The 283,794-nt window shown below is 40.8% G+C and overlaps 25 protein-coding genes, 1 long non-coding RNA gene and 3 other non-coding genes across 52 annotated transcripts; 14 read left to right on the top strand and 15 right to left on the bottom strand.

Moving 5' to 3' along the window:
- The first annotated feature begins 3,839 nt into the window (after positions 1-3,839).
- On the top strand, positions 3,840-4,857 carry LOC6736847. The gene is made up of 2 exons (XM_039293701.2): positions 3,840-4,138; positions 4,195-4,857. The coding sequence occupies exons 1-2, from the start codon at positions 4,079-4,081 to the stop codon at positions 4,810-4,812; spliced, it is 678 nt and encodes a 225-aa protein (XP_039149635.1). The 5' UTR covers positions 3,840-4,078; the 3' UTR covers positions 4,813-4,857.
- Positions 4,858-5,850: 993 nt separating this feature from the next.
- On the top strand, positions 5,851-6,640 carry LOC6736848. The gene is made up of 3 exons (XM_016170891.3): positions 5,851-5,897; positions 5,992-6,144; positions 6,280-6,640. The coding sequence occupies exons 2-3, from the start codon at positions 6,127-6,129 to the stop codon at positions 6,451-6,453; spliced, it is 192 nt and encodes a 63-aa protein (XP_016030496.1). The 5' UTR covers positions 5,851-5,897; positions 5,992-6,126; the 3' UTR covers positions 6,454-6,640.
- A 712-nt stretch (positions 6,641-7,352) lies between these two features.
- Positions 7,353-7,956, bottom strand: LOC6736849. Its single transcript, XM_002083669.4, has 2 exons — positions 7,635-7,956; positions 7,353-7,574 (listed from the first exon to the last, which is right to left on the bottom strand). Exons 1-2 carry the CDS (start codon positions 7,650-7,652, stop codon positions 7,404-7,406), a joined length of 189 nt encoding a protein of 62 aa, XP_002083705.1. The 5' UTR covers positions 7,653-7,956; the 3' UTR covers positions 7,353-7,403.
- A 643-nt stretch (positions 7,957-8,599) lies between these two features.
- LOC27206282 (ubiquitin thioesterase OTU1) lies at positions 8,600-10,168 on the top strand. The gene has a single exon (XM_016170892.3). It carries the CDS (start codon positions 8,875-8,877, stop codon positions 9,928-9,930), a length of 1,056 nt encoding a protein of 351 aa, XP_016030497.2. The 5' UTR covers positions 8,600-8,874; the 3' UTR covers positions 9,931-10,168.
- Positions 10,169-10,246: 78 nt separating this feature from the next.
- Positions 10,247-10,842, bottom strand: LOC6736851 (protein Asterix). The gene is made up of 2 exons (XM_002083671.4): positions 10,584-10,842; positions 10,247-10,518 (listed from the first exon to the last, which is right to left on the bottom strand). The coding sequence occupies exons 1-2, from the start codon at positions 10,737-10,739 to the stop codon at positions 10,348-10,350; spliced, it is 327 nt and encodes a 108-aa protein (XP_002083707.1). The 5' UTR covers positions 10,740-10,842; the 3' UTR covers positions 10,247-10,347.
- Positions 10,843-10,964: 122 nt separating this feature from the next.
- On the top strand, positions 10,965-13,184 carry LOC6736852 (pentatricopeptide repeat-containing protein 1, mitochondrial). The gene is made up of 2 exons (XM_002083672.4): positions 10,965-12,793; positions 12,850-13,184. Exons 1-2 carry the CDS (start codon positions 10,976-10,978, stop codon positions 13,138-13,140), a joined length of 2,109 nt encoding a protein of 702 aa, XP_002083708.2. The 5' UTR covers positions 10,965-10,975; the 3' UTR covers positions 13,141-13,184.
- Positions 13,150-13,932, bottom strand: LOC6736853 (EKC/KEOPS complex subunit Tp53rk). The gene has a single exon (XM_002083673.4). It carries the CDS (start codon positions 13,853-13,855, stop codon positions 13,181-13,183), a length of 675 nt encoding a protein of 224 aa, XP_002083709.1. The 5' UTR covers positions 13,856-13,932; the 3' UTR covers positions 13,150-13,180.
- A 154-nt stretch (positions 13,933-14,086) lies between these two features.
- Positions 14,087-14,965, top strand: LOC27206283 (charged multivesicular body protein 2b-B). Its single transcript, XM_016170893.3, has one exon. It carries the CDS (start codon positions 14,239-14,241, stop codon positions 14,875-14,877), a length of 639 nt encoding a protein of 212 aa, XP_016030498.1. The 5' UTR covers positions 14,087-14,238; the 3' UTR covers positions 14,878-14,965.
- LOC27208441 (dehydrogenase/reductase SDR family member 4) lies at positions 14,933-16,158 on the bottom strand. Of its 2 annotated transcripts, XM_039293269.2 has the most exons (4): positions 15,982-16,134; positions 15,800-15,928; positions 15,334-15,736; positions 14,933-15,271 (listed from the first exon to the last, which is right to left on the bottom strand). In XM_039293269.2, exons 2-4 carry the CDS (start codon positions 15,847-15,849, stop codon positions 14,966-14,968), a joined length of 759 nt encoding a protein of 252 aa, XP_039149203.1. In that variant the 5' UTR covers positions 15,850-15,928; positions 15,982-16,134; the 3' UTR covers positions 14,933-14,965. The 2 variants fall into 2 exon arrangements, with proteins under 2 accessions (XP_039149203.1, XP_016030499.1); XM_016184007.2 differs by having other exon boundaries at positions 15,800-16,158.
- Positions 16,159-16,557: 399 nt separating this feature from the next.
- LOC6736855 (ganglioside-induced differentiation-associated protein 1) lies at positions 16,558-18,795 on the top strand. Of its 2 annotated transcripts, XM_016170894.3 has the most exons (5): positions 16,558-16,917; positions 17,551-17,743; positions 17,799-17,972; positions 18,029-18,487; positions 18,574-18,795. In XM_016170894.3, exons 1-5 carry the CDS (start codon positions 16,795-16,797, stop codon positions 18,585-18,587), a joined length of 963 nt encoding a protein of 320 aa, XP_016030500.1. In that variant the 5' UTR covers positions 16,558-16,794; the 3' UTR covers positions 18,588-18,795. The 2 variants fall into 2 exon arrangements, with proteins under 2 accessions (XP_016030500.1, XP_002083711.1); XM_002083675.4 differs by having other exon boundaries at positions 16,559-16,917; positions 18,029-18,795.
- LOC6739615 (acyl-coenzyme A diphosphatase FITM2) lies at positions 18,545-20,517 on the bottom strand. The gene is made up of 3 exons (XM_016174316.3): positions 20,324-20,517; positions 19,646-20,249; positions 18,545-19,586 (listed from the first exon to the last, which is right to left on the bottom strand). Exons 2-3 carry the CDS (start codon positions 20,175-20,177, stop codon positions 18,847-18,849), a joined length of 1,272 nt encoding a protein of 423 aa, XP_016030501.1. The 5' UTR covers positions 20,178-20,249; positions 20,324-20,517; the 3' UTR covers positions 18,545-18,846.
- A 31-nt stretch (positions 20,518-20,548) lies between these two features.
- Positions 20,549-24,306, top strand: LOC6736857 (alanine--tRNA ligase, mitochondrial). Its single transcript, XM_016170895.3, has 10 exons — positions 20,549-20,813; positions 20,876-21,049; positions 21,110-21,255; positions 21,310-21,513; positions 21,574-21,858; positions 21,914-22,908; positions 22,967-23,123; positions 23,182-23,467; positions 23,530-23,750; positions 23,804-24,306. The coding sequence occupies exons 1-10, from the start codon at positions 20,646-20,648 to the stop codon at positions 24,204-24,206; spliced, it is 3,039 nt and encodes a 1,012-aa protein (XP_016030502.1). The 5' UTR covers positions 20,549-20,645; the 3' UTR covers positions 24,207-24,306.
- On the bottom strand, positions 24,297-26,841 carry LOC6736858 (flap endonuclease GEN). Its single transcript, XM_002083678.3, has 5 exons — positions 26,585-26,841; positions 26,211-26,517; positions 25,856-26,145; positions 25,631-25,798; positions 24,297-25,575 (listed from the first exon to the last, which is right to left on the bottom strand). The coding sequence occupies exons 1-5, from the start codon at positions 26,740-26,742 to the stop codon at positions 24,318-24,320; spliced, it is 2,181 nt and encodes a 726-aa protein (XP_002083714.1). The 5' UTR covers positions 26,743-26,841; the 3' UTR covers positions 24,297-24,317.
- Positions 26,842-27,022: 181 nt separating this feature from the next.
- Positions 27,023-29,232, top strand: LOC6736859 (signal recognition particle 54 kDa protein). The gene is made up of 2 exons (XM_002083679.4): positions 27,023-28,205; positions 28,291-29,232. Exons 1-2 carry the CDS (start codon positions 27,288-27,290, stop codon positions 28,897-28,899), a joined length of 1,527 nt encoding a protein of 508 aa, XP_002083715.1. The 5' UTR covers positions 27,023-27,287; the 3' UTR covers positions 28,900-29,232.
- Positions 29,233-30,268: 1,036 nt separating this feature from the next.
- Positions 30,269-155,808, bottom strand: LOC6736860 (protein alan shepard). 20 transcript variants are annotated; one of them, XM_016170169.3, is made up of 12 exons: positions 155,437-155,808; positions 153,961-154,169; positions 93,786-94,121; positions 75,523-75,558; positions 44,419-44,672; positions 42,501-42,559; positions 41,240-41,331; positions 38,206-38,347; positions 37,715-38,076; positions 37,336-37,518; positions 36,824-36,978; positions 30,269-35,990 (listed from the first exon to the last, which is right to left on the bottom strand). In XM_016170169.3, the coding sequence occupies exons 2-11, from the start codon at positions 154,126-154,128 to the stop codon at positions 36,835-36,837; spliced, it is 1,776 nt and encodes a 591-aa protein (XP_016030515.1). In that variant the 5' UTR covers positions 154,129-154,169; positions 155,437-155,808; the 3' UTR covers positions 30,269-35,990; positions 36,824-36,834. The 20 variants fall into 20 exon arrangements, 19 of the variants coding, with proteins under 19 accessions (XP_016030515.1, XP_039149199.1, XP_016030506.1 ...); XM_039293265.2 differs by having other exon boundaries at positions 36,824-36,999; positions 41,207-41,331; positions 155,437-155,807; XM_016170160.3 differs by lacking the exon at positions 75,523-75,558 and having other exon boundaries at positions 155,437-155,807.
- LOC27208766 lies at positions 86,636-89,131 on the top strand. 2 transcript variants are annotated; one of them, XM_039293271.2, is made up of 2 exons: positions 86,636-86,805; positions 88,668-89,131. In XM_039293271.2, the coding sequence occupies exons 1-2, from the start codon at positions 86,741-86,743 to the stop codon at positions 89,098-89,100; spliced, it is 498 nt and encodes a 165-aa protein (XP_039149205.1). In that variant the 5' UTR covers positions 86,636-86,740; the 3' UTR covers positions 89,101-89,131. The 2 variants fall into 2 exon arrangements, 1 of the variants encoding a protein (XP_039149205.1); XR_006541714.1 differs by lacking the exon at positions 88,668-89,131 and adding an exon at positions 87,480-87,614.
- Positions 112,702-114,805, top strand: LOC6736861. The gene is made up of 2 exons (XM_002083681.4): positions 112,702-112,894; positions 112,943-114,805. The coding sequence occupies exons 1-2, from the start codon at positions 112,803-112,805 to the stop codon at positions 114,681-114,683; spliced, it is 1,833 nt and encodes a 610-aa protein (XP_002083717.1). The 5' UTR covers positions 112,702-112,802; the 3' UTR covers positions 114,684-114,805.
- Positions 155,809-212,370: 56,562 nt separating the features above from the next.
- On the top strand, positions 212,371-212,452 carry Trnas-aga. The gene has a single exon. It is a non-coding gene; the product is annotated as a tRNA-Ser (tRNA).
- Positions 212,453-213,878: 1,426 nt separating this feature from the next.
- On the bottom strand, positions 213,879-216,368 carry LOC120284200 (putative phospholipase B-like lamina ancestor). Its single transcript, XM_039293185.2, has 3 exons — positions 216,109-216,368; positions 215,929-216,045; positions 213,879-215,859 (listed from the first exon to the last, which is right to left on the bottom strand). The coding sequence occupies exons 1-3, from the start codon at positions 216,366-216,368 to the stop codon at positions 214,260-214,262; spliced, it is 1,977 nt and encodes a 658-aa protein (XP_039149119.1). The 3' UTR covers positions 213,879-214,259.
- A 102-nt stretch (positions 216,369-216,470) lies between these two features.
- On the bottom strand, positions 216,471-225,613 carry LOC6736865. 2 transcript variants are annotated; one of them, XM_016170157.3, is made up of 3 exons: positions 224,889-225,613; positions 217,886-217,941; positions 216,471-216,785 (listed from the first exon to the last, which is right to left on the bottom strand). In XM_016170157.3, exon 3 carries the CDS (start codon positions 216,639-216,641, stop codon positions 216,471-216,473), a length of 171 nt encoding a protein of 56 aa, XP_016030517.2. In that variant the 5' UTR covers positions 216,642-216,785; positions 217,886-217,941; positions 224,889-225,613. The 2 variants fall into 2 exon arrangements, 1 of the variants encoding a protein (XP_016030517.2); XR_005543907.1 differs by lacking the exon at positions 224,889-225,613 and adding an exon at positions 221,606-221,831 and having other exon boundaries at positions 216,643-216,785.
- Positions 225,614-226,103: 490 nt separating this feature from the next.
- LOC123327185 lies at positions 226,104-226,926 on the bottom strand. The gene is made up of 3 exons (XR_006541722.1): positions 226,875-226,926; positions 226,628-226,690; positions 226,104-226,575 (listed from the first exon to the last, which is right to left on the bottom strand). It is a non-coding gene; the product is annotated as an uncharacterized LOC123327185 (long non-coding RNA).
- Positions 226,927-226,931: 5 nt separating this feature from the next.
- Trnav-uac lies at positions 226,932-227,004 on the top strand. The gene has a single exon. It is a non-coding gene; the product is annotated as a tRNA-Val (tRNA).
- Positions 227,005-227,236: 232 nt separating this feature from the next.
- On the bottom strand, positions 227,237-227,309 carry Trnav-uac. The gene has a single exon. It is a non-coding gene; the product is annotated as a tRNA-Val (tRNA).
- A 134-nt stretch (positions 227,310-227,443) lies between these two features.
- LOC6736869 (kinesin-like protein KIF3A) lies at positions 227,444-230,003 on the bottom strand. Its single transcript, XM_016170155.3, has one exon. It carries the CDS (start codon positions 229,828-229,830, stop codon positions 227,797-227,799), a length of 2,034 nt encoding a protein of 677 aa, XP_016030518.1. The 5' UTR covers positions 229,831-230,003; the 3' UTR covers positions 227,444-227,796.
- A 769-nt stretch (positions 230,004-230,772) lies between these two features.
- LOC6736870 (cytochrome c1, heme protein, mitochondrial) lies at positions 230,773-233,219 on the top strand. Its single transcript, XM_002083687.4, has 6 exons — positions 230,773-230,987; positions 231,271-231,318; positions 231,445-231,593; positions 231,984-232,116; positions 232,182-232,475; positions 232,579-233,219. Exons 1-6 carry the CDS (start codon positions 230,916-230,918, stop codon positions 232,804-232,806), a joined length of 924 nt encoding a protein of 307 aa, XP_002083723.1. The 5' UTR covers positions 230,773-230,915; the 3' UTR covers positions 232,807-233,219.
- A 130-nt stretch (positions 233,220-233,349) lies between these two features.
- LOC6736871 (ubiquitin-conjugating enzyme E2 variant 1) lies at positions 233,350-236,733 on the bottom strand. The gene is made up of 4 exons (XM_002083688.4): positions 236,583-236,733; positions 235,385-235,527; positions 234,524-234,649; positions 233,350-234,462 (listed from the first exon to the last, which is right to left on the bottom strand). Exons 1-4 carry the CDS (start codon positions 236,608-236,610, stop codon positions 234,322-234,324), a joined length of 438 nt encoding a protein of 145 aa, XP_002083724.1. The 5' UTR covers positions 236,611-236,733; the 3' UTR covers positions 233,350-234,321.
- A 164-nt stretch (positions 236,734-236,897) lies between these two features.
- Positions 236,898-237,830, top strand: LOC6736872 (probable Golgi SNAP receptor complex member 2). Its single transcript, XM_002083689.3, has 2 exons — positions 236,898-237,186; positions 237,255-237,830. Exons 1-2 carry the CDS (start codon positions 237,050-237,052, stop codon positions 237,766-237,768), a joined length of 651 nt encoding a protein of 216 aa, XP_002083725.1. The 5' UTR covers positions 236,898-237,049; the 3' UTR covers positions 237,769-237,830.
- Positions 237,789-238,534, bottom strand: LOC6736873 (probable prefoldin subunit 4). The gene is made up of 2 exons (XM_016170154.3): positions 238,347-238,534; positions 237,789-238,224 (listed from the first exon to the last, which is right to left on the bottom strand). The coding sequence occupies exons 1-2, from the start codon at positions 238,389-238,391 to the stop codon at positions 237,853-237,855; spliced, it is 417 nt and encodes a 138-aa protein (XP_016030519.1). The 5' UTR covers positions 238,392-238,534; the 3' UTR covers positions 237,789-237,852.
- An 11,952-nt stretch (positions 238,535-250,486) lies between these two features.
- LOC6736874 lies at positions 250,487-254,580 on the bottom strand. Its single transcript, XM_002083691.4, has 8 exons — positions 254,044-254,580; positions 253,492-253,769; positions 252,617-252,773; positions 251,414-252,406; positions 251,119-251,356; positions 250,908-251,070; positions 250,748-250,850; positions 250,487-250,686 (listed from the first exon to the last, which is right to left on the bottom strand). Exons 1-8 carry the CDS (start codon positions 254,563-254,565, stop codon positions 250,549-250,551), a joined length of 2,592 nt encoding a protein of 863 aa, XP_002083727.1. The 5' UTR covers positions 254,566-254,580; the 3' UTR covers positions 250,487-250,548.
- Positions 254,581-283,794: the final 29,214 nt, after the last annotated feature.

Below are 283,794 nucleotides of genomic sequence, written 5' to 3' on the forward strand. Positions count from 1 at the left end.
AACTAACAGTTTGCATTTGAGTTTTTGTTCGCAGCCTTTGTGGAAATTTTACAAGTCACGCACTGATTTGGCAATTTGCATGCAGCGACCGCTAGATGGCGTCAGCACGTGCTCCCAGTCGGGGGATTCCCCCTCTTTTTTCCACCCCCCTCCCCCTCTACTCACGCACCCAATCAATATTTGAATTGGTTTCGGTTTACCAACCTTTTTTTTGCTTAATTTTGCCCGATTTTTAATTTAAACTTTTTCTGTAAAATTCTTTCAATGAGCTTTGAATTAATGGCACCGCCCACCCTGCGTATGCGCAATATGCATTTGATATGGAAATGCCAAAGGACTCAGTTCGACTGGCATTTTTGGCCAATTAAATATTTTTCAAATGTGTGTCACTCGATTCGCCCTTCTAATGGCGCAACTTTCCATGCTCGAGTATTAATTTATTGCCAATCTAAATGCGAGGACGAATGCACAGGAAGTCGAATTGAAAGTGGGGTAACTTTTCCTGCATTTTGGCATTTCCATTTGCATTGTAAGTCGCTGGAGATTCTTGGCTGGATTTCAGCTGGAAAAACAGGAGCGCATAGGGGTAAATGCCGTATCACAAATTTGTAGTTCACTCTATAACATAAAACATGATCACTATGATAAATATTTGAAATATTTAAGAATATAACATTTGTTTTTATTTACCCAATTTGCAACGATAGTTTTCTCTTTTAGCGATTTATAGGACTTGATCCTCCCATTAACCCCGCCGCTGTCAATCGGCCATTGAATGCGATAACAGACGCATGAACCTGGATAGCTCCTTGCCCACACATGTATGGGTATTCCCCTTATCCTTCCCTGCACCTACAAACAAACTTTTTCATGCTCCATTGTGTTATAAATATTCATAAAGCGCTCCGCCATTTTTCGTTGCGACCGCCGCAACTAAAGCCTTGATTTCTTGCAGTTTGCTACACCCACACAAATACACACATGTACAATGTTACCAATACCTAGCCAATATGGCTGAAATAGCCCCCTAGCCCTCCGCCATTTTCTAGCCCCCTTTTTTGGGGGTTTGGGTTTTCCTCCCACTGCCCATTTAACCGCAAGCCATGCTTCTAATGCCGCGTTGGCATAAATTTAAAGCAGCAGCTGCGGTTTTTCCACTGCTTTTCCTCTCTCGCCTTTCAGCTGTGGGTGGCTGGGCGGTGGGTGGTGCTTCTAGGATTTGCTCTCTCTTTCAGCGAAGTAAAGAGGAAGAGTATTACAAAAACTAAACCAGGCAAGGCTTTAAAACGGAAAAACCATTTTATACTGCTAATTGATTTTTCAAACACCCATCCCCCCAAAAACGGGACCAGAAAATGAAACCAAACCCCTTTCACGATGTTGCGGCTGCCACTGCTCTTTTGTTTGGCATTCAATTAACGGGAATTTGCATTTTACCTATGGATACATCTTGCCACTATATATATTTGGTACACCTCTTCATGTCGCCCAAGTGGGCGTGGCCAGCGCCAAAGCAAAAGCACAAGATCCCAAGTGCTAAATCAACAAAACAAAAGAACAACGACCGATACAAATTTGTTCGCTGCTGCGCTGCCTTTAATTACAACTTTTAGCATTGATCTTCGGAAGCAATCAACCAAACGCTACTAAACAAATGCGAAAACAAGAAAAAATTCCATCAGTCGAGTGTTTGATGGGGAAATAAACACATAAACCCAGATTCTCCACTCCACGTGGGTGGGTTGTAAACTTTATCGTATGTAATGTAACATTTAAAATATTTATAAAATTTAGATAGAATGTAAGAAATTGCCTAATTATTCAACCAGTAAGCTTTTTTTTAACAATGAGTTGGGCATATATTTCGAGCAACCCTCGCTGAGCTTGCAAATCACTTACACGTTCATCAATAAACAATGAACTTAACCTCCGAGTTATTTATATGTTTATTATTCGCACTACTGCTTAAACCTAGATATCTTAAGCTAGCATTATTTTTAGTATAATTGCTGTGGCTCAAGATGGTCTTAAGTATTTTGTTTTTTAAGTATCGATTGTAGTTGAGGTAATAAAGAAACTGTGTTCTCTAATTAACTATATTTTTAAATATATATATAATATATAAAAGAATTATGCTGCTGTTATTGATTACCCTAACTTTGCTACACTTCCAGCACATTAACTTTTAATCATTTTCCAAGAAACCCTTTTCTAGATTTCAAGTAACCAAGTAATGACCCAAAAAGGTGGAGTTGCTATCGGTGTCACGTAGGATCCACTGATTATTAAACGATGATATAAAGCGGAAACCCCAGACTTTGTCCCGCCCACCGTTTACAGAGATATCTGGAAGGCTGTGGCCTAGACTGTTAATGATATCGCGCTCCTCCCCTGTCCATCAAATTCACGATGTATGGGTGCAATAACAATTATTATCGGGCTGAGCGGCGCAGTTCATAAAACCCGATGGATACCACATGCATACATAAATAATACATGAATGGCAGTAGCGCCCAAGATGACCAGCAATTGCATTTGTGGTTTTTCGGCTGGAGTCGGAGTTTCAAGGTCGCGTTACACACTTAATTTTACATTGGGACTGCATTGTCTGCGTGGTTTGGTGGACAGGGGTTGGGGGGGTGCTATATACCTCGATGAGGAGTGACCGAACCAACCGGTTCTGCAGCAAAATGATCTTGCTGATCTTCTGGTGCAGCAGCAGCAACTTCTTCTTCATTTTGCCTCAATTTGGCAATATGGAAGAAGCAACCACAATATAGCCGGCATGACATTGAATTGTAAATTTCAGACGATAAAAAATAAAAAACGCACAACGCATAAAGTATACGTATGGCGAAGAAAACGATAAAGCAGAGAGGTAAATAAAATGTAAGCCGACATCCGATGCATGTGCATTTTTTCATGGGATGCAAACTTGCATTAGAGATGCGATCGTGATATAGTTCAATTCGATAAAAATGTAAATATATATTTTTTTAATATTTAAGAGATTGTATCTTATACCCAACACATGTTTTACCCACCTGTGAGCACTTAAATTTTCCTTTCATTTTAGTCACCTGCCTTTTTCGATAGTCGCAACACGTGCCGAGTGCGAGTGCAAAAGGTCAGACATATGCAAACAAAGTACGCTTTTTGCGCCATGTTTGCTATCTCTGTTCCCCCCTTATCCATTGTGCACACCCCCTTTAAGCCGCCCAAGCCCCTCCCCCTTAACCCTTTGGTCAACTGGTGGTATTATTGTTGTTGCTGCTGCTTCTTCGTTGTAAAAGACATTGACATTTTTTTTCCTGACCGTTTGCTCAGTTGCTTTTCTCTGTACTTTGTTGTCGTTGTTTAATGGTTTTTATACATATTTTTTAGCCAGCTATTGTTTTTGGTAGCATCGCATTACGTCACTTTCACTGTAGTTTGCGGCTTAAGCCAGCCTTTTGGCTTGTTGTTGCTGTTGCTGTTGTTGGCACTGTTTGCACTTGTTTTTGGTACAAACAAGCAAATTGCAATAAAAACGCTCGAAATTTATGGTCCACTGGCATACATACATTTTGTTTGGTATGATTTATCCGAGACTTTTGTTCGCCTTGCTTTCCGGCGGCACAATTTATGCCCGTTTACATGGTAAACTTTTGCTGTTTTTCCCAGTAGTTACCCGCTCATGCTTTTTGGTTCAAGTTCATCAGTTGGCCACCGAATTCGCAACTGGGATCAGGTTTTATGTTTATCGTCTTGATAGATGCGACGTTAAGTTCGCCAAGTTAGACTCGTATATCAGCAACTAGTTGGTAAACACTCATCACAAAGTTGATTTGAAAATATTTAACACTGTGAGTCTGTTCATTGCGCATACGCCGTGTTAACATGTGGTAGGTACACCCACATTACGCATTCGCACCGTTTGCTCATGGAGCTGGCGCTTTGCTAGATAAGAATCGGGCCGAAACAAAGTCATTAGTCCAGTTAACGTGGCCTGACTAAACAAGCTAATTTCCCAGTTGCCAAATGTCGGCGATTTTCGGTCAGTTATTTTGAATGAGTCCAATCATCCAAGCATTAAACAATGTGGCCTTTGCAAAGTTTAACTTTATTTTTATGTTTAGGAGCTCTTCAAGTTTATAGTGTGAGTAGTTTAAATAAACGAAAATTTTAATAAACATAGTACTACTTCTTAAGCAGATCAGACTGCGGCTTGAGCAGTTTTATGTCAAATCTTTTGTACCAGATGATATATTCGCGGAGTATGACATCGTCGACTATGAGAAAATCAATGTGAACCTCACAGTTCAAGTTCCCTTTCCTGGCAAACTGCTCATGCACATTTTCGTAAGGAAGCTCTCGGATGAAGTGGGTGGTTCGAACCACTTCGATCTGATTCGCATGACGAACATGGATCTCTGCAAGCTCCTCGATTCACTTCGCAATATCACAGTGGAGGAAATACCGGGCGAAAGCCTCTTGCCCTCGACTTTTGTTGTCTCATGTCCTTTGGTTCCCGGCTTCTATTTCGTGGAGGATAGCGTTATTGATTCCAAACTGGTTCCTTTCCGCATTCCTGATGGCAGATACATGGTACTTTTTGAGCTGATACAAGTCTACGAGGAAGTCATGAAGCTGATTTCCTGCAGAATCAAGTTTTCCATTAAGACACCAACTGGATACACGGAACCAACACTATTTAAACATACTAAAGAAAATAAAGCGACTGAGAAGCCAGTGGAGAAAAACGAAGAAGCAAGTACGGAGGTTACTCAGTCGAAAGAGGATAGTTCGGAATTATCAAACGATTACGAATAATGTAATTTTCGTAACTTAAATTATATCAAATATATTATGCATGGAGCCTCTCCCTTTTTTGAATAATTTTTTCACCCAAAAAATAGTTTTTACACATTTTTTGCAAAATTGTACCATCTATCAACAAGTTTCGGGTGCGTAATAAAATTTATTATCTCCCACTATAAATTCGCCGGGATTGAGACATCTCGCACATGTTACAGCCACGCCCATAAAAGTTAATTAAAAAACCCAGGGGCATGGGAAATATATCAAACATGACTTTAAACCGCGCGAGACAAGCCGACGACAAAGACTAAGTCAAAGATATCCATTCAGTCTAATCTTTTAATTTGTTGTCATGGTGAACTTTGTTGTGATATCCATTCGACACGTATTTGTTTAGGAATACAAACTGTGGAATGTTTTCTGGGCTGCGTTGACATTGTGGCGGCATTCTCGAAAGTTCGTTATTTACATATTTAGAGCAGGGCGAATGTTTCCGGTTTTTTTACCTGCAAGATAGTCGTCATAATCATCGATACTTGCACGATGACTGGGCAAAAAACACTTGGCCTCCGTACCAATCATAGGTTGGTTTTTATACCATCGCCCAGCCCAAAATGGTTCCGTCGTTTAGCTTTACTTTTATTGATTTAGTATTCCAGTCTTCAGGCCTGACAGCTGTTCAAAGTGTCAAATATTTATGGATCCTCTGCTCAAGTGATAATTTATTTAATTGGCTTGGATCTTGAACTTCAGATTAACTTACCATTTGGATGGGTGATCGAGGGGCTCTAGATATCTGAATTAGCAATTAAACTGCCTGGCATTACAATTTCCGCCTTCTTCCGGGTTTTGTGTAAACATTACTCCGCTGACCGCATTTGAGGTGACCTTCATTAGTCGTTGTCTTCATTTACCCAGCCTGATTATTATTTAATCAACGATCAACTTCTTCAGTGGCTTAGCGGAGCAAACAAAAGATGCCACCAAAAGCCAAGTAAACAGGGCGGCCTGGTTTGGGTTTTCGGTCTCGCAGCTGAAAAAAATCAAAGCACCTGCCTCAACATGCCACGCCCCTTGGATTGTCTGCTTTTGGCCAGGTTTTTCTGTTTATACTTCTTTTTCGCTTACCGTCTTATTTATGCGAGACTCTTTTGTTTATGTATCGCTCATTTGTCCTCTTCTTCATTGCAGACTGCAGTTTACACATGACATTATCATCGATGGTCACCCAAAAGTTCGGCTATAAAAAGCCCTGCTGCCAGATGGAGCCATGTGCAGTCGATTTTTGGAATAATCAGCGTAATCATCTCCCCAGCAGCAGCAATCATGAAGTACCTAGCTCTGGTGAGTATTTGGATATAACATTTGGATTAAGGATTCTAGTCTTTAAATGATTTCCAATTAAGTACAACATGAAGTTGATTGTCAACATTATCATTGTATTTGTACTAAAAATCTATTGTAATTTACTTTTTTCAGACCCTCTTCGTGTGCCTTATGGCCATCGCTCTCATTTCTGCCGTGCCCGTGGATGAGTCCCTGATCGGCGACAATATCTACCAGCCTGCCTTCGACGATGTCCAGCGTCCCCAGGATCCGCAGGCCATCTTCAAGCTGAAGAAGCTGCTCAAGCTGAAGAAGCTCCTGGGTTAGGAGTAATTAGCAATAGGCTCCGTTCAGATTCTAGTCCAGTCAATTGGGAACCTTGCCTCCCCCACTGCATTCGATTTTCAAACCGTTTTGTTTAGACAATACCCCATAAGCACAAACACACACACAAAAGCACATACATACGAGTAAAGTATACGTAATCGTAACTAAAATAAATGTTATTTTCATACACGTCGGCTTTTCTTATATCACCGAAGCGTCGGGGATGAGATCTCCATGTGTGTCCAAAAAGGAGCTAATGACTGGCAGCGGGTCGGGTTTTTGTTCGCCTAGATCTGAATGGGAAACCCGTTTCGGATCGTTTCTGGGTAGTGAGAGTGTGAAAAGCGAACGGAATCTTCCTTACATGCGTATAAATATTGGCCAATCGCGGTCCTACATAAATGAATCAAATGAGTTCCAATGATGTGCTAATACAAGGGGCCAACTGTGAGATTAATGATCATGCCTGCTTTCATTGATTGGCATGATTAGTTAACTTGATATGCCAGTAATATTATAGCTTAACTAAATATAATATATTAAATATTTCCAAGTATCAGAATTATCTACAAATAAATCACATATTGATGTGACAGCTGGTCACGAAAAATCGGACATTATTGACATCAAGCTTTTCAAATAATATTCGTCACCAATATGGAGTTTCATTTCAACTTACCATAATTTGTAATAATCAGGTTTATTAGAAGCATTAGCCAAACAGAGGCGATTTTATTGTTGTCATTAAAAAATAAAAATGAATTGGAAGTGAAGGTTGAGCCCCTTCAAACAAAAGACTTAAGAAGCGAACTTGAACCTTGCTAAATGCAATAAAAATGAAAACGTACAAGTTTCGTTACCAAATACTTTCTTTAATTTCACTCTTTTTTCTTCTTAAGAACCTAAACACATAGTTAAACTATAAATCCATAAATCGGAGGTTGTGGTGTCTAGCCCAGGAACAGCAGCTTCTTGAGCAGCTTCAGCTTGAGCAGGAAGGATTGGTCGTCCGATGGGTTGACGGACTCACTGCCAGGACCTTCGAAGCCTTCGGGAATGGCCTCCTCGCGGGGAGCAGCACTGGTGACCATGAAGCACACGGCAAGGCAAAGGAAGACGCTCTGTAAAGGAAGGTGTCAGTAAAGTTCCTTGGTATTCCATGTCGATTTTTAGTGACGCACCAGGAGCAAGAACTTCATGTTGATGTGGCTGTGGCTGGGCTGGATGTAAGTAATCGATCGATGGTTTCGCACTGCGCGTTGACAGACCTGCTTGCACTGATCACCAGACCCCGCCGACCCGTCTATTTATATGCCTGTTCAGTTGAGAGTGAGTTGCTCGGCCGGCAGACCGCTCGTCTTTCATAGAAACTAAAACAACGCGGAGCGTCAGCCAAAGATTCACTGATTCACGAGTCGGAGGGCGGGGTGGTGGTAAATCAATCTGTTTGGACTATTAAAAGTGATTTTAGTCCAACACGCATGTGATAACAAAAGCCAGGTTCCCTTTTTCGTAGCCAAGTAGACTGCCTTATTGTGGTGCCATTGTTGGACTTGCGACGCCTTATGTTTGGGCAATTTGTTGACTTGCGGTTTCTCCGGCTTCGCTTCTTTTTGCTAATCGGTGTTTCCTTGGTTCTGGGTTCTATTTGAGTTGGCCATTAGCTGCGAGCGGATTCTCTGCTAAATATTAATTAGCGACTTGACATTGGCCTTAACGTTCAGATCAGCCATTAGCTTTTCGTTCACACCTCCATAATAGGCTAGAGTAGCTGATTTATCCAAAATAGTTATCTTTTTAAGTGTGTATGCTGGCAGACGTTGAATTACCCAATGCGCAAAGTTGATAAGATTTTCAGATTTAAAAATTAAGCAGGCGGTTTGAAAATGCCGACCTGCCAACTTTTCAAAATTACCTGCATTGAGTAAATTAAAAGTCGAATGTAGAGCTAGACCATATGTAAATATTTTATCCAAGCTAAAATCTTTCAAATCGAAGTATTTCTATTATTTTCATTCTTATAATTAAATGTTTTTTACAATTTAATTTAAATTTGTTATCCATAACTATCAAGCAAAATTTACAAAAAAAGAGGAAAATTTAAAAAATAGCGCCATTTTCAAAGTGCTGCCACTCTTATCTAAATCTACACCGATTGCAAGAGAACGAAAATCGATTGGCCTCGTCATCTACATTAGTCACTGCATTAATCGATTATAGTTCTATCTTGAAGTACAAAAAAATACCAACATATATCGAAATTCGATAGCATCGATACGCTGGAACAACACAAAAAATAAAAAAAAAGGAAACAAATTAGTCAAATTACAAAATTATCAGTTATCAAATTACGGACAATAACAAACTCAAAATTAGCAAAATTTCCATCGCACGCCCACACGAAGAGAACAAACGGTTACGATGACGGGATCGTTCAGTGTGAAGCTCAAGTCCAAAAAAGGTCAATTCATTGTCAACGACCTGAACGAGCATACGACGCTGGGGGAGCTGAAAACGAAAATAGTCCAGGCCACCGACATCCAAGCGACGCAGCTGCACGTCCTAGTAGGCTATCCGCCCAAGCCACTGGATCTCTCGCAGCAGCAGGAGCAGCGCGACCTCAAAGCGGTCGGAATCAACAGCGGAGAGACGCTGATTGTGGAGGAGAAGGCTGCCCCTGCGCCCGCCGCTGCTCCTGCTGCCCCTGGGCGTGGCGGCACCACCGTGGAGGATGACGAGGCGCTGGCGCGTCGTCTGCAGGCCGAGGAGGAGGCGCAGCTGCTGCAGGAAACCGCTGGCGGTCCAGTCGCCCAGGCACCAGAGTACCAGCTGCCGGTGGCGCCGACGGAAAGCGGGCCGAATGGCGACTTCAATGGCATACTGCTGAAGAAGGTGGTGCCGGCGGACAATTCGTGCCTCTTCACCAGCATACGATTCGTGCTCAACGGCAAGGTGGACAACGAGGGCAGCGAAATGATGCGGCACATCATTGCGCAGGAGGTGGCCGCCGATCCGCAGAGCTACAACGACGCCGTGCTGGGCAAATCGAATGCCGAGTACTGCGTCTGGATACAGAAGGCGGACTCGTGGGGCGGCGCCATCGAGGTGTCCATACTGTCCAACTACTATGGCATCGAGATCGATGTGGTGGACATACAGAACGCCATTATCAATCGCTTTGGGGAGGACAAGAACTTTGGACTGCGTGTCTTCCTGCTCTTCGATGGCATCCACTACGATCCGCTGTACATGGAGACATCGCCGAGTGCTGCTCCGGCCACCATCTTCCCGGTGGAGGAGCTGGGCGTCTATCAGCAGGCCGAGCAGTTGGCCAACGAGGCGCAGTCCTCCCGGCAATACACCAATGTGGATAAATTCACCCTGCGCTGCATGCAGTGCGATGTTAGGCTGGTCGGCCAGGTGCAGGCCCAGGAGCATGCCAAGCAAACCGGACACAAGAACTTCGGAGAGATTTAATACGTCCTGATCTTCGGCACTGTCTACATTGTGGCTTTCATGCTGTTCGCCTACTACCTGCTCACCACCTAGCCACAATCGCCGTGCGAGGAGTCATCTCATTAGCAGTACTACCTCCACATCACCGCCTATCTAAGTTATTGATTATTGAATTGAGCCCAGCAGCCTGTATGCATGTTAGTCCCCTTTTAATCCCTTTCGGAATGCAATAAAATATACCTTCATCTACACTAGGCAAGTCATGGAGTTGGTACCTATATACCTATAAGGTCAAGTTCCAGAAAGCTATCCTGAGTTCACAAGGAAGCCAACTAAATTCGTAGTACGTACCAACTTTTTTACTGAGCGTCGAAACAAAATGGAGGCTCTCAATTGTTCAATTACATTAAATTTAAAATAGTTATCTTAGGTCCAGTGCTAGGAGGCCCATGGTGGGGTCATGGCAGCGGGATTCTGGAGGTAGGACATCACCACCGCACTGACACTCAACATGAAGGAGGAGAGCACCTGTTTGGCATCGTCGCTGGCCCGGGAACTGGCGAAACTGATGCAGGAGCAGTAGAGCGCAAACCAGGCGCACCACTTGAGCTGTGAGGGTGGTTACATACTGATAAATGCCAAGTCACTTGGTTGTAATCTTTGGGGTGTTATACCTTCATCATCAGTCCACACATGGAGAAAATCATGCCCAGAATGTTCATGTAATCCGGCATCATGTCCTCGTTGGCACCGCCGCTCTGGCCCTGGTTCTTGGGCGCCTTGTAGCGGTTGATCTTCTCTTTGCGGCGCGGATCCACGCTCATGTTCATTTTTAATTTATTTAATTTTCACCAATTTAATCGAAAAACCAGGTCAGATTCCAATGGATGTTTGCGTGGAATGTGAATGCCGTGCAGGCTGCTTACGTTCTTGTTTGACTGACATTTTGGACGCAAGGTGGCAACGCCCTTTCATCAGCTGTTTCTTTATTTACACCGCCGCCGCACGCACGTTTAAAATAGTTTTGTTAATTACATAAAAATCACAGAAAATTGCAACAGAAAACATGGCTCTGCGGTTGCTTAGCCGTTCGATGAGCTGCCACATACGTGGCTTGCAATTAAATGCCACCGGAAGAACGTTAAATAGTTATATCTGTCGGCTGGAGCTTCCGCCTGCATCCTGGTCGTGCTCACAAAATCGCTTGTTGCACGTGAGGATTACAGATCAAGAAGCCGGTTTGCAGACCAAACGAGAGGCCAACCGGAACCAGAATCATTTTCGTGAAGAAGTTCTTGAAGAACTTACCACAGCAGCACCCAGAGAACGCCAGAAGTTTAAGCCAGAAAAGAAACCCAAAGAAAAACCCACCAAAAAGGTGCAGGACTTTGGTGATCCGGACACCTTTGGCGATGCCAAAGTTGCTGCAACAGAAGATCCAGGTGATGTTGAGGAAGAAGAGTTTATTAGCAATTCCACTAGGCGTTCAAAGAAACTAAAAGCCGTGGAATATGCCCGTCAGATCAAGGATCATCTTAAGGCGAACCGCCTAAATGAGGCCATCGCCGTGCTGGAGCAACGGATGCTGAAGGAGGATCGCGCCAAGCCGGACAAGTACATATACAATCTGCTGATCAGCGGCTGTGCCAAGGCGGGCTACACCCGCAAGGCCTTCTTCCTGTACACCAAGATGCGTCAACGTGGTCTTCAAGTCACCGGAGGAACCTACACTTCGCTATTCAACGCCTGCGCCAATGCTCCCTCCGTAAGCGATGGCCTGGCCAAGGCCCAAATCCTGCGGGAAAACATGCTGGAGAAGGGCTACGAACCAAATGTGAAGAACTACAATGCCATGATCAAGGCGTATGGAAGGTGCGGTGATGTGGACACTGCCTACATGCTGGCCGACGAAATGATGGAGCGCCAGCTGGAACTGAATGCAGATACATTCAACTTTCTGCTGCAGGCGTGTGCCAGCAACTCGGAGCACGGTTTCCGGCATGCTCTGCTCACTTGGCACAACATGTTGCAGCGAGGAATCAGTCCGGACTACTACAGCTTCAATGCGATGCTGAGATGTGCAAGGGATTGTGGCTTCGGTGACTTGGATTCCATGCGAGAGGTTCTCGATCAAATTGCGCCATCAGCAGCTAGAAAGAAACCAGTTCTCCAGTTGGAGGAAGGCCAGCAAGATGATTTACCCAGTGTGCAAGCCAACACAACTACGTTGCCTGCCCAAATTGAGGTGGCCACAACAGCGAGCGAGCTGGAACTGCCCAATCTTTTGCTGCCTCAGCCGCATCTGGGCAGTCTGGTGGCCCTGGAGGAGGTGACACGTCCACACGAGCGTTTCTTGCTACTTGGCGGTCTCACTGGCTTTCTGGAGCACATGAAGCAGCACAACATCACACCGGACATCGAAACATTTACCGCGATGCTGGAGGTGATACCGCCCACAAATGCTGCCGAGAAGCAGCTGCTCACATTCGTGCGCAAGATTGGCCTCAAGGCAGACATCGACTTCTTCAACATACTGATCAAAAAGCGTTCCATGCGCTTCGATTACGAGAGTGCCAAGGAAGTGCTCTTCATGATTCGCACGGCGGGTTTGCGGCCGGACATTGTCACCTACGGTGTGCTCGCCCTGGGTTGTCGCACGCAGGAAGAGGCTAGGGAACTGCTGGAACAGATGCAGGTGGCGGGCATTAAGATGAACATGCCCATACTGGGGGCCATGCTGCGGCAGGGCTGTGCTAACAAATCCTTCAGCTACGTCAACGAGATCATTCAGTTGAGTCTGGAGGAGGGCCTCAAGCCAAACGAAGCCTTCCTGCGGCACCTGCACAACTTTCACAGGGGTTGTGCGCGAGCCATTGACGCCAGAGTGAGTTTATAGCTAACTTTCTGCTAGTTAAATCATTAATATTTGTGTATATGCAGCATCCATCAACCAAGACGGCAGCCTTTAAGAAGGGCCACTCTAAATTCTGTGATAAATACCGCCTGTACTACGAGGAGCAGGGACTGGCCGGTCTCAAGCTGGAGGACGCCATTGCCAAGGTGAAGGAGCGCCCGTATGAGCAGTTCAAGCTGCCGCCTGTCGACGGAATGGAACCACTCAAGCACGAGCAGCTCAAGCACAAAACGAAACAGCGAAAGTACATCAAGAAGATCAAGATACACGAGCTGCAGGATGACCCTCCCAAGGAGTCGTTGAAGAGGATAGAATAAGCCATAAAGTTTAACTCCCAATAAAGTTTATTATTATTCGTTAACCAATCATGGTTCGTTTGCGTCCGCGTGCTCGCACCTCCTCGAACTTGGAGAGCACTGCCTGCTCGTCCTTACCGCACGCTGTGCGATAGGCGGCCAGGATGTGCTCGAAGAGATACGGCTGCTCGCTGTGGGTGCTGAGTAGCGCCCGCTCCAGGACGTACAGATCCACACCCTTGTCCTCGGTGGCCTGATTGTAGTGGCTCAAGCCGAAGTCAATGAGGATGACATCGTAGTCGCCACCCTTCGGATTGATGAGGATGTTCGAAGTGGTCAGATCGCCGTGTATTATATGATTGGAGTGCATTTTCCCAATGATTTCACCAATTCGCTTGCAGAACTCCAGCAGACATTTTTTGGCTTCATCCTCCGTCTGAGTGGACACCGTCTCCTGGATGAACTGCTTGGCAGTCTTGGCTGCATCGAAGTATTCCATATACAGCTTGTGCGTGTTGAGGTCCGAGTGGAGGATCTTTGGTGCCAGGATTCCAGCGGCTAGACATCTTCCCGACGCCTTGGCCTCCGCCTTCATGCGCTGTCGCGTGATCTGGGTGTCCAGTTCCGGGTGGCGGTACTTCTTCACGAACCGCTCCTTGATCAGGCAGGCTTCTCCTTTGAAATCGCCCAAATATAGACGTCCTTCGGCGCCTTGTTTCAGGATTTCCAGGGACATTTTTAATTCGCTTGTAAACAAACCGGCGCACTTGATTTAACCAAGGTGGCAACTCCACACAGCAGTAGGGTTGAGAGGGGTTGGGTAAATATACGCATAACTTTTTTTTAAGTTTAGAAAGTAATTATAGACTTTTGCAGAATTTTAAAAACAAACTTTTTTAACCACTTTAAATATATTAAATGGAGATAACCCTAAAAACTTACCATCTACGCCCATGCCTTCATTAGTCATTCCCCCCGAGGCGCGTGCAAACAGCTGTTTGCTGTTTTCGTATTTACTCCTATAGCGCCAATCGAATCTCCGAGTGAATCATCAGGAAAACCCATCACAACATCGTCAGAAGTCTGGAACCTTAGTTTAAGATCGCACAACATCCCAAAATGTTCAACAATATTTTCGGAAAGAACCCCACCGTGAAGGAGCAACAGCGGGAGAATGACCGATCGCTGCGCAAGGCCACCCGGGACATCGAACGGGAGCGCAGGAAGATGGAGGAGGAGGAGCGCAAGCTGGAGCTGGAGATCCGACGGAATGCCGCCGCTGGGAACAACGACGCCTGCAGGATCCTGGCCAAACAGCTGGTGGAGATCAGGAAGCAGAAGTCACGCACCTACGCAGCAGCGGGAAAGATCCAGTCCATTGGCTACCAGAACAAGAACATGGGCGCCAATATCGCCCTGAGCGAAGCCATGGGCACCACGGCCAAGACGATGGGCGAAATGAACAAGGTGATGCGACCGGAGGCCATCGGGGAAACAGTGCGCCAGTTCCAGGCGGCCAACATGAAGATGGAGATGACCGACGAGATGATCAACGACACACTGGACGACATGCTGAACGAGTCCGGCGACGAGGAGGAGTCCAATGCCGTGGTCAACAAGGTGCTCGACGAGATCGGCATCGAGATCTCCGGCAAGATGTCCAGCATCCCGGCCACGGGATCCTCAGACTTTGAGACGAGTGGCAAGCGCACCGAGAAGGACATTGCCGATCAGCTGGCCAAGCTGCGCTCCTCTTAGTCCTTCCCTGTTTTCTATTCTATTTTGTAACTACTGTGAAAAACGCTGTTATCCATAGCCCGTAAGAAATTATATTTATGTACACATCCTACAAACGAGCTGTCATTCCACCGCCGGCCACAATGGACTCTCCGGTAATGTAGCCCGCATCCTCTGAGACCAAGAAGGAGACCACGCCAGCCATCTCCTCGCTGGTGCCCAGACGACCCATGGGTATTTTGCTCAAAGCCGCTTCATTCGCCGACTCATTCTCGTAGAGTGCTTTCGAGAACTTTGTCCTGATGACTCCTGGAGCCAGGCAGTTGACGCGAATGCCCTCGGGCGCCAGATCCTTGGCGGCCGCCTTGGTCAAGCCAATCAGCGCGGTCTTGCTGACGGAATAGGCTCCCAGTAGCTGTGAGATTAAGATAGCGGAGATAAGCATTGAACAACTGAACCGCAGATAAGGCGACTAACCTCAAAGGCATCATAGCCAGCAATGGAGGAGACGAAAACGATGCTGGAGTTCTTTTGCTGGCGCAGGAGAGGCAGTGCCTCCTTGGCCAGCAGATAGGAACTCTTCACGTTCACATCGAAGATCTTGTCCCACACCTTCTCGTCGCACTCCAGGACACCGCCCACAGCAGGATTGGTGGCAGCATTGCTGACCAGAATGTTCAGCTTGCCAAACTTGCTGATGGTCTCCTCGAAGAGCTGCTTGCGATCCTCCGGTTCGCTGACATGGCACTTCAGTCCGTGGACATTCAAGTTCAGTTTGCGCAGCTCCGCCAGAGCAGAGTCCACATTCTTCTGCTTGCGACTGCTGATGACCACTGCGGCGCCATCTTCGGCCAGCCTTTTGGCAATCGCGAAACCAATGCTGGAGGGGATTCACCAGAATTTAGTGGGGGCGATCCTCTCCAGTTTCTATTGAGCTGCTTACCCATCGGTGGAGGCGGTGACCACGGCTACTTTCCCTGCCAAACGCTTCATCGTGCCGGCTGTCGAACTTTGACTACTGCTGGACAAACGTTTGTGGCATTGATTGAGATTAGGGCCAACGAGTTTTGGGCTGTAATTGTTGCTGTTTTGATCGAGACTTGAACTTTGACCACTTCCACTCACAGCGCTGGCACTCAGACGGATCTTGGGCGCCCTGACCACCAGTTGCTTGCTCAGATGTAACATTTCTGAAGTAGGATTTTTGCGAAGGATCTTTAGATTCGTTGCCTAATAATTGATTTTTCCTATTTTAACTACGAATCTCAAAAACTGTTTACTAGTTATCTTCTTCTTTTCAGCGGTTTGCCATTCACAGCGAAGAAAAAAGCTTATTTTCCAGTGGCGCCAAATTTGAAAATATATTAAAGCTATCTCGGCAGTGGCTTAGTAATGAAAACCTGATTAATCTACATAATAACTAATAATTTGGCTAATAATATCATTTTGCTCGAGTCAATATGTTGCATTACTCCATTTAAGGCCACTCAGTCATGGGCAGATAAGAATTCTTGAAAAGAAAATCTTCCCACAGCAAGATAAACGCTGCGTTTCGTAATAATATAAACAAAGATAAATACGCATGACAAACAAACCGCAAAAAGTATGAGAATCGCTTGACATAATGGACTGTTTTCGGATCCGAAACATATATATATGTACATACGAGCCGAAAGTGCAAATTAATAGGCGATCGGAGCGATCCGTACGATCCGTACTTCATTATAGACGCAGTCGTCGGCGGAAGCAGCACGCAAGTGGAGTCTCCGGTTTTCCAAGTCAATCCGGCACGCGCTTACGGCTTTGTTAGTTAGTTACTTTTCGCAACCGTCGGCGGGGCATGTGATACGGAAAAAGGCGCCCATGCTAGTGAAACTAATCAGCAAACTAAAGATACACTAAGCCAAAGAATACCAAGTGAAACACAGATAGAACAAGATGAGCGAGCAGGCCAAGGAAATCGAAGCTCTGCCGCCCACCTTGCAGGACTTCAAGGCTCCCGATCTGCCGGCCAACAAGCCAGTGCTCTTCTTCCATCCGTACAACTTCCATGCGCAAAAAGTTAGTAAGCCGCTTCAATCATGTGATCTTTGAAAAAGTATTTGCCCAACAGATCCAGCCGCTAATGCCGCGAAATTACAAAACAAATCATTGCCAAATGAAATCATCGTTTTATTTACTATTTTTTTTTGTTTTTCGATGTAATGATGGGGTGCCCCGCGTCGAAGGTTTCCACCCACGATCTTCATTAAATCGCTCAGCCACTCGGCTGCAATGGAGCATGACCTGGCGGGTGGCGGGCCGGAAATGTAGTAGGGCTAGCTGTTGGAGTTCTCTAGTTTTCCATTCTGTACAGATGCGACAGCATATTTACCTGGCTGCTCCAGGTGCTAATGAAGCGGATTGAAGCGGAGTGGAAAAACATAATAAACAAACTTATGTGTGGAGGAATCTGCTCCAAGAGAACGTGATACAATAACTGAACCGAAATGATTTCATTTAATGCCAGATCGTGTCTAAAAATATCAGTTTTGGGTAATGAAGCGAGTAATTAGAAGCGGAATATTGCATCTTTGGGTTCATCTTTAGATACATTTAAGCAAATGCATATGTACATATGTGTATACTTAATATCTGAGTTAATAATCTGCTAATATCATAGCTCACTGAAAGTAAAACCCCTTATCATCGCAGGTGCTCATGGTCTTCTACGAGAAGAAGATCGACTTCTTTCCCTATGTGGTGGACCTGTGCAATGGCGAGCAGTACTCCAATTGGTTCCTGAACCTCAATCCCAAGGGCGATGTGCCGGTGCTCCAGGATGGCGCCCTCGTCATTCCCAGCTCGACGCACATCATCAACTATGTGGAGAGCAAATTCCGCGGCGGTAATTCCCAGCTAGCTAGCGCATAGTAACTTGACTTATCAACTTCATCATTCAGATCGATCGCTGAAGCCAGCGCACAACTCCAAGGAGTTCGACCAGATGCTGGTCTTCGAGCAGGCCATGGCCCGCCTTCCGGTGGGCACACTCAGCCTGGGCTCCTTCATACACGACGATCTGAAGCTGGTGCCCAAGGCGCCCTTCATCGGACCCGTGCGCCAGTCCTGCCTGAGTAAGTTACTCCATGTGTGAAATGAAACCTCAACTCAACACTCGTACGCCCCGCAGAAAACAATGAGAAGGTGCTGGACCTGCTGCGCCACTCGGTGGACGAACAGGCGACCAACAAAGCAGCGCTGCAGCACAAGCTGGACATCCAGTTGCGCCGCCACGAGCTGGCCTCCTCGCGCGAGGACTTCCAGAAGGTCCTGGACGCCGTGCGGCACTTTCTGCTCTACGTGGAGCAGGAGCTAACCGCCCAGGCGCCGCGCGTTGAGTGGCTAACCGGCGACGAGCTGAACGTGGCGGATATCTCGCTGGGACTGCTGCTGCATCGACTGTATCAGCTGGGATTCGAGAATCAGTTCTGGACCTTCGGGAAACTGCCGCAGGTGGAGGCGTACTTCCTGCGCTTCCGGCAGCGCGAGTCCTTCCACCGCCTGCAGCCGAGCAACTTTGCCATACTGCGCGAAATGTGGACGCGGACGCCGGGCAACTATAAGCTAGGAGCGGGCGCCGGCTTCCTGGGTATGGCCATGTTCGCCGCCTTCGCGCACAAGTGAGCGGAGCAGCGGGACAGCAGACTTTGTTAACAAATCCTTTTACTGTTAAAGTTGGGCACATATAAACACACGAACATAAGAACGCTTAAAGCTACGCACTGCTGATGAAGGATGCTTGGGGTGTCATGGTAAGAATCCGGCGGTGGAGGAGGATGAGGAGCAGAGCGCGATCCAGTGCCAGCCTCGGCTGCTTGCTTAGTAATATCATCATCGTTTCATATCATCGTTGCTGAATATACAAAAATTTGGTATAAATTCCAATCCGTCACCTAACTATCAATTCCTTCTATGCTTGATGGCTGCTCTCCTCTCTGTTGGCTCAGCTCAGCTCTCCAGCGTCTGCTGCTCGCGATCCCTTTCCCGTTTCTGCTGCTCGGTCATCAGCAAATTGGCCGCTGCACTGGCCGCCTTGGGGCTGGTGAACAGCGGCATTCCCATAAACGTGGGCATCTGCTGATCCCTCGGCACGCCCGTCGTGGCCGCCTTGCCATTCAGGTTGGTCCTCGAACTGCTGGGTCCCGAGCCCGTGGATGCCGCACCCGTGGATAAATGCGAGGGTCGCTTGAAGGGGAAGGTGGGAATCTCGCGCTGATAGCTGAAGCTTCCGTTGCCAGGCGCCTCCGGCAGCAGACCGGGCGTGGGATACCAGAAGCGGTAGGTGAAGTACCAGGTGAGTATGGCAATAATGCCGCTGATCACCTTCTCGATCATGCGGTGATAGTACAGCATGGTGCCCACCAGCATGATGTCCCACAGCAGCTGCAGGGCCGCCATGCCGATGAACAGGGTGCGGATGATGGGCGTCAGGCGTTTGTACAGGAACTGCAGGCTGCGCATTTGCTCCTCGTTCAGCGTCCTCAGCGGATTCGTGCCCGAGTTCTCGGCTGTGCTGCGATTGTGTCGCTCGTTGCGGATGTGCTCCTTGATGGTCTCCCAGCGGATGATGGGACGCGCCTCCTCGATCAGCACCAGGCTGGAGTGGATCAGGATGAAGGCGTGCCCGGATATGTCGAAGCCCTTCCACAGATGACCAGCCTTCAGACAGCTCGATTTGTTCGCATATCCTGGAAGCACACACACGAAAGTAATTATCAAATTCATTATGTGATGATTGTATACCCACCCTTTGTGGTGCAGCGTCCGTAGGAGTTCTCCACGACGTTAAACATCTTGGTCCAGAAGAACCAGAAGAATGTGGCTATGACGATGCGCGGGAAATGGTGTCGCAGCATTCGTTTGTGGTCGCCACACGTAATCGTATAGGCCGAGAGCACCAGGAAGGGCACCACGAAGAGCAGCGTCCAGCCCCAGCCGATCTTCACAAAGTACTGGTTGAATAGGTTGTCCGATCGGGCGAAGTAGGTCTTGGGGAACGGCACAAAGTCCCCGATTACGGAGATCACGAACAGACTGCCCAGATACAATGCCACTTTCAGGTCCGTATTGAAGAATATGGTCTTCTTGCACAAATGGATGACGCCCATGACCAGGATCTCGCGAATGCTGGTGGGTGCGGCCGTGGGCCTCGTTCCACGCGCCTCCGACCTGGTAATGTCGGGTCCTCCTGGCCTGAAATTCATGTTGGAACCGGAGGAGGAGGGACTTCCCGCATTGGCGCCCAAATTGGGCCGCAGCGGACGTCGCTTGGTGGCCATAGCTGGAGCTGTTGCTCGGGTCCAAAGTGTGTCACTTGAAAACTGCGTTGTTTGCTGCCGTTTTTGGTAATGCTGCGAGTGAAAAGCGAAAGTGAAAGCGGAGGAATCGTGCGTGTCAAAGTTCAACGGTTGCTAGACGCGCTTACCTGAGTTGATACAGTGCCAGCGCAGTCACAACAGTTCAACTGCTCAATTTGGTTGCTTTTTGGCCTGGCTTAGAGCACGCACTGTGTTGTTCTCAGTGCTAATTTTTTCAATTCTTATTTTGGCCCAAATGTACGTGTTGCGCCTGTAAAAAATAGAACAGCTGCAGCTGGTGAGCACGCTTCCCGGTGATTGGCAACTCTGATTGGAATTTTTTAAATGAGCGGGCTGCGTGGCGAATGGCAAGCCATGTGATCAGCTGTTCGGACTGAGATTTATCTCGAGCATTTTTAATTGCCGGTGCGGTTTTAATTGAACTGCGGCATGTACAACTCGGCCAAGCAGCTGCAGCGCGTGCTGACAGCGCGCGAGATTCGGAAGACCTTTCTGGATCACTTCACCGTCAATCATGGCCACAAGTTCGTCCGCTCCAGCCCGGTGGTGCCCTTTTGCGATCCCACCGTGGCTTTCGTTAACGCGGGCATGAATCAGGTGAGGTAACAAGCCCATTAAACGCCATTGTTCGCTTGTTTATACGGTGGCCTTCGCTGTAGTTCAAGTCGGTGTTCCTGGGCACAGCAGCGGCGCCCCACAAGCGGGTTGTCAACTCCCAGAAGTGCGTCCGCGTTGGAGGAAAGCACAATGATCTCTCCGTGGTGGGCACGGATGGCTATCATCACACGTTCTTCGAGATGCTGGGCAACTGGTCCTTTGGGGATTACTTCAAGGTGAGTCTAGAGAGCTTACCCTGTATTACTTTTTTCTCAAGAAACAATTTGATTATTCAGCGGGAGGCGTGTGCCATGGCCCTGGAGCTGCTCCGTGGTCCCTACAACATCGATCCAGGTCGCCTATACGTCACATACTTTGCTGGCGACAAGGTGCTGGGCATTCCAGCCGATCTGGAGTGCTTCGAGATCTGGAGGAGCCTGGGGTAAAGCTTGTTACATAACTAAAAGTTGGTTTCTTAAGTAATCCTTCTTTGCAGCTTTCCCGCCTCACGAATACTGCCCTTTGGCTGCGCCGACAACTTCTGGGAAATGGGCGCTACAGGGCCCTGTGGTCCCTGCACCGAAATCCACATAGATCATCGCCCGGATTTGGGCAGCGTGGAGCAGCGAGCCAAGTTGGTGAATGCCGGTCGCTCCGATCTCACAGAGCTGTGGAATCTTGTCTTTATACAGTACAATCGGTGAGGATTTGCCTTTAAGTGGAATGTATGCCTAGCCTAAGGTTCTCTATGCATTTATAGGCATGCCGATGGCAGCATCTCTCAATTGCCCGCTCATCATGTGGACACCGGCATGGGTTTTGAGCGGCTAACGGCCGTGCTTCAGAATAAGTCTTCCAACTACGATACGGACTTGTTCACCCCGATATTTGATGGCATCCAGCAGGCGGCCAAGACTCCGGTTTACAGCGGCAGCTTTCCGGATGGTGGAAATGCAGCAGTACTAGACACCAGCTATAGGATACTAGCCGATCATGCACGCATGGTGACCGCCTGTTTAGCCGACGGCATGCTTCCGGATCAAAAGTAAGCTTGTGCTCATCCCCTACCATTTTCGCATATAATCCAACTTATATTTCAGTCAGAAACTGCGTCGCGTGCTGCGCAAGGCTCTCAGCATCTCGGAGCATGTGTTTGCCCACGACAAATTGCTGACCCAGCTAGTTCCTATTGTGGTGGAGACACTTGGTGAAGCCTATCCAGAGATGGCGGCTAAGCAGCAGGCTGTTATCGACTTGATCTGCCACGAGCAGGAGGTCTACAAGAATCTTAGAGAGAGTTCTTCCAAAGCGTTTGCAGAGGTGCTAATGGAGTTTCCCAATCTGGATGACATCGATCTGATGGAGTGCCCGGGGTTCGTGCCCGCCTATCGAGAGTTCCAGGTGCAGCGCTGCAAGTTTTCCAATAACACCATACCAGGGGACTTCCTTTACAAGCTGACCGATACCTACGGCCTGACCGAGGAGAGTTTCCTCAAGCTGGCTGAATTGGAGAACATGAACTGTGATTTGGAACGCTACAGGGCGGAGGTCAGTCTGGCGAAGATCAAAGCCAAGGGCAACCAAAGGGAGACTGCTGGAGGATCACTGTGCGATCTGGCCACTGAGCAGCGTATTTCCGAAGCTCAGGCGATGCTAACGAAGCGTCTGGCGCCCACCGACAACAGTCACAAGTACGCCTACTCCTTTGACAAGGAGAGCGATTCATACCAGATACCTCCACTAAAGACTCCAGTCCTGGGAATGCTCCTCAACGATGCGGAAGTGTCGCGAACCCAAGGCAGTCGCATACAGCAACCCTCCACCGACCTCATTTCCATTGTGACCGCTGCCAGCAATTTCTACTATGAATCCGGCGGCCAACAATCGGATGGCGGAAAGATCCTTGTGAGCAATCACCAACATCCAGAGCATCCTCATTCACTAGAAGTAATCAGTGTTAAGCATCTCAACGACTGCGTAGTTCACGTCTGCAAGTTATCCAGTCCCACTGACACCTTTCAGCTGGCCATTGGAGATGAGGTGGAGCTGCTGGTGGATGCGCAGCAGAGACAGCTCAACACGTGCCATCACACAGGTGAGATGACTATGTTAGAGTTACTAGACCCGATTACAAATAATCCCTATTATTCTAGCCACCCATCTACTAAACGCCGCCATCCGCTCGCTTTTCAAGAAGGTCACCTACCAGGTCTCCAGTTCTGTGACCAGCGATCAGTGCAAGCTGGAGCTGGGACTCCTGGGCAAGCGCATTCAGAAGAGCGATGTGCAGCTCATCGAGGATCTGATCAAGTGGGTTGTCCTGCTATTAGAAATTTCTATGAATTTAACTTACAACCCTTTGCAATAGCCGCGTTATCTGCTCTGCTGCGCCGGTTGAAGTTCAGTTGCTGAGTGCAGCTGAAGTTCTGGAGCAGAATGACATCACCATGGTGCCCGGCGAGGTTTATCCTGAGCAGGGCTTGCGTCTAGTCAACGTGGAGAGTCCTGAACTGCAGCTCAGCTCCAAGGAACTGTGCTGCGGAACGCATGCAACCAACACTAGTGAGCTTTCCTGCTTCTGCATCGTGAATCTGAAGCAAACCAATCGCGCGAGATTCGCATTTACCGCCGTTGCTGGCCAGGCGGCGGAAAATGTGAGTGCACTTATCTTAGTCTTTAGACTAGTCATTTAATCGCATTGCTCTGTTCCGAATAGGTGCTGAAAACTGCTGCTCTGCTGCGACACCGCGTTGATCTCCTCGAGAAGCAGTTCCAAACTGACAAGCTCACAAACGCTACGGAGGCGGAACTGCAGACGATTAGGCACAACATGTTGCACACGGACATTAAACTGCCATACGCTTTTAAGATGGACACGCTGGAACGCATCACCGAGATGCTGAAAAGGATCAAAGATTCATCGCGCACAACCTTAAAGTAAATTTCACTTATTAAATTTAAGTGCGCACTTCTAAACTCTATATTTTCAGGGAATTTGTGGACGTGGAGATGCGCACGCTGCTGCAGGAGAAGCCGTTGGATACTCATCCCTTCATTCTGCACTACATCACCAGTTCCGCGCTCGTGGAGGAGATTCCTTTGCAACGAGCCACCAAGGTGTGCCAGGATCGGCCCATCCTCGTAATCAGCGTGTGTGATAGCGTGGTCAAGGCGCGCTGTTGTGTACCAGCAAACTGTATCACGGAGAAGTTCAACGCTTCCGCCTGGCTGCAATCCTTTGCCGACACCTTTAACGGACAAATAGCCGCGCCCAAGGGCCAGAATCCGCAGGCCGTGTGCAACATGAAGGGTCGGCGGGTCAGCAATCTGTTCGAGGAACAGTTGGAGCAGGCAATGTCCAAGGCACATGCATACGCTAAGCTTTATCTATAGTTATAAGTTGTAATAAACCCTCCAAAATGTGCTGGCTGTAAGCTTGCCCTTTGAATAATTGCTAATGTGAGGAGCGAATAAATGGCGGAGTTTTAAGGTATCTCAGAATGTTTAATCACTAATCACCACCAGGTCATCCTCCTCCTCCTCTTTGGCGTTATCCTCTTGATCCTGGGGCACCAAGCTGGAGTTCATCAGCTCTTCGAAGACGTCCGCATTATCGGAACTTTGATTGAAGAAGTAACTTATGTTTGCTAAGGGCTTCACTGGCGATGGAATCTTTTCGCTGATGCGATGCTGCATCTTGAATCGCTCCACTGGCGTCCTGGCCAGCTTCTGCAGATCTCCCTTGACCAGCAGATCAAAACTGTCCTCCAAGGAAAACCGTTTACTCTGCGGTAGTTGATCCACTTGGGACAGGTCTCTTTTTGTTTCCACCTTGGGCGATTCGTCCGCATTCCCTAGACTCATCTGCGCCAGACGTAAGCTCAAATCTTCCGCCATGGGTTCGTAATGAAGCTGGTGCCCATCGTGGTTGGTCAGTGCTGGCTTGGCATTCGGATTCGAGATGATGCCTTTGACTATGTCCGACATATCAAACTCTTCGGCATCGCAATCGCTTTCCAGATCGGAGGGCAGGAACTTGGTGATGGGGGTGGAGCATTGCTGACGTTGCGGAGCGGAAGCCTTGACCGGAGTACCTTCCTTCTTGCGCCCTAGGAATTGATGCAGTAATGGCTGGTTCTCTTCAGGCGGAGCCTTTTTCTTTCTGACCACTCGCTTTGGTTTCGAATTCGGTTCGTTTTCCTTGTCCTCTTCTTCGGGTGCGGTTTTCTTCTTTCGGGTGGTTTTCTTGGCGGGCTTCTCCTTCGACTTCAAGAAGGCCGCTACTAAATCAGGATACGCTGTCTCCAGCATGTCCAATGGCTCAATGGTGTAGTAAAGTTCCTCGATCCCCTTGGGATGCTCCGCTTCGTATTCCGCAATCTGATTGTCCGGAATAAGACCCTTGAAAATGCCGCTGGGATCGTGCCAGCGCAATTCTAAGCTGGGCACTCCCTTCACCGTTCGCTTTTTGATAATCTCGAGTGGCTGGATAAGTATCTTCTCCTGCTTCGATTGCTGCACCTGCCAGCGTGTGAGTATGGGAAAGAACTTTTGGAAGCAGTATATTTCGGGCCACTGCAGGAGATGTCCAATCTGTTTGATGAATTTGACAAGATTCGGCTGCCGCCAGTTGAGATTAAGATTGGGAATGGTGTCGGGTTCGCTCAGGAACTCGGCAATAATCTCTTCGTTGGGAAAGTCTGGAGATAGTAGTGCTTTCCGCCTCAAAGTCAACTCGGCCTTTATGGATAATCTTTGTTCTCTAGGGGAAGAGTTTAATAAATAAATTTTTAAATTAGTTTTAGGAAATAACTCACTTCCAGAGACTCTCATCGCAGCCTTTGTGAGTGCGACACACACTGCAGCCACTTTTTGTGTGGCTCTGGGTCTTGCCGATGTGTCCACAATTGCTGCAGATGGATTTGTCGTCCACTCGGATCTCCAAGGCATTGTATTTAGTGGTTTCACCGCGCCAGCTTCTCATTCTGCAGGGATAATAATTATAGCTTATTAACTTATTATCTAACAATATAGTAGACTACCTATCCAAAATCTCAGTCTCCTTGTACTTGTTGAACAGCTTTAGGACGCCATCCTTGCCGATGCCACCTATGCCATCAGGACAATAGTCACAGCCGCAGAGCAGGGCCATCACAATGATCTTCTGTTGGCCAAAGTCCATCCGGGATGTGATCTCCCGCATGTCGTAGATATCCACAGCTCCGCCGGCGGCTGCCTGGGCTCCTTGGGTGGAAACGGAGAAGTTGCGATAGACACGAACGGCTCCATAGGCAAAGCAATCCGAGTCCTGGCTAATGACGCCGTCCACTAACTGCGGATAGGCATTTAATTGGATTTGGTACAGAATTCTTGTGAGGATGTACTTCATATACGTACGCCATGCTTGTTGAGAAAGGCACAGTAGGCCTCGGCCTCGCCGGGACCTTGGACGCACTGGATTCCCATGGAGAGCAGCAGCGTTTCGCACTGCTTGAGGACATGGTTGAACCGGCTGCGTCCCTTGTCGCCTTTGGGCGCCTGACTTTGAGTGCACTCGGGCGAATTCTTCGGCTTCACGCCCCGAAACTGGAGCTCATTCCTCTTGGCTATCACCTGGCTCTTGAGTTTCGGAGCAACTCCCTCCAAAACGAAAACAGGAGTAACTTGTTCCCAAATCAAGTAGCAAGTGCGAAAGAAGAGGTTCCTGGTGGTAAAGCGTAAATAATATTATTTAAAAACAATGTAAGGTATTAAGTATTTTTTAAACCCACTTTAAATGATGCCTTGGATGCACAAAGTAGTCCACAACATTGAGGGATTCGCAAACCCAGCCGGCCAGGTCGATGGCCACTTTCTTTCCACGCAGTTCATTAATGGGCTTGCGTTCACAATGGGGCGTCAAAACACCCCATAATTCCTTTACGCCCATTTAAATAAGCTAAACAGAAACCCCGCGAGAAATCCGCAACAAATTTAAACAATTGCTTCTCTGTCAGAGTTGCCAAGTCAGTTACTTTCTAGCCAATTGCAGTTATGTTCAAAAGCAGTCAAAATCAGTGTGGCAATAATTGGCCATGACAATTTATTAAACAATAATTCATGATGCTATTTTCTGTTAGATTCAATATCAAATATCCAAATTGACACTTATTTGTTTCCTAAACCTACATTTAGTATTTAGCTTTTTTTGACTTTGTCTCTAGCTACATTTGACAGCACTGCGCCTTCCGCCAGTCACTGCGAAGCAAGCTCGATAACCGATAACGGGCTTTGTTTTGACAGCTACACACGCGACCGCTGCGAATGGCCAGTGGTCAGCAGTCTCTTCCTCTTCCACATCGACGTGTCGTGTCAGCCAAAAGAAAGTCGAAATAAAATATTGAATTGAAGCTGCCCCTTTGCGAGTAGGCCCGACAAAATTCAGAAGCTGCCAGTCGTCCGTACACCAACCCACACACAACCACCACCGGCAAGATGGTTCTCGCGGATTTGGGTCGCAAGATAACCACGGCGCTGCACTCGCTCAGCAAGGCGACCGTAATCAATGAGGAGGCACTGAATTCCATGCTTAAGGAGATCTGCGCGGCGCTCCTGGAGGCTGATGTGAATATCCGTCTGGTGAAGCAGCTACGCGAGAATGTGCGTGCCGTCATTGATTTCGATGAGATGGCCGGTGGCCTGAACAAGAGGCGAATGATCCAGTCTGCTGTGTTTAAGGAGCTCGTCAAACTAGTCGATCCCGGCGTGAAACCGTACCAACCCATCAAGGGCAAGGCCAATGTGGTCATGTTTGTGGGTCTGCAGGGCTCCGGCAAGACCACCACCTGTACCAAGCTGGCCTATCACTACCAGAAGCGCAACTGGAAGTCGTGTCTCGTGTGCGCGGATACCTTCCGTGCTGGCGCCTACGATCAGGTCAAGCAGAACGCCACCAAGGCGCGCATTCCGTTCTACGGCAGCTACACGGAAATCGATCCCGTGGTCATTGCCCAGGACGGTGTGGATATGTTCAAGCGTGAGGGTTTCGAGATGATCATTGTGGATACCTCGGGTCGGCACAAGCAGGAGGAATCGCTGTTCGAGGAGATGTTGGCAGTGTCGAATGCCGTCAGTCCCGACAACATAATCTTCGTGATGGACGCCACCATCGGACAGGCTTGCGAGGCTCAAGCGAAAGCTTTCAAAGACAAGGTGGACATCGGTTCGGTGATTATAACCAAGTTGGATGGCCACGCCAAGGGAGGCGGTGCTCTGTCCGCAGTGGCAGCCACACAGTCGCCCATCATCTTCATCGGCACGGGCGAGCACATCGACGATCTGGAGCCCTTCAAGACGAAACCCTTTGTGAGCAAACTGCTTGGAATGGGTGACATCGAAGGACTGTTAGATAAGGTGAGACATGCCACATAGGCCTTAAATCTTACCGCACTACAATACAATTCAAAACACGTACTGAATATATTCCCATTTTTCACAGGTAAACGAGCTGAAGCTGGACGGAAATGATGAGCTGTTAGAAAAGATCAAGCACGGCCACTTCACCATCCGCGACATGTACGAGCAGTTCCAGAACATCATGAAGATGGGCCCCTTCTCGCAGTTCATGAACATGATACCCGGCTTCTCGCAAGACTTTATGACCAAGGGCGGCGAGCAGGAGTCGATGGCGCGCGTCAAGCGCATGATGACGATGATGGACAGTATGTCTGACAACGAACTGGACAATCGCGACGGAGCGAAGCTCTTCAGCAAGCAGCCGAACCGCTGCGTTCGAGTGGCCCAGGGAGCTGGTGTCATGGAGCGCGAGGTCAAGGAACTGATTGCACACTATACGAAATTTTCGGCGGTAGTAAAGAAAATGGGCGGCGTCAAGGGACTGTTCAAGCAGGGCGACATGACCAAGAATGTGAATCCGACACAGATGGCCAAGCTCAACCAGCTGATAGCCAAGACGATCGATCCCCGGATGCTGCAACAGATGGGCGGCGTTGGTGGTATCCAGAACATGATGAGGCAACTGCAGCAGGGAGCGGCGGGCGGTTTGGGTGGCCTGGGGAACCTGATGAGCGGCTTTGGTGGCAAGTGAGCAGGTGGCGTGTAAATTTAACGATTTTTATATGATTTTGTTTTCGCGTAGTTCGTAATTTGTTAGCCATTTGTTTCCATTTGTCCAAGGCCACAAAAATTGATATGCGATGTGGAGGCGAATATAGCGTATATAGCCTATATAGCCCATATAGATGTGCAAACAGTTAACAATTCGGTTTTTGTACGGCTTGGCAGCCACAGTGTCAGTTTTTATAGTTTAAACAGTTTTCTGTACACGAACTAATGGAATTAGCATGCCTATCAGAATACCAGTAAGGCAGTTGAACTAGATATAAACAATAAATAAATAATATATGAACTTGGCTTTAAATTGGTTGTGTTTATTGGGCTAAATCTCGGGCATCGAAGAGCAGTACTGTATCTTCGAAGTCCATGACCTTATCAGTCACCCTGTTGACCTAACACATACAACTAAAACAAAAAACAAGTTGCGAACAGGTGCCCAGAAAACTCGAAAGGACGCCAACGCAGCAAGGAAACCAAAATAAACAAACAGGCTGGCGGGCAAATGTTAATGCTGTTTTTGGGGGAGGGTCTGTGCACACACTCAAATGTATGCCTAGTGGGGGTGTACACTCAGAAAAAAATATGAAAGATATTAATTTTATTTGTCTGAATCATTCATTAAGCGTCAAGGATCATAGTAGATTTCTTTGCAAATATTTTGAAAATTGTTTTGCATTTTTGTTTTTAAGTTCTGACAAAACTTTTTTCTGCGTGTGGTTTTTGGTGGCTGAACTTTTCTGGTGGGGCTGACAGCATCCCTCGATTCTGTCCCGGAAGTTGTGTTTCGTCTGGGATTTTGGGGGTGTCACTTTCTCTCTCCCTTGCGTGCGTGCTGAAAACTCCATAATCCGCCCACGCCGCCTTTTGCAATAACAATGAAATGGCGATTGCCTGCCATAAAAATGTCTATTAAGCTGTCAGGTTCTGACACTCATAAAACCATCAAACAAGTCAAACGAACAGGATAGCAGCAAAATCAGCAGGACGAACCGCTGTCAAAGTTTTCGGCCTCATCCTGGCGGCTTCCCCACGCACACATAGGCCCACATTCTCGCTAGGAGTTTATATGTGTGCCGTGTCCTTTCATATTTCTTGCGCCCCCAACAAAGGACATTATTTATGGGTGGGTGGGATGAAAAGATACAGATACACGCCCCCACACACAGTGGAAATTATTTTACGAGCACAAAGGCTTAGGCAGGATGCCTTGGCATCCTTGGCAGAATAACCCCTCTCCAGAAGGATATTTCCCTAGAATTCCATCCCCAGCGTGAGATTTGCTGAGAAATGAGATTCGAATATTCAACAAACTAAATTCCCAACCCATGAAAAAAAATGCATTTAGTTTTTGTTTTCTTACAGAAAATCAATTTGTCTTTTATTGATTCAGAAAAAGTTCAGTTTCATTTTTTTGTGTTTTTTTTTGGTTTTTGGATGACAGCATTTGCTCTTTAGGTTTTCCTTTTTCTTACCAAAGAGACGTTACGTTTTCCTCATGTTTTTCATTTTGTGTGTTCTTCAACGCTTCAACTCAACGTCCACAGTTAAATCTTTTGCTATGTTCGGTTTTAATGCTTTCTGTAGCTTTCAAGTCGGGGCAGGAATTTCTCAGCCTGCCCTCGCTTAGCTTGATTCTTCCGCTTCCGCTTCCGGTTCGGTTCTATACTGATCTATTCTCATTTCTTTTTTACTTACAATTAGATTTAATTTTTTTTCGTCATTTACTTTCTGTGTTTTTTGTTGTTCAACTAGTCTTAAGCGAAATAAGCACAAAAGCTGCAAAATGTTTTGCTTAAACTAATTTCTCATTTTCAAACTTTTTCATCCTTTTTATTTTGGGGGTTTTTAAACTTTTATCTCTCGATCTCCAATTCAGTTATCCTTCATGAATGATCTTTTGCATTAGAGTTGAGGGCACAAAAAGTACGCGTATAAATTTGAAAGTTGTAGCAAAGATTGCGCTTTTTCACACTTTTCTTGTCATTTTTTTGGTTTTCGAGTTTTGGTTTTTCGTGTTCTTCTTTTTAGCTTTTACTAGAGATTTGAATACAATTCTTTCGCCATATAAAAATGCTTAAAAGCGTCACATTGATGCAAAAAATAATACTTTAAAAAATACACAGAGAGTTGAAAAGGATTCCTCATGCTTTCGATCGATCTTTTCTTCAGTATTCTTTCATTTTTTTCTGGAGGATTACAAAGAGAGATTTAGTTTGGTTTTTCGTCTGATTTAATTTTACCAGTTTGCGCATTTGCTTTGCTTAATTTTTTTGTGGTTTTTGGGTTTTTTTTTTTTTATCATTGTTAATAAGAAAATGAATAAAGTTCTTTAAAAGACTTTGATTTAAAACTTAAAAATAGCAACAAGCGAAATGTACATTACTCTCATTTAAGTATTTCTGTTTCTAAGTTTAATTAGCTGCTTGCATTTTACGCTTACTTAAAGTTAGTTTACGCATTTGTCGTCGTGTTCTCTTCATTTCCCCTTACTCTCCTACTGCATTCCCTCCATTTATTTTCCATTTTCCATTCCATTCCATAACTGTCTTATTTATTTTTTAAATATAATGAGCTTGTTTTCATACCACCATGCCCCATATTCCATATTCCCATCGATTTGCTAGCGTTCATTCCTCTGGCTCTGCGCTCCCACTCGCCTCTATGTGTTTTTCATTTTGTTTTTGGTTTTTTGTTTGTTTTGTTTACATTCATGGTTTCGTCAAAAAAGTTTCAAAAAAATATATATTCATCATTTCCTTAAATTGGCTTAATTAAAAAATGTTTATTTATTTCTCCAGCTCGACACTCACGCTCTGCTCTGCCCGCCCCTAAACAACGACTAAGACGACTAAGTTTGCCTCCTGTTCAGAACACAATCTAATTTAATAAAGTGGGGATCAATTAGGAATTAATTTAGGAATTCGTTATTGGAAACTATTTGGTGTGGGGTGAAAAAGCGTACTGGTAATTCATATAGCAAACATTTTACTACTAAGAAATCACATTGAATGAAAACTAAACGATGAAAAACGCACTTAAAAACAAATTGATTTATTTTTTTTTTAGTTTTTATTGAAATTTTTGTTGTTTTTAGTTTTCAATTTTACGCACTAGACATTTTTTTGTTTGAATTTTAAAAATTACTTCAACACTTGCATCAAATTTAATCGATTCACTTCTCTTGCGAGAGGCTTTCAATCAGGGGCGAGATACCCAAGCAATCTTGAATCTTGTTTGGGGTCTCGACGATTTTAAGACAAATAATAAATTAACTACTTAAAATTAGTTAAAAAACTAAAGTAAAACGCGTTAAAATAAAACAAAATACAGACGCAAAACAAACGAGTTCCCAGTTTGGTTTCTTGTCAAAGTAGATTTAAATACACACACAAAAAGTCAGTATAGCTTTAGATTAGAACACTTCTCGTCGGTTGATTTTTATTGTTTATCCTCGCCAACGTCCTTGCTTTTATCGTCTCGTCTCATCCGTACGCTTATTTTCAGAAATTAAACCTAACCTCAAACTGTGCGACGCGGCATTCTTCAACACTGTCGCTCTAACTACACAAAAACTACAACTGTCTACGTGTGTTGCACTCCAACTAACCAACTAATCTTTCTCCTTTCGCTACCAACTAGAAATCATATGTCCTACTCGACTCCGTCTTTCTTGCTACATTTCTTTTCTCGATCTACGCTACTCGTTTCCGCATCTGCTTTCTTCTTTGCTTGTCAACACTGTACTTAGATTTTCTAAACTTACGCACTAGGCTTTGATCTTAGATACTAGGTTTCTTCTCCTGCTTCTTCGACTCGATTTCATTACCGTTCACTAAAACATAAATTTCATTTTCACTTTCCTAGGGAGGGGGCGACAAGACACGCCCCCAGCTCATCTCGTTTCCTTCGTCGATTTATAAATAACTTAGACCTTAATGCTTTCTCAATTTGCTTAAGTTGCTTTTCCTGCTAACAAATTAAAATCAAAGAAAACTACAGAAAGAAAATTGCACTTTGTGTGAGTTTTTTTTTGGGAGGGTGGAGGTGTATGCGTGTGCGTGGGCGTGTTTGTAGTTGTTTCGAGGAAAACAGGATTGAAAATCTTTCAAAAATATCCTCCCAATGAGTGGTACTTGTATTTGTGATTCTTCTTTAATAGGACAACAAATGCAGGCATCTCGCACGAATTTCTCTTTAAACAATTTCGCTTTTGGAATGTCTTGGAAAATAGATATCTTTTTCGATGCCTGCATTAACTTCAGGAGGTGATTCTAGGTGTATGTGTTACATTTTCTTTTCTTTTTGTTTTTGGGTTTACAATCCTGCATTTGTTGTTATTGTTACAGTTTCAGTTCGTAGTCAGTCTAAAGCAAATAATCGTAATAAGAAAAAAAAAAACATTTGCATTATGTTGTTGTTTTGGTTTTAGGCTTAGGAAGACTTTTGGCGTTGTGTTTCTTACGTTTTTATATATATGTATATATATATAATGTATATATATGTAGATAGTTCAGTTAGGCGACTCGACAGCTCTAAACTCGAAAATCAAATCGTATCAACACATACAAATTTTTATATATCAAAATCAAATCAAAGACTTTGCTCAGGAATGTTGTTTGTGGTGAGAGGGTGTCCTTGCTCAAACGGAGATTCTCAAAAACTTCTCACTTCGCCACACTTTCTCCCACCCACATCGCCCACTTGATGTTTCCCTTGTTTCGCTTATTTTGCTCATCGTGTTTCGTTAATCAATTAACATTCGAAAAAATCACAAATACAATGCTTAGGCTTGATAGGTGCGTCGGTGTTGGTGTCTTGCTGTGTTTGTGTGTCAGTGTGTGTGTGTGTGTGTGTCTCGGAAAAATAAATATGCTAGGCTTTGACAAAGGTTCAATTTCAATTCTAAACTCCGTACTCAACTTCATGTTCAACTCTACTTAAGAGACGCTTACAAGACTAAAGAAATCTTTGCTTATTAACTAAGTTTACTAAACGTAGTTTCTTCTATCTTACTTCATCATTTTGTTTTTTTTGTTTAATTTAACATTAATTTTCTTGGTTTCTGTTATACATTTCTGCTACTGCCTGTGCCAGTTGTTGTTGCTGCTGCTGTTGTTGTTGTTGTTCTTTTCGATCCTAGCTGATCCTTCAAAAAATCGTACATTCTTCGCCAGCCTTCACAAAGCTAAACTACAATTCTACAGTTTCAAATTTTATTTTCTGTTTTCTGTGTTTCGCTACTTTTGTGTGTTGTCTCGGTTTGCTTCGCTATTCCCTTTTAAAAAGTGTTTGCCTCTTGGTTTCCATGCTAATCAAACATCGTTCTTCTCCTGCCTCAACAACTTGTCATATGCAGAAAAAATATACTATATCTAGGTTGTTTTTGTTGGTTTTTACTTTCCTCATTAATATGTCTAAAAAACAGTTAACGTAAAAAACTGTAGACAGCTACAAAAAATTCATTCATTAAATCGACTGATGAGCACAAAAAATATGCTAAAAACTAGTACAAGATTCCCCATTTCTTCTCGGTCTTTGTAAGCTTATGCTTATTCTCCCGTCTTCTGCTTTCTTTTAGATCTCTAGAACTACTAAATCTGTTTTTGCTTACTGCAATTTTCTTACTTTTGTTTTGCTAAGACTTAATACTAGGTTCTTGCCCGTTTCAAAGGCTTTTTCTTCTCATTTTTTTCGTTTGAATTTTTTTTACTTCTTTCTCTGACTGCTTGGATAGCACAAAACGAACGTCAAATGGAGAGAGGGGGAGGGGGAATAGACATTTCTTTTTAGGGTTTGTTTTTTGTTTTTTCTTTTCTTCGGATCTTTGCTTTATACAATTTGCATGTTTGGTTCAAGAAACCAACAAATGGAGAAACAAACCAAAGATCTCCTTTCTTTTTGTGGCTATCTACGCTTTCCTCTGCTTCCGTTCTTTGTGCTGTTCAACACGATTCAACAAAAATACAAAATAAATATTACAAATTAGACAAACAGAACAAAACATAGGTAGAGTCTGAGTTTCATCGTAAAAATCTTCTTTAGCAGGCCACAACAAAGAAAACGTTGCCTCTAAGGTAAAAAAGTTTTGCTTTCTTCTGCGCATCGTTGCGCTTTCTTCGTTCTTCTGGGGGTTTCTTTGTTGCCGCTGCAGTTTGACTTAAGATTTATGCTTTGTTTATATATCGTCATCGAAATGGATTTTGTTTCGTTTTTATTTGCTCTGTTTTTCCTTACGAGTTTTTAACATACATTGCACACACATTTATTTTTGTTTCTGTTTCGGTTTTTTCCATCTTTCATTTCACAAATTTCTGTCTGCTTAGGTTTTGCTAGCTCAAAATTAGCAAAATAGTTTCTTTGTATTTTCCCTTCTATTTTTACATCGCTCTTTCCATCGGTTTCCCGCATGCAGTGGTTTTTTACTTTGCGCTTAACAAAATTAACTTAACTCTAATCTGCGATAGTTTTTTTTTCTCAGCAGATTTCCTCAAGTTCTTACGACCCCCAAGTGAATTTTCTTTGACTTTCCTTTCTCTTCGCATCCTGCAGTTCTTTTTTTGTAAATATTTTCGACTGCTCTTCTCTCGTTTGCCGCTGTTTCTTTTGGCAATGGTTGCCGCACTGCTTTTGCATCTCTGGTTGTTTATTTAGTGTATAACTATTCTCTATTATTTAAGTTAAGTCTTTGCTTTTCTTCACTTTTTTCTCGCGTCCTATGCGCTCGTCTCTTCGGAGACCGGCTTTTCTTTTCGCATTCACCGCCTTATTTATACATTATTTTTCTGCCTCCGCTGTTTTTCCCGGATTTTCCCGGCTTTTCGGGATGGCTTTTCTCTAGATTCTGCATGCTGTGTTTTTGTTTCTTTTGCCGATGTTGTTGCTTCAGCAGTTTCCTCTTCTAGTTGTTGTTCATGTGGTGGTTGTTGTAGACTCCTCTATCCGATCTTCTGCTTTTGATGTTGATTCTCCTCCCTCCTTAGCTTTTCCGCTTCTCCGCTTCCGGCTTTCTCTCACTCTCGTCCAATTTATATAGTACTCAAATGGGGTACTAATATATTATAGCTAAAAGAATTAAAGGTTTATAAGTACACATGAATTTAAAAAATAGTCAACTTTAGGGAAATGGGAGAAGGTAGAGGGAGTGTTTTCAACTTCTGTTAAAGCACAGAAATAAGTTTAAGCAGGGTTACATGCACATGAGCTGAATGAGAAGTAAATGATATTTACCTAGTATGGGTTACCAGTGATTAGACTGTTTAGTAACTATACTATATAAGAAAGAGAGCCATGTTGTTGTATCAAAAAGAAGCCGCAGAAATTTGGTAAGAAAATAAGTAAAATATATTTGTTTAGTATTCAGTGAATTGTTGTAAAAGTAATGAACAGATCTGAAGCAAACAGGCAAGCAACAACAAGCAGAGCACACAAAACACATGAAGCCGATGATTGTCAGTTTAAGTGTTTGTTGTGTTGTTCGAAGGTGCAGTGTTGGTAAGCGTGTTTAAGTGTTGAAAGAAACGATGAAGCCTTGGAGGTCTTAAGGTAAAGCTCAGTAAATGCAAATTAAATGGGGTGAGTTAGATGCTTTTTGTTTAGGGGTGGAAGGGGACTCGAATAATTGAAAGTACGAGAGCTGTAAAAGCGGAAAGCTCACATGCAAGGCAGTGTTGGTAAAAGCAGTTAAGCGAATAAGTTTGAACTTGAACCTTGTTCAACCTTGATCATATTTCAGTAAACATGAGCAATAAGGTTCAAGTAAACAAAATTCAATATAAGGATTTTATTTTGTGGGAAATGTGGCCAGAGATTGAGAAGCAAACGGAAATGTTAATCCTGTAGGACTGTGACAAAGACAGGAACAGAGAGAAGACAGTAGCTGAGAAGACTTCACTCACCTCGCGAAGACCTATTTGGGAGCGGCTTGATGTGGATACTGTGTGTATGCCTCGTCGGGTGATGCAGCTGTGCTAGCCTGTTCGGAATCTGTCATTGGCATTGTTGGTATAATAGTTGGTGGTGGTGCATAATATGGATAAGTTGGACTAATATACTGTAACGATGGAGAAAAGTTCTATAAAATAAACCGAAAATAAAAAAGAAAAATAAATAAAAATACAAATTCGAAAAAAAAATTGCAATACAAAATAAGAGGAAATTAATTGGAGTAAAAGAAAGGAGTAGAAAAAGTACAAATTAGGTCTCAACATTTAATATTTAATATACACAGCCCGCACTGAGAAGATCGTATGGATTGCGGACAATTTTTCTTTCTTTTCAATCCTCAAGGACTCAAGCAGATATACACATGTGTATTCCACTACAGCCATGTGTATATCTGCCTTTAATCAAGGAAATCTGAAAGAAAAAGTCGCGACTTTCGGGAGGAGATCAGAGATCGGTGGCTTACAGAGTTGCCAATCTGCAGGGTGGCCAACTGAGGCATCATTGTTCCGTATGGCACGCCCGTATCGCCGCTAACCATCATCGAGATGCCACGGGGCTGCACCTGGTTAACCGCCTCCGGTTTGTATGAGGTCACTCCCAGCTGAGGGGCAGCTGCCATCTGCATGTACTGTGGAGAATACGAAGTCTAATTGAAATACATTTTAAAAGCTCTTATTAATCCCACATGACACTAGACTGAAGCATGAGTTGAAAACCGCAATAAACATTATAAATCGACCTAAGCAAATGGTAAATAAATAATCGTCCAAAATCGACAGTTTTGAGTCATGCGTTTCAGTCCAGTGTCAAATACCCATAATGGAAGTAAATCCACTACTCACCTGATCATCTACCTGAGTTGTCATCATGTAACCCGGTATCCACTGGGAGCCGGCCACTGGATAGCCACCCACCTGGGGGGCGCTGAAGCGGGAGTAGGGCACTCCGATGGGTGTGCCCACGTTCACGCTGACTCCATTCTGCTGCATTGTGGGGTCGTAGGCCACGGGAATCCCCTCCGCGGAGACGTCGCGCCACGCACGCGCATTCGGATCGGGCGTCTTGAAGAGATTCTTCTTTTTCGGTCCGCCATCGGCAAACTTAACCAGCAGGGGATCTTTGGCACCCGGTATTGTGTTACCATTGAACATTTGAATAATTTGCTCGCACTTCTCGCGACTCTCCATGCGGGCAAAGCCAACGCCTAAGCGGAAAAATACGATATATTATTATTATTATTCGATCATTAAAAAGAACCCGCAAACACGGTTGCCAATTGAATTAATTAGAGGCTCAATAATGGAAACCGTGTTTGCGAACCATATTTACTCACCCTTGGAGTTCATCTGCTGATCACGCAATATTCTGGTCGAAACAACTTGTCCGTATTTCGATAGCATTGCCTCCAGATCAGTTTCTTTGAAGTGGGGCGGCAAATTTGCAATATACAAATTTGTGGGATCCTGTTCCTGTTGCTGTGTGGTTGTTGTATGCAATTGGGTCAGATCAGGGTGGTGTGGTGTTGTTGATTGTTGATTGTGGACGGTCGGGTTGTTGAAATTGAATCGATTTAAATTGGTTTGTTGGATTCGATGATGGATTTCGGTTTGTTTGTTTCGGTTTCACACAAATTAACGTTACACAAAAGCAGTTGGCGTAAGCATGTGTATTTTATTGGTTGTGCGTATGCATTTTGATGTGTGTGGTTTGGTTGTGTGTGTGTTGTGTTTGTGATGTTGTTTCGATTGTGTGTGTTTGTTTAATTTTTATTTTTTATTTCGAGAGAGAGAGGGGAGTAGAGAAATTAAGAACGTAGAGATTTTGTCATTAGTAAATATTCAAGTTGCTTGCCAAAAATGTTTCTGTTGTCAACTCTTTTTGGACTGTTTGTCTGTTGTCAGTGTGTTAGTGTGAGTGTTAAGTGTGCCTGACTCTTGCGAAGGTGTTTGTGTGTGGGTGTGGATGTTATGTAATGCCTCAGACTTATCGGATAATACCTTATTAAAAAGTAGACCTATGAACACGTTACCCCCTCAAAGATGAAGTGTCGTTCTTGCCCTCAAAAATTCTTAAAAGAGATGGTAATCATTGATGGTACCATAGATATGCTACTCTGCGAACTCCACTTTCCGATTAACAAATTCGATTTTTAACCTGCTTTGATCGATTTAGAGATAATTTAAGTGTAAAAAATAAAATTACCATTTAGTATCTATAGTAATACAGCATGATTTGCCATCTCGAATGCTTAACTAAGTTAAATACCTGCTCAGTAATTATGTCTTAGAATTTAATGAGATCTGTTTGATGTTATACTTAGAGTTTAGATTGTATTTGGTTTTTGGTTTGATTTTTGGCCGGCACAGGTTTGTAGCAATTTGCGTACTCAAACAACAAACTTTGTAGTAGGTTGATGTAGTAGAGGTTGGTTATATACTTGGCTGGCTATAACTTCAAAATACGAGTATACAGTTTATACAGTTGAATATACAGATTCAATATATAGAATATCAGATATGAAGAGAGATATACGCTAGTTGTACTGTTTCTATTTTGTGTCAGTGTTCAATTCTAGATTACAATCATTAATGCCTACGCAAATACGTGTTGTCTGTGTTTTGTTTATACAGCAAACTTTCCTTTATGTTGTTGGCTATAATTTTTAATGAGCCTTTAATGCCATCGGATTATAAAGTTGAAAAAAGCTACCGAGAGGGGAGTGAACAAAGTTGCTAAGCTCTTTAAATGAAAAACTTTTTGATTTGTATACAAATTAATATGCTCGGATGAATGGAAATATTTAAATTGATACCGGAATCCAGCATCCGTAAACCGCTGTAAATGGCTGCTAATTATTGATTAGGATTTACCACTTCTATATTGGGTTGTTTACAATTTGATCTATAACTAAAGTCGGGGATAGAAAAGATACAGTTTAAATATAACTATATCTACTTAATTTTCTGATAAATTTCACTAAAAGCTACTTAAATTTAGCGTCTAAAGCCCAATTTCCCATTTACGATTTAAGCTACAATATATCTCAAAAAAATATTTAAAGAAATACCTAACAACTTAAAATACTTCAGTTAATTGTTTCTATATTGGCAAAGAAACGAATAAATTAAATAAAAAAAACACATTATTTGTTTGAAAGCATGATTTTTCTAATATGATTTTTTAAATGCCCGGATTGTATAAAAAAGAAAACTATAATTATATAATGAGTACCCAAATTCTAAGTCTACCTTGATGAATAGGGCCTTAGCTAGATAATGATATTAATCGGGGTTTGTATTGGATATACTGCATTCTATAGTTGGTCAAATACCTTATGGAGAATGTTTTACACTAAACTAAATATACCTGTACTGTGTACTCTTAATGCAATTAATTTACCAAACAAGTCCGCTAAAAAACTTTAATTGTTCTCACTTAATGTCATTATTTTGGGATTCATATTTCAACTGCTAAAGGAAGATCAAAGAGAAGGATTATTTATTTTATGACTTTCAGTTTCATACATATGAACTAACGAATGCCATAAATAAATGCATTTATACCCAATTAAATCGAAAAATATACTAAAAATATGTTTTACGCTATCAATTGAACTACCTCTTTGCAAAGAAAGATAAAAAAAGGAAAAATTGAAATCTAAAAATGTTTTGAGGTTTGCTAGAAATATGTTTTCGTCTATATAGTAGGTTATATAGAGATATTATGTGTGGTTTTTGGTATACGACAAACGGTTATACAAAGAGAGTTTTTGGAACAACACTACGAACTAGAGGTTGGGTTTGGCATAGGGGTTATCGGATTTGGGTTCTAGGGTGGGAAGTTATAAAACAAAGATATGGCAAATACATAAATGCACACCCTGCGGTGTGAGAAGATATATATAAATATATACTTTTGGCGCCTCCTTAGGTTGTAAGTTTGAGAATATGAATATTCTCAGGAAGTGGAAGCCCACTTAATTTGTAACAACGCAAATCAAAATAAGATTTAAGTTCTTATAAGCCTGGATCAAAACATACAATCATCTAAGATGATAATACTTTGTTTTGGCAGCATTTTTTTTTTTTGAGCACGGTTTTAATTAAAAAATAAAAACTAATTTAAGCCTTAACAAAAGGAAAATAATAAAATATGGAGGCAACTGAGGGGTCAGTACACACAATAAACGAAATGCAGGAATGACTAGGGGGCGTGGGATCTTTCGGTTTGGAGTTTGGGGATGGAAACTCTGGGTTTTTCCGGAAGGAGGGGGTGGGGGTGGGGCATTTTGCGGTGTGTGGGGGTGAGTATTACTTGCATGCAAACAAACGTACAATGGCCGGCCTATGAAGCACCCAGATACCCACTTTGGCCATCTGAGCTTGCACGCCCTTCCCCTGCAATCCTTTTACGGCGCACTCGGCGAAGGCTGGCTGCTCGAAGTCGACGAAGCCGTAACCTGCAAAAAAGCATATTTTGTTTTTGTTTTTCGTTGTTGGTTTTGTTTTTGTTTATATTTTTTGTTGTTTGTTTTTGTGTGTTGCGGGTGGGGGGGAATTTTATTTTTATTTTTTTTAATTGCATGTATAAATATATATATAAATATATTTGCAGAAACAGAGCGAGAAAGAGAGCGAGAGGAAAATATGTTTATTTATATTCCAATATTTGGTTGGCACACAAATCGAAAATTGAAATTGAATTCAATCAAGAACCGAAAAAATTGGCGAATTTTCGCATTGGGTCACGTGCAACAAAAACAAAATCGAACAAAAACAAAATATTCGTTCAACAAGAAAAGAGGAGTAGAAGAAAAAAACGGGTGAAAATTAAATTAATAATTAATTTAAATAAACTTAAGCACTAACAAACAGAATCCAAACGCAAGTGGAAAAAGTACTCAATAAAAATATATTTATATCGATACACGCACACACATTTATAGAGAGGCAGTCTTTTGTAGATTTACTATTTTTACAGATTGTTCAGTTATCGGGGTATTTACACATTATCGTTCTCATTATCATTATTAGCATTAGTTAAGTGCATCAGTAGCAGATAGTATTCGTAATAGTAGAGTGAAATGCATGAATGACACGATTGCGAAATGATCAGGAATCAAACGGAAAAACTCAAAAACAGTAGAAGGAAATGAAGTACAAACTGCTAAATGCCAATTTCTTATGTGGAAAATTAAAATTTCAAAGTATAATTTTACATATTGAAACGAAATGAATCTACACACGATAACGAACAAGCAATAAGTTGTGATTACTCAAAAAAAAAAAAAAAAAATAACAGAATGCTGAGTGTTCTTTGAAATGTTTGAGTTGTAAAATCAGTAAGAATTCGATAATATCAAAAAAATGGAAATGCTGATTAAACAAAAGTAAATAAAATGAATTAAAGAATATTTCCAAGAGCACTCAGCGTTTATAAACCAACTAAAAGGTATCTAAAAAATCAATGAAATTTCAGTTTTTGGTTTGTTTATAACATCTTTTCTTGCGTTTCTTTTGGATATCTTTTTTTTTTTTGTTTTTGTTTTTACATAAACACATACTAATAATACTTATACAAAAACACACATAAATAAAATAATGATGAGAATGGTGAAGAAAAAAATACCTTTACATTTGTTTGTTGTTTTATCTAAAATAGCCTTGGTTGATATAATTGTTCCGTATCTGAAAGTTGTAAACAAGAAGAGACACAGGTGGGTTAAATAGCATTCCGCCTCGAATGGACAATGGGAAAAGGTGTTGCATGACAACGATTGCAAAGAGTGGAAAAAGGATAATCAGATTATAAACACATTCATGTCTCTCAGGGTGTCGAAGTGTGCGTGCGCCGGGTGCCACGTGCCACAATGTATTCCATAATTTTTAAGGAGCAGGAGGTTGCTAGTTCGTCCTGATTGGGTCGCGTTTACCTTACCGTAAGCAATTAAAGTGTCATTAAAATGCAATTTTTATGCTCGTGCGCGCTAAAGTAGGCAATGGAAATTTTCACAACCCTTTGGCTATCTTTTCCCCAACTCCTGGAGCGTTACTTTGCTCATTTAAGCCTGGCACAATAATTGACTTAGTCCGTGTGTAATGCCCCTTTGACTGTCGGCTGAAATTAAATCGATATCTTCTTAGTTACACTACTACTAGTGCCCCCTTCTGCTCGCCGACTCATAAATACATAGTCATAATAATATTAAAGCCCCCCGCACCACCACTGGCTCTAATAAGCCGCTTATTTTGATTGCCTGCACAGGAAGAGAAGGAACCACGCGCAGTAAAAAAAAGAAGCAAAATAAATTAACCTTCAATTTAATTACTTGACTTACAACGGGTGGAATTGGAGCCCTGCCTTTTCGTTTGGTTTGCATGTTCCTGTGACGCCGCAAATAAGTTATTTTCGTATGCACACAAGCATTGGCCAACAGTGCGTATGCGTAATACACATATAATAATAATAAGTTTGTTGGTACACCACAAAATGATTTCCTTTCTGGGATACCCAAAAAATAATTTTGATAAAGCGTGCGCACTAATTAGTGGATTTTGTTTAGTTTGCAGAAACTTGGCCTCGTCCATCAAGAAGGTCAGGGGTAGCTGCTGCTTTTTTGGGGGTTACTTTTCGGGCAAAGGATACAAAGGACGCGGGGTGCCTTTATGGAAACGCAGCCGAGCGGAATGGACTGAGGCTAAGCCGCTCATTAGCAGATGGGTGGGGGGTGGTGGTGGAGCGGATGGAAATGGATTTTGGGTTCCGATCCGTCTCAAAAACACACACCACATCATTCTGAGGTTGGGCAAATCAATAGTCAGTCACATACATTTCAAATTAGTTCATTTCGTATGGATGGCATTTCGTATGCCACGATGTGACACCGAAGATACAAACGTATCTGAAAGATACTACTCAGAAAGAAAGGAGCGAATATATTTCAATTTTACAAATGTATTCAGGATCGAAAAACGGATACAAACATCTTGGGGATGGCAGAACATTTCTTTACACAGCCCAAGTCGCCATATCCTTGCATTTTCAAATTAATAGTGGTGGGTACTGCCAGATCCAATCTGAATCTTAAATTTTTCTTTGGCTTTATAAAAGCATCTGGATATTCCACAAGCAAATATCATTATAAACGTTCAATTAAAACAAGATGTAGATGCTGCTAGCTCAAAGGCAACATAATTTCTGCATGGGTTGCTCGAAGGCAAATTTATTTAGCAAATCTACGGCAGGCCAGTAAAAGCCTCGAGCTGCAAAAACAATTAAAATGAATTTGCATAATGGCCTGGCCCAGGGAGCCGGTTGTGCCCAGATATAATGCAATTTAATGTGATATGTGGACCGCTGAGACAAGATACAAAACCGCAGGGCAAGCACAGGCACTGGCACAAATCACTGAGAGGCTTGATTGCATCCATATCGTAGCCTGAATCTGATTTGAATGGCAATCAAAGTGGTTGAATGGGTTGCTGCTTCGTTTTTTTTTTGGGAAGCCCATCCAGATATGTTATGTTGATGTCCTGGCTGTACTCACTGTGCACACATATTAACTAGATCCTTGTCGGTTGTGCCCTGCTGCAGACCGCGAATGTAGAGATTTGTCTTGGACAACTGCTCGCCGCCCTGTTGGTTTTGATTCTGTACCGTGCCGTTGGGACCCATGTTCGTGTTGGTGTTCGTCGTGTTGCTCAGGCTGGTGCTTAGGGTGCCGCTCTGGGAGCCCGTGTTCGAGGAGCTGCTCGAGTTGGTGTTGCTCGGTGAGGCTGCCGTCGGCACTCGCTGACCGTACTGCAAAGAATGAGAACAACAAATTAGTAACTGATTAAACAACAAATATGATCTTATCATTCATATAATTTACTGTATATTCCAAATACATTTCAATTGGTCTTCAAAGTGGTTTGGTATTATCATCAAATATGCATTACAGCACCATTTTAAATGGATACTTGTGCGGAAACACGAACGATAGATGGTCAAAGCACTCCATACATTCGAGCAGCCCACAGCTGTAGGCAATATTAAAATGTATAGAGCAAAAGTATGTCGATAATATTAAGCGATTTGGCTCCCACAATCCATAGATTGAGAGCGGAGTAGCGAACAGTGGAGGCAGTGCAAGTATTTTTATTGAAATTCCAACTGGAATAGCTGCCATTCGAAGTTATTGAATGCTGCTTGGCCCACACAATGGATAGAGATGGCGATAGCCAGCCATAGATAGAGACAGGATAGAGGTGAGGAAGAATGCAGAAAGAGAGCGGTAGTGAGGCAGATGCACGGGAAGAAAGAGACAGCCACATTGGCATGCTGACGACAGGCATGACGATGGCGTTTTTCACTTAAAATGCCACACATGTGCCACAGGGACACGAATAAAGTCGAAGGATGTGGAGCTCGAGCTTTGCATATAAGGCTGCAGGATATTTGGCAGCTGCAGTCGAAGGCGTTGAAAATCTATATAATTTGTATGCAACAAACAATGGCTCCGCACTCACACAAGCGCACACATAAAAAGGTCCAACAAACTTTGCCATTGATACATTTTTGAAAATTTGCCAAAAACATTAGTTTATTCGCACAGCAGCGCAGCAGCAGCACATCAGCGGGAAATGCTAAAATATGCAGCCCACAACAACAACAACTGAACAAAAAACACTTTTCCACTGCAAATTCTCCAAAAATTGCAAACTGAAAATCAAGCGAGGCATTTTTCGTTCGGATTTTTTCCTTTGTTTCAGGCGGGGAATAAAGGTTTTGTGGGCTTTGAAAACTTTTTAGCCGGCCGCAAAATCCATTTGCATGAAAGCCACTGAATTTGGGGGGTTTGGGTTGAAAAGTTCTCGCTAATTGATCCGTGTCATGATGCCGCCTCTCTTAGGGCTAATACTTCCGTCGGTAAAACAATTTGATTTTGAAAAAATGTAAATCCCCAGAGGTGCTAAAAATCAAGTGGAGCTTTACATATAAAACCGAACTTCTAATTTATTTGTTGCCAGTATTAATTTGATTGGGTTTGTTTGGAAATGTAATGCCATTTGAAGGTAAAATAAAGCGAGCAGTTATGTATAGAAAAATTGATAAACGTTTGTACGCTGCTTTTGGTTTTTCTGTTATAAATGTATAAATGTATTTATATTTTTCAATACAAATATTTTTACCAAATTTCAAATGCTGCAGAGACACGGGTCGTATACTTAATTTCCATGAGAACTCTGCTTTATTGGTTGTTCAAATGTACTTCACACATGTTTCTTTCTGTACATTCTTTTTGCCGATTTATATTCAGACGTGAGTGTCACGCGTCGCCAAGCAGGCAACCGACACAAATCATAAAACCCTACTCGTTTGCTATCTCTCTGGGCCAAGTCCAAATAAACTTTGACTCCCAAACTCGTTAAGTTACTGAACAAGGTCTCGCAATCTAGAAGATACATTTTGTACAGTTTTAGCTACGAAATAGCTCCCATTTCTTCTCGCATGCAAAACATAATTAAATAATAAATTCAGCCAGCAGTTTTTGTAGTCAGCAATTGTTTATCTGTCGCTGTGTGTGCGAAAACCCCAAATGAGTGAGTGAGTGTGCGAAAATACTTAAGCCAACACTCATACGCCCTGTGTGCCAATGAACTTTTCTCTCTTCACTTTCTGCTCGCGGCCTCGTCGTCGCTTGTCTGATAATGAAATTATATCGTTCTAATAATTTTATGCGCACAGCAACGACGGACAATCGCAAATTATATACTATATATTATGTACATAATATATGTTTTATGATGGTCTATCCATGTATTCTTATGTGTGTCACGCCAAAGTGAGCAAACGACAACTTGGCTGGCTTTTTATTTTATTCAATTTTTCTGGTCGTCGGCTTAACTTTTTTCTAGTTTTTTGTATTTTTTGTTTATATTTTTTTTTGGCAAAAAAATTGCGTCATTTGCAAAAAATTTCACGCTGCGAAATCTGCGCGGTTTTTCGCTTTTAAATAAGTTATCTTGTCCTTCGCTTTGCCGACTCTTTCGCTAGCTATTATTTTCTACATGTTTCTCATGCTTTCCACATGAGTTTTGTGGCCCACACGTGTCTCCCAGACTTTGGCCAACTGTATTTGAGCAAAAGTTTATGCACATTAGCACGGTAGTTGGGATATGTTAACCTCTTTGCCGCTCCGCTGTTATTTATGCGCATTTAATTTGTTTACTTATTTATTGCATTTGCACGAAGCGGCAGCGAAACAAACTAAAAATACAATTTAATGGCATAAGCTCAACTTTTTGATTGCGATGGGACACAAATGAAATGGAATGGAATGAAATGATATAAAGTGATGTCGTCGTCGATTCCATTCGATGACGATGACGATGGCAGAACACGCAATTGTTAATGGCCTGAACTTATGACTATTCGTTTGTTCTTCTTCCATTTGGTTTTCACTGGAAATGGGTGTTTATGGACTTTTAGAATGGGTCGGGACGTAAGGAAACTATTTTAGTGGGGGAACTTGGAGCTTATATAGCTTATAAATCGATTATGTAGTTAGTCGTCAGCTGGTATTTTGAGTTTTATGCTCCAGAATGTTAAGAGGTTTAAGATAGAGATATAGCACTCAAAAACTTGACAAGTTTAGATAGAGATATAGCACTCAAAAACTTGACAAGTTTCATTTTCAGTTAATACTGCCTCTACGATTTCAAACACAACTTCATCTCCATGCTAACATCTCCATTAAGAAGCCATCAACAATTATTAGCCACAATAAAGCCGAAAAACATTCCGAGAAACTGAAACCGAAAGATCTTTGGAGATCCGCTTGAAAGAGTCACGTGCCAGAAGTGTGAAATACCAAATGGACTTTTGTTTGATTTATGATGTCTCCACGACATGAGCGCCACCCATAAAATATATTATTCACTTAAGCCGAACGCAGTCTTCTCTTGGCTTTCTTCGAATGGGGTCCCCCTCCGAGCCCCTACCCCACCAACTGGAGCCTTGACTAATAAATCAAAATGCAAAGACCAAAGACGCATACGAAATGCGGAGTGCACTCATTTTCAGTCACTAAATCAGTTGCCGCATAAATCCACTCCGTCATGATTAGTGACAGATATTATTTGTCCAAGTGCTTGCCAGCCTGTCAAAATTGGTTAGCATATGTAGGTTGAAATCTAGCCAAAAACCAAAGAACCAAAGACCCAGCGCCCAGAAGTAGAGCTCAACTGGCCATTGACCCAATGTGAAATTGTGGGGAATTATGGGGAGTCAAATTAGAGCTGGCTGCGTGTCCGCTTACAACTCGAGGCGATTGTATTGCCTGAGCGGATTTCACTTTTCGGAGAAAACCCCTTTGGGATGAGGGTTGCAAAACTCATCAAATCAAGGCAGCCAAATCCGGCTTTTTCTCTGATTGGGGAGGGTTTTTGCTGCTCGTCGCTGCTCCTTGCGGAAAGCCACATAAAAAATGCCTCTCACGTGACTTATATAAATTAAATGCGTTTCGGTCTCCCACTGTGGAACTGTGGAAGCTGGCATGAAAATGATAGACGGATAGATGGATTCATTTGCCGCTGGAAAGGAAATGTTAGGCGTCAGATAACAGTCAGCAGAAACCGCCCAGAAAAATCCTGGGTGGGGTGGCATGAGATTTTCTCCCCCGCTCCCCAATAATCGACGCAAGTCATGCCAGGGGTTTGTGGAGGTTAAGAGGGCAGCTTTTGCCTCTGCAAATATTTGACATGCCAATGGCAAAGAATTTCGAATTATCTGCAGGTGGAATTTTACTCGGAAAAAAGAATTTATGAAATATCCTAGTTCCACCATCAAAAAACGAAAGAATAAAAAAAAACCGCTTTATCAGCAATAATTCCATTTTGACAAAGAATTTCAATTTCAAATTGTAGGCAGCACTTTTTTCTAGCAGGTCAACGACATATTCTTTGTTCTTTTGTTTGAGCAGACTGAAAAAAAAAGTTTATTAGTCCCGACCTTCAAAGCAAAATAAAGTTGGGCTGAAAAGAGTTGCCAGCAAACTTTTATAATCATCGTGATAAGGTTGTAATGGCTTGAATCTAATCAATGAAATTTATGAGTTTCTTCCAAGAAATCGTATGCAGTTTCTAGTGACCTCATAAATACAAACTCAAGTTCACGTTTATAAATACATGTTTTTGGCGCAGTTTCTTAAAATATTTATATTAAAATATATATAATATGTATATTTAATAATGCATGTGGGTAAATACATCGCGCACAGCATATAAAAACAACTTTTAAATCGAAAAATAAGAAATAAATGCAATTTCTTTTTGTTATTTTTTGTCATTGCAACCAATTTTTTTTTTATTGAATCCTAGTTATTGCCACTTTGTTGAGTTTTAAATTGACACTATATGGACAAGTGGCTGTTTTCCTTTCTGGTTTTCCTCGGTTTTTTGTTCAATTCGTTTTGCCAACATTGCGAGTTTATTGGCTGACACAAATTTGCATTGTTTTCACTTTGTTTTATTTTTAAAATAAATTTCGCTTTGTTTTGCGTTTTATTTGAATAATATATATAAATAGCGAGATGGGGAAAATTGTTGACAAATTTTGCATTTCACTGCGGTCTTGTTAAGCCTTTTTCTAGATGAAATGTATGTATGGATATAAATATTAATTTGCATAATTTTGGATACCTAATCAAAGGGAAACTCTCAGAACCTCTGATTGTGACCCCAAAAAGGGAGTAAAGAACGGATTGGAATGCCATGAGAGCAAAGACTTTAATCAAGCGGAAAGGTTTCTGTGTTTGTTCTACGTGATTCGGAAAAGGTTGAGCAGGTTTTCTACTTTTATTTTTCCTTTTTGGTGCGGTATTATCTTAAATTGGAAGTCGCAATGAGCACGTGCTTTACTTGAAGGAAAGAGAAGAGGCGATGGAACTCAAAGATAAATTTTATAAGCAGTTGTAGGAGATGTATCTTATTTCGGTTGAAGACCTTTACAAGCTGGTTATTTATGTGTACTTTACTTTTATTATTACAAAACGATCAATTTTAAATTGTAATCCTCTTGTATGTTATTATTATATATGTATTGGCAATTCAAATATTTTTCAATCATTACTATATCAGCAAATAAAATTGGTACATACGCCCCTTTTGAAACCATAATCACAATGATAATAAAAGCCACAAATGTTGACTACGCTTGTGTACACTGGAAATATGCTGCCCTACGTCCGTCCCCCTCGATTATACCCCATTTTCACTATCCAAGTTAACCGCAAACATTTTGTTGCACACACACACACACACAGGGAGGAAAAAAAGCAGACGGGAAAAGTATCTGGCAGATAGCAAAAGTCATGTCTGAGTTTTGATATTGAAATGGGCCGGCCGAGGGAAAATGTGTATGTAACCCGACAATGGGTCGCAGTTTAAATTTCATGTCAACGCCAGATACTCTCGAATAGCTCGAGATACAGATACGACAGATATACATACAGTACACGGATGCAGTAGTCGGTTGGATCCCTCGAGTGGGTGGCAGGCAATGCGGGGCCTACGCAAATATGCGGAATATATGTATATATGAGGAGCAGACGACGGGACCCAGACTTTCAACTCAGCAGCAGCCACTTGGCGACAGTCGCACAATAAAATGCAATAAATTTATTGAATTAAAGCAGATAACTCAATTGAGTGGACAGGCCAGTCCAAGAAGCTGGGGAGAAAACGGACAATGCATCTTGGCATTTAGGGGGAAAAGAACCCAGAAGCGATGAGTCAAGAACCCGAAGATGGGAAAATGCGTTTCTTACATGAAAGAATTTCAAAGCAGAAAAATAATCACAGTAAATGGAGGTGAATGATCATTATTCATGATTTACAACCACTTAACAACTGAAAGGTAAACATTTAAGCATACATTCAAGTTGTATACAGCTAAGATATAAAGTAATCTTATATTAATTCAAGTTCCAATGTTCTAAGGGTATTTCCAATCTGACGACTTTCCATTTCTATCACATGCGTGATTAGGGCCATTAAATCATAACCCATTGACCAAATGGGCAACAGACGATAAGAAAGGCCATATCGATTGCGAGCTAAAACCGAAATGGAAAATGCGTCATCAAAAGCGCTGTTTTAATATTCATAATCAGACAGAACCAGTTGTTTCTCAACTATTCGCACTGATTGCCATTGCTTCAGCCAACTGACAAAGATAACACGCCATTCTGATAAACATTTATCGATACGAAAGGTGAAAGAGGGACGACCTATTCAAAAGGAGAGAGAGAGCATGATAGGTTGGAGAGGGACAGGACGGTGGTACAACAATAAATTTATCGCCGAAATGGAACAGTAAAAGCATTTTAGCGCGATTAGTCCAACAAGGGGCAACAAAATGGTATATATATGTTATATATATGCGTGTATATACATAGTATATGGAACTTGGCCAGACAGATTGGTAGGGAAAGTGAAGGGGGTTTTAGTGGGGTTAAGAGACCCGCTCGTCTGCTCTTTGGGGCCGAAGGTCTCCAGGTCTCCAAAGCGATTGTCTGTTGGCATAATAAATTTTAGCATTAATTGAGTGTATGATTGAGCCAGAGTTCTTGTTGTTGCTCCTTGTGTAGGTGGAATGGACAGCAGCAAGTAAATAAGATTTTAATTGAAGCTTTTAGCAGGAAATGGAATATTAATGGAAGCTGCTGATGAATTCTGCAGCTGTTGCAGCCACTTCTTCTCCAATTCCCCCCAAAGGCTTATGCAAAAATTAAGGGGGGACCATAAAAAGTATCTCCTGTACTCATCCTCCATCAATGATGAAACTGCAAATTGCTAATCTAAAGCCAAAGTTCATCAAGTCTGCCTGCCAAGTGCATTTGACATTTGCATGTTGCTGCTGCGACAAAAACTTGTAAAGTTAGTTATCCATAGGCCCACTGAGTTGCTGCAAAGTGGAGCCTGGGCACATCACCGGTATTTCCAGGTGTAATACCACCTGATTGGACAGGGGGGGCCATCTCTCATAATTGCTCCTGTCAATTTTGTATACCAAACTCATTTCTGCAGAAAGGTTAAAGCTTGATTGGCATCTGGCCAAAAGCAAAATGGCAGTCTCAATGAAGATTGAAGCCTGGAGAAAGGGAAATGGGAGGCTAATGCCAGGTGGACTACGAACGGCATAATGCGATCAAATTAGTTGGGCATGTCAATCAAATGCTAATTCAATTCAAAGTATACGGCTGATTAAAGTGAGTCGTGTTGAATCTTCAGGGATGGGATAAAATGTCGAATGATATTCCAGTCTTGTAAAAGAATGCTATTTGGTCATTGAGTCAAGAAAATACAACTTTAAAGATTTTAAAATAAATGTAAGATAAATTATATGATATATGTTTGTTGGGTTGTTATTACATGATATATGGCGCGTGATATTTATTAACGTTGCCACATTAGCAACGACCACTAATCACAGAGAACGAGACGGAAACTTATTTCTGCACTTGGGTGAAAAATAATTTATGTGACAACGTGCAGAAACTCGGGGGTTAGTGAGTGGGTGCCAAAAAAGAATAAAATAGAGGGGTAGGGAGGGAATGTGGCCAGCAATAGCGATTGCAAATAATAAATCAAATAAAGCTGTTGAACGTGATCGGAAGCCGCAGTTAAAGAATGGTCAAGTGGGTTTCGGACACCCAGAGCGGGAAGTACGGATAGCATGTATGTATATGTATCTCCCCCTTTTAGCGGTGTCTGCCAATTAAACACAAATATGCTGCATTTAAATTGAATTAAGCCCGAGGCGATACGATGAGAAATAGCAACAAATACTCGCTTCAGTTTTGCCCCTCACTCTTTAACAGTTTTAACTGCACAGAGAAAAATGCCACGGACTGCATAAGCCGAGTTTCAGAAACCCAAACCTGACACCCGACACATAAAAAATTCCAGTTATTCAGACTCGGAGATCCGGAAAATCTTTAAAACATTTCAAAAAGTTTTTTAATATTTAATAAGAAGAGTATATAACAAGTTATGATTAAGACAAGAACCTTAAGATTAGTTAGGATCAGTGATATTTTTTCCTATGTACAGAAGAATACCTACTGTTTTTTTCCCATTCCATATTACACCTCTCTTCCCATAAATAATGAATGAATCAAGTCTCGACGAATGCGTGTGTAGCGGAAGTAACACTTAACTCAAACACGAGCACGAGTCTGTGTTCCAAAAGATGGATGAGTGTGATGATGCCCGGGGGTTATTGGGAGGTAAAGCCCTCCACAAGCACACACGCACACACACGGGCGTGTCAATCACACACACGGCCATAGAAACACGGACAATGACAGCCCGAAAAGTGACAAAGACAACACGTTTCGTGCTGCAAAAAGTTACAGTGGCCTCTTAAAAACCCATGGCCATCTCACTCGCACACATTCGCCGAGACTTGTCTTTCTCTATGCGGGTATTTAAATTTAATTTGCAAGCTGACAAAAAAGAAAGCAAAGCGGTTTCTTGACATCTCCCCCTTAAGTAAGTCTCCGTCTCTTTCGGTTCGCCTCCGTCTGTCTCTTTCTGTGACAGACAGGAAGTGCAGAAGTGTGTGTCCCTCCACCCCCTCCCTAAGAACCCTCAGCGCAGCACACAGCTTTTCCATATATGGCTACAAAAAGGAAAACTTAGCTGAAAGCAAGTCAAGTCAAGCACAAAACCTAAAATTGTGCTGGCTGTCGCTCTGCGTCCGTCTCTTTCTCCCCAACTATCCCCCTCTCTTTCGCTAAGTGGTTTTTTGGTCAGGCTACTAACGTTTTAAGGGGGTCGTCGAAATGAGAGATATAGTGTCGCACCAAGAGGATGGTAAAGGGGATAGTGAAGTGACAGGCTTTGTTTCTCCATTTAGTGCAAATTAGGAGGGACAACAACATTTACTAAGGTGAAAAGCCCCCTCCAACAGATTTTCAACCTAATTGAACTGTTCAATGGGGACTGGGAAAATCAAAGGGGGGTGGCCAGATGGGGGTTGTACAAAGGACAATGAGCAGACAAAAAGGGTAGCGCGAGGTACTGAAGCGAGGAAAATGAAGTAGGCGGCTTTAGTTCAATAGGCTTTACACATTTTTTGCATACGAAAACAAGATTGCTTCTAAAAGTAGTAAACCTTGCAACCCTTTTGAATAAATTAAACTAAGTTCTTTTATACCTTTTCTTGGAAAAATATACTTAATATATAATTTTTTGAAAATATACCTTATTGAAGTGCATTTAAATTTTCCTGACAACTTGAACTTCAACAAAACTGACACACACACACAATCCATTAACAATTGGCCAGATGTGAAACGACTTCATTTCCATTATCATCAACGTTTTAGCTCGACCATTTTACCTGGCCACTCTACAAAATCAACACAGAAAGCCAGAAAACTGGAAAACCAGAGCACAGGTTGCAACTGTTCTTGTTGTTGGCGTTGCTGTTTTGGCCAGCGATTAATGGAGGAAAGTACACAAAATGTTTTATCACTCATACGCCACATGTGCCGGCGAGGAACAGAGATAGGGCGAGTTTCAGAGCGAGACAAATGTGTCCCCAGTGCAAACAAAACGCCTACGTTAATTACACTGGCCAGCAAAAGCGGCGGAATAAACGAACTTTAACAACTACAGCAAACTGAAGCCTCTGGCTGCGTGTGTTTGTGTTTTTGTGTGAATTGAAAATGACTCATTTATAAAAGCAAACGAAGTAAAATCGAAACACACACAAAACACAAAAAAACAAAAACCATAAAAAGCACCTGACAACACTTTTGTGGCCAAGACAAAAGCGAACCACTAAAATTCAATCATCTTTGCAAGAAGCTGTAAAATGCGGCGGAAGGAAGAAGAGGAAATCCGGAAAGAGAAAGGTATAATGGCTGAAAAAGGACAGAAATATTTACAGATGTAGAAATAAGTATCTAGCCTACATAGGTAACTTGAGATACTTTAAGGCCTGAGATACTTTTACTAAATTATGCTAAACGGCCGACTTTATATAGATATCATTATTGAGAGAAGAAAAACCCTACCCGAAACCCACTTTAAAACATTGTTAGTATAACAAGAGTTTCGATAAAATGCGTCACCTCCAAATGACTGTCATTGAACAACTAACACGCCCCAGGTAAATTTATCTTTAAATGTTTGCAAGAAATTATCATAATCGTAGCTCGCTCAAAGCCCAAAGGGAAAAGTCTCGCGGTCTCAGAGTCCCAGTAGGCACTCTCAATCTGATTATAAACGCCCTACTCATTCCTCGACGTTGACTCACTTTTTAGAAAAAGTTGCCACAGCAGTCACGTCACTTCATCGGCCATATACATAAATACTACATTCACATATAGTATCTATCGCTCTTGTTTTGTCAAACAGTTGACATAATGTTTTCTGTACTTTTTTCCACAAACTGATAAGGAACAATTTTTTTTACCCTATTTCTGTTTGTGGAGAATTTGTGTTATCGCCGGGGGCTGACTAAACTCGATATTGTTATCGGGGGAGGAAAATGAGCTGAGGAAAAAATGCCACCCCTGCCGCCCGCTTTCCACCACTTCAAATATATAATTCTTTGTAAATTCCAGAAATCCACCTTCATGCGTTTGAAGTTTATTAGATTTATAAAATGGTTTCCGTTTGCATTGAGAGTTACATATTTTTCAAAAAGGGGAAAAACACAATTTCAGCTTTATCGCAGCAAATGTCAAGTGACTTTCCAATGAAAAGGAAACTTTAAACTCAATGGTCATTCGAGACTTCTCGTGATGGAAAAACACGGAGAGCCTTTCGTGACGCAAGGGAAACTTAAATATGATATTTTATCTAAATGGACTTTCATTTTAATGTAAACTATTGTGTTTCAACGAAGGGCAGAGTTCAGAATAATCTAAATGGCCAGCAAACCATACAAAATTTATGCTATCAATGAAATAAAATGGTCAAATTTTGCCATTTTCTTATTGTTTAATATATGTATGTATTTTTTATTGTTATGCCCCAAGCTTGTTTGTCTGTGCTTTATTTCCAAATATTTTATGCGTTTTGTACACATTATTTGTTCATTTTTTACGCTTTTCGAGCGTCTATTTTTATTTACATTTTCTTTTGCATTATTCTGTTATTATTGTTGCGTTTTATTCCGTTGGATTTGCATTTTTGAGCACGTACAAAGTTCGCACCAACGCTCAAACACACAAGACAGCCAAAAAAAAAATACGCTTAGCAACCCCCGCGAAATAAAACGTGGAAAAAGTAGCAACTTGACTAACAAATTGTTCTGTCCGATTCTGCTCCTTTTTTCCTTTGAGCCAGGAAGTCAACACCGCGCGATAAGTGCAAAGCAAAGCGAATACAAATGGGTGGAGGGGGCGGATAAAGGGCAGGGAGGGGAGGGAATATGTAAATCCTGAAATTGCCAACAAACCATAAAAAATGCTGCGGCCAAAAAGACATAAAACAGATGAGCCAGGCGAAAGCGAAGGAAACCCCCGAAAATTCTTAAAAGATGAAGATGAGCAAGTTGCAAAGTGGCACTGAGAAAAATTCTTATGATTTTACAAAATTATTTCCTGTTAAATAAACAAATAAACACATCATTTTCAAAATACGTATTTTCGGATTGGTTATGATTTAATTACTATTTTTAATCCGTTTAATATTCTACGTTTGAATTCATTTCAGTGTAAGTCTAAGTGGGTGGCGGGGTGGTGGGGTCACCAGAGAGGATGCTTCAGCTGTTTAAGGACATGTGCCGAGGTGAGAGTTCACAGTTCTCCGCTCACGTTCAGCATCTTCGCTTCTTTTATTCCCTCTTATTTGCTTCTCTGCTTATTTTTTTACAACTTTTACTTTGTTACAGAAATAAAACAAAGAACAAAGTGAGGTTTTCGGGGGTGTTGGGTGGCGAAATAATCCCCTAAGGCCCTGGGCCAGGTTAACGATGTTGTCTGCTCGCCTTGTTTTTGGGGCGTGGGCGGTGAAGAGAGAGGAAAAGGATATATAGCGAGGAGGAGGGGCAGGAAGGAAAAGAAGAAGCAGGAGGGTGCAATGACTGCAACTTGTTCGCAGAGAAAGTTCCTTGAAGCTGTTAAGAAATTTCATTGTTGCCCATTTTCAAGGGTTGTTTTCATGTCTCACATTGCCTTCTTTATTCTCCTCTTCCTTTTCGGCGAGACAAAGGACGAGGCGGAACCAGCGAGAAGGGGTGCCAGCACACAACAAGCGAGAGCCACCAAAAAATGCCAAAAATAAAGTTGCCCTCTTTATCGCACAACCAAACACTACCACTATTGCAATCACCCGAAATAAAGGCTTAACCTTGGACTTCACAAGCTCAACCGGCGCTTCGACCTTAAGGCGTGGCAAAAGGGGCGGCGGCGGCATACGGGGAGAGGGGCCGGGTCGGCAGACTTAATCAGTCGTTGCCTCGTCGCTTTCATATCGGAATGTATTCCTTGAATGGGACAAAATTACACTGTAAAAACAACTAGTTTTAAATTTCAAAAATCGGGGAAATTTTTTAAAAATCGAACGATGTTCTGCTGTGACTTATAAGAGAGTTTAAACTAAATTATTCTTCGAAAGACTTCATTAAATTGTCAATGTAAAAAATCCATCATAGAGGATTAGACAATTTTTACCTAATTGTTAATTTACGAAACCGTTATAATTTAATTTTTTGCTGTGCAAAAATGAAGTGTGTGGAGCGATTGTAGCGTATACAATCGTGCATGGCACTACCAGCTCATACTCATACAGATACAGCAATGATTCAATGACTAATTCAAAGGCAGCGCTACTTTATTTGATAAGCGCTAACTAGTTGCAGAAAAAATCGAGAAAAAGGCTGTTGCAAAATGTCATATGTTTTATAATGAGAAACATAGTTTTGTAGTTTGACTTCAAAGTTTACTTATATCATCAAATTTGTAAATAAAAAATAAAATCAAAATCCAATTCATTTTTTCACAATAGAGATCAACAGAATCGATTGCCGGGTAATTAAAATTGAAAGAGATCACAAGTTCCGGTGCGAACCATATTTTTTCTCAGTTATTAAATACGTCACAATGAAAACTCAACAAAAACAAACAGAAATTCAGACGAGTAATTCCCAAATGGAAAGGGAAATCAGCTGACTCTTTTTTCCATTTCGTTGAATGAACTCTATCTTGACGTTTGGCATTTGTCACCAGAGAACTGCAGCCCGCCACTCGCACTCTACGTCCACCCGATAAACACTCGGTACTCTAGGCACCCCGTTTTTTTTGACACCCTACTTGCGGCAACACAAAATACTCGAGTGTTTTACCGACGTTGTGTTTTTGTTACGAGTAAAAAAACCACCCGAGGCCTGCTGCGCAAGAGCCGTTTGGGTGAGTGGACGCACAGTCAACGATCGGCCGCACGTCATTTTTTGTATGCGGGCTGCAGTTCTCTGGTCATTTTTTGTACGCCTAAAATTTGTATGGGTGGAAGCGTGACGGGTATAAGAAATGAAGGGTAAAAGGGAATACCCAAGAAAAATTTCGTGCTCACGTCTTTGATGGACTCAATGGGTGCCACCCGTTTCGAATCATTCCGTTATTAATTTTTCACACGTCGCTACCTGAATACTCTAATGACAAATATTCTTATATAAAGTTATTTTTGAAATGAATTTTGTGACATTATGACTATAATCTATATTTAAATAATAATAACGTTAATAATATATATAATATATAATAATATATAATATAATATATATATATATATATATATATATATATATTATATTAATAATATATAATATAATAAAATATAATATAATATATATAATTATAATAATATATAATAATAAGATGAAGGGCATATTTTACAAAGTATTCGACAAAGTCTAGAGCCACGCCGAAAGAATAGTGTGTAAACGTATGGAGTGTAAAACGCATGGAGTTACGCATCTTGTCTGTGACTCGACTACCAACGAGACCACTCGAGTATTTTTGGAAACACCCGAGTATTTTTGGAAACACCCATGTGTTTAACGGTATACCCACAAGTGTTTTTGTCACTCATCCCTTTTTAGGCAGTGTGTGATCGGCACCCGCGACGCAAGGCACCGTATTGATTCGGGTGCGCGCACAACGGGGTGTCTTGTCTGCATGTTCAGATTTATACTGTGTGTTTGTAAGTACCCGCGATGTGCGTGGCGGGTAGCACCCGCACACAAAATTGTAGGGTGTGAGTCGAGTGGTAAAAAAGTGCCACCCTTGCAGTTCTCTGTTTGTCACTTCATTTGGTTTTTTATGGATTTTTGAGCAAACAAAAAAAAATGGTATAAAAGCGGCTAACCTTTAATCGTTGGCGAATAAATTCTACAAAAAATCTTGACACACACGCAAAAAGCTTATTTAATTATACACGCCACAAAGAGAGAGAGAGAGAGAGAGAAAAATGGAAAGAAAACCAAAAAATTGTATTTTAATTTTGAAATGTTCGAACAAACAAACAGACATTGAACTTTATGGCGAATTTGGTCAGTGTGTGTGGGCGCTTTATATTTCTTTCTAGTCTTTTGTTATTAATTTGAGTATGTGTCTAATTTAATATTATTTTGCCAGGGGGCATTTGATTTTATTTACTTTTTGCTGTCGGCTTCTTTTGCTGCTTCTTCTGCTTCTTCCTTTTCTTCTGCTTCTTTACTCTTTTCTAGGCACACGCACACTGGCACGCCGGCAAAAACACACACGCACACACACTGGTGTGTTTACAAACTTTTGCGACGTTTTCAAGTGCGACGTCGGCAGCGACGTTGGCTTTAACTATTTCGTTCTCCGCTTCCTCTCGCTGTTCGTTGGACTTTTTTGCCAACGCTTTAATAACTTTCTATTGCTATTTTTATATCTTTTTGAAGCACACGCACACAATAACACACGTACGTGCCGCTCTCTTTCTGGTTATAATTTAACAATTTTGCTATAATTTATATTTTTTCTTGTTTCGTTTTGTTAGTCAGCTTTAAGCTTACGCACACACACAATCACTTGGCGACACACACGTAAAACGAACGATGCAAAAGAGACGGTAACTACAGTTATAGTTGCTGTTGTTGTTGCGAGAGCAGCTGATCTCAAAACGACGGGAGGAAGTAAGTGGGAGGAGAGAGTAGTGCCTCTTTTTTACTGGAGAAATGGACAAACTCTGGGAACTGCGAACTGCGAACTAACCGAGGCAAAAATTGAGAAGCGAGCTGAAAGCGGAATTCAAACAACGCAGCGCCGACGGCGAAGCTAGCAGAGGCAGCGCCGCACAAGGCATGCGCACAGAGAGTAAGAGAGAGCGCGGCTAATGAATGAATGAACGAGGCGGAATGCGGGAAGAGCGCAGAGAGCGGCAATGGCAAAATAGTTGTAGAAAAGCGCCGGCAAGCGGAACTCCACACTCTTTCTCACTCTCTCTTTCCACCCACACCCCTAGTTCACTAGAAAAAGAAAATTCGTATGCGGCGGGGGTGTATTTTTCACCAAAAAGAGAGTGTGTGCAAAACGCTAGAGAGAGAGAGAGAGAAAGAACTGACGTCAGTTCTGCCATCGTCGACGCCGCTGCCGGCGTTGCAAAGCGCCACCACCCAAAAAAACGCGAGAAGAAGCAGAAGAAACACACACAAAAATTCGCACAGTGGAGCAGAAATCAAGCTTGTGGCAAATATATTACTTCATTCATCATTCGACGGGCGCGTTTGGCTCTCTCACTTGTTTTGCCAATTTTGGTACTCACAAATTTTTTCTCATTTACAAAGTTTGCAAAAAAAAACTTAGGTACAGTAAAATGATTGTAATTAGAGACGTTAAAATAAGATTACCTAAAGTGCCAATTTCACAAAGGTACATATTTACATTGATCGCTCATTTTACATAACAAATATTAAGAAAGGCATACAAAATACAACCAAACTTTATAAAAACCATATTTTTATGACCCACTTTACTGATTATTCACAGTGGATATAAGTAGTTTTTAACAAGTGGTTTTCTTTTGCCTTTTTGGCACCGTGAGAAAAAAATTGAGCACTGCGGCTGTCTGGCATCCACTGTCTTCTATTAGCCCGGTCCCGAATTTTCCACCACCCCCCAACACAAAAGTCACCAGGTCGTCAATTTCTGTCTCCCTCTCATATTTTGGCGGCTTTTGGGCCGAATTTTGTTTGTTTGCTCGTAAAAATAAATCATCAGCCGTGGAGGAAACACAAGCGATGAGTGAAAAACTATTAAATTGGCACCATCGCACCACGAAAAACATTAAAAAAAAATATTATTATGACCACCTGTCTGCCTTGAATCACTCATTTTCCACAATTTATTATAAAGCCACAGCTTGAGAGTGGTCCAAAAAGACAAATAAAAATGGTAAAAATGAATGTCGAGTTGAAGGAATCCCCTTGTTCGCCTTAAACTTTTGGCTAACCCACTTTTTATAATAGTGAACAATTTAACATTGCTCACGAAGTTTTAGACAAAAACCTGTTTATAGAGGGGATGTTCGTTCATAGTGGAATTGCCCATAACTCACCGCGAATGAATCTTTGACTTTTTGAGAATGCTTCTACTGATTGATTGACAATTACTTAATTGATAAATTGGAAAAGAACACAGAGGAGGAATTCCCATTGAGGTAATTGCAAGTGACCGGATCTATTGTGTTCTAGGAAAAATGTAGATGCCATATTTATGTTTATATAAATAACATTTATGAAAGATTTCTGAGTTTGGTTTTAAATCCTATGCCATATTTCTCAAAATTCATAAAGCATTACCCAATTCACCTCCATCCGTGAATCATCAATGTAATATTTCGTCTTTTCATTCAAATTTACAATATGAACGTCTAACAAAGCATCAAATCAGGCAAAAAGCATTCGATAAAGATATGCAAAAGACGCCAATGAAACAAAAGAAACGAGTTAAAGAAAGCAATTTCAATGGAGAATAGCAATTTTATGGCTTACATTTTATTCGCGTTAAGGAGGGGGAGTGCGAATATCAGCTGATAAAAAGCAAAATGCGTTGGCAAAAAAGAAAATCGTGTATGTGGGTTAAGAAGATTGGGAGAGGGGCGAAGGGATTCGTGGAAGATGAGGGAACAACCATGATAATAGCAAAACAAACGAAACAGAGAGAGAAACAATATTATAGAACGAGAAGGCGATAGCCGGGGGGAATTTTCAATTGAAAACGAACGCGTATAAATGCGCCCATATGGAAAAGGCACCCACACACTCATCCGTGTGTGTGTGTTGAGGAAAATTGCGACTTTGCCTGCCTTTTTATCGGCTTGCGGCATCTCCCCTCCTACTCTTCCGCCCCTCCTGCATTTTCATGCTGGTTGCTCTACGTCTCGCAGTCGACGTCAACGTCAACGTACATAGAAGCAGCGGGGTGTGAATGCGGCAAAAAAATACACTCATATGGGATAGGTACGCACAGCTGCGGGCACAATAATAGAATAGCAGATTACATGACACGAGTGTCAAAAATAGGAGGCAATCAACGTGATTTATGCAAGGTATGTAACTTGTGAATAACCATTATTATTCGCGTTAACGTTGTTAATAACTAATACATTTTCGGCAATATTCTTTGTTTAGAGTACTATTGTGATGACCGCAATTGTTAATATTAAATACATTATCAACGGCGTCGCGATTACAGTAATAGCAGCGACGCCGGCAGAGGCATCCTCCCTCTATATCTATCTCCTTCTAGCCAGTGACGCAGGCAGCATCTTCTGTGCTGCTTCTTCTTCTTCTAGTTCTAATAGCATTTACTGTTTGTTCAACTGTTATGCGAGTTGGACTTTGTTGTGTTTTTTCTGCCTTTTTTTGTTGTTATCGGACTGTTGCTCTCGTGCGTTTCTAGTTTTCCATGGGTCCAACTTTTACTGCCATCCTTTACCTCCCGTTCTCCGTTTACCATCACCGATTCCCCTTGCCATTTACATTGACATTGCTATTCTCTTATTTTATCGCATCTTGTTTGATTATACACTGTAATAAATTGATAGTTCAAGCAAAGTTATTATATGTATGTATGCATACATTTTCAGAACAAAACGTTAGTTGTGTGATTTCGTAGCAATTGTAAATTTATTTGTAGATTTTTTTGGCCGATGAATCAATTCTTCTCAGTGTATTTCTTATGGGGTGCATTTACTGCTTCTGCCTCGTTTCATTCCATTTTCATTAACATTCGTTTGCGGGTCGTCAAGAAATTAAATGCTCATTATTTGGCCTTTTTCTCAGCCATTCTTATTGTTTCCTCCTCGCATTTATGGTTTATTCATCATACACGTTCGTTTTTCTTATCAGTCCAACTACTTTTGGGCTCTCTCTTACTGACTCCCCTTTCTTTCATTCCCTATTTTCTTGCCAGCGACGTCGACATCTGCGCTGGCAGCGACGTTGGCCATGACAGAGACGTCAGCAGCATCAACGAGCCACCACTTTGCGGCACTTTGTCGCTGACTGACCGATTGACCATCGAAAACGGACTAAACACTAAGCCCCAAACAGCCCACATCCACTCAAATCACCACCCCTCGTTCCACAGAATCCACAACACCCACTAACACGCACTAAAACACGCAAATAGCGGTGGTAAAAATAATGGTACATTCATATAAACAAGTTACAATCATTGGCCGTTATAAAGCTAAATTAGTCGTCTTTTGGCATGTGGAAACAATATGTTGATTAAAAAGGATCTCCAATGCAAATGTCTCTTTGAGTATTTTTCAAGATAAATACCCGCACCACGAACAATGGAATCAGTGATATATGGGTATATCACATAAACATATGGTTTAAAATGCATATAAACTATTATCGATATTTCTGATATGCATACGGGAACATTATGGCAGCACATAAGGTTTTTAGTGGAACTGATCCCAAAACGATTAGTTTCTATCCTGACTTCAGAATTGTAAGACAGCCGAATATAATTTTAGGTTTTTAGTGACTAGCACTATTAACGTGACCTCCGCTGTGTTGGGCAAACATTTTTATTGCATGTCGCCTGTCAATCGCTGGCAATTGTTGTTGTCAACGCCGCAGCAGCAGCGCAAAAATAATCGCAGCAGGAAATAAATATAAATGTGTATCGAAATAAATAAGTAAACATGTGCGAAAAAAAAATTGGAGTTCGGGATGGGGCATCGAGGATGGGAAAAGAGAGACCGTGTGTGTAGGCTGGTGGAAGTGCACGATAAAAGCTTTAACGTTAATGACCAAGCTCGTATTTGCGAAGCCATATTTATCAGCACCCACTCTTCTTTTTCCCCATCAATTGGGGGTTCTCTACCATTCACTGTGGGGCAGATGGAACAAATATGAATCAAATATTCTCAGTTATTGTAAGAAAAACATTTGGCGGAAATTCCAAATAATTTATAATTTATTATACATTCAAGAACGTTAATACATTTCTTCGTTTTCCAAATTAGCGAATTCTGAATTTCTTGCTGCCGATCCTAGAATTTTTTAGATCAATTTTTGAATTAATTTGCATGGGTTTTGAAAAATGGTCTACAACTGATGGTCCATTGGGACCAATATCTAAATGAAGCCCAAACATCTAGAGATTTTTCACTCTTGATCAAAAGACGTCATTGTTATTACCAATTGTCTAAAAATAAACATTTTCTCTTGCGCCAAGGGAAATCGGTTAATTTTAACACATTAAATGGAAAAAGTTACTAAGTAAATGTGAGCAACAAGTTAGTTTTTGGTGGGCGTCTCTTATCGATTATGGATTTCTGTTTGCGTTCGGTTTATTTTTAGGAAATGTGTGATAAGAGCGAACTTTAGATAAACATGCTGAGGGTAAACAGATTTACCGCCATTAATGGGAAATTACGGAGCAAATTGTAGGCGTTGACAATGAGAAGATAAAATGCGAAAAAGGGTTGGCAGAATCATGAAATAAAGTTGAGTTCTCAGCCTTGACTTCAGTTCAGCTGACTTTGTGAACTTTGAATTTGCCAGGACAATCCTGCGGTAATACTTGGCCATTAAGCAGGCAATCCGAAGGGCTTTTCCAGCCGGCTTTTCACAAAAGCCCCCGCCCTTCTCCACCAACCTCACATCTCTCGCAAAAGCACTAAGCCACCTTAAGACGGAGCCGAGCAGGAATGTATCCATCATAATCTCATTATCCCGACTCTAGGCGAACATTTTCCAGCGTAAAAAATGGGGAGCAACCTTGCTTGGCAAGTCACGGCAAAATATGCAAAGCAGAAAATTCGGCATAGCTGAAATGAGAACAGTGGCGTACTTCTCAGTTTTAAAGCAAGCCATCCATCCACAAATTCCATTTCATAATCCCTCTTAGAATCTCCTTGGTACCACGCCCCAAAATGTCAGACGGGGGCTGGTGCGTGGTGTGTGTGTGTGTGTGCTAGTGATGTTCAAGTGCAAAATGTGAATAAAATACCGGAATTGCTAAGAAATAAGCGGAATTGCATTAAGTGCATCCGCTGCAGTGTGGGAAAACCCCACAAAAGGGGGGCTAAAAGCCACTGAAATGTGAGGAAATCTGGGGATTTAAGCTGGTTGGTGTGGCCAGCCATTTCAAGGTTATGCAGGAGATGGAAATTAGTTTAGTTATGCAGTGATGGCAGAGGATTTGCACTGCAAGGTTAGAATAACGAAGAAGAAAGCAGCGCTTAGTCTTTTCTAGAAATCAATGAATTTGACTAAAATATTATTTTTAGACCTCAGGATAGCTTTAAGTGCACTTTGCTCCCACTTTTGACTAACTTCACCACGATTGCGAGGTCATTGTTTCTCGCAGCTGCCCATGTGTTTGTGACATCCTGTTGGATGCGTGTGCGTGTGTGTGTGTTTTGTGTCTCTGTGTGCGTGTTGTCCATTTTAATGACAAACATAACCATGAAAACATGAGCATTAATGGACAGCCATCCATAATGGACATTAACTGCTGGACGGAGTGTGGAGGGGGTCCAACAATTGGTTGACATTTGAAGTCATGTCTCGGACTAAATTAGACAGCCGACCCCCGAAAACCCCGCACTTACTGCACAACCCACCCATCCGCCATGGATTCTATGTAATCGGTAATATATAATTTCAATGTATGAGCGAAATTGGTCAACTGAGCCGAGGATTTGTCCGAGTCTCGAGCTGTGGGCATGCATAAAATTGATATCTTAATGGTTGGGATGGGTGTTCCAACGAAAGCATTCAATGTTCAGGTTAATTTGGTGCGTGCTCAACCCACCGTTAAGGGAGTTATCTTTGGGGGAATGGGTTCCCAACTGCAGATGAATCCTAATGGAGTGAGAGCAGTTGGTGGACGGAAGTCAACACAATGGGCTACAGAACATTGGAACGGAGCGTTTATCCTCAAAATTGCACTTATTATGCATGAATCGATAAGATTTCATTAAAAGTACTTTACTTCTATATACTTTTAATCCCTAAAATCCATTTCAAATGAATATGTTCAATGGAAATACTGCTATCACTCCACACACGATATTAAAATCCGCTCTAACTAATTCAATCAAGAAACGCTTTTATCTACTCAAACGACACCCAGGAAAAATGTAAAAAAAAAATCCCTAGAAATACCATTAAATCGAGCTCACATCGACTTCAAAGCTCATTAAAACGATTCTCCAGCGGACAGAAAGGGAGAGAACGAGCGGAAAAGCGGGAAGCCAACTGCCCCCAAAAGAATCATAAATCATTGCTGAAATTTTCATAAATTTAATGAACATTAAGTGCGCCCCAAGGCTTGAGGGTGTGTGTGTGTGGAACGCGGGGGCAATCGTTACATGACTTCCACTGGACACCAGGACTACCAGGACACCAAAGGAGGAAGCGAGAGGCAAGAAAGGAACCGAAATGGCAGTCATCAGTCAAGCGTAATTCAATGTAAAGCGATATACCGATTTCCACACCCACTTCTCTCACATGCGATTTTTACAGTACAGGAAAAACATCTTGTTATCAAATGCTTAAAACCTATGATTTGGATGCCTAAGGAAAATATTTCTTCTAAATACGTATTGGTTGTTTTCTATACTTTAAACCACTATAAATACTCCAAATGACTATGCTTTTTTCTGCGTGTAGTGGGGCCACCGCTGTGCCAGTGTGTGTGTAACTTGAGGCTAGGTGTGGGTGTTCATTGATCGGGGGATGGTGAAAAGCGCGGCGGTCAGGTCTGCTATGGAGCCCAGTTTCGGTTGACAGCAAATCTGAATTTGATCACTGGGCAAACATTAAAAGCGCAACACAAGCAGCAGCGGCAGAGGAGGGAAAAAGTGATTTATGAACATCCGTTGGGTGACCGAAAGACCCGATACTAGACACCCCCATACATATATGAACCACACATAGCACCACGAATATCCACACCACCCCATCTGCGAATATTTCTCAGCCACCCACGTGATTTCGCTAATGCCATTCTTCATGTGCCTCACCCACACACACACATTTTCACTATGGCATTCGGTGTGCGGGTCGATTTACAAAAAAATTGCATTCTACTCAGCTTAAATTTCACTACAATTACGAAAATAAAACATGAAACAATGTCTGGGGGGAATATCTTAAAGTTAAGATAGCTATTTAGTATATCAGTTAAACAAGTTGTTACTACATTAGTCAAGGAAAACTATTCTCTTTGATATTATAACCAGTTTCATTATAGATAAACCAATGAAGAATCTAAAAATCTTTTATAAAACACAATGAAAGCTATCGGTTTGAATTGAAGCTATAATTTTGATATACAGGTATTTATTTATAGAATGCCAAAAAGTGTAAAAACTTTGCCAATTCAGATCTAAACCAAAAATCCAATAAAAACGAAGAGTGCTGGTGTGTGGGCTGTCTTTTAAAATTATTGACATTAGCCGCTGTACCGCCTGTTGTTATCCCAACTTTTCTAATTTCTAAACAAGCCTCAGAGCAACAAAAGCGTCGACAAGGAACAAAAAATAAAAGTTTATCAACGCGTAAATTGGCCATGTCCATGAGGAAACATGGTTGAGTGGCTAAAAAGGGGGGGCGGGGTGTTGGCTTTATAGCGCGGGCTTTGGCCTTTTGACTAACGGGAATGCCACTTAACGAATCACACAGTATTAGGCGCCTTCCGCCCACTTTTCTTCGCTTTCCCAGCTACCCCCCGCTGTCACTTGGCTTTCATCTTCCCGACTGGCTTGTTCGTTTTTCTCGTCCTGCCATTTTTCGAGCTTTCCTCCCCATTTCCTTGCCAATTTTTTGCTGCCTTTTTCGGGTTAAACTCTCGACAGGCGACGTTTTTTTTTCCTTCGACTTGTTAAAAGTGTCAATTTTCGCTTTACCAGCGTGCGTGGTGGGGCTGAGGGGGCGGATGGGGATTTTTGGATGGAAAACTGTTGGGTGGTGGGGCGTAAACTGTTTGTTTATGCTCACATGTCGTGGGTTGGAGGTTCTGGGACATGTCGCGGCTTATTGTGTTACACAGGAGCTGCTACTCCGGCTGCTGCTCCTGCTCCTCTTCTCGGAGTCCTTCCACTGATCCTGCCAGCCGAGCCCGCCTCGTCTCCTGCTGACAGCCTCCACCAAATTGCCAATTAAAATGTGCGACAAGTGGGTGGGAAACACCGAGCAGAAGCATTTTTCCACCCATTCTCGTCTCGACTCGACTTTTTTCTCTTTTTTTTTTTGTGTTAGTTAACTTTGAGCCGATTATAGCCGTGTGGCAGCGTGGCCTAAGTGCAGGGCAAACAAAGTGATTTGAGCTTTGTCTGCCCCCTTTTTTCCAGTGGGCGGGGCTTTAACTTTTGGCTTTCCTAAAGGGAAGCGAGAGAGGGAGAGAGTAGGAGTGCGTCCCCTCTATAGTTAAAGGATACAAATCCTCGTTGAATAATTAAACAGCAAATTGCAGCAGGACAAAAGGGAGCAAGTGGCGGCGGCCTATCCCCAACTGGGCTTTTTTTTAAACCCCCAACTTACCTCTTTCTTGGCGTTCTTTTTTCTTGTTTACCTCATAAAAATTCTTTTGAAACTTACCTGCAAAAAATAGAGAGAGAGAACAGAATAAGTAAAAGGTGAGCCGATTGGTGATAACAATTGTTTGGAAACAAAGGGATCATATTGAAGGGCCTGTGACATTATTATCACTGGAATCCCCCGAGTTCCAAATCCTTTCAACACACCCAAATCAAGTAAGCTCTAAGTGACAAGTTTTAACCAAGTTTTTAAATCGAATTGAACTTTGAGCGCCGTCTTCTGACAGACTTACCCTTGTTAGTCAACAAATTATTGGCTTTTTTTAATGTGATTTCACAGAAACTTTCAGGTGAGTGGCATTAATTGTCATTAAAGTAGAAAAGCATTCCATGGAACTGAAAAACACTTTTCCAAAAATGGTTTTATTGGTGTGAAAGCAATCCGTACAGATTGCTTATTGTATTTCCAGACATGAATATCGATTCCCTCTTTAATCTACACCCACACTTTTCCATATCACTTTCAATCCATCCATCTATTGGATAACAATCTTTTTGACTTTGCTCTAACGTAATTGGCATCTTTCAAGAAATCGTATTCGGTTCATTTATAACACTCGTACTCCATGAGAAAAATCCAACAATTTGTCAAAAAAAAATGATAGTATCCCTCAAAAAATCTTCGGAACACAAAAATCCCAAAACAAAAACCACAAACAAAGGCTTTTCGCAGTGGGGTGAACAACTTGCTCCAATTTCGCATCCAAAAACAACAAAAAAAGAGCAAGAAACGTGTAAACTTCGTTGAAGTTCCCTATTCCACTCAGATAGAAATGCAAATATTGATGGATAGGCTGTGCCACTGGCAGCAGCAGGTCGCAAATTCATGGACAGAGATTGATGATTGATAGTGTCGCACATAAATATTAACAATTCATGGCGCACACAAGCTGCCAAAAAAAAAAAAACCAAAAACAAAAACAGATCAGAAAACCCCAAAAACTTTTGGCCAAAAGCCTAGGAAAAGAAGAGGAGCGCCAAGCAAACAAGAGACTAGCAAAATAAACGAATCCCACGCAAAAGTCATGGAATATTAATGAAGCCCAACAACTCGGAAACTTTTACGGTCAACGTGTTGAGACCCCTTGAAAGGTGCAACACAACGGAGATTTCAATCCCCAAATTCTGTGCGGTTGCATAAATGAAATCACTGCGACAATGGATGGTGCAAGAGGCGGGTTGCTGAGGTGCTGGTCACTCTTCAGGTGCACAAAAAACGCAACGTTGCATGCAATGCAGGGCCTAAAAAGTGTTGAAAAGAACTCCAGAAATAAGTCACAATGGGATTTCCAACATAACAAATTTGAAGAGGAAATCATATTTGTTTCTCACTTTACCCTAGCATTTTTGTAACTTTGTTTTAGGAATTTTTTAATGGAAGAAGTTCCTAAAACCTTCAACATAACAAGGATTTGCAAGTCTTTTACCTAGATATAATTTTTTACTTAAATATAATAATATTTGCTGAATTTTAGTTATATCTTTAGTATACTACATTTTACTTTTACAGAATTTTCTATTGCAAAAACCTACCGATTCTTCACCTTTTTTTGGGATTATTTCCAGTTTCTTTTTCATTTGCATTTCAGTCACGTTTGACATTCATATTTGTTTGGGAATTATGTTTTGTTGCACACCCGGAGCAGAAAACCAGGAGGGAGCTGATTTTGGGGGCCTGGAGGTGGAAAGAATTCCGGGAAGGATTGCGTGTGCCATGGGTATTACCATTGTTGCTGCTGTTGTCGCTGCAGTTTCTCGTTTAACTTTGTTGACACTTCGTTTGATGAAGTGCGCTCTGTGCTCCGCTGCCAATTCTCTTGGCACCCCAAACCCCCAACCCAAGCCCTCACCCACTATGTCCCACCCCCCTTATTTTCCCCGGGCTTTTCCCCCTTTCGGTCCCCGGAACTGGCATAATTGAATATGTCTTCATTTCACGTTTCTTGAGTTTCCTCGACTATTTTCCATCTGCGTTCAGCTTGTTTTGAATTTCCCCGGCTACGGAAGAGAGAAAAGCTGCCATCGATTGGGGAATTGAGAAAATTGAAAACGAGACGCATGATTGGGGGGCGGGAGGGGCTCAAGTATAAACGCGTTTGGCAGCTGATTGTGAACTATAATGATAATTGAAGTGGAATGAAAAATACAGCAGAAGCGGGTTAAAAAGCATCAAAAGCAGACACAACGTCTTGAGAAATATGAAAATTTTCACACCCCAATGCAAAATGTCGTCGGTGGAAAGACTAAGGAAATTGCAAGTGGAGTTGATCAAAATTGATATGTGACGGAATTATAAAGGAAAGCTGCACCTGGCTTATAAGATATTTCTGAGAAGAGAAAGATGTGGCGTTGAAGGCAAAGGGATTTTCAGGCTAAAGAATTTTCTTTCAAAACTCACAATTCAATTGAACACCAGCTAAACGCAGTTGCCATATATTTATAAAATTTAATACATTTGTAATTTAAGAAACTCGCAAAACAACTTCAACCACTTACCGCACTTCAAAAAAACAATAAAACTCCAGACATTAAACTTCAATTTGGCTTGCAACACTGAAAATGTTACAAATACTAACAAAAAGGATGTCCTGCCGGCAAGAAGAAGGAGAAGACAGAACCGGAAGTAGTAGAAGAAATTGGGGAGAAAGGAGTGCAGGAAGAGCTTGCATTTTATGCATTAATTCAAAAATCGTGTTCAGTTGAGAGAGCAAACCGCAGTAAGTCCTCATTCTCCATTCCACCTCGAGCCGTTTCCCCCACTTCTGCCACTTTATCCCCACCAAAAAACCCGCAGGACACAAGGAGAACCCTCAGAAAAAGTTGGCAACTCTGTCTGGGGTTGCCTCACATGTGTTGTTTTGCAAGTGTGCGAGTGGAAATGCAACCAAGCGTGGTCTAAAGTTCCTTAGGCCGCCTCTTTCTCACCAAATTTTCCATTCCCCCTTTCCCACTGTTTTTTGTAGCTCCCTTACCTCTAGGCTGTTTTTACACCTGGCGCAAAACTTGAAGAACTTCCGAAAAACTTGAACTTTAAGTTGAGGAGTTAAAAAAAAACAAGGAAATTTGAAAAAATTAATAGAAGACAGAGTCTGAAGAATGGGTGGGAAGAAGTGGCAAGTTTGTGTGAAGAATAGCATGAAAAAAGTTTATCCAAAGCACGCAACTTGAATATTATGTGCAAAAATATTTGCGACGAATTAAAAAGTAAAGGAAGATTGCCAAAAAAAAAGGAGAGAAAATGGGAAATAGGAGGAGAAACTTTGAGGACTTTGAAGATAGAGTGAGATACAAGAGGAGTGCACATTCCAGCACGTATGCCAAGCAATTATCCTACAGGAATTTCTTAATTTTTCCGTTGGGTTTTCATACCAAGAGGAAAAAGAAAAAAATAAGGCTGGCGAACTAGAAGAAGCGGAACCGGAAATAAGAGGAACGCCGCAGACTAGGCAAATTATTCGTAGAAAAACTAAAATTTGAAAAATAAATTTAACTAAAATAGCATACAAAGCTATGATGGCACAAAAGGGTTATAAAAAATTTAAGTTAAGGCGAGAAGACTTTGAACATCACCCTCCGTGAATATTGGTAAATATTTCGTATAAAAGTTTTTTAATATTTTAATTTTTATGATTATAAACTAAAACACAAATTTTTACGTTCTCAGTAGATTAAATCGATTTATAACTACTTTTCATATTAAATTTAGCTTTTTTCCGATTTTCAAGGTTTAAAAGAAATATGCTCCCAAAAAGTTTTCCCCAACGAGAGGGTACCAAAATATGTTTTGGCAACACAGCTAATGTCAGACAGAAAACGAGCAAAACGCCAAAAGAAGGCGGCAGCAGGACATGGATTCGAAAAGGAGGCGGAACTGCACAGGAATCCAGAAGTGACAGACTGGAGGTTCAGGACTTCGCGACGTGTCAGCAGCTTTTTTTTGCCATGTCCTTGCTCCTGGCTCCTATTTTTTCACTGTTATTTTCGCTGTAGCTGGTGTTCCAGAGTTTTTGCTGTAAATATCATTAAGTCCGCGTACGTGCCAAATGGCAGTTTAATTATGGCAAGGAGTCGGCACCGAAACCATTCCAAAAAACCCAAGTAAACTCAGGAGGAAAGACTCCATTACCGCGAAGTTTGGGTGGCATTTTGCAATTAAAATAGATATAACATTAAAACAGGCAGCTTTTTCGTTTTTCCTATGCCAAGAAAAAAAACTATCAAAAAAGAACAATAAAAAAGTAGAAATTTTCATTTGGCTGCGTTTTAATGAGCAGCAGATGGGAAAGAGGGGACGTGCGGGGCAGGTTGTTACGAGGCATAGGTGTGAATTATTAGAGCCAAAGTTAATGAAGCTGTGAAGTGAAGCGATAGATGGGAAAGAGGCAGAGATGAAAAAAGAAATTTAAAAGAAAAGCTCCTGTTTGACAAGCTGATTAGAATAAAAAAAAGAGCCACTTACGGAAGTTTGAAGAATATAGGAAGAAAAATAAGAAGGATTACTTGCTATAAGTTTGCAATATAATTTAAAAGCTGTAAGTCCAACAATTTTTCAAAAACCGAACATTTTCAAGCTGCGGTAAAAAATTATTTTTACGTACTCATACACCGAAAAGAGTACTTGAAATTGCTTAAATGAATGGTGTAATTTTCCAAATTAGTGAAGAATAGAGAGCTTTTCGGCTTTCTTAACTTTTCTGTTCGTTTTTTCCAATTTCCACATAAATTATTATCATTCTTCCTCTGACTTCACGTGCAGTCCCCATTCTCATTTGCTCCTATGTTGAAGTTGAAGTGTTTCCATTGCAGTTTTCCCTTGACATTTCAAGGGCTCTCCTGGTGCATTTGGAAAAAGTTTTTCCCGGCACACACACCGCCGCCCACTTTTCTTTTTCTCACCATTGCACTTTTGCAGGCAAACTCCTTGCAACTATTATTATCAACTATTATTTTGTCTAGTTAACTGTTCGAAAAAGAGGAGCTTGATGTTGCCACACTTTGGGGCAGGAACTTCAGCACCTTCCCCTCTCACCCGGCAGCCAGTATCCCCGGGACACAAACACACACTTGAAATACCCCCCATTTTCCCCCTTACGACTGTTGCCCAATTTGCGTAAACATTTATTACGCACTCCAAGGGAAACTTTTCTCGAATAATTTTCTCTCAGCTATTCTGGTAAGCTTTTGCGGGGAGTTTAGCCATGCGGGGATGGTGTATGTTAAAAGGGGGCAGGTCTAACTGCTGGTGGGCGTGGCCATTATCCTGTGCATAATTTTATGATGATAATTAATTTCATGTTTGCCACTGCAGCAAAATGAGTCCTGCGGCTAATCGGTCCGCAATTGTACAATGGCTATGAAAATGGCTTCGAAACTATTCACTTGCTTTCCCTCACTGAATTCATAACATATTTTAATGGGATAAATAGGATTTCGCTGATGAATATACTAATAATTTTATTTGAAAATCCCCTAAAATTAAAGTAACTTAAAAATCGATCGCCTTTGCTAAGCAATTTCAAGGAGAAGGGGAGCTGCTTTCAGTGCACAGCCATTTTCTTACCCATTTTGCGGTTACAACTTGTAGGGTTTTCGTCTTTTGATTTCAGCTGTCGCCATCGCCACCAAATTTGCCGCCGCCCCAACCCTTTTTGTCTTGCAAATTGAACCCCCAAAAAAGTTTCTTCAAGATCTCCCTTAGTTATTTGCCGGTTTTCTTCGGGTCTTCTATCTAATAGCCCTCGGTACTTTAACCACTTCAATCTACGATTTATTCTCCAAGTCGAGTTTGCTGCTCGCCATTTTTGCATTTCCCTGCTGTTTTCTTCTGCAGCCACACCCACTTTGCGCCCACTTTTTCATGCATCGAGTTTTATCGCTCAATGCTCATTATTCGCTGTTGTTGTTTTTGCCAACTATTTTCGAAGTAATTCCGTGAGTTTTGTTGTTCGATTTTACTTGCCTCCAACACAAAGTTTCCCCAGGCAATTTTTCCGCCTTTGGGCGTTGGTTTTTTGCTGACTAGGGTTAGTTCTTGATTTTCTTCGGATTTTCTTATTTTTGCCCCTTTGCCCAAATTTTTTTCTTTTATTGTTATTGTATTGGCCGCAACTGTTGCCACAATTTGAACTTTGTTTGTTGTGGCTTTCACTCCTGATTCCCTTTTCTTTGATTGGAAATATTTTGCGCTTATTTGCATGTTTTGGGACAAGAAGGATTTAACGAAAGGGAATCGCGAGAAATATTTATATAATTTCAATGATTTTTTTGTACTTTTTGATGACCGTTAACTTTTAAGGCCACAAGTTAGGGGTTGCATAAAAAAGGGCATGAAAAACATCTAATGAAAAGAAGGTAAATACAAAGTCTCGAGCCCTTAAAAAAAGGATTTTTAAAAAGCTGGCAAACAATCGTTATTTGATATGGAATGTGTTTTTATGAATTTTAGATATAATTTTTATAACTTCCGATACTTGTCTTATAAAAAAATATTATTTGCCACCTCTTTGTTTGATTCTGTATTTGCTATTTGCTTACGTATAAAATCTTACCCAATAATAGTCCACAGGTTGGCTTAGAAAACTTACCTAAAAAGAAAAGAAATATACAAATATTATTATCACTGGCGTAAATTTACGTAAATATTTATAAGCTTTAGCACAACTTGACTTTCTCGAGAATTCTTAAAGCCAATAAGCGCTTGCTGTGAATGTAAATAGAATAAACATAAATCACTTTCAATCACCATAGTGAAAATAAATATTATCCAAACAAGGTAAATCAATTTAATCTCTCGATTGAGTCTGACCGGCTTTTACCTCCAATAACCCCCTTTTTTCACCCATTTTTAACCCACTCTTGAATGCCTGGGGGTGTGCAAACAATTTGTACCCTTCACCTGTGCGAAAACAGCTGGTACAAGTAGCACCGAGAATGAGGCACTCGGGGACTAGAGCTCACTTTTTCACATCCCACACATGTTTGGCTAACATATGGCAGAAGAAAGCAGCTCGGGATGCTTTAAATTACATCAAAGATTTACTTGTGGAAGAAAGAAAAAATCCAGGCAAGAGACACGCCAAGGAAAAGTCCTTCGAAGGAGTGTCTGTGCAAGATGAAAAATAAATAACAATCACACAAAAATCAATATTGACAATGGAAGGATGGGCGGGGTGAGGCGATTCAATGGCCGTCTGGCTGCTAAAAAAAAAACCAAGAACAAAAACCAAACAAGTAGGCGTGGCACTTGGGCCATATGTTGCCCCGTTGCTAAACTTACCCGGAAAATATATTAATAAAAGATGGCAAAAAGCAACACTACACAACTTTTTTAATCAAGTGTCAACTGAAATCGAAAATTCGCACTTTACACTTTTTCTTATTTTTTTTTTTGGTTGCAGGCAGCCAGCCTGATGACAAGTTTATTTGTTATTTGGCCGATTTCCTGAACAGCTGTTGCACACCCTCACACAGATACTCGCGCACACACACACAAACGAACGCACACATACAGCGATGGAACGTGGTGAATATGGTTTTTGTTGCCTGGTTTTTAGCGCACGCACATTCAGCTCGAAACGATGTCGGATGCTGACTGAGAGCCAAGTTGGCAAAAAGTGTCCGAGACCAACCGACCGCCATGATTGAAAGCCGGCTGTGTGGCAGCAAAAAGTTCTCCTGGGAGTGGGTGGTCATGTATATATATATATATATTTGTACATATATACCACATAGGGTGGTCCTTTGGTGGCTGGGGGATAGGAAACTGGACACAACCTGTTGAGCAACAAGGACGAGAAACGAGACGGGACGAGCAGAGTCGAGTCGAGTCGAAATCGAATGGAGATGGCAATGACAATGTCATTGAAAAGGACTTTGCCTCTGCATTCGACCATGAAAGAAGGGTGGTTTTGGGGTTAACAAAAAAGGAGGGGCGGACGCAGCTCCCTAAAAAAGATGGAGCTTCCGAGGCCCACGCCCAAAGGAATCCAATAGAATGGCCCGGAGAGCTTGGTTAAGCAACGAAATGAGTGGCGCAGACAATGCCAACTGTCATCGGGATATCAATTCGATTTTTTTTACTTAGTTCTCTGTTTTCGAACGGATATGAAGCTGACAGTCAATTAATAAACGTTCGACACTTGGCCGCCAGAGGGCGTTAGCCATGGTCTTCGGTGCCTTTCACTTTCTTCTACTTTCTCCACGTTCTTTGTGTGCGGTTTTTTCGCTGCGTGGGTGGCATTTGCGTCAGAGTTTCCTCGTAATTAACATTCTGTAAAAAGTTTTCGCTGTACCCCGCATTTTTCTTAGGAAAAGCTGAAAATGGCTTTGGGGAGCAGCTGTTTTGGGGTTAACAGGTGCCTGACTTCATTGAAATATTTAATGCGGAATATACTTAAATAACAATGAATTGCTTTTAATATTTGCTTTTTGTGCTAGACATAATATATGATGGATTGAAAATAACTGGAAAAAATTTTAGGAAAGATTTAACACTTAAAAAAGGATTGGATTACAAGATTGATGAGAATGTTGGAAGAACTGCAAGTCGTTTGTAGGGTGTTTCCTTATTCATTGTGCTTTTTTTTTTTTATTATTTTTAGCCTGTAAGCTGTACTATTTTCCATCTAAAACGCATCCATCACATCCGGCTTAGTCACTAACAGCTGCCCTCATAAACGAGTCGCACATTTGTCACACATTTTAATCTAATTAGGGCTCCCCTTGGAACTCGCCACCACCCCAATTTCCCTGCCAAAAACATGCAAATCAAACAAAAAGTTGCCAAATTTCTCTGTTACTCTCGCCTCGCAATTCCACTCCCTAAACAGTCGTTATCATTAGCTAACAACACGACAAAAGGCAACAAAAAAGAACTATTCCCAAAACATATGTCAAATAATAAAATAAAAACCAATCAGCAACAGCTGCAGGGCATTAACAAAGTGAGAAAGAGACGAGCGGACTACGAGAAGAAAGAGACGGAAGGAACAGAGACAAATGCACAAATTAGTTGGGCCAAATGAGCAAAATCAAATTCGCATTGCTAGCCACAAGAAATGTTCCACAGGATATAAAAGGGACATCAAAATGGGATGGGAAAAGTATGGGAAATCGGAGTAGGGGGACATTAAGAGCAGTCAACAAATGAATCTTCAAGCCACAAAAGCATACCATAAAATTTTATTTCTGGTGATGATCCTGAAAAACTTGTTTCCATTAAACCAAAATACTGTGGTATTAAGTTATAGTTAGGTAATAACATAAAACGTATGCTGCAAAAAAGAAACATCGCACTTTGAATTCTGCGGCGACCCCGAATGAAATATTTTATTTTTTAGAAATATTTCAAGTTCTATATTCTGTTTTATTTCAACAAGATTCCCTCTCTTTCTTCGTGCACTCGCTAGGTTCAAATGCTAAAGAATTTTTCGCTTCCGGCTGAAGGCAGAGAAGCGTGGCGAACATTTTTGCACCGAGCGTTTGTTCTTCGAAATGTCAAGGATACAACAATTACGGTAGCAGCAACAACCACAGGGGCAGTAATCAAGGAAGCCAAGAGGAAGTGGAAGAAGCAGAAGCGGATCCGGCAACGGTGGCAAGGACAAAACGGCAACGCTGTCGCCGCCATCGAGAGAATGCTGTAATTAATTATTGTGGCGCACACATTGCGGCATGGTCGAGCATACAAAATGGCTACTTTGTTGACAATTCTTAAGGGGTGTTGAGATGATTGTAAGGGGCGGAAAGTCCTAGCTCTGGGGGATTTAGGTGCTTTGCTACGTAGCAAGCTAGTTTACTGTACAACTAAAGATCGATTGCGACATGCCGAACACAAATGATTGCACTTTATTGCGAACCGGAAATGCAGCTGATAAGTGTGCTACACAATTTGTTGGTTCGGGGATTCCCCCGATTCTATTCACGTATTATTTGTATTATATACTTCTCGGCATTTTTAAAACTGTTTTAAAACCTCCAGAGATCCAATGCAAATTCGATTATATAATGTTTCACGAAAAACGCTTTCGGAATAGCTACCAAAAAATAGTCAGTCAGAATTAATTCACCGTATCACTCGAGTTCATGGGGGTCACATTATGCCGTGCACACGCTGCCCAATATATTACCCTTCACGAAATCTATTGCGGAATGTTTTATTATATTCCTTTCGCTGCCGTTGTTGATCTTCTATTTATAAATGACAAACGCAGAAATTTTCCCTGCATGGCGCCAAATGCCATCAATCAAACCAACAACAAAATACACGGCATTACGACACAAAACAAAATTCCCCCCAAAAAAATGTAAGGTAGACGGCAAAAAATGCAAATACCCAAAAACAGACGACAAATGACAAAAAGGGGAAGGCGAAATGAAAAAAAAAACGAAGGGCAACGAATTCCATGGCGACTGAAGACTGACAAGGAGTTTCAGACCAGAACTTCTTCACTAAGCTCGGGGATTCCAGGACCTTTGGAGTTACATGTGCACACATACACATAACTGGCAGTCTGTAAATTAAAAGCGTTTAAAATGCGTGCTGCATACTTTTTGGGGCTGTCTGGCAGACGAGGGATGTCACTAAAGTTTGTTGCTCCCACGGCTAACAACTTTCTGCAACATGTGTGTGTAGGAAACTTTGGTCCTCAAAGCGCTGGTCTTCTTCTTTGTTTTAGCGACAAGAAAAATAATATATATCTATATATATATGTACGTGTATGAGAATAAGACGAGCAACAGCAATCTGACAGGCAAATGCGTCTCTCATTAAGCCAGACACACTTACACACAAGCAGCTTAAGATGTCAGTCGGGAAACAGTTGGTCCTGGTCCAGGAACAAGGATAAAAAAAAAAAATACCAGTGCCAGGACCAAAGCGGCAAGTTCAGGACCACAATCAGGACCAAGCTGGCGCGTCGAGTTAATTGAATTCTGCGTAGTTTAAGTTATACGACACAGTCATAAACTTGGCCTCATATGCGTAAAACTCAAAGTTTTTGCTCGGTTATTTATGCGGTGCGTGCACGCACTTTATGAGAGCTCCGTTTTTGGGGGTTAAGGTTTGGGGGAATGGGAGGCCATGGCTTTTAGTGTCATCTATGGAACCAAAAATGCTCGTGCCGCGTCACTTAAAGTGCTTTATTATATAGCCAGAAACATGAAAGATAACTTGGACGAATGGGGGAAATTGGGCAATGAGAATGCACGGAGCAGAGCTGGCAATGCAATATTTCGTATATTTATGTGGAAACTTGTTCAATGCAGTCACACTTAAAATGGAATCTATGATACTTAATAAAGTTGAATCCTTAGTAATAATTTTGTTGAATTAAAATAATATTCCGTATCCTTTTATTTTTAAAGGCGCTAGTAAATAAGATATCTTATATCTCAACTCTGCCCACACTTCACAGTTTTGTGAGCAGCTCAAAGGAAAATAAATATATATTAAAAAAGATACGTATATGAAACTTTGAAAGTATTTTGCTGTGCAAGTGAAGTTCGTCTGTGGATTTTTCCATGTCTTGTTGTAGTTTGTTATGACTGCATATGACTTACAGACACCACGTAAACACACACTGCCACACACACAACACACACACACACGCGCATCCATACGAAGCACTTCCGTTACAAGCTACCCTTAGTCAGCTTCCTCGCTTTCGCCTACTCTTCTCCACTTTCCCCGCGCTTTTCCACGGACTTTGACAGGGACAGCCCACGACTTAATAACACTTTAAATTACTTTCATTTCCGTTTTTGTTATTCCAAGCGCGTCACTATGGCAGCTGGAGAAGCTGGTGGGCGGCAGGCTGCCCCTTTTCCACCCTGCCACACCCCCTCCACCCCACCTTTTAAGTGCACCCCTCTTTGGCTCTCAAGGCGTTTGCTTATTCTTAATTAAGTTGCCGCACTAGAAAGCCACAACAGCAGAGAAGACACTCCAATAAAGGCGAATAAGTGAAGAATAACTACAGCGGTCGGTCGATAATTAGTTTTTTGCCATCTTAGACCTTTTCAAGTAGCAAGATGATTTGAAAGAACAAGGGGGAGATATAATACTCTATATTGTTGCATTGTTAAAATCGGTCCTCAATGGATCACAAACCAACGGAACAATTATTGTTAGATATAACTTTCTAATCCGATATAACCCACTTATTTCAAATAAAATATTTTGCAGTGTAATGAACTCTGTAGTTTGCAAATACCTAGAAAATGTTAAGTTCCAACTCGAATGGAAGCAATGAAAGTGGTGGGCTTTAATTGAATTAATATTGTAATTCCTAATTAAATTACGACTAATATCGGTTAAAATTAAATTCTCTCTTCGCTTTATATCTAAGAGATTTCCTCTGCCAACTTCTCTTTAGTTATAAAAAAAATGACGCCTGCGCTGCAGGCGAAAAATTCCGCCCCAACGACGTCGACAGCGCCGTTGGCGTCGACTGCAGCAGCGCCATGTTGTCCGTCTCACTCCCACGGCCCCAACTATTGCCATCTCCCTTTAGCGTGGGAGTCTGAGCAATTCGTTGTTGGTTTTTGGAGCTGAGCGTACAAGAAATTTCGAGGTTAACACGCCGGCAATTAATTTGTGCATCCATTGCAGTCGAAATTCAATTTACGCAGCCATAAAAAACAGAGAAACCCCAAAGAAGCGTGCGAGCGGGAAGGAGCGGGGCGAGAGAGGGATGGGGATAGGCGGCGATTGGCAGATTGCATTTTAAATCCGCTTAACGGACTTTGCCTGGGAGTAATAGGCGGAAACGGAAGTGGAAGTGGGAGCGCAGAGAGCCAGATGAAAAGTGCGGGAGGCATACTTCAATGTTGGTCAGCCAATTAAAAAATATGAACGCACCAACAAGATTAAAAGCGAAATGGAGGAAAACCCCACGGATCTTTATGGAGGTTCTGGTTAAAAGGAACTCAGTCAGGAATGCACTGTAAAAAATGTAATAAACAAAAAACAATCTCACGGAAAAACTACTTGGGAATTGTAATTGCACGGCAGCTCTTGAACTACCAAACGGGTATTGTACAATTTTATACTTTTGCCAGTGCCTTAAACTTGTTCCAGCCACAAAGTTCTCTCGTTCCAGTGGACACGCCACAAGTTTTCACTGTACCGAAACTGACCCCAACTGAGCTGACCCCAACGAGTAACGGGAACTGTGGGGCACGGGCAGCATTTCTGGAAATAGTAGAAGCAGCGACATAAATAGATTTAAGCGCCGCAGGGATTTGTATTCCTTATTGGAATTTTTTTTTCTTTTTTCCAGCAGCAAAGTTTAGAATTACCCCAACGTAATTGAAAAGTTTGCCGGCAATATATGTTAAGGGGGTTACAGACAGTATAGCAGTAGTGTCCCTTCGACTACCACATATATTTATGGGCAGCCAACATGGGGGATTTGAAACGGGCAATATATGTACGGCAGGACATACATAAATAGTTTTAGTTTTATATTTGAGCATACATTGCCAGAGCAATTGTCTAAATGCAATGTTAAAGTTTGCAGTTGACAAAACAGGAAGTGGTCGCCGGAGGATTGAAAAGAAGGGGGGCTGGCTTCAATGGTTAGTGATGGGTTTGCAAACCAAAGTTTCCTTGATGATAGATAGGAGGTTTATAGTTTATGGTTTCTCAAGTTTGGTTCAAGTCGAATTTGCATGACAACTACTGACCAGGCGATGTGGGAATTGCTTCTACAGACAATTCAGATTTGTAGTTTAAGCTACAAATAGAAACAAATAACTTACGGCGCCATATCAAGTTTCAGTTGAGAAAGCATTTAGGTGTTTCAAAATGATAAAAACATAATCACAAAAAGTGTGTTGAATAATATCCTAAGATAGGCACTTATACTAGAAGTTTATACATTAGATTGCTTTAATCAATGTGAAGCACATGCCCTTCGCAATCTGCAATTTGTATAGGCGTTTAGACAATACTGGGCATAGAAAATTAAACAAAACAGCTGGAATGAAACAATTATTCAACTGCAAGTGCAGCAGAATGCACACACAAATATCGTCATCCTTGGCCCAAAACAATTCACACAGGAGCAAAAGGGGGCGGAAGGACAAAGGAGAGGCGTTGCCACCACAGCCTGACAAACAAAATAATTTGATGTAAATGCTAACTAAACACATATACACATGAACAAACAAACAATTTAAACGCACACACACACAAACACGAATATCTACAGCATTTCGGTCGAGTAAAACTTTAGTTTTGGCTATTTGCTTAGCCCCCCACAAAATTCCCCATTTCATGTCCTTCATCCTTTGGGCCCATCGCTTGCAGCTGTTAAGTTTGATTTATGCCATTTTGCTGGGCCTAAAACAATGAGTGGGCGTGGCAGGCAGGCGGCGAACGAGCAGGGTTGCCATGCAACACTTTAATTGCCCAAATGACTGTTTATTGATTTATGTGAAAAATGTAGATTAATGCCATTAGTAGCAGTTCTCCTCTCTCTCACCCTCTTCCAATCGCTGTTCAAAAGCCCCTGCTTCTTTTTAATTGAATGAATGGAAATTATATTTGGCTAGTAAAATTCTAAAACTAGTATTTGTATTTAAACTCGTTCATATGTGAATTTATGCCAGAATGCGAAATGCACACACATGTGTGTATTTATGAAGAGCCACTGCGAAATGGGACTCGATGTCTGCTTAATTATGGCAAGTTTTTACATAAATATTTACACCTGCCTGCCTGCGTGCTTCAATGGGTTGAGTGCCACCCACTTAAGTACTCAGCGGTTTGATTAATTAGTTTGGCAATTAAAATAAATTAGCAAATAAATTTCAGCTCGCTCAAAGAGTAATTAAAAAAGCGGATTTCAATCATTGGAAATGGTTCAGTTACATTTGCATCCATCAACTGCAAAATCTCTCCATCGCTGGGGAATCGCACTAATCGACTTGTATTGCGATTTATTACGAAATAAATTTTAACAGTATTTTTAAATTTCCTGCTTTCTTTTTTTTTTTTTTTTTGGTTTTGCTGTAAATAAATTTTGTTTGGCCCCAAAGTTTTTGATAAATCACTGCAACGGAAAGTTTGTCCCAAACTGCAGCGGGAAAATTGTGCCCTCAAGGGCCACGCCCCACTGGCCACGGGGGAACCCCACAGCCCTAAAATCCGAAATAAAAAAAGTTTATTTCGAACTGCATTCGTCCAAGGCAAGTTTGAAAGCTGCTAAATTGCACAGTGGTTGGAAGTTATCGGAAACTACGAACTTGAAAGCAACTACTACATGTATTTTCGCTCTCTTGCTAATTAATTTTTTATGGATTTATAATTAATCTGGAGATATTGAAAATTTAATAATTATAGCACCGTTTTCTAATACAATTTGTCACACTGCAACTTAAACTGAAATCTGGCATATAACAAACTAGCAACAACTTTAGGGACTCCCCACCCACCCACACACACACAGAGTATCCTAGAGGGGGGATTCACACAGACAATGGCTGAGCGCACGTAGCAAATGCAAACTGACTCCCCCGCTCCAACCCCTCCCCCCTTTTTAGCTGTAACCACCAACTCCCCAGCCCACAAGGCCACCCGTCGAACTAACACTCAACTAAGCAGATTTGTGATGGCGCGTCGCATGAATAATTTGCCAAATTAATAAATAATCACGGATTTTCTGGTTTGTTAGCTTTCCTTTTTTTTTTTTTGTTTCGTAAATCCGGTAGTAGTCCCACGGCCACGCCCCCCATCGCACTGGCGCCCTAATTCAAATGCTAAGCGCCATGAATTTTGCTCCCCAATGAGCACAAATTGGTTTCGCTCGCATCTCATCTTTTGTTTTTTGCCATTTTTTGTGTGACGGCCATGGCCATGCGAAATATTGTGAATGTCGAATATTGACTACCTCCGCGCTGTCCGTTGCCATGGAATATTAAGTGGCTCGATGGGATGGGAAACATTTTGATCAGCCACGCATAAAGTTCTGCCACATCTAATGGATTGTCTGATATTTCCATTTGCCCCCTCGTGCCGCTGGGGAAAAAGCACTGGATGAAGCATTTCACTTCTATGCCACTTGGTAATCGAATTGAATTTACATGCGAGATTTTTTTTTTTGGTTCGGTTTTGGTTTGCTGCGCTGCGCTGCAAACAATTGCAAATTAAATATAAATTTGGGTTTCCCGTGGGGCAACGTGGTAACGTAGAAATGTTCTCTTGGTCAGAATCCATTTTGGTTGAGTTCAGTTCATTATTGAAATTGTCGATTTTTTTAAATATATAATTTATTTATTCCATTAATATTGCTGTACTGGATAATTAAGATTTTCAACAATCGTTTGAATATTATTTAAGGTGTATATATTTTGTTAACTATTGAAGAGAACTACATATTTGTGTTTTAAAAACTTCATATCGATGTATGAACAACCTCAATAATTTACCAAAGTACACATTTTCTACAGAAAATAAAATGGCAAATGCTCACCACACCACTTGATTCGGATTAATTTCGGGCCATTTTGCTGGCATTTCAGCACTCTCAGTGCTTCATTTCGATGACTGCAATTAAAATGGCAATTAAGAAAATTCTACTTCCGCAACAGAAGCTTTCCACTCCCACACACACACACACACACACACACACACATAGAGAGAATCACTCAAATTACCCATACGCATTGTAGGACACTCACAAACACTCTACCATATTAACGGAAATTAATTTCAGTGTTTCATCCGCTCGCATTTTCTTCTTTTTATTTTCTTTTTCTGCCGTACTTTTACTCATGTGCTCGTTTTCCTTTGCCGCCTTTCTTTACTTTTTGTTTCTATAACAATGCTCTTCGCCGAGCATAGTTTTTTTCCTTTGTTTTTGTATAATTCCCGCTCTCCGTTTGCAGCTGATGTTCATTTCCCTGTGAATGCACAGCGTGCGGATGAATGGGAATGGAAATGGGGGAGTGGAAATGGAAATATGGAAAACTCTGGGCCAAAGTCAAAGTGAAAGGAGATGAGGAACAGCAGGCATTCAATGAGTTTTTGCTCCTTTTCCTGCATTCAAGGCATCATCATATGCCTGAATGACTGACTGACTGAGTAAATGAATGAATGATGGAATGAATGCGTGATTGAGGGCCTCTAAATGGAAGCGTACCAGTTCTCTCTGATTGACGGGCCAAAGGAAATGCTTAAAAATGCATATGATAATTTGTAATTGTTTTTAATTTTCCCCATCCTTGGACTCCTCGAAATTGTTTCCACGAAAAATCCATTGTATAATTATCGAGTTTATTGCTGTTATGGCTTCGTGCCCATAAACTCCACATTTACCCCCTATTGTTTTTGATTCCTCAACGAGCCTCATTCAATTATTCATTTAATTCTTTGGAAGCGGCCATTACACGACTGAAACTTCAACTTCAGTGCAATCAACTCGACAGTTCGTCAATCGTTCTAAAGTAAACCAAAGCAAGTTAGGGGGTTTATATGCCATTATTTGTAAGAAATTTGCCGTTACGCTAAGGAATTATCGTTATTTGATTTTTAAAGAATTTAAAGGCATTGTTAGTCTGTTTTCAAGTTATTGGTTTTCAGTTTCAAAGAGCCATATTAAAAAAGGCTTTTAAGGGCCATCGTTTGATTCCACATGACAACCGCACTTTCGGAAACCTGTCAAAGGCTAAACAATACACCATCATTATGGGGTTCCCCCGTTTTCAAGCCGAATTCCACCCCAGTTTCACCAAATTCTCCCCCGCGCCTTTTCACAACGAGCAATGTTCATGTCTGAAAATGCAAATTGCAGACAATCAATGACCACAGGCAACAAAGGGCCAGCCAGGTGAGTGGTTGTGGGTTGACCCTCTTGAATGTCCTGGCAACCGATTGCCCACTACCATCTACGGCACACACCTTTCCCATGGACAGCCCCACCCAATCAGGTGTTGAGCTAGTGTAATTTATGCCTGGTCTGCTTCAATTGTTTGTTGGATCCAAGCATATCGGACCGTCTGGCAAATTAAAGTCCTTGGAATCCTTGTGAGTGGAAACTGGAATTCCGAGAGACTGGCAAATAATTAATGCTCTACACAATGTGCAAGATGGGGCGATATTTGGGGCGAGGAGATAGGAGAACGGTTTAGACACGCTCTTGGCACTTTGCGGTTGCACTTGATTCGCTTGCGTAATGCAACAAAGATGCATCTAACTTAATTAGCAACCAAATGGCAAGAAGGCGACCTCCGCCCTCTGAAATCGGATTTCTTGGCCATTGCTCTGGGGTTTCTTTGGTTTTTCGGACTACCCACTCGCTCTCGCTCCCTTTGTGGCATGTTTTTAAGTCCCGTGCCTGACAGATATTTTCCGACACACAAAACAGAATGGGAAAAGCAATTAGCAAATAAAGGGAAATTCAAATGAACTAGTCGAGGCCTGACCTTGATAATCCCCAGCTCAGATTTTCGTAAGCACCACATCAAGTATTTAAAAAGGTCAACGATTTTTTTTATCCCACAGCCAGCGAAGTTTTCACTGCTGCAGTTTAAAAATCCCCCTCGGAAAAGCTTAAAAACTGCACAACGAAGAGGAAAAACTTTTGCAATAACTCTTTGGGTGGAGGGAAAATTGTTGCTCGCTGGTCTGAAAATCTGCGAGCAGCCATAAAATATTGTTGTTACACGGGGTTTTCCCCGCTTTCCACCCCGGGTATAAAAACAAAATTAACGCAATGCATCGATGTCCGAGAAAGTCCGGCGGGTGGGAAGGGTCAGGAAAGGGCGTGAAAACCGCGTAATAATAAAATATGATACGAAAACCTTGTAAAGCGACTTTCAGACAATTTATAACGGTCAGCTGCAGTCGAAGGAGGAAGAAAAGCTGGGGTTTTGGACCCCTGTTCCGTTTGGATTTCCATTAAAGTGTAGGGAGTTGGCAAAAATAAAGGGGGAAAACCAACACAAAGTAATAGTCTGATATTGGATTTGCCAAAGCCAATAGCATAACATGTTCGGAATAATTGAAGGAAACTTTGTGTTAAGGATACTTTCAAACTGGCACATAGAATGGATTATAACATTTGGAAATGGGATTAAGTTAGTAAAATAATAATTTGTCTTTGATATGCAAATGTATCAAGATATAACTACTAGTCTTATTTCTTTAAGAAGGCATATTTCTTCAAACTCAAATGAATTTTATACTGTCTAAAAACTATCACATTCGCTAATTGATAAAATGTGTGCGCAAGTGCTTGTCACATTTAATTACACACATTTAATTGCACGTAACTCGGTCATTAATTAAATTGCATCTTAATTGAAATATCCATACCATTAAAAATTTAAATAATTAATTTCGATATAAAAATACGTACATTTATCGGTTCGTACGCCTTCCAACCGCAAAAGAATCGCCCGCCACTCGAATGCATTGCAATCAAATTTATTGCTACCGAAATACAAGAAAAAAAAAAAGTTGTTCCGTGCGAACAATTGAAGAGGAAAAGGCAAGGGAATCCTGCGGATGCAGTGCAGCAACAGGAAGAGCAAAGTGGATAATATTACACACCCAAACTGGACGAGTACGGTATTGGTTGGTTGGCGTGGGTGGAAAGCGACTAAGCATTTTTGGGGTCACCGGAAAAACGCCCCCACTGCATCCGCATCTGTGGCTTCCATTTCAATTTTTTCCCTCTTTTTTTTCCAGCCGCTTTTTCTTTTTTATTGAAATATTACCTTCGAGTCGGCTGCACTTTGAACTTCCCACCCACGCAGAAGACTGCTGCAAAATGTCAAGTGTCAGCGCGAATGTTGGCCAGTTTTTGTGGGCCGCCGCCAAATGTCAGGATGCGTGGCACGTGCGGCAATTGCCGCAGTTGCTCCACCCAGCAGCAACATCACCACCAGCGGCTGGAACTGAAAAAGCAGCAGTGGCTTGTCACTTGCAGTTAAGTTCCATAATTTGCCAGACCAAGCCAACAACTCGGAGCCCAATGCCCCATTGCATTAGCCACAGGCAGCTGTTGTGGCAGCTGCTGCCATTCCAGGGAGACCGCAGCTTTAAGGATGCACAGAACACTTGGTTCTATGCTATTGCAACGAGCTCGCAACAGTTTCATTTTAAATGCCCATTAAAATAAATGGTAATTTGTGAGTGGCTGATATCAGTATCTAATTATCAAGCACGTTTAATTATATCTAACTGCTTCAAAAGTTACTCGCTCAGGTGTCTAAAAGTACGCAATGAAAAGTTATGACGTTTTGGTATTTCTATTTAGCACTCTGTTTGTGATTTTAATTGCTTAAGGGGCATTTAATTTAAGTGACATGAATTAACTATAAATATCTTTAGTGGAAAGATAGGTTTTATTTCCATCTCTCCCACGCTTGCCTCGCTTCCTTTTAGTTTGTTTTGCTGGGTGGGATCGAAGCCTCATGTTTTTGGTCACTTGGTTAAGGCCTGTCCAGGCGGAGACGGTTGTTGTGGCCTTCGTCCCCCTTGTTTTTGGCCAGCCAGCCAGGCAGGCAACCAGCCGGCCATCGGGGCGTATGCGTGATCTGGGCGGTATCCTTTGTCCTGTTCTCGCCGTAGTTTCGTTGCCTGTTTATTTGCATTGTTCGCAGGACACTGTCGCTGTGTCCTTGTGCTGGTAATGTTGGCGTGTGGCACTTGTGCACTTTGTCACTTTTGTTTTAACGCTTACGCTTTATTGAGTTAATCGCTTTATGTCCGGCATTTCTCTCCGCTGTTTGCCTTTCTGCACTTTTGCCAGCTCAGCACTTTTAATTAATCCAGCAGCCCGAGATAGTTTCTCCTGCTTTTCCCGCTTTTTCCCGCTTTTCCAACTTTTCCTGCTTTTCCCTACCTGCATTGCTATTACAGCTGCTTCCCTCGCTGGTTTAATCGCTACGCCTTTTCGTTATTTGTCCCCTTTTTGGTAAATAAAGTTTAATGTGTTTTCATTGATTACATCAGTGCGTATGTACGCCTCCATTTTCCTCTCTCTCTGTGGTCATTATATAAATATACGCGTGTACCCCAATAAAGCTCTCTTTTTTCCCCTTTGGCCAGCTGGAATTTTGATTGAGCATGTTTGTTGATTTATGTGCGCCAGTTGTGGAATTTATATGCGGTCATTGTGAAGTCCGGTAGAAAAAACAATAAAGGCAGCGAGAGTAACGAAATTAAATAAATGTGTAACTCGCACAAATGGTATGATAAACATTTCATTTAAGATGCCAAAACGAAATGTTAATTTTATATTAAATATGTGAGATAAATGCTTTTAAAAATATTAAAGCGCTGCTTTTGCGGATGATATGCATTAAACGTTTTATCACAGATTGAAGGGGTTGAATGCTCGATTTCAGGAGTTAATTGAAAACGATTTGTGTGAAATGAGCATAAACTCAGATTCAGATTACAGATATAAAACGGGTTGTATTGTATTGAATGAATTTATAATGCTTATGAATTTATAGTTGTGATATGTTTGAAAAGCATTTAAAAAGTACTTTGGATTGCATATATCATATTGCAGCATAAAGTGAGCAACTATAATTTGAAGGGCACAAGTCTCTGACCATTTCAGCATAACTCAATTTATATTCAAATGCAAACTGTGAAGTTTAAGCCAGTACTTTCAATTCTATTCTTCCATTACCCCGTTTATCCCTTTATGCGGCTTGAACAAATTCGCATTTCTATTGAAAATTTCATAACTCTCGTTTGCCAGCTTTGCATGCCAAAACGAGAGTTGATGATATATTATGTTGCATTTAGTTGCGACACATTTGCATAACACTCATACGACCCGTGAGCCAAGCCAGTGATGATGGGCAGCGCAAGGAGCAGGCGGATGATAGCGCGGCATGGCTGTGGAATATGTAAATAATATTTCAACAATAATTGCTTTTGAAGCCAAAGTGCCCAGAGACGCGTCCAACTGTCTTGATGTTCGGGCAAAACAACCCATCGCACAAAACCACCTACACAAATTGAATTTTCTCGTGAGAGGAGGAGGATGCCCTGTGCAGCCAACTCGATTCCACTGCTGCTGGCAGCTAAAAATAATTAAAATTTAAAACGGAATAAAATGCACAAGAATAACATTTACATTTATGCGTTTCTGTCTTCTGCTTTTCTTGCGCTCAACGGAACACAATTCAAATTCAACAAGTTGGGGCAAAACGGAAGGAAAGCGGCAAAACGCTCTCAAGTGTGCAGATCTCAAAGGAGCCAACTGAATATACATGGACTAGTTTAAAATTAAACTAATGTTTATAGTTATTGCAAAACTAACCAGCTGCCCAAGAGAGCGGAACCAGGGGAGATATCGTGTCCTCAGAACGGAAATGTAACTGAACATTGAATAGCAATGAAGAAAGCTTGCATTCGCAGCGATTGTAATCACGTCTTCTCTGGATTTTCCTCTTATTTCCATCCTTTAGTTATGACAAAATGCTCAAGAAACGGCCAGGAGGAAGGACATCTGCTTGTGCTGGCCCAGTTGATGGTTATAATCTTATGTATTCTCGGGCCAAACGCATTTCCACTCAATAACTACCGACTTGAATAGGGCCCGAAGACAATTGGAATTGGAATCTGCATTATAATGGGGCAAATATAGGCTTAGACTAGACTAAATTGTATTTCCAAATACATATAATAATGCTCGTCTTTGATAAATAAGTAAAATGGTAGCAGGAACATGTCAGTAAGTTGATTAGACTTTTGGGCACAAAGAGGATCATAAGCAAGCCGAGTTTTCTTGGATCTACTAACTTTTGCCTAGCAGCAATCACAAGCAAAGCTAATTATAATTAAAGCAGTTTCTCCCACTTTTAATCCAAACATTTGGCTAGCAAAACAATTTGGGCAAACACAGCAAGCGACACCGTCGGGCTAATGACACTCAAATCAAAAGCGATAATCTACGGCCCCCCCGGCAGGAAAACCTTTCATAAAATACAGGAGCGTGGAAAAAGAGGAAAACGAAATAAGTAGCCGCACTTTATATTTATGAGCAACATTCGCATGCAGCTTTAATGGCCATCGAACTGAAACTGGAACTGGACAACAGGAGGCGACTACCACTACGAGGACTACGATGACGATGACGCCCACAAAAAATACATTTCCTTCTTGGATTATTTAACTGCCATTGACGACGTTGAATGAATGAATGAATGGCTGACAGGAGGATGGAGCCGAAAAGAGCGAAGCGAAGCAAATAGAAATAAAAGTGGGTTGGCAGGAGTGGTGTGGCCCGCAGGCCACGAAAACCGAGGAAAATGCAAGCATTTTTCCGAGGAAAACTACCTGAAGGGGTGGCGCGAGTTCGTTCGTTCGTTGTGTGACTGGTTATTTATTTGCTCGTTTATTTTCAGCACTTTTTCGGCGCATTTATTAGAAGTTGTTCTGCCTTCGGGCCAAAAAAAAAAAGGGGGGATGCCAGCAAAATAAAAGAGGAACCAAGAAAAACTCCTTGAAAGGCTGCGAATTTTTCTTCAGCCGCTTTGCCCTCGAATTGAAAATCATTTGTAAATCAAATTGAAAACGCTGCCAAAGAGATAGCTATGCACATAACAAGCTGTGACGACGGGGTTGGTTGCTAAATTTGTCAGCAGCAGCAAGCGAACATCATTCGTCATGATGGAGCCCACAGTCGATTCAATCGTTCTGGGTTTTTGGGCAGGGGCATGGATTATATTTGCACAGCAGTGAACTTTTGAGCCCAAGTGGAGTGGCGGCAAGTGGAGGACGAAAAAAGCTGGGAAATGAGTAGAAGCTAGATAATGCTGATTAAGTCGTTGGTTGGCACACAGGCGGCAGTTTCGACTTGTCAACTCGAATCCACGAAAATTCTTAATTGTTCGTTATTAATGATGCTGCTGTTACTGCGCCTGTTGTCTGACTCTCAAATTGAAAATGGCTCGACTTTGATGAATGTCCGAGTGTGAAAAACCACAAACGGGCTAATTGATTGCCAAAGGACTTGACTGGGACTGTAGGTTCTATTTTTCTTCAGCATAGGACACAAATCAAAACGAGGGCCAGGCAAATTAATGCCAGCTGGCAAGTCGAGGGCATGACAATCGTAGGCAGTGTCCGTTCTTGGTGGAACGAGAAGACACTAATGGAGGCACGCTCTTTAGCTAGAGTGAATGAGAATCGCAGAGGAAGGACCTGCAGCTGTGAGTAGAATTGAAAAGAAAAATATGAATCGCAGCAAAATACCTCTTAACTCGGAAAATGTGAATCGCAGCGAGGCAGCACAAACAGTTTGAATGGGAAAACAGTGAGTGCCATAAATAAATTGCTGCTTCAGCAGTTTTCAATAAATGACAAGCCACTTCTTCCCCGACTATCGGTTGTCAAACTGAGGAACTACACTTGACAATCAATAAGTTGAACAAGAAGGAGTCGGAGCAGCGAGTTAATAAAGGTAGTTCTGGGAAGTGTAAAAACACTTGAGTTCCATTTGCCTCCTGATGGACGCACATAAATTTTCGATTATGCGCACCATTAGACATGAATTGAAGAATTCATCAAAGTGGATTTTTCGGCCCATTTTACGTGAGCGAAATTTTGCTGGTACTCCAATCTTGCCATTTGTTAATGGGTTTTGTTGGAATGAGGACTCGATTAAAAGGAAGAGTTTGTTGTAAGAAATGTAGAATTGTTTATGTAAATAACATGTAACATCAAGGGGCTTAAAATCCTTAAAGTTGTCGAAGAGTATGCAATGTTTTTATGAAATATTTAAGCATACTTTTCACACTAACTATCAAATATATATTACTGATGCAATTGAGTACTCACCGTGGTTGTGGCCGGTGTGGTGGCCGTGTGCGGCGTATAGGCGGCATACGCCGGCTGCGGCAGCGGCGCCGTATAGCGGTAGGCTGCCTGCTGGGCGACAGCAGCGGCGGCTGCGGCAGCGGCCGGGGCATAACCCTGCGGGGTCCAGCTGGCGGCACCGCGATAAGGAGCACCGGCGGCCAGGGCGGCGCCAGCGGCAGCGGCTGCGGGACTTGTCATGGCCGGTGGCCGCTGTGGGAGGGCGCCCTTGAGTGCGACGGCTGAGGCGGTGAGCGGGGCGCCGGGGAAGGCGCTGCGCGATGTTAGAGGTGCGGCGGCGGCGCTAGACGAGCTCCCCTGAAAAAGTAACACATTTTTATAATTTATTGACAAATATTTTATCATACAATTAATTATTTTTAAAAACTTTGAAATGCTACCATCTTTATAAAAATTTTTATAGTGCTATCGAAGGGAATAGGTTTTCCACTCTGTGGTTTAGTTTCAGCATAAATAATCTGGTGTGCACGGGGTTTTTGTTTTGGCGTAAATAGAAACCGCAGAACGCCAGCTGCGGCTCTGCTGCAAAGCTTTTGTTTACCGCTAGAAAAACCGCCATGACATCCGTTCTAATGCACACATGGCAGGTAGGCAGGCAGTGCACATGAATCATGGGCAGGGAGATTTTGTTTTATTGAGTGCCAGTTGCGCACTCATTGCAAAACGATAATAGAAAGTCGAGCTGGAAGATATATATAGTCTATGCAAGGTATACTCTGTAATATTTTATAATTTTACAAGTCAGCAAAACTGAATAAGCTGATCTTATCTTACCAAAATCACTACAGTTTGGCAACCACTTTAAAATTCTCAATCAAGTCCACAAAGGTTTTCACATAAAGAAATAACAGGATATCTTTATAGAAACACGCCTGCCATAAATAATGCCCACCCAACTCCCACTTCTGTGGAATGGAGCCGAAGCACATGAGCAGTGGGCGGCGGGCGGTGGGCGTGGACAGATGCAACAGTCGCCGGGTGTCCTTGCTGCCGGGTCGCTTCCTGTGTGAGTGAGTGTTGTGTGCTCCAGTTTTGCATTGCAAATGCATTTGTTGCTTTGGGCCATTTTTTTGCGCACTCATTCCCTCACCGGTTCTTTGGGGTCACTTGGCATAAACACAAATAAACCCGCCTCTGTGGTTCACATATAAAAATTTATGTGCCACTGAAATATACAAGGCGAAAAATGTGATGTTTTTGGGGATTCTCGATGTCGTTTTGTCGAATCTTTCGTGGCACAAACAAAACGAAAAGAAAATCCCCTCCCCCACGAAAAAAAAAATGGCGAAAACAAACGCAACGAAACCGGAAACAAACGAGCTCCGCCATTTTTATTTTCGGCATGATCGAGGTAGGAAGGAACTCATGTGTGTATGTCCTGGTTTCTAAAAGGATTCAACTGAAGCCTTGCGTGCTGTCGCTGATTTTCCAATTGCAAAATATGGCAAATATTTGATTTTCAGTTTGTTTTTCACCCTATTTTTCCGCATGCTCCTCTCACTTAGTACACGTTTTTCGTATTTTTCGTTTTTTTTTTTTTAAGGCGGCTTCACGTTTTCAGTTAATTTTCGTGGGCACGCAATTCGAATGCGGTTTTCGCGGGGAACGAAGGCTGAGCTGTGGGTGCCTGTAATTTGGCAGTTAAATGGCAGAGAACGAGTAATAATGGTTTGCCATTCGAATTGGAGTGGTGGACGTGTGTGTTTGCCAAGTGGAAAAAATGGGGTAAAAGCGTAGGGCAGAGAAAATATGCATTGAAAAATGGAGGGAGGCGTGACAGCATTTTGACATAAACTTCAGGCCGAAGAATTGGGTTTTTCAAACCAGGCTACATTAAGGTGAGAAGGCAATATGAACGAGTTGATTACTAAGCTCTGAACTAATAAAATTAAAACCACTCACTGAAAGTTAATCACTCCTAGGAGACGAATTCTTTAAACCAAACATGTTCTTGCCAAAATCAAATAAATGGCTTAGCTATAAATATTAGCAATAATATTAAATAAATATTATTTTTTCAGCTCCCAAATTTCATGGCTTTATACAAGCGAACTTAAATACCATTTTTGTCAGCAAAATCATCTGAAAAGTAGGCTTCAGAAATTCTGTGCAAATTGCCAACACATAGGCTGAATGGTACCTTTTTGTGGCTCCATAGATTTTCCTTAAAAGTTGACTCCAAATCCATTCCAGCTAACACATTCTCCCATTTATTGCGATTTCGCCGTAGAACATGACAGCCAAAAAACACCACCATTGCCGTTCAACACATCAATTGCCTTCGGTGGGTCATAAAATGGAATAGCCAAACATTTTAAGCGCACAAATGCTATAAATTTAAGCCGCTAAATTAGACACGTTTGGCACATCGAACCCAATCCCCACCCTCAGCACACACACACACACGTACACACCTCAGCAAAATAGCCACCAACTTTACGGCCACCGAAAATAATCATAAAGGTAATTATTTTATCGTTCGTTCAAATTCGCTTAATTTTAACGTTGACTGCAACGACGTCTGGCGGCTGGAAAAATTTCTTTACACAGGTGTATGTATATAGATGTATATAAAAGGTAAAGCGGAAAGCTAATGGAAAATATGAAGCCTAGGAGGTGGCTGGCCTACATGCTCCACTCTTAATGGGCAGCTGTGGCTGTTTTTTGGCGAGGAAGGGGGACGAGAATAGAAACGAGGACGTGATTAATTACCAAATTGGGAGCCATTATCGCGTGCACTTCGAGGGTGTTTGTGAAGTTTTTCCGACTCACGCACACACACAGATACACTGGGAATATTTTTGGAACTTCAATAATAAACTATATAACTAGCATAAGTGTATATGCTTAAAAATAATATGTTTAAACATTTTTAAGACTTAAAAACTGGCATTCTTATGAACAATCATAGAGAACTAAATGCGTTGCTTACTTTTACACACCTAAAAAATGAATGTAAGCTTAGAGTTTTGTTGTACATAGTGTTAAGTAATATCTTCAAATTACAAAATGGTGTTGACTTTGAATTGCTAAAGTTTCTTCTCATATTCTACAATTTCCAATTATTTTAAGTGCACGAAAGACTCTCCTTGCTAGTAACTTGGTCGTGTCCCAAACATTTCTGTTGACGCTTTTGTTCTATATTCTATTACCCCGAAAACTGCTCACTGCCATTGGTGTTCGCTTAATTTTTATGCAAAAAACGTTTCGTTTGGGGTCCTTTCGACCGTTATCCGGCGGTAGTCCTTCCTGGGGGCAAAATCAAGCGCAAAATATTAATGATAATAATTTATTACCAACTGACAGGTGGAGAGGCAGGAGGCACGCCAATGGGCGGGGTGGCATGGTGTCTTTTGGGGTTTTCCGCTTTTTCCAAGTTGCTACATGGGACGGGTATCCTCTGATAAACGCTTTGTGATTAGCGGTCGTTGTTGTTGTTGTAACTTCGTGGCTACGACGACGAGCCTTTGTCATTTTTATTGTCATTTTTCGAAAATTTATGCGCAAATTCGATTTTGCTGCGGGCCAATGGAAGTACGTGAGTTGGTATAATGTGAACCCAAAAAAAAAAGGGGAGTGAGTTAAGCTCTGAATTCCTAGAAACTTTAAGGACAGAACATTTAAATAGGATTAAATGCGAGGTATTTATTGAGTTTTAATTGAAATTCTGCGAAAATGGAAGTCAGCAAAGTAATGTGTATGCATGCGTAAATCAACTGAGTATACTAGCCACTTTGAACATGTTTTAAACTATAATCCCTTTTTTAAACAGTTTGGAAAACAATTCCACCCTTTAATACACCATTCAAAACGTTTTCAAATTACTTAATGCAAAAACTAGTTGAATAGCAGATGGAAGATATATGAAAAACTGGCACACGACTCACTTGCCATGCAAAGGCACCAAAAAACGACGAAGGTGGAAAAGCATAAAACAAAAAATATTTGCATTTTCCTCAAGAAATGTTTGCACACACACTCATAGACAGACACACACACACAAACATAGCTGTCTCTTTGTATAATTCATATTTTCCAACCACTTATTGTTTAAACTAAATAAAGCAAAAACTTTTTCCATAATTAAAACCGACGGCAGTGGCGTAGGCAGCAACAACAATGTCCCAGGGGAGGGGAGGCATGGAATTTTCCCAGGGGGTTGCAAAAAGAGGGGCGAAGGGTGTGGGGGCGTCGTGGGTAGGCGCAAGAGCGGAAAACAAAAGGATTTTTCTTCATTTTGTTGCTGCCTTTCAGGCGCAAAATTTTCGCTTATTTTTTCCGGACTTTTGCCTATTTTAATTCTATGCGGTAAATTAAATTTTCGTATTGTCCCATGTCCACCCCCCACCCCACTCGCCCCCTATTTTCACCATTTTCCGCATAAAAATTCACGAGTGAAAGCGCTTTAGGGTTGAGGACTGGGCGTGGCAATGGGCGGAATATATAGACAAGGATACGAACGACTCGAGGGCTAAAAATAGTCAGCCGGCAGAAGAAAAGCTGCAGCTAAAAATGAAAATGAGGAGGCGCAGTGCAAAACTGCCTTCATGTGTATGAGTGCATATGATATGCAACTTTTCCTGCCTATTTTGCATATTTTTCTATAAAAAAAAAGGGAAAGCATCTTTTATTTCGAAATTATTTTATTTATACTTTTTTTTGCGGAAGAGTTGGGAATGAATATGCATAGCTTGCAAATGAAACAAAAAATTTGTTTGGCAGAGTAGACGAATCTGTTGCTATTTGTTGCTTTGAAAATGTTATGCAAACATTTTGCAAATTGAAAAGCGATATTTATATAAATTTTGGGTGTATAAAAATTTGTTAATTTAGTCTTAATCACAGTTGCAATCTTATAAAAATATCGAATTAAATCAGTTGAGTGTGACATTTTGTATTGGGAAATTTAGAACAAGATTATACTGATTTAAAAATCAATGTCATAATTCATTTTACAAATAGCGGCATAAACCAGGCTTTTACTCAACTAAAACGACTATAAAGCAGGCAAATCAAAATTTCTACGATTGCCATTATGCAAAATGATAAAAAGGTACTGGGGAATACGCTCCCAGGGGATCCAGATTACCATTTGGATGGATAAACGGATGTATGGATGACCAGGGGGAGGCAATCCATCTTGGGGCGTTTATTTTATGAGCATGTGGCAAGTGAGGCATAAAAGTGGAAGAGGCCAGGTACTGAGTAGCACCAAAGCGAGCACAACCCACCAATTCACTCGGCGAAGCGTGCAAGTTTTATGTTAACATCATAAACGATAATATATTACATTGCTCGACAACATTAGGCGGAGATCCCAAAAAAAAAAAAAGGAAAAGCGGTGCAAAGCTCATGCAGTGAGGGAAAACCCCGGCAGGATATTTCCTTTTGCCCCCGCCTGTGCGATAATCAATTTAAAATTTTCCACGCCTTTCACGTTGCCAACAAATTTTCATTAAATGTAACAACCAGCAGCGCAAAAGGAAAAAAAGAATGTCTTAAGCAGCAAGAAATCCAATAAAATGAACGAGTTGAAATGCCGTCGAAGGGGTTGGGAAATTTGGTGGAAAGGCTTAGCTGCCACTGATTTGAACACATTTTTCTTGCGCTTATTTCTTATATACTTTTTTTTTTCTGGCCCAGCAAAAACAATTGCAGACGACGGCAACAAAAGAACGAAGCAACATAAAAAATGACATTTACGACAAAATTACATTTCCAGCAGTCAAAACGAGGCGAAAAGGGGGGTTCACTCTTTTGGCCGAAAACTCGGGGTGTTAGGTGAGGAAAATACGTCTAAGCCTTTAACGCCTTTGGGGCGCACCAGCAGTCAAAACAACAAAACAATGCGGAAAAATCGAGGGGAAAATGAAGAAACTTTTGCACTAAGTGATTTTGTACGGCGTGGAAAGAAAACTTAGGAAACAGATGTTTTCCGGGTTATTTATGCTTATATTTTATTTGTATCGCACAAAACTCAACAAGATGCCATTAGGCCTGGATTTACCCTTCAAAAGAAACTAAAGGGTTTCCAAAAAATACAAATCAGAAATAGAAAGAAAATGCTATTTATAAATATGTTATTTTGCCAAAAAATTGTTTAACAAATTGAATTGCATATTGCAATATATTTCAGATAAGTGAAATTTAATTTTCTTTCATCAGAAATCGTACACAGATTTCCATGCCATATAATATGTATGTATGGCCAAATGCAATTTGGTAATTTAACCTTTCGCTGCCCAAATGGAAAATGCTCTTTTTTCGACAATGGAAAATTATTTCGAAATATTCACGTGCCGAGTTACGCCGATTTCCCTGGGCATCCTGCAAACTGTTATTTATTTTAGGCCCAGCCGTAAAATTACATTTCACTTGTAGTTTTCCTGCCACCAACTGGACGTGGGCCAACTTTTGTTAATAAATTCAAATGCAACTGGCAAATGCAGGAGCGGAATGAAGCGGCGGAAGCGGCGAACTTATGCCGGCCAGGCACGACTCATTTAAGCCATCATTTAAGCCCCCTTTTCAGCGGTCACGTAAGCATCATAAATTCCCGTGCCACCCACCCTTCGCCAAACTTTATGCTACCGAAATTGTAATTTTAGTTTTAATGAAAATTTTTAACACTCCGCGACTGCTGCTGCCGCTGCATTTATATTTAGTGAGTATTTTTATTGAATTTTTAATGCGCACGCGGCACATTACCAGCGCAATGGCCAACTAGCAGGCTATGTAATTTTATATAGACTATCCCACCCCGTTTCGTTGGAAACAATTAAGAGCGAACAAATTATGAAGTAAATTTATCAGCAGCCAAACCAATTAAAGTTTTTACCATCCGGAATTAAAAACCAAACAACAATAACGACAACGGACCATATAAAATTAATTATTCCTTATTTCATTTGTCTTCGAAACGGCTTTTGTTTCGCCTTTGCTTTCTCGCCGGGTTTTCTTTTTGCTTTTTCTGTTGTGGGTGGGAAATGAAAATCTTTAAGCGGCTTTATGGTAACAAGGATCCTGTCGCTCGGGTAATCCTCCTTTGGGCCCGGCCAATAAATCTTCGCTCTCCAAACTCCCACGTTGAGTGGAAGGCCCCAGCTGCAGATTTTCCATCCATCCTTGCAACTACTCCACAGCAACAGCAACAACATTGTGTTTTATTTTTATTTGTCTTGTTTGGTCGTTTGTCTAGCGGTTTCCCGTCTCTGTCATACAGAGCTCAACGCTAAAACCGCAGACAGGGGGCTAGTGGGCGTGGCAGCGGTTGAGTTAGCCCCACCACCCACCGCCCACTTGCAAAACGCAAAATTTAATTATAATTTTCGGCTGTGCCTTTTCCATTTCGAGTGGCAACTGGAAAATTATTTTCTCAAGTGTGTGCGAAGCTGCAAGGCCTGTGAAAATTAGCCCATTTAGGATGTGTAATTGCCACGAGAGGTTGGCAGCGGTTTTCCCTGTTGGAAATTCCATAAATATCAAATTGCCAGTTTCGAAATTATTTCGTAGGCAATTTTAAGAACGAACAATACATAAAACATATAAGTGGGTTATTTACCTTAAATGTAATACACAATTGCGACTTAAGCTTTTACTGCGAACTTCTTAACACCTGTATTTTTTTCTTAAGGCATCTAATTCTGAAATACCCTTAATTCCTGGTAACCGTGTTATTTTTGCCCTTTTTTCTAGAATTCCAAACACGTTTGGCGGATGTAATTTCATTTCGTCAAAATAGAAAAACCCACCAGCAGCACAAGGGAAAAGTAAACAAATGGTTTCCGCTTAATGTAAACAAATCGATGATGGCAAACAATTGATGGAAAAAATCCAGAAGACACCCCATCCGCTCATTAAATCGGATATGACTTGCGTTTTGCGGCGGGTGGTTCCGATTATGATACGCATCACAAAAGCCAAACAAGAATCGCATTTCAAAGCAGACTGAGTTCCTTGAAGAAGATTGTCCACTTTTCAGTTTTTGTTTGTTTTTTTTTCCTCTAATCTCACGGTCTGGTTGGTTTTTCCGTGGAAAAATCTGTTTTCATCTATTCAAGTTTGGCGCTCGGCGCTTCGTCGTTAGCGTGTAATTAAAGGAAAAACGCAAAGGAAAAGCCCTAAACTCGCTACTTGACCACAGAAAAGTCTGCAATTGAATCGTGCAACTCTTTGGCTCAGAATTTTCAGCTTTTCTCCAGGCTTTTCCTTTGCCTCAATGTTGTTTTAATTAAAAATAATCGAGTTTCCCATCGTCGTCGTCGTCGTCTTGCTCTGTTTTTTGTTTTGGAGTTTGTGCAAATTGCAACAAAATGAGTTGACAAAAACTTTTCTCGCAAGGCCAAAAAGTGTTTGCCATTTTGCAACATGTCTGCACACAGTATCTGTGTGTGGCTGCAAGCGTGTGTGTGTGTGTGTGTGTGTGCATCTGTGTATTGGTGAGTGTGAACAAAATGAAAATGTCATTGCACATAAAGGCAGGATGGAGCATACGTGACTCGCATTGCCGGAAATTAAGTGGTGTCCCAACACGTCCAAAGCGCACGAAGACGGAAAAAGCCACAGACAGGCGGGCCGAACCGGGTTAAAGAGCTCAAAGAAGCTGGGTTCGGAAAAATCGAATTTTTGAAATTTAAAAGCTGGAATCGTTTGCCCATTTTTTGCCCATTTTTGCCCACCAATTAGTTTTTTTTGCCCACGTCCAGTTTTTGAGATATAAATTTTCGAACAAGTTCGAAAATTTTCGAAGATCAAAAATTTCACTTTTTTCAAAATTTTTTTTTTTTAATCGCAATAACTTCGTTTGCCCACGTTTGCCCACCCTTTAGAATTTTGAAATTTTCGAAAATTTTCGAAGATCAAAAATTTCACTTTTTTCAATTTTTTTTTTTTAAATCGCAATAACATCGTTTGCCCACGTTTGCCCACCCTTTAGAATTTTGAAAAAATTTATACTTCAGAAAATATAAGACATTCAAGTTTACCTCGGTCTACTTCGCAAAACCTTTAAAATGAGTTTATTTCGTTTGCCCACTCTTAAAAATAAAAAATTTCGATTGCCCACCTCTTAAAACTAAATAATTTCGATTGCCCATCCTTTAAAAATAGTTTATTTCGTTTGCCCACCCTTTAAAATTACATTTTAACGTTTGCCCACCCTTCGAAATTAGTTTTTTTCGTTTGCCCACTCTTAAAAATAAAAAATTTCGATTGCCCACCTCTTAAAACTAAATAATTTCGATTGCCCATCCTTTAAAAATAGTTTATTTCGTTTGCCCACCCTTTAAAATTACATTTTAACGTTTGCCCACCCTTCGAAATTAGTTTTTTTCGTTTGCCCACTCTTAAAAATAAAAAATTTCGATTGCCCACCTCTTAAAACTAAATAATTTCGATTGCCCATCCTTTAAAAATAGTTTATTTCGTTTGCCCACCCTTTAAAATTACATTTTAACGTTTGCCCACCCTTCGAAATTAGTTTTTTTCGTTTGCCCACTCTTAAAAATAAAAAATTTCGATTGCCCACCTCTTAAAACTAAATAATTTCGATTGCCCATCCTTTAAAAATAGTTTATTTCGTTTGCCCACCCTTTAAAATTACATTTTAACGTTTGCCCACCCTTCGAAATTAGTTTTTTTCGTTTGCCCACTCTTAAAAATAAAAAATTTCGATTGCCCACCTCTTAAAACTAAATAATTTCGATTGCCCATCCTTTAAAAATAGTTTATTTCGTTTGCCCACCCTTTAAAATTACATTTTAACGTTTGCCCACCCTTCGAAATTAGTTTTTTTCGTTTGCCCACTCTTAAAAATAAAAAATTTCGATTGCCCACCTCTTAAAACTAAATAATTTCGATTGCCCATCCTTTAAAAATAGTTTATTTCGTTTGCCCACCCTTTAAAATTACATTTTAACGTTTGCCCACCCTTCGAAATTAGTTTTTTTCGTTTGCCCACTCTTAAAAATAAAAAATTTCGATTGCCCACCTCTTAAAACTAAATAATTTCGATTGCCCATCCTTTAAAAATAGTTTATTTCGTTTGCCCACCCTTTAAAATTACATTTTAACGTTTGCCCACCCTTCGAAATTAGTTTTTTTCGTTTGCCCACTCTTAAAAATAAAAAATTTCGATTGCCCACCTCTTAAAACTAAATAATTTCGATTGCCCATCCTTTAAAAATAGTTTATTTCGTTTGCCCACCCTTTAAAATTACATTTTAACGTTTGCCCACCCTTCGAAATTAGTTTTTTTCGTTTGCCCACTCTTAAAAATAAAAAATTTCGATTGCCCACCTCTTAAAACTAAATAATTTCGATTGCCCATCCTTTAAAAATAGTTTATTTCGTTTGCCCACCCTTTAAAATTACATTTTAACGTTTGCCCACCCTTCGAAATTAGTTTTTTTCGTTTGCCCACTCTTAAAAATAAAAAATTTCGATTGCCCACCTCTTAAAACTAAATAATTTCGATTGCCCATCCTTTAAAAATAGTTTATTTCGTTTGCCCACCTCTTTAAAATAAATATTTTCAGTTAAAAACGTTTGCCCTCCCCTTAAAAATGTTTTTTTTCGATTTTCCACCTATAAAACCAAATTTGTACATATGTACACATATATGTATGTAAATAAATATATATAATAAATATGTATATATGTACAAAAAACTATATTTATATGTATGTTCATCAACACTTGCATGAAATTTATCAATGATTAAGAAAATTTTATAAAATGTAAGCGAATGATTAACAATATATAAATATTAAAGAAAAAACCATGTAACGGGTTTCGATCTCCGTATGTATGTTCATCATAATCATATAAGTGCTTCTGTCCGCCGATCCTTAAAGTTATTACATACATATGTAAAAATTTGGTTTTATAGGTGGAAAATCGAAAAAAAACATTTTTAAGGGGAGGGCAAACGTTTTTAACTGAAAATATTTATTTTAAAGAGGTGGGCAAACGAAATAAACTATTTTTAAAGGATGGGCAAACGAAATTATTTAGTTTTAAGAGGTGGGCAATCGAAATTTTTTATTTTTAAGAGTGGGCAAACGAAAAAAACTAATTTCGAAGGGTGGGCAAACGTTAAAATGTAATTTTAAAGGGTGGGCAAACGAAATAAACTATTTTTAAAGGATGGGCAATCGAAATTATTTAGTTTTAAGAGGTGGGCAATCGAAATTTTTTATTTTTAAGAGTGGGCAAACGAAAAAAACTAATTTCGAAGGGTGGGCAAACGAAAAAATTTAATTTTAAAGGGTGGGCAAACGAAATAAACTATTTTTAAAGGATGGGCAATCGAAATTATTTAGTTTTAAGAGGTGGGCAATCGAAATTTTTTATTTTTAAGAGTGGGCAAACGAAAAAAACTAATTTCGAAGGGTGGGCAAACGTTAAAATGTAATTTTAAAGGGTGGGCAAACGAAATAAACTAATTTTAAAGGTTGGGCAAACGAAATTATTTAGTTTTAAGAGGTGGGCAATCGAAATTTTTTATTTTTAAGAGTGGGCAAACGAAATAAACTCATTTTAAAGGTTTTGCGAAGTAGACCGAGGTAAACTTGAATGTCTTATATTTTCTGAAGTATAAATTTTTTCAAAATTCTAAAGGGTGGGCAAACGTGGGCAAACGATGTTATTGCGATTTAAAAAAAAAAAATTGAAAAAAGTGAAATTTTTGATCTTCGAAAATTTTCGAAAATTTCAAAATTCTAAAGGGTGGGCAAACGTGGGCAAACGAAGTTATTGCGATTAAAAAAAAAAAATTTTGAAAAAAGTGAAATTTTTGATCTTCGAAAATTTTCGAACTTGTTCGAAAATTCATATCTCAAAAACTGGACGTGGGCAAAAAAAACTAATTGGTGGGCAAACATGGGCAAAAAATGGGCAAACGATTCCAGCTTTTAAATTTCAAAAATTCGATTTTTCCGAACCCAGCTTCTTTGAGCTGGGTTAAAGGAGGAGGCTCAAGGCCCAGCGAGGGGTTAACGGAGTGCCGAGAGGGGTTAAGAGTGGCAGCCGTGTTGCAGTTGAGCTGTGGCAACGTATATTGGCGCATCCCAGCCAGCCAGGATGACAATCAAAGCCGCACAATGTCGCTTGTTTGTCAATAGCCATGAACATTTTTCCTCAAACAACTCGGGGGAAATTTCTTACGGCTGGAGATCGAAATAAATGAATGGGAAAACTGGGTGGGGAAAATATTGATAAATTCAATACTTTTAAAGATTCAGAATTAATATTATTATAATATATTATATATTTTACCAGCTTTAAGCTGGTTTTAAAGGTAAAATCTCTTGTGCACGCCCCAATTAAATCGCTTCAGTCAAAATGCGGCTGTCAAAGTCAGCAAAGTGTTTAGCACTCATTTGAAAATGTAAACCAAAGGCAGTGCCCCTCGCTTTTTCGCACTCTAAAAACACTGGGGTTTCATCAGCTTTTGTTGCTGTTGGCTGAACTGTCATGTTGCCGGCGTTTGACATGTTGCTGCCACGCCATCGTCAAGAGCGAACTTTTCCATGATTTTTCCACCGCATTTTGTTTTTCATTTGGGCCGCGGCAATTAGCAAATAACTCACATAATGTCCACGAATCGAGGCAACCAGGTCCTGACCATGGTAACGATGGGAGTTTGGGTGATGATCCCCCGTTGAAATGATGCCATGATGTTGCTGCTGTTGCTGGTTATGTCCCTGTGCAAATTGATTGTGATTGCAGGGCTGATGCCTTTGCTGTTGCTGGTGATTCTGATGCTGATTGTTGGCTGCAACTGCCATGGCACCGAAACTCCCATTGGCCAACTCAAGTGCATCCTCCTGCAAATCGGTCGTCATGCCATGCAAATTGAAATGCCATCGCAGCAATGACAAACGTTGCAGCCGTTCATGAATGTCGCTGAAGTCAAACCGGGAGGCAGATGTATGTGGCATCGGTGGATCCATGTATATATAGCTTTCTATATTAATTATATATTTGTCAAACACTCTCGCGATGTCTAGTCTTCGAACTCAAATCAGACACTGACAAAGCCCAAGGAGTCCAGACTATACAGAACTTAAGTTCTTCGAAAACAAATGAAACTGAAAACTCCAACTGAAGGCCAGCGAAATCTGAGCAATTGAATAACAATCAAGAAACATACAAACGTACATTGTATACCGAGCTGGTACGCGGAAAAACTTTATCATCAAATATACATAGGTATGTATACATAGACGTCGCCACGAAGTACTATTTTCTAAACACTGGTTTTAATTGCTCAAATTACTTACCTGCCTAGTGTTCTATTTTTTAATGGTTTTTAATATTTGCAAAGTTGATTGCATTTCACTTTCTTTAAAAGTACAAATATTATCATTTAACTGGCAACTTCCTTATGTTTATCTTGGCTAAAGCTAAATATTTTTAGTCCACCTAAAATTCGTTTTCAAATTTAAAGAACCAAATCCGCCTTGCATCTTCATCAAAATTATAATACAATTTTGTTATGGTATTAAAATGTTTATGGAAGGCAGAGGCAGGAATAAAAATAAGAACATATCCCAGACCCGTAAACCTTTTTTGTAACCGAAGAATAATAAAAGAGCAGAATAAATAAATAAAATGTTGGCAATTATTTAGGCTTTTAACATGTCAGCCACGTGGCAGCCACAAAACGGAAACGGAAGCAGAGACCCCCCCACACACACATATACACAAACGAACCACTTACTCACACAAGTACAAAACGAATTGAATTTTGATTTGGGTTTCAGTCCAAGAATAAACGTTACATATGTTTCGAATGAGCAATGTGTTGGGAAAGGAAATGTGATCGGAGTGAAAAATCTATTTAATTGAAGAAAAGACCATTTCCCAATTTCATTGTAATGAGTACAATTTTAGATAAAAATAGAAAGGAAACATCGTTGAGGCAAAACGTCAAGATAAATCTAATCAAATCAAAGTCAATTGCAAAGCTCAATCGAATGCTATTTGTTTAAGGTTTCAATTATCCCGACAGACAATCAATCCCCCCTCCTTCCACAAAAAAGCATACAACTAATTTGCCAAATTTAACAAAAGCCCAGAGACGACGACAGCGAATGCTGCGCAAACAAAGTTAATTACAATAATGAAGCTAATTTAGACCAAAAAGGGCAAAAAGGAAAACCACAAATTAGGCCAAGAATAACGGGCAAAGGACTTTTTGCACGTGGAGTGGCTGTGGGGTTTTCGGGATGAAACTTATCTCAATCTGAGACGCATTTTTCAGCGTACTCTGCTCTTTGTCAACTTGCTTTTGCGGTTTTTAATACCCCCCCATGCCAACCATCTTGAGGTCAACTAAAAATACTTTTTGGCTTTTATAATTTATGGCACGGTTGGCGATCCACCAACCCCTATTTTTTGTTTTTCCAACCCAACCCACTAACCACTTTATATTTAATTAGTGCGTGCGGCGGTTTCAACCTCTTTCGGTGCGTGAGAACTCGCGAAAAAGTTATTAACTGCCACTAATTATACATTTCTCAAGTGATACGCATTTATATTCATGCATTTCCCTTTTTTTTTATATGTACGAAGTATATATACTTTCTTCGCCGCTGGTCCTGCTGGGTCCTTGCCATAAAAAGCTTTCCTGGTAATTAATGCTACATTTTTCTCCTCGTTTCGTTTTGGTACGCGACTCTTTGGCGCTCTCGTCTTAATTACACTGGATTATAAATATTAAAAACGGAAGCAGTTGCCAGTAATCAGGACATCGAGCAGCAGCTAAAAGCAAGTGCCAGCCATTTTGTGCTGCACTGTGAGAGAGAATTTGAGAAATGGCTGCTTAATGAGACCCACGAAAGGGGTAAAGGAAAAAATTCGGATATCAGGTTGAACTAATCAGAAAGCGAAGGAAGATGTATATATAAGAAATGAACAAATTCCCAGGACAAACAATTAATTAGTAATTGAAAGGGAGTGTATATCCTTTTTAGTAAAGCAAATAGAAAATTGGGACTTTTATATTATTATGCATTCCACCTATTTCACACATATAAACGGAAAATACTTATATTATAAAAATGTCTTTCTCTAAACTCAACAAAAAAAAAAAACCATCACACACTTTACGTTCCATATGTAATATTAAAACGGCTGTACCGTGATCAAGTTACAAATATATGACAACAGCTGTTGATGTCAGGTTTCTACAAACATCAAAATCTCATGTTGCCAAGAACAATTTCAATCTGTGAAAAAGAAAGGAGCTGAAATCCATTTGGCAACAGCTGCTTATAGCACATAGAGGACTGAAAAGTATACAACCTTCGAGGAACTCACATAATAAGAGGCATCAGCGTTGTAAAGTGTGTCATAAAATCAGGTCTAAAACTAACGAATCATATTAAATAGGCATTTTAAGCAGCAGACAATGCTGAACAATGCGTCGTATACGCAATATTGAGTGTCACCCCAGGCATTCTTTCAAGCCGTTTTCGCCACTTAAATCGGCCAGATGACGATGATAATAATGCAACCAGAAGCACCACAGAAAAAAAAACCATAGAATTCTCCTGTACTTAAGAACATGTATGGCCGAGGAACTCGACATATGCCAAGCCAAGGCAGCTGGGTAAAAATAAGTGGAGGTGGAATTCCAACAGGAAGGGAATTCCAGCCATGCCCACCACTTCACATAGAGTTCGACCGACTCAACTTTGACATTTCTCTCTCTCACTCGGACTGCCTCGAATTTTCCCGCACTGCTTTTTCCCCATTTTCCCCCAGCCCCATTCCACCCACGGTCATTTTCCTGGCACACACAATGGTATGTCCACGGCATGTGGCAGTCAGATGTGTGGGCGTGGCGTTCAACTTGTTTTTGCCGCAAAATGATTTATGACAATGCATTGAAAAGTTCGTTCTAGGCTGTCAACAAGGGAGGGGAAATGTCAATAAGGGAACCAGGCGATAGAATTGTAAGAAGGCAAGTCCTTAGAAGCACAATAGTACACAGACAAAAATATAAATATTTCATAAAGATACCATAGAGATTCTTGGGCTGGGCTCTTGGGCTCTTATCAACACATTTCGTGTGATGAAACTGTACTAAACTTTAATACTGAATTAAATTGCAAAGGCTATTTTTTTTTAAGTGTAAGTCTATGCTTTTCAATCTATTAAATTGATAGCCATCTCTGCTTCCCAGCTAACCGTTTTTATCTGATTTTCAATTTGCAGCTAGAAACTGTTTAAGGCCTTAAATGTAGAAGCAAAATGTCAGGATAGCAGGCAGCCAAATGCCAATAAGTTGTCATGTTCCGACGACAGCTGCAGCATCTCGCACATCCTGGCGCATCCTGCTCCTGCCGCATCCACCCATATCCCCACCCCCATATATATCCTTCCCTTTTGCCAGGGGCCACTTACACTTACACGTTCGTCGGGAATGGCCAAAGACTGCGGGCTCCGTCTTACGGACTACATTCACACACATTATTCAGGGATGCAGTGGGTGAATGGGCTGGTCTAGGACGTTTCTTGCTGGAAAAGGAGTCCTGTCCTGACGCCTGAGCACGTCCCTCATATGCCACAAGAAGCTGCACACGCTGACACATTAATGTCCGCAGCGGTACATCCTGTCGCACCTGTCCTTGCCCACCTGTATATTCTCCGGCTGGAAAACCCTCAAAACTATCCCACCATTTCCGCTGCCATCGCTGCCATTGTCGTATTTGTCTTATGAACTGTCAAACTGACATTCATTGACGCTTGACGTGTAATAAACGAAACGAAATGAAATGAAATGGTCGAGATGGCGTGGGTTAAAGAAGTATGATGGGCGTTCCTCATCGGAAATATCATTTTTCAACCCATTTTATGCTTGTCGACGTTTCTTACTTCCACTATGATTTTATTTATTATAGAAAGTTAATTTAAAGTGGGGTAATATTTTTACAATTTTTTAAAAAACGAATTTAAGGCACAGAAACAGTAAGAAACATATTTAAAAATAGCTAGCAAAGTAGTTTTTGGCACTCCGTTTAAGGTAATTGTGAAATATAACTCAATCAACGGAAGTGAAATTCCATTAGCAAAAACCATTCAAAATTCCAAGAATTCTGGCAACCACCGAAAACCGCCACGACTAACAAAGCATTTGGAAATTTTTCGGGATGAAAGGCGGTCGAAAATGTGGATCAAGAGGCGGAGAGAGAGATACGGTAAACGACGGAAAGCAGATTCAGGTGGATGGCCATGGCAGAAGTCGAAACGAATTTCTGCACAATGCAAACATAATGAGTTTGGGGAAATGCAAATAATTCGCAATGGAAATCATTATTGAGCACTGAACCAGACGACAGCCGGAGCGCTTAGAAAATGGGCAAATAGTAGAGGTTGGGCTCCGATCCCCACTGGTCATCATGGTGGCGGGTCCACACAGGACAGGAGGAGTTGAAGTTTTTCCCGTTCACTTCGGCTGCATTGCCAAGAATTTCCCCACGGGGAATTCGGTGCAGCACCGAAAATGGAAAGAAAATGTTCAAGACCAGTTGTGCAGTGCACAGAAATAAATTATCACTATAAATTGCACTTTTAAATTGTGTCATTTGAGTAGAGCGTTCATTATCTAATAAAATTTGTATCATCTCTGGCTTCATATTCTACCTAAATTATTTAAAATATTTATGAACCACTGATATTTTTCTCCCAGTGCATTCATAGGCAGTAATGGGCGACGGCAGCTCATTGAGTGGGTGAGAGCCCGGCGATAATCGTTAAGCGATTTCGCTTCCTTTTCGTTTGTTTAATGAAGTGTTTAAAATTTACGATTCGAGCTAAATTTATTGCACTCCGAGCAGATATCGAAAGAAGGAAGTCCGTCCACGCGGCATCACCACTACTCGAAAAATGAAAAATCTCAGAGGGGAAGATGGCAAAATAAAAGGAAGAAAGGAATCCCCTTTGATGGCTGCTCGGGGAAACAATCTTACATGTGCTCCAAAAGGGGGAGTATGGGGTGAAATGGAATCCTTGCTGATTGGATGACACGAAATAAAAACGTTGCACACAACGAGATTGTTAATAGCACTGTACTCTGACTCTGTCTTCTATACACTTTTACCCCAAAAACCTCTCGTTTGGTAAGCCAATTACGTGGATACCACACAGGGAGCAAAAACAAAAGGACAATAAAGGACTCGCTCGTAAATGCCATCAAAGCAGCTTAGCTAAGCACAGTGACTCCTTCGTCGACGAGTTGGTTCCCCAGTTGATGATGCTGATACCTCCACTGCTACGTTACGTATACGCCGCGTTGCTTTTCAATAAACCGCACGGACAAACCGCAAAAATAGCAGCGGAAAATAAACCAAACTCGATGGCAGCACAACACAAATTCTTTGCATACTTTTCCGAGCCCACTCAAGTGGCAAGCCAACGAGCGACAGCACTTGATGAGCTTTCCAATTACATTTAGCCGTGTTGCCTGTAACTGTCTCTTCCGTTGGCCGGATAAGGAATTAACTGCCGGCCTCGTAAAAGCCGAAAGCAAAAATGGCCCTCAACTGATTTCCACTGCTGACTTGGCGTGTGCACAATAAAAATTATCATAAGTTTGCTATCCCATGTGGGAGAGCCGCCTAGTCCATCCAGCAACTGCAAACGCAATTTGTGTAATGAAAGTCGAGAGGTTTTACCGATGTGGTTTTGTCTGGGCTCTAAGAACAGATCAAATCTTTCAGCGGGTTAGTCAATTGATTAAAGGAGCGGCTAATGAAACGTGGGTTAAGTAATTAGTAGGGAATATTCAAGAAGTACAGCTTGTAAAAATTCTTATAATCAAGTCAACCGGATCCATCTTTCAGATGCTTGTCAGGGGTTTAGAAAACCCGCTTTCCTCAGTAGCTGCCATCGATCGGAAACACTCGATTGGGACTTACTAAATTATTTGTTGTACAACAAAAGTTTTTGCTATTTCAAAATCTTCGTGAAATGGCCAACCGTATGAAAGGAGGAGCTTGCTGTCCTTCAAGATGTCAGCCCGCCTGTCCTCCCTGTCCACCTGGTCCGCCCTGCGATGCACCGTAAGTTGAATACCATTCTTATTTTCAATTTCTATAATCCGTTTATAGCCTGGTGCGACTGGATAAACTGTGGCCGGAGCCCTACAATCCCTGCTCCTTCAAGAATTGCCTGATCTTTGGCGGTCACGATGAGCCCTATATTCGACCCTTCGATCCTAAGGGTTGTACACGAATGCGCCGCAATGATATCGACCGATCGCTGGGCTATCCCATAGGCGTAGTGTCTGGAACGACTGCTGTAAAGTCGGGCATTCCGAATCAGGAGAGCGTCCGGTTTGCTTCAAATCTTAAGGCATTTGCTCATTCCTATTACACGCGGCGCGATGAATGGAAACCGGACACGATCGACATGGTGGTGAACGAGGGTCAGGTTTTGTTTAACGATTCCGAGAACATGGACCCTCCGAATGCATCAGATTCGCCGGATATCTACGATGAAAATGAGCAGAAGGTGACGCGCCACTTTAAGATCAACGATATTGAGTTTGCCATGGAGTTGGAGGCGCCCTTTGAGGTCTATGGCTACGATAACGTCATACGCAATCTTCGGAGAATCTTAAGAGCCTTCTTCAAAAAGGCCAAATACGGGGTGTTCTTCACGCCGAATTGGTATCTGCTGATTTGGAAGGAGAAGGGTGTTTGGATGGTACTCGATTTGAATGGCAGGGACAAAACCACCATGAAGCCGAACAATGAAGAGGGGTATCCCCTGCTCTTAGGCCTCAAGTCCTTCGATAATGTCGTTTGGCTGATTAAAAAGGAGAGCTATCTTGACAAGAATGCTAAGTTTTCAATTAGAGAAATCCTCGTTGTTCGTTTGGCCACTCCTGGAAGTACTGGTCAAAGTTGGGAGCGAGAACATGGCATGCGGATGAGCCAGTTCGATGTGATTGCCTCCGATTATGCCTATGTCAAGTCCAATCTCCATCTCACCCTAAACTCAAAGGATGCGCTAAGGAATCGTAGCGCTCTACCTGTGGCTGTGGCCACCGCATTGGCATCCAAGATCGATCATCCAGCCACTTGGGATCAGAAAATGTACGACAAGGTCATGTGCTATGGCGCTAATATGTGCAAAAATTGCTGGGAACCCTGTACGGATCTCAGTAAACCCATGGATCTCGACGATTTTCCACGACAGATTCGCTTGGGTCAGTTTGTGGCCGAGATCATGCTCACTCCAAATGTTTACGAGGGCTGGTGGAAGTGTGTGCCGATGTACAAGTTCAACGATTTCCATCTAATGTTGGAGAAGGCTCTCGATCAAAACGATTACATAATCTTCCAGATCAACAATCAGATGTATTCGCTGTGGAAGAAGTCGGACTTTATCTACCTAATGGATCCGTATCGCCACAATATAGTGGGTCGCATTTTGGAGGAGGGCGAGGATCCGAAAAGTGCCACGGTTCGCATGTTCGGTAATATGGATCGTCTGTTGAGTGTTTTTCATCAGATCCTACTGGAATCGAATCGATCTGCTATATTCCATATACATACGCTCCGGATCAGAAATATTACGGAATGTCCGCCGGGCACAGCTCCTGCCTTACTGCCTCCAGATGAGGATGTGGAGGTTAGATCGCTCAATGAGAACATCCGTTTCGATGAGAACTACGACAAGTGCTTGCAAGAGCTGGGTGAGATCAGCGATTTCGAGGAGGATCTCGTCTCCGAGATCGAACCCATTATTGAGGTCAGTTCCTCGGAGGAGATGGTCGAGGAGGAGGAAGGTGGTGGCGGTGGTGAGGTCGAAGGAGGCGAGGGAGAGGACGACGATGAAGATTAACCTGGGCCTGATGGATATTTTCTCTATTGGACGAATTATTGTAGTTTTTTAACGCCTCCACATATGAAATTGTTTACAGTATTTACACTTTGGACAATGAATTAAAAAATTTGAAGTGCATATATTATAAGTTGTTTATTTTATATCCTTTCTGGACTTCTGCAAGTCCCTTTTCAGTAGCATCAATTTGTCACTTACTGCTTTTCTACATCCAACTTTGTCCCGACATGTTATCCTTTCCGCAGGACTTTCCTACCACCATTTCTAACAAGTGCGACAAGAGGACAATGTGTTCGAGAAAAGCAGAAAAAACGAGATGTTGCGAGGGCGCGCGTAAAACATTTTGAATTAAATGTCACGTTGTCGGTGTAAAGTCGCTTGTTCAGCGACACAATGACAACAGGAGGATATCTGGCTAAAATAGTCGCAGGACGCGTGGCTCCTTGAAGCGTTTGGCATCTCTATGTTATTGCCACCGCTCGACAAGCGATGGGCGGTGCGAGTGGGCGTGGTCCGTGTGTGTCATTAAAAACAGAGCAGGTAAAGTGTGGGAAAAAAAATTGTGATGCCGGCGGCGGCCTGCTGAGAAGCCTTACCATTTTCCCATTTACCCGAGGATTCCGTAGGAATAAAAAAAAACATCGTAGAACAGAACACACTCTGGGGCATCAGTCACTTAGACAGCAGGTTACCTGTGCCACCGGATCGCTTCTTCTTCTTCTGCATCCCATCTCACCTGTGCTTATTTGCATGGCTGACAACAGCTACATTGTTGTTGCACCCGTAGACATTTCTGTCTGTATTTTGCATTCGAGAGCTGGATTCTCGCTGCTACCCAGCGACAACATTTCACAAAAGTCGACAGCGCGAAATTAATGGAAATTTAAAAATTGCATTTTTCGACATCCGGCGGCAGGACGAAAAAGAAAAGGACACGGAACTGACATTGTGGTCTCGCCTGTCGTTGAGAGATAATAGAGACGACGGGCGGAGTGAAATGGTTTTCAAGTTGACCATTGCCACTTTTCAGCTGGCTTAAAATGCTGCTTTTACCTTTAACCGTTTCATTATTAATTAATTAAGTATTCGGCTTACCTGCAACGACAAAAAAGAGAAGAGAATTTAAAGTTAGCTCTGGTTTTATTATGCACATTTCATATATTTATTATAATAAATTGCATTCACTCAAATACAATTAAAATTTCATCAACTGAACAATTAAAGTGCATAAAACACACACTTTTTGCGCCACATCCTTTATGGGCTGTTTGAGTTTTTTGCGCTGTTTGCTGATTGCATTAATTTTTAATTTTGCGTGTAAATATCGTTCGTTCCACTGCTGGAAAACTGTTGGTGCAATTAATTTGTAGTCTCACGTGTGCCACGCCCCCTGCTCAACTGTGGTAATTAAACTACTGCGACTGCCACGCCCCCGCCGCCCACATGGCGTCATATGCCAACGACAGCCGGACGACAAACTATGCAAAACAAAGCCCTGAAACCTCGAAAGAAAAGCGGAAAAAAATAAAAACAAAGTTGGCACTGGACACACACACAGGACAGTTGTGGGAAAATTGTGTGGGGGCTTGTCGCAATTTTCCTGCTAAGTGCACATGATAAATTAATGATTGAAGGCGGCCCGTGTGTGTTTGCCGGCAAATCGAAGGTAGACGGGGCACCTATGACAAAGTGATTAATTGTCAGACGGTGCAGAGAAGTGGGTGGGGGGAGAAAATCAGGGGCGTTGTGTAACTAGAGCAGGCACACATATCCATCGAACCATCACAGGTAATTTGTGCAATTTTTGACGTGGCAGGTCCCAAGAAACCTGGCCATGTAAATAAACCTCGGTCCTAACACCCCGCCACCTTTAGCTGTTATGTGATACCCCCACTTCGGATTTCCCCAATTCGGCTTCGGCTGTCACAAAGTCAAAGCACACGTCATTAAGGCGCACAGTTGAGAACTTCTGTTTAATTGATTGGGCAACTTATGTACAATCTTGTAGATAAACAGCACTTGTGGGCTGGCCCACCAAAATTCATACTAAATATAACGTATACACAATTGCCGTAAAAATGCGGTTTGAGTTAAATATGTTATTTAATAGAGCATCCACTTCTTAAAGCCAAGAAAATTAAGGATACTCCTAAAATCAATATTAAAATGTTCATTATTCGCAACTTTTTTCGTATGTATTTAAAAAAAAAACTGGACAAATTTTACATATTTAGTTCAACACAAAAACCAGGACCACAAACAAATTTACATTAACTGACAACGACAGTAACTATGTGTAAACCATGGATACATGCAAATAATTCCCACTGCAAATGCAACAACTTTGACAGCAACCAACGGCAACAGAACCACAAACTTTGCGATTTTGCAACCGAATCAATGTGCAACCGGAAAAGTTGCAGGCCAAAAACTTGGAAACCCTTTTACCCTAACCGAAGGGCATTCGAAAATAAATAAAGTTTGATTTAACAATGAAATATTATATTATATATAAAAAATTTAAATAGTTCTATGACATTGAATACTTTATATAAATAATTTTGAAGAAGAGCATAATACTATCTCTAAGTGCATTAAAGCAATCAAAATAAAAACCATTTAACACATTTAAATATATCGATTTGAACAAGTGAAAACCATAGCCTCATGCTCCATTAGGCAGCAATGTTGCCTGAGGCAGAAATGCGTTTTAAATATATTGCATTTTTATGCAATAAATTCTAGTTTGGTTGAAATTAAAGTCGAATCAAATCGTTGTTATTAAAAGTTTTTGCACTCGGAAGAAAAAAAATGTAGAAAATCCAGCTAATATGCAAATGTTTGCTTTAACCTGCAGGCGGGCATAAAACAAATATCCCAAAGAGTTTCATACTATAGATAAAACAAAACATAGCCGAGAATAAAAAAGGAGTAGAAAACAAAGCAGGAATAATAACGAGTTTTATGGGAAGGATTTACATATATGTGTGGTTGGTGTTTGCATGTGGAAGGATATAGCTCCCACAACAACAACTGCAATTGCAGCTAAAAGAAAACTCTGTTTCATGTTTTTTTTTTGAGCCACCACTTCACTTGCAACAATAACAAGGAAACCGTCAGACGATTGTCCTTTGGCCATGGCATCATCATCCTTTCGAGTCCTTTGGCATGTTGGCCATAGGATCCTGGCCGCAAAAAAGCAGTCCCACAATCCACTGTCCCTGCACAGTCAACGGTATTTGCATGTAATTAAATTTTCCACTCGGCAACTGCAAACTGCAGCTGCTTTCTCCTATTTGCACAGAACTGAATAAAAAGTGAAGCTTAGTTTGTTGGTGGGACGCTGCTGATTCCACTCCCTCATGCACGAGTTTTTCCCCTGTGTTTCCAACTTTTTTTTTGGATCAGAAGGTGACCTCATCATGTTGGCCAGAAGTTCTGCCATTAAGTTTGTAATGGCCTCAAAGTGATGCCAAAATGAGCAAGAATGGTCATCGAAACTGCACGTGAAGAATACAAATGTGTGAGTTGCATTGAAACTTTTGTAAAAGAATTGAGCAGGAAAATGTCATAAAAATAAAAATATAAAAGCAGCCAATTAGATAATTGAACATATATCTAGACTTAAAATAAATCAAAGACTAAAGTTTTATATTGGGCAAATGAAACACAATATATTATAATACTACGAATACTCCTTGTCATCTCTAATATATTCTCAACTCTTTTCCCGATTCGCATCTTCATTTCTATGTGAGCTCATTGCCAATGAAGTTTTTCCCTCTAACCTTTGACCCTCAATCGTGCGAAATACAATTTTCAATTATCGAGAGATCTGTGCAATTTCCCTGCCACCCCACAAACAAATGCAAATCAATTTCCCGGCAAGGAGCCAGCCAGGCAATCAACTCGCCAGCAAAAGGAGACCAACCAGCGAAACAATGCCAGCAAAAACGGCCAATAAAAATAAGCCAAAAATATAAACAACAATTGGCTAGAGGCAACCGCAACAGCAGAACAACACAAACATTCCACATGCGAATCAAATGTGGGCGTGGCAGCCAGCAGGGGCTGGCCAGGAGCTAGATTGAAGCACAGTAAACATTTGGCCATTTTGGCGAATGAACTTTTTATGAGGCCAAGCGCAAAACAGAAAAAGTGGCAGTGTGGCAGAAGCCAACAGCTGAAAGCTTATCCCTGCTGAACAATTTTTTGGCCACACCAATTTAATGCTGCTGGCTCAGCGGTGGGCGGCAAAATACCGAAATGAGCTGAATCGAATTCAATTCCAGCGAAACACTCGACATAAAGCAAAAATTTCTATTAAACCAAATGGTTGCAAGCGCATAATAAAAGTCAAAGAAATGGAAAACAATGGTGCAAAATATGGGTTGCCAAACCAATGGGTAACTACCCTAATTTTCTTAGGAAAAGATGGAAGTAGATATTTGGATTAAGTAGTACTGTACCACCTGAAAGTTAGTTCGTATAATCAACAAAGTTAGCTTAATTCTCATAGAGTATAAAACTAGGATACTCGAGAATTTGATCGCTGAGTGGCAGCTGGCTCCTCACCAACACAGACAAATACTAAATAAATGTACTGCAGGCCACAAAAATAAACAACTACGCTCACAGATACACACGCACACATTCTCGCGGGCAAAACGCACTTAATGAATAAGGTGTAGAAAGAAATGTAAACAGATACTTAACCTCCAGCGAAAGAAAGGCTACAAACGAAATAAAAATCAACAGAAGTGCGATTAGGGGTGTGTGCGTGTGTATCTGTGTGTGAATATATATGTATGTATGAAAACAGCAAAGTAAAGCCAAATGAAATAAAGGAAAATGTAAGCAAATAATAAAAGGAAAACAGCTAAGCGCTTTTCCTTCCCCGCCAGCAGTCCAAAAACCCCAAAGACCAACCTCGGAAACCACTTGGACATGAAAACGAACTAAAGGTGTGTGTGTTTATCTATGTATGTATGTGTGCGGTGTGCGTATATGCGCACCTTAATGAGAGTGTCTGTGTGGGGTTTCCAACATATAATTAAGTGTCTGGCAAGCGCAACAAAGTCACGTAATTCTATTTAAGATTATTTAATAAAAAGCACACGACGAGAACAGTTAATTAACATTTTCACTCGGCTTTCATTTGCATTTGTCTTGCTCCTATTCACTCAAAACGTAATACGTGGCGTATGAGTAATGTCCAAAAGTAGCAAATCCTTAACATTGCTATAAGCCACATAAGAAATTTCATTAAATACTTCTCAACAGCAAAGAAGGTAATAGAAGCAAGTCCGAGTAATTTCTAATTTAGAAAATCTACAACGAGGCGTATGCGTAATATTCACACACATTACTGGACAATTTGAACTTCATATAGGCTTTTAATAAATCTAGTCGATCATATAATATTAATATTTAATGGCTTGCGTGTATCGAACGAATAAATTCTTGCCGCATGAATAAACATCGTATTTACTTAATATTTTGTCTTTTATCCAGGTCATATATCAAATGAACCTCTAATCCAGAACGGAACTCTGAAATTGAATTTCAAACTGTTGTAATATCATTCGCATTCCTATCAATGTCGCATCTTTTCCGCCTATGATTTATGCTTGCATAAAAAATTAAATATAATTCCTTTATGCCCATTTCCTGGCGGGCAATTACACGAAGGGAAAAAAACAACCGAAAACAAATGAGAAATATGCAAATTTTCGAAAGCTACCATAAAAAGGTAGATAGGACTCACGAAAAATTCGTTTTTGTTTCACCGCAAAATGGCAAATGGCAATTTATGTGCATAAATGTATAGAGGCATAAAAAATTCTGCAAAATTTTAATGATGTTCGCTGAAATATTTAATGTATGGGGCACTTAAAAAGCCACCAAAAAATAGCGAATAAAAGTAAATGAAATTCCGTGATGTTAAAAATATTGTAAATATTTCATAGACCAAACAGAGGGGATACTTTGCTTATGGATAAAATATTTACAAATAATTATGGCTGCTAACCATATTTGGGCTTAAAACAAAATGAACACAAAGTGCAAAGATTTTAATTAATTCAAATGGTGGGGAAAAAGTGTGAAATTCCCACTTGCATGCAAATGGCGATATAAATGGGCGTGGCTGGCATTTCAAGAATGTCAATGCTAGACACTGTGTGTTGAAGCCAAAACAATGCCAAATGGGCCAACAAGTCGGGCCAATTCCACTCGGCGGCTCAAGTCAACCGTCAAGCGGACAAGTTGGCCAAAAACTTGACCAACTTGGATGGGCGCTCCAGCCCAGTGGGCGGGGCCAAATCGTCTGTAACAACCTGCAGTCAGTTCGAATCCATCAAGGTAACAACCGCACAACCCCATCCATCCATCCATCCAACCATCTCCTCCCCTCCCACTCTGTTTGATTGGTTTATGTGTTTGATTGGCAATTTCTAAAAATAAAACAAAATTCTCTATAATACAAAAAAGTATTGCTTGTGTGTATTGGTCTGTCTGTTTGCCACTTGATTGCGGTTTTAGACTTTTCCACTTGTTAAGTCTCATTCCGCAGACGAGTTTTGCTTGGTCTAGTCGACTCGACTCGACTCGAGTCGAATGGAGTGGAGTGGAGCGGCGTGAATAGCGGCGACTGACGTTCAAGTTGCAGTTGCCTCCTCTTCAGGCTTTAATTTAGAACGCTGAGCGTTGAACGCGGCCCCAAAGGCGCAAGTGGCACGCAGTCGAAGTAAATACAAGAAATGGGTCGAATGGCTAGTGCTCTGTGATTCGGAGAAAGAAGGCAAACACACAAAACAAACTCATTGCTGAAGGGCTAAGAAAGATGGCAAATTTAAATTGAATATTTATAAATATAAAATATTATAAGAATTTAGAATTTTATCTAAACTAATATACCCCCGTGATCCATTGCCTCGTGCGAGGCATACAAAGAAGGGAATGAAACACAGATAGACGGCGCTCGATAGGCAACCAGACAGATAGAAAGAGAAAGAGACAGCGACCAGGCATGGGTGCAGGTTTTCAGGGGGTTTGTGGGTTTTTTTTTTCACTGTGGTCTTAAAGGGGGCGAGCAGGGCAAGGAAAGACGGTGCAGGCAATGAGCGTATAAAACAAATTGCATATCGCTGCAGAGGAACCTCTCAGTAACAGAGACAACAAGAGCAGCAAAAACAACCTGCAATAAAATAAATGAAAATGCGCTTGGAAAAAGCATTTCAAGTGCATTTCAGAGGGGGGAAGGGGCTGGAAAATCAGAGGGAGCAAAAAGTGGGGGAAAGCGACGCATTAAAGCACGGGCAGACTTAAAACCCAGACCCCCAGACCCAGACGGTTGTCTATTTAAACAGTCTGCAAGTGGTGGGTGGGCCAAAAACGTGCTGGCGAGGGGGGGAAGGGGGGGGCTTTGGTGAGGGAGATGGGAGATATGGTCGTAATAGATGGATAGCCTGGGCCCAAAACCAGAATCGACCGAAAAGCCAGCGAGGCATGCAATTGTTTTAGGCCTTAAATAACTGTATTTTCCGTTCTGTTCAGTTCCGTTCGTTCCCTTGGCCATTTTCGGTCGTTTGGCGCTAAGTGGGGGGAGGTCCCCATAACTCCAAACTCCCTCCCATATTTACCCCCCTTAAACTGTTGGAGTGAAAGGGAGACAGACACTAGGCACAAAATTGCACATGCAAAATGTTATGGCATGTAATTGATGTCATTGTATCATTGCATGGAATGCATCGAAGACATGGCATATGGATATATAGATACGGACATTGATCGTGCCCGTGATTTATGGTTCGTTAACTTTCACCCCATCCCTGCAGAGCGACCGCCCACAAAAGGCGAATACAAAAAGGCATAATGAACATTTACCATGTGGTATAAGGTGACAATGGAATAAGTGGCCCTCGATGTTCGGTTGGCTGCCTGGCGATTATAACGGAAATTGATGGCGGTTATTATGGTCATAATTGCGCTGGACTAAAGTGAAAATTCGGGGAGATCCGTGGGTGGCTGGTAACAGCATCAATTTTTCATCTCAGCGGGGGCAGTAGTTGTTTAAAGTCACGTTGGACAGCATTAAAGAATAAATCATAACTGAACTCTTAATAACATCGAAAAATGAAGTTTAATCACTTGCTAATAGATTGTAGTAAGCGAAATATATACATAAACTTCAAAGATGTAGCTAACAACAATTAGCATATGAAGTTTGCATGTGTGATAAGTTTGTAAAGAGCTGTCAATATTTATGTTGCAGTTGTTAAACATTTACAACATTTTTTTACACTCTTCTAAATATTACAATCATCGTTTTAATGCCAGACATACATATTTTTAATGCATTTCGTAAAAACCTTCCTCAGTTTCAACTTCCAATCATCCAAACTTCACTTCAATTCCATTTGGACAAATGGCAAACTTTGTGGAAATGGATCCAAATGAATCACGCGTATGGAATGTGAAATCAATTAAATGGAAATCAGCTGCAAAAAAAAATGGAAAAAGAAGGAGGAGTTGGTCAGAGGGAGAGATATGTATCTACGTACAGATAGATAGATTGAGAGAGCAGCGATAAAAAACCAGACAATGACAATCTCCCGAAAGGGGAAAGAGGCGTCTGTGGATGCGGACAAAGAAAAGTCCGTGAGCAGGTGCATTGACTGTCAAGCTCTAAACGCATTTTCCCCCCTCCGCACCGCTCCGCGCCGTGGAAAACCCCTTTGGGCCAACACAGCTCGGCGTTAACTGGCTTTGGCTTTGGCGCTGCTGGCTTAGCCATTCCATTCAGAGAACGAGGCGAGGCTAAGCGGATGCATTAGACTATGTTGGATGTTGGACAACGGCAAACGGAACAACGCCAAAGGAAAAGCAAAAAAAAAAAAAGGCTGAAGAAAACAGGAAAAAAGCTTCGCAGAAAAGTGAAAATTCACAGAGGGGGAAAACGTAGAGAACTGGTTGCGAATGGGCGAAGAAAATCGCGGGGGGCAGAACATCTTCCAATGACGCGAAGCAAAGACGTTTCTAACGGTTCAACAACATTGAAGTTGGGTCGCGAACCAAGATATATACTAGTAGGTATTGGAATGCGCTATAGCCTCCATCCATCTACCATTCTTTGTCACACCGTTTCCTCACTTTTGCTTGAGCATGTTCTCCTCTATACCCGCCTCAAAACACGATTCCCTAACAATGGCCATTAGCAATCTGCAGACTGTTGCAGTTGTACCATCAGCAGCAACTTTGTTGCTATTTCACTGCTTGTTGCTGTATTCCAATAGACAGTCAGTCCATCCAAGCGTATAGGCGACAAAAACTTGCTGCCGTAGTCATCGAAATTGCAGACGTCTGATGTTCGGCGTTTGTCGTCGCACAACGGGGCGTATGAGTGTGCTGATTAGTAGGAAAGTAGATAGTGTTTGCAACAGGCAACGAAATATAGGTGCTTATGTCACACACAAGGAACACAATACAATAGACAGCAAGTTCACAAAAATATATATCTGTCAATATTAAAAAAGGATACACTTTTTATAAATTATTGTAACCTTTAAAGGTTTGAAGCACTCTATGCGCTCTATGCGCCTTCGTTTGCGCATCAGAAATTTGCGAAATTATTTTTGCGGTCGTTGCCTTTGTCAACTCATCAGCATCAGTCTTTTGCTTTTCCCTACGACCAACTAACTTCCAGCATTCGTTAGTCAAAAATTTTCCCAACTTCGGCTAGTTAACAATTTTCCCTTCCCGCCGTTTACCCGTTCCAATACTCCGCCAATTTGGTTACACAGAAGAGGCTTTTGTACAATATTCAACATGTAATTTATTTTAATTAACCAACTTGACAAAGACAAACAGCGAAGATGAAGTCAGAGGGAGATAGAGTCATCAAGGAGGGCTGGAAATGAAATTTCATTTATTCATAATTCAATTAAAAATTTAGCAAACATTAAATTAACAACTTGATTAGCGCAATTCACGAGATATTTAATGGGATTAGGCAGGCAGAATTTCATTTTAGTCAGAACGTACAGTAATTGCCATCAAAATAGAAGCACCCGCAGGAGCCGCAGCAGCTGGGAAAGTGATAAAGTAAAGGGAGGGCGGCGGAAAAGCGGCAGAATCAACAGCAGCAGCGACAGACAAATTATGAAGCTGGCAATAAACTTCCGCTCAAAATTAGCGCAACTTCCTGGCAAGCCCCAAAAAGAGTACCCCTGCGCCCCTTCTCCGGCCACGCCCACAACGCCCCCGCCAAAAAGACGCTGGCTGAAATGCAAAGGCAACGAGTAGGCGAATGGCGATGACGCTGACAGCGGCGATAATGATGATGGGAAATGGGACGGGTGGCGGCAATAGAATGGCAGGGGGTGGAGGGGTGGCGTTTGGTGTCGCGTTGGTGTTGGCACGTCCTCAAACTGTTGCAGTGATTCTGCAGTCGCGAAATGGGAAAAGCATTATCGCGATATTGTGATAGCGCTCTACACTCAGAATAAAAATTAGTTTGGAGGAAATGCTTACTCTTTAGAAATGTCACATAAATAATTTTCATTATAAAGCTGCCATTTGAAATTAGTATTAATTTTTTCTAACAGTATTACAATGAAAAGTTTTAAGACTTTTTTTAACTCTTGAAAAATGTTAACATTTTTAAAATCAAGAAAAATTCAAACTCGTGAGACCTTTTTGTAGTGTACCTCAATTAGTCATAAAAAGTTTATTAATAGCGCATGAATAATAGCTAAATAGACTCTGCTACTTATTCAATTCACTTGTGCAGCGTGTGGTTTTCATCTATTAACCAGTGCGAAACCCCAGTATTAATAACTTTTACTTTCGGCTTACAAAATTGACATTCCCTTTCCCAAAATATTTACCTTTTTGAACTTTTACTTTTGTTTTTCAGTCGCAGAGCGTTGACTCAACTTGCTGGGGAGTGGCCACCAAAAAAGTGTTCTGCTTGCTTTTGGCGTGTATTTAGCTTGCTTCGCTCCTCTTTTATTTTTGGGAAAGGTGGCAATCCTGGCAGACAAGCGCAGACATGCACACACACACAGAATCACACAAACACAACTTGGAACTTGCACGTAAAAGGAAGCTTTCTTTCTTAAATTCCTTATATTTTAATCAACAAATTCGATTTGTTGGAAGTAATTACACTATATAACAAATATTTAACATTTAAGCATTATGAAAAAGCCGGAAAATGGGAAAATGCCAGTGCAAACACAGCAACAACACGCGACGCAAGTACAAACAAATGTGGCGGCTGAAAAAATCGATAAATTTGTCGGAGGCGCTGGCGTCGACGTCGCCGCTGGCTGAGCAGCAGGGGCGTCGTCAAAGGGGGGTTGTTTTGGTCGAAAAGGGATGTGCAATTGGGCGGAGGGGGTTGGGTATTTCAGCCAGACATTGCCGGTTGCCATTCATTATTACTGCCGTTGTTGTTGTTGCTGCATTTGAATCAAAGTTCAAAGTTGCCAAAGTTCAATTCACTTTTTACCCTCTCTATATATCCGTGCTTGCTGGCAAATGATTTTCTCTTAACAAATTATTTAGATTTTTGTGCACTGTCAAAAGTTTTTGGCTTTTTTTGCGCGCCCGTTGGAGTTTGTTGTTGTATGTTTGTTTGTTGGCTCTTCACTTTGACTGTTTGCTGCTCTTCCCGTGGCTGGTTTTGTGTGTTTTTTGGGGAATTTCTCCAATTTCAATTCGTTTTCGTCTCGTCGGGCCGAGCAACGAAGTTCAACTAATTGCCGAACGTGCTCTAGACTCTGAATCTGAAACTGAAGTCGAGCCTCTGCCGGCGTCGCAGTCGCTCTCTGGGCAGCGCTGCGTTGCATGCGAGTCGAGACTTGTGCTTTTATTACCCAGTACCCGGCGGGTTACAGGGTATCAGTGTTACTTTTGTAGTTTCTGAGATATAGAACTGATAAGTTTATAAAAGTTACTTGAAGTAAGACTTTTATAAGCTCCAATTTTTTTTATTTAAATCTTTAAACTCTATACCAGACTCGAAAATATCCTTAAAGGATGTTGTTATATAAATTATTAGAATTAATTGAAAGAAATATATCAAATATTATACTATTTTTCGCTAACGGGTATATTGTAGTCGTAATTTTGCAATGTTAGTGTGTCTGTCGGTGTTTTTTTTACTGTTATCGTTTGGCGCTCTCTCACATGCAACTCCAGTGGAGCCAAAGGTGCAATGGTGGGGGGAATAGTGGCGAAAAGAGGGAGGCAGACCAGCAGGTTTCCCTTGGCTAGACAAAAGCAGATGTTGTGCACAGAGAATAATTTCCAACGTATTGGAGGTTGAATAGTTGATTACTAAGATTTTAATGTTTAAACAGGAGCGCATTTTGGAGTTTTGGAAATAATCGATACAATTTTGTATGATTTATAATTAAGAGAGAAGATTGATCTTTAAATCTTCAATTTAAAATTCCCACTATTTTTCTTAGTGTAAAGTTGCCGGGCAAGTTGCACTGCGCTCTTGTGTTTTGTCTGTCTCTCCTGTCTGTCCGTCTCTTTCTGTCTGTTTCTTCGGTCTCTTTCTATTGCCGGTTCGTTGCAAATATTTTGCCGGCCGCTCCTCAGTCGCTGCTACTGCTTCTGTCGCAGTCGACGTCGGCGTCAACTGCAACTGAGAATTGAGAATGCGACTGTTATTCTGTGGAGCGTTGCTTTTGTTGTTGCTGCTTTTATTATTCCAACTACTGCTGTTAGTCATTTTCTGTTCTACCGAATTTATTGTTGTTGTGACTGGAAACAGGAAAGTTTGTACAAGAAAAAAGGTTATATTCCTAGAAGAGCCTATATGGTAACGGTATTGCGGTCTAAGAAAATCTACCAGATATCAGTTAATTTTGTTGGTTTTATGCTTAAGCAATTTTAGACATTTTGTGGTATTATGGATTTCCTGTTAACATGTTCTATTCACTCTAATAATATCATGTGGTAAAATTACATGCTCTACGTGGTAAAGCAGTAACTTCGGAAATATTATTTTTTTAGATGTTAATCAATTTAAGCTCCCCCAATTTCACACGACATTAAGGAGCCCAATAAAAACCAGTCCTAGCCCATAAAAATAAACTTCCATAAAATTCGCATAAAAATAATAAAGCTTTTGCCACATAACTCCCTAATTTATGCGAATGCCCCTCTCTCAGAAGGTGTCAACTTTATGATATAATCCCAGCCAACATGAAGCTAATCCCCAAGAAACCTAAACTTCATTTACAACTGGTACAAACCAATTTTATTGTAGGCAAAACCGAAAAACTTTTTGGTCAGATCGCCAATTATTAACAACTTGCCAAGAATCACCCTTGTTAAGAAAACCACAATGGCCAAAAAAAAGTAAGCGAACGAAATCGAGAAATTTTTGTTTGGGGCAATAAAAATCTTGTACAGAAATGGAGGGGGATGACTTCAACTTATATCGAGAAAAGTTTCGAGTTCTCCTTTTTGGGCAAGTTCAAAAGGGAATTTGTCGGCATTTCAAGAGTTGCGGTTTAATTGCAGCCCGGGAAAACTTTTCATGGAAGCAGTGGTGGTGAAAATTCTGTTGGCAGTTGCAGTTGCAAGTTGCTTGAGTGGCAAGCTTGGTGCATTATTAATTAACCATGAAAATGACACCAAATGGAAGCCCACTAGCTATCTCTTTCTCAAAAAGATTTTCACATGTCAACAGCAGCAGGCGGCAAAAGGAAATCTCTTGTCTGCAGAAGAGAACTCTCAACTTAAAGCCGCAAACTTTTCCAAAAGTCTTTGCTAGAACACAAATATAAAAAAAAAGAAGGCAAAAATTAATGCGCGTGTAAACGCAGACAGAAACAAGAGGGAAATGGTCTTATAGGAAAAGCTGAAAAAGTTTCAACAAAAGAACTAATGCCAAAGGACAAAAGCCCCAACGAAACTGAAACCAAACAAAAATGTTGCTAACGAGTAGATAAAATAAATACAACATAAGAAAACAAAAAACAAGAAATCAGTGGCAAAAACAATAGGAACAATAAGCCGAAATCACCAGAATTGGAAAAGAAAAAATTGAATCTTTTCAAGGATCCGAGTCTTAAATTCTCTTCCATTGCGACTGTGAAAAATTTTCACGGATTCGGTGTTAATTTGGTTGTGCAATTACTGTCTTGTCATTTTGTTTTGATTTTTTTTATTCAACCAATCTAACTTATTGGCCAACTTAACTTGTTATTGGTTTGTGGTCAAATTTTGCAACGTGGCGAAAAATATTAAACAGATTTAATGGCCTTTTTTGGAATTAAACTGACCACCATATAGAATGTTGGCATTGGTTTTCTATAAGGCAACTGCTTTTATATATTTTTGGAGACAAATATAAACATATGGGCACCCAACTAATAATAATAATAATAAAAAATTATATGTATTATGAAAAATGATCAGAAACCAATATAATAAGTTTTTCTACCGATCATACTGTGCTTATAATATATTTTACAAATTTGTAAAAAAAATTGGGCGCTTAAAAATATATATTTTCGAAATGAATTTCAAAGATTTAGTAGTGCCCCGTAGAAAGAGTAGAATCTCTGGGTAAAAAACTAGCAAATAATCTGCAATAATACGTCACAGCAGGCTCATCGGCAATCGTAGAAAGAGACGGGCGATGTGGAGTAGATAGAGACGGAAGCGTGGGAGTGGGGCCAAAGGCAAGCAACTTTTGCAGTTGGCTCTGCCGCTTTTTAGCCAAATGCCAGCGAAGGCCGTTCGACTGACAAAAGTACCGTATAGCGAGCCAAAGGCTCCCCAAAGAGCAAGTGAGAGGGCGACAAAGTGCGAGAGAGAGGGACAGAGTTTCAAGCATCCTCCAATGACCAAAGATAGGTTAGCGTTTTTTTTGTTTTGTCTATATCTTATGGCTAAAACCTGACTGCAAAACATGGCAAAAAGAAACAAAACTAAAACGGAATGTTGCTTGACAAGTCAGCAAAGTCACATGATGGTGCCAGGGGGCTGTGCGGAGGGGCTTGGGGGCCCAGTGGGCGGGGGGTGGCAGGCGATATTTGCAAGAGGAGCATCGGAAGACTTAGCCAACCATGTCGGAAGCTCCCTAGTTCTATTGCCTTTCAGTGTATCTTTTGAAAAGTCTGGATTCCTCTGTTTGGTAGATTATCGCTTGCTGTTTTTCTATTCGTTTTTTCGTTTAAATATTTTATTATTTTTATGCGATTTGAATAAAACAGATGCATTTATAGAAAGTACTAGTCCTAGTAACCACAATGTTCTCAAGTTTGCAAGTAAAACTACTTGGTTTTTTGAATCTTAAATATTTGCCAGCTTTTTAAACTAACACTTTAGTTTTCCCTAAACACAATTCTAAAAGATTTTCGTTAAAAAGGGGAATGCAAATTTTATGGTCAGCGCAGTAGCTATTTCCCCCTTAGGCAAACCTAGTAAACGGATATTGGATGGAAGCCCCGAACCTTTTGCTCACTATATACTATAGTGTATATCCCATATATGATGCAAATCAGCAAAGCTTTAAGTTGGTGGGTTTGCGGTGGAATTCCGGCAAAGAGCCCTCATTTCGGAAATATATGTACGTGCGGAGGGAATGGGCGATAGGGGACGCAGAAAGCGACCCCTAAGCATTTGCCGGGCCTCTTTAGATAGGTGCCCCAATCGGGCTCCCCTCGTAAACCTAGACCCATCCGCCCATTCCCAACAACCGCTTGACAAGTAGCTTACAGCCAACGAAACGGCGCGTTTTATAAGCTAACCTCTACAAGTGCCCCACCCACTTTCAGCCCACGCCCCCATATATAGTGCCATCATCAAGGTTACACACTTACACTGCGATACGCACATATGCGGCCTGTAACACTAACACACACGCACAAGAGGCTTTGTTATTACGTCCGGAGGAGGTCTCGCTTTTTTTTTATGCCTCCTACAGCTCTTAACCGTCAGCCAGTGGCTTAGTCAGCGGGGAGCCATTCGAAAAGGTGAGAAAATATATGTGTATCGCAGAAAAAAGTTTAACAAAGTTTAGGTGCACAAACTTCAAAATTGTTGGGGCATTCGGCTTATAAAGTTTGCTAAAGAAGAAAAAAATTAACTCTAAGTATGTGGGGATATCGTTGCGAGATTTTAAAGAGCTTTAAGCGTGCTTGCCAAAGCAATAAACTTAAAAGAAAACTTAAAGAAATTTTTAAGCAATTAAGGTTATATTATAAGGTATTCAGAAAAAGTAGGATCCTTGTAGTGTTCCCCTTTTGGAACCCACACCACTGGTTAGCCGCAAGCACCATTTCGATCATTACGCATGTAAAGAATCCTTGCACATACGCACCCCAACACACATACACACACACGGGGCTAGAGTACACACACCTGAGGACATGTAAATATGTTTGGCTACTGTGCGTAGCCAAGGTATAAACTCATTTCGTGCAATTTCACCTTTCTCTAATTTTCGTGTTCGCCGGCATTTTAGTGGCTAGGCAGGTGGAGGAGGTGGCGGGGACATGGAAGGATGTGGCACGTGAAAGGATGAGGGTTTTCGGGGGAAAAGACCGCACGGCAAATAGCCCAAAATGGTGACATTGTTGTTTAAGACTGAAGGCATGGAAGGCAACGCCGCATCTAAATCATGGGCCCAGCACAACCAGCATCATCAGAAAGAAAGGAGTTACCTCCCGCCTAGTTTGCCACAAACCCTACCCCCGCCCCCTCCCCCTTGACACGCTGCCACTGTGAGTGGCTATTGAAAAATATCCACAAGCTAAGGCAAAAATCTCACTTGCAGTCATGGATTTAGCACACGACAAAATCCCTTTGAGCACAGGCCAAAAATGTGACGTTCTCTAGTTATTTGAAGTCGCATTTCGGAATACCGTATAGTGAAAGGGTTTAAATTTATAGCTGACAGCCAAAACTAATAAATTTTATTAAAGAATTAGCAGAATATCTTTCATTATTAAATTATGGCTTATGTGAGATAGATTTCTGTGTCATTTCATTATGCAAATTTTTGAGCAGCTTAAGATTAACACAAACAATAAATAATAATAATCATACTTCTAAGAGCAGTTGTGGTTTAGTTCTTAGATACATTTTTTTCTAAATTAATGGCTTTTAGTTGGACAATTTAATTAAGATCGATATCTACAGACATCTCAAGCTGCATAGCTGTGTATAATAAATATAAACATTTTCTATAAACAACTACAAACTCGCATCCATAATCCTACCAAAAACTATGCAAGCCTTAAATGAGAAAAAACTATAAGTCTGACTAGGTGTGGGCCATCCCTCGAGCACTAACTAGTTGCCCCTAATAAATGGATTTTTGCCTCTGGCCCAAAGGATGTACACATGTTCTGGTCTTCCAGGGACCAAAAGGCAGCCAAAGGAAACCTTAACATGATTAATGTTGTCGAGTGCGGTCTGGTTGGGTGGGTTGGCAAGTTGGTATAAACCTGGCCTGATGTATTTTCATGGCTTGCATTAAAAATACATGAAATTACTTGCAGGCAATCGAAGAAGAAGGACTACACACGTCCATCTCAACAAGTTTCAATCGATTTTGCCCCCAACGCGTGCGTATTGTGTGTGTATGTTGGGCGATGGGAAAAATTATGAGCAAATTCAAGCGTAGCGGAAAAATCTCTGTCGAAAAATCTAAGAGCCCGAAACCAAAACCGAGCTCGAGCCCTTGGTGTTGGCCATTAAAAATCCAAACATGCCATTGAGACAGAATGCGTGTCTGTCGGCTGTGTACATGTGTGCATGGAAGTATCCTGCTGAGCCAGCCGTCGGATTCGAAAAGCCGGAGGAGGCACTCTGGGGCATCCTCTCCGGCTCCGGTTACGGCCATTGGATGTTGAATGTTGGGCTTTTGGCCACGGCGGAGAAGGTGCGTGTCAGCTCCAATGGGGCTTCGGTTTCGGCCAGGCAATTAGCCTTGACAAATGTGCGGCCGGCAGTTTGGTTTAATGGATAATGTACCTGGACATGGTATGCGAGCGATGGCCACGATGCCGAAACGGAGCGATCGCACCAAAAACAAATGTGAATTTACTGGCCGAGACAGCAACCGCAGCAGAAACCATAGTGTTGTAAAAGTACATTTTAAGCCTTAAATGTGCATCCGACAGGTTGGAAAATTATTGTTATTCTTTTGGGGCTACGAGAAAAATTTTAAATTTATACCAATAATTTTTTGCACTTTATAAAAGTTTGATTATACGTGAATTACTTAACTTATTCGAGGTTTTTTTCAGAATGGATCTTTTTGTATAGTTTGACTTACCTAAAACGAGAGAAAATAGGGAAAATATTAGTTAATATAGTTAGTAGCGATAATTATGTAACTAATATAAATGGTAAACCTTTTCATGGCTGTGTAGCTACTTAAGCACCTGATAAGCCAGAAGTCTCAATAAAAACACCATCATTTGCTCTCGGGTATATATTTAAATACCATCAAGTAGGCCAAACAAATATTCCCATTCCCCAGAAATAATTTATCTGCAAGTGCCAACCGCAAGTTGAATGATATTTACGCATAAAAAGAAAATAAAAATCAAGCGAATCAGCAACAATTTTGCATCATAAGCGATGACATTAAAAGAGCGCACAGGGTGAGTAAAGGAAAAAAAAAATAGCCTGTCAAGAGTTTTTATGCCAGCGACAGGCGTGGAAGAAATGAACTCAAGGCGCGAGATTCATTAAACTTTCATGGCCAGAAGCGAAGGCAGAGAACCCATCTGGTTAGTGGATATCTTATCCAGGACGAGAAAAGGATTTGGGCGAGGGCTGCATGTGGAGCGTATGGAAAGCAGCAAAGTTTATGTGGCCAAATGGAAAGCAACTGCCAATTGGCATATAACTCAACAACTGAATGCCACGCACAGCGACAGCCGCAAAAAGATACACAACTTCCAGAAGATACAAATTCCCGGGCAAAGCAGCAGATACATACATACACATAGAGGCCGGCAGTTTTATGACTTGACTGGCGCCCAGTTTCTTTAGCATTGAGCATTTTACGAGCTCAAAGGGACAGAGGGTTGAACTTGCCCTGGGAAACTCTCCTTTGGAGCTTGTTACCAAGTTTTCTTCGGGAAAATGCCGGAGTGCACAAACTTCTTCTTGCAAATGAGAGGTGGAGCATCCGTTTTAATTGATGTGACCAAGCCCAAAAGTATGCAAAAGGCTCTTCCTCCAACTGGATTCTTTGGACGTGAGCAGCAAACGGAAGTTCTCGAAATTATTAAAATGTCAAACCAATTTCTCTTGCTCAAAAGTGGTTTTATTCCCTAATAAACTGATTGGAAGAGAGAAGGGCATTGCAATCAATATAATTTGCTCTGATTGGCTGTGTAAAGTTGTAACGATTGAATCTATTTGCAACTCAATTAGAATTTCAATATTTGCGGTTATTTTGTGCACAAGAATATAAATATTTGAGGAAATGGTAATATCTGCAACCTCAAGAAACAATAGTTACTTGTTATTATTTTTGAATAATAGCATAGTTATTAGTGTGTAAAATATTATTATAGCTATCGAATTAAATTCGCTTTTACCAAGGATGTGGATCAACACAAAAACATATTTATTAGATGACACACACAACCGATTGAAGATTTGAGACACCATTTAAACCATTTGAGCGTACTCCACAGACTGACCACCACAAAGGCGAGAACAACAATTGCAGTTTTATATAAATATTTGTAAAATCCCCTTGACAATTTCCATTTCCATTTCAATTCCAATTCCATTAGCCTCCTGCTGCTATTGACACATCGCAGTCCAGCTAGCCAAGTTGTGAAGCTGTGAACTCTTTGCGACACATGGAGAAAAATCAACACAGCTGATGATGGGATGGGATAGCTGGGATTCGGAGGTCCTGCCAGCAAATAACGGAAGTGCTGATAAAAGGAGTCACAAAGGCAGCCAGGATGTGGCAGCAAATGTTTCCGCTACACAATGGACGAAATGCGATCTAAATGACCAGGTGTTTTTTCTTTTTTTTCTTTTTGGTGTGACCATGATTATCACACCCATTTATAATCAGATTGGGGGACGACGACAAACTCATCAAGTTTTAATATTATTGACAGACAATGGTCTTCAGTTCTTTTCGGATAACATCCCCTTCTTTCTATTCTTCCCTCGGATTTTATAGTGCTGTCTATATACCTTATCGCAAATGACATAAAAACTTGGGCCAAAGTTTATGCACTTCTTGCACTTTGATGATGATGATGTGCAGGATGTGTCTCGTCCCCGCTACCTCGACTCTCTACCTCCTGAAATTATTCAATCGAATGACTGTTTGTTCTGGTTCTTTCTCTACTTTTTTTCTGGTTTTACTTTGTGTGACCAGGTTACAACAAACAGACAACGAGCAGGCAGGAAAACCCCGAGCAGAATAGAAACCAAACCAGAACGCCTCATACATACACCATCCCATCTCGCTTCTGTACAAACATTGTCAAAGTACAAAAAAAAAAAATGAGGGGAGGGGAAAAATCTGAAATTACACACACTGTTCGGATGGAGGGGGTGAAAGTGGGGGCAACTGGTGTTTGTCTTTCGTGTTGGGGGAACAAAAAAATATATAGCAAGGCAAAGGCAAAGGCAAATGCATTGGCTCGGAACTGACAACTCGGTTAAGCTAACAATATTTGAATAGTAAAACCCAAGGATAATGCATGAGTTGGTCAGGTTACCCTGACAAATCTGGCTAATGGCAGGTGCGGGAAGGGGGGGAGGGGCAGAGTGCAAGGGGGCGTGGCCCTGCAGCACTGCAATTATTATTGACATGCCCCCAAGCTGCCGTCCTTTCTGCTGTCTGTTTGCATAAAGTTTGAGGTACACAAAATTCTTGAATTTCACACACAATTCGAAGATCAACAGAAGTTAAGGCCAACAACTTTTGTCAGATATCGATGAGGTGGAGGTGGCAAAAAGTTATACATGTATATGTATAGAATTATAACCTATGGGTCAACTAATCGATTGAGCAAACTGCAGTATCAAGTGCGGCTTATAAATAAATTTTCATTGAAAATGCAAAAACTTGATCCATATGTGCTTTTATTCTTTGAGTCTGATTTCAAGTATTTTTACCCAAAAATATATAAATCCTCTGGGTTTTTATACCCTCGAAATGGAGCAACCCAGCTCAGTTGTCAGCTCAATTCTTCATCTACGCAGACCTCATGACAAAAACATAAATTTCCTGAGAATTTTCTATCAGTCAGATGCGCATGTATAATGCATAAGGATCCATCATCAACAGATTGCAGCAAAGTGCGAGGAGTCAAGTGAAAAATTCCAATGAAACGACCGAAATTTATTTACAGCACGAGAACAGTGCGCAAAATGTGAGTGGCAAAATCCAAAAGCGGACTGAATTCGAGTGAGAACAACAAAGCAATAAAGTCAACGAAATTTGATGACGATTTAATAATTCAGAAATTTGTTCATCACAAACAGACAGCAGCTGTAATTGATGAGGCCAAAACCAAAAAAAAAAAATATAAAAAAAATAAAAACCAGACGGAATAATATCGTAAAATATAAAATGCAAATAAAAATTGGTTTACATATAATATATCCTTCTATATGTATGCTCATTCGCCCGATAAACAACGCCGGATGTTCAATATTAAATCGTCATTGCGCATTAAAAATTAATGTTTATTTAAAAAGGCACAAAGTCCGGGCCGCAATCGGCTTGACAAATTCGAGAACGCAAGACACCGAGAACAACTGTCAATCAGATGAAAATAAATGAAAAAGAAAACAAAGAGAAAAAAAGGGGGTAAAATAAGATGAAAATAAATGAAAAAGAAAACAAAGAAAAAAACAGGGTTAAAATAAACAGCAAAAACTGGCCAAAATGAAAATAAAAGAGCGAGCAAGTGAAAACCGCGGCTCTTGAAGTTAAGCAGCTTTCGGCAGGTGAAGGAAGTGAAATTCAGGTCGGAATTGTAATGCCATTAGCTTTACGGCTGCAAAAGGTCAGCGGTTAATGGTTAATGATTTCGAAAAAAAAGGGGAAATAAATGTAAAAAAAGGTAGCTGATCAATTAAAAAACACTGAATCGATGAACCTTTTGGGTTTCGTTTAATTTGTTTGACCCTTGAATATAGGGAAAGTTTCCCGGCTTTCCTTTGTGCTGTTGCATTAATTTACTTTGTATACATTTCATTAACAACTAAAGCGAAAATTATCTTAAAAGGAGGAGTAAATTCTGCTGAGAAGTGGATTTTATCCATAAGCAAGATTTTTTTGCTGCCAGCTCTTATTTAAATGAAAAGTAAATTTACAAAACGTGCGCAAAATGGCGAAAATGGTGGGGCCAATGCAAAGGGTTAGAACAAAAACTCGCGTACAACAGAATATGTATATTTTTTTAACTTGACACAACGCACAATTTCGCGGGATATTTTTTATTTTTTTTGTACATCCCCCATCTTTTTGGCACCCCACTCAATTTTCTTGTCTCCTTGGGTTTTTATTTTTTTTGCCTGGCTTTGCTTATGTGCGCACAAAAGCGCGCTTCATTATTTTCGTTTCCGTTGCTCTTCTGTGACACGCACACACACCAGTGCATTACACACACACACACATAAATAGGAGTACGCACACACATAAGCGAGAGCTTTGTAGGCTTTTCTCATTTTGCTTGTTCGCATGTAATTTAGTGTAAATTACTTTGAGTAGAAGCCCTCGCAATTTCATTCAACACACACACACTGAAACCCACGCATAGACATCCCCATTTGTTCAAAGAATACGCACACACATACGCATAAAGGACCCTACACTCACATACACACATGTCTGGAAGCCGTCGTCTGGTAGTATAATTTTTAATTGTATTTGCCTGACGTGTTATAAACGATATGAATTTATGCTACACCTTAAGTCTCACCCCAATTTTCATTTCCCCTCGTTGCTTTCACAACCTAGAATTGGCGTGAAAGCAAAATGGTTTTCTTTGTCCCCTTGGTAAAATGTCCTTTTTGTGTGCTTAAGAAAGCTATTTGGAAAGATACTTGCTATATAGAAAAGAAATAATATTTCTCACGTTTTATTTTGTGGTAATAAATACTAATTAGATTCGGATATTCATCAAAGTTATAATTCGCCATTAAAAAACTAAAAGACAACAAAAATGTTTGAATGTGAACTTTCGAATCCTCGTAAGTAGCGAGCAAATTTTCACCATTACCGCAACTTTAACTGCGTTAAAAGCTTTTCCTTGAGCTCATCTGCATAATTTAGGCAACAATAAAAGGACCGGAAAAACAACAAAAGCCCGAAACAAACATCTGCGCCACATGGACGAAAACTAACGACGAAAACACAAGCAAAAAGATGAAAATAGAAATGAAACAAATCTCTCAAATAATCCATTAATGCGTCTAATCCCGGGAAATTTCCCATGCACAGTCGACAGTAGTAGTAGTCGCTTTTTCTCTGCCTCTTTTATTCAGTAAGGTATAAAAAAAGTATTAAGCACATGTATTCCAGTTATGGGTTAATAACCCCTGCCCCGGTAGTTCGTTATGCAGTTGAAGGCGGGCACTTAATATTACTAGCCGAGCACTCGATGCAGCTGCTGCCCCGAAAAAGGATGCGCCGGAAGGGGAAACAGGGGTTAAACAGGCTGCTGCTGCTGCTGCAGCAATGGCGGCATCAAGCAAAATGGCGGCAGCCACTCACACACACACACACACATACACAGGAGCACACATGTAGAGGAGAATGGCGGACATATGCATTGCATGCATATTAATAACACTAAAAACTTGCCACGTCTGTTCTCCCATTCCTCCTTCACACCCCGTCCCACATCACATCACACGTACGTAGACAGAAGGACAGTTGAGTTTAAGTGTGTGAGTACGAGTGTGTGTGAGAATTGAATTGCTTCAAGTGCCCTTAAATTGCCCTCATTATATAGACAAACACGCACACACAGTGAGAGATAAAGTGTTGCTACAGCTGCGCTTTTGCAAAATGGCCACACCCACATATTCGCCTCGTTCCCCTTTCCTTAATCCCCCAAATGTCCCCCTTTAGGGGGCTGCATCCACCCCACCCCCTTTTATCGCCACCACTGCAGAGCACTCACACATGCCACTTTTCATTTCCGGCTTTGGATTTTTCACTCGCCAGAGTTGCCTGGCTCTTCCTAAACACAGCATCATCACAAGCTGCATTAGCAGAAAAGCAGTAGCAGCAGGAAAATCTGGAAAAATGCGGGGTGTGGGGATGGGAAAATGCAGTACAGAGCTGAACAGCAGCCACTCATCCATCTACTTATGCCTTATATTTTATCTGCTTGCACTTCTTTGCTTGACTTCTACTCAGCTTTTGCTTAGCTCTCTTCGATTTACATTAAGCATACGCCCTGTATGACGCATGCTGAACCTTGCATTACAAAAGTATTTTTAATTGGCAAATTGTTACATATTAAAAACAATTCTTAAATAATTTAATGATTTCTTAAAAACTGCCTTTGTTTATAAATCAATATAAATATGCTTATAATTAATTGCTGAAGAACAAATTAGCGTATGAATTGGAAAAGGCTACTACAAATAAAAAAGGAGGTTGGAATATGTGTCGTTGATTTCAGAGAATAAGCAATTATGTAGATTTAATTTCTGTTCCGTTTTCTAATTATTTTTTGGCAAATTAAAATCAACAGCAGCAACAGCAGAAAATGGGTAAAAGAGCCAAAGGCATCCTCGGCATCCTTGATGCTTCTCGACTGCAATTTTCGGGTTTTAATTTGGCTTGGAATGCGGTCAGCTCGGAAAGCCTCAGTTGCATGCACATTTATAATTTTTAATTATTCCAATGAAATTCCTGGCCCGCAAAAAGCAACCGAAAATTGCGACGACAGACAGACTGGGAAAGGTCCTTCGGCAATCTCGCCTTCCATCCTTCTCCATTTTTTTTTTTTTGTATTTTTTGGAATGGGAATTCTAATAAAAATAGCTTAGCGTCTTCGAGCAAAATGTCGACACTCTGGATAGGATCGGATAATGTGCAGTCAACTCAGACAGGACAAGCCGCAATGTGAAGTTGCCCGCACGAAAATTCAAACACAAAAGTTCAATTTAACGTAAATACTTTTCAAGTGGGCGAGGGGAGAACGAAGGGTAAGCCAGCTGCCAAAGTAGCTGGCATCTCCAGCCATCAATAGATAGTCCTCTTTTCTCGGTAAACCGAACCAAAAGTTCGAGTGGGAAATGCCAATGGGAAATGCCACCATTGAGGAAAAAACTACTTAAGGACACGACGTCGAGACAGGAAACGAGCCTCAGATCTTCGCAGTCAGGGAATGTCGAATATGAAATGTGGCCAGATGATACCGACGCCGCCGCCACCGCCACCGCCACCGCCGCCGCAGGAAGGAGTTAGCCATTCAAACTATTCCGAATTCCGAAAGGGAGCAGCTGCAGCGGCAAGTGCATCTGGAGAAATATGAGATGTACAAAATGAAATAGAGCAATTGCAGGGAACTGCCAGGGAAAATAGTCGAAGGAAATACTGGCTGGCTTGTTCAGAAATATTCAAGTTATGTGACAAGAGTGGAGAGCAACAAATGGATAAGCACTCGTGGCAAAACTTATATGCCTTGAGTGCTAAATTATTAAAGAATTGTTTAGGCAACACATCCATCACAAATTTTGTTATAAAATTTGGTGCTATCTACAAAATTCCTAATTCATATAACCCACATTGACCTATACAACACTATAACATACTCAACTATTTCCCTTATCCATTTTCATTCTTATAGGCATGAACTTTTCTTTGAGATTTACAAAAGAAACCCCTTCGAAAGAAGTTAACACTGGCAAAATTATTACATTATCGAACTTCTTTCAAGAAGATATTTCAAGCCACTTCGATGCCCCTAAGTCCACCGCCTTTTTCCATTTACATATCGAAAGCTGCAACATATCTACGAATGCCAACGGACTCGTTTGCCATTGTCATTGTAACTTCCCCGAATTTCCATGCCCCCCACTCACCGATAAATGTGGGCGTTGGGTGTGTGTAGGGTGTGGGCGTGGCTGAGACAGACAAAGCACATTTCCGTCAAACACAATAAGTCGATAAAAAGAAAGGGTAAAGAAACGAAAACAGAAAATAGCTAAAAAGACGCAAACGGAAAAACTATTTTCCAATTTTCCAAAATGTAGATAAAAACACACATACACGCTGAGATGTGTGTGTGTGTGGGATGGGGCGGAAGGGGCGTGGCAAGAGGTGAAGGTTCAAAGCTGCACAAACAGAGATATGCAAAAATTGGTAATGGCAGCGAGCTGAGGCAGCAAAAGTTGCGCCAAAAAAGAACTTTACACACGGCGCTGAAGAAGAAGAAGAAGCTGCTGCTGGAGAAAAAAAAATGAAGATAAAGAAGATTGTAAAGGGGGCGAAAAGGGGCGGGGTTCGAAGGAGCAGCAAAACACGAAGATGAATTATTAGAAACGTATGCAAAATGCTGCATATGCATTAGGGGCTTCTTTTTTTTGCGTCTGTGTGCGCACCACGCGAATAAATCAAAAATGTTGCAAAAATGTTGAAATTTTGTGGGATGTGGGAAAATGTTGCAAGGTGTGGTAGCTACTATACAATGCTACGCGGAAATTGGTAGTATACACTTGTCTGCTATTCACGACTATTACAAGTAGCTTTTAAATTTTCTTTAAATCATAGAATTCAGTTTAGAAATATTATATTAAAATATATATATAATAAACACTTTAAAAAAGTACAACAAACTTTTCATGTTTTTTTGTTTTCTTTTTGGTACAGTAATACGTACGGCTATTCGAATTTCAGTATGCAATTTTCCTAATGACTTCATCCGCAAGTCCTTCAAACAAATATACAAAGAGTTCTGGGTGTTTTCCCAGATTTTCACTCCTTTTTTTTTGTTGTACAACGATAACATTGTAGATATATACATAAAAGGGGGGAAATGTGTGCGTGCAGTGGTGGAAAATTCGGCGTTTTTCGCCGCCCACAACTCACCGCCCTTTGCAGCACGTCATTCGTTTTTACTGGGCACGTATTCTCCAAAGACTTGGCGTCCCAGCTGCACATTTTGGCTATGTTTTTAATATGCTAAGCACTTTTTTATGCATTTTACAACACTATCGAATGTGCCAGTCCGCAGCTGCAATGCTGTCCTTCGCTTTGGCTTCTATCTATGTATGAATGCATGTGTATGTGTGTATGTGGGATGCAGTCACATTGACAGTCAATGCAGTGCGACAAGTCACAAATGTGCATATCAATGGATGTGTCAAAAACGTTGCCGAGAGTTAATAATACATTTCGCATTCCTCGAAGAAGCTGCAGCCACATCGGAGGGATCTGCAAAATGTTGTGGACGAGGAGGGACGAAATCCACTCCGACTAACTCCACTTCACATTCGCCAATCGCTAAGTGCATGTCAAATAACCGGGGGTTACGGAGGGGGAGAGTGGAGCCGGGTTTACTATGTGACTGACTGCATCCTGATTATGACACAGACACGATATATATTTGGTCCTGAAGTTTGACATTCCAAGCTGCCATTGGCTTAGCTCGCTTGGATGCGAATGGAAAGTAACTTCGTTTTTAGCTGAAAGCCCTGTTTGGCTGAAAAGCTTAAACAGAGATAGTAGCTATATAAGTTGAAAAAACTCTTAAACCCTTGAGTAGTATTAGCACTGCTTGTTTAAATACAGTTTGTTATTATTATGACTTTCTTTAAAAGGAAAGTTAACCATTCCCAGATATGATCAAACTTGCCATAAATTCGTTCTCCACAAACTTACCCTTTTAAGCAACCCCAAAGCTAATCAAAAATAATACTATATGATTTGATGTGAGGGCAACCACACTATATCACTATATCACATCTCTTACAAAGAAATCTTCGTAATGCAACTCAGCAATAAGCTAAGTAACTGCCATCCTGTGGCAAGAGAATCGAAACGAAGACATGGCAAGTAATGAGCGTTCTGCAGTGCTTCAAGCAAGGGTCAAACCATATATATATATATATATTGCACACAAGCGGGGGATCCCACTTCTCACACAACCCTTAAACGCTCCCTCAATTTTCCCTGCTTTGGAGCTAAAAACGATTTATGCCGAGCACGTTTCATGCGAAAGTCGTCGGCACGTTACACTCCAGCAAAAGATGGGAGTACAGTCAAACTTCGCTAGCTTAAACTTTTATAAATTTAATTTCGTATAAGTTGTGTGAGTTGGAGAAGGGTAACGTTATAGAAAAGCCGGATCCTTTAAGAAAGTCAACATAATTTTGAACTAAAACGGAAAAAGCGTAACTATAAGTTTCACATTCAGGGTATTGTGTTTGGGCATTACAAATATCTTCTGTGGTAACCAACACTGGTTCAATCTTCGCATTTCAATAGAAATCTTCAATTTAACAAGCTGGCTGTACAGTTCAACTGTTTGTGGCCAACACTGGCTAACAGTGTTGTTGAACGCCGAAAGCAATAATGGCAAACTTCCGTTTAGCTGCAAAGGCTTGCAACAAAACACAACGGAAAAACAGGAACGAGCACACGAAAATGGAACGCAACAAAGGGAAGCACTTAGCGGTTTACGTTGGCGGTTGGATTGGTTAACAGAACCGAGAGATAGCCATGTGGAAGGAGGTGGTTAGAAGGGAACTGGAGGGCATGGAGCTGGTACGAGAACCACCAACAGTGGTTATGGTCGGACGACGATGACGACGATTTGGCCAAAAGCGAGGCGACACAAGGATCCGGATTATGCAGCTTTGCGCACACACGTGTGCCGAACGTGACAATTTTCGGACAAAGCTAATGATGCTGCGAACTTGCAATTTGTTTAGGAGCAAGAAGATGTTGTAGTGATGGGGATATGGGGGAATATCAGAGCTAAACACATATTTGAGTTGAAGACAGGTTAATACTCTGTGTTGACTTATCCAGTCATTAGTTTAACGAAGAAAGGTTGTAAACTTTTGCAAGTTTGATTTTAAATTTGCAGCCTTAACTCTGAAATACCTTAAGAGTTAACAGAACACAGTTTTACAGGGTATGCTACATTCCATGCACACGAGACTTTACATTTCCCTAAGCTGTAGAAGTCATTATACCGGGATTACCTGCATATTCCCAACATACATACATGGCCATTCAAAGTTACCTACTGACAAAATGTAGGTACTATATTTTAGCAACAAAAATGCACGAAATATTAGTCACAAATGTCAAAGTTCATGGCCCTTCCAAGCTCGACAAAAAGAACTGAAACTTTTTAATAAAAACATTGATTGAAACAAGTAGCGACGAAGGAAAAAACAAAGTGAGGAATCTGTTTGACGAGCAACCGAAAAGAAAACAAAACTGAACACTGATTATGAGAAACCAGGCAGGGAAAATGGGGGCGGGGTCACAGGGCGTGGCTTTGGCCGGAGCGTGTAATAAATTAATGAAAAGTTGATGAAGCCGGGACGACAAAGGCGTTGTCGGGACGAAAGCGGAGAAAAAAATCGAAAAATATTTTCTCGCTCATCAAACAATTCAAAGCAGAGAAAAGGGAGCGAAGCACAAACTTTTTTCATTAACAATACGAAATCGAGAAAAAGTCAGGCGACAAAAGTTGATGATGATGGCACATATATAGAATTCTTGTTGGCCTTCAGTTTATTTCATTTTTTTCGGGTTCTTGTTTTTCATGATTTCCCAACACACACATAAGCATTGAAAGAGAGATGGCGAGAGGCAGACCAAGTGTTGAAAGTTGTTTTAATGTTAATGACATTTCATTACGCGACAACGGGGGTGAGATATCCTGTTGACAAATTGCTCAACATATTTTATGCCACAGCAACCCCCCCTCATGGGCCACCACATAAACACCCTTCTAATGGACACCCATGGACAATGCAGTGGTGCTGCTATAGTCATTTCATCATCCCGTTGCCTGTGCCAAATTAAATAAATAAATAAAGCATCAAGCATACGCACTGTGGTACAGTAGATAAATTTAACACACCCCATCCATATTTCTTTTCGTCAGTGCGTATGTAACTGTACGTGTGTGCGTGTATATATGTGTGTGTGTACATTTCTCTAGAGCATCTACTTGAAGACCGAAGAGGAAGCAGAAACAGAAGACGAAGGCGCCCCGAGAATGCCTCTTGATGTGCTATTTTTACAAATTTTAGGTTAAAATACTTTGGCCAAGTGGCTCTGGCAGCAGCACAAGCATGTGTCAGGACACACTCACACAAGCGCACAAGCCAGCATCAGCCTACGAACACACACTCGCAAAGATATGTATATACATATATATAGCTTTAAGGACGAAAGAGGAGCCGCATCTGCGAGGCGTTGTAGCGTAACGAATCTCAAAAGGCTGCCACTGCTGCTTGATGCCAAAAATAAAGCGAGAAATGAAAACGTGGCAAAAGTCAAAGAATTGTTAGTGCACACCCTGGGAAATCTATTTAAGACTTCAATTTTCCTAGTTTCTCAGCCGTAGCATACATTTAGTTGCGCGCTCTAATGCAAAAAACTTTATGTTGTCCCTAATTCGTTATGAATTTAAGAGGTAACTATTAAATGCATTCCTTAATTGGCTCCTTTTCGAATGTATAACTTTATAATCATTTTAGATTAAATTGTACTTTGTGAAAGCTTTACATTAATTAAGCAAAATGGCTCAACCAATGTTACCAACGCAAAAGCGTCAATTGAATAAGTGCCCAAAACTTTGCCAGTACGAAAACAAAATTTTCTCAATTGGATTAAAACGTATACAATTTGATCTAAAGTTGGGCAAATTGATTGGATTAAATTACACAGCTTGTAATTTATTTCGACAGACATTGATGCTCGTATGAGTGATTAGTAAATTAGACGAATTGCATTTAAGTGCAAGACCACAGAAAATCTTGAATGCAAAGTGAATTGAAATGCATATGATTAATAAAATCGATTCAGACTGTTGAAGGTGGTGAATAATTGAGGTAAATTGGATGTTTAGCCATCAAAGGACACATTTTCCCTCTGCCTTTTCAAAATCTAAATTTATTTTTCATTAACTCACTGCACACACACACACGCTGAGCAGTGAAATTCTGCCATTTTCTGGTCCCGAAACATATTCAACTTTGACATTTAACCTCCCTCTTTCGAAACCCACTCCGCATTTTGCAGAGAACTGTGCTTCATTGACTCAACTTGATTAGTTGTTGCGCCAGTTGTCGTTGTACAGTGTACACATACACACATAGTACCGAACATTTTGTACAAAATAATTACAGAGCATGAAATTGAATTGAATGAAATGCCATTTCATGGAATTACCCGGAAACTTTTTTCCTTCCTTCACTGGCTCGTAAAGTTTCCAATTTTTTTTTAACCCCAGTTTTCTCTATATTTATTTTGTAATGTCGTATGTGAGTGAGCACACGGGACAATTTCAACCTTTTTTTTCCCATGGTTTTTCCTTCAGTTTGTAAAAACATTAATTAAATGCTCAGTCAGTGGCATTCAACTGGGCAAACTGTGAGCAGAGCACATTGAATCAGTTAAAAATTTGAAGCGCACTACAAATATAAAATATATGGAGCACATTAAGTTTGTGGGTAAAAATCATTTATGAATACTGTTTGCAGCAACCAAAACCAAAAAAAAATTGTAATACGGATTCAGATAACCAAAGGGTCGGCCAAAAAAAACTCAAACGAAAATGGTTTATGTTAAATTTGCTGGAAAACTCAAACAAACACTTTGGTGGCAAGCGGAGGAGGGTCAAAAGCAAATTGCAAATGATGAAACTTTGCCCATCATAAACGCCATTTTATGTTATCCAATATGGCGTCGCTTTCTGCCCTTTTTTTCCTCGGCCATAAAATTTTCACTTTTTAGTTTTGGGGGCCGAAAAGTTTTTGCCCCCCATCAAGGGGCGTAGCAGATCGAGAAAGACAGAGAATGAGCTCGGCTAATCGCACATATTTCCACATCAATAACAATTACGAAAAGGACCAAGGACCAAGGTCCAAACAAAAACTCATCTCATTTGGTATGCAAGAGTACGGAATATTTTCACCAAAAAAGATTTTCCACACGATTTGCCGGCGGATGGAATTTAAAATTCCAGAAGTTAAAGCAGAACAGCACACTTAACCTCGTCAGCAGCCGCAATTTGGGTTAGTTGCAAATGTATGTCAGTTGCTAATTAGCTGCACTTCACTGGACCCCGTCGCATATAGAAAATAATAATGCATATTCATAGGCGCGCCTTCTATGTGGCGATGTCACGCATACGCCACGTGAAACGCCACCACTCAAAGGTCCTTGAAAGCGGCAGCAGCAGCAACAGTCAAAGCAACATGCAGCTCATGAGTGAATTTTCCCGCGGTGGGCGTGGCCATCTGCCCACTTAGCACGGCAGCAGAAAAATGAAAGTATTATTACAGTGCTAGCCATTAAGATCGGATAAGTTGCTCGAAAGTGATCCATAAATGCTGAATTTACATGCCAATACTGCTATTCGAATTTGCATAATACAAAACTGTATTATAGTTTGTTAAAGATTTTATACAAAGATTCACTGAAGATTTAGTAATTTACCTGAGAATGTTAAGCATTCTACAAGCAATTACGTTGAAAGGAAAGCAGAAATTGCAGATACAAAATGTTTAAGAAAATCACATATTTTAACTGAAGGATTTTCCCTTTGGTTTCCTCCTTTTTGTACTTAGTATTGTGTCTGCCGGGCATTTTGCCAATTCATTTTCACTTCGAGTAAAATTAATTAGGAATCAACAAAATGAGCGGAGAAAGAAAAGGCACCGAGCTCAGACAGTGCCTTACATAAATCTCGTTCGCCTGAGCCCTAAAAGTACAAGGAAAAAATGGCAAAACCCAAGAGGGAGCTAAAGAAGGAAGACTCAAAAAAAAAAAATGAAATATAAATAGAAATAATAAGAGAAAAACATTTTTCACTCTTGGCAATGGACAATGAGGAGAGACCAAGTTGCTCGCCCCTTCAAACAACAATGAAAATGAATGAATAATATGGCAAGATTTTTCAGTTGCATTTTTTCCCGCTGCTGAGGTTGCTTTCCTTTGGATTTTCTTTACTCTCCATGGTTATTTGTAATTGAAAACATTTTTGTGGCTTTATGAGTGCTCGTACAGCCCTCGCAAAACCCCTCATCCGTCGGAACAAACAAACACACTGGCTAATAATCATTATTATTTCAGATTTATTTGCGGTCATTGGGCTTGATTTTCGTTGTAATTATTGAAAATGTGCTGGCCAAGGCAGTTTTCCACTTTGCTACCCTCTTGAGCCCAAAATGGTTTGTCCATTTGCTTGTGGGGATTTTTAATGAAATTTTCCTTGTTCTACACACGAACAATGAGTGTCATTATCATTCCAGTTCGTCAGTCAGGCAGTCAGTCAGTCAGTCAGTGAGTGAGCAAAGTCAGTTAGTCAAATATTTGTATAATTTGTCTTTATTGTCATTGACATTAGGCACATTTGTTGCCTCGATTATCTGGGCATTCTTTAAGTGGACAAACAGCTGACGCTGCTAATGGCAGCGGGCGGAAAAGGGGGTCTTGAAGTGGCTCTGTGGTTTCGTTGGTGGGTGGTTGTGGTGGTTTCCAGAGGCTGGTGGTTACCCGCCTCAGACTTTTGCTATTTTCCCCAAGATTAGGTCTTCCGTTAGTGTCTCTATTTAAGCGGTAGCTGTATAATTTCCAAGTATGCAAATTATTTTTTATGTCTGTTAAAGCTCAACAATCTATACATTATACATGTACCAACCTTTAGGGAAATATTTAAATATAAGGTGCTTTTTTTCGGTGTCATAAAAAGTTAAACAAAAACTCATTTCCCTTTTCAAACTTCTTCAACCTGAACCACTCATGCGATTCCTGGATTACCCCAAAACAAAGCCTGCTCAAAATTCTTTTCAACTTGAAAATATAAGCTTTTTTTGCTAGTACAAATTAATTCCACTCCTCAGCAGAGGATAATAAATGGTAATGAGAAACCAACTGGTACGCGACACGCAGCCAGGAACAGGATAATCATCGGGCAAGATAAGCAAATTGACGGCGGCCATGGAGCATTGAAGATACCAGCGCAAGTCCGCGGCCCCACACAGCGTAATTATTTCAATATTTAATGACTGTAAAAAATCAAAAGGAGCCTATGCTAATGACACACTCGCAAAAAAAAGTTTGAGCTAAATTTTAGCTTAGTTTAAATATTTAAACGAATTTCTTTTAAATGCTCAAACTCAACTTTATCAAGAGGTATATTCCCGTATTTTACGAATTGTATAATTTAAATTAAATTTGCAGAGAGTGGGAAATTCCCAGGATTTTTTGTGAAGGACCTCGGACCCCCCAAGGACACTCACCACGGGCACAGGTATCACGCAGTAGACGCAGGGATGCCCACCAACAGCAGCGGCGGCGGTCGCGGTCGGCAGTCCGTAGGCGGCGCACAGATGGTGATCCGTCTTAAATATCTTTGTTGGCGGCGGCTGGGCAATCAGCGACGAGGAGGTGCTGGAGCACGTGTACAGCGTCGTGGTGGTGCTGGTGGTGTTGCTGCTGCTGTTGCAGGTGTTGCTGTTGCAGGTACTGCTGCTGCTGCTGCTGCCGCTGCTGCTGTTGCTGCTGCTGTTGATGTTGCTGCTGTCGCTGTTGTTGCTGCTGCTGCTGCTGTTGCTGCTGCTTGTTCTGCTTGTGGTTTTGCTAGCCTTTGCTGCGACTGTTGTCCCGGCAACACTTGTTGTTGCTGCCGCTGCGGCTTCCTGTGGTGGTGGTGTTGTTGTTGTTGCTGGTGGCGTTGGCGGCGGTGGTGGTGGTGGTTGCTGCTGGCTCAAGGAGCTGGCCTTAGGATATTTAGCGGCTGACGGTGTTGCTCCTGCGGATGTTGCTTCCTTCGGTGTTGCTGCTTGTGCTGCTGCTACTGTTGCTGCTCCTGCCGCCGCTGCTGATGCTGCTGCTGTTGCTGCTGCTGCTGCTGTTGATGTTGTGGCTACGGATGTTGTTGTTGTCTGGACAACTGTTGCCACCAATTGGCTGACAGCTGCTGCCTTAAATTCGCCGGACTTTTGCTCCTGCTCCTGCTGTGGGTCCTGTTGGCTGAAATTGGCTAGCTTCGATGTTGCTGCGGGCAATGGCGAGGTTTTTCTCTTGATTGACGCAATTTTAATGGCTAATGGTGAGCAGGTTTGATTGTAAATTGATTTCCTGGGCTTGCGTCGATTGTTTTCCCCTTATTATTTGCGACCATATGAGCCTTTGTTTTGCAGTTTTCCTATTGATTTCTTATGAAGAACATTGACTAGTTTGCTATGCGATTTTTTTATATTGGCTAAACACTGAACACTTATTTAAGTTGAAATTTTATTTACTTGACTTGCAGTTACTTAAGCACACACATCGATAGACACAATTTATTTTCGTTTTTTTTTTATTCAAGCTAAGCTTTTTCAACTAATTTTTTGTTTTCTTTTTTAATGGCAATTTGCTAAATCTTTTTCACTCACAATTAAGCTAGGGTTTATGTGTTTACTTTTAGGCTAGAGTCACAAATTTAATTTGGTTTTTTATTTCAACTTTATTGTCTCTATTTATCGCTTAGAGTGTTTCATATATTTCTTATTAAAATAATACTGTAGATCTTTGCTTTGGTGTTCACTTCGAAGATTCCGTTAATATTTAGTTAATTACTTTCTTGCTTTCAGAGTTTTTAACCCTTTGTAGTTGTGCTTTCTTCTGACTTTAATTAGAGTTCTTAGTTGGCTAAGATTCGTAGGAATTTTCGCTGACAATTGTTGCGCTGAGAGACTGGAATCCTTGGACTACTTTGAGTAGTGAGTTCTTGAGCAGAATATTTGGTGTAAACTTTTCGATTTTCACGCCTTGTAAATAATACTGAACATCACTTGCACTTTACACTTCGCGGCTCTCTCAGTGGCTAATATGTATAAATATATTTGTAAATCATGGACAGAATGAACTGACTTCGACGCAGATTACGTATACGCACGGAAAATGGAAATATAAATATACGTATGTATATATTTAATGCAGAATCTTGCGGTATGGCGTTTAAAAACTTTTCTATTTCGAAAAAACACAAAATGGCGAGCTTGCACTGTGTTGAAAGGATGTGTTTGCAGGACTCCTTCGTGGACTGCTCGCTTGGCTATTTGTTAATTGTAGGATTTGGTTTGGGCTTGAATTTGATATTCGATTAGGACTTCGATTCGGTTTTGGCTTCAGACTTGGCTGTTGGTTGTCTCCGGCAATCTCAGTGTGCTTGGGGCTCTGTGGTCGCTTTCCGCTTTTGTGGTGCGCAAAATGAGGAAAAGGCGTTTGTAACTGAACTTGACAATCGTCGAATGGATTCTGAATTTCTCATTGAGTAAGGTTTTTGAGTAAGGCCTCAGCTCAGCCTGGCAGATTCGTTTCGGCTTCCCAGCTTCGGTTTTCCCACTTCGTGTGCTCGAATGCATTGGGGAGCCGGCAAAATTGTTTTCCAGCAACAGGATCCACAAGCCGACGCAGGCGCAGGACCCAAAGGCGTTTCGTATGCCATTCAGCACTGCAATTTCAGTCGGAGTTGGAGCACCATATATCCCCACCATCGCCGTCTGGTCAGCAGCAGCTTCCTCAATTGAAATGCATCCCAGCCTATATGGTCGCAATTACCTTAACAACTTCGGCCTGCTCTCGCAATTGTCAACATTGAATTTAATCACAAATTACTACGTGACCAAGCTCACAAAACTTTTTATAAGAAATATAAATATTTTGTGTTGCACAAACTTTTTAGCGCACAAACTCAAACACGGTTAAGTTTTTTTCGGCTACGAAACTCAAATAGAAAATGCCAAAGCGAAAAATATACGTTGGCATGGGGGCGGCGAGGGAAAACAAATTATTCAGGTAAAATCCAAAACTGGGGTAGGAAAAGCAAATCAAAGGAGTGTAAATGATATTTCCTTTTGGACTGCAGGAAAGTATTTAATTTCCTAATTACTGAAGTGGGAAATAAGAACTTAGACTGACAAGTTGGAGAACGCCGAAGGGAAATATTTCGTTTTCTGTAGCTTCTAGTTTATCAAACGGATTAGTTTAAATGACAGTTGGAAAATGGGAATGCAACAGATTCAACTTTGAAAAAGCTGAAAATATGTAAATAATGCATAAAATGGGAATTTCAATCAGAATTATAAAAAGAAAAATCCTAAAGCTGGAAAGGGCTTTGTTTCTTATTGCGAAAGCGTAGTTTTCCCAGATTCTGACATCCTCTTGCACTTGCAGTTTTAGCTACAGTAAAAATCATAAGGAAATGATTTTGTTTGCCCACTCAAACTTTTTGAAAATTTAATATCCAAAACTCTCTCCAAACTTGACATTTACAATTTTTAGCCATAAAAACGCGCCCATTTCCATCACAAAGTGCGGTCCAAAGTAATTTTAAATATATATATCTTCCCTTAACTCCATAAACTTTAGCAACTTGGCCGTTTCCTCTTTTATTTATTTACTTTCCTTTCTTCATTTTCCTGTGTAGGACACAAAATACGAAATATAATTTTCATTCCAGCCACAATAACTGACGTCGACTGAGGCGCTGACTAAGCGCGAATGTTTACAATTTTTGCCGCATTTTCGCCACCCTCAACAACAAGTTTTTCTTTTTCCCCGGAATTTTTATTTTCATGTGGTCCGCCAGAGTGTTGTTGTTGTTGCCGTGAGTTGAAAGCTGTTTAAATGAAAGAACGTTCCCGTGAAAAAAGCCAAAGCAACGCCTGTTGGCCATTAGAGGATGCCAAATAGATGTTGCCTACAAAGCGAGCACACCTGGAGGGATTGCAAGGAGTCTGGTGAGGGGTGGTGAGGGTAGTGGAGGGATTGGGGATTGGATTGGGCTACCTAAAAACGCAGCAAACGAGCAACATCAGCCCCAGATTCGTACCACACCCATCTCTTAGTATTATGCCGCAGAAGCTTTGAATAGTTTATTATATGGCATACATATATACAACATATACACCAAGAGAAATTGGAATAAGCAGGTTAGTAAATATATTATCTCGTAGATATAATAGATTACTAGATTTGTTCCTTTATTCTAATATTTCATTGATAGATAAGATCGTAGATAAAGATCCTTTAAAATATATATCCATATAGTTTGCTGTGCATCCATATAACACGCAGGTAAACCGGATTTCGTCAGTTGAGGAAGGACGAAGGGTACCACTTACAAATGTTGCCTTTGTGCGATTTCCATTTCATGCTTTACATTTTTTACATTTTTTTTGTGCGTTGCTGATGCTTAGAAAGCAAATGCATAAATTATGATGGAAATTACACAATGCACAAAACATTACACCCCCTTAAAACGTGTAATACCATTGAAATTAGCAAAAAGGAAATCCAGCTAAAATGCTCCTTTCTTTGCTGGCCAGTTTCTGTGTTTGTGTGCATACTGATTTATCCAGGTATGAGGATAATGGGGCACTATTGGCCCGATTCTCTCATCGAGATTAGACTGCCTGCACTGCAACTGTCAGCAAATTGATGGGGAAAATGGTTAGAAGAAATCCATATCATTGCCAGGCCGTGGCAGCCGCATCAGCGAGAGCAATTTTCCACTCAAATGCGTATTCGTTCCCTCTGCTACCACGATTCCCCCAGTTTTCCCTGATTTTCCACCCATTTTCGTCCCGCATTTCCCGGATTCAAAGGACGCTGCGTATGACACATGTCGATTGCAGTGGCGCCCCCTATCGGCCGCAAGGCAAAAATGGCGCCTTCTATGTGGAAAGAAGCATCAGAATCAAAAATCATCAGCCTGAGTCCGATTTGAATGAGCGATTGAGTGAGTGACTGTGTGACTGACTGAATGACTGACTGGCGAGAGTGCGACCGAGTGAGCCGTTTGATTGCTTGATTGATGCACGGAGCTATTGATTGATTGATGCCTTTGTTGATCCCTGATTGCTTAAATGTTTGCCCAACACTTTTTATGCCAGGCTATTTCGAATTGCTTTGGAGTTTCATAGTTTAATAGTGACTTTCTACGATTTAAGACGTAAATCATTTTCCCAAAACTGTATACTTCAGGAAAATAATAGAAGATATAGTTGACCAATAAATTACAATCTAATAACTTACGTTTGAATAGTTCTGGGATCTCGGAATTTGCGGCGGCAATTGCTGGGCGTTCGATGGCCCCCTCATGTTACCGCCTCCACCTCCCCCGCCGCCCTGCTGCTGGTGTGGCGGTCCGCCCATCTGTTGCTGTTGCTGAGGGGGCGGGGCTGGGCTGTATCGTGGGTGCATTGTTCCTAGTTTCTTAATAGCACACTTGAATTGACTTGCGACTGAAAAAAGGGGAGTAAATGAGATAAGACAGATTAGAAAGGGTGAGTCATAATTACAAATATTCTATAATCTTAAGACTTTGCTGATATTAACATTTGCTTTAGTTTTGCTTTACTCGACCGCATTTTTATACAGATAATTAACTGGTCAACCTGCGTTATGACAGTTTGTTTGTAGTTATTTAATTTAATTTTCTTCTCCTTTTTAGCTTTTTGACCAATGTATTAATAAAAAATGATTATATTTGAATGTATAAAATGAGGTCAGTATTTTTTATACTAATTAAAGTTTTCTTTTATTTTTCTACTACTTTTTTTTACAGCCCAACCCGTTTGCTCTGACTGCCGCACGGCAACACTGTTCTGTGCACTTTTCTTTCTCTCTCCCTCTCTCTATTTATAATGCTCTTTTATAGCATTCTGTGTCACATCTAGCTTATTTTGCCGTGTTTATAATTTGTTATTAATATTTCACTAGCAACTTTGTTGATTATTATTAGCACCACCCGTCTTTTATTGTTGTTGTACTTGCAACAGAGCATTCAGCGAGTTATTTTAGCACTGTATCTGTCTCTTTCCCGCGCGGCAGTTGCAACATTTGCATTTTGGCATTAAAAATAGCACACAGCACAGGCCAGCCAATTTTTTTTTGGTTTGCAAATTTATTTATATGCCGCCAGACAGCCACAAACACACACGGGCCACAATAATTTATTGATATGCAGGGGGAAATTATTCAATTGCAAATTGTTTTTACGCTATTGCTTTTTATCAATTGCACTTGTTGTTGTTGCTGTTTTTTGTTATTGCTTATTTAAGGACAATGACAGCAAAATAGAGAACGAGAGCGCAGTGCACAAGAGAAAGAGAGCAGAGAGCGAGAGAGAAGAGCGGGTGGAAAGAGCACCGGCAAACAACAAGTGAGCAAAGCAAAAGGTGAAAAATAAATTTGCACTGCGATAAGATTTAAATAATTATTGCTCTCTCTCTCTCTCTCTCTCTTTGGACTTTTTCGTTTTCCCAGTTGTATTATTGTTTTTCGTATGCTGTGCTGTGCCGTTCTTATTTTTGTATTTTTATGCCATTGCTTTATGTATTTTTTATCGAGTGCATTGCTCTAAAACAACAACATTCGCTTTCAATTAGCTGAGAGCCGCAAATTTGTTGCTTTTGCCATTGTTACGTCTGTTTTGCGGGGCTTCCAAAGGTTGTTTTTCCTCTTGTTCGATTTGCTTTTGGTTTTTAGCTTTGCCTAAATGTTGCTTACTTATTGAAATTTCGTTTTATTGCTGGTTTGTCAGCTGCTGATTGCTCTTCTTCTTGCTTCTTGTTGCACGTTCTGTTTTTTTATGCACACAAACACACGCACACACAGTCGCACAAACACAACACACACACACAATCGCACGCCCACGCACACTTTTTGCACTTGAAAGTAATTCGATTCGTTTTCGTTTCGATTTTTCGCCCTTTTACTTCGTTATTTGTTTGTTGTTCCGTCACGCGCTTTAATTTATATATTTATGCAAAATATTACAACGACAAAATATAAGTTTGCGCAGCCGAAAAAAACGAAGAAAGCGCAACGCGACAGCAATCGGCAATGGTATGAGCTTCTTCTTCTTCCTTTTCTGCCGGTAATGCTCTCTTCGCTCTCTCGCTTAATTTACAGCAATCTACAGTGGCGGAAAATAGTCTAGGTGCGACCCTTAATAATCAATATTTTATTTTACTTTATGCTATTTTAATATTGTGTAAAAAAATCATTTTCAGCAGGGAGTAGCATTATAATAAAGTTCTTAATATTTAAGCACAATAACATTGACCTCGGGTTAGATATGTGGCCATGTGGCAAATACATTCTGTGTACATACCCTTTTTTCCGCTACTGTATATATTCTTACTCTTCAATTGGTATTCTCTTAGAAAAATTCTCTTCTTATTTCCTCTTATTAGCTTGCGCCCTGATGTTTAATGAAACTCTTACGGTATTCTACTTTATTATACTATTTTATAACAATTTTATTTATTTTGTGTATTCTGTTTATTTTTTTATTTTGTGGAATAAAGTTCAAGATTATTAATTTTAAAAATATAAAAAACATTGTAAATATCCGATATATGTATTGTATTATCCCATTTAACCAATAATGTTACCTTTTTAAAAACCTATTTTCCGTGCAAACTTTAAATACCTTTCCTTTTCGAATTTGATGCACATGGTTGTCAATTTTTCCAATCCCATTATTTCAGTTCATTACGCAAATGTAGCAAAATAAAAAGAATATAATAAAAACGAGGGGACCAAAAACTGTAAAGCCAGCAAAAGCATATAGTGTGTTATTTTGAAATATTTAAATAAAATTAATATTCTCAACAAGTGCGTCGCATAAAAGGGCGACGCACACCACACGTCCTTCCGCCCACTTTGCACCACCTACCACCCACCGCCCCTCAGCTTTTGGCACATAACAAAGGACTAAGGGACTAAACAAATGATGCATGATGACGACAACGAAAAATAAGGAGATAGGGGGTTAAAACTGAAAAAATCGAAATGAGAGCGACTCCCACGCATTGTAGACACTGCCACGCCCACCGCCCAGATAAAGCCCAACCACTCAGACAGCAGCGGGCGAAAAAATAAGAACATATATACTTTTACTGCGTTTTCATTTTAAAAATATATATTTTGTTTCTATGCAGCTTGATATGTACATTTCAATGGCTAACAACTTTTTTTAATTTTTAAGATTTTATATCTTATTACTTGACTCGCGACTGTAACATCTACAAGCATAAATACATATATGAAGTCAGTCTGTAAGCAATGTTCTGCCACTCCCACCGCCCCCATAAGCCTACAAACAATAAATTTGCAATAGCAACGACAAAATTTGAAGAATGGGCCAGGACCAACCAACAAGAAGCAGAAACAGGAGCAGACAGAAAGGACAATACTCGAAATGAAATTGGATGGGACAAAAAAAAAATGTTAATACAACAAAACATGCAAGGAATTTAAATTTATCTTAAATATGCAAATTTAATGACACTATCGAGATATGCAAATTTCCCAAAGCAGCAGCAGCAGAAAAACAATATACAACCAAAATGGAGCAAGAAATCAACGAATTTTAAAACAGTGAAATAATAAATATGTATACCTAATAATGTTGACATGCAAAATTAAAAAAAATATTTCTTATAATAGTAAATAAAACTTAAGCTGTATAAAACAAGAAGTGTTTCTCCCTGTAATAATTAAGTATAACCTTTAAATGAAATATTTAAGACAACAATCGAGCAACTACTGTACCTGAAAAATGGGCCAAGAAATCAAAAAACGCCAATAAATCGAAAGATGGGGCAGATAGTAAAAAAAGACAGGATCTCACGCACAGTGGGCTGAAACACTTTCGCCTAAAACGCATGAAAAATAACATATTGGGGGAACGGGAAAATGGCATGCAAGATGGATGGGTTTGGGGGGGAGGAAAGTTGCGGGGGGCGGGGCAACAGCCTCTCTGCGGCCAAAATGACGACGCGTTGGTATTTTCATTAAGTTTGGCACCATTTTCCTTTTGTTGCCCACTCCAAAAGCCATTTTTTCCTACACTGCCTGCTGCCCTTTTTTATACATATTTTTTTAGATTGCAGTGGAAGGAAAACTATTGATATTTAGTATATTTAATATATTTTTATTTAGTAACTTTAAATGTCAGAAAATAGTAAATTAATAAGGTAACTAAACACTCTTTCAGTTTTATTGTTTCTTTTTTGAAGTAAGAACATCAATTTATTTGGTTTAGTTATGAAAATATAATCATGATGCAAAAAACTTATTTTTTATAAATGTTAGATTGATCCATACAATGTAGTTAGATTTTTGCGCAGTGTAGAGTTTCTTGGCCACCGCTTGAAGCGAAAAAATTCTTGTCGCGCAACAGCAGCAAAAAGGAGGCAGAGCCAGAAGTAAGGGCTTTCGGGAGGAGTGAGCTAGAGGGGGGGTGGTGGGGGCAACGCTGCTACGTGACCGTAAGCAATTTGCAGTGTGGGCGAAAAGGCCGGAAAAGCCGTGAGTGAGGGGGTGGAAAAGCTAGAGGAGGCGGTTGGGGTGCAGTGGGCACTCCTCGCTGCGTAATCGCATCAAGAAAGTGAAATGTCAGCTGTTTCCATCATCTTGGCGCTGCGCCTCTGTCGGCATGTGACTGCCAGGAATTCAAGCTAGTTAAAAAATAAAAAAAAATATTAGAAGCATGCGATCTAAGGGTCTGCAGGGCAGGAACTACAACCACTAGTTTCCCAATGGAATGCGTTGTATAGGTCACTGCGTAAGGACCAAAAAAAAAACAGAAAAAAACAATAGGGAAAACTACAGAACCAGAGCAAGTGAAGTGTAGGAAACGCTTTTGTTGGCGCGTGATCTAAGGATAATTTATGACTCGCCCAAGGAGAGAAATGTGCGCAGGCAGAGGCAGCGGTTGTCACAGGACACGACTGACTTTGAGATAAGGAGTGCTCAAGGCGAGCTCGAGAATTTAAATTCAATCAAACTGCAGTCGGTAATTGCTCGGCCATGAATGGGAAGCATCTCAGTTCAAGGTTTTCCAACGCAGGAGGTGGGAAAATATATAGGGAAAATACAAGGTTATAATAGAAATATGGATTTATCATAATATAAGCTATTATACCATTAGTTATTAAACAATATCAACAAAAGTTAAATTCCCGAAAACAAGATTTTCCCATCCCCATTCCCAAATTAAACGCCTCTATCGATGTCCTTCGCTTTGGTTTTCCATACCACATTAATATGTGCACAAATACACATCAAAGGATACCCCCATATCTGCAATATATTACGTTCATAATCCATTTTCGCCCGAGCAGACATTGAATGTCATTGGTGAAATTAATTTATATAAAATGACATAGATTTAATATGCGAATGAAGGAAGAATATTGATGTTGGCTACCCCACTTCCCTCCCTGTGCTCCACATTTCCGCGTAATTACCTCGATATGTGTGTGTGTGTATCCAATGGAAAAGCGGGAAAGCCATGGTGGAGCAAAGCCAAAATGGCGGCGTCGCCGGCACATCATCATTATCGCCATCATCGTCGCCAAGACATCGTTAAATTAAATCTATTGTCGACGCATTCAATGTGCATATAAATCATTTATGGTCTTTCAGCCAAATGCAACAGTCGAAGGGCGCAAATGTAGACATTACAACAATTTATTATTTAATTATCTATGCCGCAAAATTTTCACTCAAAGGCCGCAAACTCAGAGCTCAAGCCATCCGAAAACCACAGTACAGACATTAAAGTGCACCGCCCACATACACACATGGCCACAGTGAAAACCCCCTTTGAACAAAAGAGCCAAAACGCAGACAACTGGGTCTTGAGCATTTCATAAAATTTGATTACAGTGAATGCGTAAAGTTTACGACCAAGTGAAGGGAATTAACTGAAAGTGGCAAGGCGCTCAAACGCACACACATGTGGCGGCATCTGCGGCTTTCCTTTCCTTTCCTTTCCTTAACTCTATATCAGGGGAATACCACGCCCACTTTTCCGGCCCCAATGCCGCAGCCTCTCGTCGGTCCCCGGAAAATCCATTAGGCGGCAAATGAAAATGGTTCTTTGGCATCGTATCTGCCGATCATAATTTTGTTGTTAAAGCTGCAAATGTTGATTATGATTAGGAATTTTGCAAAAATACTCACAAATATTTATGGTTATGCGGATAGGAGGGAAACATTAGTTGTAATTTTTGTTGATTATGTATTTTATAAAAAATGTGTGTTTTTTTCTGGTTTGGCCTTTTCTTAAAGGTTTAATAGTTCTTGCAGACTGATTGATAGCTTAACAAAAAAAACTTCCTAAAAGTGTTCTTTTTCATACTTGCCGTTTTTGGTCTACAAATTGTTTTTTAGCTCCTTGAAGACCAACTTCATTAGTGGATGCTGCCAGACTCCTGTCCAAAGTTGGGAAAAATCACAGCATTTTGGGTGAGTGATTGATCTGCAAAATGTGTGGGCCAAAAGATACTCAACTGGCTTAAAGGGAAAGACTTATACACTAACTTTAAACTTCATTAAGCTACGAGGAAGTATTTGCCTGTTAAATAAAAGAAAATTGAAATTTGTGGCACCTGTGACTATTATCATTAATATATTGTTGTTATCAGGTAAAATTTACAATATTTCGTATCATTGGCTTCACTTTACTCCATATACATATTAAAGAAATTAATAACAACTTAACTAAACCGCCACCTAAGCTTACTACTGATGTACATAAATGGCATTAAATTAAAGTTCTGCCTTTCGTTTGCGGAATCTGCAATTTTTAAGTACTTAATGCGCTAGTTCGCCCCAAAATCGGCTTATTGTTTTTAGCATAATTCTGTTGTTGTTCCCCAATTGGAGCTGTCAAAATGTTGATAACTCTGTTACAGTTTTTGGTTTTGGCCAAAATCCCATTGGACAGGAAAAAAAGAGGGGAGTAGGGAATTTCCCACGCAGCGGCGGCAAGCTGTCGCATTTTGACAATCTAATCTGCTTTGGTATTAATCCTTTTTGCCACAATGCTGGGCAAACAATCTCCCCTTCATCTCCCCAGTTACTTTTTCCCGGATTTCTTCCCCCTTCGCATTTGTAGGCAATATTTGCGGTCGTAGTTCTATTATCTCTCAAGTCCGAGGCCGCAATGACTCCAAATTGCCGGGCTGTAGACCCCGCAAAATGTTTCAGCTGGGGAACCACAACCCTCTGCATAAACCCAAAAACCACACCCCCCATTTTCCGGGGGCGCTAACGAGCTTTAAACCGCGTAAACATCTGTGCGAACAGAAAACAGATTCGGACTCACATTTTCCGCTCGCAATCGGTAAAGGAAAATGCCTTTTCCTTGTTGGCTGGTAAAACCCTTTTCAGGACATCACTTCACTTCCGAAAAAAAGGACAAATTTATCCTGGGCGGTGCTCGTATTTTATTTTCTTTCTTGGCCTAAAATTAAATTATCCTAGAACAGTGACTGGGAACCAGCGATTGCCTACTGGCTGATTCGATTAGAGCTAATTTGATTGGGAATTCGTTTGAGTAGATCTTGAATATGAGCTAGATGACTTTTGTACACAGAAAAAATAGTAAATCACTTAAGTAATGTATTTATTTACAAAATAATTGACTCATGAAATTATTATTAAAGGATTGTAGCTTTGGAAACCATTTTTCAACACTATAACACGCATTAAGATTGGTTTCATCCTTTTTAACTATTTTCGTATATAAATGGCTAAATCTATTGATATTTATATTGTTCTATGTGGATCTAAATCCAATCCGGTTTGCTTTCACCCTAATCGGGTTATTAATAAGCATTCATTAGCCGGCGGGCAGGGCAATAAATAAAATGCCATTTATTATGTACAAACGATTGCATTTCCACCCAAAACAATCACTTGATTTATTAAATTTATCAAACAAAAAATGGCTATACAGGAATATATATCACTGGCCACTTGAAGCCAAGCATTTCGGGGGCTGTTCTTGTATATACATATATATATATATATTTAAAAAGGGCCTAACTGCGTTTATCATGCGCCACAGGACATTGCCCACAGTCACCTGGAAGGAGGCAAGAAACTAACTCCGGTCCCGGATTCTTCATGGAACCCCAGCTCTCCAGCATTCCGAGTGTTTCGCTTGGCTGGGCAGCAAATGTTCCATGCGCCAAAAACGCTCCGAATAATGAAAACCAAAGGCAAAAAAAGCCAAGGAAGTTCTGGATTGAAAAAGAAAGGACGAAGTTACAGGCCTCGATGTACTCAATAAATAATGGCACTTTAAAGCGGTGGTGTCTTTCGTGCTACCCACTTTATTTACAGCTGTCTCTGGCAATTTCATTCTGACCTCAAAGCTCCCATACATATATATATATAGTCCTTGTTAGTCGGTGCTAAGTATTTTTGACAGGACATTCGTGTAATTTAAAGCTGCCCTTCCCTTGGCCATTTTAGTTGTCAGCTTTGTTAGTAGGGGGGACTTGTTAGTATGCTCCAGTGACAAAGCAGTTTTGTTCTGTAGTTAACGTAATTAAAGATTACAAGTTAAACGAAACCTCGGCTTAGATGGGTATAAAAACTTGTAGTTTGCTGGACTAATTAAAGGCGATGTCCTGACGTTAATACATCCTTACATTCCGGAGACAAAGGAAACTAAAATGCTGCTGCAAAATTACCACGCATAAGCCACAGCATGAAATTATGGTTGAAAATTGAAAAGAACTAACTAGCCCGAAATTGGTTTAACTAAAAATTTAAGATTTTATTTGCGAACACACTTGCCACGAATTCAAGAAATTTCTCCGCCACAAAACATTTGCGAAAGTTTCATTTGCAAACGTTTGCCAAAATGCGAATTTCAATTTCCCACCCATTTCCCACACCAAACAGATCGCAAAATGTTGCGAAAATTAATATTGCCTCGTGCCCCGCCCACCAGTCGACATAAATTCTTCGCATTTGAACCATAAATAAAATTCCAAAAATACCGAAAACTGCCGTTGACCCATTTAAGGATGCCCCTTTTTGTGGGGCGGGCAACCCATCTAATTACAAACGTTTTGCTGCGGGGGGAGGTGGGTGAAAATAAATGGCATGTGTTGACCTTATGCCTATGACCCCCAAATAGATTATGCCAGATGATATGAAATCTGTAGACCAGCCAACTAAACGGAATCCTTTGCAAAATGAAACGAACTCAACTGAACCGAACTGAGTTGAGCGGAACAGAAAATGTGCAACACGCGATGAGCATAAATTGCAATTCCAATTTCCGGTTTCTGTTTCAAATGTCGCACGTTTCGCCCACGCCCCCTGGCCCCCGCCCATCAATTTGGACGCTCCTCTGCCTACAGCCACGCCCACGCCGCTTCCTTCAACCCACACACCAACACACACACACACACACAGCTGCCGCACAGTGCAGCGTTGCACAATATTGTTGCAATTCATTTAATATATACGTTGCTCGTAGGTTACTGTGCAATTTTTTCGGGTCTCGTAACAAATGTGTGACATTCTCTTAAGTAGCAAAAGGTTCTATTTGTTTGAAACGCAATCAAAATCAGCAAAAAAATATGTTGCCTTTTGCAACATAACTATGTTTCGATAAGAAGTTATTCGCTACTTAAAAAATAGTTATGGATTATGGTTATAGTTATATTTTGAATCGAATTTAATTCCTTCGAAATGCATTGCTCATTTTTCTAAGTGCCATGTTGCTGATGTCGCTGCTGCAATTGTAGTTCATATATATTTAACCGCCTAAATACTGTTTGGCAGTTGGTGCGATTGTTGTTTGTGTTGCTTGTGCTGTTTGTGTTGTTTGTGTTGCTGCTGTGCAGTTGTTATCGGCAGCAACCAAATGGCGGAAAATGCAGCAGCAGCAGCAGCAGCAGCAGAATGAAAATGAAATGAAATTGACGTCAACATTTTGTTTCTTGTGTTAGTGAGCACCGCGCCCACTTTCCCAACGCCCATCCTCAATGAGGGCATTACAAGCTGCTTTTGTTGTTGCTGCGACTGCTACAAATGGTTATCGAACAACAACAGCGGCAGCAGCAGCAGCAGCAACAACAAATTGTTGCAGTTTTTGGCTGAATTACAACGAACATTGAAAGAGCATTTTGTAAGTCGCTCCATCTACGGGTTTGCCCACATTTTCCCCCATTCCCTCGTTGCATTATTTATACGTAGTTCGCTTTTCCTCTGCCCTGTTTAATATTTCATCATTAATGTTTTCCCTTCGCATTGCTAATTGCCATGCAGCTTGTGTGTGTGTGTGTGCTAATGTGCTGATAAGTACTACAAGTAAGCCACCCTTCTTCACCTCTTTTTTCTAGGGTATCTTGTAATAACTAGGAAAACATTTGCCAACCAAGAATGCTGTTGCATGCTTTTAGCTGAATTCATTAAATATGATTTATTTGCCATGATTATTGCGCCTTTCTAACAAATATCTTGAGATATCTTTTAAGAAGAATTTAAGTATTGTTTACACTCCATTCATTTTTGTTTTCGATATTAAATTCTTCGACAACGAGTATTTTTTACCCACTTCAAGATTCAGATCACGCTTTAAAACTCATCCAGAACGGATCTGGTTAAGTAATTGTATCATTTATCTTTCATCTCGCTCTCCCTTGATAATGCTCAGCCAAAAATTTACACATTCTGTCCAGCGGAAAATAGGAAAAAATCCATTCACATCCACGCTGCATGTAGCACCCATTTTCTAAGGATTCCTTTCTAAGCGTATTCAACTTATTTGATGTGCTGCGCATGATTAATCTTCAAAAAAGTGTCCACAAGTCAACCAGCAGCGAAAGAGATGGCGAGTGTGGCGTATGTGGGTTGCGAAAGAGATAGATGGATGGTGGCGAATGTAAGCATGCCAAGGCGACCAAAAACGAAAAATGTCCTTTTCGCTTCATGTGTATGTATGTGCGCATATATGTTGACTGAAAAATGATTAAAAACTTAACTTGCAAAAGAAGTTTCATTCCGAGCAGCAACAAAAACACCACCACCCACACCATTTCTCCCGAATTTACCCTGTTTTGCGGGTAATCCTTTAATGCAGCAAACGCGTATGTCACAGCAGCTGCAACTATTTCTCATCACAGCAGACGCAGACGACAAGGGGCGGACACATGCCCATATACTCGTACATGGATCCCTGTGCCCCTGTCCCTCGTCAACCGAAAACCCGAAATTCCGCCCACCTTGGATGTCTGCCGCCCCCTTTTGTGCTCCCTGAATGACATTTTTGCCTGATTTTCCAGCTACTTTTGGCTGCAAATATTTTTGCTCGCACGTCTTTCATTTTACTCTATTCAATTACCCTGACTAAGGGTTCAACATTTCGGTAAAGGAAGTAAAAATATTTATACTAAATAGTTTATTAAATAGTTTAAGCTGCTGCTTATTAGATAATGTTAAGCCATAAACTTTAAAAATACTTTTAAGTTGAAAATATACATAAAGATCTTTTATATCAAACCCAAGAAACGAATGAAAAGTAATTTTTTTAGAACAACGAACTAGTATTAAATAAAAATTAGAAATAAAACAGTGTAGATAATAGCCCAACATGGAATCTTTTTTGTTTTGCTGATACCTAAATCCCGAAAAACATTTTTGCAAGTTTTTCGCACTCCTTACCATGCTCTTGATCTTCTTACTTCTGCCCCTTGTCAAACGCCACCCCATCGCCCCTTCCTGTCTGCAATGCATTTTACCAAAGATTTTGACATGGCATAATAAATTGTGTTGGCGCAAAAAGGCGGAGAAGAGCAGAAGACACCTGTACAAACACCCATGCACACGGGGCGTATGGAAAATCTACTTATGCGCCTCGAGCTATGCAAAACTTTAAAAGTGTTTAGTGGATTTTCTTTCGCACTTTTGCTCTATCCTTTCTTTTTGCGCCGCCTTTGTTGTTTTGGCCATTCGCGCGCCACAATTTTCCGCAACATTAATTGCTTGTCATTGTCAACATCCCCAATGTGCCGTGCCCCTTTGCCCCCTTGTAGCCAGTTCAGCCTAATGCCGCCTCGAGATACGAAACGCTCATAAACTTTTGCACGCGTAAATTGTAAAATTTTCATTGCATACTTTCGTGCGTCACTCGAAGGACAGAGATGGCATGATGCACAGAAGAGAGATAGCGAGTGCCGAATGCTGGCGACGCACAGAATTTTACACTAAAAAATATTTTATTAAATCAAAATTAAATATATCATACACTCATAGTTAATTTTAGTTCTTATAGTTAACATTTTAATTTAAACAAAATTAGGAAAATGATTTTTTAACATCAAGTTTTACTTATTTTTTTCCGCGTGTAATTTGCCCCAAATCTTTTCTCCGCCTTGCCCCCAAAAGAGTGCGTTGGGTTTTTCGCTATTAACATTTTTGCCTTCCGGGGCCAATTGCAAATTAACGTGTGAAATTTGAGGGGGGAAATTGTCCGGGAAGGGAAAATGCGATGAAGATGAGGAAAACTGCGCTCGCGGCGGCTGAGCAGCTGAAGCTTCTGCATAAGTTTGACCAGAAACTTTTCGCCTAGATGTTTATGTGCTCGTGGAGTACTTATTGAGATGGCTTTAATTAAAGCCAAGTCGGGTGAAAGTTCCGGGCAAAGTTAATTAGGGGCCAGCGCATTTCGCAATGGGAATCTTAAGCGGAAATATTCATCTGAATTGTCTAGACTGCTGAAGTGTAAGCGTAATTAGGTTCAACGAATTTTTCGGGCCCAAGCATGAGCTGAAATGAATTCGAATCAGAATATTAACATTTCATGGGAATGGAAAAAATATTATTATATACCTATTATTATATCACCTTTATTCATTGCAATCCATTGTAATTGATTGGTATTTTCGCCTACCTAAGCATAAATACTTGTTTAAACTGCTAATTACTCCGTATATAGGTTTGATAGAGTCTGACCAGACCTTTCCTGATCATCCCCACACCGCTTAGCCCCATTTCCCTGCCCACCTGCCCAATCCTTCAATCCTCTGGAGGCATTGCAATCCTCACGCTTTATAAACAACTCATTTCTCGGCACGTCGGCATATTAAATGATTGCTAAGCGCAAAAGGCAAAAAGCAGAAAAACCATTTGCAATTCATAAGCCCAAAGCGAGGGGGCTAAACGAGAGATTCCCAATCCATGACGAAGTTTTGCCCGGGCTGCAATGAATAGAGGGGGAGGAAAAATCGGAGGTTGGGGGCCAAGGGAAAATTGCAGACAACGCGCGACTATTAATAAAAATATGCGAACAATGCTGAAGCGTAGAGGAAAGGGGCGTGAAGCGGGGGCGGGGTGAAAACGGAACGGAAACCGCCTCCTACATTGATTTCAATATGGCGGCGCGCACACACACACACACAGAAGCCCACGCAAACACACACATACACAATGAATGACGAACGTCGCTGAAATGAATGAAAAAGCAAAACAAAAACTTTAAATCCTTTAGTTAAACAAAAGGAGACCGCACCACACAATGCCCATGAGTGCACTGAAAATGAAATTCCTGTAAGATGCTCAATACTTTAGAAAACTCTATTTGAAATATAAAAATCTTTCGGTCAAATAACGAATTCTTTTATTGTGTATATTAAGAGAATAGATTTTCAAAGCTCTAGATGTTTCTGCGGCATCACTGATATACAAATTCCTTCGAGTAATAAAATCCAATACTTGGATCCGGAATAGAGGAGATCCTAAATCAAGACTTTCTGCAGTGTATGTGGAATGGGGCGACTTGTTTTGTTTGGGGAGTTTGGGGGCTGCCAGCCAAGGACTACACACTGAAATCAGCATATCCTGCCGGCTGCGGCTCTGGTCTGAACATTTATATTGTTTACGCGATGGATTAGTGGCGACTAAACGTGGCATATTGGCAACGAGACTACAACCGATGATGATGAAGGACGACGCCGGATGGATGAATGGATTGGAATGGAAGCCTTGGCAGGACTATAAAACAAAGCTGACCGCATTTCTCTAAGCGATTAAATGCCAGCGGAACCAACTTTAAATAATGTCTTGGGGGTTTCAACTCCCAATGAGCAGTATCTGTGCTGATGAAATTCCATTTGGAAGGCAGTGGCAGTTTCATTTTACTCGGCTCTTATCATTTTATTCCTTTTTTCAGCTTTAACTTTCGCATGTTCAACTAACTGCCCCTTCCACCAAAAACGATTTTTTGGTACGTGACCTTTGGACTAAATTCTAGCAGCAAACTGTCGTCATCGTCGTTGACTGAAACCCAATATGTTTGAAATGAAATTGTAACAATGAACCCAGATATACAAACACACAAACACCCACCCACAGTAAATGGGGGAAGCCCACGCACACATCCATAGATAAGAACATCCCACATGGCCTAAGGATTCAAGCCAAAAAACAATGTTCCATCTGACATATCTCAAGTGTTTCCTCATTCTCATACCAAGCTCTGAATAATTTTCCACATTTTTTTCTGGCGTCAGGAATCTTTGCTCATTATTATTGGCAGTCGAACTTTGAGATGAAACTAGAACAAAATCGAGAGAAATATATAGGAAAATCAAGAACATTTGACAAAAGTCATGGAAGAAGACTCAGCGTAAAAAAGGAGAGCGTTTTCAGTACAAGCGCTTTCAACTTTGTAATTAAACACCCAATTATAATTAAGAAGGTTTAACACAGAGAAAATAGCGAAAACTTTGTCCATAAACAAAAGCCAGCAAATTCTATTAATGTGCTCAATTTGTGATGAAATCAAGTCTGAAGCCTTCAAGAGGCTCATAAAATTGTCGATGGGCTTCTCAAGGGTTGTAAGGGGTTAAAAAAGGGGCTGGCCTTAGCGAGTTGAAGTACTTTTACTCACCAGTCTAATTTGGCGGTAATAAAGTTTTCGTAACTATTGATTTCACAGACCCAAGAGCGTTGTCTAATTAGCCAGAAAAGAAGATTTTCGGGGTGGCAAGAGTCGTAAAAGAGCAGAGGATTTTAACGAAGTACTGCCGTAAACTAACGAAAGTAATAATAATACTAATTAATTTTCAAAATAAGTTCATTTATATGGCAGAGCTGAAAGATATTCGAAGTAAGTTTTAACAACTTCTAAAGAAAATGCTGCATTTAAAAGCTTACCCATATTTCGAAGGATATTACCCATACGCACTGTATAACGTGACAATCAGCCAAAACTTTCCCTAATAAATTTCATTAAACTACCGAGAAATTACAACAAAAGATTGCAAAACGCAAGCCGGAAATTTATTATATTTAACAAACATCTTTACTGGCCAAACGGCGTAAATAAATTTCGCTTCGAAAGGAAAATTGCTGAAAGCAGCGAGTAGCGCGAAAATTTATTATGCCTCGAAAATTCATTCGATGCTGCGCCAATGCAGCAAATATTCTTTACCATCGGCGTTGTTCTTGTAAATGCAGCTGAGCCACAAACAACAATAAGGCGAAAACCCCAAAAAATGCGGCAATAAAATTGTATTTATTACATTTCTTGAACTTTGCCACATGAAAAATTCAAAAGCACAAAAAGAACGAGCTGCACACACACACATATGTACGCGGTACTTACTGAAATATTTTTCAATCAAATGCAGTAAATAAAACAAAGGGAAAAGTAATAGAACCAGACTCCAACAGCAGTTGTAATTGGTAATTGAAACTTGTGAAGTAAAATTGGCGTTTAATTTGGAAAGGTTGGTGGCAGAAGGTAATGGACGGGGTTGCCCATTTCTGCGCTCTGCAACTCGTCATTTTAATTGAGGCCACAGTGCCGAGTGCCATTAAAAGTCGCTGCTGTTGCTTCCTGCTGATGTAGCTGCTGCCACTGCTTCCTCAACCAAAAAGCACTTAAAAGATTGCATTTAAAAAACTAAAAACGAAACCAAAACCAAACACGAGACGAGACGAGACGCAACCAAACCAAAGGCGGAGCACTTTGCCGGCCCCACCGAAAAACCCGCCATCGTCCAAAACTAACTAACTTTTTCAGCTGCCAGCCTAAAGTGGCTCCTGCCACGCCCACGCGGCCCACGCTTGTTGTCATACGCCCTAATGGATAACGTTATCAACGCCGCCAACGCGAGACGAGCGTTTAGAGGGGGGGTCCCCAAATCGGCAGAATGGGAGCACGACTGCACTGGCAGAAAATCTAGCACACTTTTTATCAATTTTATCAAATTTATAAATAGCTTTATTTATGATTTATTTATATTGTATTTATAAGCTTTTTAAAATGCAACACTTTTTAGATATTTTGTCCAATATGCCCAAAAAGCCAATTAACATTTTTTTATATTTAAAAAACAAATTAATTTACTTGACATATTTTAATAGAAGGTGCTCAACTTATAGTTTCCTATACGTTTAATTTTGCCCAGTATTTTTTCCTGTTTTTCGCTCCAAAAAATAAACAAATTAATAATATGAAAATATTGTCGAGTTTATTAACTCTATTGAAATAATTTTGAGCTAGGGAAATAAAATGTAGTTTTCCCGCCGTGTGAAAAACAGCGACCGCGCTGAACAAAAAGCGGAAAAGCAAAGCGGGAAAACCGGGCTGTTGGATGATCCCCAATGAATGGGCCCTGGCCAGAGCCCTGTTAACCAAGTTAAAATTCAATTTTGAACACTCGGCTGCGTGCACAAAAACCGACAAAGTAAACAAATTGCGGTTACCAACACATGAGAGCCGCTCTCAAATATTTTTTATTCTTCTCGTTTTTCCTGACGGAAGCAATGACAAATTCTGGACAAAAAGAGGAAAGAAATGAAAATAGAGCAAAATTCGGGAATGGGCACGAAGGAAATAACAAACCCGATTCGTGGCCTGTGAAATATTAAATTAATACGTATGTAACCCGATAGGCGAGCGTTGGGCCTTCATCTGTGATTTGAAAAGTGGGCGGAAAAGCGAGCGGAAAATGTGGGGGAAAAGCGTTGCGGGGTTCACCAAACATTCGACGTTCGTTGCTTTGAAATTCAAAAGTTAAATATTTAGCAAGCGCAAATAGCAAAAAGCAGGCGGCGTTGCCTGCGGGAAAGTGTTGTGGGGGCAGAATTTCCAAATTAGAAACAGACTTTGCCTGGCCAAATATTTGAGCATATTTCGGCCTGCCAAGAAACTGCACTGACAGTTTAAGTTTTGGATTTTTGAACTCTGTTTTTTTCATTTATTGGTGGAGTTGTCGGTGGTTGAGAGCTCGGCAAACAGCAGGAAAATGCCTCGGAAGGTGTCTTTGGTTTCACGTCTCCCACTCGGAAATGAAATGTATAATATAATTATGAATTGGTCGAGGAAACTTGTAAAGTTCGGTAAACACTGAAACTACAGGCAAATATATTTGAGGGCTGCACCAAAGGAGTTCCAAGTTTTATTGGAATATCAAAGAGAGTCAGCACTAAAGGGTATCTGAAGATTAGCAAATACATTTAGTACTTGCGTTTAATACCCTAAATTAAAATCCAATAAATACATTTGAAGCATCGCCTCAAACGTTTTAGTTAAGCAAATACAATAAATAAAGCAAATACCATTTTATTGGATTTAGAAAAATGTTTGTGATTTAACGAAATAAAAGTGGAATTACCTAGAAATTGTCGTGAATTGACACTTGAAGTAAAATTTCACGCCATCACACTTTTTGGACAAAACTAGGCCAATGCCTAAGAAAATAATCAAAATGAGAGAATGGGATGTGCCTTACATACCCTTCGGGATGTTTTTCATATCTTAAGTGCAATATCGTGTCTCAGTTTCAATCACAATTGCTATCAAAGCAAAGTTCTGTTGGCACCGCAATAAGGCGAAACTATGCCTTCAGGAGGATATCAAAGAGGAAGTAGATTGCTGGGTGGTGCGGGGGGCATGGGCATGGGCTAAAATTGTATTTTGCACAATCAACTGAGATGGGAAAACAGAAACGTCAAGCGTCAGGACTTATCCTTGGAATCGGAATCGGAATGGAAATCCGTAATACCCATACCAATTCTATGCCCATTGCCACTCCACCACGTTCGTCTCCGTCTCAATTTGCGTGCCATGGCATTTGACTTGAGCCGGAAACGGAAGTGTAATGCAAACAAACAGCGCTGGTAGGTGGAATGTGGCACGGTGTGTGCTGCATGGTGAATGGTGAACAAGGCCCGAAGCGATGAGAGTTGCTTGATTTATTGAGCCACGATTGATGCCACAAGTGCCTGCGTTTCACTGTTCTGGCAAATCACTCGCATTGAAGTGCCCACCAAAGCAATCCATACCACATCCACAACCCTTGACCACTTGACCCATGTGCGTGTAGGTGCAGAGAGAAAATATTCAGAACTGTATACAACTTTTCACTTTTTCTAGCATGTTTTGTATTCAACGGATATTGGAAGCATTTTTTCTTAGTGTAGCCCAGTAAGTGCGCTTGGACTTGGTGAAGCTGATAAGCGCCTTTAGCTCTACGGCAATTTGATAAGAATTAAAGGCCAGCAGTCAGAGCAATGGCAACGACAAGGAGTCGGACCAGAAGCAGCTTTGTTGTCTAGATCCCTGACATATGAAAGAGCTCGTTGGAAAAAAAGCAGGCAAAACGAAAAGAGTGGAGGAAAAGTTCACTGCACAATTGTAAATCACTGGAAAAGTAAACTCCATCACGGGCTTAGCCTTCCCTGAATCTCCCACTCCAGTAAGCAGCAAACTTCTTATGCAATTTAGCCGAGATTCACTCATCCCCATTCACTTTCACATAATTTCATCATTGTGAAATCCTTTTAAGGGTTCTTAAGTTGCTGGAGGCAACGATCAGGTTGCTGCCACCCCTTCCAGTGGGTGGTTTTCCTCATTTGTTGAGTCCTTTGACTCTGATCAATTAGTGAAATTATTCGGAGATTGGAAATAGAAAATATTTAGTTTTTAGTTCAAATATAACAATTACCAAACAACTTATATTAATGGAAAAAATATGTTTCGCTAAATTGAAGCACATTGATAAATATTGCTGAATTTGCATACAGAATTTACCTCTTAGTAAAATCTTACTGACAGGACCATCTCATGTTATACAATCTCTACTCTTTGTTTGCCCAAAACCTCTATTTCCATCCATAAAGCCAAGAGAAGATTTGCGCCCGGCAAAAAACCAAACGTGAAAAATAGAAACGTAAACCGAATGGTAAGAAAAAAAAATAGTAAACCAAGTAAAAAAGACCGTAAAAAGAGCAGAGGGATGGCCAGGACAAAGCTATTGAACGGGGTATTTGGGTCGCTAGGTAACAGCGGCGAGAACAAATGTCTATAAAACAAAGTTATCAACGGCAGCTACGGCCAAACTAGGAAACAACAAAAATTGAAATGGCAAAAAAAGGAAAAATAACCCCGAAACCAGAACCGAAGAAACAACAAGTACAACAGAGAGCTGAAAAATGAAAATAGCGAAAATAAAACTGAAGATACATGGCACAAGGCTAAAACGACTGCAATTCAAGTCCTCGAGTGTGCTCGAGTGTGTGTGTATGAGTGTGTGTTGGCCAGTGGGCGATTTTCAGTGTGTGAGTGGTATTCAACTAACGAAGCTTTAGCCGCATCGAATGGCAAAAATGTTTGCGGCACGAGAAATGGCCAAGAAAAACGCCAGCAACGGAGGATAATAAACGAAAAACGAGTTCGGGTATTAATTATTGGTTTCAGCTTGCTTCGGTTTTGTGGCAAAGACAGAAAATTAAAAAGAACATACACTACGATTGAACAAATGGCCAAGAATGGTAATTTAGCCTAGGTACGCTTTTCTGGAACAAGCCCATGTTTATGGATATATTTAATGAGCCTTTGAAGGATTATCTCATATTTATGATCACTGAAAGCAAAAAAGGAGCAGCTATTAAGAGATTTTCCTTTCAAGCTTAGTTCTGTTATATATATTTTATAAGTACTTCATTTAAATAAACATACTAAGCATTAAACAATTAAGATATGGCTTGCGCTCTTCAAAGGTGAACAACCATTTTTTGATGTTTTCAAAATTCAAAAGCACAATTTGCAAGTCCCTCGCCAGGATTTAAAAAAAAAAACAAGTAGAATGGATGAATGAAAATCTGCCGAAAGAAAGGACTGGCAAAAGGCAAAGTTGAGGAGGCAGAGGAGCGTTCACAGATTTGAAGTTACGCGCTTGTAGTGAAATTCAAAACTTATTAAAACACAAAAGCGCACAACAAAAGGATACCAGCTAGAAATGGCGGCATGTCCTGCCCATGTCGCAGTCCACTCCCCCTTACCCCATTCGTTCCCTCTCTTTCCCTCTCTCCCTGCGGCTGTCTCTTTCGCTCAGCAGCAGGCGTCGCCAACGCTTGTTGAATAATTTTTGGTCGCCTTTTGTGTGTTTTATGCCTTAGCCCGTTCCCTCGCCCCTCCAGCCCCCTATCCTTCTATATCCTCCAATGCAATTGTTGTCAGCTGCACTTAGAGACCGACTGTTGCCTCCAGAAAGCCCACTACCCTGCTCGCCAATTCCCTTCTAAAGCATTTGAATAAAAAGAAAATTTTCGCCTTTTAGTTTTAATTATGGCCAAAGTTTTGCGTTGGCCTGTTAAATGTGTTAGGCGGGAGCAGGCGCAGCTAAAAATAATTATGAATGGCAGGCTGAAATTAAAATAATAGAAGAAAACTTGCATTGAGGAATGGCAGAGGGATTTGGGTTGCTTCTATTACAGGCAAGCACTAGAAATATTTCTGGAAATATAAATATTATAACTAAGAAAATAAATAGTTATAGTTAATATTATTTATAACATAAAGTTTGCATAATAACTTCCTTAAGTCCCCTAAACATTTAATTCGGACCCATTATCTCTGGCCGTCTGAAATATTATTCATACGCCATGTGGCCACAATTGTTAGTGGGCCCCCCAAAAAATACGTAAGAACTCCAGGGCACAGATCTTCTTCTTTAGCCGGGCCATCAAAATTTATATTTTAATTAAAAAACTGTGTGCTCAACATCCTTGGCCAGTTGGAGCGAACTGGACACGCATGGCTTTAATTGCTCATCGTTCTTTTTTATAATACGCCTCGGGGCATATATAGCCAGAATCTGTGGGGGAGGGCAGCAGCTGTCACAAGTTGACATCATACTCTGTGAACAACGAGAACCGCAAAGACAAGAAATGGCCATGATGGAGATGGTCGGATGGGGGTGGTCGTAACAGGCTCGGTCGGCTGGTAGATGGCTGATACACAAACCGCACGCGACTGAAGGCTAACCGAAATTCAGAGTCCCACTGAGCCATGGGTACACTAAGAAGTACTAGTTTATAATTACAGTTTCGTTACTATAAAGTATTTACTATAAAGTCAAACTATTGAAAACTCTAAGGGCGAACTGTTTAAAAACTAGCCTTCAGGGGAACTTGAAAACTTCCCATTTAATTAGTTTAAAAATTCTTAAAACCCTTATAATTACTTTCGAATGTCAGCATAATTTTCCTCTCTGCAGACATAGAGGCAGTCAGAAAAGGCGACACATTCAAGGCTTCGGAATCGGTTTCTGCTTGGCTTGCAACGCTAACAAAACCAACAAAACCAGCAATTGCGCCAACAACAGAAACAACACCAGGAGCCAGAGGAACAAGCAACTCTGACATTGACAATTCACAAGAACATGGCATCAGTCCGTCTATATCCGTATATCCTTGCACCCCTTATCCTTGCCCCAGGATCCCTCTGTCGTCGTGCGTGTATGTATGTGATAATTAAATTTTCCAGTTTTACTTCCGTAGTGCCTTTGGTCCTGCTCCTCTGGCTGGCAACTAGTTCTTCTATTTTTTTTTTTTTTGGGATCCTTTACCCAAAATTTTTTCGGATTGCTTGCGGTCTGGCTCCAGTTGATTCGGCTGACTTTTGTCTGATGCCTGGCTGTTGGACAGCGATTCCTCACTTGATTTGGCCCCAATGAACTCGATGAACTGGCCTGAAACCGAAAGTGCCAAAATGGTCATTGATGAACGTTTCCGTTATTGGTCGAGGAAATTGTATTTCCCATCTGAGCTCAATGCCAGCTGCCATCGACGATGCTTAGCGCCCTGGTCAACCGATTGGAATTGGATGAGCTTAAGGGGAGAGCAGCATATACCATACAGTGGAGACAGTCGACTCGACTGTCCGGGCTTAATGCGATTTGTCGCAAATGGTAAGGGGTTAAAAGGGTTGCCAATAGAGTCCGATAAAGTCCATGTCCGAGCTTTGCGGCCACTGTGGGTGGATGGTGAATCGAAGTAGTTTTAGCTGGAAGTCGTTGTCAGTTAGGGGAAGTGGTTTTTATTGGGACATGCTGAAAGGTCATGAAATATAGAACCCGTTTTGAGTAACTTCTGTTGATACACGCAAAGCATAAAATGCCTTTGAAACAAAAATACTTTGTCCTCTGATTTTCAAGGAGCTTAAGTAAATAAGCCCTAAAAATTATGACAACTAATGTAATTACAGGATTAGAAGACTATTTTAAAGAAATATCCCATATCCCTTTCTTTAAGTTAGAACCCTTTTCACTCTCAAGATCAGCTTTAATATTATGTAAGCCCACTCAAGTGTTTGCTCTGGAAGGCAAATGTATTATCCGCATGTCCTTGATGAAATTACCAAAACGTGTTAAACTTTGAAATGCGCCACAGTATCCTTCACTTCAGTTCACAGGCCCCAAACTCTGGTCCTTTCTATTGGCGCCGAATTGTTTGCCAAACAAAAAAAAAGCAGGAAAATAAAGTAGCGAAGGAACCGCCGAAAAAGAGAGAGCAGAGAGCAGCGGACATTTTGTAAATATTTTTCATGTGTACTTTAGTGGTGAAAGTAGGAGGAAAAGCGGCTAAAGGGAAGCCGCATGGCAACAGAATTTTCCCGCACAAAACATATTTTTAGTTGTGCGCGTATGTATGTCACCATTTGCATCCTTATGCTTACATATATCCTTGCGAACGGCAAATATTTTCCAAAAGCGGCGCCTCTGTTGGCGTTAGTTTTTCCATTGGGCTTTTACTCTTTCATAATTATGTCCCGGAGCCGTAAGTAGTTATATTTTATTAACGAAATTTTGAATTGCCCTACAATATATTTATATATAATATATTTTTGTTTGGATTCTTGAATAATAAATGAAATGAAATTATTAATATTTTCTTTTTGTAATATTTGATATGCGATTTTTTTTTGTAGATTACATAAATGATTATATGCATTGTTATTGTTTGATTTGTCCTGATTTTTTTATTAATCCATGTACGAAATTTAAGAGAATTTCAGACTTCGTTAGCAAAAAGTATACATTTTTTCGTAGCAATGTTGCTTTTGGTTGTTTAAGCAAATATGGCCGCGCTGACCCGCAGCTTTTGGCTCATTTGGAGGTCCTGGCCAGCATAAATAACGAATGGCTTGGATGGACAGGATCTAGGATCTCTTACCCTTAGCCCAAAATCTGCGATTTGGCAAGCAACTGCTGGTAACATGGCCCATCGTTCGTTCAATCATTCATGCAGTCATTCAAACATTGACGCCAGCTGCTCGGCTTTCAAAAACCGTCGAGCGAAACAAATGTGTTTGTTTTTCATTTTCTAGTCCCTCTGACATTTTGCTGTGTATTTTGTTTTTCTTCTATTTTTTTTTTTGGTGCTGCCAAATCTTTTGCTCACAGTAAGGCTTTTTTAAGTAGTTTTTAATAATGCGCCACACACGCGGAAAAGGACAAAAGGGATAAGCCAAGCGGCGAGCCAAAAGGACACAACCCATCGATGTGGGCAGGATCAACAAATTACGTTTCACCGAGCGAACCAAAAAAATAAAAAATACTCAAGGAGCAGCCCAAAACATCTGTTGCCATCGAAAGGATGATGCTGAAAAATAGCAGTCAGTTAAAGGCTTGCGGGAGAAGTTAAGAGTCAGGAAAAAAGGTAGAAAAAATAACCGGGAAATAAGAGCAAGCCAGCATAAATAGGGCTTAGATAATCATATATGTACGCTGCAAGCTTCTTAGCTCCTCCATCCCCCTACACATTCCCTCCCACAAAAAGCTAACCAAAGATAATCGTGGAGTGTTCTTTTCTTATCTCTGCTTTAGCGGCCCTTAACAGAAATTGAATTTAAATGGTTGTCAGCAACAGAAATTAGTTTTGCTTTTCCAGAAATAAGATGAAAAAAATTCGAAATAAATACAGGGCAAAATAGGGGAGAGTATAAAGAAAAGTGCAGGCCATTCCCAGGGAATTATGAAACCAAATAGCGGCGAATAAAAAATACCTACAGTTCGTGGGGGCCAACAGGCTCTAATTAAAAGATGACACTCGAAGATCCAAGATGAGAATGATTCAAGGCATGGCAAATAATTAGCTGACATCAGCAGAAGTGCAGATTATCCAGGTTGGACTCTTGAATTGTAAAAACGAAATATAAAGAAAATATCTGAAGAGGCAGAAGAAAAACTACATTTCGTTTTTTCTCTGTTCTTTCTAGTTTCTGCCATAATTCCCTTAGAATTGCAATCCCTGTATCTCTGAAATTTAAGCCTTTCTTTCGCAGAATCTGGCGAGGCTTGCCACATCTTTAAATTCATTTATTTAAATATTCGGCTTACTTCCTCTTCCTCTCAGCTTTCCGCCAACCTCTTTGTCAAGCCTCTCGAAAAGGAACCCAAAAAAAAAATAAATAAAAACGAAATAAATATAAAGGAAGCCAACCGCAACAAAGTAAAGTCTACTTTAAAACACTTTTCAGTGCATGAAACTGACAAAGAGACAGAAGGCTGGCGAGCTTTTCGGGGGGAAAATGGTGGCACGACCAGTGGCACTATCAAGACCCAAAGGAGCTGGGGGAAAATTGGGGGCTCAACCAAGGGGATGGGGATGGGGATGGGGTTGGGGATTGGCAGCCACAGCAACAGCACAGAGAAAGAGGAACAACAGGGAAGAACAATGATAATGATGATGGGCATGCTGAGGGCTGCTGATGAGTGAATAATGCGGCACACGTTGAGTGCCGGCTAACATATGAGCATCATATATTTTGACAAAAGCCGAGCAGACACAGACCGTGCAGCAGTGCTGTCAGTTTTTCAGTTCAAAAATTAACCCATTAAGAGATCAAACAGTTCATAATTATTATACATAAGTTATAAGGAGTTTAAATTTATATCTATAAGATGCAGCTCTGTAGGTACTTTCATATCATATTCAAAAATGAGAGCTTATATTTTTGAATATTTTTTAAAAATAAATCCAAATTATTAAATAAATAAACGATTATTAATTTAAAATTTTCCAGTAAAATAGCCAAACTGACAGCTCCTGCTTGCATTTGACATGCACGTGAGATGGGGATGCGGTGGAGGACATGAAACCAGGACAGCCCAAAAGTACTCAAATGTTCATGTGTCTTTGTCGCAGCTGGTGGCTGTCACAGCAAACAGTAAGTGAGAGGACCGAGGACCCCGCTACCTGGGCCAACATAAACATAAATAAATTTATAATAAGGGTTGCCGGGCTTATTAAATTTGTGCCCCAACATGCCCCACGTCACGTCGATGGTCCGTGTTTTTTGCCGGGCACTTTAACTCTATGCAAATATTTTTACTACCATTATTATTTCCTTTGTACTCCGCCCACACATTTGTGTTAATTTTTTATTTTAATTTTTAACGCCTCACTAGTGGCCATGACACGATTGTAACATACGTGTTTTGTTTGTACACGATATGAACACCAAAAACAGGAGTGGCTATATGACACAAAAAAGTGGCTGTTCATATGCACTGAGTGCCACAGGTGCACGCACGCACACACTTTTTGGGGGCAACTGCAGTGCGACACAAGAGCAAATGAATTTTGCCACACAAATAAAGAGAGATGTTGAGCAAATAAATACATACATACGTATTTAAATATATATGCAAATAATGAAAAGCAAGCGGCACCATCAAATTATGAAAGCATTGAAGTTGATTTAAAATTGCCGATAGCGATGGCTATGAATGGGCAAATAAAATAAAGCGCCCTGAAAAGTGTGCTACATATTTTGTGCTAATAAAAATTTAAATTTCACTTTGTAGTTGTGTGGGTTTATGAACTGTTGCGTTGATTTGAATGCTCCTCCTTTGAATGCCATTCCTCCTTGGCACTCGCACACACATACAGACAAAGACACCTCATCAGTGTGCCATTAGAGTTTCTTTTCTTCGTTAATGATTTCACAGAGAGCTTGGCGTTGTTTCTGCTTATTCTCCACTGAGAATATTGGCTTAAAGTTACGCAAAACTGACGTCCTCTTTGTAAAAAATATTAGTCATTTAAACTTAAAATATCTTAAGTTATTTAAGTACGTTTTAATATTGTAAAATGTAAAGGAAAATTCCATAAAGGAATTCCTGTTACCTGACATCATCAATGGATGATGACCCACCCAATAAGAACGTATTGATTTGCTTACCAATATATTTTTTCCCCAGTTCGACCGCTTTTTTCTCGCTTTGATGGCGCAACCTGAGCAATGGCAAATGAAATGCAAATTAGTAGTTGGAGCCGAGAGCGCAAGATTGTACTTAGCGCGGCGCCAGAGTCATAAACTCGAAATGAACTCATTAGAGGTGTGTGTGCTGAATCACTTTGAATAATTGAGTTCCGTCGGAGTTCGAGTTCGAGCTCCAGCTTGAGTCCTCCGTTTGAGGCTAGGCAGCCAAGGCTGATCCGATGGATAGCCACATCTCTGGCCACCTCGTTTCAGCATTTTTCAATTGTCAAAGCCAGCGTGCAGCAGGAGCTGCATCAGGATCGGAATCATCAGCAGCATAGTCATCAACCATGTGCAATCCGCATGCCTTGAGGGCGACTTCCGACACACTTATTTCTTGCCGCCCTGCAAAGCGTGTGTGTGTGAGTGTGTGGGGGTGGGTGGGCGTGGTCCCTGTCCATGTGAATGGGTCGCCCACATATACACTTTCAATAGCACTTTCCATTGACACCAAAAAAGAAAAGTGTGGAAGAAAGCAAGCAATGCTGGCGAGAGTGAAGCGAAATGTTAACATTTTGCTCCTCGTCCTCCTCCTCCTCCTGCTCCTCCTCCACCCGTAGACGGCTGCATGTGTGAGTTAACAGCAATTTGTAACGATAATTGTGTGTATTTTTCAGTGACAATAACGTTGAATGCTGATGAGTTTGCCAGCGACCAGCATCCTATGGTATGCTATGGAATGGACGCTCCAAACGAGTCCATAGATGACAGCCAGATATGCAGGATAGCAGGATAGTGCTGCCAATTCATCTTGCTGCCAAGAAAACGGAACTTTTTCAACGGATTTTGCAACGCGCAATGGACAAAAGTGTACCATTAAAATGAAATATATTATTTGTTTTTTATATTAACCTGAATAGACTGAAAAAAATACTATAAAATTGACCACAATCAAGGAAATTATTTGTACTAATTTTTATACTAATTATTTATAATTTCCTGTCTATTGTTAAGCATTTCAAAAAGTTATTTTTTTGGGAACTCCAGTATGGTTTATTACAGCCAACTCAGATCCAGCCAGCCAGGACCACCATTCAGCCCCCTTTTTGGCCTTTTTCAAAGTCTCCGTAAGTGCTGGCCTAAACGGCAAACATTTTCAGTGCTGAGTGCTGCGCTTTTGGGCCCACGGGGCGGATGGAGGAAAAGTCTGAGCGAAGAGAAGCCAAGCGAATGCGGAGTCATTGTCAAGTGTGTCAAGTGTCGGGCAAACACCAATTTGAGGCAAAAAGAAATCAACTCAAAAAAAGGAAGAGAACGAAGCGAGCAAAAAGTGGGCAGCAACCTTGCCCGAAACGGAAAATGGAACATTTCTGCCACGTCGCCAGGCAATTAAATTCAATTTGTCATTCACTTCAAGTTGACTTTGCTCATAATTGAATTCATTTGATTGGCCGACCCTCTTCCGTGCCCCTTCCCCTTGGCGTATTGTTATACCTCTAACTGCATGCAATTGTTCATGACAATTAATAAATGTTGTGCATAATTAATTTATGTGACGCTTCTGGGCAAACAAAAGGACATCGCCTATTGACATACGCGTCACAGAAGGTTTTCTATTGTGCGGCGGTTTGTATTTGTCTAATATGTCCCGTAATTTACGAACAGTAATTAAACTGAATTATTTAAATTATGCACCTGGGGGAGAACAAAACGTTTATGTGATCATCCGAAAGAATTACTAGAAAATAATAATAAATGACGTGCGCCATATAGATAATGCAAATTGTTTGAAAACTATTAAACTGATTGAATTTTTTGTATGGAATGTGGTTGTGCAAAGAGCTTTAGAAATTGCCACAAAAAAATTAATCACTACAAAAAATAAATATATATTTTAATAGAAAGTAGCTTGTAGTAAACATAAAATGAACTAGGCATTTGATTGATTTTTATCAAATTAGATAAAATCTCACTTAATGATTATTTAATTGGTTTCAATATTACCTCATCAAATTTTTTATAATTTTATAACAAGCTAAGTGGTTTATTTACCAAATAAATTTAGTGGGCCATAACGTTAAATGATTTTGTATATTTTAAATTTTTCGAAAAAGTTATCCTTTCTGCAAGGATGTGCGACCTAAACCTCATATTTCGTTGGGTTCACCAAAGCTGTTCTACCTTTGTTTATTTTTAAAACCCTGACCAGCGCATGGAAGTCCCAGCATTTGAATAGTTTTCCCTTTTAAGCCTTTCGGGCATTTTTAAATACAGGACCACAATCAGTGGAGAAGGCCTCACCAGCTAGTAAAAAACCCATACCGCAACTGAAATCCTAACAACTTTTTATGATGCTGAAACATGAGACGCGTGTACGTAGTTTGTATTTAGTAAAAGGATTTCACCATACACATCACACACTCACTGGATTTTTCTACGCTTTTCCTGCTATGCAAACACAGACGGGTCGCTCCGCATGAAACACGAACACGTATTTTGTATAACGGTATTTATAACATGTTTACTCAATAACAAAACACTTGAGCTTCTAACCCAAATACCCATAAACAAGTAAGCCACACTCTCACACACACGTTGTGAGCTTTAACCGAACCTGAGTTTTTGGATGCGGGATTCGCTTCCTGCAGATTGGATTGGATTTCCACAAATTTAAAGGACATGTTTTTATGACAAGCTATGGCAGGATAGAAACGGGTTTAAATCAGGTTAGCTCTAGGATATTAAATATTTATATTTTTGAAACAAGAAGACATTTTAATACAAAGATTATTGTCGGCAAACCATACTATTAATCCCAACATTGTGAGAATTATTTAACTGAAACTGAGCATCCGGAATTTGCCTGTAAATGGTTGGTTGGCAACTTTGTTGAACCAATGGAACGTAAGAGGTGCTGAAAATGGCGGAGTGAAATTTTAAGGAGTAGGAGGAGACAGAGGTGAGTGCATACCATAAACAGGAGTCAAATAAATCAACGTCGTCATCATCATCATCATCATCATTGTCGTCATCAGCAGTCCCCACACGCGGCCATCCAACAACAAAGTAGCAGACGACGTACACACACACACACACACGAACCATCAAGGATACTCGCACACGCACACTTAGAAGAACATACACAGACACGGAAATCTCCAGCAGGGCAAACCATAAAGCAGCCAGCGAAATATAAATGCAATAAAATATTTTTAATGGCTCGTAAATGTAAAAATTACGCAAAATAAAAAGAAAAAAACTCGCAGTACAACAAACACGCCAGCAGAAATATGTAAAACGTACAATTTGAGCAAAAATATTGTGGGGAATGGAACACACATATGAATGAATGGAGCGCAAATTGTCGCAGGATATGCGAAAGTATTTGCTATTTTGGGGAGGTGCAAAATTGTAATACGATTGGGTAAATTTTACAAATTAGTTAGCATAATAGTTGACGCAACAATGCAAACGCCGCAGGGGTCGAAATTTGCCTAATTGAAAGCAGCTCAAATGATGGTCAACAGTGGCAGCAACAATAGTTCTATGGCAACAACAGCAATAACAACAACAAAAAGTACAACAATAATCGCTGTAGCAATAGCAACTAACTAACTAACCAACAATAACAACTCAAAGAAGAAGTATGCATATTGCAAGCTGTGCACAAACATTGTAAAGGCAATTACGGCAAATGCCAAAGTGACAAGCCGAAAGCCAAACTAAAACTGCAACAAAAGTGGTCGAAATGATGGCCAGCAGGAGTGGCTAAAGGGTGGATTAGGATAAAAACTTTTGGCCACAACGAAAACTTCACTGTTTTCTAACGATGGTGGGCGGAAAAATGCCGAGTCTTAAGGTTTTACTCAAAAATAATCATGTAAAAATTTAAGCAGAAAATTTAAACTTTTATTGCGAGCTATTTAGATAGAATCTTTACCTAAATAAATATTTATTAAAAATAGAAAATTATTCCCAGCATGGAAACCAAACAGGACCTTACATCCTTCAAAGGGTATTTTTTGGTACAACCAGTCGAAAAAAACTTCAAACAATATCCTGTTCGAGCGCAGCAGACTGGCATGTGTATGTGTATTAGTTGTTGATAAAATTAAACTGCATTGTTGAAAATCACAGCAAAATGGCGATAGAGATAATAAAAACAAAAGAGATCCAGCAGGAAAAAGGATGCAAACTTGTGTGTGCTATGCTCTTGCGGTCGAGCATTTAAATATTTAAAAATATTTATTGCTGAAAAATGCTGAAATATTTATGGGCCCAGCTATGCACAAGATGTACCCAAAAGCACACAAAGTGGACATAAAGGGCAATTTTGTCCATCCATTTGGTATTTGTTAAAACAAAGCCCCGAGGACAAAGACATAGACTCAGACACAGACACAGCCATATGCAGTCGCCTGCAGTGGATATGTTCTGTGCTATATATATTCTTTTATTTTTGAGGTGGGTTCATAGGTGGCTAGCATATGGTCATATGGTAGGCGGCATGCGTAGACAGAGGACAGGAATTTTAAATATGCAGATCAGGCAAAAGGTTTTTCGGAGACGATGCCAGGCAAAAGGTTAAGACAAACAGCTCGGCACCGGGCTTACAGGACATGTCCTGGGGGAGGAATGCCCTGCTAATGCCCAACGATTGTCTCTCTAAGCCCAGCACAGACATAAATACTAACTAGCGCCCCGAGGTTCCTGTCAGTCCACGTCGAAGGCTCCAAACGAGGATGGTAACAGCAAAAATTTGCACATTATTAGCATTAGGGTACACATTTTGTTTTTATTTTTCGGTATTTCCAGTTTATTTTATTCCATTCTGTTTATTTGATTTCATTCTCGTTTCCCTTCTGGCTGGCAATTGGCATTGTCGGGTCTGCATTTGCATTGAGTTGGGTGCAAATCCGTAACAAATCTTCGAAATTGTTTTACTGACTCTCTACAGCATTGAAATTCATTTGATGGGCAAAATCTTTTACTGATTTTTATGCATATGCAGGACGAGAAAAGCGTAGAAGGGTGATCCCATCTGATGTGATGGCCAAGATGTGTGTGTGTGTGGCCAAGAGGAATTTTCTTTTTAGTTCGTATTGAATTAAATGTTGCTAGGGGGAAATAGAAGTTATACCAGCTTACAAAATTCTTCAATTGAATGCGATTTCCAGTCAAATTGCTACCAAACACAACTCAATTGAATGATTTGTAAACTAAATATTCGATAAATGTTTATTCGAATCAATTTTGCAATTCGATTACTTGTTTAATCATTCAATTGGCTTCAAAATTGTGTTGCTTGGAATACTTAAATATTTACCAACAATTGTTGAATTTGTACTAATTAAAAAAAAGTAATATAAAAGAAACCAAAACCAAATGGATAATAGACAAACAATGAAAAGGATTCCTTTGGAGTTCCGCCTTAAAATTCAATACAAGTATGAAGTCCAAATCGGATCTGTATCAAAGGGTCACATAGCCGAGACAAGTGAAGTAACTTTATATATTTGATTTGAACAGTTTATGTGCTGCACTCGGCCTGAGTATGGGTATCTGGGATTATATAAATACGCACGAAATGCTCCGCCCACATCCATTTCGAATTACAGAGAGTCGGCGTCTCAGGCTGACCCAAAGCCAATTGCCTTTTGCAGTGACTAAGATTTATTTGCATTTCCGTCTGAATGCATTTCTGTTTTATTTCTATAGACCAATTTGGCTATTGCTTTTTGCAGACACGCACATGACTGCACTCACACATACACGTACGTCGTGGAGGAACATGTTTCGCTTTTGGCAACCGACTCGTCCTGCGTAGTCGTAAATGGTCATTCTACTGAACCTACTCGCATTACTTATAATGCAGCATTTACTGTCTGATTTCTTTCTTTCCCATTAACAAACTCAATTTGCGAGCCATTTTCTGGCCGGCGTCAAGGATAATGGTTCAGGGATAACGCTTTATCGGTCCTTGTCTCTGGGGCTCCTGACCAATGCAACACGTTCCATCTGATACTGCACTGAGGTAAAATGAAATTAAGGACTCTTTATTCTAAATCCAATTACCCATTGAAATAAAACTAAGCTTATAAAGCAAAGAAATATATATTTAAAACATATTAGTACGTTTATTTGTATACCATCTCTGTGTTTGTTTATTGGTTTAAACTTCATGATTGCTTTGTATTATTTCAGTGCACTTTTAACTCTCAGTGTTTTGGAATTTGGTGTCCTGCGCTAACAATGTTCCATTTTGCTGGCAAGTGGAAGGATCCTGCTCCTAGTTCTGTGTCCTATGCAGAGCAGCAATTTAAAAATCGCTTACGGGCACGCCACTGCCATAAAATCAGGCATCAGCATCATCATCATCTCGTGGCATCGTCATCATCTTCATGAGGTGCACGGATCCTGAACATTCGCTTCGTGCCTTTTCCTGCGTTTTGCCTCCTTTTGTTTTTTTCAGCTTTTTTTTCCTACGGCTTTTGTGTTTTTCTTTTCTTTTTTTTTCTTGTTGCAAAATGTTGAGTACGTGACAGATTTGTTATAATTAACATGATTGACGAGCCAACGACGCCCAGACAAAAACCCAATAGCCACAGCATCTACCTTGCCAAAAATTCAAAAGATGGTTATCTGGGAAAAAAGTTGGTAAAGGTGTCTCGTTGAGTTTGTCAGTTTGGGCTTTGGAGTTCTGTTGGCAGAGTTGGCAAAGTGCATAAATTTCAATGTTAACAAACATTTCCATCGCATCCAGTCGCAGCGCATACGCTTCGATTGAAATCTAAATTGCATTGCAAGCCACTCCCCCTGCCGCCCCCGATTCCCTCACGCACACACACACTGGCACACACTAGCCCAGTTTAGGGGCTACAAATTCAACTGTAAAAATTGCTGCAGTTAAATACTGCACTTGATAACAACTACAAATGTCCGACGTGTTAGACGCCGAAGCTAACAAGCAGCGCAGCAGTCGTGGAAAGCGGTGGAAAATGGGTGGAAAATGGGTGGAAAGTGGGTGGGGGAAATCGGGGAGCGAAGCGATGGTGAACAAAAACAAACAGGATATGGGCGGTCTGCGATATGTGCGTGTGGGTGTTTTCGGTCGCTGTTGTTTGTGTCTGTGTTTGTGTCTGTGCTTGTGCTTGTGCAGGACATACATTACATTACACTGCAGTTTTTGCAACTGTAAAAGGAACTACTGCCATCGGCAGCAGCGCAAGGAATGACAGTAGTGGTAGTGCTACTAGCAACTGCAGTTGCACCAGACCTATATATAAAGATTTATATTCGTGCCACATCCCGGAAGCGAGATGCTCTTGTCAAAATTTAAGGCACACAAATCATTTAAACAAACAATTCAGCAGCTTAAATTAATTAAATTTTAAATGTCTGATGAAAGCAAAATATAGTGGGTAAATAGAAGAAATATGGAACATGGAAGTATTATTTTTACATCGGATTTCCATAGAAACTATTGCTTCTATTATTATTATATAGAAAAGTTATTAAAATCCTTCTAAAAGAATGTCATAGTTATCAAAGGTATCCTAAAGTAGTTATCTTTAAATGCCTATAAGGTTTCCAAAGTTCTTAGCCATTCGCTTATGTCCTTCGTTGTTCAAAAACTCAATGCTATTTTACCGAAAGGGTGTTATTACAATTGCCAGCGACTCATTGGCCAACTTCAGGCCAAAAGAGCTGCTGCTACCCCCTTGGTCCTTCACCGCTCCCCCAGCGCGTTTATTCAAAAGGATATTGCTGGGGCTGCCAATTGGCCGCCTCAGTCGACGGCGCTGCCCTTTAACACAATTCCCAACTGGAGTTGGTGTTGCACTTGCTGCCGCTGTCATTTACAAGTGCAGCGGCAACAACAACCGCAGGCATCATGAAAGAGCATTGTAACCGCAAAACGGAGATCAGAATTGCATATGCAAAAATGTAACTGAAATTCGTAAAATGCCATTCGAGGCGAGGCGGGCCAGTTTCGAAGTCAGCGGCAGGATCCGGAGTTCCAGTCCGAGTGGCGTGGAGTCCTGCACTCCGATGCGGGTATCCTGGTATCCTGGCCATGCCATCGGCCAATCGTATAAAAAGTGCATGAAATATGTTTACGGTTATGTGTTGGCGTTTATGTTACGCCAACGTTTTTTGAGAAAGTGCACTGAGGGAAATATATTACAGCCAGAAATATACGCATTCTAATGTATTTAGAAGCTGTGTGAGTTGGATAATTTCTAAGAATGCCATGTGTATAGTGAATCCAAAATTTCAATCTATAGGTAATGTACATATGATATATGTATGATTTTCCTGTGTGCAGTGATAGCTTCAAGCTCAGAGCTATAGCATTTCCTGTCCTCCACACAGAAGGTCAATAAAAGGTCATTGAGAAGGTTATAACAGCCAGCAAGTATGTGTGGGAGATTTCGAGTGTGTGTGTGTGTGTGTGCGTGGGTGTGAGAGGATTCGCTCATGCGTGAGTATGTGTGAGTGGGCAGTGGAATGCTTCTGTGTGGGTGTAGGCACAACCTGGCCAAGAGTCAATAGGTAATCCAAATTTGCAGATTTTTTTTTTGGCAAGAGCTTTTTGGGTCGAAAAAAAGTGCTGGCTTTGCCGTGCCAAATACCAAAAGTTAACAGATTAGAATGAAGTGTGAAATGAAGGATAAAAATGAAGCGAACGGACTTCCTTTTAATTTTTGGAAATTTCCAACTTTTGCCGAGTGCCGCTGCAACTTTTCTGGCAACTTATCATTTCTCATTTTACACCTTTTAATTGCCCCAACTGCCAGCTGACGACGGGTAGTTCATTAGTACAATTATCTATGGGTCTACAGTTGAGTTTTTGACTCTACTATCAAATGGCAAACACTCAAAGTTGTGGTGCTGAAATAAAAGAAATCCTCTTACCGAGCATGGCAATGGAATTTCCGAATTTCCAGCAGCGTATCGTATAAATCAGCTTAGAAAACTTTCATCGTATATCAACACACTAATTATGGTAATTTTATAATTTTCTAAAAATCCACCCTCGCCAGAGAAATAAAAAGCGAGAGGAAGCAGAAGGCGAAACCACAAGCTAAAGTCAGGGCCCAAAACTCGGATCCCTGGAGGCGTTTACTGTTGATGTTTAATAAGCCAAGGCTCTTCCCATCCCACACACACACACACACAAGCACTAAAGTATTTTTTGGCCCTAGGAGCCTGAGACTGGCTGCAGGAAAACAAGTTCTTTTCATGAAATTTGAACATAAATTCCAATGAACGAAACAAAACCAAAGTGCAAAGCTGCCCACACACTCCGCCCACTCACACCCCTTTGATTTTCCGTCTAGTTTTCTGTGGGCCAGTGCCCCTCGCATGCAGTTTAGTGTTACTAGGCCCCCGGGGGGAAAACGGCATCGGGAAAGCCGGGCCGAGAAAACTGCCCAGTCGCAGTCGCCGCTCAGTGGCAGTAAGAAAACGCCATTTCCCCAGCCGAAAGCGGCGAACTATAAAATAAAGTAAATTAGTTGTTCGGTTGATCGAAGTTGTAATACCTTATACACATGTATTGGCATTTGGGTTAAACATTATACAGTATGCCTAAAAGTATGCAATGAAAAAGTATTTCGCAATATTGAGGCATTCCTTCCGGAATATAAAGTAATATAAAGGCTGCACTAATCTGGCTAATACACCTTGAAACCTAATAAAGCCGCGGTATAAGCAGAAAACGAATGCCAGGACCTTAGCCCAAGAAGGGCGTGGGGACCATAAAGTTTTCCACCGGGCCAAAAAGGGTAGGAAAGTGGTGGGCGTAGGACATGGGAAGGACGACCACTGGCAAATCAACTTTGCAACTTGAGACTGTTGCAGTCTATTAAAATTACGCCGACGGGCAAGTGGGCAAGGGCTATATGGGTGTGTGTGTGGGTGGGCGTGGCGTCTCTGTGTGTGTGTGTATGGGCGGCAAAAGGGGGCGTGTCAAGCGCAAGCACAGCAATGGGCGCTAAATTAAAGGCAACTGCAACTGCGGCGGCATGGCGGTAGTTCCTGCCGCTCCTGCTTCTTTATCATCTCGTTACACCCCTCCCCCTCCACTTCCCTATCGCTTTCCCTCTGATACTATGTTTTCTTGTTCTTCTTCTTGTGCTTCATCTGGTTGTACTTCTTCTTCTTCCACCACGAGCGCCTCATGCAGAGCTATGTTTCCGGCCGCCGCTGGCAGTTAGCAAACGTTCCAAGTCGCAGCCAACTTTTGCAATTAGAGATGGCAACGGGAAATGGCTTTCCCAGCAGCGAAAAGCAATGTAAAAGAAATGAGATAACAAAAATTGGTAACACAAGATATCACCTAGCTGTTGACCAAGCAATATCTATATGATCCTTGCTAATATTATTTTTAAATAACATATTTAGCTAAGAATACAAATTAGCAAGATCGACTAAAGCCAAGAAAAGACCCAATTTTTAAAGAGCCTTTATTAGCTTTGTTTATAATTAACATCATAAAAACTCTTTCGAGTGCCCAGATCTTATATCTTTGTTGATCTCGTCACGCGACCACCGCTTTTGGAATATCCTGGCCCCCATACCATGCATCCTGCCAGGACTCTCGGTTACGCTTGGGCTGGCCCTTACTTCTGCTACGGCTTCTGTTTCGCTTTTATTCGGGAAGTGGCAAAAAGGAAGCGATGGGGCTGGGCAATGGAGGGGGGGATGGGCCGCCTTGCATCGTAAATTTAAGACTATGCAGCTACTTGAAACTTTCGCAAGGCGTTGCCATGTAGTTTATGGCTGGACCTAACTGGTTGCTGTTGATGTTGCCGCTGATGTTGTAGGTGGGCCGTCATTTTCATATCTTATGGCGGTAGTTACAATACCAAAGCGCCAAAATGAGTGGGTCGCTGTGGGGCTTGTTGCGGCCACTTTTGCATATTTTCATTGCCCGGCGAACGAGCACTGATTGAGCAATTTCTGAACCGCTCACGATAATGCTGTTGCCCCCATCCCCACCTATAACTGAACTATAGTATATCGCCATGGGGGATATCCGTGTGGCGCCGTCATCAACTTTATTACGATTATTGACGGATTTTTTTTTTTGGCCAACATCATCAGCATCGAGTGTAGCATATCTCATCTTTGGCTATCACTTTGTGGCGCATTGTTCAAACTTAAAATTGATAGTTTTATGGCTCTTGCCCCCATTTCGGGCTTAATGAGCGGTACTTGCCGTGTTTGTAGTGCCCGTAAAGTACGGCAGAGATTGTTGCCCGAAACGAGGAAAAGAAAACCCCGGACATGAAAAGCTATGTAAATATTTGCCCCGATTGCAGTGGCTGAAAACAAGAAGGACGATGCGATACGTTGCATGGCTTCATTAAGCATTTATTGAGAAAAACTAAGATGCAAAACTGGAGAGCTGATAGGAATGTTTAAAGTATTCATTAGTTTCTAAAGAGAAAAATCGATTTGCTCATTTCCATTCTTTATTTTCTGGCTGAACAGACAATGGGGGAAAGTGGCAAATTATTTTCACACCCTAATTAAGCAGACCATCATCCCCCCCTGGAGGAGCATTTCCCCCCGTTTTGAAAGTTGATGGAGTGACACATGCCGCCAGCTTATTTCGTTTGCTGTTGTCGCACTCAAAGTTTGACAAACAAAATTAATAAGTTTCATTTATACCTTTTGCGGCGAGCGGAGCGGGAAATGAGTTAATACCTGGGCCTCACTAATTTGAGGCCTGAGTGACTGAATGATATATATGCTAATTTGCCGACTTGATGGCTGGCTGCTTAATTAATATGCATGCGGAAAGTTGGCCATGGAATGTCGTAATAAGGAGAAATAGATCTTTAATGCAATTACCAGGGCCAAAGTTTTTGATCATCGTTCTGTGTGTGTTGGAGGGCCAAGTTTTGTTTGATTTTTAATGAATACTTGAGGCAACTCAACGTGACTCGTTACCCCAGCATCTCTACTCATCGCATCTCTTGCCGCAAAAGTTAAATGTACTTAAACTTATTTGTTGTCGACTTTCCTGTGGTCTCCGAGGAGCCAAATGATTTGTATGACCAACTTTTTGGTTGCCTGCTTGATTGCTCGGTCGGGGAGCTTAATAAGTTTGACACAGAGTTGAGTTTTGGGGACTGCGTGCTAGTGACTATAACTGTATTTAGTTTGCATATCTGTTTGTCTTGGCCAAGTATAAATCTAGTTTTAATTGACTTGATCAAATGGAGGCGCAACTTTCAAGTCACTGCGCTGGGTAAACACAATGTTTAGTTCATGGGTTTAGGTATACTATTTCAAATATTAAACTTTAAATCAAGTATTGCGAATATGTAACAGTGTACTTGTGGGGATTAAACCAAATCGAGTTCCATTTCTGTCCAGAGCTAATTAATTTCTTACTTCCATTCAGTGTTGGCATTTGCGACCCCGCACACGAACCTCTCATTCTCAGACAATAGATGCACTTAGGGGCGTGAGGAAAAAGAATCTCGGCAGCCAACTCAAAAGCTTGTAAAACAACAGAAAATAGTTGGTCTTCTCCACTCTCTTTTTAACACTTTGTAGTGCATTTTTTCGGAACATTAACTGCTGTCTGTTGCCATTATCCCTAACTAGCAACCGATAGACTCACACACTTCTTCTGCTCTCTGTCTTTTTACCCTGAGCAAATGGCAACTAAAGTGGCAGCCGTTTTTGAGGCGGGAAGAAAAGGAGCACAGCGATGCACAGAGAAAAATAACGCGGTACTCCACTTACAATTATATTGTCCTAATACCTTATTATCCTTGCTATAGAAATATGATAGCTTTCTTGAAACTGTATAAGTAGTACTACTGTGCTATAGTATATAGATTTCTCGATATTTAAATTTAATATGATAACATCTATTTTTCTCTGTGCATCCAGCTAGAGCACTCAAGTATTCACACGAAAAGGGCAAGCCGAGGAAGAAATTGCTTTCCCCTTGTTTGCCCCTCTTGCTTAGCATTTCTCGGTAGTCTTTCAAATGTTAAATGATGCAGTTACAACAAATTACGCAGGAATGTTGAAAGGGGAGGGGTGAGGCTAGAGCATCTGGCGGATTTAAGTGGGGGGCTATGCCAAATGTGGGGCAGGAGGGCTGGCAACCAAGGTATGCACTTGGAGATTGCAGATAGAGATGGCAGCGTGACAGGAGACAGATATGGCCATCCCTTCTACCTCTAATTGCAGTTTGAGTGGGTTGTGCCAGAGATTTTGGTGAGGTGTTCTTTGGGGTGGCCAAATATTAAGCGGTCTTTTGAATAGTTGGCAAACTCTCTGCCTCTGTGTGTGTGTGTGTGTGGGCCAAAATGAAGTTGTTTGCCGTTTCAATTTTGCTGGCGAGAGCGGGAGGCGCGAAGAGCTCTTTCAATATCCGTTGTCGTTGGATGTTGACGCGCAATTAGGAAATGTCAGCAAGTAGGAGTGGCAACTGGAAGAATGGGGCGGCCAAAGGGGCGTGGCAGGTGCACAGACTTGTCGCGAGGCTTACTGCAAACATAAACCGGAGAAATGACTGCACATAAAGTTGCTTTAATTGAGTTTTATGCTTTCAATTTCGGCGCTATTATGGCGCCCAACGTGGAAAACGACGGCCACACACACACATACAGACAACGAGACTCGCACACAGAGACAATGCACACACACGTACTCATAAAGAGAGCGACATCTCCACATGACAAGCACAAAAACCCATAAAACTCATCTGTCAAACACTGAAACGCCGCCTATCAACATTCATGTTCACTAATCCCTCGCATATATGCGCAAACGGATATATCCTTGATAGTGTGCGAGTGTGTGTGGGATGTCCTTCTGTGTGTAAGTGCTCGTCCGTGTGAGCTGCCATTATCAAGGTTTTTTGTTTGACTGACTGGAAGAGCAGAGGCAGCGAAACGGGGAGTGTGCAAAAAGGATTAAGAGCAACGAAATGCGTCGCTCGACAGAAGGTAAAAGCTCCAAAAGAACGAAGTGAAGCCATGGCGGCAGTCAAAAATCATATATGTATGCTTCGCTCCTGGAAAGATAATCTATCAAATGGTATTAGTCTGGGAATAACTTGAGTTAATGGAACTTGGACAATGTACTGCGGAAAAGTGGGAACATGTTTTCTAAAGTAAATGATCAGAAAAAAATATTAAAAAAATATAGTTCTGGTAAAATATAATCTTAAGTATAGTTCTGCAAAGTAAGCAAGAAAATATGTATTTCAAAAATGTCTCTAACAATTTCAAGTGTGGTTTTTCCACTAGCTTAGCCCCATAAACCAAAACAGATTTGTATCCCCTCGCAAATAACTCTCCAGATATTTCACCAATAGCCATATATCTGCTGCCAATAAGACAAATGACCTTCGACTACGACGATGGCCATATATCCACACCTCCATTAAGACTTTCATTTCCAGGCAACTTTTGGTTATGCGCAAAGTCATCTATTTATGGATTTGACCAAAACTTTAACGAATTCACGCATTCCACGCCGGAATAACAATACTACCCATTCTCAGGAAAAATTCGTCCTTAGTCGAAGCTTCATTAAGTTGCTTTCACCGCAGAACACACAAAGGTGGTTGGGTTTAGTTGGGTGGTTAGGAAAATGTCATGACATATTTAATTAGACGCTTGTCGGCTGTATTAATTGATGGATTATGCATACAGCCATTCAGTACGAACATATATGTGAGAGCCGGCAATCTAATTTCGTTGTTTGTCCTGGCGGACAATTCCTTTATGGTGGCCATTGATGCAGGTTTTTGCCTGTTTTCAGCTGCTTGGCTAACCAGCGACAGCAACAACGACACAACTACGTTTTGGTCATAATCTTGTTGTTGACATTTTGTGCCCACACACAGACACATGGAGCTGTCACTACCGTCGCCTGTCCCCCCGAAAACCCAGCTCCACTTCTCTGTGACACCCACAATATGCAGCCAGGACCAAAGGCTCAGCACACAGACGTAAAAATTAGGAGAGGTATGGCGAAATGGGGACACGGCAACGCTTTTGGGTCTCATGTGTGCCTTACTAGCGGTGGAAATGAACTGTGTCACGAAGGGGAAAATGTATACAAATATTAATCGGTGAAATAAAGCCAGGCGTGACTATTTTTGGGCAACTTATCTTAGTTTTTTAGGAGCTCTTAAAATGTAAATCTTCAAAGGGTTACAAAACATTTGAGAATAGTAAGTAGGGCTTCTAAAACTCAATCTTCAAACTATAGTTTAAAAGTTAATTTCCTATAAAATCCTTGCCAGTGAATCAAGGTCTTAATTATATTTGTTGAATAACCAAATGTGTAATCTTTACCACTTAAATTGTCATCTCCAACTACAGCGTCATTAAGTTTCCTTCTGCACAATTTTCATCCAAGCAAAGAAATTTGACAAACAGAAACACCACAAAACCAATGTACCTGCCCCTCGCTTCACCATTTTTCAGCCACATGACCACATACAGCATATCGTTCTAGCTCAGACATTTTTGGCCACACTTTGCCGGTGTAGACGAAAATTTTAATGCATTTGCCATGATTTGGCGCATAATAAATTATAACCATGTTCATGTGCATGTGCGTGTGGTTGCCATAGAGTTGCTACAAACCGAGGGGTTCCACTATTTATATGGGGAGAAACACCTGACGGATTTAAGTTTTATCATGAGCTCAACTGCCGTTGACTGACTGTCTTGTCTGCCTGTCTGTCTGTCTGTTTGCCTGTTTGCCTACCTGGCCACAATCCTACCCATTTTGCAGGCATCTTTTGAGTTCGTCTTGGCTGAAATAGTTTTGTTTGTGAGCTCTGCATGGGTATGCGTGTATGTTAATGTTTTAAGTCTTTAAGCTCTTAATGCTTTACATTCTTTGCCGTGGCTGTCACACCTGAGACACATACACACATACATTTGCTGGGATTTATATTACATTTTTTGGGCACAATTGCATTATGTCGTTTTAAGCTATACAGACAGCCAGAGAGTTTTCCAGATTGAATAAACTTTGTAAAGTGCTGATGAAAGGTGAGTCCCTAAAGGGGGGCGGAGGAAAATTTGCATAAAGCTCTGGCTTGGTAAAGTGTAGAAATTGCCGACACTGGAATGCACTTTTACACGATCATAATTTGCGGTAACAAAAAACTTTGTTAAATGACTGAAATTTCCCTTTTTTATGAAATTACACAATTATGCTGCCCGATATTAATATTAATAAATCGTAAATGAAAGTTATGAAAATGTTAATAAATTCCGTAACCTTACATGACAAATTCCGGACATAATTTATGTTAAAAGGGTCAAACAAAGAGAAAGCAGACAGCACATTAGCCGAACCAAAAAAATAAAAAAAAATGCAAAGGACATCGTTTTGACCAGTTGGAGTTATCTGGTCCCTGCATTCGGCCACTGTAATTAATCACAATTTGCGGATACACAAATTGTCGCAGTAAAAGTCACATTTCTTCCACAAGAAAGCGAAAAAAAATCAACGAGCGGGGCAATGAGACAACAAATAAAGCCCAGCCACCGAAAATGGGGCCAGAGTAAAGTCAGGCTAAAAGAAATCAAATAAAAAAGGGAAAATAGAAGGGCGGGGCGGGGGTTTCCCTCAAAAAAAGAAAAGCATAAAGAACTGGCTGCACTTCCGCTGCAGAGTTTCCGGTTCTGGCCATGGCTGCTGCTTGAAACTTCTTCGTGGTGGCGCAGTCAAATAAATTGCGCTCTCAAATGGAAATGCAACCCAGACTCAACTATTTGTCTCACTAAAAATGGCGAGACCATTTGCCCGGCTCCCCCTTCCCCAGAACATCCCCATCGAACATCCTGCCACCGTCCTCCATCATGGCCTCGTCATGTCCGAAGGGCAGTGAGAAATCTCAAAAGGATGTCGTTGGCATTGTTTGCCTTTGACTGCGCACTTTCTGGTGCCATCCTTCGTCTTAACAAAAGTCAATGGCAATTAAGCAGCCGTCGCGTTTTTCAGCTGACGCAGTGCCATCCGAACTGAAAGCCAAATCCGAAGCCAAACCCACATTGATGGCCAAAAGTTTGTCGCTAAGATGGCGCTGGCAACAAGGATTCAGCTAGGAACCAGGCCAAAATTACAATGAGTGGGCCCACCAGACGTATGAGTTATGTTTGAAAAATGTCGGCGAATGCCTTGCCAATTTAGTGGGCCTTAAAATATTTCAATCAATGAGTGGGCACACCAGACGTATGAGTAATTTGGTGGAATATCTGAAAAGGGCACGCCAATTTACGCAAAAATAATCAAAATAATAGCATGTTAAAAGTCAAAGGGAAGTTAAAGCGTGTTAAATTCTTAACAATATAATATTTCGGTAAGAAGCTTTTAATACTCAACTTCTTCCCTGTAACCATTTAATTGCTCACAGATACAGAAACTCCTAAAGTGCCCATTCTACTTTTACTAGATAAAGCCAATCCCGTCCAGACTCCCTGGAACAAACCCATTTCAATTTTAAATGACAAAGTTATGGAATGCCCCTGCCCAAGATTCTAATAAGAGAGTTTTGGAGCAACAGACAGCTAAATGTTTCCCTTGAAACCGGATGTGTGCACAAAGTGTGCTAGTGTGTGTGTGCATTGCGGTTGCATTTTAAACAATGAATATTGCACATGTATCTGTGCGGGTGTGTGGTGTGTCTGTGTTGGTGGGCTTCCTTTAACCTTTTTATGACTGACCCAGCCAAAAACCGCTGGGAAAAAAAGGGAGGCGAAAGTCCGACCATTGCACGAAAAATTAGAATTGCTAATGTTTGCGGTAAAAATGCTGCTCCCCTCGTATGTGTCAGTTTGTGAGGGTGTGTGCGTGCCACCCTATGTGTGTGTGTGTGTGTGTCGCGATGTTTGTGTTGGTCAGTTTAGTTTTGACTCGGCTTGCAGAAGCATGAAATTAATTTAAATTTTGCGCACTTGGCTAATTTCTTCTGGCCTGAAATGGAACAAAAAAAAAAACATAGAGGGGGAACTGGCTGCCCCCGCCAAAAAGGGGAGCACAGATCCCATATTGCCGGGGAAATGGGTACTGGGTAAAAACGGCGACTCTTTCCGAGATAATAGTTTTAATAGTCCCTTGAGCGGCCTTAAAAATGTATGCGCCGCGTTATGAGCAAAGAAACGCTGCGATAACTGAAAACTGGGAGCCCTGAGGGGCTTTGTCCTGCAGAGGGGATTTTATTTTCATTTCTCTTTTTTGTTAATTTTTTTTTGCTTTTTCTGGGGGCGGCATTGGACCCTTGGACCATTGGGCCCAGGCCTTTATGCTTCGTTTGTATGCAAAATCGTTTTACATTTTCGCTTCATTTCATCTCACCTCGCGCTATTTCGTAACGGGCAGTTTCTTTGGGGGATTGCGGTCCTTGGTGGGCGAGAGTGGTTCCATTGAGTGTAATCTATGATTAGCCGGCAACGTAACGAAAGGTAAGCGCCAGTCTCCAAGGGTTGCAAGTTCGTATTGGTATTTTATGTTAATTCCAGCGCATAATGCTGGCAACATTTTTGGGATTTTATAATGGTTATATTATGGAGTTTGCTTTCGTTGAGTAACATAACGAGCCCTTACTATTCAATAAAAGGTGAGCAAATATAATATTATTATACAAATAAATGTATATTAGGCTATGAGACTTTTTATTTACAAAACATGCATTCAAACAATTAACCAATCTACAGAAACATATACATACAAACATAAAAAATGATGATTTAAAAAGTGCTGATATGTTCCCCCATAAAATCAACCATTAAAATCGAATGGCAGAGGGAAAATATTTGACAGGGAAATGCTCCACGTCCACTGAACCTGTGGGACGTCCCCCCAAAATCGGCCAAGTCAAACAACACTTCCAATTAATCAAAACCCATAACATCGCACAGTGCCTGCAATTCGTATGCAAACATGCATTTCACATGGGGATACATTCCGGTCCCAACTAACCCGGCTGCTAACTGCTGAAGGGGAATGGGTATTCGATGGCTGTTTCTGGGGGGTGGAGGAGGGTGGCAGAGAAGGGCTGCGACGACGATGGCAACGCATTAAGTATGCGTTTTAATTAACTTTTGATGGCTGGACCCGAGTTTTCGTCCTGGGGTACACAGCAGGCGGCAGATGGCGACACTGAGCAACAGGACAGCCCCGAAAAACTTTTTGATGCCAACAAGAAACTGAACAAAAAAAAATCTTCTCTCTGCGTGTGTTATTAAATATTAATGCTGTTTTGAGAGGCCAAAAGCCGGCAAAAGAGTTACTCTCTTTCTCTCTTGTTTCTGTGATTTTTTGCAGATTTAGCGGCTCGCCAAGTGGATCCTAAATCCACTACGCATGTCCTTAGAGAGCGTGAATTCTTTCGAGATGGTTCTCCGGAAGAGATAGGGAAGGTTTGTCGGCGTCTGCGCTTTGTGAAAAGCCGGGGAAAGTCTCCGACTGAGAATGTCACTACGCCAAAGGCTCAACAACTGAATTTGGTATACACACACATTCGGGGAAATCGTGGGTGTAGGGCGTCCGGAATGGAAAAAGGGAAAAGTCTGGGTGGAGTTACTATTGTGTGTGGGTGGCGCTGCATTCCCAAACAGCTGTTGCCGCTCACTCGCTAGCTCACGCTCTGTCTCTCTCTCTCTCTGCATTTGTCTCTTTCTCTGTGACGTCAAGTGCGGCTACCGTAATTAGCCAAGACAGAATCAAGATTATTGTTATCAGGTTCGTTGTTATCTCCCACTGACCGCTTGCTGGGCGGCAATTATCGTTATTCAAGCAGCCCATTAATAAGCCAGCCACAATATTGGTCTATTCATTGGCCAAAATCGCGGCATCCAAAAGTCGAAATCCCTGCCAGTCAAACTACATATGAATATATATTTGGATGTTCTGGATAGTACATAAATGTAGGCGGCACGCCATTAGTGGGCTTTCAATTAAATGCGCTTGCCCTCGCATAAATCACGCATACGCCACGTGGCACAGCAGCCTTCGATTGCGATTGGGATTGGATTGGATTGGAACGGAATGAATTGGCGTGGTTGGGTCTTGGGGACTCAAGTGGAGCCAGTGCGGGCTGAGTGGAAAGTCGGTGGTGCTCTATTAATTTTACCACTGTCACTTGCCACGGCTGCTCTTGTATTAATGGACCTCAAAAGCAATTCGAGATGAACTATTACAAATGTCTGGGAAGGAATAGAGGAGCAGAAGTACGGAGCACACTGGAAACGGGTGCCACTGAATTCTTAGTCAATATAGTTTTGCAGATTTATAATCCGCTTAAATCATTAGAATTATAACTAAATTCATTTCGATTCTTGGTTAAAAAACAGTCTAAAGCACACATTTAATTAACGAGCTTCAACCAAGGGAAAACACTTATAAAAACAGCTAAATGCAGCTATCTTCCTTCGTTTGACACATTTGAGCAAACAAAATTAAATCAAAATTGCCCCCTAAACACTCATCCGCCCCGTGGCTCATAAAGCGTTGCTAAAACCCAAAGCAAAACGACATCAAATATGCCAGCTCCAAATGGGCAGATGAAGCTGCAGTCGAATCTGTGTATATAACTGGTTTCTATGGATCCAGATTGCATCTGGAGAGCGGGACGAATGGCGACAGGGACAGATAGACGGCTGGATGGATGGATGCGAATGATTTATGCACAAACTCTAATTAAACTGTTGACTCAGGCAAATGAAACATGCGGTGATGTGTTATTAACACCAAAAGCACTTAAAATGTTTAAATAGCAATTTTCCCAGAGAGCAGTCCGTTCATCCGCCCGACCAATTTATGCACCCATAATTACAATGGCCACATACGAAAGAAGATGGAGCATACGAACTGAATGACATGTGCAATAGAAGGCAGACATGGATTGGTCGCATGAATTATCTAAGGCCGTAAAGTGGGATTTGCCAGGTCTTAAGCTCTGTTTAATTAAACGATTTTAATTTGCCGATAATGGCGTGAGGAAATTTAAAATTTCCCATTCTCGTCTGGCGTAAAAGTCGGTTGTAAAGAGGTGGTAAACTTTGCGTATTACGTATACGTCATGTTGTAATGAAACCCCAGCATGAAAAACCCCCTCTTACTCGCCTTTCTGTTTCACCCTGTCCTTCAGATTCGCATCGCATATAACCTCTCATTCCCTTTGCCCATCAACATTATCATCATCATCATCAGCCTTCCATTTGTCCATCCATCCTCCTTGGCTGCTCTGATTATATTGAATGGAGCGCAAATTGCGAACAGGCTGAAGTCGGCAAAGCCATTGCAGCCATACAACTTATTCATGAAAAACGGAATGAAATTAATTGCAAATATGAAAACTTTATTAAGCGAATTTATAGCTGCACAGAGCGAAGCAGATTTCCAGCTCGACTTTAACCGAACTGAATTGGTTCGCTGTCCCAAGGTTTTTGTCCATCAAATTCTGAGAACTCCCCATAAAAACCCGGCCAAGACATAAAACCGAAAGTAAATTCAGCTTTATGATTAAAACTAATCATTTCGGTCAGCCCGACATTACCGAATAAAAGGGGTTGAAACCAAACTGGCGTCATGAAAATATAAAAATTACAAATTATATTGTTGCTTGCTCAGGATTTTCATGACCGTGAAGATAACGCTTTAATGGAAACCTGAAAGAAGATTATGGACTGGGGGAAAGTAAAAGATGAAAATGAGTTTTGCCTGAGTTGTCATTTTCTAAGTCGATATAATTGGTCAAAATTTAAAGCTGATAAAGATCATTTATAGACTTGATCACCAAACAAATTTTATCGTAAATTTAATCTAATTTAAACTGGGTCCGCTTTAAATGGCTGACAAATTAGACACATTTTTTTGGCAATTAAGCCAAAAATAATCAGTTGAAGCGCCACATCTTATCCATCGTAAAAGTTTGCTGCGCAAGAAAACAATCTGTAAGACAGATAACGCCGAGAAGATATGTAAGTGGGATTTTGTGGGTGGCATTCTTCTTTGGCCCAATTCCCAAAAGCCACGAAGTGAGATGGCCAAGTTGCTAGTTGACTTCTGTTGACCTTAATTACACCCCAAATGCATGCGACATGCAGCAGCAGCAGCAGCAACAGCAGCTAGTGTTGTTTTGTAGAATCGGGGACATCATGGGACATCGGGGTCAGTCAGTCAGTTGGCGCTATGACATGCGAAAAATGCAGTTAATTAGCTATGAAGGACCCAGCCACCCCAAAAGCCAGCCAAATAGAGCGAAAAATAAAACGCGAACAGAAAGGAATGTCATCCCGCAGCAGCAAAGGCAACATCAATATAAAACGGAAAATTTATGTGCTTTCAATTCAATTGCAGTTTTCGTCATCGATTGAGGCATTTCGCAACCTCCCTGCTGGCTCGTTTGAAATATGCCAAAAACACTCGCACACACACAATGGGGGCCATAAAAATTCACTCAATGGCAATTAAGCCTGACTATCGCCAAACAAAACCGTAGCAAATCAACCGGAGTCCGAGCCAAGCCATCGGCCAGGAAAAGCCTCCAAAACCGCCCCGAAAAAACCCCGAAAGCCCCCGAAAAACCCCAAAAACTGATAGCTGCAAACCGTTGATGACAACGTCGACATCGCGGCATTATGACTTTTGGCCTTAAGCCAGGGATATTGGAGCGGCGGTAACTGAAACCGAGGCTAACCAGCAAAAATCAGCCAAGCAGTCAGTTTAGTTTAGTTTGGTTCAGATCTTTCTATCCTTTCTTTTTTTTTTTTTTGAGTGGGGTGGTGCAGCAAATGTGGCATAATGAAGCAAACCAGTTGCAATAAGAGGGCCAAAAAACATAACCAAAAATGGCCAAGCCATTGAAGCAACCCATTCCGCAAAATACAATCGAAAAAAATTAATTTACCAAAAGCTTTCAAATTTCTTACCTATGAATATGTGGTATATCTGTTAAAGCTTCACCTACTAATTCATAATAATAAAAAAACTAACTGTTGATAGTTGATTAATCATACATATATGCTTACCAAGCTATCAAACTAATACTAGATTTATTATATTTGAAATTTTTAATAATAGTTTTAGTTTTTGAGTTTGGGAACATCCTTCGAGCTAAATTCTATCAAATATTGCCGCCTGCAGTTGCTGTGAGCCAAAAGACATTCAAGGTGAGCTGAGCGCAGGTTGACTAGCTGGCTGGCTTTCAGGATGGCAGGCAGCTGCTTGGCACTGGCCAATTGGCCGTGGTCACGCCAAATGGCCAACTGGCGAACTGGCGAACTGGCAAACTGGAGGAGCTGCAGCTGGAGCTGCCCACACAAATACAGAGCAGACCCAGACGAGAACGCTCTTTGAGGTGGCCACATGGTCAGCGTTGGTTTAAAACGATAAAATATCGCAAATCTATGAAGTGGCCTGGCCTGGCTTCCCAAAATGCTTCGCAGTTCCCTCCTCTTTGGGGTACCTTTGAAAATAAAATTGAAAAAAATTGCACTGACGCCATAAATCAAATGGTTATGTGTCAAAGCATCATCATAGTGTGTGGCTGCTTAGTTCGTTTGAAAGGAGTGGGTTAGCTGAATTGTGGGAGTGGCTGACAGTGTGTGAAAGGGGGTTCTTAAATTGTTGATTTATCGAAGAGCCAGCCAAAAGGCAGAGGGTATTAAAGTCTAATTTGGAAAGTCAAAGACCCGAATGTCAGCTTTCTGTTTTGAATACGACACAAGTTTCTACATAGGAGATTAGTTCTATTCATAATCTAAGCACACAAAACTGTTATACGCAAGCTGAACTAGGAAATGTATTATTTTATACATAGAATCCTTTTAGTTTCCATTTCTGCAGACAAGACATCTGAAATTGTAAGAAACTAATTTGAATAGCCAACAATTTCCACTTGAAATCCGGCATTCGGAATAGTAAAATTCCATGCTCTATAGTTGGATTTCTGCAACTGAATTTATCAATTTGCTGCCTTGATTTCAGTATAAATTTTGCATAAATAGTATTTCCACATTTTCATAATTGATAATTGCAAGTGATTTACATTTCCTGCAAGTGAATTAAGCCAAACGAGCTGGACACACATGGAAAGTGTTTAAATATGCAAAGAGTAAAAAGTTTTCCCCAGAGCAGCCAACTTGTTGCACTTAAACAGGAAAAAGGAGTGAGTGAAAAATTTGTTATGTGCATATATGAAAATTGTTCCATCAGCAGTAAACTGTTCAAAAAGAGAAGGGGAGGCGAAAAAATGCATTCAGTATTGTCGGAAATAAATGCAAATTAAATGGCCAATAGTAAAAATGCGATATAATCGTCGTGTCACCAAAGAAATTGAACTGAACTTTTCGCCTTAACTCTCTTTCTCTTTCGCTGGAGGACCATTAAAATTGCTGAGAAAGGAAAAACATTTATTAGCTACATTAAGAGACACAAGGCAACTACTTATGGGCACTCAGGACAAGTTTTAACTAAAACTCGAACAATGCGCCCGTTAAGTGACCTCTTTATGCGCCGTAACTGTAAACGTAATCTCAGCCAATTGTGATAACAACAATCAGCTACAGCTACCCAGCCAAGTGGACCATAAAAAAGTAACCAGCAGCGCTGGCTGAGAGGCTCTTAAAAAGCAGTCGGGGAAAACAGCGAAAGCGAAGCGAACGGGCCGAGAAGAAAGGAACATTTCAAATGAAGCGCATTGCATTTATCCAGTTCGCTCGACGAGATGCTTAAAGGATTACAATTGCAGCGAACGGGACACAGAACGAGAGGCGAAGATGAGCTGACTTACGCACAAAGGACGAGAGCAAGGAAAACTTTGCCCCGGGTCCTGGGAAAGCTTTGCGCCCAAAAACGGCGAGTCCTTACACAGGGAAAAAAGTCACGTCTAAAATGTAAAATAGAGTATTTATTAGCAGAAATTAACTCAAGCTTTAATAATGATAACTTTAACTTAAAAGAAAAGCAAATTAACAAGTCTAGACTCATTTTTTGCCAGTGAACACTTAAAAGTAAAAGGCAACGTAGCTGCGTGAAAAGCCAAAATAGAAATGAAATTAGCTAAAGAATACATTTGCTGCTTCAATTAGCCATTGCTGGCATTGTCTGCTCATAATTCCCAGCTCGTATCGTAACTAATCAAAAAGTGACAGGAGGAGAACACACTGGCAATGCCCGACCATGGAAACCGACTGACGACAAGTGACAACCACATGGCATTGACCAGGCCCAGCAGTTGGCCCAAACCGCCGTCACTAATTTGCTAACATTTAACAGCAATGGCAGCTACACACACACACACAGCGAAAGCGGTGGCAACGTGGAACAACAATTGCTGGAGCCAGGCGAAATGCATCAACATTGCAGTCGGCTCAAATTGTAATGCAGCTGATGAATTAGCAGCTTCCTGCCCCCAAAAACTTGGTAGAAGGGGCGGGGGGAGCCCCCAATCTGGGTGAACGGAGACAGGAGCCGGGTTCTGGAATGAGCAGCAAATATGCAACAATTATGGATGCAATATGAGCTAGCGAATTGTTGTAATTAGGCAAAGGTTTCAATGCGCAGCGCAAAATCATGCACATTGCGTATACGCCATGTATGTCGGCTAATTAAGTTTAAAATTCGAGTAAAAATGATTGGCTAATGGGAGCAGCACTTTTGGGTCGGTAACTAATTAAAATCAGTTTAAAATTGGTAAAACTATGATGCGTATTAGGTTCTAATTAGATTGCTTTACATAAAAGATTAACTATCATTTTCAAAGGATTTTTTTAAGACCAAGCTTTTTTATTCGCACATTTAAATAACATGATTTTTACTCGATTAAAGACTAAAAATCCTGCTGTTTGCGATGGAAAATGAAAGATAAATATTTGCTATATGCACAGCAGGAATAACTGTGACAATTCCCATAGAATCCAACTCTAATTAACCACAATCCAATCCAATGCACTCCATTTCAGTGCCATCGCGTCCAGCAGTAACCCCAGATAACCAGACCAATATTTCACATCAACTGCTCATTTTGTGCACTTTCCAATTGGATCATGTCTCCGCAGCAAATGAATTCGGATGCTGTTCGTACCACAGAGCGAATGCTTTATAAATTTGCATAATTTTATTTTACATGCATTGAATTGAATGCAGGCAGGCAATGTGACAAAAGCAGCAAGTAGAGAGCATCGGCAAAAATCAACAAATGGAACAAAGATAAAATTTCGAATTCGGGACGACCTTCGGTTTTTGGCCCACAACGTGTTAGGTTTTATTAAGCAGGAGCAAATTTCCGGACCGACATTTCCCAGTCAGGGACAAACACGAAAATTGTGTTTCTAAAATAATTGCAAATTGATCAACATTCCGGCCAAGTTCAGCGGTTCGAATCAAATTGAAAATCGCATGTGATGTGAGAACACAAAACTTGTCACAGTCGGTTAATGCAAGGGCGAATATTTAGCATAATTGATTTTTGGTTGTGTGCAACTGAATTATGGGGCACAATTCAACGCCTATGCAACAATGTGGCCAGGGAACATTAAAGAAAACACTTGCACACAAAAGTCAACAGCATAAACAAGGCTCGAAAAAGTGGAGAATGCCGGCAAAGGGGGTTAAATCTCAAGCGCACTTAGCACTTTTAAGGGAAAAGTGGTAAAATGCATGGACGAAATTGAGAGGGGGGTTAGAAGGACCTTTAGGAAGTCCTTAAATTTAAATTTCAATTGTGTAAGCTCTTTTATTTTGATCATTTAAGATTCTATGTTAGTTGTTAACTTAATTTACAATGAATGCATAAATCTGTGGCATAAGTCCCCTTTTTAAAATTCCTAAAAAATATAATTGATATTATTACATTAAAAATATTGTGGACTACGCCCATGGACCACAGAAAGTTAAATACACTTACTTCAAAGCGCCAAAAGCAACAAAAGGACCAAAGAGTTGAGCCAAAAAGTGTGGCCAAGTCACACACACTTAGTTAGACGCACACTTAGACAGCCTCACTAACTCGCACACACACACACGCACTGAGAGGCAACAAGGGAAACCACTTAAAAGTAAAGGCAAAAGCCATCCATGTAAATTTCTTTAACTTTTCTCCTTTTCCCATTTCAGACACTTCTTTTTTTGTTCGCCCATCATATTTATTTAACATATTTCGCACTGAATGAGTGTTTTTGTGTGTGTGTGTTTGTTAGGCACGCCCCTAAATTAAATGCCGCCCCGTGTCCTTGTGTACATTTCATGCAATTGGATTACATGGCACTGCTTTCCATTTTTCTTTATGCTCTCCTCGTAGACTTCTCGTTGTGTTTCTTTTTTGTGCCTGGCCTTTTGTACAATTTCATTATTTCGTTTTGTGAGAGAAGGAAAATGCTTTTCCACTGGATTTTCTCCTCGTTAGAGTGCGAAATTCGTTGTAACTTTGCCTGCACGAGGATTTTGACACTTTGGTAGGGATATGGGTGGTTTTAACTAGAGTGGATGTAACTAATTTAGTTATGGTAATAAGGAAAAATGAATGTATTATTAAGTATTTAAGTCTTAAAGCAAATATCTCACTACTTAACTCTCAATCATGCTCATAAATAATAGAAAAAAAGGTCTAATTTTTTTTTAATTACCATTTAATGGTTTTATTTATTAATCAATTATTAAATGATTTATTAAAAAAATGCCCTACCATGGCATTTTCTGTGCAACCCTTAGCTAATTATTTATTTAGTGCAATTATGCAACGCTGTTGAGTGGAGAAAATGGGGAAATGTCAACTCAGCACAATTAATGCTTGAGTGAGCCCATTAGGTTTTTCCAGGCGGTGAGGAAAATTTCAAATAATAATTGAACAGAATAACGATACAATTGCGGTGACCGCTTTGTTTGCTTTTTCATCGTTCTGGCCAATTTTCTCCTTATTCGCATTCTTCATTCAAAAATGTAATTAAAAGCGGGCAAAAATGAAACTTCTCCCTCTATCTCGTTAAATAAAAACTTTATTAGATAATTTATGACATTTCGCGCCGCGGGTAAAACTATGCAAGCGTCCAGATGAGGGGACTGCGGTTCGGTTGGGTGGTCTTGTTGGCCCCAGTCAAGATGCTGGAACATCCTTCGTGTCCTTATCTGCTCTCAAAAAAATTCAATTAAATGCTCAAGTGCCAAGCACGCACTCAGAGGCGCACTGATGTCACCGCAAACACATTCATTGTGCCTGTGTGAGTGCGCTTCCTTTTTGGCACCAAGGACACGGCCCATCCGCCCCAAAAAACCGGCTACCCATAATGCTGCTTAAGGTTAAGGAATTTAATTACCTTGTGGTTTGCTCGCATAACTTTCGCAAAAAAGAGAGTGAGCCGAAAAGTAGCAGAAAATTCTGGCCTATTTTCATTGCATTATCCACACACACACACCGACACATTGACACCTGGCCCTCATTTATCCCTCAACGCCTCTCATCCGGCTTAAGAAAATTTACATTTTGTGTGGGCCAGAAATATTTATTTCCATGCCAGTCGGCTGAAATGTACCAACTTTGGACGTCCAATAAATCTTGGCACATTTTTGTATAGCATACTTTTGGATTTAGATTCTAAAAGAGAGTGAAAAATCAAATCTACTAATAGTAATTATCTTATTTATGCCCAGATTAAGAACTCATTAGTCTAACTCTTTCGAGTTAAAGTCTTTTTTTTCGCCTTTGGCAATCGCTCAAAAGGTTGTTTGCAAATGTAACCAAGGCAAGGCGAACCACCAACGCGCCTTTGCAGGAAGTTTTCCTGTGGCTTTTTCCCCGAATTTTCCCCTCCCCCCTTCTGGGCTTGTCAAATTGGTTGATAACAATTGGAAGCTGGAGCTGGAGCTTCGGCAGAAACCACCGAGCCAAGTCAACCAAATAAACCATTCAAAATCAAACTAACTAAGTTGGTAAGTGGGGAAGGAAGGGCACGTGCCAAAAGTGCCAAAGTCGTTTGCCTGAAGATGCTGCTCGAAAAGCACAGTTAGCGCTAAAAGAATTTCCCGCCAACTATTGCATGTCAAACATTTGCATCCTGCAGGATGACGATCCCAGAACGTATGGCAGAATGTTCAAACTTTGTTTCGTTAGTTTCGATGTGGTATAAATCCTTGAGCTTTCAACTTTGTTGCACTGTACAAAATTACATGCACCAAAAAAAAAAAGTTGTTAATAACAATTCAGGGTGAAAAAAACGGACAAGTTGAGAGCTAGAAAAAAACAACAACGAAAGGGGAGAACAAAATTTGAGTTTGTTGTGAAAAATGCGCTACAAGCTAAGCTCATTTATCACAATGATGAAGTTGCCAAAAGTGAGGGAGTTGGTCGCCAGGATAACGATGGATATAGGGATGAGTATGGCATTGGGGCCATGTCATGCTTTTACTTTAATCATAAACCGGGGCACAGGCACTTCAAAAATGTAAAATAAGTCGCCCAGTCAATGTATTGTTCGCCGGTTGGGATAACCAACCCCTGAACTTTGACCCCCCCGCACATGCCGTTCGATTTGATTGCAGTTCTCAACTTCAGCTCCGTTGATGACTTTGTTTTTGTCAACGTCATGACTGTCATGCAGAACGTGTTCCAGTTCATGATCCACTCCACTCGTGTTGTGTAACAGATTTGGCCTCTTCGAGGCGATATTTATTGTTTTCCAACTCGTAATACTTCGAGTGGAGCGGAAGAGCTCGGTTAAGATTGCTGCCAGCTGCTTATTGCCATTAAAGGCGGTGTGTTTGAGTTATGGCTTTGATGTGTGACTAAAGGAGCTTGACTGCAACTCAAAACCCACAGTGATGCACTTAAAAATAATCGACATACATATATAAGATAAAAATATGTACAAAGGAGAATCGAAAGCAAGCTACTAAATTCAACTATAGAGTTATATATTATTAAAATATTTCCATTTGAAAAATATGTGTATAAATTGGCAGTCTGATAAGCCACGGATATGACCGGATTTGATATGACAGAATTCTAAAATGATAAACAATTTCGATGATATATTTATCTTATCCTACTGACGCGAATTTGAAGGCCACTAAAGGCTTATGCATAAATTAATATTTGACCTCAATTTATATGACCAAGGATTCAATGCTGCCTCTAAAAAGCCAGTCATCGACTGTTTTGACATTTTCGAATATTCAAATAAGTGAAAAACAATCCATTAATCGAGAGCAATTAGAGTCTGCGGCAAATGTCACTTTGATGACCTCTGAACCGAAACCGCTCCACGACCATTTGGTCATATTAATCCGCATCCGGATGGCGCCAGCCGACAAGAAGAAACAGAGAACACACAAAAAACCGCTCCACATTTCAATTTGATGACCCGATGACCTCGCTCCGGTGGGCGTGGTCCGGTGGGCGTAGCTGTATGTGGTCATTGTTTGAAGGGTTAAAGGCCTTAAAGTCAACAGTCAAGGCCTTATCACTTAGGAGGGGAAGGCCGCAGTATTTTAAAGGACACAGCTTGCTTTTGTGTGTGCTAAGCTTTACAAATTCGTTATTAAGATGTTTAACCCAAAAAACCGCCACAAATGTGTGGTTAGCACAGCAAGCTAAGCAAGCTGAGTCAAAATATAAAAAATGGTCCCAAATAAATGAGCAAATAAATAACCAGTTGCCTCAGTCAGACTGCTCGCAGGATATCTGGTGACTCCAAGTATGAAGGTGCGGTTAGCTTTGCCCCCCAGGCATTTTTTGTTGTCTGGTGCGTGATAAGCACTCGGGAATCTCGCTGCTGGACAAGCACTTTAAGCTATGAATGGAGACCCTTACACAGATACACACGCACACCAATGTCCTGGGTAGCACATATCCCCAAAAACAAGTTTCATCAAATGAGACTTACAAGTCACAAAAAATTGAATGTTGATGCAAAGGAAATCAGTGTTTTCCATCACCTTTGTGTGATGGAATTGATATTCTTAAGCTGCCATTAAAATTTAGTTCCGTTTAATTTTTACTAGACAAAAAAACAATTCTTACAAAAGGCTAAACCATTTTATTTCATCCCGTGATGCATTTTCTTTTTGAACTTTAAATTATATTATAATTTCAGCATTTTCTGATCATTCTATACACTTTCTTTTAGCCATCTGCGACCAACCTACCCAGCGAAAGTTGGATATTTTCACAAATGTTTCCACTTCCACGCAAACATAATTTAATCAAATATATACACGCCCACACAGGTGGAAATACTGGCGGCACATATGTTACGCATACGCAGCGTTGAACACTTAAAAATGCTGGTCACTGGCCGTACGCAATTGCGTGGCTAAACCATAAATCACAATGCTTGTACAGTGCCAACACCTGCCAACTGAACTGGAGTTTAAAACGGGTGAAATCGATGGGTAGGCTACATACATATATAGATTTTAGCCATCGGCGGTGCAGCCCTTGAGCAAATGCACTAATTTCCACCTTTGGCATGCAAATTGATATATCAACTGAAAACTATCTGCGGGAGGACACTGTTTGATGTTGTTTGCCTTCAGCGGCGTCATTAGCATCAAAGTAAATTTACGTTTATAAATTAGCCCAAGGGCGAAACGAACCGAATGGCGGCCATAATTCAGCTAAATCATATGACAGGGACAATAAGTGATATGATATGGAGGTGGAAATTGCAGGCGAGGAATTCAGGGAAGACCTGAATGTATGCAAAATACTTCGCCGTAATTCCCTCACCCTCGCTGCACTAAAACAAATTTTGTAGCCTGATTTACTTAAGAAAATTTAATAGAATTTGTTGTATACTAGAACGTTGGGGTTAATACGTCAAATATAAGAAGCTATTCAAACAGAGGAATATTTATACAAAAAAACCTACTTTACGTATACAAACTGAACTCAAGCATAATATCTTGCACGCAATAATTCCAACTAAAATTCTATTATAAACCTGTTCTATATTTGGAAGTCAAGTGGAAAAGATAGGCGCAACATTAAGTGGATTGAATAAATTTGTGAAGATAATAAAAAACTTATATGTATAAATTAATAGCGAGATATTGTTTACTTAAAATGGCATTATATACAAGTTTTTAACTACCTTTTCGCGAACACCTTTCATCAAGCAGTCGTGGCCGAGCGGTTAAGGCGTCTGACTAGAAATCAGATTCCCTCTGGGAGCGTAGGTTCGAATCCTACCGACTGCGATCGTTAAATCATTTTTTTTTTATTTGAGTTTGCTTTTTAGTGTTATTAAAGTTTATTTTTTCTGTTTTTTAAAAAATGTATTCTTCATAGAGATTTTTTCGTGTGCATCCAGCTAGTTTGTTCGTTGGCACAACTTATGCAAATTGCTATTCCTTGGCTTGGTCTTTGTCAAGCTAAGAAGTTGCATACCAGCAACTTGCTGCAGCTCATAGTTTCCCCCTTAGATGGACTACATAATATATATGTATATAGCTGGCATATATATAGGAAAATTGCATGTTTCACTGCAATGAAAACAAATCGCAAAATTACCATAATCAAAGCATAAAAGGGATTTCTGTTTTATTCTCAGACACCCGCACAGCATCCTCCTCCACTCTTAGCCTGTTGCCAGCTCAGAGTTTCCGACCAAGACAAAAGAAACGAACCTCTTTTCCTCTTTTCGGTGCTTTCTTTTTGTTTTTCGAAACTTGTCGACCAAGTTTGCTCAACGAAATATTTTAAAGTAATTGGCCTCGTTTGTTGGCTGCCCTGGATGCGAGCTGCGAGGGCAAATTGAATTTCGAAATAGATCTATTTGAGTTTGGTAATTGGTGCGGGGCTCCTCTTCGAATTGTTTTTGACAACTTGCAGCTCGTACTTTATTGTGGTCCTTCATCCTCGCGCTGCGAAGAATTGGAGTGTAATTGAGACAAAGGGCCGAAAGAAAGTTAAAGACACGCAGAATATTATATGGTTTTTGAGACAGAACTCATGAGTTTTTAAAATATTTTTCTAAATTATTTGTTATTTAAATTTAAAAGTTAAAGCAACCTGATTAATTAACTTTAACTTTGATAGCAAAAAGGAGTTTAAGCGAACTGACCAATTAAAAGTTGGCAAAGGGGTGTGGCCAAAACTGATTGGCAAGTCGACGAGGGCCAATAGGAAGGGACCCAATGGAAGGAGCTGCAAAAGGAGGAGTTAGCTTAGGCTGGCCAATTAGAGCAGTTCAATGGGGAGGAGCTATAAAATTAAAATGAATAATGCATGTTTATAAATACTTGTGTTAATTATACCTGGTAGTGTTACTTTTACATAGATCAATATAAATATAATTAGGTATTGAATATTTACCTTTTAATACTATTTTTTTGTGATTAATGAATATAAAATATTTAAATGCTTGCTGTATATTCAAAGGGTTAGCATTAGGCAGTATCATATTAATTTAATTAGATGAAACATTTACCAATTCTATTTCAAAAGCTCTCAGCAAAGCTTTTGGCTTAAATAGTTCTCGATTGGTTTTTGCCTTAGCTAAGCACAAACTTGTCAAAAATTACAAAAATTAGATTAGTAATTTACACGAAGTCTAATAAATAATGCAAATGTATTCCAAAATCATTATTGACCTTTGCAGTAATGGAATTCAAACACAGCCTGTTGTTTTTCATGGTTTTGAGTTTTTATTTTCTTTACAATTTGTTTATAGTTACTAAAATACAAAAATTTGTTGCTAAAAAATATGTTTCCAATTTCGTTGCTAATTTACAAAAGACCTACGGAAAATAAAAAGCTGTACAGCTGGAAGACAACAATCGATTGGACACGCATACATACATAAGTACAGTAGACACTAGAAGACTATGGACGTAAGATATGTACCAACTAGGAACACACAAATTATACGAGACAAGACAGGACACTAATTACCAAATCTAGGACAATTATTGCTTTCCAGTTTTCAAAATGGATGGAGGTGGGTTTTGGGTACAAATTCGATTGGGTTCTACGGGTTAAAAGAAGAAGCCTGCTCCTCAGCGCCTACCACGCCCACTTGGGCGAGACCTTGTCAAAGTTCCACTCATCAGGATGCCCCTCATGGCCACCGCCCTCCTCCACGGGACTCATCTCTGACCACTTGAAGGGTCCGCTGCCGATCTTTCGCATGGCAATGGCCCTCATATCATTTCGCACAGATCGCCGTTCCGTGATGAGTTCCATTTCCGCCAGACTATCCGCATCTTCGATGCTCACACTAAGTCGTTCGTCGCCCATGGAGGCGGCGGGTGGAACCCCACCATCCTTGCCATCATCCTCCAGAGTCCTGGGCTGAGTATGTTGGAATCTCAGAAAGACTGGACCCGCAAAGGCATGGAAGTCGCTGATGCCCAGTCGGGCATTGTAGGAGAACAATTTCAGATCTATGTTGCCATAGGCAATCGACTCCTGGCTGCCCAGCAGATCGCCACGGAATCCATGAGTGCGCAGATACTTATCCACCGACGCCAGACTGGTCAGCTCCTCCTCATCGGCCGCCGTCAGCTGTTGATCCTCGCTGTAGTTGACGCCGCTCAATTCCAGGACATTTTTGAAATACGGCACTCCATTGGCCAGCCAGGACGTGTTGCCGGGCACCAGGAATCCCTGAGTAACATCCTTCTTGGTCATCATGCCCGGCAGCTGCTCGGCAATCCAAACCATATCCCTTAGCTGATCGTGCCTCTGCTGGATGGCTGTCCTATCCTTTTCGTTCACCACCACTGGAGCATCGTCATGCTTGTCATCGCCTTCAAGGACATTGTATAGATTATCCTGCACCTTCATCTTGTTCAGATCAACGGTGATCCACTGCTTGGCTCCCGTAAATGGATGCCTCGACATGGCACTGGCCCAAGTCTGACGATTCTGGGATATCCGATTGGCGGCCATGACACGAGCCACCAAGGGCACCATCTTCTTGGGATCCACCGTCTTCCACAGCTGCAGATTCTCGTTCTTGATGCCCACTCCTCCGACGATTGCATGCAGATGACGACCTTTGATGGTGTAGAAGTCATCGGTGGATCCGAGAATGCCAGGATAACCGGTGAAAGTGATATCCACACCGGGCACCGTGTTACTCCGCAGTTTCGGCGAGAAGTGATAGTGAAACTTGTACCGCTTCTGGATTCTCAACATGGAGGAGTAACTTCCAGCCGTGCTGTGACCGAAGAGCAACTGAAGTACCTGCGGCGACTCCTCCTCCTGGACGATCTTCGTCAGCATGGTGGCACTCGGCAGGAAGAAGTTCTTTGGCTGATCCGTTCCGGGTTCCTCAGTATGTTCCGTACTATTCTGCAGCTCATAGTTCTCGTAGTAGATCTTGAGATCCTGAATATCGGCAGCGGCGTTCATCAGCAGAAAATCGGAAAATGGTATCTCCTCCTCCAAGTCGGATCTTGCCCGGGATGCTCCTCGCTTGTAGCCAGTTTCCAGGCCCTCCAGCTGGGTGATGAACAGATGCAGCTGATGCCAGTAGTGATCATTCTCAGCCTTTTCAGTCTGCCTCTTCAGGCGATGGTAGTTGGTGGTCAAAAGTTCCCTGAGCCAACCGCAGAATTTCTGGGTGCTTTCATCACGCTCGCAAGAAGAGGAAATGGTACTACAAATTGTGAAAAAAAGATATATTAATAATCAAAAAAAATCCAAGATAAATATAGAGCTATCTTACTTGGACCACTGATTGTAGATGTTCCTCCAGGTCAGCGAGCCCTCCAGCATTCCGGCGGCATAGGCCTGCACCCAATCCGGATAAGTTCTTTGCGTCTCCACTTCGATTTGGGCCCATCTACAGATTAACAATGATATATTAGAATCATGGCTAGCAATATGTTATGTGGTTAACACCCACCCATTCTCATAAACCGAATCCTTGTAGCAAATCCTGCCAACACCCGTGGGAATGTTGACCAGATCGTTCTGCTGCTTCCAGTTTTCAATCTGGAAGCCCACCTGCTTGGTCCACAGAGCGGTGGCACAGTAGGTGCCATCGTACTCCGGCCTCTCCATATATCCGATGAAGAAGGCTCCGATGACCAAGAGACCAGCACCGATCAGGATGTAGGTCCCTATCCGCGTTTTTTGCCACGATGCACCAACGACTTTTAACATTGTGCCGGCCGTCGTGAAGCTGCTACGATGCAAAAATGGAAAATCCTCTCGAGAAACGATCCTAGAATCAGTGTTCCACCAGTCAGATTCCAATTGCAGGACTTATCCCAGATAATTGTGATCGGCACGAGCGGCGTAGGAGTGTCCAAGACGGTGGGCAATCAGGTGGCCAGTGTGCAGGTGGTTCTGTGGATGGATGGTGAGGGTGCTTGAGGAGCAGGAGGTGCTGATCTCGGTGGCCACGCTGTTGAGCGCCTTGGCCGATTGGTTCATGGGTGGTGCGCTGCTTTCAAGCAGAGATTCCAACGGTTTCCAGGTGGTTATATTCGTGCTAACTATTGACTTTAAATGGCTGCGGTGGTTTGGCGATGCGTTTATTGGAGCTTGGCTATGTCTTTTGAGGTTCAATTTGTATCCCTGGAAAAGTACAACCATAATTAATATGTTTGAAAATACGCAAAACTTGATCATAATGCAGAGACTATGACGTCTTGATGGAATATTTATACATGACCATATAACATCCATTCATCGATGTAAATATTTACTAAACAAACAAATCCAATGATTTGTGTTTATTACTACACACTCATTAAATATTATAAACCGTACCGGAATCTTCCCAAATTCCGCCCTTGAACCATTTCCAATATTTACGCACTTTCCCTGATCTGATCCCATAATCCCGAGTGTTTATCTCACACTTTCGCTACATTTGGCGAAGGAAATTCCTTCTTTTTTGCACAGAGAGCGAGAGAGCGGTAAACAAATTTAAGCATTTGTAAAACTAATAAATTATTTTTATGGCTCGAATAGTACTCGAGTGGCCGAATTGCTATATGGCTAAAACAGCAGCTGGGCCAATGGTAAGAGTGTGCGAACAAAGATAAGCAGGTGCCTCTACAGATCTTGCAGAAAAATCTACATAATAAAATAATCCACAAGAGCGCAATGGAAACAGCGGAAAACTTTCAATCAGTTAGTTAGCCTGTCTTGGGGTCTGTCCTTAGTTAATTAATAAACAACATTATGATTACAAAAAGGCAAATTGCTTTGCCGTCTATAAATATTACAATTTCAAAGCCAATGCCAAGCATATTCAAGATATTGCTTAATCCATAATGTAAATTGGAAATTCTGATCGGAAATTCCAAATTAAACCTGTACTATTATACTATCTGGCGTAAACAATACGCATTTGTGTACATTGGACACGTGGGGCAAACATTCCAAACCATCAGTATCAGTACGAGTACTATAGTAGAATTTTGTTTTCCTTGCAAATTTTTGAGCAATTCTGAATGGTATTAACATCAATCAGTCGGCACGCTGATACAATTAAAATTCTATATTGAATCCCATTTTGTTTTCCCTGATTGTTCCTAAATGTATCGCAAAATGCTTGGGAATTTTGGATATACGAAAGCGCAAATATTTAGATGGATATTTGGCAATAATTTACGACTAATTTGATGATTATAACAGATGTAAAATCGTGTAATAACCATAAGTCTTACCTTTTGTTTCCCGGGTCCAGGAAGCAGCAATATCACAAGTCAACCCATTTGAAGAACTGCAAAAAATGAAAGGAAACAAATTCGTTAGTCTTTAATCCAAACATTTGCTCAGACATTCGGTCATCAACGCATTATTAATTCGTATCTTTGTTTATTTATCCAAATGGTCGCAAGTCTCGTGATTTGTCTGATTTCTGCCGACATATAGTAAGGAGTCTGGAGTGTCTTTGTTTACTTTGGATTATAATGGACATCGCTGGGCAGGCGCACGCGCTTATTATTTATTATTTGTCACAAAATGTTGATCATGGCAATTACTGGATATGCGATATGATATACGATCGCCAATTGGCTGGTGGCCTTTTTTATGGAAGTATGGAAGGTTCGTTATCTAGTTCTCAGAAATCTAATATATGGGGTTCACATCGATCTATCAATAGCTATTTTCATATTCTAATAATCTTTTTCCTAATTATTCATAGTATAATAGTCTTAATTGCGATTAATAAGCTTAAGACATGGGATTTTTTATGACGAAACACTTAATTATTATGACATATGGCATATAACTAGAACTTATGGCATTGAGCAGCTATAATAATGTATTTCTCAGTAACAATTTTAGTTCCAAGTACTGTAACGTAGGTCATTTAACTGAAATGCCTGGCAACTGAGCTATTTTTGTAAAACAACTTTAATTGCCTGGTAACTGCAACTTGCGCACCTTTTCTTTAAAGCTTATTCAAATAGCACCTTTTATCAGAAATAGTGAAATATTCAAGCGAATCATTCTAAATCACCTGTTTGGAGGGCTATTAATGCTTTCGGCTGTGTGACTAACCAGTGAGCTATAAGCAATTATTTAAAGGCCCAGTGTAAACATTCGTATTGCAAATTCGAAAAAATATCACAAGTACGAACGGAAATTCTTTCATTTCACTCATTTTCATTTCAGTTCGCTGTGCAAATAAACAGCAATCAAGATTTAAGGAAAAGAGTCAGCCTCAACACATCAATCGATGCCATCAGTATGAATGAAATAGGTTTATATTTTTAAACATATTAAAGGTAATCCGTAACAGAACTTAATTGACTTGCCCTCATGGAAGGCTGCAACCCACAACCAGGCTGTCAATATCATGGGTATACTATATAGTTGAGTATACTATATAGACAGATCCAACTGAAAAGTTCGAAGTAAACCTCAACTGACGCATTAGCGCCATGGCAGGAAAGCTAAATGCAAACTTGGGAGCATAAAAGTGGCGAAAGGTTGTGATGAGATCGCACTGACGTCTTTGCGGCTCATTTAACTACTTAACTCGATTAACGCTATTATCATTATCGCTGTGCAAACACAGTTGTTTTGTTTTCCATATCCATATGTATCCATATAAATCCTCACTGTGCGCTACCGAGCTAAGTAGTGCCATTGTTTTCATAGCCCTGACAAAATTATCATATGCACTTATACAACTTATACTTATATATGTATGTACAACCATTTTGTCAGTTGATCAATCAAAACTTAGTCGGCGTAAATAGTTTACACATGTGTTCAACTTTCGCTGTCGCCAAGTGAAGAATATTGATAAGATTGTCAGCATATTTATTAGTTCAATATTTAGATATGCGTGTCTAGCTTTTGGCATATTAAGAACGTAAGTTCAATCAACGGAATTCCATATAGTTTGCTCAGATAAGATAACACTTAGTCTAGCCGCGATTAAATTTTCCGTACAATCGAGGAAATTTACTGGGGGAAAATAAAGTAAGTATCTTGCTAATTTCTTTGTTCAACAATAAATAGCACATCATTTTTGGGAATTTATGAACTAGAAAACACCCACATTTTCTCTAAAAACTTTTCCATAATTCCATAATTCCCGCGTATATTTACTTGTTTTCACGATTATTAATGATTTTCCATTGGGAACGGAAACTTTTGATGGCTGCCAATAATTTCTATTGTTCATCCATTTAAAATATATATATGCGCACTAAGGAAACACTTGAATATAACCCACATTCTTGGTATATATTTTATTATGTCTACACTGCTCAATTCCATAAAATATGCATAATCTTTCTTTAAAATTCCGAACGCCACATGTGGCATTAAGTGGAATAGAGGCTTGTCGATCACCGAACGTGCCACGTGTGTTATTCCGGAAATAATGCCATCATTAGCGTATTGGATAACCAATTCAATTCAATTCACTCCCCTACGATTGTGGGAATCACTGAATGAATTCGCACGGATCGCCAACGCAGCAAAATCATGGCTTTTGGATTCAGGTAACGCGAAAACTGCTAACTTGGCCGATGCCACGCGCCGCCATCCAGTTGACAACGCCACAGATTTTGATGAGCCCCATCACGGAGTCTAAAGTCTGGAGTGAGTGCCGTGTAAACTGATGCCGGGACAACTAAGTTGGGAGTCAGCAGAGCAAGTGCAGCCGTTTTGTAAAGCCAGACAGCGCCGCACTGCGAGGGCATACACTGAGCACAATTAAGCTATAATATAATATAGTATTGCATCAAGATTATAATATCTTGCTGACACATTTAGATTTTACTTTAATACTACAAACTACAAACTTTGTATTCTATCAATAACCAAAAGCAAACCCTTTAAAAATATATCTTTTGACATACTTAATATGATATATTTAATATCAATATATCTTAGTTCATTCGTTTTTATCCATTTATTTTTCCCGCAATGCAGATACATTATCTTTTGTTGGAACTGCACATTTTCGGACCGGAGCCCTGTCCAGTGTTTAGACTAGTGACAGACAGACAAAACCCCAAGCGCCGCGTCGCGACGTCTGGACTGGCGAATCTGGCGATTCTGGGGGATCTGGGGATCAGAACAGTCGGAATTTCTATGGTCCGCACGTGGACGAGACAGGTTATGCAGTTTGGAGAAGGGGGCTGAATTTATGGGGGATCGTCTGAACGTGAGGAGTAAGTTGTAACAAGCCAAAGGCGTAGAATTGCATCAGATACTGCCGTGTCCACTCATCTCAGCTGATCCGATCCAACACGCTCCAATCGAATGATAATCGAGATGCTAACAACCCATCCAGCTGATTGCAAACTGAGTTGTGAATGATGCGTTCAGTTCGCTGATTTAATCAGATTATAGAATATGGCAACAATTTGATTAGCTAGGGGCTTGTGCGGGAAATTCTGAATTAGTGAATGCTAATGAAATCGGCGTACAATATTGTGTTCATAATCTGCGATCGCTTTGAATTCGTGAATAATCGGGCATATTCAAAGCAATTTCATTGTCCCCAAATGAATCTATTTTCACATTGAGTTCCCAGGGGAAGGTGATCTATCGAACTCATGATATAAGTAAGTGATATAACTTGAATGTTACTTTTGAAAGGTTTACCTTTATATAAGAACATCATTATAAGACTGTACAGTATTAAATACTTTTTAGGAAATTGATTTTGGATTTGCTCTGCTTTTTTAAGAGTTGTGATGCACTTTATTCAATTTTTCTTTTCAAAAAAAGTATTCGCTATTAAGTCGCAATTACATTGAATGTCAATGGCACAGCAAGCTAACTGTTACATATACACATTTTTAAGACCTTTCAAAAACTAATCAGTTCACAAAATTCTGATGCAACCGAAACCGGTTATTTTGAAGAATCCCACGGTTGATAAGTTCGTTTACCCCTTTCGATAAGTCACTTACCAAAATCTAATTCGCTTATAAATTAACTGCAATTAACTGGAAATTCGATGGGACTGCGACTTAATTTGTATTAAGATTGTTTGTTTTCCACGTTAACCGGAAAAATCTGCACCAAATAAGTATCTCGAAGATACAGCGGAGTCTCCTTTGCGTCAATCTCTTAGCCCGATCGCCCCGTTTCTGTTTGGATCGTGCGAATGCGAATGCCTTGACGTTGCCACCGAAACTGTCGGCGCTTTTTCGGCACTCGGCTTTTCGACTTTCGTCTTCTCTCGGGTTTTTCTAGCCACGCCGACGATGGCGGGAAAATCGTGTGAAATTTTCATACCCGCTAGCTGAAAAGTTCACGGGTATGTGGTAAATTTTCCCACTTGGTAATTTGGAAAAATTATCTTAGCTATCTTAATCAAATATCTTAGTTATGCATATATTTTTGGTATGCGATATATAGATTTCACATTTTTCTCTGAATATTAATTGTTGGCATATATCAGCTGTTTTTTAAAATAAAGAACATAAATGCTTATGTTTGGAAATTCCCCAATAATATTGAAAATAAAATTCAGAACTTTCGATTTATGGCAAAACATTAAAATAAGAATTGGGACAATCTTAAAACTGGGTATCTTATAGTTGGGAAAATACTTTTATTTTCGTGCTAGGTCTTTCAGAATCAAAAGTTCTATTGAACTTGGCCGCCATTTTCGAGGAAGGGGTTCGGTTCGCTTGGGTTTTCCTCGGATTGGCAGGTGCTACATATGCGGCATATAGACAGCCAGTCAGTCAGTCAGTTATCTCTGCCTAAGAAGTGAAAACTCGTAGGTTGGTCAGCGCGAGGTCTTGGGTTAATTACGCAAGGTTCTTTGGTCAGATTTATTTATGGCCACTATGCCTGATTTATTTGCGCATTTTGCACTTGTCCATGCAAACGGCTAACTGACAGGCAATCGTGTTTCCGCTTGGCTACAGTTTTACAATTGAAATTGACATTTAATTGAGCCGCATTGCAGTGCGCAATTGAAAATGGTTTTCCCATGAAAATTGTGGGGCACTCAGCTTCCTCCCAATGCTTTCTAGTGCATTTCACTTTCTTTGCTCAGCAAATTGATAAGAGTCTCATTTTTGGGGTCAATCAACAACAAAAATTCTTGGCGACTTGTTCTCAATTGAAATGAATTGAAATGGCGACATGTTAGCTTGAGCATAAATCACACATACATATATATATTCACATTTCTAGAGCGCAAATCGAATGGCGGGGATAACCTTGATTAGTCTTTATCTCTTTGGGTTTTCCTAAGCCATTTCATTGACAATTGTCGGTCAATATCAAAGCTAAAAGTGATCTGTTCAAAAGGGAGGATTCTCTACAGTCTCTAGATGGCCTGCTTAAACATTCCCTTTATTCATCATACTGGTTCATTGCTCTGCGCCTTCCTGTTCTTCTTCTTGGATCGTCTGCATTCCTTTAAGCTTATATACAGTAGAAATTCTATAGCTTTAACTGCTAAGCTAAATCATATTTCAGCTAATTAGTTAATAGTTCTTAAAGAAGTCACTTGTATAATTTATATTGAATGCAATTTCTATTAAAACTATATTTTTGAGCACTAATCTATTGCGTTCAGTTAGAGGTAGCGAATCTCTACTGTACGCCCAGCCAGTAAGGACAAGAACCTCAAGGATTTTGACCTCATTTGTCTGGGGCTGTGGGAACACGAGAATGTGAGCAGGAGCTGCCGCTCCGCCTGGCCACTTCTCGGAAAGACCTGCCCCCCTCTTGTTTAATAGTTTTTATTGCCTTTATTTGTTTGCTCAGACTGAAGAGACTTCGAAGAACATTCATTGAAATGAGCCGCGCATGCGCAGTGGAACAGGGGCAAAAAAAAAACTTGTTGCTAGGCGGTAAAATTACCCCTTTGTTCCCCGTCGATCGTTTTTATTTTTTTTTGAGGTAACTTGAGAAGTTGTGTCTTGGTTTTTTTATATATTATTTTTTTGTGTAGCTTGTATTCTAGGCCATTGGCTTTTGAGGTTGAACTCTTACTTTTGTTCAAGCGAACAGAATCGTACTCGTTGGCAAGGTTCTCATTTTGTAGAGGTTTAACTTTTTCTTAAATTTTACTTGGCGGCCAAACCGAACTGCTCAGGTGTGTAGCTCGAACTAAACCGCCACTGATTTTGATATGTTTGTGGTCCTCGCATCCTCACATGCCGTGCAAAAAAACAGAAGCGTTATCTACTGGAGATAATGGTGATGTTTCAGCGGAAAAGACACTAAAACGGTCGGATAATCTACGTAAATACGTCAAGTACGATGTATTTTTGGATGCCCTATGTCTTAATTGTTATATGACATGTTTATTTGGCAAACCTCCGCTTGAAGTTCAGTGAGTATCTGTTTACTGGGTCCTCACCCATGTCAACCGCCTGCCCGACACTCATGTGATCTGTTACGATTCAGATACAGATATCTGAAATATATATGTGGAAGTTGTTATTTAACGGCTGACTCAGCTTCGGGCTAAAGTCTAGCCGATTACCGATAGCGGAGTCATTCACGGAACTTAATCAGTGCTCCCGAAGAGGCGACAAGTGCTAAAAATAAGCGGCACCATTGGTATTTCCCCTCTGAACTTTGATAAGAGCATGCGGAATATACAAATAATATCGCAAAAAGTTCGCATATTGCTAATAAAACTCATATGTAGGAATTAAAGCTTTAGTGGAAAACTGTATAGTGCCGAAAACAACTCACACAAATAGCACATTTTAGTGTGAAAAACATGAAAATATTTTTAACAAATGTGATACAATTATACATAAAAATATATTTATACACGCTTTAAATGGCTCACACAACCTATTTTTAAAATCAATGAGTTCAAACTATGAGTTCTTTGAACTTATACTCGGAATAAATTAGTTTATATAGGAAAATTACTTATAAATGGAAAACCCAATTTCACTCAAGGGACAGTCACCCCTATTCCGACTCGTCGTCTATCGAACCCCGATCCCCAGATAATCCTTATAAATATGTCTATCTATCAACCCAATGATGGGAAAAAACGTCCCCAGACAATCGCAATATGTTGACCCTATTTTTGTCGGTAAACAGATATTGCGACGCGTTCCTGATTTTTGCGATGGCATTTCGAGGTCAATAAATGATACAATGGCAGTGTTTTCACTAACAGTTAACGCTTAACACTCGAGTTCAGTACTCTTCTACCGATTCGGTTTCGGAATGAGATCGAGATTGAGAGCGAGGACAACTTACCGGAAAATTGAAATGGCTCGTGACTCAGGCGAATTCCGCGCCGACAAATAAGAGAAATTCGCAGGGGGGTTTTAGTTTCAAGATGACACTATTCGTTGGATCGCTGCTAAATTCAGCCACTGCGAACACGATTTTAACACGATTTTGCTATATAGTCACACAACGCTCTCGTGTTAATTATCCATGAAGGGCTACATTGAAAAGGCGCAGGGTTGGGTGTGTATAACTTTTTCCGGATTACACTCTCTATGCGATTGGTTTGATTGGCGGCGATTGGGAACCAAACACACTTTTATTTCGATGCAAAAACTTGTCACTTCAGATCATCGAAATGTTTGATATGGTTATTGTTGCTATGCGGCGTGTTGGAAATATCAGCGGCAAGTAACTAATTATACAGCGTGGTCGAGTATATGTAATGTGTGCTGCTTGAGTGTATTTTTTATTGGCGGAGAGTTTGTTAGAACGCGAGAACGTGGCGTTTATAAATGTTTAAATAATTTTTTGTAATTTAATTGAGCGTCGGACGATACTCTCTGTTTCTTGCACGCGGTACGTATGTATTTTTAGCGTCGGCAATTGCACATCCAAGTGAAATTGAACAGATAACAACGAACTGAAAACTCGAGTTCAACACGCAAACACAGATCACAGGGAATTAAAGCGATTTTCCTTCCGTTTCGACTATGCGCAGCGGACAGACTGATATTGCGGACCCGAAGCCGAAGAGTTTTACGATCGCTCGGTTCGGTCTGTCCGCAGAAAGTGCGAGAGCAACCACTCAACTACACTGCACTACAAAGCAGTGATTTGTTTTGAGTATGGTCTTGAAAAAAAAAGATTGTATTCTAGGCTACAGAGCACTCATACATGTATGTTGAGCAAGGTCTTTAATATAAAATATAACCTTTATAAAAAGCTTTGTGAATCTTGTTTATTTTTTACAGACATATATAATAAATAAAATTGAATACCTATATATACATACATACGTATTATACAGTGTGCAGAAGTCCTATTAAAAATTGTATACCAAAAAAATCATTTTCTATCGAATTTAGTTGAATCAAATTTAAGTTACACCTCTACATGTGAACATTATTAAATAACCAAATATATGATAAGAAGAATAATGCCTTGTAAAGAGTAATGTTTCTAGATGATTTTTTTTACCATCATAATATTTTTATTTTTAAGTAGTTTTTCGTATGTTTACATATGTACGATATTTATTATTCAAGTGCATTTTGCTAGAATAAATGTATTTAAAAAAGTCGTAATAAAATCGATTGTTTCTTATAAGGATCGTGGTTCCCATTTCCTTGTAGCTTGGTGTTTCGGTTATTTGTTTCCACTCAATTGGCTGCCAGTGAGTGAGTAGCATTACCTTGCTCTCTTTGATTTTTCACTCCGATATTTTTCTTTCACCTGGCAACGCAATTCTCTTGTTCACTTGGCAGATTGGTTTCATGTGAATATATGTAAATTTAACAGTTATTCGTGACGTCTTACTGCGATACCGCTGTCGAGTGGAGCTCCGCCCCCCAATTCGCAACTAGCTGCAGCTAAGTGGGCAAACAAAACGTGCGGCGATAAGAGCGAACTGATAAGGCGGAAATGCTTTCAGGCAGATTCATTTGGGTAGCCTAAAATCTAGGCTGCGACAGGCGTAGAAATTCGCACAAAGCTAAATAAATAGTGGATAAAAGTACAGTTTGCTTTCCTTATCGCAGGCTTACCTGCCCAAACAATCGCATCCCCTGCAGGTGGGATGGATGAGTAATCCGGTATCGAAATAACACCTGAACGGAAGACATTCAGCGAAACGAACAAACGAACATCAAAAAAAGAAGAAAGGACTATTAAATTATGACATTCTTATTTATCGTTCGACTTAAACCTTTCACATTCTTGGGTTTATTTTAATTTTAAATTATCAACAACCCAGATTTTAAAATTCCTTAAGATCAAATTTTTTCACTTTACCTTAGAACCTTTTTAAGCGTTGTTTTCTCTTTGAGATTTGTCAAACGAATGGCATCTGGTTCCATAGTGTAGCGGTTATCACGTCTGCTTTACACGCAGAAGGTCTCCGGTTCGATCCCGGATGGAACCAGGAGGAAATAACTTTTTTCATTTCTTTTGATTTTTTTAAATGTTTAAAAAGTGGATCTTCAAGAAACAAAAGTATGTAATATAATTCTTTCGTTCATGGCATACACAAAAATCTGCTGTTTTTACTTAATTATATTTTTCTATTTTGAGATATTAAAAAATATTTAAATATTATTTCAGCCGTAATAAAAATTAATAAACATATAATGAAAAAAATTATCTTTTTCTCTACGTGGTTCCATCCGGGATCGAACCGGAGACCTTCTGCGTGTAAAGCAGACGTGATAACCGCTACACTATGGAACCAGTTGTGCGTAGCTCGGCCAAATTTCAGTTTTGTTCAGCAAGCGCTGAAAACTTATAGCATACTTGTATGCTGATAAAAAATAAAAACAAAATAAGCATAATTCCTCTAACTAAGAAAGATAAAATATTTACGTGTGAGTATCATATTTTTATTTAAAAGCCAAGAGCACAAAATAGCTATATATTTGTGCCTAATCGGGTAAAATCTTGTTACTACTTAGTTGTAAGTATTATAAAATAAGTATAAGTTAGAAAGTAAAATTACAAACACAGTTGTAAATATATTGCACCGTTGTTCAACCTAAAAAGTATGTCCTAAGCAATAAATCAACAAAAACTAAGGTCTAACAAAAGGGAAATTCGCTGAGCAAATGAATCTGAGGCTGTAGAAAATCAGGATTAGCAGGAGCAGAAACCAAAACTGGACGCGCAGACCGCCGAGGACGTGCAGCTGGACTAGCAGTCGATTGTCCATCCAACACTCGCTTCAATATCGCCTGGCAGTCGTGGGTCTGGGCACACCCGAGGTTCGCGGCCTGGCGGATTTGGAGCGCATTGGATTGGACACCCCATCGGTGTTGTAGCTGAGATAAACATGTGAGAGATCGAGGAAATCGGGCTCCCTGCCACTCGTCTTGTGCGCCGAGATGTGCTTCCTCATGTTGTTACCCGTGTAGGCCACACACTTCAGCTGCCACTCGCCGATGTCCTCGTTCCAGTGCGTATACTGATTAATCATCGATTGGTACTCCTTGGGCACGTAGGAATTTAATACCAGCTCGCATAAAGCGAGTTCCCTCGATAGGCTCCTGATATTCTCGTAGATGCCCTCCTTTTCGCGCTGGTGTTCCTGCTGCTGATCCGCCAGCTCCGATTTCACGCCCATCAGCATCTGCATCACCCGGTGTATCTTCTTGGTAATGCCAGTGCTGGCATCTTGAAGCGTGGAGTAACGCTCCTCAATGTCAATCCTTTCGGTGGCCTTTTGCTGCAGCGTTTGCTTGAGCGCCTCCTCGGACTTTTCATGTTGCTCCAGCTCCGCAATGGATTGCTCCAGCAGCAGCTCTTGCGTCTGCGCTTTCTCCAGCAGATTCTCCCCTCCAACGAGAATTTTACCCTCCAGTGAGACTAGTTTATTGCGAAGTGTTTCCTGCTCCGTCTTAGCATGCTCGATTTCCTTCTGATGCTCGTTTTTGCGCTTGGCCAGTTCCTCTTTTTCGGCATCGGTTTTCTCGCGCTTCTTCTTGGGCTTTTTCTCCACTGCCTGGATAGTTGATGACTCCAATTCGATCTCCAGTGGTGCCTCCAGCTCGTCATCTGCTGTATCCTCCTCCTCTTCGGAGCTCGGTGGCTCCTCCTCCAAGCCGTCGCCCTCCTCCAATTGCTTGCGAAGTCGGGCAATCTCCTCCTGAAAGTGACGAAGCAAAGCATCCTTGGGTTCCTCATTGATGTGCATGCGATTCTGGATATTCTTAGCACGACTAGCATAGCGCAGGGTGGATATAGTTTCCATATAGTTGCTATCCGCTGGACTAATGGTGGCACACATCACGGTCTTGGAGTTACCACCGAGGGAGTCCTGCAGAAGTCGAGTTAGCTTCGAGTTCCTATACGGTATGTGTGTGCTCTTTCCATCCACCAACGCACTGATCACATTTCCCAGCACCGATAGCGAAAGATTGATCTTGGTGGCTTCTTTAAGCCTCTGTCCACTGGCCTGGGTCTTCGACTGCCTTTCGGAGCCGGCGAGATCCACCAGCTGTAGTTTACCCATTCTCACGTGCTGGACATCTCCTTCGCCCAGCTCACTTCTCTCCACAGTAATGGAGAAAATGGCATGGGAGCGGGAGCTCTCCTGGTTCATTTTGGTGGCTCCCACGGCACGATTTTTGTTACCCAAACGCATGATGTTCTCCAGATCATCGGCATTGTGCACCACATAGCCACTGAGATCCTTAACAAAGACGCCGATGTCCGGTCGCTCCTTGACCTCCAGACTCTTGCCCACATCCTTGCCCAGTAGATCCCGCACCTCTTCGTTATAGATCTCCATGTAGCTGACGCGCACCAGGAACTTCTGGTTCTCCTTGGCCTTAGCAATGTGCCCAAAGATGTGCGCAAATGCATTCGGAATGATGCCCTTTGTTTGCGGCGAATCCGGATTCCCCGACATGGTATACGTCTTGCCGGTGCCCGTTTGTCCGTAGGCCAGGATGGTGCCATTATAGCCCTCCAGCACCTTGTCCACAATCGGACGAGCGGTGTCCACATAGAGATCCATCTGATTGGAGCCCCCATCGAATACATTGTCGAAGTAGTACGTTTTCGGCGGCTCATTGGCGGTGGCATTCGGTTTCATCACCGTAATGGCCCGGTTGATCTTATCCACCGAAATCGCACTTAGCGCACCCGCGGACAACTCATTTTTGTCCATGGGTCGCGTTCGCACCACCACACGCACATTCTCGATTTCGTCATCCAGCTGGGCCGTTGTTCCCGCATTTCCCTCCTCCTGCGGCATGACGATCTGCGTCCTGGCTTTATTCCTCGTCTAGTAAGAGCTATTAACCACTTTTTGCGCTGACCGCACTTAGTGGAAATCAATAAAGAGGGTTTCTTCTCGCATTTGTTTATGCGTTGCTAGGTTTTTTTTGTTGGCGAATGATTAACGGGTGCTCAGCTGTTATCGATAAGTGGGGGTGTGCGAAAAACTGGCGAGAGGGATGCCAGACCAGCGGAAAATGTATTCATCGGTTAAGCAGTATAATTTTATAAATATAATTATTTATATAATAAAGAATAATAATATATATAAAAATAATTAGCAAAAATAAAACGAAAAAAATATAATATGGATCTGTGTCAGGATAACCAATCGAGGGAAATTTTTGTGTACTGCGATATTTGCATTCGTTTCTACTTTTTGATAAGTCTTTTTCAAGGCTTTTAAGAACTTTGTAGATCTTGCGAAAAAAGTTTCACCAATAAAAATTGAAATTTCTTTTGTGATAACATGATACATGATACATGAAAAATTGCATAACAGCACCCAAAATTCTGCTAAGTAAGTTAGCTGTTTTTACAGCTGTTCTGTCAACTTATCTAATGAAATCATCAAGTGGTTTCTAAAAAATATAAATATCCAACTTAATGTCAACAAGTAGTTCCAATTAGAATAGTATATTGAGTATCTTGAATCAACAAGTAGGAAATCCGTAAATTCGAAGATATAATTTTCTTTATTAAAGGAAAAAACAAAACTTAAAGCAATTAAGGTATACTTTTTAACAAATATTTTTTACAAAAAAAATAAATAAAAATGTATATTATTAATGTATTGAATTGTAATTAGTACACTAAATAAAAAAAAAATAATAAAAAATAAAATTAAAATATCTGTTTAAAAATACCAAAATATCGCCCCCGCCGATTCGGATTCGCTGGCAAACGAGCGAGTTGCCCACCACCACCACCTCCGCGAGAGAGCAGCGAAGAAGAGGAAGACTTTGTGGCAGTGGAACTGAAAGATTGATTCGATTGGCGATTGGCTGCCCGCAGAGTTTCCTTAACCGACCAGACGACGCAGAAATTAAAACTCCGGCCACCATGGCAGCGACATTGCGAAGATTCCATGGCTTGAGATTGCTGAAATCCGCGCCAGCACTCAGCCTGCAGCAGGTAAAGATCGTGAACGGCGGCTGCAAGTTTTTCTACAGCCACCGCAGCACCTTGAAGGAGTCGTGTATCCGATGGAGAAAAACATGAAATAATACCACGTCCGGTCATAAAAAGCAAGGACCAATGGTGCACACTGGGTGGCATTGTGAGTGGTATCCGCATTTCCAATGGGATTAAACGAACTCGAATGCGAACCGAACAACCCAATTATGTAACTCCGTGCAAAAATTCGTACTCTCCTTGGCCGAACGTCCGAACTAAATGACATCCCTTCTACTTGCAGGCGAAGAACCTCTCCTCCGCCGGCAGCTGGGCCAGTGGCAACAAGAAGGTAAGTCTGCGAGTCAGGAATCCCACATATTCCCCACTTCGCATTTCATAATACCCGACCGGACCTAACCTCAAAACGCGTTTGCTTCTCGGTGACTGTGTGTGCGTGTGTGTGCATCACCAACAGCTGATCGGAGCCTTGGGAGCGATCACCGGCGGAGTGGGCGCCCTCATCTACGCCCTGGAGCAGTCCGTGCAGGCCTCCGGCGGCGAGGTGCACTCCCCCGCGCAACTCTGGAACCACAAGGGCCTCTTCGACGCTTTGGACCACCAGAGGTAATCAATAAGGGCGGCATTTTCCCGGCTAAACTGAGAAGTGGAGGAGCTAACTAAGTGCATTTCTAGTGAATTGGGTTAGATTGTTGTCAAATTTTGAACAGTGTAGTTCTGCAAAAGGTGTTCTTCATTAATTTGAGAGATGTGGAAAGATTTTGTTTCAAGTATTTAAACTTTCCAATACAGATATCATATTCAATTTTCCGGCAAATCTTCTGTAATCTTTAAAAACTGATAACAACTATAGATTAACAATACTTTGCTTATAAAGGCTAAGCAGAACAGCAACTAACAGAATATTATTAATTGTTAAATGGAGATATTAGTTATTGCTTGTGACTAAAGAATGTTTTATTGTATCTGTAACATCATCTCATTTCCTACTTTCAGCGTTCGTCGCGGCTACGAGGTGTACAAGCAGGTGTGCTCCGCCTGCCACTCGATGCAATACATTGCCTACCGCAATCTGGTTGGTGTCACCCACACCGAAGCCGAGGCCAAGGCTGAAGCCGAGCAGATCACGGTGGGTAACGGAATGGATTAATAGATCTAGATGGTTCCTAATTGATTTGGATGTGTCCGTTACAGGTCAAGGACGGTCCTGATGACACCGGCAACTATTACACTCGTCCTGGCAAGCTGTCCGACTACTTCCCGTCGCCGTATCCCAACGAGGAGGCGGCCCGTGCTGCCAACAACGGTGCTTATCCTCCGGATCTGAGCTACATCGTGTCGGCCCGCAAGGGCGGAGAGGATTACATCTTCTCGCTGCTCACGGGCTACCATGATGCCCCTGCCGGAGTGGTGCTGCGCGAGGGCCAGTACTTCAACCCGTACTTCCCGGGCGGCGCCATTTCCATGGCCCAGGTGTTGTACAACGAGGTGGGTGGCTGATCATTAGATTTCAAGATCAAGAAGAAACTAATGATTTGAAATCGATGTAAGAGAACACAATTGCAATCTTTAATGATTCTTCCCTTTCCAGGTCATTGAGTACGAGGACGGCACACCGCCGACGCAGAGCCAGCTGGCCAAGGACGTGGCCACTTTCCTGAAGTGGACCTCCGAGCCGGAGCACGACGACCGCAAGCAGCTGCTGATCAAGGTGATCGGCATCCTCGGCTTCCTGACCGTCATCTCGTATTACATTAAGCGGCACAAGTGGTCGTCGCTCAAGTCGCGGAAGATCGTGTTCGTGCCCAAGGAGAAGTAGAATGTTTGAATTTGATTTTGATGGTGTGAAGAAATGCAGTGTTATCGCGGCTTTACCGACTAATAAAGATAAATCAATTTTAAGCAAAAACCAAACCACACACAAAGTGAACGAGCATCCGCAGCCACCAAGTCAATGTTCTCTCCGCTGAAAAAATATAAACACAAAAACTATACCAATTTGCGAGAGCCAACCAAATTCAAATAAAACTAAATAGCTAAATCTAAAACATCCTTGGTATGCCAGTACCAAACGAAGATCGGATCGGAAGATTCAATGAGCGGGGGATTGAGGCTACAAAGACTACAGGAGCCTAGCGAAATGATTGATGGATAATGTGACATTGATTGTGTATAGAATCGATAAATCAATTATGTATTGAAAACAATAAACAATTGACAAATAAACGGAAATGATAGTTGGGAAATCATTTCTAGGCGGCGAATGCATCAGTTTTCAATTTAAAAAGTAACTTTATTTTGTTGCCCATGTTTTGTTTATAACTTTTGAACCAATCCCACTTGGATAGATGGAAACAATACGTTTTATTGGATTAATTGTTTTATTTAGAAGCTTAAATTAAAGTATTATTTTAATCATCGTTCATCGTTCTGTCCGCGCGATTTGCTCATCGGCTTAGTGTGTGTGTGTTTCTATATATATATATATCTATAATTTCCACAATTCAATGATTATAAATCGCGTCCCTCGTCCCAAGCGATTCGGGAGGAAGATATTGAAAGAATAGAATATAAAATCAACTACAAAATCGCTTCTTCAATGGTAAAAAAAAACGTTCGTACTGGCGCCGTCTACAAAAATGCTGTTCGACGTTGGTTTTATTTAAATTAATATATATTTTGCTTTATGTATATAATTAATAAATTTTTAGTTTAGGCAAAAAACAATAATTACGCTCGGATCTCACGCTGTGATCCTAAATAATCGTTATCATTTTTATGCATTACATTTCTGTTCGATTAATTTACGAATTTTTCGGTTTGAAGTGTTGAATCTGAATCTCTCAGGCATTTAACTTGTTTCTCATGCTGCTGTTTTATTTCTTATTCAAGAAGTTCTCATATTTTCGTTTCGTTTTGTTTGGGACTGAAGTAGAAAGTAGTAAGAAGCAAAGTAACCAAACACGATGACATAGTTCATGACGGAAGGGACGACGACGACCTCTTCATAGTGACGCTCCTATCGCATTTTTCGCTGCTGTTCCCTTTACTTATAGTATAGCTTGCATTTGGTTGTTGTTCTTGCCACAATAACCGCACTCGATCTTTATTACGTTCATTAATAAGCATCCGCTGCCGCCGATGGCAACTCGGCGGAGCAGCCGCCACACAATCTCTTGTTAATTCCACGCACGTGTGGCCACCTCTTGGTCTTGGACTTTTGGACTGATGGTGGTTGGTTATCCGGCTCTCAATGGGTGTGGATGCTGCTCCCGCTCGCGTTGCAGTCGATGCTGTTGCAGCTGCTGCTGGTGTTGCTAACGGATGTTGTCGACTAAAAACAGCTACCTTCTGGCGGCTGTGCCAGCTTCAGGTTCTCTTTCATGGTCATAATCCTACGGATTTCCTGCAGCATCGTTTTTATATTGTACTCGCGACTCCATCTGGCCAACATCTGAACTGATCTATGATCAACCTGTTGCAAATGCAAATATATGTAGTCATTGTTTATGCCACATTCGATTGCTTGCACTTACCACGCCATTGTTCTGATTAATGCAGTTAATGTTTACTTTAGTTATAAACCGGAGCGTTGGTGGCTCATCCGGATAGCGTTCGCCGCACTCGATCTTTAGTGAATACATTCGATTCTCGAATGGTGTCTGTAAGCACAAGAGTTTGCCATTAGCATTAAATGATTCCTGAATGATTCAATACTCTGTGCACTTGCGGCCAGAGTGTCGATGAGTCAGGCGCCCATTCCCCCTAGTCCTCCGCTTCTTCTCCACTTTAGTTGCCACTGCAACTAAACCAAGTTGGGGCTCTGCTGTTAGAAGACCCTGCCACCCAAACTCCTCAATGATTCATGCGGCGGCGCGCGCAACACTTCTAGACTATACAAAAATTAAATGCAAATTTAGTTTTCCGTCGCTTTCCTGGCTAGCAATTCAAGGCTAGAGCCTTGTTTTTCCCCAAGAAATGCATGGAAAGTGGAATATTTTCTTGTGTATAAAATAAGAATAAATTAGCACGTAAACGAGCGTTTCTATACCTATATTATAATTATAATAATTCTAGATTTTTGCTTGTAGTTTTCATATAAGATTAAAACCTATTCATGTTCCCATATTTTCTGACCTGTACCTCACTACCTCATAAGAAGCTAGATATTTGGTGAAGCCAATGACTTGTGAAGCCCACTCACAATGAGTTGCATCAGCGGTGCTAATGAAATGCAAATATTCCATCGCACTGAAGAGATAAAGATAAACTGAATGCCCTATTCATTGGTCTGCGTAATCTAAGCGATAAAATGTCAATAATCCTAGAGAACTGCCTGATAAACCGGACTTATCTGGTGACGTAGCGAGGAAAGTCCAATCGAAATGGAAACTTACTCTAGGCGGACCGATGATCATGCCGATCCAGTAGGTGAGCGTCATGTCGTCGTCGTTCTCCAGACCCCACGATATGGTGCCATCGCCCACGCCCTTCTGGCCCTGATCCAGCTCCTCCAGTAAGCGGAAATTTCGTGGCACCACTGCAAAGTGAAACGGCAAAGAGGTGAGAACTCGATGACATAATGCATTTTCACTGAAAAACTTCAATCTTTAAATATGGTCATTAAGTTAACTGGCAGCTTGTTTTCGATTTTCTTGTTGGCGGGGCAAGAAAGTACTTAACTTTCCAAATAATCATAATCACAGACATATTTATAATGGACTGGGAAAGTTAATAGATAAGTTAAATATATATATATACATAATCCATTTTAAAAACTAATCTATTATTTTCTTATTGGATGGACGTTTTCTTTGGTATACACCATTTTCGATGCTATTTCGGGTACATTTTCTCTCAGTGTGGGGTCATATGGGTACGTGTTGTTGTTGTTTTGCGCTCTGCTTCTCGTGTTGTTTTTGTTTTCGGCCGTGTGACTTTGTACGCATTTTCGTGCAGAGAACACAAGTCAAAAAAAAAAAAAGTGCGAAGCGCAGATATTAGGAACGATGGGCGCGGGGGAGGGTGTGTCGGCGGGGGCGGGGCGAAAGCATAATTTCTGCATTTGCAAAAACAATCCAGGCAAATGTAAATGGCAGCTAATTTAATTAGAAAAGACAAGGCAGCTTGCAAAACGCAAGTGTGCAAAAAAAAAGGAAAATAAAGAAAAAACTTAAAGTATGAAGGCAAGAAGAAGAGCGTGCGCGAGCGAGCGAGAGAGAGCCACATAGAGAGGACGGAGCGGGGATGATATTTCGGAAAATGTCAAGTCACGAAGCCCAATTGCAACGGAGTTTTTCCAACGCCAAAAGCGGCCAAGGAAAATTGCAAGAGCAGCGTGGTCCGCTGGCGAAAATAAATTTCCAATCGCCCATTTCGCTTTTATCGGCTTTCGTCTTTCGCCCTTGCTTTCGTCTTCTTTTTGCCCGTTTTGCACACACACACACATTGCGGTCCGCTTGTCAGGCTCGTAGCGGCGAAAAAATCGCCGCCGGGCAGCGGTAAATGTAGAAAACGGATGGCCAGCAACTCCGGGCGTGCAGGGATCGCATTTTTAAGCTGCCAAATTGCTAATTTATCAATTTTATTTCTTACCAACGCCGGTACTTGATGTATTCGCCATTGTGGTTAATGCTAAATGCTAAAATACCGTAAAAGTGTGCTAACGCGTTTCCAGGGCGATGTGACCAGTGGGGTTTTAGGTATTGCTTGCTTGCTTAACAACTCTGATTTCTACAGCGTTAACAGTGATAACTCTTAACAGCGCTGTTAAGTGTAATATTTGATCACTAATTAAAATTAATTACTTAACAATGTATAGCATATTCTCTGAAAATAAAAAAGAAATTAGATAGTTGCATTAGCTTATAAGTTTTTCATAATATATGGTCATACCAAAAACGGCAGCCAGCTGCTCTGCTATCACTGCTGTTAACTAACATGACACTCTGTCCAATGTTAACGCGTCAGCTTTTTAAACAAACCAATTGCAACCGATTAAATATTAATTGCGGAAGATTCTCGGGCCCACAAGTTAATGCGGAATCCATAGGGGAAGCATCATGGAGAGCCTGTACCACCAAACCAACAGTGTGGTAAAGGACATCGAGCGCGATTTCCAGCGGCTGAGTCAGCTCAGTGCCCAGGAATCGCTTGACGTGGAAAACGGGATTCAATTGAAGATTACCCAGGCGAATGCGTAGGTTTTACAATGAAATATATTCCAAGAGGAGATTGTATTGCTAATTGCTTATCTTTTGTATTTAGAAACTGCGATCGCTTGGATGTGCTGCTGTATAAGGTGCCACCTTCGCAGCGGCAAAGCTCCAAACTTCGCGTGGATCAGCTGAAATATGACCTGAGACACCTGCAGACATCACTGCAGACGGCGCGGGAGCGAAGACAGCGACGGATGCAGGAGATCTCGGAGAGGGAACAGCTGCTGAACCACAGATTCACAGCAAACAGCGCGCAGCCGGAGGAAACGCGCCTGCAATTGGACTACGAACTGCAGCATCATACGCAGCTGGGAAACGCCCATCGGGGTGTGGACGACATGATTGCCTCGGGCAGTGGTATTCTCGAGAGCCTGATCTCCCAGAGAATGACGCTGGGCGGAGCGCACAAGAGAATCCAGGCGATAGGCAGCACACTGGGTCTGTCCAATCACACGATGAAACTTATAGAACGCCGGCTGGTCGAGGATCGTCGGATATTCATCGGAGGTGTGGTAGTCACCTTGCTTATCATCGCCCTGATCATCTATTTCCTAGTGCTCTAATCTGAAGACAGCCTGTTTAGTTGAGTTTAAATTAAATGTACTCTATTTTGTAAAATGTTAAATTAACAATCGATCAATTGTGGATTAATCCTCGGCCTCCAGGGAGATATTGCTGCCGAACCGCTGGTAGAGATGAGCCTTCAGCTCATCCATTTCCGCCTTGATAACCTTCGTCTTGGCCTCCACGCCGGCGATCTCCTTGAGCACCTGCTCCTTGGTTTCCTTCAGCATGTCCTGTGTTTTCTCCAGCTTGTGCGAGAGGAACACTTCGCCCACCAGGAACGGTATGTCCTCGTCCTCGTCGAACAGCTCGATCTCCTCCAGCGCCTCCTCCAAGCTCTTCAGCTCACTGCGCTTTGTTTCCAGCTCCGCCTTGAAGTCATCCATGCGGGCGTTGTGCTTCGCGAAGCGGTTGATCCGCTGCTGGTCCTCGAAGGAGATGTGCACGTCATCGTGCTGCAAATGCAATTTAATATATATCGTAAATTTCAATTGAGCAGATGCAGAGAAAAACCATCACAAAGTGAGGTTACTTTTCATCCTCGTCAGCTGTCCTTTGATGATTCACCCATACTCACGTTCTGGAACACTTTGTTCGTGCCGCTAGCTACTTTTGCTGCCATTTTCCCGTTGGTTTTAATAAATTTAATAAATAATTTATGATATTTTACAAACAGTTGCTGTTTTTGGTGATTCGGAAAGAATTTTATTTGTTTAACATTTTAGTGTTGACAAACGGAGAGCAGTTAACAGAGGGAACGAGGCGTTAGGCTATTTAAAGACTTTAATTTTCCCACTTAACAGTGTAAAAAATAAGTTTTTCTGTATTTTTACAGTGAAGTACATGTAAAATGTATATGTCCTTTGTAAAATATTTTTCAAGTTCAGTTATTTTTAAAAACAAAACCATTTTTCAAAATTATATTTGCTATATATGCATTTAAATCTAAAATTAAAAATAGGTACCAACTTACCTGCTGGAATTTTTTGACCGTTTTAAATTTGGTAAAAGCTCGGAAAATTGTACATTAGTAAAGTATGAACAAATAATGCAAATTCAATGAGAGAAATTACTTTTTTTCCTACTCTTTAATATGTGACCTTTTACAACTTGGCAATTGAATAAAAAAACGCGTATTAATTGTTTCTGTGATTCGCCCATATTATTTTCGCCACGAATTAAGCCTACCACACAGCTAATTAGTCAAAGTTATTATTGCTTCCTTTTTGGCCATGCGATTGAATCACTAATTGTTTGCACATGTCACAAATTAAGCAAAAACTAATAAATTATTACAGTTAATCGCCGTAATTAAACGGGATTTCTTCGCACGATGCAATTAAATTTCCGTTGGCAGCTTAGGAATTTTCACTTCACCTCCCCTTTTCCGCACGATTTCATCCGCATTAAACTGAGTATTTCGAATGGAGAATGCATTTGCCACTTTCATTTCCCCTTTTCGAATATTATCAAAATATGCAAATGCAATTAGACGAAACTCGAGATTAGCCATCGAGGGAGTGGGAAAGTGCAGGAAGTGATAGTGTTAATATCCTGACGATGACTCCGCTTATCCTTTCGCTTTTCCGCCGAAAGTCCCTTTTGGGCAGTGTGTCAGTTCACAAATTGAAATCATTCCGGTTTTAGGCAAATAATTTCAGCAAAAAGGGGATGTGATCTATAATATTAATAGTGATGCCTTTTTGCTGCAAATTGGTGCCTAATTTATGGCATTTGCATCGCATCAATTGCAATTGAGCCATGGAAAAACGATGTTTGTTGCAACAAGTTGTGATTTGACTTTTCTCCTAGGTATCGAACTTGTGTATGGAAAACTTCATCAGCTTATTGCTTTAGTATCGCAATCAGATTATCCTTGGGCTTTCCTTTAAGCAAACATATCGAACGACGTTGCTGCAATTTATTATACCCTTTTCTCGCAGAGTAGAAGGGTATACCATATTCGTATATACCATTGCTTAAAGCTGGTTTAGTTATATATTTTTTCTGCGTAAAGTTAATTGAATTAATTTTTAAATTTGCACTGAAAATGGTTACACCTTTGGTTTGAACTTCCATTGCTGCCTCCGATTGAATCCTTTCCCATTGACCCACATTCGGGTCATCAAGTGATGCCCACATATGGACGGGGTTCTTGCAAAAAGGCTTCCCTACGTCCCGCATCCTTCGGCCATTCTCCTCCAGTGCGTGAGTCCTGAAACACGAGGGAAATCAAAGGACATGGCGTCAATCAGTTTTCCACTAAACCAGGCACATGTCGGTCACCTCCTGCGGGCTCAGCTGCCTCCTTTCCCTTTCTGCGACTCCTGTGGATTTTCCCTCTTTTTCCCGATCTCCATCGAGTGGAAAACTTGGCAGCAATTGGCGACCGGCAGTTGAAGTATGACTACCTCCTTTCTCGAACAAAAAAAGATAGTTAAACTTTGCTCTGCTGGGCTATTGATGTATTTCGGTTGCAGTTGGTATTTACATTTGCCCAACTATTTCATTGTTTGTCCATTTTGCAGGATGAATGTGCTTTGATTTCGATTTCATTGCACACAGGTGCGCACGAGGACAGTTCGGTTCGGTAAATGCTGTTTGATCCAGCCAGTCAGTTGTAGTTATCCTGTAGTTTGGTCCTTGCACTGTGAAAAATAAAATGTGTGTTTTATTTAAAAATTATACAAAGAAGAGAAACATTAAAAAAGTAAGAGCAACTTATTCAGACACTTCTTGAAGTATATTATATATATTTATCTTATTTATATTATTTTATATTTTAAATACAGATTCTTACACTTTTTTTCAGCATATGCACTTGCCTGCGTCTTTGGGATTTTATTCTATAGTTCAGATATGCCAACTTTTGTTTATTTGCAGCTACTATTTGTGGTTTGCCTCCATCTCCCCTAGGAGTTGCCGTTGTCTACAACAGAAATTGTTTATGTTTAATGGGAATTTGGGTGAAAAAAAAACACATATATGCTTTAAGTTGGCCTGTTCGAATGAGCCAACGCCATGAAAATCGAGTTAACATATATCGGCTCTCATTTCGGATTCCGTTTTCGTTCCTCTTGACTTTTTCGGATTCGATTGCAATTTGTGTTATTAAAAGCCGCCTCTTGGTGGTGGAACCTCAGCTCTATGGCTTTAATGCGTTAATTTATCAAGCCAGCAGACTTCGGACCCATTCCATACCATATAGACACTCATTGTATCTCCACATGAGAGTCACGTTCCCCGATGAGAGGCTTCAGCAGGATTTATGGCCTCACTTAGGTTGTGCCTCCTGATGAGGCGGTACTCAAGTTTTGTTACTGGATCCGCGACAGGTGGCATAAGTAGGACGAAAATGAATAATAATGGCGGCTACACATATATGATTAACCCGATGACTGATAGGCCAAGTGGAATAAGCGACACTTGGCTAATGTGCTTATAATGAGGGTAAAGTTGATCGAATATGATATGGTCATTAGGTTGGAAAGTTTTGCTAACTTTGAAGTGCAATTGAAATAAGTAAGAAAATACATAGCTGCAAGCCAGAAAATTAATATACTATTTATAAGTTTGTAGGAATAGTATAAGTCATTATTTGCTTACATTTAAAGCAGCTTCTTAAATTTTACACCAACTTGCTGCATCTCCTTTGTTGCTCTGGTGACTGCACTTAATTGAGTTTTTGGTTAATTATAAGCGGTTTTGTTTTTAATGCCCCAACATTATGTGCACAACCAGCGGAAAATAAATGTTCTTGGCGGGCCACACAAAAGGAGTTGCCTCAAAAACAGAAATGGGGGAACCTGCTGAAGTCTCATAAATAATACATCGTGGTTCTCACTCTCACTGTAGCATTTTGGGTTGTTCAATTCATAAATAATGAGTGAGTGCTAGGTGAACTCCACAACGCCATGCCTTTGAAATGCAAATAAAAGGTATTTTCCTGGCTGAACTTCAGCCATCACATACCACATGGCGTATGCGCAATGTGCCTCCTTCTATACTTTTGTGTCTTCTTTTATTATTTTTCGATCAATTTTACAATTGAATTGAACTGTCCAGAAATATGTTGAGATATGTTCGAGGTAAATGTGTATACAAATTTCTTGCCACCGGGCCAAAAATATGAATTGTCAAAAACGTAACGAGCTCTCCGGTGTCCGCCCGTTTTTCAACCCGTTTCGCTGACATCGACTGCATTGAAATGTCATAAAAATTGAAACACGTTTCTCGTTGTGTTCGCTGGAACAGGATTCTTCCTGAACCCGAAATCCCCATCCTCCTCCCCGTCGCTCCTGAGCTCGACTTTGAAATGGCATTTTGGATGGTGACACTGGCCTGCAATGTTTCTGCCTCTGGCCTGCTGCTTTGCATACAAATAACGCTAATCTTTGGCTGGCCAAGCCCATTTCCCAGCCCATCCGTGAGCCTTTAGCCATGGCTATAACCAAACACACATACATACTTATGTATGTATATATTCGTTAACCCATTCCGCAGCTTGTGTGTGTGTGTGTCTGCCGCTGACGATGTTCCGACTTGGTCCATTTCGCTGATGGTGCAATTTTGCACTTTACACGTGGCCTGCATCCATTCCTTATGTGGGCGTCGGTGCTTTTGGGGCGTGGCACACGTCTGGCTACCCGGGATATTATGAAAATTTATTGTTTTACGTGCGAGTAATTTTGGGCAATTTTGAGAGACTGCGCCAAAGGTCGGCGCGTCTAAATCAATGCGCAAAAAATGCAGCCATCGAGTGGAGTTCCAGTAGTAATCCCACCTGCAGCTCAACCAAAATGCTCAGCGGAATTTAAATCAAAATCAAATTGAGCATCAGAATATGATGCTATGAGTTTATAGTCTATTCCATTGATTTATTTGTAATGCTGTTGATTATTAAAATTTTAATCAAATTGAACGTTTATTTTGACACAAGTGTGTCAGCGAAAAAAAAAACACATTTACATTTTATGTTTAGAATGTATCTGAGCATGCATTTAATCTGTCATCGAATTTACATTCAGTTTTTGGTTTATTGTTGACTCAACATGGACATGGACCATTTGCCTGGTATTTGACAATGGATATATATGGCTATATTCGCACTACATATCCATCGCTCTGTATTTATTAGTTAAACCCTCAGGCAGAAGAACAGAATGCTTTTGTTCCGCAAATGACAATGCAAATAACAATGGGGCAGGCAGGCAGGCGAATGGGGCATTCGTGGCAGAGATTCAGATTCTTGTTTATTATGCAGCAATTACCATGGGGGCGTATACGTGTTAAGCGTAGGCAAAAGATAAATATTGTCCTTTGGACAATATTTGCTCAGTTGCCCGGCTGTTTTTCCCTCAGTCCACAGCAACATCTCCGACAAAAACTTTGCCATAAGCACAACATAATCGTGGAATTATCATTACGGATTTGCAGCTTTTGTTTTACCATTTCGAATTTCGTATTCCCATTGGTGGTCAAGTCGTCAGCTTAGGTTCCATTTTGTATCTTGTATCTGTTGGCTACTTGTATCTGCTGAATGCCCACGAGACGCATTTCGAGTTGGCAAAAGTTGCTGGACTGGTTGGACTTTCGTTTTATTTGAATATTCTATATCTTAATGTAAGGCACAAACCTTTTTATTGCACATTTATGAAATGGCATCTTCGTGACTTTGGACATTGCGAGCTATGTTTGTTTCGTACACTAGTCAATGTTGCTCAAACTTTGCATTTACTTGCAAAACATTTTCATTAACACAGCCTGACAAGTCTTGTGATAGTTTAAGAAAGAGATTTGACAAAGATTTTCAAAAGTTCCTTGATTGCTGATGTTTAGACGGAGGAATTATACTATAATATTTATTTCTTATTTAGTTTTGAGTTTCATTACGCTTGCCTTAGTCTGTTTAAAATTACCATAAAATATTAAGAAATTAAGTTGTCAACTTCATCAGGTTCAGTCAATTTCTGCATTGCTTTCTTGTCCAATTTGTTGCAATTTCTGTCTCTTGAGTGATTTACAAGATTTCAAGCCATTCTACAAGCCAGGAAATCCCCGATAATTGCACTCAGTGTTCACATTTTTCCTTTTTCGTTTTGTGCTTCCAATGAATTTCAAGTGGATTACAATAATTCGCTTGTCGTCCGGGGGACAGGAAATAGTGATCCTGATCGGAAGTTGGGTGGGGAGTACCCACAATTGCCCACCGAATTAGTGCGCTTTGTGTCATTAGTTCTCGTTTCAAGTTGGGTGAGGATTTGGATTTTAGGGAAATGGAATTGGGAATGGAAATGGGAGTAGAAATGGGAGTGGAAATGGGAGTAGAAAGGGACTGGATATGGGAGTTAGTAAGCGGCAATCAAGTGAACGCACTCATCAAGTGGAGAACGCAAAACTAACCACTTTGGTTGCTCCCTTTTAGCGCTTTGCAATTGCAAACATTTCGGGGAATTCCACATTTTTATTTGGAATTTTTTAGCCAGCTCTTGCTCCATTTTGAACCCTCTCAACTGCTCTTGGCCTTTTTGAGGCTTATCAAAAGTGCTCGGTCGTCACAGTGACAAATTTCCTATGCCTGTTATTTTATGCGCAAAGGCCGGAAAACCACAGTTTTCAGCCTTTTTTGGCCTTAAGCATTAAAAAATAGAAGCTTCCAAATAATAAGTATGCCTGACCAAACTCCTTTAAGCTGATTAATGTTGTGTGATTTTACTTGAAAATCCAAATAGTTGATGTGCAATAAATTAGCACTTAATAAACGTTTAAGTTAAACCAAATAATACAGAAAGTAGCCCCAAGATATGTTGTAATTTATAGGCAAAGAAATATTTAACTGGAAATTGATACATTTTGCAAATAATTTATAGCCAAAGGCGTATTTAAATCCATTTTGTTTAGTCGTGTTTCAACATTTTTCATTCCAATCGTTGGCTAAAGTTTAGTTAACAACTCAACGACGCAGTCTTCTACATCCTGACAATATAATTTATTTAAATTCTTCCCCTGCTCGCCAAATAAAAAGGGGAAGCCAACTTCCTCTTCAGAAGATTGATGACTTCCAGCGACGACAGCCACAGGTGTGTAGGTGGGCTATATTTGTGCTGAGCATATTTATGATGAATTACCTGAGTCAGCTGGTCTATGCTCTCCATTAGATTACTTTCCATCATGTCATGCTCACTTTCCCCAGCTGTCAATAAGCAAATGGCAGCGATAAATCCTCGCCAGCCAATATACACATTTATATAGCCGGCTGCTGGTTGTCGAGGAGATCTTGTCGATACTCCGCAAATTGTTGACATTTTAATTGAAATTTATTGGGCCTAAGAAAGGCCATTGTTCGGTCATTTAAAATGAAATGCCTGCATTCAGCACCTGAACACCTGACAAACGCACAAATAGCGAGCGGATATTGTATATAAATTAAATAATACACAACAGCCGGGCAAAAAGTTTTCCATTTCCATTCATCAGCCAGGACAAATCCGATTCCAAGTCAATGGGCGAGCTGGGAAAAGTCGAGAAATGCAACTGCGCTGAATTGAAGGCAGCTCTAAACTTGTCCGATTATAAATCAAAACTTTCGATTTTCCCCTGCGTTTTTTTTTCTTTCCGGTTTGCTCCTAGGCGACTTCCGGTGCCAGCAGCTAGACAGAATGTTGCTGGAAAAACAGGGGGAAACAGGCGGAAAAAGGAAGAAGAGGCGAAGAAACTTTCACAGATGAAAAGAACCGAATAAACGACAATTGATCGATTTTAAACTTTTGAGAAATGTACATAATGCGTATTAATAATGCTCTTCATTGTCTACTTTTCTTTATCTGTGTCAAAATATCTTTACAATCTATAGCTGAAACCCCAAACAACATCGCAGAAATTTGTAGAGTCACTTATCCAGAGGTTTTTTCAATTGTAAAAGCTCTCCATACTAGAAAATCTCCTGGAATTGATGGAATACCTAATATATCCTTGAAAAACCTTCCTACAAGCGCCATTAATCATATTGTTAACATTGCCAATCACTGTCTTCAGGCAGGCTATTTCCCACGGGATTGAAAGATAGCAAAAATAGTTCCAATTCTCAAACCAGGAAAACCTCCTGATAACCCTGAAAGCTACCGACCAATAAGCCTATTAAGCGGATTGTCCAAGATTCTGGAAAAATTAATTAAATTGAGATTGGTGAAATTTTTGGACATACACAACACACTACCAACGGTACAGTATGGTTTTAGAAATGGTCTAAATACCATACTGCCGACCTTAAAACTAAGAAATTATATTAAAGAAAGTATCCAATCCAAACAATCTGTAGGGCTGGTTACACTTGATATTGAGGCTGCATTTGATACTGTATGGCATGACGGACTGTTGCACAAACTAAAGATGATTGGAACTCCCATATACCTCATTAAAATAGTTCAAAATTTTTTGACACATCGATACTTTAGCGTTAATTTGGACAGTAGTCAATCTGCTAGACGAATTTTAAATGCAGGTGTGCCACAGGGTTCTGTCTTAGGACCTACATTGTTTAATATTTTTACACACGATATTCCACAAGCTACAAACTGTGTACTTTCACTGTTTGCTGACGACGCCGCTGTCTACAGTGCTGGTTTCTCGTACAGCGAGATAAATCAATCCATGCAGAGTTACTTAAATGAATTAGACATATATTACAAAAAATGGAAAATTAAAATTAACCCTAATAAAACGAATGCTATATTTTTTACAAAAAGAAGGAAACCTCGTTATCTTCCTGATAGACAGTTGCGAATACTAGACTCTCCAATACAATGGGTTGACAACATTCGATATTTGGGTATAATTTTTGATAAAAAACTAACATTTAAATACCACATCAACAACACAATTATGAAAGTTAATAAAATTATTTGCACACTGTACCCTCTAATAAATCGTAAATCTAAATTATCAATATCCAATAAGATCATAATTTTTAAAACAATTTTTAATCCAATATTAATGTATGGGTCACCTGTTTGGGGTAGATGTGCTCAAACTCATATCAAAAAACTTCAAATATGCCAAAACAAGCTGTTAAAATTAATAATGAACTTACCTTATTACACAAACACTAAGTACCTACATATAAAAGTAGGTGTACAAAAAGTTCAACAAAAAATACAATATTAACAATCTTTTGTTTCAAGTCTTAGTTTTTTAAGTTAGTTGTAAGTCAATTAAGGTTTTTCTTCTCCCTTGTTTTCCTTAATAAATAATAAATATTGTTATACAAAAAACTAAAAACAGGTCAACTAGACATAATTAATAAATATTTCAGATGAAAGCCTTAGCTAAACACTGTAAATACCTAATTATACCATTAGCTTTAATGAAATGTACATATATATATAAGGGATAAAGCACAAATAAATTAATTAATTAATTTATCTGTGTCTGACTTCTGTCGAAAATAGTTGCTACATTCATTTAAACATTACTTTAAAGCATTTAAGCTACACTATTTATCACCCCTTGAATGATATTGTTGCGCCTAATGCATTCGTACATTAGTTAACAATTCCATGACTAACTTTTAACCTTTTATATTCACCTGCAGAGTTGATAATAAAAATGGAATATGGAAAAACTAGTTTGGCAACTGGCCAAACCGCCAGCACAGCAAAAAAGGATCATAAATTACAGTTGTCAACTATTATGAGGGCAAAACAAGTGAGCTAATCGAAAAGGGCAAAAAAGCAGAAAAATGGGCAACAAAATGCCATTAAAGTTTACAACTTGTTTTGGGAATTATTTACAGCAGAAGTGAATCAGGCAAAAAACAATGGCAGATACATTAAATTAAACATGAACACATGAATGCAGCTCAATTACGGCCATTCGTGTCCTGAAATTATTTATTATCTATGAACATTTAACTAACTAACTATGAACTATGGGAAAATATATTTTGAAATATTTTCGTATGAAATTCAGATGAAGAATATTTTCTTAGGGAAACTTTGAAACCTTTTAATTAATATTGCTATAATTTTAAGAATTTTGTTCCTTTGCCGTAAATTTTTCTGGGAAAAAGGACGTGTATACTTTCTCGAAAACCGAGTATATTCTTTGCGTTTCCAACTCATCAGACAGACAAAAGAGAATCCGTGCTGTGACACTCGAAATTGGCCACGTGTCTGGGTTTTTTTTCCACCCAAATCTCAGCCTGCTCCATAAATGTGTGTCACACACATTCCTTCGTCGGTATATGCTCGGAATTATAATGAGAAACCAACCAGAAATACCTCGAATTCCCTACGAATTTGCTTTGTTCATTTGGCACACGAAGAAAGTTAATTAGCGGAGGTAAATATTGAATATGAGATACAAGTGGAGATAATTGAATTTCGGGGGCAAAAGGAAAGTGGTGTGCTCATAATTGAAAGTTAGATTATTATTTTGTGGTTTCACATAGCAGATTGTGCAATATTTATATATCTAGTTAGTAGTGGTGTGACAAATTCTTTAAATATTTTAAACTATTCTAATTGCAAGTTAGTTAGTTAATAAAAGGCGTGTAGTAAAAATTTCCCTTGAGCAACTCACTTTCCTTCAACTGTCCGTAAAAATGATCCCACCAGGTGAAGATAAAAACGCAAAGTGAGCAGCTTGATAATCAGGCACTCAATTATCCCCTAAGTTTTCACTAATTGCTTGGCTTAAAGTCAAGCAGCGGGCAGACCTTCGACCTCTCTTCATACCCCCAGCCCGCCGATGCAGCTGTCACTTTTGAAAAGTTGCCCTCGCCGAGGAGTTGAGGGATTTCTGCGGGAGCTGTTGCAATATTTTGGCGCATAATTCCTTCCCTGTGCTGTATATAAAATTTAATTAAGACGCATAAAGTTTTTCACACTTTGACACAAGCCCCAAAGCATATGCTCCTCCGGCTCCTCCTGCTCCTCCATTTAGCCCTGTCCAATCTCGACCCGATCTTGCCCGGCGCCGTCTTAAGGGAAACTACTTTAGTTTGGCTTTGCGCGGAAACTTTTGGGTTTTGGCCAAGCACAGTGTTGCTGGCGAAGGGGCACATCATTTCCTTAAAACACGGATAAAAATATTTAAATTGTTATGCTAAGCATATCCTTAAGTCAACAACATTCGGCAAGAAACGCTATACATATTAAAAGTGTTTAATAATTTATATTGATAGCAGTGCAAATAGGAATTAAACTATGAATGCAGGTTAACCAAAATGTATTTCATAAAGTACATAAAATTTATAAAAAAATTGAATGCTTAAAAATAGCAATATATAAAGAACTTTAAATGAGTAGCAAAAAATTTCCACACTGAAACAAAAATTTTTGCGGAATAGATTCCAGGTCAATTTTGCAGTTTTGTACACTTTTTGCATCAAGAATTTTTGTAATAAACAGGTTAATTCATTTGATTTTCAAACGCCACTATATATAGATTTAAATTTCTATAGTGTTACTTATTATTTTAATTTTTCTCAGTGCAGCTGCATGCTGGCAAAGCGGGCAAAATTATTCGCCCCGCTGAGCGCTTTTGTTAATTATGCCACGGCTCCTGCAGGTTTCCACTTTCCACTTGCCACGCTGCGCTGCCACTTTCTTTTGGCTGTTTATTTTTGTTGGCAACCGCCAAAGTTTTGTTGCACAATTTGCTGCTCAAACAAAGCCAAAACAATTTAATTGTCACAGTCGACGAAGTGAGGCAACCAAATTGCATCTTATAGCGCGCGTGGATAAATAGCTCAAAGTGTACGGATTAAACCGAAACCGAAGCAAAACCCATATGTCTCGCCAAACTTTTTCAATCAGTCGGTGTACTCGGCAAAAAGCGTGTATTCCGGCAAACTGACTTGGTTTTTCAACCTAACGCCCGCCCATCGAACATGGAACACTCCTTTCTGGTTTTTGTCTTTGCCGGGGTCACTACTAATGAGCAAGGACATTAAATGAAAAATGTTGACAACTTTTCGGGGCAACATGTTCTCGTGGCGCTTTACAGATTCTCACTACATGTAATTGATTTGCCTCGACTAGCTGCTCCGTTGTTGTGGCTTTTCAGCCTAGAAGGCGGACCAAGTCCTTTCCCATTTCGCAAACAAACAAATACAAGGCGCTGGCTGAGGGAGGAAAGGAAAAGAAATGCCTAAGAGCGGCACTTTGGCAAGGAGCCAAAAAAACATTGGGCCAGGACGAGGACTTTTGTGTTTTTGTGTGAGCGCTGACAAGAAGGCTTCCTCCCGGTAAAAGGCAAAGATACAAAAAAATGAAAAATATGAAGGAGTAGAAGGAAGGCAAACTGTGTTACAACTACTGAAAAACTTGTTATCTTAATGGATATTTTGTAGTTCGTTTGTGGCCAAAATTGACTCACTCACTCCTTCTACGCCCGCTGCAAGGCATTTTCTAGTCGAGACAAAACGAAAAAATATTTTTAACATCTTGCAGATGTCAAATTTAAGATTAAGCTGCTCAAACGAAAATCGTTTGGTTAATACAACCAAATCAATCTTCCTACTTCATTCCAAATATTCAGAAAAAGTTTGACCCCATTATCTAATTTAATTATGCAACTGATTTGCTGCGCAGCCAAGTTAATTTAATTAAACTTTTACCTTTTGCCCGCGAAAATCGAATTTTCCCTTTGTGGCGAGCTAATGAATCGGAAAGCGGGCATTCAAAATGAACTGAAAACTTCATCCACGACAATTAATTCCAGTTGAGCTCAAGTGTCAGAGCTCAAACTCTCTGAGCTTGCATTTTATTCAATCACTTTCAAGTTGCGCCCACCCACTTTAATTGAATCCGGTTATGCCATTTGGAGTACAGAATCTCGGTGCCCAGTATCATAAGGGTGATGCCGTAGCTGAAAAGTAGTATCAACAGGGCCGAACTCACGGTATCCATGTCAACCTGGAATCAAGGAGGCTTAAAAAGTTGAAAAGGGGCGGTTTTGAAAGTTTTGGAAACTCACATGCAGGTCTGAGGTCTCAATTTTCTTTACACAAGGCGGTTTTCTTGAGTGCCAGACATTAAAGTGATATGTCAGTATTCCTGTTTCGGTGACACGTCTTAATCTGGAAAGATTAAGACTTTATTTTTTGTTTTAAAAAACTTGTTAAAACTTTACTCACCCGTAGGAAATCACCTTTCTCATGGGTGAATTCTTTTGCATTATGCTTACAGTTTTTTGGGGCGGAAACATGCTGACTTCGGTCAGATCGCAAATGTCCTGTTCACTAAAGGTTTCAGCAATGATCTTGTAGGCAGCAGCCACATCCACATGAAAGGCAAAACCTAAATCCTTGAAAATAAGTAGGTATATAAGGGTTAGGAACTACTTACGTTCATGCTTGACCCTAAGTAAACCCGTTTCCGGATCTAACCAATTGCTGGCAGCATTATCCTTGGCATGAGCACCAGTTTCATGGCTGTGAACGATATCCCGATAAGACTTGGCAGGATCTGTGGATGCTGGATTTGGATCCACTGGTTCGTCCTCATCGGCTTCGTTTTCCTTGGTCGTAGGCACACTGGTTATCTTTTTGGCATACAGTTCCATGGACACGGGATCTTTAGTGTGCTGAGAATAAAGAAGATTTGAAGACTTTAAATTTATTGGAAATATTTATATCCTTACCAAAAAGTAATCCCTGTTGTAGAGAATATCCTCCATGCCCACCTTCAACGAACTGTGCACCAGATCGCTCAGTGTTTTGATGGTTTTGGGTTTCTCCATGAGAAGTGTGCCCACAATACTAGCCGAATAGAATTGATATATGCAAAATGAGAAGAGTAAACTGGTGATTACAATACAGCGACCCGAAACAAAACTCGTGGAGAATCCCAAACCCTGCTGGCAAATAATTCCCACGAAGAACAGCACGGATTCCAGGAAGAGACCCACTCTTTCCGGCGCTTTCTTTTGCTTGGCCTTTCGATCCTTGATGTATTTGTTTAGCTTCTGATAGCAGCGTTGCCAAAGGGTTCCGGCATCGATGGGAGTGGAATCTTCATACTCCTCCTGTTTCTCCTCAACTTTTTCCTTACTGACCAACACCGAAACGGCAGTGATGGGACGCACTGGTGCTTCCACTTGCTCCTGGTGTTGTTTCTGCTGGTAATGATGCCTTGGAGGCGCTCCTCCTTTGGGCTTTATCAAGGCTGAGCCATCGTGTGGCACCAGTTTCCACTCGATGGTGGTGAGGAACCAAAGAATAAATACCGTCAGAACACCACAGCCCACAATTAAAACCCAAACATCGTTGGTAAACGGTTGCAGGAACACGATACGATCCTTTTGGGTGCTTCGAGGATGTCGAAAGATGAAACAAGGACGACTCGACCAACTGCGACCGGCCACATCGATCCATTTGTGCCGCTCCAGCCAGTAGAATATCGGTGCTCCGCCAATGTCCGTCTCGTTGCGAATGAGTGCCCCAATCATGCCGTCAAACCGGCCGTTCTTCACATATCCCCACGAAGTCGTCCTGGACAGGACGAACGTCCAGTTGAACATGTCGCGCACCGCCATCAGCAGATTGAAGTTGAAGCGGTTCATCGTGTCGATGTGACCGGACACCGTGTGCGTGAGGTAGTACATTAGGGTGCCTGTCATGTTCTTGTTGGTCACCTGCCAAATGGACAAATATTACTGCACTGTAATAAACTAGTACCTAATACGCATTAAAACTGGTAAAGGTGTCTACCTGTATGCTACCTAACATTTTCCATCCAATTCTTTGTGCAGTTCAAAAATTAGTTAAAGAACCCAAGTGATTTTTTTGGTTCCCCCTGGGGTGTTGATGGATCTACACATCCCACCCAATTTCCCAATCCTCACCACAACCATGCATCGCACCCTGGCGTGCTGCATGTCCATCCTGCGACGAACTGTGGACGTGGTCCGAAACCATGTATGCAACTGGATTCCCTCCGACGGCGTGAAGCTGCCAATTTCGGTCAGATTGACGTGGCCGCCGTAGTTGAGTCCGGGGTTCCTAAGCGATGGTCCAAAATGGGAGCAAGTCGTTGTGGGAATTAGCAGCCGGGAAGTCGACAGTTGGGAAATTATGGCTGATGTGTTGATGGCAACCAGGCAGAAGCGCCACGCTTCTCACTGGTATTTCAGTGGAATGGAATGAATGGTTTTGCGGTCAAGTGGTGAAATGATAGTTTGTCCTGACTGCGGCGATTATTATTCAGGCTAAGGAAGCTTTGGAGGTGCTTGAGGTCAAAGTGGTTGATACATTGATCTGGTTGGTAGCCATTGCTTAATAAAATAGGCAAATATTTCGTTTTTTTATTTCAAAACGTCCTAATAATCAAGTATTTGAAATGAACATAATACAGAATAGTTCAATTCCATTTCTTGGTCATTTAATGACTATAATTAAATGCCTATAAAACCGCAATTGCCAGGTTAATTTGAACTAACCACACATTGCTAAATGAGACACCAAATTAAATACATTGAATGTGTAAATAAACCAAATTTAAGGAACAATATAAGGCACAATGAAATAAGCAAGCAAAGTTTGCTATCAATGACACTAATCAATCAATATACAACAAGTCCTTTGAAGTGCTCAGTCATCAATGAACAATAAAGAGACAAATATTGCATAAAGTATTTTCGGTAAAGGACAACTTGATTCAACTTGAGATTGAAGCTTGAGGTGATTCTGAAGTTGATGACCAGGCCAGTTAATCACTCACCAAACATCGAACAGAGTGTAGTGGGCTGCCTCGGACATCCGCTTGGCCAGAGTGAGTTCGGTGTTCATGTACAGGTTCATGCCCCCCAAGAAGCTCTCGATGGAGGGCAGGTCCTCATCGTCGGTCGCTTGAATTTGCTGGCCGGGCGGCTCCTCCTCCTCCATCTCGCCATCATCACGTTTCCCAGATCCTTCGGCTGTCTGCGTCCTTCCATGCCAGGCGAAATCCTCTATCAATAGCCAGTGAAACTTCTCGCTGTAGAGCATCTTGGCGGAAGCCTTTGAAATGATTGTACTTGAGTACTTAATAAGGAGTCTACAACTAGACGCCAGCACTTGGAACAAATTTCAGTACTTTTGATAATACTAAATGGCTTAAGTATATAGTCGAATTAGGGGGTAAAAAATCATGACTACTTTCATTATGTTAAGAACTTTTAACTTTTAACAAGTCTTTCATAAATCTCAATTTAAGTCACAAGAATTTGTTTTTTTTCCAGTGTCCTGTGGAGTAACCCCTACCAGTTTTCCCAGTTACCATACCCCTTCTTACCAGCTCGAGAAATCGTCGACTGACGGCGCCGCATGCCAGATCCACGACCGCAATTTGCCTGAGGGCTTCCATCCGCAGGACGCCCTCCAGCCACTCGGAATTGCTCTGCGCCTGGCTGGGCGTCTGGCTGAATCCGCCGGTTGGTCCGCTGCCCGGTCGGTTGGGTCGCCCACTCGATGGAGCCGCCGCCTGGGCCAGGACATCGAGAAGGACAATCCGCACAAAGAGCTCGCTTTCGTAGAGACTCTTAATCAGCTGAAAATTCTTCGCCGCGAAGGCGTCACGATGCTCTGCAGCGTTGGGGATTTGGTTTGGGGTCTGGAGATGTGGCTTCTGGCACGTGAAGTACGTTATCCTGGGGATGTGCTTATAGTCCTGCGAGAATTGCAATATCAGACTGCTCTGCAGCAGCGAAGTGCGCTGCGGTTCGGCCAAACCATAATCCAACTCCAGCTCCAGCAACTCACGCTCCGGCAATCCTTGGCAGGATAATGGCAAAAATAGGAGTAGCCACCAGTGCATTGTGATTTCTAACAATAAGTTTACATGCAAATGACGCCCCCGTATATATATCTCCGCCTCTGTGTGTAAATTATTCATTTGGTTGGCTTTGACATTTTGCGGCTGTCAAAATTGAATTGAAATTGGCCCATAAATCGCTCATTGGAATTTCACTTTTCTTGTCAACTGACACCGGTCACCGTCATTATTCAATTTCGTTCAATTACATTTCATAATTCATGATCCACGCCCGGTTAGCCCATGAATATGCATAAAGGATATAAGGGTCGTCCCAAGTGTGCGTCTCAATCGCACTCAAACTCCTTTCGTCCTTTGGGGCCTAACGCTTCCCATGTCATAAATTCGGACAGTTTGTCACCTTAATTGAATTTCCGTGCCTATAGAAGTAACAAAGCGGGAAATGTATCCCAAAATATACTGTGAATCAAATTTGGGTATGCGGTGATATAAGTTGGTGAATTACTTTACAGCATTTAATAAATGAGATATAAAAATAAGAAACCTTTTTGATTTATATGTATATAAATTGTAAATTATTTTAGATTATTAAACTGACCTTACCTTTTGCTGTTGACTTCGTACATCTGCCAACTGCAGTTTGTGCCACTTCTGAATTTTCTTTTGCTTTCATTTCCGTGGCTTTTCCTGCCGGCTTTTCATTTAACATTTTATTTTTGTGGTCAAATGAGGAGACCCAGAACAAAGTCATATTTCCTTATTATCTGGACCACCGCTGTAATACCCGAAACAAAAAAAAAAATGGAATTATTTATGGCACTGTCCATTCGCTCTCTGCTAAGTGGCGCAAATTACATTTTTGTTTATTTTTCCCTTAACTTGGCCTTGGGCTTCCAATTCTTGGCCCTACTTATAGCTGCAAAGGTTGTTTTTTCCTCCGTTGACTTCCATTTCATTTTTTTCTTTATTGTTTCCTGGCCACAATATATTTTGGCGTATGGCTTTTGGCGTTCGTTGAAATCCTTAATTGTACTTGGGAACTTGGGAAGCGCGTTGGAGCGCATTGCTTTAATGGTCGCCGGTACTTGTGGGGATGCTTCGACTACCTTTCGCATTATTTATTTGGTCTTTAAATGGCAGCAGTGGAAAAAGCTGGCCAAAAGCATTGAGATGTTGGTCAAACGGGGCGTATGGGTGATATTGTGCAAGTGCTTCTCATAAGCGGTTTGCTTCAGGCCAATAGTTAGGCATTAGGCCCGTTTGTGCTTCCGTTTGAAATTTAAGTTAATACCCTTAGACCCAATATTTCTGAAATGAAATTTAGGTAATGTGCACATTCATTTTCCTTTTGGGAGCTGCCACCAAAAGTGCAACTAAACAGCCATAATGAGTGGGTAAAGACCTCGTTTGCTTGGCAATAAAACCGACAACAGGGTCGACAATTGCCAAACAAGAAGTTTTGCAAGCGGCCAAAAGAAACTTTTCATAAAGCACTCTTTTCCTGGGGCTAGTCTCTAAACCCAGCAAATGTTTTTTTCTGTTTTCTTTTTGCGTGTCCTGAATATTGGCCAAAGTGTCAACGGCAGTTGCAAGTGCGGCTCTGCTTTATGAGCCTGTGCCCCTGCTGAAAAGCCAAGTTTCGTCCTGCAGGACGAGAAGCCACAACAAAGGCGACCCAAAGTGCAAAATGAACAACCATCCAGGATTCGGTGGCCAAGGGCGAGGGAGTTGAGTGGGAAGTGGGAAGTGGCCTACCGACGACATTTGCATGCAAATGATGCACTTTCCAGCGATTCGCTTCTCTGGGAGCAGCAGATGAACTTGTTTTGTGCTAATGAGATCAGCATGCAAATCGCTAGCTAAGGACAGGAAATTGCAGTGCAAGAAGTGTAAGGATAATGGCTCATGCCAATGCATCTTATTCGCAATTCACAGCACACATAATCGGTGAATATTATGACAAGTAGCATTAATCAACAGGCAAAAGCTCTTAGCTTCATGATGACTGCATTTTGGGATCAATTAAAGTGGAGTAAGAGAAAAGTGTTGGTCATTTAAAAACAAATTTTATAGAGAATTTGTTCTAAAGAAATCAGGGTTATCAAGACAACGAAAAGAATATGCTAGAAGATTATACCATATCATATGGACAAATGCTTAATTGTGAACTAAAACATGGCAATCTATTTCTTAATGAGTGCAATTTCACTTTCATCGCTGAAACTTTTACCTTCGCTGTCTGGAAACATTTTTACAGCATTGCTATGAAGTTGACAAATTTCGCTGACATTTAAGCAGCAAAAATATTAATAAGTGTGAGGCGGCAAAAACTTGCCACGACTTTTATCCTTGAAATGCAGCATAGACGAAAAATTGCAGCTGCGTTCTGTGGCCCGGAGATATTCCATTTGGGCCAACTGACTTGACAGACAGCTGTGACATTTGTTGTTTCGCATTGCCGAAAGATAAATGTGGCCTGCGTACTTTCTTGCTCCTGACAAGTGGTTAGGAAACCCATTTAAAATTATAGATTATAAGCCAAATGGAAAATGCAATGGATATATACAACTAAGCGGGGAAAATGCCTTTAATGCTTTAAAAGAAAATATTTCCCTGACTACTGACACCATTCTTATGCCCCTCTGCCATCTGAACCCTTCGCAGTAATAAAGCCATAACTATAATAGCATTAAATAAATCACAGTCCAATCTGGTTCGCTCCTTTTCCTTTTATTGCCGCTTACGCTTTTCTTTGGGCTTTCACTTGGGGGAAAAGTTCTTGGCGTCAACTGGGAAAGTCGCGTTGAGTGCATTTTGTTGATTTATAATAAAAATAATGTTAAAACCATATTACATCATAATGAAAGAGCGCGACGAGCAGAAAGCGAACCGTAAACAAGTTTCGAGCGAAATAATAAAATGCGCTTTTTATGCATTTTCCCCCCGGGCAAACGCCGCACCAACCTGGCTTGGCACCTTTTTGTATAATGCGTGTTATGTAATAGTTTGCCTTATCCCCCACTTTCCCCTCCCCACATTCCACTTTCCCCTTTCTTCCTTCTTCTTTGCCAAGCTGTCGGCGGCGTGCAAACTTGGAAGCGTTAAAAAATTTCCCACCATATTTTCCTTTGCGTTTCTGTTATGCTTTTGTTGCAACACACAAGTTTTCCATCCAAAACGACAGCGTCGGCGCCTGCAACACTTAGCCAAGGTAAGTGCACCGAGAAAAATACCACTTTCTCTTATTTTTGAAAATTTACTATTAAAAATGTATATTTCAAATTAGTAACTATGAGATAAGCAAGTAATGTAAAACAATAATTTACAATAAAGTTTCCAATATTTTACCTCAAAATATGTCTCTTTGCTTTGGATTAATTTCTCCCTGTGTAGAAGGTAGTCCCCGGGGAAGTGGTTTTTTTGGCCACATCTCAAGCCTGTGCTTGAAATGCTTAACAAAAATAAGCGTGGCCGTAAAAGCAGCCACAAACTTTCGCCAAAACAATTTTGACACCTGAACCCGAACCATTTGCCGTGTTGACAACGGACCGGGCCATGTTAATTCCACGCAGACTATGCGAGCCATGGCTTGTGACAAAAGGCAGGAAAAACTTTGGATCCCCCGGAAGTCAGAAAAAAAAGAGCAAGGTAAGTTTTCAGGAACCGCAGGGGCAAAAGTATTTTGGGTTAAATGTGGCGCATAAGTGAAGGGGTGGCAACATAAAACGAATTATGATTCGCCGTGTGCCTTTCAGGTAAATTAAATTAAAAGAAAACCAATTACGTTGATTTATTATGTATTTTATTTAAAAAACTGGTTGGCCTTTTTGGTAATATTCATTTCTACCAGACTATCCTTAAAGTTCCTTCTTGTTTATTAAAGCCCAGATTGTACACAACTTTTTAAATGGTTTACTATATAGCAAAGTAGCTTAAGAAGCAAACACGTTTACTTAACCCGCAGTGAGAAAAAGAGCGGCAGGTAAACAAGCTCACGTAAACACGTAACACCTTAGTCTGAGCCCAAAAGTGCATGTGGATTTTGTAACTTCCTGAGCTTTGCTTTAAGGAAGTACCACACCAAAAACCAAGTGAACGCGGTGGTGTGACCCAGTTTATACACACACTCACCGTCTGCAAACATCCTTGGTCCTTTGCGGAGTGGCGGGAAAGTGCTTCAATCAACGGCTCAGACACATATGTTACGCTGGATTGTTATGGAAATCCATAAATAAAAGCGCACAGACACATGTTTACACGCTCATCAATTTTTCCAGGCGTATATAAAACGCCCGGTGAGGGAAATTGCGCCAGCACCACATAGGGAACTCCTAGGAGTCTAGGAAAATGCGGAAAAGTGGGCGGAGGCAGTCAAACGTCAGGCGTGAACGTTTGTTAATCTCCAACCTGGCAAAGTGTGGACAATAATTCAAGACACGTACCTGCAATAAACTGCCGAGTTGTCGCCTGCATGTAGACCGACTCACATAAATATCGCCGCTAACCTTGTTTTACGACCTCCGATCCGAGATCAGCTTTAAAACGAAGCCGGGAAAATTTAATGTCGAAAACAAATTAATTGAGCTTTGTCTAAACATTTCCCATTTATACTCCGTTCCTCTTTTTAGCTCTCTGCCAGCTAATTTTCTCGTCCTGTGCGTGACCAGGACTCATTGAAATTTTCCAGGCGCGCTTCGTGTTGACATTTGGGTAGATTAAGTTATAAACAAATACGGCAAAATGCGGCTACTAATGAAGTGCTGTTCGACTTTTTCGGACCGGCAGCGCAATGTCAACAAGTTTATTGTGTGAAGCTGTTTATGTGGAGAACATTTGATGGGGTGGCAAAAGCCTTAGGCAAACACGCAAACCAAATTAAGTCATAAAAACGTGGGCGTGTTTAAATGAATTGTCTGGGCGAAGGAGAAATCCAAATCGAAAAATGTCCAGGAAATCGCACATTTTTTGGGGCTAACAGCAAAGGAAAGTGAGAAGACATTTCCATGGCCGAAATGCTTTTTGCCACTTGTATATATTTTCATGCGATTTGCATAATTTGTCCAAACAAACATAACACAATGTAACACAATGGCAGCACACATTGCGTATGCGTAATCTGGCACTCGTTGAGAGGGCAAAACAAGCTTTGGCCCCCAGCCTTTTTTTTCTTCGCACTTCGACATGCAAATCGAGGATGTGGTGTTGTTGCTGTTGGTCTGGTAAGGAAAACGATAAACGCCTCGAGAGCAACCCAAAACAAACCGAACAACAGCAATCCCTGGGTCACAGGCAAGGGCCAAATCCTACTAATACCCTCACACCATAAAAAACCCGAAAAACCCAAACCGAAACCGAAGCAAATGCATAACGTTTGTTGCCAAATCCGTCCTTTATGCTGAAATCAAACAACAATAAAAGGGGAAACGGAAACGGGAAAGAAAAGGGAGACCAATCCCAGCCCCAAGGAGAGCTGCAGAAAAAGAAGCCCATTTTATGGGTATCGCCAAGCGTTGGGTTATGTTTTATGGCTAAAAAAACCCCCAAAACCAAACAACGGAACGAGCTGCAACACTAAGCAAGGACATACAAAATTAAAGTTCCACCAACTGAAGTACATATGTAGTCCATAGAAAGAGCTACCATTTTTTAGAAAACTTTCTGCTTTTAAGTTAATGCAGATAAGAAATACATGAACTCCCATTTTTCATTAATATTGGGGCAACCCTTAGAGATTTCTAATCTAAGCACTTATTCTTAACGAAACGGACATTCCTTATTTCCGGTTCCCTCATTATCCATCTGCCTAACAGAATTTTCCATTGCCAAGAAGAATCTGGGATTCCATCACTTAACTTGAGCTGATTGACCAGGACAATCGCCTGTCGCTACCTTTAAGTTCTTTGACAGGAATAAATCATTTTGTGTTTGTGCTTGGCACTCACACCTGTCCAAGGCTCCTTTGGCATTTCCATTTACATTCGACCAGCCCACATTTCCGCCGATTTTCACCACCCAACTCATTCCATTCCCTTGCAAACCACACCCCGCTGGCGCAATAAACTTTTACGCATTCATTATGACCAACATGGAAAATGGCGTTTTTCTTTGTGCTCACCGCGTTTTTCCGTTTCTCTTTTAGCTGGTGAAAAGTGTGTAAGTGGTTGGGGTAGGAAAACGGAGGGAGCGGGAGTGGGAGGGGGAGTGGGCGGCATTAAATGGCCGCGGCGGTCTCGTCACGTAAATCGCTCGCCTTGGTTTTTCACTGAGAGGTTTTCCCGCTTTTCCCAGCGGTCGCACTTCTGATTTTATTTTTCTTTTCGGGGGCACAGCTGGAGGTGGGTGAATAACAAAATGTCAATAAAAATAAATACTGTTGACGCAGCTCGCTTATATTTTTGAGCCAAAGTAAGGGTCGTTGACTTGGCTGCCGCTGATGAGGATGCGTTGATAATGATTATCATGAGGATAATGTTGCAGGGATTCAGGGATTCAGTCGTCGAGTGACACTTGTTGTTCGTTGGCTTGAAGTGTTCTCAACGCGGTAATAATTGTTATTAATGTAAATAAATGCGCTGTAATGCTTAAATGCTCAACAAGCTGTATCAAAAGGAATACTACTAAAGTAAGAACTTTAAACTTTATATTGTACATTTCGAAACTTATTTAATAGAGCAGTCATTAAAATGTCATTATCTCTAACTCTCCAAATATACAATTTACACATTTCTTTATTAAAAACTTCCCCTTAAACCAATTTCCAAAGCGCCATGGAATGTAATTATGAGCTGAACTATATCCAAGGATATTACAGGCTCTTCGGCAAGCGCCCTCTAATTTCAACGTTCAACATTCAATTATTCAAATGAAGCCCCGCACATACAGGCCACAGCTTATGCGACATTCACACTGCCTGCTTCGAACCAATTTGCATTATTTAGTCGAAAAATGATAGGGAAGGTCAGAAAGTTGCTTACCCAATAAACGAGGAGACAATTGAGGCCCCAGGACTGCCGGGCCAAAACAATTAAAAGACAAAGTCAAACGGATACGAAGGTCAACACAAATAATTGAACTGCATGAGAAATTGTGCAGGGGCAAGCAAAAAAGCAAACGAATTGTAGGTGTAGCAGCTCCTCAATTTTCATCTTTTATACAATATATATATATCTATCGGATCGAAGATACAAAGCATCTGGCAAATGGCAACTGATAAAAATACCTCGCTAAATGTAAATACAAACAGAAATGGTGGGCTGAGAAGTGGGACTTCTGGAGGTAAAATTACGGGGGTATGACAATAGTCGTCTTGTCCTGTGGCTGCGGGCCGTTTTACTGGCCAATTGAACATTTCGGAAATTGGAAATTTCTCACTTGATGATGGTCCACAAATTGGCCCACAATGAAGACACTCGTGCGTGAGGCAATCGAAGGGGTCGAAGGGGCATGGGGTCATGCTGCTGTGGTTTTGCCCCTAACTCTAGTTCTTGCTCAATCTATCTCTTTGCGGGTTACTTTATACACTACCTAGAGGTATACTCACTTTCTAGAACTGACATCTTACAGAACATTTAAAATTCATTGGGCTTAAAATAATAAATGAAGTGTTTTTGAATGTAGCCATCAGACTTTTAAATCTATTCATTTGCGTTGCATACTATTTTACAGATTTAAACCAATTTGAAATAGTTGTGAATTTGGGAATTTGTTTGTTTTTTTAACAACGAATAACCATATAGGGTACTACAAACTTCGGTTCCCGAAATTAACCAATATTTCTCTTTGGTCTTTGCTTGGGCAATAGCCCGCAGCGGGACACAGATGTATCTACCGAGCGCTCGCCCAGTTCTCGGTTTGATTTCATTGTCACATCTCCGTTGTCCGATTGGGGACATGAGGGATTTGCTGGGGAGGCAATTTGATCCCATCCCTTGTCCGTTTGATTTCCCCAGTGCTTGTGCCATGGAGTGGAAACGGACTGACCCCGTATCGCTCCCTTAACTCCTTAGCTCATCCGATGCGGTACTGTCATAAAGTGTTTATGAGTGTTTGTCTGTGGTTACTTTGAGTGCCCGTTTTACGTCCTGTCCAAAGTTTCTGCCTGTGCCATAATTTACCAGGTGTTAAGGCGACAATTTGTGTGGCACTTCGACTTTTCTCTTCAGTAATTCTTTTACCATTCCAGATTGTACAACAACAAAAAAACGAGCCCTCTAACATTTCTCATATATTTTATACAGCCTGCAAAGGTCAAGCGGGGAAATGGCAACATTTGACAGCATCCGCAGTTGGTTTCCCCTTCGAAGAAAGCATTTCCTTGTAAATAAAAAATGTCTACTTCCGGCAAAGCCATCATCAACATTTATGTGTATCCTTCCATGCAAATTGAAAGCGAATTTGTAGATGTGCAACTTTTATTTGTCAGAGTCAAAACTTTTTAAACTCAAAATAAACTTGTGCATTAATGGTTAAATAGAGTGTGGGCGAGACACGATTTGGGGCAAATCCAGTGTGTCCCCAGTGGGTTAAAAACTTTTAACTCAAATGATATTTGTCAACATCTATTGTTGTCTGTCACAGTTGCTTAGGTGTTTTCTTAGGCTCACTGATTTCGCTTATTAGAGAAGAAAGTCTTTGGAAAGCGCTGTTTTCAATCAAAACAACAGCATCGCCATTATCATCAGCAGATACTTTGGTAGCAAATACAAGGCGTTAGATGCCTTGCATAGCTTATAAAACATTCCGCAAGCTCGACAGGAGTGACGACTTCAGCATTTTAGCATTTCCACGACGAAGGAAGAAGGATGCAGGATACAACGCCGCGAGCTGCGTAGGAAATTTTCCAGCATTGTTAGCGGCTTTTGAGGTAACGAGCGTTGGGAGGAAATGGGTTGTACGGGGTGTGTGGGGTGCTTAACGGGAAGCCGAAGCCTTCAACAATAAGGTGAATGACGGAAATCGTCACCGCAATGTCTAAGAAGCGTGAATTGTTGCAATGGTTACAATGTTCAAAGGTACACTGGCAGAAATGAGTGAGGTACTTCATTCAATTATTGATAAATATGTTAAATATATGATTTATTTACTATCTTAAGCTTACGATCTTAAAGCTTGAATTGAATAAAAGGCTATATAGGATCAAAATCTAAGTTATTAATTCCTTAGTAACATTAATTATTTTTAAACATTTTTGGACGGTTTACCCTCTTCACTTTTGTATCGAAACAGAAAACAGAAAGGGTGGCGGTTAACATCTGGCAAGAAAGGAATGTTTTGCATTCGCCACACACACATACCATATGGTCTGAATTAAACATTTTGCCGCATAAAAATTTATGCAAAAGTTCGATTCCGTTCTGTTTTGCTTTTGTTTCACTCCTATTTGCCATAAATCGCATGAACAAACTACCGAACTTTTTATTTGGCTCGTTTGGCTCTGCATGGAAATTCAATTAAAGTGACAAACTGTCCAAATTTTTGACATGGGAGCAGCTCTAGAGCAGCAACAGAGAAATCACACACAAAAATCCAATGAATGCCCAATGGACAATCAGCATAAAAAAGGCAAAAAGATTGGCAAAATGAAACGAAAAAATTCCGAAAACAAACAGTCTGAGGCAGAGACTTACATGCATATTCATTGTGGAGCAAATCCTGAAAATATCACAGAGCTCCACTCGTGAATTATAAAACATAATTGAATGAATTTGATTCGGGCTGGAATCGTATGGATTTTCCGGTACGAAAAGTGAAAATTACTAACAGTCATTTTTTGCCTCTCCATCGATCCTTTTACGGCATTTAAGTTGACAAATCAATCGAAACAATGGAATATGAAAACGATTTAGGTTGAGCATTATGGAAATGGAAAACTTGTTTAAGGGCATTTTTCATTATTTTGGAACGTATATATCCTAGATGGATTTTCAGACTGTCAGCGTAAATAAATGTACATAAATGCCAACTTTCTTTAGCAATTCAGTTTGGGGAATATTTTTGTCAATATATAAGATTAGATTAGATTTATAAACTCTTCTTATCAACCTTGAATTTAAAAAAATTAAAATAAAAAGAATTGTAACGCTCGCAACTTCTAGGCTCAATATTTTGCTCATCACCATTAAGTATACGCCCCACTGGACGATTTCAAGTTTATTTATGAGCTAATAGCCTCGAATGCAACGATTGCCATCTGTTTGGCTGGAAATAACGATATGTTCAAGTATTTGCGCTGGCCAGTTGCCAACTGGCTGGCCTTTCTAAGCGGTGATTTGGCATCCAGAGCCTCAAAGTTCAATTTGCAAACAAATGTAAGCCATCGAAATGCTGATTTAGTGGGCAATCAGTGACAGCTGCAGTGTAGAATGGCTTCTAAATATCGTCCTCACCAATACTGCAATAATTCGAAAGCATCTTTGAATACAAATGAGGACGAGCTGGTCAAAGATCGTCAAAGGACAAAATACATACCAATACAATTGTAAACCCTTACGACCTGCCTGCCGCGGCACTTAAAGTCACTCATTTGCACTTTACGAAGGGGCCCGATTGGAAGGTGACTCAATCAACTGAGTGCCCAAACAGCTCACAGTTCATTTGAGTCTGCTACGAGGGGTAACTCGAGGAATTTTTTAGATACGCGCAGAAATTTCTCTTTCGCCGAGGTTAGAGGTTGGGGAACTCTATTCCCCGCCAGCTTGCTACTTCGTTTGATCTGGAACAGATTGAACAATCAATTACGTGCTGCCAGTCGCCACGCCCACACCGCCCACTTGGCGAGCCAAACCCCAGAAGGCGAAGGACGAAGAGCAAAGGTGAGGCTGAGTGGCATGAAGAAAAACGCGCATACGTGCCGTTGTCCAGGTTTCTGCAAGTGCACTTGAAATTAATGTAGTCATAGGGGAAAATAAGGATAGCTAAGAAAATTTGTTTATAAAATATATTAACTTCTTGACTATATATTTAAAATGATAAAAAATTGTAGTTTTGCTAATAAGTTTCATGTCTTAAATGGAAATTTTCATTCATCAATTAAATTAGTACGAATACTAATTAACATTTTTCTACGCCAAGAGAAATATACGCGTTACTTATAATCAATTTGAACTTATTTTGAGTTATTATTAATTTTTTTAATTCTAATTCTATTGTTTGATCCTGTTTTTTACAGTGCACCTCTGAAGTTCGTCCAGGTTCGCTGTCGCTGTTGCATGAAATTGACCCGCGTTGCCGGGATTTATAAATGCAGAGTGCGGCGTTCGGAGCGCAGTCGATCCCACAGCTATGAGAAATGCAAGAAATCAACCAAAAACGAACGTGCGATGCATACAAAAGCTGACTTCAAACGGATTGTTTTCCTTATGTGCGAAGTTGACAAGCTCCCCCATTTTTTTTTTTATTTTTTTTTTGCCTTCCCTTGCTGCTTTCCATCTTCTGGACTGAAAAATGCAATCAACTTGAGGCGAATATTTTTCAGGGAAATGGTATAAGGGCTATGGAATGTTACTACTGGTAGTTCTCCGCCTGCATTCATCCATCCAATGCGATTGCCAAAGGAAGCGGAACAACAAACCCACCTGGAAAGAGTCCTGCTGGCAAAACACAGCTTCATTGTTAAGGGATAATAAAGAGCGCAACAATACAATTTTTAAAGGAACAAAAGTCTCAGGAACCTGAAAATTATCTATAAAAAATTTATGAATAATGTGTTATTGTTTCCCAAGAAAAGAACAATAGGCTTCGGCTTACTTTACAATAGTTTTTACATAGACATACAATACTTAAAGGAACTATATATATTTTGTAATTCTTACCTTCATCTTCAGCTGCTTAAGTTAAAATGCCTCAAAGTATCGTTTAATTTGATTCGAATTCGACATAATTCATTAAACACCAAGCTAAAAACAGAATAAAATTTGTAACAACTGTCAAAACAAATTGTTTTGTAACTTATTTGCCTTTGCCCGAATGCCATTGGGAGCGTTAAGACAACAATAATGTTTTATTATTGTTATTATTGTTACATATAAGTGTGTTTGCCCATACAAGTGTCAGTTGTTCATGCAGATTTTACTGCGATTAAGGGGGCAGGCGGCTCCGTCCAGAGGGGGCGTGTAAATATTTCGTATTATTTATCCCCAGAGAGCGAATCGCCCGTTTGTGGCATTAAATATGCAGGGGCAGCGTTTTATTCGAGCGACTGACCCCTGGCAACAGCTCAACTGACAGGGGAGTCCGGCCGAATGGACAGCAAAATGTTCAAATGCTTGGACAGCTGTCGGCAATTGCGTAGCCAGCAAAAATCATCAAAATTCATTCGAATTTTTTGACTTTAATACTCTTCGATGGGGTATAAAGCTATTCAAATATTTGAGATATTTACAAAAATTCTGTTTCAGGAAAATCATTTTGGGAAAACAGCCTATAAAACCATGAACCAATTTTCTAATCACAAAAAACCAGTTAATTTATTAATTAATATAGACAATAGAGAATCGTTTTATCAACTTTTAAAAATAGTAAGGTATGTACTGCTTTGTTTTCCCCAAATCTCTTCAAGTTTTCATTGTGTGCAGAAGTGTGGATTAAGAAAGATTTTTCGGTCGTTTTCAATTGCAGATAAATAAAATTTATAAGCCACAAAAGTGGAACACTGCCAAGAACACACAGGCTTTGGGGTAAATAAAATTTAATGTTTTCAATTAGCTGTCAGAAATTGTTCTTCGCCCCAATGCCTTTGGTCCACATCACACTGCACCCACACACACACAGACCCACTCCCACTGAATGCCAGCACCACCACCCCCATTTAAACCACACAATCAGCAACCCTTAAGCATCGACAAAGAGCCACCCAAATGGGTTTTGGATGGTATGGCTTGGTTTGGCATGGTATGGTATGGTTTGGTATGGGGGTCACTGCTGTCGAGTTGACTGGTAAACAATTTGGTGCCAAGGAACGGGCACCGAGCGTTGATTGCATGGGCCTCAGATTTTGGCCAGGACCTGGGTGTCTGTGAATAATTTCGGCATTATTGCCTGTGCTTAATTCAAATGAAATTAATTTCGCAAGGTAAACGCCAGGCAGGCGAAGGACCAGCCAGGATCAGCCCCCAACCTTCGTGTCCATTGTTTTTGGGTGATTTAATGGCTGGGGGTGAGTGTGTGTGCAAATGAATTCATCCCTTGGGCAACATTTTATGGCATAATTTGAGGCGTCAGGAAGTACGTCGTCCTGGTCGTCGCCCTAACCAGAAAAGGTCAGTTCCCGTTTTGGGTGTGAATATTAATGTCTTATATTTTATTTCGCAGCTCGGTTTCTCGTGCCGTTCAGCTTTTAATATGATTGTGTGTGGGGCGTGAATACTGTTGATTTTTCGAACCCTCGAAGCGTTTAATTATGTGCAACTTGTAGACTTTGAGGCTTTAATCCTGTGGCAGACATGTTTCGATTTTCAATTCAAGGATATCTTCATCGCTGGAGCCTGCAGCCAGGACTCTTCTCGCTGGCACTTGCAAATTCAGTATAATATATATGTGTTGAGCTCTAAACACGTTCTTAGCATTCAGACAGACTCGACGGGAGAGGTTGGTCCCCTCCCCATTTCCTTCGCCTGTCGGATTGTCTGATTTCCCAGATATTTTGCTATTTTTTATGGCCACAGAAATCCGGCCCCTTTGCGTTTCCCCCTGAGAGAAACAGAGACTGTCTGCCTCCTTGCTCCTGCCATTGAGTAGATTAAAGTGTAAATATTTAATGCACGCGATTTGCTCGGCCTGAGTTATTATAATGGTACCAGGAAGGAAAAGCCAAGAACCCTTTATTTGGAACTTAAACTTTTTAAACACACTTTAAGGATCTGTTCAGCAAACAGACCAAAGTTTATCAATAGTCATGGAAAACAATGCCACAAAAAGCGCTTTATTATTCGTTGAAAATAATCCATAGTAGAGTAGAACATACTCTCGGTTGCTTTCAATGGGTTTTTGTTGAGTTTCGTGCATTTTCTGGATACATGCATATGTTTGAGTTTTTGGCCAAATTAGAGTTTGTATGGATTTTATTTTGGTTTTTACCATACTTTCTAACTGTATGCAGAATATCAACAAAAACAGAATAATACTTTTTAAGTTTATATGAAGTAGACCAGTTAAGGTTCATTTTAAATATAAATTTTCAACTAAATGGTAATTAATTATTATAAGAATTAAGAAAATGTGATAATGAGTGTTTTTTTTTTTTTTTGTTTGGCGGGCTTCAAGACTTTTTCCCTGTAGCTCCAACCAATTAAGTTGAAACGTGTATTTAACGACATCGAAGTGAACTACCAAAAGCAGAACATCATGTAAAAGATAACGACTGTCTCATTATCATTCTGCACACACACTCACATACTAATACACCCACACAAATTGAAGGATATGCCCCACACAGACGCACACAATCCCACACACGTGACCGTTTCGAATGGTGGCGCCAAGATTGACATAATGACAATGAAACGCCCAAATGATTGGCTTTGCCTAAAAATACCCACACACACATGCCGAAAGAATTATAGAAAGAGAGGCCACACAACGCCGGAAAGAGAGGGCAGATGGAGCGCGAAAGAGAAGGAGTGTGCAGTACACCGAGCTGGCAATTATGGCAGCCAGTTAGATAATTGGAAACAGAAGGCCAACGTTAGCGTCAACATAGCCATGAAGTGGCTTTAAGGAATCGCAGCTAAAAACATTTGCACCAGAACTAAATCAGACACTGGAAGAAATCATTACCAACTTAGAATATTAGTAATATATGCTAAAACAAAACCTTCTGTCCTGGAAACCAATTACATTTTTAAAATCGCTTAGAACTTCTTTTTTGTACAATTTTCTTTCTGTGCACGCACACTCCGGGAATTTCATTAAAGTTAATAATAATCGTAATAATCTCCCGCTGGGTCCTGGTTTTGGTCCTGTTTCTGCTGCTGCTGCTGCTCCTGGCACACACATGCACGAAGTTGGGCTTAAGTTCTCAAACACTTAATGAGGCATTCAAAACAATTATGTGCTGGTGAATCTGCTGTCCCCAGAATTTCGCCCCTGAATGTGCTTGTGTGCTTTGCATTTGACATTATTAATATTTAAGACTTTGGCTAGCCGTGGCCAAGGAAATGGAAACGGGCTTTCGTCGAGCTTTATTTTGCGAGAGAGAAAATCACTTTAATAAATTTATGCACACCCCGAAGGGATCACGAGAAATATGAAAGGTAAATGGAATTTTCCTTTGAACGGGCCCAAAAAACATATACAATTTAATTAAAGTTTTGCCCAGAAACCAGAAGGGCACAACTAATACACACATGTGCCATGCGTCCGTTCTCGTCCTTGTCAGCAGCTGTTGTCCTGTTCGCATCAGTCTTGGTCCTGTTCTGGCGCACGAGTCCTGCTGATTGAGTGGCAGCAAGGACATGGCGGCAGAAAAGCCACAAGTGTGCCTGGCACATCGTCTTGAATGTTAATATTTGCACTTTCAATTTGCACGCAGACAGTCGCATACGGAATGGATTTGCGAAAAGGACTCGTCCTTGAGTTCTTTTGTTACAAAAATGGCCATTCGTCGGTGCAATTATTTGAGCATTTCTTGCACTTCCTGCCATTTCAAATGGATTGCATTTAAAATTCTCATGCATTTTATTCTGCCAATTTTTTTTGTCGAGCTTATTTCTCTGTGTTCTGCCACATTTGAGCAAAATAACAAAGAGCTTCAAAATTGTTAGCCCCATTGTGTTGGTGGTAGCACACATATCCTTTTCCTTTCCTGGATGCCCGGCAATGGGTTGAAACTGAAATTAAATTGTGATGCCCACCAAAGCCTTCTTTTGTCTAGTTTTTGCTTGGACTTTAACGTGGCTTTCGGATTTGAGACGATGTACCGAAAAAATGTGTCAAACGGAAGTCCTATCAAATTTTAATTGGCAAAGAGTGAAAGGAAGAAAGAAATGAGTTCTTTAATGAATTATATTAAAAACGACGTGCTATTTCTTTTCGTAATTGAAAAACTTCAAGTCGCTTAAACTGTCTTGCCATAAGGTCCAAAAATGTTAAAACTTTAAGTAGTTATCTGGAATTACTACATTTCTTCAGTGCTCGAAATTCGTCGCAAATATCACAAGGGGTAAAGGCATTCGTTTGATACTGAATTAAATATTCAAAAGCCTGAGAAAAGCGTCCTTAAAGTTTACACACGGATTTAGTTGGGGATTTTGTGGGCTTACAGGGAAAAAAACAAGACAAAACCCTTTTCCAGTCCCTCTGACCGATATCTGGTTTTGTGTTGATGTTCTTTGCAGGGGATTTATACACCCATTTGAGGCTTTGGCAGTCATTTAAAGTATCTGTCTCCTCTTCACTCCTTTGCCAAAGCATTTGTGTTTGGGTTTTAAGGACTTGCCTCGTTGTTGCTCGGTCATGTTGGGCAACCAAACAAATCGTTTGAGTTGGCCAGGCCAAGTGTCAAAGTTTTAACGCACCCTAAGCCCACAGGCTCTAATGGAAATGGGTATATATATTAATAATGAAAAATGTTTTCGGTTTCGTTTTGCGGCGTTCGCCTGCAAATGACTCTTATTTGCATTGAATTTCTACCAAATGACGACAACAATTCATTTCACCTGGCATACATCTTAATTGGAGTGGAATCGAAAGCCCAGGCTCAAAGCCACATATACAATGCAAAAAGAGGATTACCCACAGATTGCCAACTGTCTCTGACATTTGTTGGTTGTAAGTAGTCCTGGAGCATTCTACTCGCAGATGGGAAATCGGAAAAGTGGGGGCGGCAGAACACAAGTCCATTGTCTTGTCTGCGGACAGTCTATCTATCTATGCACCTATCTCCCCATCGATTGGGCTAACTATCTATCGATGCTGCAGCTTTCGACTGCAATTGCAGTGGTGACCACCACAACCCCCAACCCCCTGTATATCCCACTGAGTAACCCTTTTCCTTTTAACCCCCACCCCGTTGATTTAATTTATTACCCAACTGCGCTCTGGTCGCAGAGCCATTTCAGATAAATGCGTCTGTACTTTCGACAATATGGACGTTGGCCCCGCCTAGATCCACAGACCTCTAACCACACACTTGCAAAAAATATGACAATTTAATATTGAAAAACCTATCATTGTAATGCATTACCCAGAAAAATAGTTATTTATATGATCATTATTTTTAAATGGACTTTCCAGGCGGATTTTTATGTATTTATGTATTCCTAAGAAACGCCATAATACTTGCAACTCCAAACTTTAGAAATTAATCCTTACTTTAGACTCTGCTTAAGTGGATTTTAGTCCTTACCTTTAATCTACATGAAGTTTGTAAGTATGTATGATCTTAAAACATGTACTTACAGCAGAAACTACTAAGTTGTGTAGTTCTTTCGTATCTTTGATTGCGTTTTACAGTGTTTTATGAGTTCCAGAAGTAAGCCAATATTTCCGAGTGCATCTACCTCCCCCAAAATTTCACACCACCCCCTCCCTTCGGTCGCATGTGTTGCACTCGGACAAAAGTTTGCGGTTAAATTTACACATGCTGACCGCACATGCTGACCGCAAGGTAAAATTCGCTCGTCGCAGTCCCGATGACGAAGTAGATAAGAATAATTTATGGTGATGCCCCTTCAGATTCCAGTCGGTGTGCGTGTGTGAGTGAGTATGTGTGTGTGTGTGCGAAAATTAGACATGCAGACAAATTTATTGGTCTCAACAAATCTTCATTCATTTTATTTGAATTCTTCATACTTTAGCCAGTTGAGCTCTATTAAATTATTGTTTACAAAGTGTTGTGAACTTCGCTTGACACTAAGAATGAAATGTGAATAAACTCCAAGTGAATAATAGCCTAGAGTTATTCAAAGGGGTGGAGATCTTGGACTTATCACTTGTATGAATAGTTTTGAAGCAATTCAGCTCTTATTGAACTTTAAGATATATATGAACAGTTGAAGAATAACTTTTTTAGTTACTTAATCTACATTCTCTGTGCCTCTATTTAATATGTATATTTTTAACTAAATTTAATAGTTCCTAAATATGCTTTTTGTTCACCCGAAATATTTTTAGCCCCTTCTGTTTTAACTCATTAACTTTTCCAACTCTGCATGTGATTGCTTTTAGCTGATTCTAGCTGTTTTAATTTAAATGCCAAGCCAAATTATTATTATTTCAATTGCATAACTGTTTATGCAGCTCCCTGCCACATTTCAGTACCCGGCACTTAAAGACTGATAGTTTTTCCCGACAGCTTTTCCAATTTGTGCGCGCCGGCAGCAGCAGCAGCAGCTATGAAAATAATTTTAATAGCATTTAATTTACGCAAATGCCATTAAAAGCTTTTCACTTTTCATTCTACCCAAATCTGATTATTTTGCGCGTTGTTTCGCATTTTGCGAGTTCTTGCGCCGCGAGGTTTTATAGCTGTTTTGTCAGCTGACAAATTAATTCTGCGATTTCCTTGGCAAATCTTCATGACTAAAGGTATCAGCGAAGACGCAATTAGTAACATTATCTGACGAAGAATACTGAGCAATCCTTCTGGCACCGAAAAGCCAAAAAGACAAGACTTTGAGTAATGATCAGAGTTGCAAGTTTGAGGTTTATGAACTGAGGGTCAAAAGTCAACCGCAGACAAGTTGGGGCAGGAAAAGTAAACACTGGGTTCCATTTCCGCTGAAATTCCAAACAGAAATGAACAACAAATGTGCGGTGCATCTATGGACTGGGCCACCAGAATGGAAAGGAGCAGATTGTTTGCCAGGACTTGCGCACAACTTCTAAAGTTCAACTTGCTGTGGAACTTTAGCCGGCAAATATTGGCAGGACTTAGATTGATGCAACAGATACGCTGCCCATATGTCCTTCCAGCGAATGCAAAACACAAAATTCTCATTATTTTATTCATGGAACGGCTTAAGTCGCCTAATAGACAGCTTATACTAGCGCATACATATTTTTCTTTGAATATATTTACCAGCGCGCAAATTAAAAACAAACAAGTAAGCCAACGAAATCAAACATTCAATGCATTCTAAGACCAAACACACTCAGTCCAGAATTTGTTGCTTTTTATGAATGGAGTTTATTTTGGATCAAAGGGCGTAATTGAAAAGTGTTTAACCAGGGCAAATCATTTGATGCAATGCATATCCTGATCCCGCCTAAGAGGGTATATTAAATCAAACGTAAGGATTAAGCGGAAAATATTTTTTAAAGATTTTTTAGAGGTAATTTGGGTACCGCAAACGAAATGCGTTTAAAAATATTATTTCTTTAATATTACTATTTCCTTAAATAACTGAACATTAATCACTGTGAAATAAGAAAAAGTTGACGGAAAACTTTCCAGATCAATTGCAAATTATGTAATCCACTTAAAAACTGGTCAAAACTTCTTCGCTTGTTTTTTGCACTCCACCCATATCCTAATGACTGAAAAAAGAAATCATAAAGTCTTTACCAACAAAGTCATGGAAATCGTAGCAGCGTCCACAAAGATTCCACCAATATTCAGTTCTCTGATCCCGTCTGGCTACCGATTGAAACAGAAATCATTGGAAAAAATCATAGATATATGGGAAATTGTGGAGTCGAATAGCAAGAGACGGAAAAAAATGGAAAATAATATTTACTTTTGCCATGACAATGTCCTTACAGTGACTCCAGCGAGGCAAACTTTTTGATGGCGTGTGCGAGACTCCATTCCAGATTATCTGAGCCACAACCACAGGCGGATATATATACAGATATGGTGAACTGGGAAACTGGGGAACCTGGCGAACTGTAGAAGGCCAAAATGGGAGGCTGAGGTACTCCACTGTCTGGCAACAGCCTGGTATTATTGGCTTCTGATTGGGGATTATGTTTTTAATTGACAAACTTGAATAGCTAACGACATTGTCAGCAGCATGGAAGAACAATCGCCATGAAAAAAGTGCCGACAAGCGAATGCATAACAACTCGGGGTCCAAGGAGTAGGTGAGATGGCCATAGAGTGGGAGCGAGAGAGAGGTGCCTCTGGGATCGGCAATTTGATATGCCAGCACAGAAGGACGAAATTACAACTGGAGTGAGGCAGAAGGTCCTGAAAACTTGCCAGTACAAATTGCTTTGAGGCACTTGAGGCAAATTATTATCTACTAAAGGGACGAAGCAGAGGCAATCTGCTTAGAATAGTTTTGATGAATTCATAAGTTTCAATCAGAATGGTAAAGGTGTCCTTTTATATTGTTAAGCATCTTCTAATGTACTTCCTTATTAATTTATGCTCAACAAATAAAAGAATTGATTATTTTATCTATCGAAATTTGATTACTGCATTCTCTATATCATTCAGTTGCCAGTACTAAATCAATGGAATTTCCAGTAATTCTTGTTTGATTGAAATACCAAAATACGTTGATTTAGGTCCATTTCGAAATTGGTTAGAGGCTTTGGAATAGTTGATTGAGCGAGCGAAGTGGTTGCGCACACACACACATGCACGCACAAGGATTCAGTAAATTGTTGACAATATTTACCCCAAACAATTACGTAATTAACAAAAGGTGTTGGCCAAGTTCTGCACAGCACTTAACACACTCTAATCCGATTATGGCCATAAAACACACACACACTCATACAAGCTCGCACACAAGTACTCGGCACTCACACACACATGCACACAGATACGCACACATGTAGGCAACTAAACCAACAAAACAAATTGGATAAACATTACGACAATTTGAACAATAATTCTGATTACAGAATTTGCTCGTCCTTGTTCTCTGTTGTTAACCTCCCCCAATCTCTCTATCGAAATATCTCTGGAAATTTGTGCAGCCACAGATGCAATTAAATGCAAATCGATTTTGTTTGTATTTCGGGTGTCAGAAGACCTGGCACGCCCACCCCAAATCCTTCAATTTGTGTGGGTGTCATGGTGCTGTAAAATGCAGGCTGAACTAATAAAATAGTCTTTTTCAAAATGAATATGAAAATTCGTTTTTATTTGATATCTTTTAGTGTTGTATCTACAATGACATATTTGTTTTTTAAATACATAAAATATAATAGCCATAGGGTCCAAATATTAAATTTAAGCTACTAACTATGAATTCGTGTCTTTTAATCAGTCCAACTAAAGGGTCATAGCACTTGGGAATTGTGAGATTTCTTGACCTCCTAACTTGTATTTGTATTAATCCCAATGGAAAACGGTGACTTATCGTTTTAATCAGTTTAATTAATTGAAAATTATTGTGTCAGAACATGAAACTACTTATTAATTTATCCAATTATGGCATCGTAAATGAGTATTGTGCGGAAGATTAATTTGGCAGTGTTCTTCACTGCGCTTTGATTTAGACCTTTGGCGTAGTCTTTCAAAATTGAACAAAATTACTGGCACGTAAAACAATAAATATTCATAATATCCCGGCAACCACACGTATGTGCCACGCCCACCCAGACCGCCCACCCAGACCGCCCACCAGAAGGACACGTGTAATGTGCAAAATTGCAACATCAGCGAAATGGTAAGAAGATAGAGATTGGCTAAGAGTTTGGTACAGGAATAGTTACAGGTAATACATTGAGCACTCCAGGATAAATGGTCTTGGGTAGCTGAAAACCAGCGATATTTGAATGCAAATCACCGGGTCAAAACGAACCATAATACAATTCAACCCTGAAGACCAGTTTTACCATCCACAACTGTCATTCAGAAAGTCAGCCAAAAAACGGCTGGAGATTGGGGCTTGGGATTCATGGAGCAGCGGCGAAACACAACGAGGAACGTGTTTCAATTTTTATGACATTTCAATGCAGTTTATGTCAGCGAAAGGGGTTGAAAATGTCCACTTGAATGGGAGAGACACCGAAAAGCTCGTTGCAATTTTGACAATTCAAATTTGCCCCAGGCAATCCCATGACCCCCGAAAAAAATGTACATATTTCTGGACAGTTTGCAACAATTCAATTGAATTGTAAAAATGCTAAACCAAAAAAAAAAAAAACCAAATGGAAAATGCTTTGCGGTGATGCGAGAAATAGAACAAACTGTAAGCCATTGCCGCACATTGCTCATACGCCATGTGGTGTGCTGAAATTTCGCCTTACTTTCCTAGGCAGCCACCGATAAGCAATATATTTTGTGTTATTTGCATATGAAACACATTAGACAGATAAGCCCGAAAACTGGCCATTAGCCGAAACGGACTGCCATATACTAGCATTGGGTGGAAAATTACCTGAAGCTCATTTTGAAATGTTTGGCACGCAGCTTCTTGATGTTGGTTTTATACATTTTTATGTGCTTGCACAGCTCGAAGGCATTATTTATGGCCAAAACGTTTTGCTGCCATACGTACAAGCACTTATACTTTGAAGGTGCAAAAGTTGCATTTGTACACAGCATCCATTTACACTTAAGAAAATTAATCTGTAAGATACATTATAATGAATGAAGTCTAGTTAGAACACTGAGTTGTGACAGAAGGGCTCGTACATTTCCATTGCACAAAACTTGCATCCATTAATCAATATGCATTCCATAATTTACCCATATTTTTCCGTGTATTAAAGTTATTTTTCAAGTTGTTGCGAACTCATTAAGCGGGACTTTGGCAGCTTGGCGTCTGTGACTCTCGATGTTTATGGGAGTTTTTAAAAATACTTTTCAATGGCAATGTGAATCTTTTATGACCCTACCGATGTGGGTGCTCACTGTCATGCAGCATGTTAATAAAGAAAAAAATACGTATATATATATTTTTAGACGGATGCCGACTGTTAACCTTTTCTCAACATCGCGTGGGTGTTCCTGAGTAGCCGGGAACGGCAGGGAACATCATCAACAGCAACTTAAGTAGCTCAATAAATCTTGAGCTTAACATTTGTTGAAGCTTTTGCCAGTTGGCAAACGTGACTTGTGTGCGACACAAATGTGGGTACTTCGGAGCTCTGTCTGTTTGCCAGTGGATAGGATAGCGAGCCCCTTGGAGTATGCAGTAATATTTTACAAATGCTTTCATTGAAATGCAAAAGCTTCTTTCTGGCCTTGGTTACGTGGCCGCTTCTCAGTGGCACCTGGATTTTCCAGTGTCTCCAAGCGAGCGTGATAAATTAATGCATTAGATGAAAGTACCGCTCTTTGGGTGCTACTCAACTGCGGTAATATCACATACTACACCCTTAACTTGTGTCGATTCTGGGGATTGCCCGGCCATCATAAAACTCATCTTCGGCGACTAAGGTCTCGGCATTTGCAATTAAATTTAATTAAAAGGTCGGAAGCCGTCTACCCTGTCTTATCTAGTCAAGTCTATCATTCAGACAGTCCACTTAACAATTCAGTTATTCAAATTAAGACTCGTGGAGGTAAAGGGAGCGATGCGAATACCAGGAACGCGAATGCGAAAAAAAAATATAATCCGACTGGCCACGGATTATTTTAATTTTATTCATTGTGCACACAAAGATAAAAGGTGAAAAGTCTAAATGAATTTTAAATGCTCATTAAGCATACGCCCTTTCCACCCATTTACTTTAGTCGTATATTTATTGAGCAAAAAAGAGTTCGCTTTGATGGTCACACATTAAAATGGTATTTGTATTATGGATTAAAAATTAATTAACGAGCTACGGAAAGGTAAGCAGTTAAAATGTAATTAAAATGTATTTATTTAAAGGTACTGTACTTGTTTGTATGTGGTTCTTTTGAGAAATTTAAATAAAAGCATATAAAAATTAAAAATATAATTAAATCGTACAAAATTAGAGGGGAATTCGACCTTCATTAATCGCTATATAAACACTTTAAATGTAGCTTATTAAATCCATTTGATTCATTTAACAAATTGACTCAAATCTCTCGGAGATTTCAGTTATTGTGTAAGTTTGTAACCACAACCTAATGTAATTTCCTCAATCTAATCCAACCCCATTCCATGATCCCGAACTTTAGCCGTGCCCCAAAACTAATTGATAAACCCAAGGCAAAGCGGCCAGACAAACTCAGATACTCCTCCAAAACTAGGGCCATGACTTATGGGCTAGTTAAATAAATTTATGCTCTGTGATTTTCGTATAAAATTGATTTATCACATTAACCACAAAATGAATTGGGGAATGGTAATGGGAACCGGGGAGCGAGGAGTGAGGAATGAAAGAGGAGCCGGACTTCATTTCATGGTTGTTGGCTTTGTGGCTCATCAATTGCCACAGGAATGTTAGGGGAAATTCAGGAAATCCGTCGAGAAGAGGAATACGTTGGCCATATGAAATGGCATTAGATGACCCGAAAGGGGAAAGGCCATAAATCCCACTGGATGGTAAGGTCACAGCAAAAAATTGTCCAACATTTCATGTGTATGTTTTTTTTCCCCCCCCTACTTCGTGTGTGCTAAGCCACCGCAAAGAAGGGTTAATGGTGCGGTTCCTCTATTTCATTCTGTTTTCTTTTTTTCGTTCTTACTTTCTTGCTGCAGAATTTATTACATTTCTAATGAAATCTTTCGGACAGAATGAAAGCAAGCCGTAAGCGCATTTATTTCAATTCATATTTCTGCGGAAATCCTTGAGATCCTGGGCCGCTTGGGATAATCAACATAATGAGTGAGCGCATTCAGGCGAGTTCTCTCAATGGACCAAGCCCTTTGGCAGGACTAAACTAACCCAGCAACCAGAGGCGAAGACGAGTTGTGTCAGAAACAAATGCTTTTCATTTCAAATGCAGCTGTTGCTTGGTTGCCAGCATCTTGCCCCTTGGGAAGCGAATTTCTTATCCAACAGCAGCTACAGTTGGGTACAAAACAATAGTAGCACCACCCAGTTAAATTGAAGGCATTTCAGAAAATGTTTTGTTCAAATACTTCTATTTAAAATATGTAGAGATGTGAATAGTTTGATTATTTAATCAATACCAAATACGTAATCTTAAAGCAAGCAAATTATCCCAATAAATAAAAGATCTATGTATAATTTACTTCTTTTAAAATCAATTTGCTTTTAATCAACATCGTCATTTGTAACTACTGGCTTATGAACATATGTATAGTAGCGCTTGCTTCCTGCTCCTTGAAGGACAACAGATGTTTTCCGTATATCTTTTTTATTTGTCGCTCAATGTTGTAGTAAATATAATGTGCATAGATTCATCTTCGGGGATGGGATGAGATGCGAAACATGTCTTGTGGTTAGGCATTAGATAAGTTCACAGTGCAGCAAAGGTCCTTTATGCCGGGTTGTAATTGGAATTGACATGAATTCGAATTGGGTTTTTGTTTTGGGGCTACTCACAATGTGCTCATTCTTTTTTTTCCCATGTTTCGGATTCAGATAATGGACAGCAGAAGGCTACAATACCTTTTTGCATATATCCAAATGCTTTCTGCTGAAAGGTTTTTCTCCTCTTACTCATTTGATTTGTGCAGGCTTTAACGGCAAGAAGAAAAATGAGCTTTGAATGTGTACGCATACGCATTGGGGCATTAGTAGGATTTGTCCCTCACACATCCAGGCACACATGGACCATAAAATGGCATCAATTGTGTGGCAGGAGACTCAGGAGCAGCAGCTTGCCTCAAGGCGTTTATCGTTTGTAAAATTCTAGATTTGCATGTATTTGCTTGTCATAAAAGTGGCAAAAAAAGAGCACAGGGGTGAAAAGATATACAACAAAATGTGCTTACATGTTTATGTGAAGAGGGCGAAAAAAAGGAAACTGCTAGATTACGCATACGCAATGTGTGCCAGCCACTTTGCGATACAATGATCGGGAAAACAGCAAACAACATATTTCCAAATTTCTCAAATTCACGAGTTAAAGCTTTAGTTAGAGCAGGATCTGCGTGCTTCGTGCAATTAAATTTGAGTAGGCCATAAAACTTGTTGACAATTTTCGTGGCTGACAAGTTTGCGGCTACTAACGCATTAGCAAATCACAAATTTGGTTTATAATGATATCTATGAAATGTCAACTAACGTGTGCGGTGATTTAAGTTATGATTATGTGCTCCAAACATGCGAAACGATGCTCGCATTAACTTATTTATAAATGTTGCCATTATGCTATAGATTTCCTGATAAAACTTATGCACAAAACTTAAATAAACTTGGAAATAAAGAACGATAGATATAAAGAAAAAGCAGCAGCAACTTTTAAACTATTTGGTATTATGCATGCAAAAGTATTTTCTTTAGTTGCGCATTTTTTTGTTTTCAAAGCAAAATGATTCCCACTTTATTCCGACTTCAACTAGGGATAACATCTTGACCAGTTTACGTTTGCTCGAAATTAACTCATTTTTTCAAGAGCTAACCCTTTTTACTTTTTTGTGTCACCCGACAAGTAGCCGCGGAAATGCCAGTTAATTGACTCGTCCTGCTGCTGCCACCGACAGCACTTGACTTTATTCTGGCCTTCTATTTTTCTTACCCTTTTTTCGTCCTGCCACTGGCATTTGCATGCTTATCTCATTAGCTACCAAACAAGTTCATTTGCCAAGCCATGGGCACGTACATATTCTTCGTTCTCCGTTTGACATTGGCAAAGTAACTCCGGCTTTCGCCATTTGCATACAAATGTTGTTAGCCTGGCGATGTCCCTTTTTAACTGTTGACTGCTCACGGAGGCGTGGTCTGGACCACTTTAGTTTCTTCCCGGCTGCCTGCTGCACTTGACACCATTCTCTGCCAGGCCAGCGGTCCATGAAAATAGATTTCCATTTGAAACAATTATAGCTTTAGTTTCGCCAGCTGCTCCTTTAAGCTAATAAATATGGGGAATATGGCTGGAACTTTCACCTGGCTGACTCAATTTCAAAGGGGCAACATCAGTGTTGTGAACTGGAAATAATGTAAATTTAAGTGTTTTTTTCTGCTGCATTTTTCTATATTTTCTCCGTCCTTTTTTTGGAGTAGCTTGTGCATGGCTCTGGAAAACACGTTGAGCTAAGCAGCCTGAAGGAAAATACTGGTTCGGATGGGTTGAATTAGCAGCCAGCATCTTTTACCTGCATTTTCTGCTTTTTGGTAATTGTTTTTTTTTTTAGAATTTTTTATCTGAGCTTTTTTATTATATTGCTGTATTTGCTTCCTCCTGTGAGAAACGTACATTTTTGTGCGGATCTCGGGACATAAAAATGCATGTATGAAAATTATGCTCGTGGCACTCCAATTTTTACAGAACATTTTCTACTTTTACATGTAATCATTGAATATTGAAAATTTTTTAGACATTAGCTGCAATCACTTTATACCGCCTGAAGGTAATTTACAAAAAGAAACAATTCTATTACATAGGTATACAAAATATTTCCCTTGTGTCCTAGATCAGAAAGTAGCTTGTGGCTTTAGTTGTTTTTCCAACCTTCTGATCTGGCTCTTTATGTTTGTTTGCCACCGGTTTTTAAACACATATTCAACTCTTTAAAAAGCACATTTCACTCGAGCTGCGTAGACAGGCTTGGCAGCCTCAATCTTTCTGGCACTTTGCACATTGAAAAGGCAGCCACCTGAAGAGCATTTTGTCAGCATTTTTGACACACGAGTGTCGGGCAAAGTAAACTAACGATGACAGCCCGGCAGGACTCGTAGGATACACGTCTGCATAAGTGGGACACTCTCGGGTGACTTATGGCCAAGATCGCTTGACATAATCTCTGGACTCCATTTACACATGGGACCACCTCGAAAACTTTAAATTCCGGAAATTATTCCTGTTCGTAATTCAGGGTATTAGCCACACCATTAACTTTATTTGTCTGGCATGTTCAAGTACACTACTGGCAGTTTAATACACAAGTTTCCGTTCAACTAATATGCCAACTGTGTCAACTCAACTTGCTAAGATAAATAAACTTTCTATGAAGGCTTTAATTAAGGTTGAATTGAGATTATATATGAATTCACCACACAAATTATTAACTAAGGGTAAAAATATTTGTTTTGTTTTTATGGGCTTAAGTTTAGCTACGCTTTATAATCAGCAAAATCCCATATGTGGAAATAACCAATTTTCTCTATAAAATCTCAATTTAAACCGTACTAGCACGACTTCTCATTATCATTTATGCACATTGTTATGAACTTTGGAGTATACTGAAACCCCTTTCCACACCCGTTTTCCCCGCAGCCAACCGAAAACCACTTCAAAATTGTCACTCATAAAAGTTTTATGTTGACAATTACGTATACGCAGCGTGGACTCTGATTGTCATTCATTTTAGATTGTCATTTTATAACTCCATGTTGGTCCATCTCCCACTCGCTCTGCCATTCTCCAAATATTGTTGCAGTGTCCATTTGTGAGTGCCATCGAGAAAAGTTTGTTGTTGCTGTCGTGGAAGCTCATAACAACTGACAACTGTGGAAATTAATTCTGCCACGCCCCCCCCGTTGCCCGCCCACAGTTTTCCATCCCAACTGGTCGCACCCCCCACCACCACCCTTAAGTTTTGTGCTTGAACTTATTTGCCGGCTTTTACCTGCAATTAGACGCAATTAAAATCGCAAAATGTAATTTATTTTAATTGCTGTTTGAAACAACTTTTTGGCCAAAGCCTCAAATTTGGAACATCGTGGAAGGGCTGCTGATTTCTACATGTTTAGATAAAGTTCGCTGAAGTGCTTTCACAATAATAAAATTACGCACGCAATTTCGGTTGTGAATTTGATGAAATTATAAAGTTTTCCCGGCCATGGCCAGCGGCAAAATGTATATCTGGGGGTATACTCAATATCAGCTCAAGAAATCAGCAATGAAAGATTCGAGCTTAGAGCTAATTGAATCAGCAAAGGGCTAAGTAGTCCATTTAGGGAGGGAGCTTAAGCTTCATAAAAATGAATGCTTGCCTGTGGCCTTGACTTCAATGTGGGAAAGTGTGAAAAGTGGCTTTGGGGGCTTAATCCTTATAGCCACTTGTGGCGCAATTAAGGACAAAAATCGGGGTTGAGCTCTGCTGTCAATCTCTTGGGAGCACATTTGATCAGAAGATAACATTATATGGCTAACAATTTCACTCAATTGGGAAGTGCTGGTGGGAAGTGATTTTCCTTTCCACACGGTACTCACATCCGTTTCGCATTTCTTCGGAATTTTCCCACCATATGTGAGGATGACAACAAAGCGAAGGAAGGAAGTCGGGCTTTCGGGACATGGGAAATTTATGTGTTAGGCCTTGTAATGCGATGCCAAAACAGGCAACGAAAATCCGTTTAGCTGACACGGCAGCCGGGGATTGTGTG

The sequence above is a fragment of the Drosophila simulans genome, chromosome 3L (genome assembly GCF_016746395.2).
Source record: "Drosophila simulans strain w501 chromosome 3L, Prin_Dsim_3.1, whole genome shotgun sequence".
NCBI classification, from domain to species: Eukaryota; Metazoa; Arthropoda; class Insecta; order Diptera; family Drosophilidae; genus Drosophila; species Drosophila simulans.

Excerpts from the sequence above, each read along its gene's own strand:
- LOC6736860 (XM_039293265.2), bottom strand. The coding sequence starts at position 154,128 with ATGCACCCACGATACAGCCCAGCCCCGCCCCCTCAGCAACAGCAACAG. Across the intron at positions 75,559-93,785 it reads CCACACCGGCCACAACCACG|GTAAGTTTTCTAAGCCAACC; the intron begins GTGAGTACTCAA and ends TTTTCTTTTTAG. Across the intron at positions 42,560-44,418 it reads CTAGTTAATATGTGTGCACA|ATACGGAACAATTATATCAA; the intron begins GTGAGTACAGCC and ends TACAACTTTCAG.
- LOC6736873 (XM_016170154.3), bottom strand. The coding sequence starts at position 238,391 with ATGGCAGCAAAAGTAGCTAGCGGCACGAACAAAGTGTTCCAGAAC. Across the intron at positions 238,225-238,346 it reads CGAACAAAGTGTTCCAGAAC|CACGATGACGTGCACATCTC; the intron begins GTGAGTATGGGT and ends TTGCATTTGCAG.
- LOC27206282 (XM_016170892.3), top strand. The coding sequence starts at position 8,875 with ATGACGGGATCGTTCAGTGTGAAGCTCAAGTCCAAAAAAGGTCAATTC.
- LOC6736861 (XM_002083681.4), top strand. The coding sequence starts at position 112,803 with ATGGCCAACCGTATGAAAGGAGGAGCTTGCTGTCCTTCAAGATGTCAG. Across the intron at positions 112,895-112,942 it reads GGTCCGCCCTGCGATGCACC|CCTGGTGCGACTGGATAAAC; the intron begins GTAAGTTGAATA and ends ATCCGTTTATAG.
- LOC6736871 (XM_002083688.4), bottom strand. The coding sequence starts at position 236,610 with ATGGCGAATACATCAAGTACCGGCGTTG. Across the intron at positions 235,528-236,582 it reads TACATCAAGTACCGGCGTTG|TGGTGCCACGAAATTTCCGC; the intron begins GTAAGAAATAAA and ends TTCACTTTGCAG. Across the intron at positions 234,463-234,523 it reads TTAATCAGAACAATGGCGTG|GTTGATCATAGATCAGTTCA; the intron begins GTAAGTGCAAGC and ends CATTTGCAACAG.
- LOC27208441 (XM_016184007.2), bottom strand. The coding sequence starts at position 16,044 with ATGTTACATCTGAGCAAGCAACTGGTGGTCAGGGCGCCCAAGATCCGT. Across the intron at positions 15,737-15,799 it reads GTCACCGCCTCCACCGATGG|CATTGGTTTCGCGATTGCCA; the intron begins GTAAGCAGCTCA and ends AATCCCCTCCAG. Across the intron at positions 15,272-15,333 it reads CTGGCTATGATGCCTTTGAG|CTACTGGGAGCCTATTCCGT; the intron begins GTTAGTCGCCTT and ends TTAATCTCACAG.
- LOC6736857 (XM_016170895.3), top strand. The coding sequence starts at position 20,646 with ATGTACAACTCGGCCAAGCAGCTGCAGCGCGTGCTGACAGCGCGCGAG. Across the intron at positions 21,514-21,573 it reads GTCTTTATACAGTACAATCG|GCATGCCGATGGCAGCATCT; the intron begins GTGAGGATTTGC and ends ATGCATTTATAG. Across the intron at positions 23,468-23,529 it reads CTGGCCAGGCGGCGGAAAAT|GTGCTGAAAACTGCTGCTCT; the intron begins GTGAGTGCACTT and ends TGTTCCGAATAG.
- LOC6736855 (XM_002083675.4), top strand. The coding sequence starts at position 16,795 with ATGAGCGAGCAGGCCAAGGAAATCGAAGCTCTGCCGCCCACCTTGCAG. Across the intron at positions 16,918-17,550 it reads ACAACTTCCATGCGCAAAAA|GTGCTCATGGTCTTCTACGA; the intron begins GTTAGTAAGCCG and ends TTATCATCGCAG. Across the intron at positions 17,973-18,028 it reads CGTGCGCCAGTCCTGCCTGA|AAAACAATGAGAAGGTGCTG; the intron begins GTAAGTTACTCC and ends TACGCCCCGCAG.
- LOC6736865 (XM_016170157.3), bottom strand. The coding sequence starts at position 216,641 with ATGAACCAATCGGCCAAGGCGCTCAACAGCGTGGCCACCGAGATCAGC.
- LOC27208766 (XM_039293271.2), top strand. The coding sequence starts at position 86,741 with ATGTTCATGTCTGAAAATGCAAATTGCAGACAATCAATGACCACAGGC. Across the intron at positions 86,806-88,667 it reads GGCAACAAAGGGCCAGCCAG|CCGCTTTTTCTTTTTTATTG; the intron begins GTGAGTGGTTGT and ends TTTTTTTTCCAG.
- LOC6736869 (XM_016170155.3), bottom strand. The coding sequence starts at position 229,830 with ATGCCGCAGGAGGAGGGAAATGCGGGAACAACGGCCCAGCTGGATGAC.
- LOC6736851 (XM_002083671.4), bottom strand. The coding sequence starts at position 10,739 with ATGAACATGAGCGTGGATCCGCGCCGCAAAGAGAAGATCAACCGCTAC. Across the intron at positions 10,519-10,583 it reads TGTGTGGACTGATGATGAAG|CTCAAGTGGTGCGCCTGGTT; the intron begins GTATAACACCCC and ends CCACCCTCACAG.
- LOC6736858 (XM_002083678.3), bottom strand. The coding sequence starts at position 26,742 with ATGGGCGTAAAGGAATTATGGGGTGTTTTGACGCCCCATTGTGAACGC. Across the intron at positions 26,146-26,210 it reads CCTTTCTCAACAAGCATGGC|TTAGTGGACGGCGTCATTAG; the intron begins GTACGTATATGA and ends GCCTATCCGCAG. Across the intron at positions 25,799-25,855 it reads GAGACTGAGATTTTGGATAG|AATGAGAAGCTGGCGCGGTG; the intron begins GTAGTCTACTAT and ends TTATCCCTGCAG.
- LOC6736870 (XM_002083687.4), top strand. The coding sequence starts at position 230,916 with ATGGCAGCGACATTGCGAAGATTCCATGGCTTGAGATTGCTGAAATCC. Across the intron at positions 230,988-231,270 it reads CAGCACTCAGCCTGCAGCAG|GCGAAGAACCTCTCCTCCGC; the intron begins GTAAAGATCGTG and ends TTCTACTTGCAG. Across the intron at positions 231,594-231,983 it reads GACGCTTTGGACCACCAGAG|CGTTCGTCGCGGCTACGAGG; the intron begins GTAATCAATAAG and ends TCCTACTTTCAG.
- LOC120284200 (XM_039293185.2), bottom strand. The coding sequence starts at position 216,368 with ATGTTAAAAGTCGTTGGTGCATCGTGGCAAAAAACGCGGATAGGGACC. Across the intron at positions 216,046-216,108 it reads GATTCGGTTTATGAGAATGG|ATGGGCCCAAATCGAAGTGG; the intron begins GTGGGTGTTAAC and ends GTTAATCTGTAG. Across the intron at positions 215,860-215,928 it reads ATCTACAATCAGTGGTCCAA|TACCATTTCCTCTTCTTGCG; the intron begins GTAAGATAGCTC and ends CACAATTTGTAG.
- LOC6736847 (XM_039293701.2), top strand. The coding sequence starts at position 4,079 with ATGTGGCCTTTGCAAAGTTTAACTTTATTTTTATGTTTAGGAGCTCTT. Across the intron at positions 4,139-4,194 it reads GAGCTCTTCAAGTTTATAGT|ATCAGACTGCGGCTTGAGCA; the intron begins GTGAGTAGTTTA and ends CTTCTTAAGCAG.
- LOC6739615 (XM_016174316.3), bottom strand. The coding sequence starts at position 20,177 with ATGGCCACCAAGCGACGTCCGCTGCGGCCCAATTTGGGCGCCAATGCG. Across the intron at positions 19,587-19,645 it reads CGGACGCTGCACCACAAAGG|GATATGCGAACAAATCGAGC; the intron begins GTGGGTATACAA and ends GTGTGCTTCCAG.
- LOC6736859 (XM_002083679.4), top strand. The coding sequence starts at position 27,288 with ATGGTTCTCGCGGATTTGGGTCGCAAGATAACCACGGCGCTGCACTCG. Across the intron at positions 28,206-28,290 it reads TCGAAGGACTGTTAGATAAG|GTAAACGAGCTGAAGCTGGA; the intron begins GTGAGACATGCC and ends CATTTTTCACAG.
- LOC6736872 (XM_002083689.3), top strand. The coding sequence starts at position 237,050 with ATGGAGAGCCTGTACCACCAAACCAACAGTGTGGTAAAGGACATCGAG. Across the intron at positions 237,187-237,254 it reads AAGATTACCCAGGCGAATGC|AAACTGCGATCGCTTGGATG; the intron begins GTAGGTTTTACA and ends TTTTGTATTTAG.
- LOC27206283 (XM_016170893.3), top strand. The coding sequence starts at position 14,239 with ATGTTCAACAATATTTTCGGAAAGAACCCCACCGTGAAGGAGCAACAG.
- LOC6736874 (XM_002083691.4), bottom strand. The coding sequence starts at position 254,565 with ATGCACTGGTGGCTACTCCTATTTTTGCCATTATCCTGCCAAGGATTG. Across the intron at positions 252,407-252,616 it reads GGGTGCGATGCATGGTTGTG|GTGACCAACAAGAACATGAC; the intron begins GTGAGGATTGGG and ends TCCATTTGGCAG. Across the intron at positions 250,851-250,907 it reads AGAAAGGTGATTTCCTACGG|ATTAAGACGTGTCACCGAAA; the intron begins GTGAGTAAAGTT and ends TAATCTTTCCAG.
- LOC6736852 (XM_002083672.4), top strand. The coding sequence starts at position 10,976 with ATGGCTCTGCGGTTGCTTAGCCGTTCGATGAGCTGCCACATACGTGGC. Across the intron at positions 12,794-12,849 it reads CGCGAGCCATTGACGCCAGA|CATCCATCAACCAAGACGGC; the intron begins GTGAGTTTATAG and ends GTGTATATGCAG.
- LOC6736853 (XM_002083673.4), bottom strand. The coding sequence starts at position 13,855 with ATGTCCCTGGAAATCCTGAAACAAGGCGCCGAAGGACGTCTATATTTG.